The sequence below is a fragment of the Macaca nemestrina genome, chromosome 13 (genome assembly GCF_043159975.1).
Source record: "Macaca nemestrina isolate mMacNem1 chromosome 13, mMacNem.hap1, whole genome shotgun sequence".
Taxonomy (NCBI): domain Eukaryota; kingdom Metazoa; phylum Chordata; class Mammalia; order Primates; family Cercopithecidae; genus Macaca; species Macaca nemestrina.
This window is the reverse complement of record NC_092137.1, coordinates 38,562,006-38,805,798: the sequence shown is the minus strand read 5'-3', so window position 1 is coordinate 38,805,798 and position 243,793 is coordinate 38,562,006. Positions and strand designations below refer to the sequence as shown.

General features: G+C 42.8%; 4 protein-coding genes, 1 long non-coding RNA gene, 1 other non-coding gene and 1 pseudogene across 11 annotated transcripts; 3 read left to right on the top strand and 4 right to left on the bottom strand.

The window, feature by feature from the left end:
- Positions 1 to 1,304: 1,304 nt before the first annotated feature.
- LOC112423675 (N-acetylneuraminate lyase-like) lies at positions 1,305 to 5,153 on the bottom strand (annotated as a pseudogene).
- Positions 5,154 to 5,198: 45 nt separating this feature from the next.
- Positions 5,199 to 19,374, bottom strand: LOC105464871 (tetratricopeptide repeat protein 39B-like). 3 transcript variants are annotated; one of them, XM_071076549.1, is made up of 4 exons: positions 18,982 to 19,374; positions 8,612 to 8,709; positions 6,470 to 8,230; positions 5,199 to 5,970 (listed from the first exon to the last, which is right to left on the bottom strand). In XM_071076549.1, exons 3-4 carry the CDS (start codon positions 8,102 to 8,104, stop codon positions 5,752 to 5,754), a joined length of 1,854 nt encoding a protein of 617 aa, XP_070932650.1. In that variant the 5' UTR covers positions 8,105 to 8,230; positions 8,612 to 8,709; positions 18,982 to 19,374; the 3' UTR covers positions 5,199 to 5,751. The 3 variants fall into 3 exon arrangements, with proteins under 3 accessions (XP_070932650.1, XP_011711279.1, XP_011711280.1); XM_011712977.3 differs by lacking the exon at positions 8,612 to 8,709; XM_011712978.2 differs by lacking the exons at positions 8,612 to 8,709; positions 18,982 to 19,374 and adding an exon at positions 18,350 to 18,975.
- Positions 19,375 to 19,408: 34 nt separating this feature from the next.
- LOC105464873 (serine and arginine rich splicing factor 7) lies at positions 19,409 to 26,442 on the top strand. Of its 2 annotated transcripts, XM_011712981.3 has the most exons (8): positions 19,409 to 19,574; positions 20,613 to 20,793; positions 21,084 to 21,260; positions 22,143 to 22,217; positions 22,625 to 22,735; positions 24,647 to 24,700; positions 25,212 to 25,247; positions 26,144 to 26,442. In XM_011712981.3, exons 1-8 carry the CDS (start codon positions 19,547 to 19,549, stop codon positions 26,196 to 26,198), a joined length of 717 nt encoding a protein of 238 aa, XP_011711283.2. In that variant the 5' UTR covers positions 19,409 to 19,546; the 3' UTR covers positions 26,199 to 26,442. The 2 variants fall into 2 exon arrangements, with proteins under 2 accessions (XP_011711283.2, XP_011711282.2); XM_011712980.3 differs by lacking the exon at positions 25,212 to 25,247.
- A 10,635-nt stretch (positions 26,443 to 37,077) lies between these two features.
- On the bottom strand, positions 37,078 to 114,010 carry LOC105464874 (galactose mutarotase). Its single transcript, XM_011712982.2, has 7 exons — positions 113,577 to 114,010; positions 102,006 to 102,160; positions 95,830 to 96,036; positions 88,157 to 88,238; positions 43,265 to 43,406; positions 39,893 to 40,067; positions 37,078 to 38,349 (listed from the first exon to the last, which is right to left on the bottom strand). Exons 1-7 carry the CDS (start codon positions 113,764 to 113,766, stop codon positions 38,272 to 38,274), a joined length of 1,029 nt encoding a protein of 342 aa, XP_011711284.2. The 5' UTR covers positions 113,767 to 114,010; the 3' UTR covers positions 37,078 to 38,271.
- Positions 114,011 to 136,174: 22,164 nt separating this feature from the next.
- LOC139358031 (uncharacterized) lies at positions 136,175 to 160,523 on the top strand. The gene is made up of 4 exons (XR_011612241.1): positions 136,175 to 136,910; positions 148,254 to 148,325; positions 151,802 to 151,897; positions 160,347 to 160,523. It is a non-coding gene; the product is annotated as an uncharacterized lncRNA (long non-coding RNA).
- Positions 160,524 to 170,290: 9,767 nt separating this feature from the next.
- Positions 170,291 to 170,397, bottom strand: LOC112423760 (U6 spliceosomal RNA). Its single transcript, XR_003014316.1, has one exon. It is a non-coding gene; the product is annotated as a U6 spliceosomal RNA (small nuclear RNA).
- A 14,023-nt stretch (positions 170,398 to 184,420) lies between these two features.
- On the top strand, positions 184,421 to 225,211 carry LOC105464870 (heterogeneous nuclear ribonucleoprotein L like). 3 transcript variants are annotated; one of them, XM_071076548.1, is made up of 14 exons: positions 184,421 to 184,560; positions 184,823 to 184,985; positions 195,976 to 196,094; positions 201,886 to 202,123; positions 203,785 to 203,865; positions 205,515 to 205,616; positions 205,703 to 205,775; positions 210,313 to 210,384; positions 215,247 to 215,464; positions 218,735 to 218,856; positions 219,324 to 219,525; positions 220,206 to 220,263; positions 220,352 to 220,450; positions 224,991 to 225,211. In XM_071076548.1, exons 1-14 carry the CDS (start codon positions 184,550 to 184,552, stop codon positions 225,044 to 225,046), a joined length of 1,614 nt encoding a protein of 537 aa, XP_070932649.1. In that variant the 5' UTR covers positions 184,421 to 184,549; the 3' UTR covers positions 225,047 to 225,211. The 3 variants fall into 3 exon arrangements, with proteins under 3 accessions (XP_070932649.1, XP_070932648.1, XP_024643471.2); XM_071076547.1 differs by lacking the exon at positions 184,421 to 184,560 and having other exon boundaries at positions 184,693 to 184,985; XM_024787703.2 differs by lacking the exons at positions 184,421 to 184,560; positions 203,785 to 203,865; positions 205,515 to 205,616 and having other exon boundaries at positions 184,695 to 184,985.
- Positions 225,212 to 243,793: the final 18,582 nt, after the last annotated feature.

The following is a 243,793-nucleotide window of genomic DNA, read 5'->3' as shown; positions in this document are numbered from 1 at the left end:
CATACTGGTAACACTCCTATGCCAGCTGATCTGCAGGACCTCGCTGATGCCAGCTGGTCTGAGGGACCTCACAAAAAGCTGATTCACCAGAGAATGCAGTTTCCACATCCTGATGATTTCATCCCTTTTGCCCTGACCAATTGATAACCCCAAATCTCTGGCCCCTTGCCCTTCATGATAGCCTTTAAAACCAATTGATAACCCCAAATCTCTGGCCCCTTGCCCTTCATGATAGCCTTTAAAACCCAAGCCCAGGGCCGGGCATGGTGGGTCACGCCTGTAATCCCAGCACTCTGGGAGGCTGAGACAGGTGGATCACCTGAGGTCAGGAGTTTGAGACCAGCCTGGCCAACATGGTGAAACCCCGTCTCTACTAAAAATACAAAAAATTAGCCAGGCGTGGTGTTGGATGCCTGTAATTCCAGCTACTCGGGAGGCTGAGGCAGGAGAATCTCTTGAACCCGGGAGGCAGAGGTTGCAGTGAGCCTAGATCATGCCATTGCATTCCAGCCTGGGCAACAAGAGCGAAACTCAGTTTCAAAAAACAAAACAAAACACAATAAAAAACCCAGGCTCAGAACTCCTTGGAGAGATGGGTTTGAAAGTCTTCTCCCATCTCCTCATCTCCTCACTCGGTGCTCTGCCGTCATTAAACTCTCTGCCACATCCCTGCTGTCTCAGTGTAATGGATCTGTTACTGTGCAGTGGGCATACAAACCTGTTCGTCCTATAACAGTGTATTCGGAGAAAACAGTGACATTGCAATTAAACTGAAAGCATCTGCTCTAAAGTTAGACTGAAAAGCCGAATGAGCTGGTGCATTCACAGTTGTATATAGTTGAATCATGTTATAATTTGGTTTTAAAGTACCTATCTAAATGCTGTAGCTCAGTGTTACCTAGATTCCAAATGGATATTTATTAAAATGAAATTACATTCCCCACGACCACCACCAAAAAAAAACTACATTATAGTGGTTTAAAATCAGAAAACTTTTCTGAGAGACTGGGTCTTACACTGTCACCCAGGCTGGAGTGCAATGGTATAATCATAGCTCACTTGCAGCCTCAAACTCCCGGGCTCAACTGTTCTTCCCACCTCAGCCACTCAAGTAGCTGGGACCACAGGCGTGCGCCACCACGTCCAGTAGAAAACTTTAAAATCAGACTAAGAACTAGAAATCAAGATAACTATAATTGATTAATTCCAGCTCCCAAAGGCAGCCTCCCAAAGTGCTGGGATTACAGGCATGAGCCACCCTGTCCAACCTAAAATAAACCTTTTTAAGACTCACAGTAAGCACTTAAATATCTGTTGATTGATGTGAGATTTCATTTGCTAGGAGAGAGTTCAGTTCAAGTTTTTCTAAAAAGTCTCTGAGAAAAGAATGCACTATTTAGGGTGGATGATGTCTTAATGTACACACCCTGACTGGACAGACTGGCTACAGGCTTCCAAGTCTCCATCTTTTAAACCAGTGAAAGAAAAAAATCCAAGCTTTTTAGTTTAACTTCAGCACTATCAGTGAACTCCCTAGAGTCTTTCTGCAGCGGAAGATGGGGTAGGCGCACTTCCGCTGCAGGGACGAGAGTCATGATGGCTTTGATCTGCGACACTAGAAAACCTAGTTTGACCAAAAAGTTGATAAATCTGTGGATATAAATCTGTCCACTGCTCCAGTTGCTCCCATCACCAGAACACTTAACAGTTGCTCATCCATCCACAACAGGAAGGTCAACTATTGCTGGCGATTCTGATCAACACATTGCCTGAAGTCTGAGATCTGTGTCACTGAATTTCAGCCTTTACAAAGTGGGGCTTTTGGCCGGCCACACTGACTCACACCTGTAATCCCAGCAGTTTGAGGGCCAAGGAAGGCAGATCACTTGAGCTCAGGAGTTTCAGACCAGCCTGGGCAACATGGTGAAACCCCGTCCCCTCAAAAAATACAACATTTTGTCTAGGTGTGGAGGCACATGCCTGTAGTCCCAGCTACTCTTGAGTCTGAGGTGGGAGGATTGCTTGAGCCCAGGAGGCAGAGGTTGCAGTGAGCCATGATAGTGCCACTGCACTCCAGCTTGGGCGAGAGCCAGACTCTGTCTCCAAAAAAAAAAAAGAAGAGAAAAAAAAGTAAGTGGGGCTCTCACGCTGAATCTCATCAAACAGCTTCTCAGCAAAAATCTTTACCCCTGTCAGGGCAGGAATGTGATAGTAATAAAATGGCAATGCAAGGGTAGCAGCAGCTGCCTCCATTAGAAAATTAATTAGAGCATCTTTGTTTCATGGTTTGAAAAGAAAAGTGCAGTGACATCAATGCCATTGGCTTCTATTTTTTCTGCATGTTGGGCCAGTTCTTATGATTCTTTCAAGCTCAGTACTCCTATATGAATTACTGATCCAACATTTACCAGTTTATTATAAACAATATTATAAAGGATACATATGAAGAAATGTATATGGGGGGCCAGGCCCAGTGACTCACACTTGTATCCCCAGCACTTTGGGAGGCCGAGGTGGGTGGATCACCTGCAGTCAGGGGTTCAAGACCAGCCTGGCCAACATGGTGAAACCCCATCTCTACAGAAAATACAAAAATGAGCCAGGCGTGGTGGTGTGCACCTGTAGTCCCAACTACTCGAGAGACTGAGGCGGGAGAATGACTTGAACCTGAGAGGTAGAGGTTGCAGTGAACCAAGATCATGCCATTGTACTCCAGCCTAGGCGACCAGAGTGAAACTCTGTCTCAAAAAAAAAAGAAAGAAAGAAAGAAAGAAAGAAAGAAAGAAAAAAAAATGCATATGGGGGACGGGACGTGGAGCATCTGTGTCCTCCCTGGGTGCACCACCCTCCAGGAATCTCTATGTGTTCAGCTATCTGGAAATTCCACCTAGTACCCTTTTTATTGTATTGTATTTTTCGTTTTTTGAGATGGAGTCTTGCTCTGTTGCCCAGGCTGGAATGCAGTGGCGCCATCTCAGCTTACTGCAACCTCTGCCTCCCAGGTTCAAGAGATTCTCCTGCCTCAGCCTCCCACGTAGCTGGGATTACAGGTGCCCGGCACCACAGCCGGCTAATTTTTTGTATTTTTAGTAGAGACGGAGTTTTGCCATGTTGGCTAAGCTCTTCTCGAACTCATGACCTCAAGTGATCTGCCCGCCTCGGCCTCCCAAAGAGTTGGGATTATAGACATGAGCCACCGCACCCAGCCTACTACCCTTTTTAACTATGTCCCTTGATACCACTTGGTAGCTTATTGTTATTGACATATGTGTTTTGGCAGCTGCTGTATGTAGCTTGGTTCACTTAACCATTTCACACAACCTTCTTATGAGACTTCAAAGCTAAAAATCTTCAGTTTCCCTTGCAGGTAGGACTGGCCATATGAATACATCTAGCCAATGAGATACACATGGAAGTCTCTAAGAAGGCCATCCCTTCTGGAATAAAAAAGGCGAAACCTCCTAGGAAGGAGAAAGATCTTTTTGTCCCTTTACCATTCTTCCTCCAGCCTGCCTGACTTGGACATAAGGCCTAGAGGTGAGGCAGCCTCTTTCCATCACGAGGAGACATGCATGAGAAGGCTTACATGCTAAGTAGAAAGATAAAAGAAAAATCAAAAGAGCCATGAACTATCAGACCTGCACTACCTACCTTCAGATTTCTTTTGTTTGGGGCAAATTAATGCCCGTCTAATCCCTGTGTTTTGAAGTGCAGTGGTGCAATCTTGGCTCACTGCAACCTCCGCTTCACTGGTTCAAGTGATTCTCGTGCCTCAGGGTCCCCAGTAACTGGGATTACAGGCGAGCGCCACCATGCCCGGCTAATTTTTATATTTTTAGTAGAGATGGAGTTTCGCCATGTTGGCCAGGCTGGTCTCGAACTCCTGACCTCAAGTGATTCACCCATCTCGGCCTCCCAAAGTGCTGGGATTACAGGTGTGAGCCACCGTGCCTGGCCAAACAAAATCCTTTTCTAAATTATCTCCCTAATAAGGCCCTCAGAAGAGAAACCGACTTTATATCCTCAGCACTGTTCAGTAACTGCATACAGTAGACATTCAATACATATTTGTTTAAGCAATTAATAAATGTGCTCTTCACTGGAAGAAGTTGAAATACTTTACAAAACCCAAAAACATTTAGGCAGAGAGTTTCTTGTTTCATAAGTGACCAAAATAAACAGAACAGAAAAAGTAAATTAACAGGTCAAATTTCAGATTGACAAAGCAAGTAATGACAGGACCTTTGCTCTTTCAAAGAAAGTTCCCTCCACTGCAGAACAATGTAGTAGTAGTATTAGTAGTAGTAGTAATTATAGTAATAAATGTTTATTAGCTTGATCTTAACATAGCAAAACCACGAGACAGATACTATTATTATCCCTATTTTATAGCCAAGGAATCTGAGACACAGAGGCCCATGTCCACACACAGCTAGTTAGTGGCAGAACTGGGATACAAATTCAGGTAATCAGTCCAGAACCTGCCCTCTTAACCACTATAACCATACTAATTAAATAATAAAGAATATCTCAAGCATAATTATTCACTTCAAAGTCTATTTTTAATTGATGAGGAAAATGTTTTAAAAAGCAAACCGCTAAATCTTGAAATACCAACTCCTCATCTTGTCTGAGTTGGTTGTTTGGATACCCAAAGTATTAAGGTAGCATGTTTCGTTGATGTGTTTTTAGCAAGCTACGCTTTTCTAGCAACTTCTTTTTTTTTATTTTTTTGGTTGTTTTTTTTTTTTTTTTCTGAGACAGAGTCTCCTCTGTCGCCCAGGCTGGAGTGCGGTGGCGTGATCTCCGCTCACTGCAAGCACTGCCTCCTGGGTTAACACCATTCTCCTGCCTCAGCCTCCCAAGTAGCTGGGACTACAGGCGCCCACCACCACACCTAGCTCATTTTTTGTACTTTTTAGTAAAGACGGGGTTTCACCATATTTGCCAGGATGGTCTCGATCTCCTGACCTCGTGATCCACCTGCCTTGGCCTCCCAAAGTGCTGGGATTGCAGGCGTGAGCCACCGCGCCCGGCGCAAGTTCTGTTTCAAAGGGTGACTACCAGGCAGACACACTTAGCCAGACTTAATGACTTGGAAATTAGGTCATTTTTTTTAACCCTAAGGCAAGTAAAACAATACCAAGCCCCATCCCTACAGCTGCTATTTACTCTCAGATTAACCCACTCACAATGGATAGATGCCATCAGTTTAATTATGTTGAAGAGCTGGTCTTATTAAGAATTACACCTTAAGGAGGACAAGTAAAGGGAGGATTACGTGGTAACAAAACTTTTCCTCTGACTGCCACTGCATCTATCTTCTTGGCCTCTCCCAGTTATCTTCAAAGAGTTTATGTGCGTGTAGAAGAAGGAGAGGGCTTTCTTCTCTATTCTGTGGCAAATTATAAACTCACATTCTGCTTCTTACTAAAAAAGGGTAAGAAATACTACTGATCACCCAGGGCGGACAAGCCCCTCTGGTATAAAAAGCCAATAAAAATGATTGTGTATAATGGAAAATCATTCAGAGTCTGTGCCATTCGGTGCATCATTGTTTGGAAATTTGTCTTTTTAAAAATTTTTTAATTCTTCAGCTAAGGCAGCAGAAGAGGTGATTTATTGTATGCTTGTTATACTCAGCCACAAGGGAACAGAGAAATAGTACAGAATGTCACAGTTACAGGGCAAAGAACCAACATGGGCTGTTTTGGTTACAAGCAAGATGGGTATCAGAGGTAGTATCCGTGATCAGATGGTGATGGAAGCTCTAGATCCACTTAGACAGCAGCATGCAGTCCAACAACTTGTACCAGCATCTCCAGCCTCTGGCATTCCATGTTTCTGGGTACACAAGCTACTGGTTGACTTGGCCTTCTGCCTCATCTTTCTTCTTTTACACTTCAGCCTGTGCATTCGCGTCTTCCTCCACTTGGCTCTCACGGCACAGAGGTTTCCAAGAAGATGGCACTAAGGCCGAGAGAAAAACAATTAAATAAAAATATGTATAGGGCACTGGGATTCCTAGCATAGTGAGTTGTATAAATTATCTAGTGAGATGTTAAAAATGTTTTTGAGGTTTTGAAAATGTTCTCTAACATAATTGATGAATTTATAACATAGAATTCTTTTTAATGTACATCATTTGCCTTTTCGTTTTCAAGAATGTGCTTCACCTCATTTGCCTCTAAGACATCGCATTTTATAGGTATGAGAAAGAAAGAGGGAAAGTCATGGCCCATTCCTTTCTCATTACTGATCAGATTCTTGGCAGCTGCCTCTTGAATTTTTTTCTGCAAAGATATGATTTTTCTACCTGTTAATTACTTGCTCACTGTAGATATTTCACTTCTACTATACAAAACCACACTTTGTGTTTAAGTCATTTTTCTTTGGCTATTTGTTCAAGTGCTATGTGAGTCCTAAACTGTAATCGGGTTTCCATGGAATAGTCTTTGTAATTTCTTACGTTGTCTAGGTTTTTTGTTGCACTGTCATAGTCTCCTTTTAGATAGTGTAAGATTCCCAGTTCATAGTAAGTATATGGCACCAAATAGTGGTCATATTTTAATAATTTCTTCTTTTGAATGACACAATTAAAGTAATACTCAGCCTTTGAATATTTGCCTAAGTGTTTCAGGCATAGGCCTTTCAGTAAATTTAATAAACTTATGTCATCTGTGCCATACACTTTATGTGGATTTTCTTGTAAAAGGTCTTCTCCTTTGTCGATTATTGACAGCCAGCTTGAAATAAGCTCATTCTTTTTGCTCATGACTAGGAAACCACTCCAGGCATATATGAACTCCAGAAGGGGCTGGGCTGTAAACCAGCCTGTTGTAGTACCATAGCGCTGACCCTTCTCTGCAACAAACTTCTCTATTGGCACAGTACTGCCTAAAAATTTGATTTTCAGGCCTTCCACTTTTAAGAAGAGAGAGTTCATATCCTCACTTACTGATTTCACAAAATCAGAAGGAAGCAAAGCCAGGGTGATAGCTTTACTGTACACGTATATTGCCTTGGACCATCTGCTGTGTTGAGACAGTAGATTGGCGTAGTGGTAAGCCTGCCTCCAATCCTGCAGTAAAATGTGGCACCACATGAATTCCCAGTAACAGAGGTGATGAACCTGCTTCCATTCATTCTGAGTAAAAATGCACTCCTGTAATTTTAACTGTGCATTTTCAAAATCTCCTTTCAGCATACTAGAACGTGCATGGAAAAATTTAAATATGACACAGTTTGGAAATTTCTGGAGGTAGACTAGGAAGAGATCCTCTGTAGCAGAATTGTAAACCTTTTCAACACCAAAAGCTACATAGACATAATTGTAATAAAAGAGTAGAGTCAAAAGACTTAAGATATTATTTATATGGGTTTCAGATGCACTCTCATGAAGCAAAGCCAAGCCCACTTCTCTATCACCAGAATATCCAATAATATTGAGTAGTTTAAGTGTCTTTGGTGGCATAAGTGATAACATCAAATTGAATGCTCCAAGTCCAAATTTTATACCTCCAACCAGGTGTTTGTGAGCTTTGCTGTGGTTGTCAGGGATCTGTGTTAATACTCGTTCACAGTCTTTGTATATGTGGTAACTTGACCCAACACTGATCCCGCTTTTAAGAAAAGCAAGCATGCTCTCCTCCTGTATAAGTGACATAAAGGATTTCAACATCAAACACTCAGCATAACAGACTTCTGCATGCAATTCCTCTTCTGTGATAGCTGTTATTCCCTGTCTACTTACTAGATGAGACAATGTCATTTTAGTTTTTTTTCGGAAATTGTCACAGGTTTTCAAAGCATCCTTTGCAGCCATCATTCCAATCTGTAAATCATGTGGCTCAAAAGTCAGTATGGCCTTGACAACCATAAGGATACCATACATTAGGGAATGGTACATGCTGTTTTTAGACCATGGATGAATGAGATTTATTGCATCTGAGAATCTATTATTTAGAAATAAATACAATCCAGTGGTGCATTCTTCCAAGGAAGATGGTAGATTCATCGTCGTTGCCACAGGGATACTTTCACAGGCATCTTCAAACTTGTCCTCCTGATTACTTTTTATTTTACTTAGAGTAAGTGACATCATTTGTTTCCCCACTTACAGATGAGAAATATCTGAAGTGGAAGTGGAGTGACGTGGTTGTAATGAGGGTAGCTCCTGATCTCCTGATTGAGGTCACTTCTTCCACACAAAGCTCAGTCTGAGGTGTTGCTGTTAAAATAGACAAACAAACAACTATCTGTAAGGTGCGGCATTAGGATATTATCATCTATGTCAGACAAGGGGGGAACAAAAAATAATTTTAGTTACCCAGAAGATGCATTTCTGAAAAGTTCAAATCATTTGGAAGGTACTAAACAAAACATGCTTTTTAAAAAATTTCTAAATTCAAGTATAGATGAGGAAAAAATGGTATTTTAAAAACACTGCAGGCTGGGCGCGGTGGCTCACGCCTGTAATCCCAGCACTTTGGGAGGCCAAAGTGGGCAGATCACCTGAGGTCAGGAGTTTGAGACCAGCCTGGCCAACATGGTGAAACCCCATCTCTACTAAAAATACCCAAAAAAATGAGCTGGGCGTGGTGGCGCGCACCTGTAATCCCAGCTACTCAGGAGACTGAGGCAGGAGAATCGCTTGAACCCGGGAGGCGGAGATTGCAGGGAGCCGAGATCGTGCCATTGCACTTCAGCCTGGGGGACAAGAGCAAGACTTCGTCTCAAAAAAACAAAACAAAACAAAACAAAACAAAACAAAACTGCAAAGTAAATCCTTTGTAAGCAAAAGAATTCTTTTGTAACCATTCCTCCAACATATCAATTTCATAAGATCATGTTGTAGAACTGTACTGTGATAGCTGTAAAATTTCTCTATGGAGGCCGGGCGCGGTGGCTCAAGCCTGTAATCCCAGCACTTTGGGAGGCCGAGACGGGTGGATCACGAGGTCACGAGATCGAGACCATCCTGGCTAACACGGTGAAACCCCGTCTCTACTAAAAAATACAAAAAACTAGCCGGGCGTGGTGGCGGGCGCCTGTAGTCCCAGCTACTTGTGAGGCTGAGGCAGGAGAATGGCATGAACCCGGGAGGCGGAGCTTGCAGTGAGCTGAGATCCGGCCACTGCACTCCAGCCTGGGCGACAGAGCGAGACTCGTCTCAAAAAAAAAATTTTTTTTTCTCTATGGGAAGGCCTTGGGGGACAAGAATCTGGCCAGAAAAGGGAATGTATGTAGCTCTCTATTTTCTTTCCTTTTTTTTTTTTTTTTGAGACGGAGTCTTGCTTTGTCACCCAGGCTAGAGTGCAGTGGCCGGATCTCAGCTCACTGCAAGCTCCGCCTCCCAGGTTCACGCCATTCTCCTGGCTCAGCCTCCCGCGTAGCTGGGACTACAGGCGCCCGCCACCTCGCCCAGCTAGTTTTTTGTATGTTTTAGTAGAGACGGCGTTTCACCATGTTAGCCAGGATGGTCTCGATCTCCTGACCTCGTGATCCGCCCGTCTCGGCCTCCCAAAGTGCTGGGATTACAGGCTTGAGCCACCGCGCCCGGCCTTCCTTTTTTTTTTTTTGAGACAGAGTCTTGCCCTGTTGCCTAGGATGGAGTACAGTGGCGCGATCTCAGCTCACTACAACCTCTGCCTCCCAAATTCAGGAGATCCTCCCACCTCATCCTCTCAAATAGCTGGGGCTATAGGCATGTACCACCATGCCCAGTTACCTTTTTTTTTTTTTGATTTTTTTGTAGGGATGAAGTTTTGACATGTTGCCCAGGCTAGTCTCGAATTCTTGGGCTCAAGTGATCCACATGCATCTGCCTCCCAAAGTGTTGGGATTACAGTTGTGAGTCACTGCACCTGGCCTAAAACTAACTTTTAATGAAATGGAACATTATGGTCAGTTATATAGAACTTTGGACGTGGAGAGAGTTGTATAAACCTAGAAAGATTTCCTAGCATTGTTTCTGTTAGAAAAAAGAAATTCAGACTGGGTGCGGTGGCTCACGCCTCTAAACCCAGCACTTTGGGGAAGCTGAGACGGGCAGATCACAAGGTCAGGAGTTTGAGACCAGTCTGGCCAACATTGCAAAACCCTGTCTCTACTAAAAATACAAAAATTAACCGGGCATGGTGGAGGGTGCCTGTAATCCCAGCTACTCGGGAGGCTGAGGCAGGAGAATCTCTTGAACCCGGGAGGCAGAGGTTGCAGTGAGCCAAGATTATGCTATTGCACTCTAGCCTGGGCAACAAGAGGAAGACTCCATTTCAAAAAAAGAAAAAAAGAAAAAGAAATTCAAATATTAATAGTTGTTATCACAGCATTAATAAAGTATTTGGTAGGAAATCTTTTTTTTCTACTGGGAGTCATTTAATACCTGGATACTGGGGTGGGAGTGGGTACAATGGAAGGCCAATTACAAATAGCAAGCTGGGATTACAGCCAAGAGCCACCACACTGGGCCTTAACCTAGCTTTTAAAAGGTTAGTGATTACTGTTGCTAACAACCTGAAACATAACTGAATCTTAAGTGTAAAAGCATGCATTTATCAGGCCAGGCACAGCCAATTAGCTTGCTACAAAAGCAAAACTCCGTCTCAAAAAAAAAAAATAATAAATAAATAAATAAAAGCTAGGTTAATTATACATTTATCTCACAGGCTCAGTTCTGAGTGGAAAAGCCATGTAGCCCATTAGAAGGGACATTCTTCTTTTTCTCCTTTTATTTATTTATTTTTTTGAAATGGAGTCTCGCTCTATCACTCAGACTGGAGTGCAGTGGCATGATCTCAGCTCACTGTGACCTCCACCTCCCAAGTTCAAACAATTCTCCTGCTTCAGCTTCCCGAGTAGCTGGGATTACAAGTGCGTGCCACCATACCTGGCTAGTTTTTGTATTGTTAGTAGAGACGAGGTTTCACCATGTTGGCTAGGCTGGTCTCGAACTCCTGACCTCAAGTGATCCACCCTCCTTGGCCTCCCAAAGTGCTGGGATTACAGGAGAGAGCCACCACGCCTTGCCAAATTTTTGTGTTTTTAGTAGAGACAGGGTTTCACCATATTGGCCACGTTGGTCTCAAACTCCTGACCTCAGGTGATCCACCTGCCTCCACTTCCCAAAGTGCTGGCATTATAGGTATGAGACACTGCGCCCGGTCCTATTTTATTTTTTTTAATTTGACATTTTTATTTTTCTTTTATTTTATATATAGAGATGAAGTCTTGCTATGTTGCCTGGGCTGGTCTCAAACTCAAATGAGTTCAAGCTTGAGTTCAAGTCTGGGCTCAAGCAATCCTCTGACCTAGGCCTCCCAAAGTGCTGGGATTACAGGCATGACGTGCTGCACCAGCCTGTATTTTTAAATGTTTGTCTTCTGACTATGTTTCTTATATCTGTCTTCACCACTGATTATGACTGGCACTTAGTCATTAAACTAAATTATGCTGGGAGCAGTGGGTCACGCCTGTAATCCCAGCATTTTGAGAGGCAGAGGTAGAGGTGTGCTGAGGTAGGAGGATCATTTGATCCCAGGAGTTCAAGACCAGCTTGGGCAACATGGTGAAACCCTGTCTCTACCAAAAAAAAAAAAAAAAAAAATACAAAAATTAGCCAGATGTGGTGGGGCATGCCTGTAGTCCCAGTTACTCTAGAGGCTGAGGTGGGAGGATCACCTGAGCCTGGGGAGGTAAAGGCCACAGTGAGCTGTGTGGGTGGATGAGACTCTCTCAAAAATGAAGAGAAGAGAAGAGAATAAAAGAAAAGAAAAGAGAAAAGAAAAGAAAAAAGAAAAGAAAAGAACCGGCCGGGCGCGGTGGCTCAAGCCTGTAATCCCAGCACTTTGGGAGGCCGAGACGGGTGGATCACGAGGTCAGGAGATCGAGACCATCCTGGTTAACACGGTGAAACCCCGTCTCTACTAAAAAATACAAAAAACTAGCCGGGAGAGGTGGCGGGCGCCTGTAGTCCCAACTACTCGGGAGGCTGAGGCAGGAGAATGGCGTGAACCCAGGGAGCAGAGGTTGTAGTGAGCTGAGATCGCGCCATTCGCACTCCAGTCTGAGCAACAGAGTGAGACTCCGTCTCAAAAAAAAAGAAACAACCTAAATTAACATTTACCAGATAGTTATGATTATTTTCAATATACATATACTATAACAAATTTAAGATAATCATTTAACTGTTAATACTACAAAAGTCAGGAAAATGTACCAGTGAATACAAAGGACTGATGTCCTTAAAGTAGAAAGAGTTCCTATGAATCAGTAAGCTAGAACACACACCCCAACAGAAAAAAAAACCAGCAAAGGACAGAAACAAATTGCCAATAAGCATAGCATTCAACCTCATTGTAAATCAACAAAATACAAATTAAAAAATATAAGATTCTTTTTTTTTTTTTTTTTTTGAGATGGAGTCTCTCTCTGTCACCCAGGCTGGAGTGCAGTGGCACGATATTTGCTCGCTGCAACCTCTGCCTTCCGGGTTCAAGCAATTCTCCTGTCTCAGCCTCCTGAGTAGCTGGGATTACAGGCGCATGCCAGCATGCCTGGCTAATATTTGTGTTTTTAGTGGAGACAGGATTTCACCGTGTTTGCCAGGCTGGTCTCGAACTCCTGACCTCGTGATCTGCCCACCTTGGCCTCCCAAAGTGCTGGGATTACAGGCGTGAGCCACCATGCTCGGCCAAAAATGTCCTTTTTTTTAATTTTTATTTTTAGATGGAGTCTCACTCTGTCGCCCAGGCTGGAGTGCAGTGGCACAATCTCGGCTCACTACAAGTTCTGCCTCCTGGATTCACGCCATTCTCCTGCCTCAGCCTCCCAAGTAGCTGGGACTACAGGCGCCCGCCACCACGCCCAGCTAATTTTTGTATTTTTAGTAGAGACGGGGTTTCACTGTGTTAGCCAGGATGGTCTCCATCTCCTAACCTCATGATCCGCCTGTCTCGGCCTCCCAAAGTGCTGGGACTACAGGCGTGAGCCACCACGCCCAGCCCAAAAATCCATTTTTAAAATCAAATTTGGCAGATTAAAAAATTAACATCCAGTATTAAGGAAGGTAGTGAGAATCAAATACTATTGCAGACTTGTTTTTCACTTCAGCATTACCTGTAACATAAAACATGAAAGCAATCTAAACTTCTTACAAGAGAGGATTCCTATATAATGGATACTATGCAAACAAAATGCTGTAGAAGAATATTTAATGACTTAGAAAATTGTTTATGGCATAATGCACTGTATTAGTTGGGGTTCTCCAGGGAAACAAAACCAGGAGGATATCTATATCTATATCTGTGTTTGTATCTGTATCTATCAATATCATCTATCTATCGAGATTTAGTGTAAGGAATTGGCTCATGTAATTACAGAAGTGAAATAGTTTGAATTTGCAAATCTATCAAAAAATGAAATGTCAATAAACTACAGGATTTTTAAAGAAAACAGTCACAAATACTGACTGGGAAGGTATAAACTGAATGTGATTTTTAATTTCTTTTTTTGAGATAGGGTCTTGCTGTCTCGCCCAGACTGGAGTACAATGTCATGATAGCTCACTGTAATCTCTGCCTCCCAGGCTCATGCCATTCTCCTGCCTCAGCCATCCAAGTAGCTGGGGTTACAGCTGCATGCCACCATGCCTGGCTAATTTTCGTATTTTTAGTAGAGATGGGGTTTCACCCTGACCTCAGATGATCCTCCTGCCTCTGCTTCCCAAAGTGCTGGGATTACAGGCGTGAGCCACCGCACCCAGTCTTGAATGTGATTTTTTTTTTTTTTTTTTTTTTTTTGAGACGGAGTCTCGCTGTGTCGCCCAGGCTGGAGTGCAGTGGCCGGATCTCAGCTCACTGCAAGCTTCGCCTCCCGGGTTCACGCCATTCTCCTGCCTCAGCCTCCCGAGTAGCTGGGACTACAGGTGCCTGCCACCTCGCCCGGCTAGTTTTTTGTATTTTTTTAGTAGAGAGGGGGTTTCACCGTGTTAGCCAGGATGGTCTTGATCTCCTGACCTCGTGATCCGCCCATCTCGGCCTCCCAAAGTGCTGGGATTACAGGCGTGAGCCACCGCGCCCGGCCGAATGTGATTTTTTAAAAAAGATTCATGGGGCCAGGTGCGGTGGCTCACGCCTGTAATCCCAGCACTTTGGGATGCTGAGGAGGGTGAATTAGGAGGTCAGGAGTTCGAGACCAGCCCGACCAACGTGCTGAAACCCATCTCTACTAAAAATATAAAAAATCAGCCAGGCATGGTGGCGTGTGCCTGTAATCCCAGCTACTCAGGAGGCTGAGGCAGAAGCATAGCTTGAACCAGAGTGGCGGAGGTTGCATGCCATTGCACTCTAACCTGAGCAACAGAGCGAGACTCCATCTCAAATAAAAAAAATAAATAAATAAAAAAAAAAAAAAAAAAAAGAGGCCAGGCGCAGTGGCTCATTGTGTAATCCCAGCACTTTGGGAGACCAAAGTGGGCCTGGGCCTAGGAGTTCCAGACCAGCCTGGGCAGCATAGTGAGACTCCCTTCCTCATCTCCCCCGCCCCAACCATCTCTACAAAAAAATTAAAAGCCAGGAGTGCTGTTGCATGCCTGTAGATGCAGTTACTCAGAAGCTGAGGTAGGAGGATCCCTTGGGCCTGTGAGTTCCAGGCTGCAGTGAGTTGAGATCACACTCCAGCCTGGATGGGGGAGACAGACCCTGTCTCAAAAACAAACAAACAAAAACCCACGCCACTGTGTCCTAGAATTATTCTGTCTGGTTACATACCATGGAAGGTTGTTTACTGTTGCTTTTGGCATTGTTTTTTAATTGTTTTGTAGAGATGGGGGTCTTATCATGTTACCCAGGCTGCTTTTGAACTGGACTCAAGCAATCCTCCCGCTTGGCCTCCCAACTGCTGGGATGGCAAGTGTGAGCCACCGGGCTCAGTCTATTGTATTTTTATGCACAAATATCCTTATTCCTTCTTTAGAAAAGCAGCCCCCGGGCCGGGGGGGGGGGTGGCTCACACCTGTAATCCCAGCACTTTGGGAGGCTGAGTCGGGCGGATCACGTGAGGTCGGGAGTTCAAGACCAGCCTGACCAACATGGAAAAACCCTGTCTCTACTGAAAATACAAAATTAGCTGGGTGTGGTGGCACATGCCTGTAATCCCAGCTACTCGAGAGGCTGAGACAGGAGAATCACTTGAACCCAGGAGGTGGAGGTTGCAATAAAGCCGAGATCACGCCATTGCACTTCAGCCTGGGCAACAAGAGTGAAACTCTGTCTCAAAATAAATAAATAAATAATAATAAATAATACAATTATTTAAAAAATAATACTACAGACAGGGTCTTGCCATGTTGCCCAGGCTGGTCTCGAAGTCCTGAGCTCAAGCCATCCACCCACCTCTGCCTCCTTGAGTGTTGGGATTACAGGCATGAGCCACCTCACCTGGCCATTTCATAATACAATGTAACATTCCTTAGAAAACTTTACCATTACCTAGATTTTACACACCTAAACCATCCATTTAGGTAGTATTTGTACCAGTGGGGCATTCCTACATCACATTATTCCTTTTCCTAGTTTCACTCTTGAAGTTGGTCAGAGCACTGCAATTGTTTAACTATTGCTCTCTCTCTCTAGCCTCTCATCTTTTAGTACTGACAGTTGTCCAGTACTTGGCTAATGAGAAATTAATTTCTTAATACAGTATGAAAGAATTATGAACATGCCTCTTCCTTCCCAGAATGTCCTAACAGCATTCTAGAGGAAACAGAAAATCATGAAATGTGGAAAAAGTAAAGAAAGCTGAATATAGCTGTTTGACTTGACCTACAGTACACACACACACAGCACATACATAGATACATATTAAAGACTAGTATTTGTTAGCATAGGCTACTTATTTATATTAAAAATAGATTATTGGCCTGGCAGAGGGGGAAGCTGGGGTCCAGGAGGCGGAGTCCGAGGTCTGCCCACTTCTCGCCCTGCCTTAAAAAAAAAAAAAAGATTAATGTGCAAAAGGTTTAAATTTGTTTTTCCTTTCTTGTTTTAACATTTTCACATTCAAGCTCAAGTGATGATAATAATGATGATAATGACTTAAAAGTGAAACTGAAATGGTGAGAGAAGTAAGATTAAAAAGGGAACTTTTTCTTTAATATTTATCTGGAAATACCAAATGTAGAAAATGCGGATACATTTTGAAGACTGCTGTAAAAGGCTTATGAATTACTCCGCTTTCCTAAACTAATAATACTGTTAAAATTTAACAGTAGTAACATGTTAATAACTAATAATTCATATTAGGAAATATTACAATATTTGAATTAAGTACTTTTCATATTCAAACCATCTGAGAATGTAATCTAAATTTAACACAGATTTCCAGAGGCAGAAACTTATGTGGGTGAATGTGAATTCAAAAAGAATTAGCAGGAATGAAAGTTCTCTGCACAGTAAAATCTCCCTGATTTGGATTGACATTTAGTGAAAAGAATTGGTTGCCTGTTCTTAGAGAAAGAGTGTTCAGTAGAAAGTAGAATAGTCTGTGGAAATAGTATACAGTACTATGATTTTTTCATGGTAACCAGATTAACAAAGCCTGGCCTTATACTGACCCTGCTTTCATAGGGATAAATAGTATGTAATTAGTTTACTGAACACCTGTCTCCAAGACAGGCATGTCTGTGAATCAGGATTTGAAAGCAATTGGTTATAAATTTTAAAACTGCTTCTGTTTACTATTACTTGCTTAGAAATTTCTTTAGTACAGCTATAGACTTTTTGTTTTGTTGGTAGAGATGGGGGTCTAGTTCTGTTGCCCAGGTTGGTCTCAAAGTCCTGGCCTCAAGCAATCCTCCCACCTCAGCCTCCCAAAGTGCTGGGATTACCGGCATGAGCCACGAAGCCCGACCTAGACTTTGTATTCAGAGTCAAAAAAAGTTTATTGAGGTTTATTAGGAATTATACAGCATAATATGCACTGTCTTTCAAGCAGTTATCTATGCTTGGTTCAACAGTAATTTTCTTTTTTTTTGAGTCAGAGTTTTGCTCTTTTTTTTTTTTTGAGACGGAGTTTTGCTCTCGTTGCCCAGGCTGGAGTACAATGATGCGATCTCGGCTCACTGCAACCTCTGCCTCCTGGTTCAAGCAGTTCTCCTGTCTCAGTCTCCCAAGTAGCTGGGATTACAGGCATGCGCCACCACGCCCAGCTAATTTTGTATTTTTAGTAGAGACAGGGTTCCTCCATGTTGGTCAGGCTGGTCTCGAACTCCTGACCTCAGGTGATCCACCAGCCTCAGCCTCCCAAAGTGCTGGGATTACAGGCGTGAGCCACTGCGCCTGGCCTCAACAGTAATTTTCATAGCTTCTTAACAGAAGAAATAAGGCTGTACAGAATTTATATTCTATCTTTCAGTGACTATATAATTTTTTTTTTTTTTTTTTTTGAGACGGAGTCTTGCTCTGTCGCCCAGACTGGAGTGCAGTGGCACAATCTCAGCTCACTGCAACCTCCACCTCCCGGGTTCAAGCAATTCTGCCGCCTCAGCCTCCCGAGTAGCTGGGACTACAGGCAAACGCCGCCACGCCAGGCTAATTTTTTGTATTTTAGTAGGGACGGGGTTTTACTGTGCTGCCCAGGCTGGTCTCAAACTCCTGAGCTCAGGCAATCCGCCCGCCTCGGCCTCCCAAAGTGTCGGGATGACAGGCGTGAGCCACTGCGCCCGGCCCCTATATAGTCTTTATAATTATTGTTTAATTCTTTTTTTTTTTTTTTTTTTTTTTTGAGACAGAGTCTCGCTCTGTCTCCCAGGCTGGAGTGCAGTGGCCGGATCTCAGCTCACTGCAAGCTCCGCCTCCCGGGTTCATGCCATTCTCCCGCCTCAGCCTCCCGAGTAGCTGGGACTACAGGCGCCCACCACCTCGCCCAGCTAGTTTTTTGTATTTCTTAGTAGAGACGGGGTTTCACCATGTTAGCTAGGATGATCTCGATCTCCTGACCTCGTGATCCGCCCGTCTCGGCCTCCCAAAGTGCTGGGATTACAGGCTTGAGCCACCGCGCCCGGCCTATTGTTTGTTTTCAGAAGAACCTTGTTAAGACAAACATCACCAAGACTAAGTGAGAACACATATACTCTACAGAGCTTCTATTTCCTTCCTAGAGATTTTCCTGAGACAGACTAATTCTCTCTATAACTTAACCTATTTAAAAAATATGCAGAAAATCATAGCATGACCTGGAGAGAATCCATGCTTTATTCACCAACTAGGCCTCCTTTCCCTGTACTTTACATTCCACACCTATACACACCAAATGAAGTTGCTGAAGATGAAAAAGATAAAAATGCAAATACCTAAAGATGTCCTTTTTTATGTACATTTCCAACTTTTGTGTATTCCAAGAATTTACGATGTAATGTCTATGTTTCTAGCAAAAAAGAACTATTTCTCTATTTGTAGTTGGTGTCTAGAGCAATTCTAATGTAAAGAAGTTTTGCATTTATTTGGTACTATTGAGTGGCTGAGCCGCAAGGCTGCTATTTCCACTGAGTGGAGATACAAAAAGATGACTTATGAGTCCCAGTCCTCAGGATCTGAGTATTGGTGGATCACACGTGTTACAAAACGAAAGCATTAGGAAGTGCAAATCAGTTACTTTGAGCTTCAGATGCAAATAATTTCCAAATTGTCACTGCCCAAAATGCTTTAAACATTCAGGGTTTTGTCACAATTTCAATATAACGGGGGGGGGGGGGCGGGACCCCACAGCTCTATTCCTTTGTCTTTCAGACTCCAAGAACTCAGACCGTGGTGGTGACAAACTGGTGACTGACTGGTTGAGAAGAAGTTGGAGGGGGCGTGCAGGGCAGGAGGCTTTACCACCAGTCCCTGGGTGCGTCATCCTTCCTAAAGCCTATGGTGTAAAAACCACCACTCAGAATGGCGGGGCTCATGGACTTTTCACCAGGGCCAAACCTTCGATTACCTCTGATGAGCCCCAAAGATCACAGAGTAGCTGACTAGGCCAGGTCCCCCAAACGGAAAGGCGCGACGGCTGCAACATCAGCGGTTAAATGGTACAGCCTTTCATAGGCCGGTCTAATGCATCCGTACTAAGATTGTTAAGGCTGAGGGTCCCTAGACTGGGGAAAACGAATGGAGGCAGGGGGTAGGGATACGGGAAGGAAGACAAGGAGGGTGTAGAAAAGGGGGAGAGGAGGGGGCGGGACAGCATGGGGAAGGTCTCAGGTTTACGGGCGAGATCGTGGCGTTCCCATGGAAACGTATCCCTCCGCCCATGACCCGCGTGTTCGTTTCTTCAGTTCCTTCCGCGTCGTTTCTCGGCTGTTTCCGCCCAGCTCCTTTGTGCCGCGCAGAACAACGGGATGACGCATGCGCAGAGTCCAGCGGCCGCATATATAAATGCGAACCCGGGCTCTTCCTCGTAGTGCCGCCGGGACTGTTGGCGGGTGTGGGTCTGTGTCAGCTTTTTGCGTCACTCGAGCCCTGGGCGCTGCGAGCTGAAGAGCCGAGCACGCGGGTCGGTCATCATGTCGCGTTACGGGCGGTACGGAGGAGGTAAGAGGCTGGAGTCCGGTGAGGGACGTTGCTGTGGGTGTAGTGAGCACTGCGAGGCCGTAGGGTTGGCGCGGCGGTTGGGAGACGGTTATTCCGCGTGCGTAATGGCGGCTTCGGCGCACGCCATACGAAGCCGGAGGCAGCGGGGGCGGGGTGGCGAAGGGAGACGGAGGATGGCGGGTGTACCTCTCTGCCGAGTTCCGTACTCTCGGGCATTTTTGTGGCCCAATCCAGCCTGAAGCAGGGTTGAGATCACGGTTTTCGCGTTGCCTTTCTCGGAGCCGCCCGGCGGCCCCCCCTCCCCCCGCCCTCGGCGGCGGCTGCCATTTTGCGCACATTGACGACCGTGGTGGCGCATTTCCTCAGCGCTTTCCCGCCACTTCAGCGGACAGATCTGGCCGCAGCCGTAAGATCGTGGTTGTGTTTGAGAAGGAACGAAATTGACAGCTGTGAGCTGCGTGTTCTCGTCAAACAATCGGTTAAATTGCGGAATGGGAATGGGGACGTAATCTGCGACTGGCGGCTGGTTTCTTTTTCTCTTTTAGTTCTTTCGAGCACGGTTTATGGCTCTGGGGCGGGGAGCTGGAGTCTTGGGCGAGCCTGTGCCTGGGGCGGTTGCCGCGGAGGAAGAGAGCTGGTGCAGCCCTGCTCTCCCTGCCCGGCCCCTACCGAGGCCCTCCCGCCGCCGACGCCGCTGCCGCTGCGGGCCCGCGCGCTCCCCGTGCGCCCGGGGCTGCCGGGACTCATGGGCGGGGCCGGGCCGGGTCCCGCCCCACGCCTCGGTGTATCCTACCACGCATCTCTGTGTTCGGGAGGGTCACTTCGCATTATTTAGAACGTTAAGAACTTTGTCAAAAGTCTAGTTTTTCAGGGATTTGCGGACTTTCACCAGTTTTAGGACTAAGTTCAATCTTGGATAGAGGGCATTTAATGTGCTTTACCCTATCTTGAGGATGGCCCGTTTTAAGGCAAATAATTGATTGAAACTTGGGCCAGGTTTTGCATAACGTGCATTCTTCTATTTGCGTTTTTAAACAGAAACCAAGGTGTATGTTGGTAACCTGGGAACTGGCGCTGGCAAAGGAGAGTTAGAAAGGGCTTTCAGTTATTATGGTCCTTTAAGAACTGTATGGATTGCGAGAAATCCTCCAGGATTTGCCTTTGTGGAATTCGAAGATCCTAGAGATGCAGAAGATGCAGTACGAGGACTGGATGGGAAGTAAGTAAGATGTTATGAAACTTCTGTTCATTAAAATATACTGTGGCTAGATAATAAACTTAGTGCTAAGCTTGGATACTGAAGTCTGGAAGAGACCTTAAATAGCTAGTCAGAGTGTTACTTGCTAAAGGCACACGAAGGTTAAAGAAGATAGCGGAGATGGAGTTAGGGCTTAGTAAAGACCGCCAAAGTTTGTGAGGGGGAAGGAGTGGTTGGAAAGAGTTCTTTTTAAATCTAGAAGTCCTGAATATATTTTTAACTTTAGAATTTTGTTAATTTACTTTTATTAGAGTGATTTGTGGCTCCCGAGTGAGGGTTGAACTATCGACAGGCATGCCTCGGAGATCACGTTTTGATAGACCACCTGCCCGACGTCCCTTTGATCCAAATGATAGATGCTATGAGTGTGGCGAAAAGGGACATTATGCCTATGATTGTCATCGTTACAGCCGGCGAAGAAGAAGCAGGTATTTATTTTAATAAAGGAATGGTTGGTATTCTAGTTAATCAAGTAATTCTTTTATTAGCAAGGCAGAAACTAGTGTTTTTCTATAAACTTGAATGTTAATTGTACAGGTGTATTTTACAATTTTTGTTTAATTAAAAAAATGTTACTATATTAATAATCAACCTGGTCAAAACCTTTCAGGTTTCTTCGTTTGAGTCAGTCGCCTTGATTCAGAATGTCACGAGCCTTATGATATCATGCTGAGGCGCCTTGCAAATCCGACAATTAAGATCCTCCTAGACCTTGAGGTGATCAGCATAAGAGGCCAGATCCCCTCGAGTCATCTACACCTAGCTTCACCTTATTCTTTAAAGGGCAGAAAATTTGAGACGGTGATCGCCGTAACAGTAAATTTGGCTTACAATTGGGGCCCCCCTCCGGTTTAGAAAGAGGAACACCAGATTGACCACATTCCCAACTAGAAAAATCTTCTTGCGTCAATCAAGCCTCACCTGGCTCATTTGGCTGTCAGTTTGATCGTCGTTAGATTGAAGAAAACATCTAGATGCAGCGATCGGCTATAGATACTTCTAGATCGTCTAGATCTACTAGACCATGGGCCAAAGAGGGTCGACCTGCAAACTTGCAAGGTTTATTTTAAATACACATTACAGTGTTTTATATTATGTAATTCTAAGTTGTAATTCAGCTTTTAACAAATCTTTTTTTAGGTAGTAAAAAAAAAAAAAAAAAATACTCAACAACTAATAGGCCCAGAGTTTATTTCCAAATGAGACACTAAATTTAAATAGTTTTGAGATTTGATTTCAGCAGAGGCACACAAACTCTTAAAAACGAGTTATTGTCTGACATTTTGTTTTTTCTCTAACTTGAAAAATAGGTCACGGTCTAGATCACATTCTCGATCCAGAGGAAGGCGATATTCTCGCTCACGCAGCAGGAGCAGGGGACGGAGGTGAGATCTTGTTTAATTGAAGTCTTTCTGTATTATTATTAAATTCACTGATAGTCCAATACAGAAAGAAAAAGCTCACTAATTTTTTGGAGACAGGGTCTTGCTCTGTCACCCAGGCTAGAGTACAGTGGCATAATCACGACTCACTGCAGCCTTGACCTCTTGGATTTAAGCAGTCCTCCTGCCTCAGCCTCCTGAGTAACTGGGATTGTAGGCACTGCCACCATACCCAGCTAGTTTTTCTTTTTGTAGAAATGGTCTTGCACTGTTTCCCAGGCTGGTCTCAAGCTCCTGGGCTTGAGACCAGTGCTGGGATTACAGGTATAAGCCATTGCACCGTTAACCCAATTGAAGTCTTAACAGGCCAAAAAAAAATGTGGAGATGGACTTAAAGTTCTTTATTTTAGGTCAAGGTCAGCATCTCCTCGACGATCAAGATCTATCTCTCTTCGTAGATCAAGATCAGCTTCACTCAGAAGATCTAGGTCTGGTTCTATAAAAGGATCGAGGTATTTCCAGTATGTAACACTTTCTTTTCTTATTTGTGTTTGGGTTGTTCACATCTTCACAGCAGTAGAGTGTCTTAAAGACATAATTCAAATGGATTGTTGCAGGGAATATTTGAGATGTAAAAGTTTGGAATTGATACGTAACTTGTAACATAAATATTAATCTAGTTTTACAGATGAAGAAAAGGGCTACTAGAGATTTTAAGGCTTGTTAGAGAGGCCTTGGTGGTAGAGAAAGGTCCAAAGCAACACAATTTTAGTGAACACTCTGGATAGGCATATTGCTATAAACTTGTGGCTTCAGATTAGATGATACTAGCTCTGAAAGATGGTAATTGATTTTCCCGACAAAAAGGCCTGTTAGAACCAGGAAAAGAGATTAGAAGCAAGTAGAAACATTTCTCATTTTTGGAATGATGGTGTTGATTGGAGACACTGGAAAGTTGGGGCAGTAGTGTGTACATACAAATGAATGTGGATTTTTTTTTTTTTTTTTTTTTTGGACAGAGACCTGAAAAAACAAACTTAAGAACCAGAGCTTTACTCTTTGTAGGCGGCCTTAAAAGGAGATAGAGTGGAAAATATTGTAAAATGAGTATTGTAATATGTAACTAATAATATTCCAATATTGTGAGATAGAGCCTCGCTCTGTCGCCCAGGCTGGAGTGCAGTGGTGCAATCTCTGCTCACTGCAAGCTCCACCTCCTGAGTTCACACCACTTTCCTGCCTCAGCCTCCCTGGTAGCTGGGACTACAGGCGCCTACCACCACGCCCAGCTAATTTTTTGTATTTTTAGTAGAGACGGGGTTTCACCGTGTTAGCCAGGATGGTCTTGATCGCCTGACTTGTGATCTGTCCGCCTCAGCCTCCCAAAGTGCTGGGATTACAGGCTTGAGCCACCGCGCCTGGCCCAACAATATTATCTGTATCAATGATAAAACAGTGGTACAGAATGCTACTGGGAGTTAAATTGCTGTTTAGTAGCACAAAACCTTTAAATGCAGGAACTCTGAATCTTGTGGTCTATTTGAGAAAGCTATGGACTATCTCATTAGATATATTTAAAAGATAGATATGTCCGATTTGGTTTGTCTGACAAATTGATGGCTCTCAAACGTAACGATCCAGGAATGTAAAGCCTTACTAAGTGGTGGCTTTCTTCTCATCTGGCCTTATCACCTGAATTAGTCTCAGTTCAGGGGTCTGGTTATTTTCTTTTTTTTTTTTTTTGAGATGGAGTCTCTGTGTGTTGCCCAGGCTGGAGTGCAGGGGCGCAATCTTGGCTTACTGCAAGCTCCGCCTCCTGAGTTCATGCCATTCTCCTGCCTCAGCCTCCCCAGCAGCTGGGACTACAGGTGCACAACGCCATGCCCAGCTAATTTTTGTATTTTTAGTAGAGACGGGGTTTCACCATGTTAGCCAGGATGGTCTCTATCTCCTGACCTTGTGATCCACATGCCTTGGCCTCCCAGAGTGCTGGGATTACAGGCGTGAACCACCACACCAGCTGGGGTCTGGTTATTTTCATCCTGCCTTAGCCTCCTGAGTAGCTGGGACTACCATTGTGCACCACAGTGCCCAGCTGAGGAATCTGTGCCTTAAGTGAGGTTAGTTTTGCTTCCTTCATACCAGTCTTATCAAATGAAAACCATGTGTTTCCCTTGGATGTTACACAGTGTTTGAGAATATTCCTGTACGGGAACTGTAACCAGCTGAGTGATAGAAACGAGTAATTGAAATGGTGGTTCCTTATGTCTCGTAACAGTTTGTTTGAAAGTGTGTTTAGAATAAGGCAAGTGTTGTATCTTGCTTAGTCTTAGCTTCTCTACGCCTAACCTACCTAATACGGTGTTGAGTAGTTGTTTAAGGAAATTCCTTTGGATAATTGATATAATTGTGTTTTTCACTTTTTTATTAAGATCCCCATCGAGGTCAAGATCAAGATCCAGGTCTATTTCAAGACCAAGAAGCAGGTAGGGTAAAAATTTGATTATGCTCTTCTAGTTATATGGCACCAATATCCAAAGAGTTCAAAGTGTTTTTTAATTGTTGAAATTTTAAGTGTTAACTCTAAACTTAGTTGTTAGTGGGAACACAGTACCTTATTTGTGTATGTCCTATTTATTACTGACTGACTTTCCCTGAAAAAGGGAATGTAAAACTGTAGTGAGAAAGACGTTTGTGACTTTGGGGATTATATTAAAGAGGCCCTTGTTAGAACTGATAGGTGCATGGAGAAGCATCCTGAAATTAATATGCAATGTAAAAGATTAATCATGATACAGTAATTGATTCATTTTTTTGAAAAACAGTTGTTGGAAGATTGGCCTTTGTTAGCAACAACTGGTAGGATGTTTTTCAGTTTAAGTGCAGTCTGACATTTTAAGCTTAGGACCTTTGGGGGTTTGTTTTACGGTATTGGTGACTACAAGAAAGGGATTGGTTAGTACTCTTTCTTTAATAGAATTTCTCATGTTTTGACAGCCGATCAAAGTCCAGATCTCCATCTCCAAAAAGAAGGTAAGCTAAATGTTTTGTTGCCAGATCTTGCCTGTCAAGTGTGGCCTCTGCAGAATTTGTTTGCTTACTGCTTTGCAGTCTTTGAGCTCTTTGGAGAATTGGTGCTATATAGATTAAAATACTATGCTAAGTTTCTGAAATGATTGCTTTTCTTGATTCAAGAACATTAGTTTATACTTTAGCTGGAAATATTTAGTCATAAAATGTTAGTGTGATTATGATTGGTCCTGTGAGTACTTGGTAGAAATTTTGGTAAGAAACATGCCTTTTCCCCACATGTAATAGATACAAAGTGAGGAGACAAGTCTTGCAAATAGTTACCTGCATAGTGCTAATGACCAGAAAACTTCAAATAGTTGTCATATTTAACTGCAAGTTGACCTTCCAATTTTGACAAGGAAGATAGCCTAATTTTTTTTTTTTCTTTTTTTTTCGAGATGGAGTTTCCACTCTGTCGCCCAGGCTGGAGTGCAGTGGCACAATCTTGGCTCACTGCAGCCTCTGCTTCCTGGGTTTAAGCGATTATCCTGCCTCAGCTTCCTGAGCAGTTGGGATTACAGGCCCACCACCACACCTGGCTAAATTTTTGTATTTTTAGTAGAGACGGAGTTTCACCATGTTTGGCCAGGTTGGTGTCGAACTCCTAACCTCAGGTGATCCACCTGCCTCAGCCTCCCAGTGTTGGGAGTACAGGTGCGAGCCACCGTGCCCGGCCAGGGTAGCCTAATCTTAAGCCAGGGACAAAAGATGAATATGTAAGTCTCATGACATTTTTAGGTCTTTGCTATAGGAAATTAGTACTTTAGGCTACCTTTGAATTTATTGAAAGTTAGTACGTGTACATGAGAGTTTCAATTGACACTAATTGGATCCAAACCTAATGTTTTTCTTTTTAGTCGTTCCCCATCAGGAAGTCCTCGCAGAAGTGCAAGTCCTGAAAGAATGGACTGAAGCTCTCAAGTTCACCCTTTAGGGAAAAGTTATTTTGTTTACATTATTATAAGGGATTTGTGATGTCTGTAAAATGTAACCTAGGAAAGATAATTCAACCATCTAATCAAAATGGATCTGGATTACTACTCTGTAAATTCACAGCAGTAAGATAATATAAATTTTTGTTGAATGTATTAACATCCTATGGTCTGAAAATGTGGGTTTTTATTTGGCACATTTAAATAAAATGTTTCTAACTAGATTTTTGATTTGTGTTCAATATTAACACTTACCAATTTGACGAATTTCAGAGTCAGACGTTATAATTGTTAACCTTATTCATACAGACCTACATTCAGAATTGAAAGGTGTTGGTTAAGTCTTGAACATCACTAACTGTTCTATACATAAAACTTAGCCAGGATCTTAAGGGACTTTGAAAATTAAATTTTACCCTTGTAGCTTTGGGTAAGATGACCTTGAGTCCCCTATAATATAGCATGACTGCATCATGACAGATCCTTAAGTTAGCTAATCCGTTTGAAGTTGGTGTTAGTAGGTATTGTCAAACTAATGATCAGTGGTCAGGCTAGTGGGACCGCTGATCTGTCTGTAAATGAGCATGACAGGAACTAAGCAAAAGTGATTAAATGTATGACAAATAGGGAGAAACTGATTTCTGGATGATCTTTATACTAATTGCAGCTTTCAGGCTACTACTAGGTGGCATAGTGTCAATTAGAACTCCCCAACATAGGGGGAATTCTACTCAATGGTCTTTCGTTTCTTTGCTTTCTACATTAGTTATAACCAGTTTTATACCAAAAAAATGCATGTTTGAGGAATTGTCTGAAATAGGGACAAAACACCATGTAAACCAGCTTTGCAAAATTTTCCAGCCCAGATACTACTCCTGTATTCAAATGGATTGTCTTATTCTGAGCAAAGACCTGGTAATCTTCAAGCTAGGTTTTGCAGTTCCCAACCACCAACATTCTTCTATTTTGCCAGGCTGGTGCAAAGTAATTAAAGATGTCAATCAGAAATGTCAATGAGACTAAAGTGGTTTTGTAAATCTCAGCTATATTTAGCAACACTCCATGTAGCTAATTTTTTTTTGGTAGCATCTGGTAGACCTTAGAATGTTATAGCCAGTAAGTTCTTTATTCAGATTTTAAATATATTAAGAATAGTAGGGCAGTAACAGTTACTTTTGAGAGTTTTCTGGTCAAGCTTTTACCAGGCATTCTCTAGCCTTGGTACAAAAAAAAAAAAAAAAACCCTGCTGGTTGCACAGATACCTAGGCTTGTCCATTTTATGCATTTCAGCAAAGTCATTGGATACCATTGCAACTTGGGAATACTGGTCTGCATCAAGTTTATTTGGTAGTTTGATCGCTAGTATGTTGGAAGTTATTTGGATTCTTTGTTTTTGGAATTTTGACAACTGGCTGAATTATGGTTGGTATAAAGTTATGTGTATAATTGGCAGGCTTATTTATCTGTTGCACTTGGTTAGCTTTAATTGTTCTGTATTATATAAAGATAAGTTTACTGAACAATAAATCTGCAGAGATTGAACAAATAATCCTGATACTTAATTTTTGGAAGCGGGAGCTCTCAGCCAAAAGTAGGAGGCATTAATCCTGTAGCTTTAGGATGGGCAGCTAGCAGCGTCCTAGAAATGAGCATTGAAAGGCTAAAAAGGGTATGGAGGAGGGGTAGGGGCAAAAATGGTTTTAAACAAATTCTACCCTTGGGAAGAGGGCTGTCTGGGCGCTCTTACGTCACATGCAACCTGGCACCCCTGTTACTGATCTCAAAATAAGCTTTGGTGCATCTCCCACTTGTTTTCTGTGATTGGAACTGCCAAATAGATGCTGATTTGAAAAGTGCTGGTCCAGACTCATTCCTTCTAAACTTATAGCCTAGCACTGATGAGGAATCAGTTTTTTTTTGTTTTTTTTGTTTTTTTTGTTTTTGAGACGGAGTCTCGCTCTGTCGCCCAGGCTGGAGTGCAGTGGCGCGATCTCGGCTCACTGCAAGCTCCGCCTCCCGGGTTCACGCCATTCTCCTGCCTCAGCCTCCCGAGTAGCTGGGACTACAGGCGCCCACAACCGTGCCCGGCTAATTTTTTGTATTTTTAGTAGAGACGGGGTTTCACCGTGGTCTCGATCTCCTGACCTTGTGATCCGCCCGCCTCGGCCTCCCAAAGTGCTGGGATTACAGGCGTGAGCCACCGCACCCGGCCAGTTTTTTTTTTTTTTTTTAAATTAAAAATTTTTTTTTGCCGGTGTGGTGGCTCACACCTGTAATCCCCCAGCTACTTGGGAGGCTGAGCCAGGAGAATTGCTTGAACCCAATTGAATAGAGGTTGTAGTGAGCTGAGATCGCGCCACTGTACTCCAGCCTGGGCGACAGAGGAAAACTCCGTCTCAAAAAAAAAAAAAAATTAGTGTTGCAGTGAATAACTACAGTACACCACTGACAGGTGAACATGTTTATCCAGATCATCCTCGGAAATGGAATTGCTGAGTCAAAGGGTATGTGCATTATGATTTTTGCTGGGTATTGTTGGTTTGCCTTCATGGCAGTGTATAGGAGTACCTGTTTCCTTGAATCAATTCCTACCTGATGGGCTATCAAACTTGATTTTTACCAATCTCAAGTTGAAAAATGCTCTTTCAGCATAGATTTTTTTTTTTTCTTTTTTAAGACGGAGTCTTGCTCTGTCACCCAGGCTGGAGTGCAGTGGCGTGATCTCCGCTCACTGCAACCTCTGCTTCCTGAGTTCAAGTGATTCTCCTGCCTCAGCCTCCCAAGTAGCTGGGATTACAGGTGCCCACCACCACGCCCTGCTAATTTGTACTTTTAGTAGAAATGGGTTTTGCCATGTTGGGCAGGCTGGCCTTGAACTTCTGACTTTAGGTGATCTGTCCGCCTTGGCCTCCCAAAGTGCTGGGATTACAGGCGTGAGCCGCCGTGCCTGGCCTCAGCATACATTTTTTTTTTTTTTTTTTGAGGCGGGTTCTCACTCTGTTGCACATGCTGGAGTGCCTTGGTACAACCGGCTTACTGCAGCCTCTGAACTCCTGGGCTCGAGTGATTCTGCTACCTGTCTCCCGAGTTGCTGAGACTACAGACATGCACCACCACACTGGGCTTATTTATTTATTTCTTATTTTTCGTAGAAATCTCGCTTTGTTGCCCAGGCTGTTCTTGGACTCCTGGGTTTAAGTGATCCTCCCATTTTGGCCTCCCAAAGTGCTGGGATTCCAGGCGTGAGCCACTATGCCCGGCCAAGTTTTACATTTTGAAGTGGTTGAAAAAAAAATTGTTCACGTTTTATGACATGTAAATTGTGTGAAGTTTGAATTGTAGTGTTTATAAAGTTTTATGGAAACAGCCATGACTTGTTTGCTTATCAGCTGTGACTGTTTTTGTGCTAACAGTAGTGGAGTTGCCACAAAGCCTAAAATATCTACTCTCTCCTTTTCATTTTATAGAAAATATTTGCCAGCCCCTGGTTTAGACATTTGTCTTCAACTTTACAACTTTCAAAACAATTTTTACCTGGAGATCTTGGGTACCAAGATTATTTGTAGGGTTGCCAGGGCCTTACTAAGATAAGACTTTTGGTCTGGGAAGACCGACTTCTCCAGGACTCATTCCTTGAAGTGCTTTGTGAAGCTAGGGGGCAAATTCTAGCCAAACACATTTACACACCATAAAATTGGTGAATGAGATCATAGTAGGGAAAACTTTTACTCTAGGACAGTGGTTCTGATTGCTAGTTGTAGACTAAAATCACCCAGAGTGCTTAAAGACATTTGAATGAAAGAATCACTGAGAGTGGTGAAGCCTGGGTATTAATCTAAACATTTTACCTGGTGATTTTTTTCTGAAAGCATCTGTCACCCAGGCTGGAGTGCAGTGGCATGATCACTTGACTCCCTGACCTCAGGTGATCCTCCTGCCTCAGCCTCCCGAGTAGCTGGGACTACAGGCACGTGCCACCATGCCAGCTAATTTTTGCATTTTTTTTTTTTAAAGATGGGGTTTCGCCATGTTGCTTAGGTGGGTCTTGAACTCCTGGGCTCAAGCATTCCACCACCCTCAGCCTCCTAATGTGCTAGGATTACAGGTGTGAGCCACAGTGTCTCGCCTCTCCCTTGGTTCTAATATGCAACCAGAATTGAAAACCACTGCTCTGGAAGTGGTTTTCGTTATTGAAGATTGGCTTGGTTTATTCTATTATAATAAGGAAGTAGCAGCACTCACACGTGTTTCAAAGAAGGATTCTACTATGTGTCCTCTAGGTTTCTCTGTCTCCAAATGATCCCATGCTGGAAACAAAACTGAAAAAAACAGAAACGGCATTTTAATTTATATTAGTACCAGTAGAGGTCACTGTGCTCAAGGAAATAATCATCTTTAAAAAAAAGTTAACGTTCTATTCAGAAATTTTGTGTTTTTTTTTTTGAGACAAGAGTTTTGCTCTTGTTGTCCAGGCTGGAGTGCAATGGCGTGATTTCCGCCCACTGCAACCTTTGCCTCCCGGGTTCGACCTTTTTTCCTGCCTCAGCCTCCTGAGTAGTAGGGATTATAGGCATGTGTCACCACGCCCGGCTAATTTTGTATTTTTAGTAGAGACGGGGTTTCTCCATGTTGATCAGGCTGGTCTCAAACTCCCGACCTCAGATGATCCACCCGCCTCGGCCTCCCAAAGTGCTGGGATTGTACAGGTGTGAGCCACCACGCCTGGCCCTCTATTAAGGAATTTTGAAGAAGTATTTACCAGGTCTCTCTGATGACCTAAACTTCCCTACACTCTGTCACAAAGAAATAAAGCCCTGGCAGGGCCCTGAAGGAGGACAGGGTTTTGTGTGTGTGTGGGTTTTTTTTGTTTTGTTTTTTGTTTTTGTTTTGTTTTGGAGATGGAGTCTTGCTCAGCTGCCCAGGCTGCAGTGCAGTGGCATGATCTCGGCTCACTGCAACCTCCTCCGCCTCCCAAATTCAAGCAATTTATCCTGCCTCAGACTCCCAAGTAGCTGGGATTCAGGCATGCACCACCATGCCTGGCTAATTTTGTATTTTTAGTAGAGACGGGTATCGCCACGTTGGCCAGGCTGGTTTCAAACCCCTGACCTCAGGTGATCCTCCCACTTCAGCCTCCCAAAGTGCTGGGATTATAGGCATGAGCCACCACACCTGACCTAAATATTTTTTTTAGTATAAAAAATTAAGATAAATGTGTTACTTAATTCCTCTTGATTTTTTAAAACTATTTTTTAGTTAGTGGTTGAATCTTAATTTATCACAATGTAGTTCTGATTAATATTCTGGTAAAATACAGAAATTATACTCCAATGCTATTTCCTTTTACTCCTCCCTCCTTTATGCTGTTTTTATGTATTCTAAACTCGATACTGTGTTATAATTATTGCTTTATGCAATCTTATGTCTTTTTTTTTTTTTTCTTTGAGATGGAGTCTTACTCTGTTGCCAGGCTGGAGTGCAGTGGCACGATCTTGGCTCACTGCAACCTCTGCCTCCTGGATTCAAGTGATTCTCCTGCCTCAGCCTCTTGAGTAGCTGGGACTACAGGCGCATGCCACCATGCCCAGCTAATTTTTGTATTTTTAGTAGAGACAGGGTTTCACCATGTTAGCCAGGATGGTCTCGATCTCTTGACCTTTGATCCGCCTTCCTCAGCCTCCCAAAGTGCTGGGATTACAGGTGTGAGCCACCATGCCCAGCCAATCTTACATCTTTTAAGATAATAAATGAAAAATTAGAGCATCTTTCTTTTTAATCCATATATTTACTATTTCTGAACTTCTTTATTTCCATGGATTCTGGTGTAATTTCAGTATGAAGGACTTCCTCCAGTATTTCTCATAAGGCAGGCTTGCTAGCAATGAATTCTCTAGTCTTTATTTCACCTTTGTTTTTGAAGGATAGTTCTGGGTGATAATTGAATCTCTGGTTTTGAAGCACTTTGACCATGTCATTCCACTGCATTCTGGACTCCATTGTTCCAGATGAGAAGTCAGCTGTTCATTGTACTGGTGCTGGTGGTCCCCTATAGCGAGGAGTCATTTTTCTCTTGCCGCTTTCAAATTTTGTTTGCTTTTGACATTCAACAGTTTAAATGTGTCAACAGTTTGATGTACCTAGATGGGAATCACTATCTTGAAGTTTGTTGAGCTTCTTAGATTTATAGATTAATGGTTTTCATCAAATTTGGACGTTTTTTGCCATTATTTTTTCTATCCCTCTCTTTGGACTCCCATTACACATACACTCATGTGCCTATTTTCTCACAGGTCTCTGAGGTTCTGTTCAGTTTTCTTCAATCTCTTCTGTTTTTCAGATTGAATAATTCCTATTACTCTACCTTCAAGTTCACTTTTTCTTTTGCTGTCTCAAATCTACTTCTGAGTCTCTCTAGTTAACCTTTTTTTTTTTTTTTGAGACACAGTTTCACTGTGTCACCCAGGCTGGAGTGCAGTGGCATGATCTTGGCTCACTGCAACCTCTGCCTCCTGGGTTCAAGTGATTCTTGTGCCTCAGCCTCCCAGTATTACAGGCACAGGCATGTGGTGACGTCTGGCCAATTTTTGTATTATTAGTAGAGATGGGGTTTCACTAGGTTGACCAGGCTCGTCTTGAACTACTGTCCTCAAGTGATCCGCCTGCCTCAGCCTCCCAAAGTGCTGGGATTACAGATGTGAGCCATTGTGCCTGGCCTCTCTACTTAACTTTTCATGCATTATTGTACTGTTTTCAACAAACTCTTCACTTGATGCCCCACCTCCTTTTTTTTTTTTTTTTTTTGAGGTAGTGTCTCACTCTGTCACCCAGGATGGAGTGCAGTGGCACGATCTCAGCTCACTGAGATTACCTTCCAGGTTCAAGCGATTCTCCTGGCTCAGCCTCCCAAGTGTCTGGGATTACAGGTGTGCGCCACCACACCTGGCTAATTTTTGTATTTTTAGTAGAGATTGAGCTTTGCCATGTTGGCCAGGCTGGTCTCAAACTGCTGGCCTCAGGTGATCTGCCTGCCTCGGGCTCCCAAAGTGCTGGGATTACAGGCGTGAGCCACCAGGCCCAGCCTACTTGATTGCTTTTTATAATCTCCAGGTTTGTTTTTTTTTCCCCCCCAACATTATTGTGTTTATCTTTTAAGACAGAGTCTCCCTATGTTGTCCAGGCTGGAGTGCAGTTGGCTATTCACAGGTGGGATCATAGTACACTATAGCCATAGTACACTGGGCTCAAGCAACCCTTCTGTCTCAGCCTCCTGAGTAGCTGGGGCTACAGGCACGAACCACTATGTCCAGCTTCTTATGCTTATTTTAAAATTCTAGGGGGTTGCCTTGTGTCTGCACAGCTTAGGGGGCAGCCACTTTCTGGAGAGTTTGTGCTGATACCTCAACCAGTCAGACTTCTGCCCTCCGCTGATGGGTCTGTGTGTAGGCAGGTGAGTAATTTTAATATTCAGGCTGCTTTCAAGTTTATCCTGAGTTTTACTTTTTGTTGAGCCCTTCATCTTTGTTGCACATGCACCCAGCCTCCGATCAGCCAAAAATCTGCTTGCGGCAGCCACGACTGCAACCTCAGGCCAGTAGAGCCATAGGCCCTTCCTGCCTGCACAGCACTGGGATCGTTACTTCTATTGACGATGATTTGGATATGGCTGCCACTCACACCTCCAAAAGGAGTGAACCCTCTTTCAACCACAGCTGCTTGTTCGTCCTCCGCAGAACCTTCATAATTACTGAGTTGGAGGAGTGAGGGGGATGGGAACAGCCCCAGGCAAGAACACTACAGACTCCCACTATTCCTACTCAAAGCTCAGTAGTTTTTCAGACAACATATCTCAGACTGGAAGGTTTTATGTCTGTTTCCAGAGCACCAAAATTGTTCTGAGCCGGGAGTAGTGGTGTGTGCTTATAGTTGCAGGTACTTAGGAGGCTGAGGCTGGAGGGGGGATTGCTTGAGGGCAGGAATTCAAGACCAACCTGGGCAACATAGCAAGACCCCCATCTCTAAACAAACAAAAAAAAATGTTTTGCCAAATGTTTTCAGCATTTTAATTGCTTGAACTATAATAAGGAGAGGATTTGCTGACGTCCCTGCCTGACTATAGCTGGAAGTGCTGCCCAAAGCATCTGAGACTTTAACGAAGGAAATGCCTTGATTGGAAAAGGACTGTACTCCTGTCCAAACAGCCTCTTGAAAACTGGTGATCCAATTGCTTAAAATGGTTAAGAGTGAAAATGGGAACTGGCCAGGGACCAGGACACATGCCGGGCTTCCTTCCTGCCCTGTGCTGGTAGTCCTGCATTTTTTTCATGTTCTACTTTCTGTAAACTCTCCAGTTCCACCTCCACAGCACGACATCTTAATCTTTACAGCAATGTTTGTGCAATTATTTTAATATTACATCTTACCTTGTACTTCTTTTTTTTTTGAGACAGAGTCTCGCTCTGTAACCCAAGCTGGAGTGCAGTGGTGCAATCTAGGCTTACTGCAACCTCCGCTTCCCAGGCTCAAGCAATTCTCTGTCTCAGCCTCCCGAGTAGCTGGGATTACAGGCACCCACCACCACGCCTGGCAAAGTTTTGTGGTTTTAGTAGAGACGGGGTTTCACCATCTTGGCCAGGCTGATCTTAAACTCCTGACCTAGTGATCCACCCATCTCAGCCTCCCAGAGTGCTGGGATTACAGGCATGAGCCACTGCACCAAGCACCTTCTAAAATTTTATTTCTTGCTGGGGCCTTCAGAGACTTTATAAAATCACACAGTTATGCTCACATGCTGTCACACGTCACAATCTATGTCTTATAAGCACATGGAAGGGCTTCTCAAGCAAAGTTCTCGTGTGTTTCATGAAAAAGGACAGATTGGTTGCTGCCACTAAAAGAGTTTCTCCAAATTTTTGCTTGCCTCAGATGCATGGTATGACAAACGTAGCCAATTTTTTTTTTTTTTTTTTTTAAGACGAGTCTCACTCTGTTGCCCAGGCTGGAGTGCAGTAGCGAGATCTCAGCTCACTGCAACCTCTGCCTCCCTGGTTCAAGCAATTCCCCTCTCTCAGCCTCCTGAGTAGCTGGGATTACAGGCGCATGCCACCACGCCCAGCTAATTTTTTTGTATTTTTAGTAGAGACGGGGTTTCACCAGCTTGGCCAGACTGGTCTTGAACTCCTGACCTCGGGTGATTCACCCGCCTCGGCCTCCGAAAGTGCTGGGAGTACAGACGTGAGCCACTGCGTCTGGCCGCCTTTTTACTTGCTTTTATAAACACCATTAATTTAAATGCCAGTAACTTATTTGAGCTGCCCCACAGGCGATGAGTATCCTTACTTGGACTCCTGGAGACTTGGCTTCTTATAAAAACAATACTCTTTTTGGACAGAAGAAAACAAAGCATTTGGCTAATTAATTAATAATAAATTAATTAATTTGGCATTCTCAAACCTAGAGGCCGTTACACTAAGAACTAATTTGTAGTTGTTACATTTCTTTGTTTTGTCTCAGTGGATCCAGGGCTGGAATTGTCCCCATAGTGGCGGCAGGGGAGACCCCACCAGGGAGTGCTCCAAGCTGTCTCGAGATAGGGCAAAGAAAGAAGCTCTAAGCGCCAGGGTGATCAATCCAAAGCATGTATTAGAGGAACTTCCTTACAGAGTGCTGCAGCAATCGCTGAGAGAGAAAAGGGGTGTTGAACCCAGGTATGTCAGCAGTGAGGGAGTTTCTCTGACAGTTTAAGGAATTTGGCTCAGGGCCAGAGCCAGTTTCTTTTTTCTTTTTCTATTTTTTTTTTTTTTTTTTTTAGACAGAGTCTCGCTCTGTCACCCAGGCTGGAGTGCAGTGACGCAATTTTGGCTCACTGCAACCTCCGCCTCCCGAGCTCAAGCGACTCTCCTGTCTCAGCCTCCTGACTAGCTGAGATTACAGGCACCTGCCACCATGCCCAGCTAATTTTTTTGTATTTTTTTTCAGTTGAGACGGGATTTCACCATGCTGGCCAGGCTGGTCTTGAATGCCTGACCTCAGGAGACCCACCCACCTTGGCCTCCCAAAGTGCTGGGATTACAGGCGTGAGCCACCATGCCCGGCCCAGTGCCAGTTTCTTTTAGTGTTTTAGGGAACAACCTAGACAGCTTTATCAGTGCCTGGGAATGTTCAAGGCCCGGTTTGGGTTCAAGCCTGCTGGGAAAAACCTGCAGCTGGCTAGGGGACACAGGTCAAGGCACTCTGTGACTTTTGCTCAGGATACAGAAAGCAGGGGCAACTGGCAACCCTGCACTTGTGAATAAGACAACGTTCATTCTCTTCTCTGGGATTTCCTAAATGATTGCTGGCACCCAGAGTATGAGAACCCTGCATCGAACAGTTTAATCAAATTGGTAGCTGGGTTGCAGTCAGCTTAACAGTTCATCTCTGAGGCCTCTTGGCTAATGTATACATTGGTAACTTTAAGAGTGGAGAGACCTGCAGGCAGCCTCAAGTCACCAAAGTTAACCTCACCAGTGAGAAGACACCTGAGTACGTTGCCCCACCTGACGGGCTGTCGTGGGCAGCATCACACCTGACTTGAACCCCTTCACAGACCCAGCAGAGGGCTGGGTACAGAGCAGGTGCTCAGAAAATCCATGCCGAAATGAATTGAAAAATAAACAAGATCTTTGGTTTATTATCGGTTACAAAGAAAGAGGAAGTATGGAAAGCGACTTCCACTGAGATAGCTTTCCTAACTGTTAGGCAGGAAAATGCCAGGGCTCCCACTGGAGGGCAACGTAGAATCCAGAACACATCCATATTCTCGGTCCATTTCCCAAAGGTCCACGCCTGAGAGACTCAAAGCTGAGTAAAGGAACAAGTCTTTTGAAGATGCAGATTTTGGTTTTATTTCAATTCAGTACAGTATATATTAGTATAACATACTTTTTTTTTTTTTCAAAATCACCAACCAAAACCCATCACCGATGCTTTGATTGTCTAGGAAAGAAGGAGCCCCCAGCCTTGTCATATAACACAACCTCTGTCCCTGGTGCAATGTCATGCTCACTGTGCTGTGAAAGGCAAGGCTCTCTCTTCACCCTAGTATCTCCTGTCTCCAGTGCTTGCCTGCCTTTCTTCCCAAGCATTGGCCTGGCTGTGCTTTCTCAGTCAACCCAAAGGCTCTTTGCAGGCCTTTTCCTCTCGGAAGTCCCCTCCCTCTCCCTAGAGACAGAGAGAGCTGTTTTCTCTCTCTCTCTTTTTTGTGAGATGGAGTTTTGCTCTGTTGCCCAGTGCAATGTCACAATCTTGGCTCACTGCAACCTCCACCTCCCAGGTTCAAGCGATTCTCCTGCTTCAGCCTCCCAAGTAGCTGGGACTACAGGCGCGTGCTACTACACCCGGCTAATATTTTTTGTAGAGACGGGGTTTCACCGTGTTAGCCAGGATGGTCTCGATCTCCTGACCTCGTGATCCGCCTGCCTTGGCCTTCCAAAGTGATGGGATTACAGGCGTGAGCCACCGTGCCCAGCCTCAACTTTTTATTTATTAGCTTGTTGGTCTTCAACCTCTCTAAGTCTCAGTTTCCTCACTTATCAATCATCTACTGCTGTATAGAGACAGTCCATCTCCCAGCATGCAGGGTGAGCTAACGTGACATTTGAAAACTCCGGAGTGCTGCTGACAGCGGTTGGAGGTGAAGGAGGAGGAAACAAAAGCAATGCGAGAATAGCTTTAAAGAAAGGAAGGGCGAAAAGTTGAAAGAGGCAGCGTGGAGAGATGGAGCCAACAGCAGCATGGGAGTCCCTGGTTAGGATCAGGGCTTAGATGACGACATCGTTGGTTGGGTTCACTTGCACTCTGAACTGCACAGGGAATCGAGCTGGTCATTAGACATGGCCTGGAGCCAGTCACTGGAAAAGGAAATCAATACCCAGACTGATTCTCACGACAGCCACCATTTGTATGATTTTAATCCATAGAATCATTCTGAAAGCTTCTTAATCTTCACCTTTTTTCTGGACAGGAGACAGGCGGCTGAGCCTAGCCCTGGACTGGATCATATCTTCACACCTTCTTAAGCCACAGAAAACTTGAACCAGGTGGTGTGGTCATACTCCTCACCAGGCCTCAGCAGCACAGGAGGGAAGTGGGGCTATGAAAGGGGAAGCAACACAGGTGACATTTGACACCACAGGCCGCAACATTAACCATTCGGGTGTGCTTCTGGACAGTCCTCTAGACCAGTGCTCCGTGGAGGGCCGCCAGTGCGGGAACTGTTTATGATTGGTTCATGGTGAGATAAAGAAGTTTAATCAGAGTGGAAAAAAGCACACTTTGTTAAAGGAAGGCTTTCCTGATGAAGGGAAGCAGTGTGTTGATCTATAATCCGGTGCAAGGTGTAGGCTTTTTTTTTTTTTTTTGAGATGAAGTCTCACTTCTGTTGCCCAGGCTGGAGTGCAGTGGAACAATCTCAGTTAACTGCAAACCCTGCTTCCTGGGTTCAAGCGATTCTCCTGCCACCTCAGCCTCCCAAGTAGCTAGGATCACAGGTACCTGCCACCATGCCCAGCTACTTTTTGTATTTTTACTAGAGACAGGGTTTTGTCATGTTGACCAGACTGGTCGTGAACTCCTGACCTCAAGTGATATGCCTGCCTCAGCCTCTCAAAGTGCTGGGATTACAGGTGTGAGCCACCGCACCTGGCCCTTTTTTTTTTCTTCTTTTTTTTCTTTTTTTAAGACAGGGTCTCATTCTGTTGCACAGGCCAGAGTGCAGTGGTGTGATCATGGCTCACTGCAGCCTTGATCTCCCAGGCTCAGGTGATCCTCCCACCTCAGCCTCCCAAGTAGCTGGGGCCACAGGTGTGCACCACCACACCCGGCTAATTTTTCTAATAATCCGTAAGGATGAGGTCCCCCTGTGTTCCCCAGGTTAGCCTCAATCTCAGGTTCAACCAATCCTCCCGCCTCAGCCTCCCAAAGTGCTGGGATTACAGGCATGAGCCACCTTGCCCAGCCCAAGGTGCAAGTTTCTTATTGTGGGCTGGCACTTTCAGGAGTACTGCTTTAGGTAACAACCAGAAAAGAAAGTTATGAGGGAGCACACAGGAGGAGACGATATGGAAGCGCTCCTTCAGTGTGGCTGCAGAAAACGAGAAGGTATTGGTAAGGAGAAACAAACTGGATAAAGGCTTTGAGCTTTCTTAAAACCATGTAAATCCCAAGTCAGTAGCTTGGCTGTGGGTTTTCTGTGACTTGGAGAAGAGAATAAGCATGAACTTTTGAGCCGGGCACAGTGGCTCATGCCTGTAATCCTAGCACTTTGGGAGGCCAAGGCAGGTGGATCGCTTGAGGTCAGGAGTTTGAGACCAGCCTGACCAACATGGTGAAACCTCATCTCTACTAAAAATACAAAAATTAACCAGGCATGGTGGTAGGTGCCTGTAATCCCAGCTACTTGGAAGGCTGGGGCAGGAGAATCGCTTGGACCCAGGAGACGGAGGTTGCAGTGAGCTGAGATCACGCCACTGCACTGCAGCCTGGGCGACAAGAATGAGACTCTGTCTCAAAAAAACAACCTAACAAACAAAGCCTGAACTTTTGAATCATACAACCTGATCCGAGTGTAGTGAACTCTGTCGTATAGTGTGACCTTGGACACAACTCCACTCCAACAAGCCAGCCTGTGGCATTACCTGATTGACTGCGTCAGGCCAGTTCTGAGTCTCCAGGCAGAAACCAGAGTGCTTAGGATAGATAGCTCCATTCTTGCCCTTTAATGTGCCATCCAGGAAGTTGCCTGTGTAAAACTGGACCCCGGGCTGGGTGGTGTATACGTCTAGTACCCGCCCGCTTGCAGCATGATGCACCCTGGTAAGAAACACAAACCACATGAGTCCAGGGCAGAAAAGCAGGCGGGGAGGAGTAGAAGCTGGGAAGCAGCTTTGAGACAGGAATCAGACCCAGCCACAGAGCAGGGACCAGATATAAGGGGGAGATGAAGGTAAGAAGAGCATGATGGAAAATTCTTCCAGTCTCAAAAGCAAGGCATGAGCAGGTGGCTTTCAGGATCCTCAGTAGCAACGTCTCACTCTGATCTTGGCTTCTTTGGGGCATCACAAAACAGACTCACTCCTGCCAGCTGGGGAGTAAGGAGGAAGGCAGCAGCCAGGTTGGAGAGAAGAAGGTCCTGGAGAGGCTGAGATTCTTTCTTTTTTTGAAATAGAGTCTTGCTCTATTGCCCAGGCTGCAACCTCAGCCTCCCGGGCTCAATCAATTCTCCCACCTCAGCTCCCCAGTAGCTGGGACTGCAGGTGCACACCACCACGTCCAGCTACTTTTTGTGTCTTTGTTTGTTTGTTTGTTTTGAGACGGAGTCTGGCTCTGTCGCCCAGGGTAGAGTGCAGTGGTGTGATCTTGACTCACTGCAACCCCTGCCCCCATAGTTCAAGCGATTCTCCTGCCTCAGCCTCTAGAGTCGCTGGGATTACAGGTGCCCGCCATCACGTCCAGCTGATTTTTTTTTGTACTTTTAGTATTGACGGAGTTTCACCATGTTGGCCCAGCTGGTCTTGAACTACTGACTTCAGGTGATCTGACCACCTCAGCCTCCCAAAGTGCTGGGATTACAGGCATGAGAGCCACTGCACCCAGCCTGAGATTATTTTCTTTTTGAGATGGAGTTTTGCTCTATTGCCTAGCCTGGAGTGCAGTGGTGCAATCTTGGCTCACTGCAACTTTCGCCCCCTGGGTTCAAGCGATTCTCCTGCCTCAGCCTCCTGAGTAGCTGGGATTATAGGTGCCCACCATCACGCCTGGCTAATTTTTATATTTTTAGTAGAGACGGGGTTTCACCATGTTGGCCATGCTGGTCTTGAACCCCTGACTTCAGGTGATCTACCCGCCTGAGCCTCCCAAAGTTCTGGAATTACAGGTGTGAGCCACCATGCCCTACTGAGATTCTTTTTCATAAAGAATTGGGGCTCTCTGCTTGACCTGGCAAAACCACCAGCCTTGTCTCATGAAAGTGAAGAGAAGCTTTTCTAAATTAAACTGTTCCCTTCCCTGGGACTTAAGCAGGCTGTTTTTTAGTTAGGTCTCCCCTCATAACAGTCCTGCTGTGGGTTTTCACTAGATTCACTGTGTTCTTTTTTTTTTTTTTTTTTTTTTAAATCAGGCCTTGGCCGAACATGGTGGAGCCTGTAATCCCAGCACTCTGGGAGGCTAAGACAGGAGGATTGCTTGAACTCAGGAATTTGGGACCACCCCTGGAAACATAGTGAGACTTTATCTCTACAAAAATAAATGATTAAAAAACCTAGCTAGGCGCATGGTCCTTGGGAGGCTGAGGTGGGAGGATTGCTTAAGCCTGGGAGATTGAGGTTGCAGGTGAGTTGCGGTCTCACCACTGCACTCCAGCCTAGGTGATGAAGCAAGACGCTGTCTCAAAAACCAAACAAAGCAAAATAAAACATAAAAATCCAGGCCTCTACAGTGGGGAGTTTCCTGCCTGGTCCTACACTTGGTGTTGAAGGGATATAGATTAAAACAGGCCTGGGTCTTATAGTTTCACTGAGAGGCAAAACACATGCATGAAATAGTTAAAACATCCCCACCACAGGCAGTTAACCAAGAGGTTCTGAGAAAGATGCTTGGAGAAGGAGGGCTAGGATTTGGGTAAATGGGGAGAGAGCAGGAGGGTCTCCCGGGGTGGGGAGAGGAATGTGGGTAAGAGCACAGTGGAGGAAAGTGGGGTGGAGCTGCAGGAACATTGCTGGGACCTTGTACTGGGGCTCAGAGTCAGGGAAGGGAATTTTTTTTTTTTTTTTTTTTTTTTTTTTGAGACAGAGTTTTGCTCTGTCACCTAGGCTGGAGTGCAGTGGTGCAATCTCCACTCACTGCAACCTCCATCTCCCTGGTTCAAGCAATTCTCCTGCTTCAGCCTCCCGAGTAGCTGGGACTATAGGCCCGCGCCACCACACCCGGCTAATTTTTGTATTTTTAGTAGAGACAGAGAGCTTCACCATGTTGGCCAGGCTGGTCTCGAACTCCTGATCTCAAATGATCCGCCCACCTCAGCCGCCCAAAGTACTGGGATTACAGGCGTGAGCCACCACCCCCAGCCCGGAGAAGGTCTTTGACCTTTTTTCTGTCACTATTAGGTTTGAGTCATTTTCTCTGCTTTATTCAAAAACTGTTGAGCCGGGTGCAGTGGCTTACCCCTGTAATCCCAGCACTTTGGGAGGCTGAGGCGGGTGGATTACAAGGTCAAGAGTTCAAGACCAGCCTGACCAACACTGCAAAACCCCCATCTCTACTAAAAATACAAAAATCAGCTGGGCATGGTGGCGCATGCCTGTAATCCCAGCTACTCAGGAGGCTGAGGCAGGAGAATCGCTTGAACCCGGGAGGCGGAGGTTGCAGTAAACCTAGATCCCGCCACTGCACTCCAGCCTGGGCGACAGAGCAAGACTCTGTCTCACAAAAAAAACCAACTGTTAATTCCGCAAATATTTATTCATTATTTGCTAGTGCCAAGGATGATACTAGGTGTTAGGGTAGAGGTAGGGCTTCACAAAGATGAAATGACATGAGGAGCTGGGATTTGGTGAGAAGGCGAGAGTGTGCACACAAGTGTCTATCGGTCAAGGCTGGAGGCGGTGAGTGCTGCGGGAGATGCCTAGCCTCCAACTGGCCATGGAGTAGGCAGGCATAAGTCACAGATCGAGAAAACACAAAGCCTCTGGAAGTTCGATGATGGCCAAGGTGACTTACGCTAGGAAGAGTTAAGGCTTCTAACAGAAAATGAGCCTTAAAGAACAGGCAGAGAGTGAGAGAAGGGGTGCTGAGCAGGGGGCCTAGGGGTAATGGCAGGCAGAGGGAGGAGGATACATTCTACAGAGCTCACCTGTGCCATGGGAGCTTTGAGAAAATATGGGATGTGGTATTGGGTCACCTGTAGCACGGTAAATGCCACGGATGTGGCCAGAGGAAAAGCCCCAGAGGAAGATAGGAGGTGGTGTCATTTCTTTCTTCCTTACAGACTCAGGAAGTGAAAAGTACCTCACCTTGCACAAAAATGCTTTTCTTTAGATCCCTTCAGACAGAAATTGTGGTCAAAACCATTGAGATGGAAGTCCTGCAGGTGTTTTCCCAGCTCCACTGGCTTTCTCAGGTCGAATGCAGTTCCTTGCACCGGGGCAACTTCTCCTGATGGGAGGAGACAGAAAACAAAGATGATAAATGCCCAAGTTTCATCTTTATATAGAGCCTCCCCAAACACTCACTGGTTCTACCCTCTCCACCTTCATTTTAATTTGTTAAAGAGATGGGAGCCCAGATCCTGGGAAACATGCAGAGACCCCATCTCTACCAAAATAAATAAATAAATACAAGTAAAAAATTAGCCAGGCATAGTGATGTGTGCCTGTGGTCTCAGCTATTTAGGAGGCTGAGGCAGGAGGACTGCTTGAGCCCAGGAAGTCAAGGCTATAGTGAGCCATGATTGCACCACTGCACTCCAGCATAGGTGACAGAATGAGACTGTCTTCAAAAACAAATATGGAGAGGGTGGGGAAGAGAAAACAAAACAACCCTCAAATAAATAAACAAGTAAATAGAGTATATGGGAGTATGGGCTCAGATTATATGCAAATACTGCACCATTTTATAGAACGAACTAGAGTGTCCAATGATTTAAGTATCAGTAGGGGGTCCTGGAACCAGTCTTCTGTGGATTCCAAGGGACAATGGAAAATATATACTCATAAATATATAGTAACATATATATAAAAGCCAGAGTTGTTCTGGCTGAATCAAGTACAGGTTCTGAGCAGCTCAGGTGGAAAACCCCAGGATAAGATGATCCACTTCCTCTTAAAATTATGGCCCACCCAGGAGTGACAGCCAGGTGCTAGAACCTTGCACCAAGAATAGAGAATCCCAGGTTCCTCTGTAACAGGCCAAATCGCTCCAGCCCTTTCTTTTTGAAGAGGAAAGAGAAAAGGACTCTGTTTCAGAGCCTGAAACAATGATACAGTTGAGTCTTCTTAAAAGCTTTTTTTTTAGACAGAGTTTTGCTCTTGTCGCCCAGGCTAGAGGCTCCCGCCTCAGCCTCCCAAGTAGCTGGGATTACAGGCACACACCACTACGCCCAGCTAATTTTTGTATTTTTAGTAGAGGCGGGGTTTCACCACGTTGGCCAGGCTAGTCTCCAATTCCTGACCTCAGGTGATCCACCAGCCGTGGCCTCCCGAAGTGCTGGGATTACAGGTGTGAGCCACCATGCCTGGCCTAAAAAGTTTTCTTATAGTCCCAGAGCTGTCTCATATATTTTAAAGGTAAATGCAAGTGATAGGAGGTTAACATACTCTTTTAGGGTGATAATTATTTTTCCCTTTCATGTGGTCAAATGGCAATTTTAGGAACTTGGCTTCTACTGTTATTAGGGAAGAGAATTAGCATGCAAAGTAGGGCTGAAATCTTAAGAGGCTAAGAAAAAGCAGGAACTTGTACCTTACCATTAAAATAATTTAAAAAGTAAAAGAAGAACCAATTGCCAGTCATTTAAAACATTTGGTTCTGCTTTTGTGGGTTCCTAAATGCTGAGAGAACACACAAATCTATCTGAGTAAAAGAGGACATTTCCTTTCTCTCTCTCTCTCTTTCTTTTTTTTTTTTTTTTTTTGACATAGTTTCCCCCTGCCTGTTGCCCAGGCTGGAGTGCAATGGCGCAGTCTTGGCTCAATGCAACCTCTGCCTCCTGGGTTCAAGCGATTCTGCTGCCTCAGCCTCCCGAGGAGCTGAGAATACAGGCGCACACCATCACACCCAGTTAATTTTTGTGTAGACACAGGGTTTCACCATATTGGCCAGGCTGGTCTTGAACTCCTGCCCTCGAGAACCACCAGCCTCGGCCTCCCAAAGGGCTGGGATTATAGGTGTGAACAACTGCACCCGGCCCCATTTCTTTTCTTAAACTCAGAACTGCTCTTCAAAAATGTAGTCTTCCTGGTGTCTGAAGACTAGAGTTCTGAGTTCACATACAGCCTCAGGGTGCCTGGGTATGAAGCACTCAAGTGAGACACTGAGGTCCAGGTGATACCAGCCCACGTGTCTGGGTGTCCACTGTTCAACCGAGAGAATCTGGGAAGTGCACAAAGGATTCCTTGCTCTTTTTTTTTTTTTTTTTTTTTTTTGAGACACAGTCTCACTGTGTCGCCCAAGCTGGAGTGCAGTGGCGCGATCTTGGCTCAGTGCAATCTCTGCCTGCCGGGTTCAAGTGATTCTTCCGCCTCAGCCTCCCAAACAGATGGGATTTCAGGGACATACCATCAAGCCCAGACAATGTTTGTATTTTTAGTAGAGACGGTTTTTTGTTTGTTTGTTTGTTTTTTTGAGACGGAGTCCCGCTCAGTCGCCCAGGCTGGAGTGCAGTGGCACGATCTCGGCTCATTGCAAGCTCCGCCTCACGGGTTCACGCCATTCTCCTGCCTCAGCCTCCCAAGTAGCTGGGACTACAGGCGCCCGCCACCTCGCCCGGCTAATTTTTTGTATTTTTATAGAGACGGGGTTTCACCGCGTTAACCAGGTCTCAATCTCCTGACCTTGTGATCCGCCCACCTTGGCCTCCCAAAGTGCTGGGATTACAGGCGTGAGCCACCGCTCCTGGCGAGACACGGTTTCACCATGTAGACCAGGCTGGTCTCAAATGACCCGCTCACCTTGGCCTCCTAAAGTGCTGGGATTACAGGTGTGATCTGGCCAAATTTTTAATTTATTCCCTGTTTAAATTTTAAACAGGGAATATTTGCACATGCAACCTTTTTTTTTTTTTTTTTTAAGACAGTTTTGCTCTTGTTGCCCAGGCTGGAGTGCAGTGGCACAATCTCGGCTCACCCCAACCTCGGCCTCCCGTGTTCAAGCGATTCTCCTGCCTCAGCCTCCCTAGTAGCTGGGATTACAGGTACGTGCCACTATGCCCAGCTAATTTTTTGTATTTTTAGTAGAGACGGGGTTTCTCCATGTTGGTCAGGCTGGTTTCAAACTCCTGACTTGAGGTGATCCACCCACCTCAGCTTCCCAAAGTGCTAGGATTACAGGCGTGAGCCACTGTGCCTGGCCACAACCATTTTTTTTTAAACTTTTTTAATTTTTTGAAGCAATTCTCATACCTCAGCCTCCCGAGTAGCTGGAATTACAAGTGCACACCACCAAGCCAGGCTAATTTTGTATTTTTAGTAGAGATGGGGTTTCACCATGTTGGCCCTACTGGCCTTGAAGTCCTGACCTCAAGTGATCTGCTGCCTTGGCCTCCCAAAGTGCTGGGATTACAGGTGTGGCCTTGTAGTTTTATTTTTAATTGACACATACTAATTGTACATATTTATGGGGCATAGTGTTGATGTTTTGATACATGTACACATTTTGTAATAATCAAGTATTTAGCATATCCATCACCTCAAACATTTTATTTATTTATTTTGAGGCAGAGTCTCACTCTGTTGCCCAGGCTGGAGTGCAGTGGCGCGACCTCAGCTCACTGCAACCTCCACCTCCCCGGCTCAAGTGATTCTCCTGCCTGTGCCTCTGCCTCCCGAGTAGCTGAGATTACAGGCACGCGCCACCATTCTCATCTAATGTTTTGTTCTTTTTTTTTTTTTGAGACGTAGTTTCACTCTTGTTACCCAGGCTGGAGTGCAATGGCATGATCTCACTGCAACCTCTGCCTCCCGGGTTCAAGCGATTCTCCTGCCTCAGCCTCCCGAGTAACTGGGATTACAGGTTTGAGACCAGCCTGGCCTACACGGTGAAAACTTGTCTCTACTAAAATACAAAAATTAGCTGGGTGTGGTAGCGCACGCCTGTATTCCCAGCTACTCGAGAGGTTCAGGTAGGAGGATTGCTTGAGCCCAGGAGTTCGAGGTAGTAGTGAACTATGATCATGCCACTGCAACCACACCAGCCTAGGTGACAGAGGGAGACTCCATCTCAAAAAAACAAAACAAAACAAAAATACAAAAAACTGAGACTCTGTTTAATAGGCACATTTAACTGCATTAATACAGCATATATATATATTTTATATATATATAAATATATGTGTGTGTGTGTTCTGTTGTTCTGTCATTGTACTTTATAGTATACTTTCTGTTTTTATGACTTCTGTTTTTTTGTTTTTCTTTTTAAATCTTTGGGATGCCAAGGCAGGGGGGTCATTTGAGCTCAGAAGTTCAAGACCAGCCTGGGCAACATGATGAAACCCCATTTCTATTAAAAAAAAAAAAAAAAAAAATGCAGCTGGGCGCGGTGGCTCACGCCCGTAATCCCAGCACTTTGGGAGGCCGAGGCGGGCAGATCACGAGGTCAGGAGATCGAGACCATCCTGGCTAACACGGTGAAACCCCATCTCTACTAAAAATGCAAAAAATTAGCTGGGCGTGGCGGCGGGTGCCTGTAGTCGGAGGCTGAGGCAGGAGAATGGCGCTGAGGCAGGAGAATGGCGTGAACCCGGGAGGCGGAGCTTGCAATGAGCTGAGATCGCGCCACTGCACTCCAGCCTGGGCGACTGAGCGAGACTCTGTCTCAAAAAAAAAAGCAAAAATTAGCAGGGCATGGTAGTGCACACTGTAGTCCCAGCTACTAGAAAGGCTGAGGTGGGAGGATCGCTTGAGCCCAGGAGGTCGAGGCTGCAGTGAGCCAAAATTGTGCTACTGCACTCCAGCCTGGGTGACAGAGTAAGACCCTGTCTCAAAAAAAAAAAAAAAAAAAAAAATCTTTTACCATATGGACTGTGTTTGCTTGTGTGCATTTCTGGTAATTTAAATTTAGAAGGTCTGTATTTTTGTTTTAGTGGTTCCATCTAATATATAAGCATTTAATCCTCTTTTTCTTACATAGAATCTGCTCTGAGCTTCTCTTTCCTCCCCTTTTCTCCTTCCTCTGCTACCTGTTAGGTTGCTGACACTTTCATCTGAAGGTATACTAATAAAGGCACTTTTGTCTCCCAGTAGATGGTGCTAGAGACACAATAGAAAGAGGTTGCTTTACAGTCTCTAAACCCTGATCAGTTCTGGCAGGATTCATAGTTGAACTTTTTGGATCTCGAAAGCCAAAGGCCAAATCCGAGATAGCAGTGTGACTCACTTGGGTATGCTTTTGTCCTGCAACACTTACATGATAAACCACCTCCCAGACTTGCATGGTGGCTCATGCCTGTATTCCCAGCGCTTTGGGAGGCCGAGGCGGGCAGATCACTTGAGGTCAGGAGTTTGAGACCAGCCTGGGCAACACGGCGAAACCCTATCTCTACTAAAAATACAAAAATTAGCCAGGTGTGGTGGTGCATGCCTGTAATATCAGCTACTCAGTAGACTGAGGCACAAGAATCGCTTGAACCCAGGAAATGGAGGTTGCAGTGAGCCAAGATTTCACCACTGCACTCCAGGCTGGGTGACAGAGTGAGACCCTGCCTCAAAAAAAAAAGCAAACCAAACCAAACCAAACAAACAAACAAAAACAAAAAGCAAAGCAAAGAAAAAGGCAGCAATAATTTTTCTTTTTTAGAGACAGGGTCCTGCTATGCTCAAGTGATCCTCCTGCCTCAGCCTCCTGAGTAGCTAGGACTACAGGTGTATGTTCAATTTTTATTTATTTTTATTTTTTTATTTTTATTTTTATTTTTTGAGACGGAGTCTCGCTTTGTCGCCCAGGCTGGAGTGCAGTGGCCGGATCTCAGCTCACTGCAAGCTCCGCCTCCCGGGTTTACGCCATTCTCCTGCCTCAGCCTCCCGAGTAGCTGGGACTACAGGCGCCCACCACCTCGCCCGGCTAGTTTTTTGTATTTTTAGTAGAGACGGGGTTTCACCATATTAGCCAGGATGGTCTCGATCTCCTGACCTCATGATCCGCCCGTCTCGGCCTCCCAAAGTGCTGGGATTACAGGCTTGAGCCACCGCGCCCGGCCCAATTTTTATATATATACACATACGTGTGTGTGTGTGTGTGTGTTTAAGAGAGCGGGTCTCGTTCTGTTATCCAGGCTGTAGTGCAGTGGCATGATCACGGCTCACTGCAGCCTCAACCTGCCAGGCTCAGGTAATCCTCCTGTCTCAGCCTCCTGAGTAGCTAGGACCCCCAGGCATGTACCAGCACCCCTGGCTAATTTTTAAATTATTTGTAGAGATGGGAGTCTCACTTTGTTGCGCAGGCTGGTTTCAAACTCCTGGGTTCAAGCAATCCTCTTGCCTCAGCCTCCCAAAGTACTGGGTTTGCAAGCATGAGCCACCATGCTCAGCAATTCTTCATGAAACAATTAGACTTGGGGTAAAAAAGCAGGTATTCTCATGGGCTCAGGAAGATTTTAGCTTTACCAACCTATATTCCGAGTGGTAACTTATGCTTTCTTCTATAACTTTATTTTTTTTATTTTTATTTTTTGAGACGGAGTCTCGCTGTGTCTCCCAGGCTGGAGTGCAGTGGCGTGATCTCGGCTCACTGCAAGCTCCGCCTCCCGGGTTCACGCCATTCTCCCGCCTCAGCCTCCCAAGTAGCTGAGACTACAGGCGCCCGCCACCACGCCCGGCTAGTTTTTTGTATTTTTAGTAGAGACGGGGTTTCACCATGTTAGCCAGGATAGTCTCGATCTCCTGACCTCGTGATCCACCCGCCTCGGCCTCCCAAAGTGCTGGGATTACAGGCTTGAGCCACCGCGCCCGGCCTCTTCTATAACTTTAAATGGTGTTCACAATATTTAATTCTTCCTTAAAGCCACAGTCAACTCAAAATCTAACCCATATGACGGTCCTAGTGTGATTGACTCAGGTCAGTCAAAATTGCTTATAATTATCTCCCTTAAGGTATAACTACAGGTAGAAGGCTTGAAGAAACAAAGAAAGCTACAAAATTTTTGTGAAGGAAAGACAGAGGCCGTATATCAGGTCTCTTTCCCTGTTACCAAGCATCTACAAATCAGTGTTTGCTTCAGCTCTTCCCTCTGTAAAATGAAGCTGTTATTTGCTGCCGCATTACATGGAAATATTTGATAAATGGTGTGCTTGAACACCTTCAGGAGGCTGGCATAAAAAAATATATATAACAGGGCCAGATTTCAGGCCACCACATAGAATACAGAGCAGAGGGCACAGAGGGTAAGACTTTAAGCATGACAAAGAAGCCCTGACTTAAAATTAGAAAATTGGGACAATTCTACAATGATGAAATTTTTGCTAAATGAGAAGAAGAAAAAGAGAGAAGGCTCCAATCTATCTTGTCCAACGTCATGCACTGACACACTTGGTCATGTGTTTAATGGTCAGCTATATGGAAAATGTGGAATTTGTCCCCCAGATTTGCCATGTCTTTGGGCCCTTTCTCATAACTGGAAAGAATGTTCCTTCTGGTTCCCTATGCCCACCACACTCTGGCAAAGTCCAATTGATTGTTCAAGAATATTCTCTAACATAATTTCCTCTTGTGAAATATTCTAATCTCTATAGCCAGAACCAATCTTTTTTTCTTTGCTCCCATTATACTTAGAACAGACTTTTCTCAAAACATTGATCACATTATGACATAATTACATGATTTATCAGTCAAAATAAAATATAGAGATGAATCTCTCAATGTTTTATTTGAGAATCACAGAATTGGCCAGGCGTGGTGGCTCATGCCTGTAATCCCAACACTTTGGGAGGCTGAGATGGACAGATCACTTGAGGTCAGGAGTTCGAGACCAGCCTGGCCAACATGGTGAAACCCTGTCTTTACTAAAAATACAAAAATTAGCTGGGCATGGTAGTGCATGCCTGTAGTCCCAGCTACTCTGGAGGCTGAGGCAGGAGAAATGCTTGAACCGGGAGGTGGAGCTTGCAGTGAGCTGAGATCGTGCCACTGCACTCCAGCCTGGGCAACATAGCGAGACTCAGTCTCAAAAAAAAAAAAAAGAGAGAGAATCACAGAATTGCAATTCAGAGCGCACACACAGCCTGGGTGGTCCTCAGTATGTCCGGAAAACAGAGAGAAGGTTGGGAATTTTATTTTTATATATATATATATATATATATATATTTTTTTTTTTTTTTGCTTTTGTTTTTCTGTTTTTTGAGTCAGTGTCTTGCTCTGTCACCCAGGCTGGAGTATAGTGGTTTGATCAGAGCTCACTGCAGCCTCAAACTCCTGGGCTCAAGGGATTCTCCTGCCTCAGCCTCCTGAGTAGCTATGACTATTGGAGTACACCACCATACCAGTTATAATTTTTTTTTTTTTTTTTTTTTTGAGACGGAGTCTCGCTCTGTCGCCCAGGCTGGAGTGCAGTGGCCGGATCTCAGCTCACTGCAAGCTCCGCCTCCCGGGTTCACGCCATTCTCCGGCCTCAGCCTCCCGAGTAGCTGGGACTACAGGCGCCTGCCACCTCGCCCGGCTAGTTTTTTGTATTTCTTAATAGAGACGGGGTTTCACCGTGTTAGCCAGGATAGTTTCAATCTCCTGACCTCGTGATCCGCCCGTCTCGGCCTCCCAAAGTGCTGGGATTACAGGCTTGAGCCACCGCGCCCGGCCGACCAGCTATAATTTTTAAATATTTTTGTAGAGATGAGGTTTCACTATGTTGCCCAGGGTGGTCTTGAACTCCTGGCTTCAAGTGATCCTCCTACCTCAGCTTCCCAAAGTGCTACGATTACAGGCGTGAGTTACTGCACCTGGCCAGGAGTTTTATTAGAAAGAGAAATGTTACATACTATTCTGACAGAACACTCATTGGCACTAAAGAAACTTCTGGGAGCTGGCAGGCTCTGACTGGTGAGTGACAGCAGTAGGTAAAACTAGTGTTAGAGTCACAGCAGGTCATTTTAGCAATTACTAGGGTGAAACTGGTCTTAGGGTTACAGCAGGCTGTTTCAGCTTTGCAGAAAAATCAATTCTTGGAGCAGGTGCTATGTACCCTAAATGCCCTTTTCCCCCAGCCTCTCAATTCTGAGTTAGTTGGGTATGACAAGAATGACCCAGTTTGTATAACCAACTTTCACATATATCAAGTGATTTGTCTATAAGGAATGTGAGTTCCTAAAGGGCAAGAATTGTGCCCTGTTTATCTCTGTACCCTCTGGGCATGAAGCAGAGCCTTTAGTTGATTGAAAAACTGATGAATGAAGGCAGGAGAGGCAGAGAAAAACCCAGAGGCAACTGTGTATATTGTAGCATCTGGTGATGAAGAATGAAAGATCTAGAAAGGGGCTTAGGAATTACCTCATCCCGTCCCCTCACTTTGCAGATGGTGAGCTTGAGCCCCCGGCAACTGAAGGGACTTGCCCAAGGTGACACATCTGCATAGTGTCAGAACCTCCATTCAGGCACTTTCCACCTTCCTCTGGAGTGTCCGACTTGGTTACAGCCCCTTACGCCCCCAACCCCAACAGGTGCTCTTGATTTTTCTCACTAAGAATTTAGAAAATGAACGTGCAGTTTTTCTAACCTTGGTTTATCTGCATATATGACTTCGTGCTTTGGTGCTAAGAATAGAAGGAGATGTCAAAATAGCTCTCTCAGCAACGCTGAGTGTTCAGAAAAATGAAGCGGAAATGGAAAGGGTACCCTCAGAGAGAATGTCACATCCTCTGACTTTAGTTCTGAAGCCACCAGAAAGCCAGGGGTGTCAGCAGGGAGAAGCAGTTTCTGAAGAGGATTTTTTATTCTCCTGAAGGCCAGATGGGTGTGTATTCAGGTCTGGGCAGCAGTGCCTGGCAGATGAGGGGCTATGACCCAATGTTGTAGGGTTACAGCTCTGGGCCAGAGGAGCAGCTCATGCCCTATTTCAGAGAATGTCTGACTGCAGGCAGCATCAAGGGCCCACTAGAGGTTGTTTTCATAAACATAGAGACCAGAAGCTGCATGGTGACAGCTGTGGAGGGTGTGCGGGGTGGGGTTAATCAGGGTTGGGTTTGTTAGGAACATACAAGAAGGAGGGAGGGGGCAAGAGAGTTGAGTGTGTGCAAAGGGATGATTCTCATGATAGACTTCTTAGTAGAGACAGGGTTTCACCATGTTGGCCAGGCTGTCTCGAACTCCTGACCTCAGGTGATCCACCAGCCTGCGTCTCCCAAAGTGCTGGGATTACAGGCGTGAGCCGCCTCACCCGGCCTGCATGATGCACCTTTGTTCTAGGTGGGGGCAGGGGGTGGGGAAGGGAAGGTATAGTTGGGGAGGGACAGTGAAAAGGTGATAGTTATGCCAAAGAACTGTATGTTCTTGTGGTGCTGAAGAATTATTGGAGCTGAAAGATATCTGGAATAGCGATCATGGAAGGTTGCAAAGAGAGGTCATGACAAAGTCAAAGAAGTGAGCAGCTGAGAAGGGTGAAGGACAAGATCATTGGAAGAGTGGATCTCAAGCTGAGTGGACTAGGCGTGGTGGCTCACGCCTGTAATTCCAGCACTTTGGGAGGCTGAGGAGGGCAGATCCCTTGAGCCCAGGAGTTCGAGACCAACCTGGGCAACCCGGTGAGATCTCGTCTCTACAAAAAATTAAAAAATTAGCCAGGTGTGGTATGGCACACACCTGTGACTCCAGCTACTAGGGAGGCTGAGGTGGGAAGATAACTAGAGCCTGGGAGGTCAATGCTGCAGAGAGCCATGATCATGCCACTGCACTCCAGCCTGGGTGACAGAGTGAGAGGCCATCTCAAAAAAGAAGCAGAGTGGTCAGAGTATCACCAACATGGATAAGAAAATAATCAAGGATTATGACAGGAGTGATGTTAGAGTGACAGTAAGCCAGGAAGAGGTGGAAGTGACTGGAGGAGGGGGGATGACTTAACAAAGAGTTCGTGAGGGTGTTACTCTAGCCACTACGACTGCCTCATTTTTTCAAGAAGATGAAGTAGATCTGATCACTGGAAATAGGACTTTCTAACATTCCAGATCTCTGTCACAAAAGATTAAACCTTCCTCTTTCTATTTGCATTCTTGACAGAGTTAAAATTACCTGCACTCTGAAAGTGAAGGAAAAACTCACTGCCTTCACAAAATTCATCTGCCTTGATTCATATCTCTTGTCTTACATAAGAGATTCACACCCACAGTCTATTATGAGGAATTTGGCCTTTTCCCCATGACTGCTTGTGACAGATTGCATTTTTCAAAGATGGCCACACTAGTCTAGATCCCATCCACAAGCTCTCCTTACAATGTGATGTTGACACTTCTTCACTGAGCGGTGGAGTCTGTGTTTCCTCTTTGGAACTTGGATGGACCTTTTTAACCACCTTAACCAAAATAATGTGGCCAAATGACGCTGTGTGATTTCTGTGACCAGGTTACGTAAAAGGCTCCAGCCTCACCCTCTCTCTCTCTCAAGGCATTTGCCCTTGGAGCCCAGCCACCATGCTGTAAGGAAGCTCAAGTCACGTGGAGAGGCTGTGTGTGGGCTGTTCTGGCTGACAGCCCCAGCAAGGCCTCCAACCAACAGCCAACATCAACTGCCAGACATGTGAGTGAACAAGCCTTCTGATGATTCCAGCCCTGTTCTAATCTTTTAAGCTGAGGCCCTAGACATCATGTGCAGAAACAAGATGTGCCCTGTCTAAATTCCTGGCCAATAGAAACGATGAACGAAGTGCTGGAGTAATTTGTTGTATAGCAATAGATTGCTAGTATACTGCTAGTATCTAAGAGGTGATGTTTTCACCTCCTAGCACTGACTTCACAAATTCTGACAGGAGACTAATTTTCCTCCCCAGCTCCTCCTTGCCCCCCGCTCCTTTTTTTTTTTTTCTAACATAGTCAGAAGTGCCTTTACATGATTATACCTTAAGAACACTAGTCCTTGCAATTACTTTTGGATGGGGAAAAAACAAACACAAATTTGTTAGTTTACCAATTTTTGAGCATTTTCTACGTGCCAGGCATTAAACTGACCTCAGGAAACCTAGAATCTAGCGGAAGAGACAGATTAAAACCATAACAATTTATTTATTTATTTATTTAGAGACAAGGTCTCACTCTGTCGTCTCACTCTGTCACCCTGGTGGAGTGCAGCGGCGTGATCATAGCTCAATGAAGCCTTGACCTCCCTGGGCTCAGGTGATCCTCCCACTACAGCCTCCCGAGTAGCTGGGACTACAAATGTGTGCCATCGCGCCTGGCTAATTATTATTATTATTATTATTATTTTAGTACAGATGGGGTTTCACCATCTTACCCAGGCTGGTCTCAAACTCCTGGGCTCAAGCAACCCACCCGGTCAGCCTCCCAAAGTGTTGGTGTGAGCCAACGCACCTGGCCAAAACAATAACACTTACAGGAGAGTGTGAGACATGCAAGGACAGTGGAATTCCTAAGGCTCTGGGGGAGCAGGGAGAAGCAGCATCGAACTCAGCCTCGGGGGTCACAAAAGGTTCTCCGAGGTGTGACAGGATCCTAATCTTTTTTTTTTTTTTTTTGAGACAGAATTTCACTCTTGTCCCCTAGGCTAGAGCGCAATGGCGTGATCTCGGCTCACTGCAACCTCCACCTTCCGGGTTCAAGCGATTCTCCTGCCTCAGCTCCCAAGTAGCTGAGATTATAGATGCCCACCACCACACCTGGCTAATTTTTGTATTTTCAGTAGAGACAGGATTTCACCATGTTGGCCAGGCTGGTCTCGAACTGCTGACCTCAAGTGATCCACCCACTTCAGCCTCCCAAAGTGCTGGGATTACAGGTGTGAGTCACTGCACCTGGCCAGGATCCTAATTTTTTTTTTTTTTTTTTTTGAGATGGAGTCTCGCTTTGTTGCACAGGCTGGAGTGCAATGGCATGATCTCAGCCCACTGCAACCTCCGCCTCCCAGGTTCAAGCAATTCTTTGCCTCAGCTTCCCAAGTAGCTGGGATTGCAGGCACCTGCCACCATGCCTGGCTAATTTTTGTATTTTTAGTAGAGACAGGGTTTCACCATCATGGCCAGGATGGTCTTGAACTCCTGACCTCATGATCCACCTGCTTCGGGCCCCTAAAGTGTTGGGATTACAGGCATGAACTACTGCACCCAGACAGGATCCTAATCTTGAAGGGTAAATTGGGATTGGCTAACTGATGAGGCGCAGGAGAGAACACGCACAGGACTGGCTCCAGCCACCAGTGAAGGTGCAGCTGTGGCACAGGCAAGACACATTTATGCCACACACATTCTACAGGCTCCTAGCGCTAACTTAATTTTGACGGGGAAGACTGAAGAAATGAGGTAGAAAGTGAACTGGGTCTATGAACTTCTGACCAAGCACCGATTACAGGAAAATAGCCTTTTTTGTAATATTTGGCCATGAACACTCTCTCACCTGGGGTGAATTTTAATTCAAAGCTTTTAATTTCTCATGATCTCAAGTCGCTTTTTTTCCCTGCCTGGTGGCCCTCATGCCTGACTCTCTGAGAAGAGGAACAGATGGTAATGACGCTGTAAGAGTTATTGACTCTTGAGTTCATTCATTTTTAGACTCTTCCTTCCCAACAGATCCTCTTTCTAGCCCATCTTCACACAACCCAGTAGACAATCCAGGAATAAAACCACAGTCCTGCCAGACGAGGACTGTATAAAAGCACAGTACCTGTGCTCCTGAGCACAGATACATCCTGTTTATAATAACAATTAAAAATTATTTTAAGGGAGAAAAGAGAAAAGAAAGGAAATCTGACATAGACTTCCTAGAAAAATTTGGGAAATGAGTAGGAAAGAAATTTTCTCCAATAATGTTTTTTCCCCTAAAAAAAGAAATACTTGGGCCAGGTGCAGTGGCTCACGCTTGTAATCCCAGCACTTTGGGAGGCTGAGGCAGGCAGATCACCTGAGGTCAGGAGTTCAAGACCAGCCTGGCTAACATAGTGAAACCCTGTCTCTACTGAAAATACAAAAATTAGCCGGGCAAGGTGGCGGCGCTTGTAATCCCAGCTACTTGGGAGGCTGAGGCAGGAGAATCACTTGAACCTGGGAGGCAGAGGTTGCAGTGAGCTGAGATTATGCCCTCCAGCCTGGGCGAGAGAGGGAGATTCCATCTCAAAAAAGAAAAAAAAAGAAATACTTGTACACATATTAAGCATGTTATTTGGAAACTGTTTTCTGGCTGGGGGCAGTAGCTCACACTGTAATCTCAGCACTCTGGGAGGCCGATATAGGAGGATCTCTTGAGCCCAGGAGTTCAAGACCAGCCTGGGCAACATAGCAGGATCCCCATCTCTACAAAAAACAGAAAATATTAGCCAGGCGTGGTGGTGCGTGCCTGTAGTCCTAACTACTTGGGAGGCTGAGGTGGGAGGATCGTTTAAGCCCAGGAGGTTAAGGCTGCAGTGAGCTGTGACTGTGCCACTGCACTCCAGTCTGGGCTACAGAGCGAGACTCTGTCTCAAAAAAAGAAAACAAAGAAAATGGTTTTATATAATTTGTTCCTTATTTTGCTTTACAAATCTATGCAAGCTGTCTTAGGGCTTGCGTGGACTTACTAACTGATCTCGGGTATTTCTATGCCCTGTAAGATTCAATTTCCCCATTTATAAAATGGAGCTAAGGCCTGGGATGGTGGCTTCCACCTATAATTCCAGCACTTTGGGAGCCTGAGATGGGGGGATCACTTGAGGCCAGGAGTTCGACACCAGCTTGGCCAACAGGGTGAAACCCTGTTTCTGCTAAAAATACAAAAAATTAGCCAGGCATGGTGGTGTGCACCTGTAACCCAGCTACTTGGGAGGCTCAAGTGTGAGAACTGCTTGAAGCCAGGAGGCGGAGGTTGCAGTGAGCCGAGATGGTGCCACTGCACTCCAGCCTGGGCGATAGAGTGAGACTCTCTCAAAAAGAAAAATGGAACTAATACTAGTATTTACCTGGCACATAGTGTGTGTTCTCTCTCTCTCTCTTTTACACACACACACACACACTTCCTTAATACAGAGACCAGGTATTAATCACAGCAGAAACCTTTTTTTGCTTTTCTTTTCTTTTTTTTTTTTTTTGAGACAGAGTTTCACTCTTGTTGCCCAGGCTGGAGTGCAATGGCACAATCTTGGCTCACCGCAACCTCTGCCCCTGGGTTCAAGCAATTCTCCTGCCTCAGTCTACCGAGTAGCTGGGATTACAGGCATGTGCCACCATGCCTGGCTAATTTTGTGTTTTTAGTAGAGATGAGGTTTCACCACGTTGGTCAGGCTGGTCTTGAACTCCTGACCTTAGGTGATCTCCCCGCCTCGGCCTCCCAAAGTGCTGGGATTACAGACATGAGCCACTGCAGCCTGGGCCCCGTAGCATAAATCACGTAAAAAGGAAGGTGCAGTTCTGCCTCCAGGGCACACTGTCATTTTCATAAGAGTACTTAAGGTTTCTGTTTTGTTTGTTTGTTTGTTTGTTTACTTGTTTTTAGAGTCAGGGTCTCTTATGCTGCCTAGGCTGCAGTGCAGTGGCTATTCACAGGTGTAATCATAGTGCACTGCAGCCACGAACTCATGGGCTCAAGCCATCCTCCCACCTCAGCCTCTTGAGTAGCTGGGACTACAAGCACACACCACTGTGCCTGGCTTATTCTGTTTTCTGAAGCTTCCTCTTCTAGTGATTTTAAAATTGAGAACAATGATTTTTAAATGATTTTTTTGAGTTATGAAATCCTTTGAGAATATTATAAAAGTTATGAGCTCTCTCTCCAGTAAAATGCACACACACATACAAAATGTTCCCAGAGCCTCTGAAGCCCTGCCGTGCATCCCTGGCTAAGAATCCCTGGTCTATAGAATATGTTCTACTTACGGTGCTGTTCATCACAAAACAAGTTGCCCCGTCACAACCTGATGTTGAAATGCACATTTGGAATCTCACAGTCACATAACCTCAAGTGTTTGTTCAAGAAACACAGATTCCTCCCATAGCAATGTGGCAAAAACTTTGTGTAGTACACCAGGCCTCCTTCTGGATTGTTTATGATTCCTCTATACTCTTGAACACGTACACAACAATCTGACGAGCGAAAGGCACAGAAGCTGGTCTTAATCTGAGCAAATCAACAGCTTTCAGAAGCTGCAGGGAAATGAAGCGTCAGAGAAAGTGAAAATTATCCCTAACAACAGCTCAGAAAATAGGGCTGATTAGGCAAACTGTGTATCCCTGGGTTTCAGTGGATCCTAGAAGTCATGGATCACCAGTTGCTGTTACCAACCTCCTAGGAGCATCCTGCTCACCTGTTCGGCAGTCAAACTCAAGAGAACAGCCTTTAGAGTCAGGCAGGCCTGGATTTAAATGCTGGCTTTCTTTGCTGTATAAATTTTTGGAGGCTGCTTAGCTTCTCTGAACCTTGATTACGTCATCTGTAAAATAGGGATAACGAGAATCTACCTCTTAGGATTATTGTGATCATTAAATGAAATGAGGCAGGTAAAGTGCTCAGCACCCTCCTCAGCAAGTGGGAAGTACTCAGTAATATGGCTGTTACTATGAGCAGTAGCAGAGGACAATAACAGTGTAACTCTGGAGTTAGGAAAACTCGATTCCAGGCCGGACACGGTGGCTCACGCCTATAATCCCAGCACTTTGGGAGGCCAAGGCGGGTGGATCGCTTGAACCCAGGAGTTCAAGACCAGCCAGACAAAAAGTACAAAAATTAGCCAGGTGTGGTGGTGCATGCCTGTGGTCCCAGCTACTCAGGAGACTGAGGTGGGAGGATCACTTGAGCTCAGGAGGTTGAAGCTAAAGTGAGCTGTGATTGCACCACTGTACTCCAGCCTGGGCAACACAGCAAGGCCCTGTCTCCAAAACAAAAAATAAACAACAAAAACCCCTTGATTCTAGATTTTGACTTCACCAATTACTTACAAGTTTAACTCTGTGCAGGTTACTGAACTCTCCCATTTTTAGCTTCCTCAACTGAGGCACAGGGTTAAACCCTACTTCCAAGTGTAGTTCAGCCAGGCACAGTGGCTCACCTGTAATCCCAGCACTTTTGCAGGCCGAGGTGGGAGGATCATTTGAGGTCAGGAGTTCAAGACCAGCCTGACCAACGTGGTGAAACCCTATCTCTACTAAAAATACAAAAATTAGCCAGGTGTGGTGGTGCACGCCTGTGGTCCCAGCTACTCGAGAGGCTGAAGCAGGAGAATTGCTTGAGCCTGGGAGGCAGAGGTTGCAGTGAGCCGAGATCGTGCCACTGCACTCCCGCCTGGACGACACATCAAGACTCCATCTCAAAAAACAACAACCCTCCCCACCATCAAAAAAACCCCAAAGTAGTTCAATGAGCTCATAGTGCATGTGCTATATGTGTTTAGACACGTCTGGTACATATTAGACACTCAGTAAATACTGGCAATAAAGATGATGATGGTACTAATAATAGTTAATACTTACAAAGCTCTTACTAAATGCCAGGAACTGTTCTAAGCATTTTACATGTATTATTTTTTATTTAGTTGTCACAACCAGTAAGGTAAGTCCAATTATTATCTTTGGATGAGGCCTACAGAACTCAAATAAACTGTGCTAGATCACAGAGCCAGTAAAGATTTTTTTTTCTGAGGCAGGGTCTTGCTCTGTTGCCCAGGCTAGAGTGCTGTGGCACGACCAAAGCTTATCACAACCTCAACCTCCTAGAATCAAGTGATCCTCCTGCCTCAGCCTCCTCAGTAGCTGGGACTACAGGTGTGTGCCACCATGCCCAGCTAATTTTTAAATTTTTTTTGTAGGGATGGGGTATCTCTATGTTGCTCAGACTGGTCTCAAACTCCTGAGCTCAAGCAATCCTCCTGCCTTGGCCTCCCAAAGGGCTGGGATTACAACTGTGAGCCAGCACACCCGACAAGATTTCAACCTAGACAGAGCTCGAGACCTTGCCCTAAACCACTGTTTTCCTGAGAATAATGTGTCAAAATCAGCCCTGTAAATCAGCGATTCAAGATCATTTCACTAGGGTTTGAGACACTTCCCATTTCTGGCTGGGGCTCCCCTGCCTGCCCCATCAGTTTTCATGGCATGAGGGGCCACCATTGTCCAAGAACAGGAGGACTGCTAGGGCCACATGCTGTTTTTTTTTTTTTTTTTTTTGAGATGGAGTCTCGCTCTGTCGCCCAGGCTGGAGTGCAGTGGCCGGATCTCAGCTCACTGCAAGCTCCGCCTCCCGGGTTCACGCCATTCTCCTGCCTCAGCCTCCCGAGTAGCTGGGACTACAGGCACCCGCCACCTCGCCTGGCTAGTTTTTTTGTATTTTTTAGTAGAGACGGGGTTTCACCGTATTAGCCAGGATAGTCTCGATCTCCTGACCTCGTGATCCGCCTGTCTCGGCCTCCCAAAGTGCTGGGATTACAGGCTTGAGCCACCGCGCCCGGCCCATGCTGTTCTAAGAGAACAAGACAGCCTTCCCCAAATCCACTGGCTCAGTCAGCCAATGGCCACTGACTGCTCTAGTATGAGAGAGACGACCCTTCTGCCTGACCACACCAAGAGAAGGCATTCAGGGTTTGCTTGATGATTTCATGAGGGGAACATATTGGGGTGGAAGAATGTTCCCTGCATGCTTGTTTTGCTACTTCCCAGCAGCTCGGGCAGGCTCCGGTGACAACGGCGGGATTAGGGAGCCCATGCTGATGGCAGACCCAGGGCCTCCTGCTCTCCTCCAAAAGTCGCAAGGCTCCCACAGTCACGACTCACAGGAAGCCAAGAAGGGCACCAGGGACAGGTGGCAGACATCCCGACATCGTGAAAAGGGTGGGTAATTGAACTTAGCTAGGTTACATTAATTACCCAGGGTCAGAGAACAGAACCAGGAAAGGAGACAGGGGAAAAATCAGTCCAGTCTTTCTGGTCATTTGGCACAGGAGCAGTGGCACAAAATGGCTTTATGTGGGGGATTTAGCCCCCGTAATCTCTATCAGGGCAGCCCCTGCCTGCAAATCACCCCAAATAAACATACAACCTAAATTCAGCCCCAGCCTCCCCTCTGATGAGATTGCTGCCCTGAGCTCCTCCTTTATAGAAATGCAGGCAACACCATGACTGCTCAGCCACCTATGGTTTAGTGGGAACACAGAGGCTTGCATTTGCACTGCTGGAGTCAGAGGCAGGGAGCCCTGAAGCCCAGGGACAGTCTCCTAGATCTAACTATCTGCGGGGATTAACTGGTCATTATCCCCTCTGGGATGTGTGTTCTGCAGGCCCTGCTTTCTATCTGTTCCTTGCATCTAGCCCTGCCCAGAGGACTAATTTCAACAACTATAAATTTGGAGGGTGCGGTCCATCTTGGAAAGGATTCTGGAATGCAGACCTGAAAGCTGTGAGGAAACATGTTTCCCAGGAACCAAATACAAATATGTTCAAATACAAATCATGCCTGACCACTCTCTAGGCTTCTCTGAGTGGGTTACAAGACTACAGGCTCAGGGAGCTTCAGGAGATGTGCACCATCGGGCTTCAGTGAGCAGAATCTGTAGGGAATTGCCACATGGCCTCTGACCTTGTGTATGATCTAGGTGAAGATACATATTTTTCTCACAATATGACAGACAGCATGAAGCTAGGGGCAGATACACTTGGGAGGACAGAACCAGGAATCCAAAAGATAGTGTAAAGTAAGGGTAAAATGCTGACTGAAAGAAGAAATTTATGAATAGCAGGAATAGATATGGTCTTGCACTTTTGTCAACAATGAAACAAACAAAACCAACCAATGGACACTGCTCAGATTTAGATTCTTGTCACTGTTACCCTGGGCACAAAACATAATCTTGTGAGGTCCCACTTCCTCACTTATAAAACTGGGATAACAATAGCCCCTACCTCATGAAGTTGTTATGAGGAGTAAATCAGTAAATGTAGGCAGAGCACTTACTTAACATATTGATGATGATGATGATGATGATGATGGTGATGATGATGATGGTGGTGATAGTGAAGGTGATAATGGTGATAGTGATGATGGTGATGATGATGATGATGGTGATGGTGATGATGGTGCTGGTGATCATGATGATGATAGTGATGGTGATGATGATGGTGGGTTTAGTGATGATGGTGCTGGTGATGATGATGATGGTGATGGTGATGATGGTGGTTGTAGTGATGATGGTGGTGATGATGGTAATGATAGTGATGGTGATGATGGTGGTTGTGATGATGGTGATGATGGTGGTGATGGTGATGGATGATAGTGATGGTGATGGTGGTGATGGTGGTTGTGATGATGGTGATGGTGATAGTGATGGTGATGATGATGGTTGTAGTGATGATAGTGCTGGTGATGATGATGATAGTGATGGTGATGATGGTGATGGTGATGATGATGATAGTGATGGTGATGATGGTGATGGTGATGATAATGGTGCTGGTGATGACAGTGATTGTAGTGATGATGGTGGGGATGGTGATGATGGTGGTGGTATGATGATGACGGTGATGGTGGTGACAGTGATGGTGATGGTACTGATGATGGTGGTGATGGTGATGGATGATAGTAATGGTGATGATGGTGATGGTGATAGTGATGGTGATGGTGATAATGGTGGTGACAGTGATGGTGATAATGGTGGTGACAGTGATGTGATGGTACTGATGATGGTGGTGATAGTGATGGTGATGGTGGTGATAGTGATGGTGATAATGGTGGTGATAGTGATGGTGATGGTGATAATGGTGGTGACAGTGATGGTGATGGTAATGATGATGGTGGTGATAGTGATGGTGATGGATGATAGTAATGGTGATGATGGTGATGATGGTGGTGATAGTGATGGTGATGGTAATGATGATGGTAGTGATAGTGATGGTGATGGATGATAGTGATGGTGATGATGGTGGTGATAGTGATGATGATGATGGTGATGATGGTGATGATGGTGGTGATAGTGATGGTGATGGTGATAATGGTGGTGACAGTGATGGTGATGGTAATGATGATGGTGGTGATAGTGATGGTGATGATGGTGGTGATAGTGATGGTGATGGTAATGATGATGGTAGTGATAGTGATGGTGATGGATGATAGTGATGATAGTGATGGTGATGATGGTGATGATGGTGGTGATAGTGATGATGATGGTGATGATGGTGGTGATAGTGATGGTGATGGTGATAATGGTGGTGACAGTGATGGTGATGGTAATGATGGTGGTGATAGTGATAGTGATGGTGATGATAGTGATGATGGTAGTGATAGTGATGGTGATAATGGTGGTGATAGTGATGATAATGGTAACAACGATGGTGGTTATAGTGATGGTGATGGATGATGATGATGGTGATGGTGATAGATAACACATGGTGCTAATCATAGTGCTTCCCACTAGGCAGTCTCATTCCAGAGACTATGTTCTTAATCACCTTGCTAAACTAACTCTCATAAGTGTTAAGTGTAATTATTATCATTATTACTGACTAGGAAGAAATGTGGCTGATCCACAGCATGTGTGAAAATGACTTTAAGGATGATGGCTGACAGCAAGTTCAACATGAGTCACATAAAGGCTATCTGTAAGGCGAGGTGTGGTGGCTCATGCCTGTAATCCCAGCAATTTGGGAGGCCGAGGTGGGCAGATCACCTGAGGTCGGGAGTTCGAGACCAGCATGACCAACGTGGTGAAACCCCATCCCTACTAAAAAATACAAAAATTAGCCAGGTGTGGTGGCACGTGCCTGTAATCCCAGCTACTCAGGAGGATGAGGCAGGAGAATCACTTGAACCTGGGAGGCGGAGGTTGCAGTAAGCATAGACTGCGCCACTGCATGCCAGCCTGGGCGACATAGCGAGACTCCGTCTCAAAAAAAAAAAAAAGGCTATCTGTAATGAGGTGGTGACACTCCCAAGCTACTTTTTGCAGCATGAGTATCACAAGAGGAGAGGCCTAAAGACACACAGAGCAGGATCAGAAGGAAATGACCAGGGGTGGGTACAGTGGCTCACGCCTGTAATCCCAGCACTTTGGGAGGCTGAGGTGGGCGGATAGCCTAAAGTCAGAAGTTCAAGACCAGCCTGGTCAAGATGGTGAATCCCCGTCTCTACTAAAAATACAAAAATTAGCTGGGTGTGGCGGCAGGCACCTGTAATCCCAGCTACTTGGGAGGCTGAGGCAGGAGAGCCGCTTGAACCCAGGAGGCGGAGGTTGCGGTGAGCCAAGATCGCGCCATTGCACTCCAGCCTGGGCAACAAGAGTGAAACTCCGTCTCAAAAAAAAAAAAAAGAAGGAAATGACCAGTATGACCAAACCATAGCATAAGAAGAATAGCCAAGACCAGGCATGGTGGCTCATGCCTGTAATCTCAGCACTTTGGGAGCCTGAGGCAGGAGGATCACTTAAGCCCAGAAGTTTGAGACCAGCCTGGGCAACATAGTGAGACCCTGTCTCTAGAAAAAAAAATTTTAATTATAGCCAGAGGACCTGGCATGTTTTGCCTGAATAAAATACTTGGGGGACATGCCAGCCACTTTCTAAGGCCTTAAGCCGGCTACATAGGAACCAAGGCCCAGAAGTAGGGCAGGTGAGGGTGAGCCCTACGTAGACAGATCTCAGCTCAATACAGGAAGGCCTTTCTGACATGTTGACCCAAGATGGATAGTAAGCATCCTGTCCCAGAAGCATCTCAGTGCTGGCGGAATCCAGAAGTCTGGGACTCAAACACTGGATAGGGGAGTAACTATTTTATAGGCTCTAAATAGCTCCTCCAAGTGTGGGCCTAGGACCATCTGACGACCACATGCATCACCCAGGGGCTTGTTAGACACATGGATCCAGAGGCTACACCCCAGCCACTGAGTCTGAATATGCATTTTCGCAAGTTGCACAGGTGATCTGTGTGCACATGAAAGCTGACAAGCACTGATGTGGAGATCATCTGAGCAAGACCCAGGTTCCGGTGGGGTGCCGCTCTGAAAAGCAAGAGTTGGGAGGGACGCTGGGGCAGCAGGAAGAGCACATGGTGCTAGAGTCTAGTCTCCATGCGGATGGCCCAGCTGTGCTTCCAGCCCAGCTGCTCCAATTATGTCTGTTTCTTTATCTAGTCGGGCTCAGAAGAGTCAGTCAAATTTGCATAAGGAGGCCTGCGGTAAAGGGGCTCGTGGGCACAGGTACTCATCTGACACCTCATTAAGCCATCTTGGTAAATCATCTCCAGAATGCCTGTTGTTATTTTAGGAAACAACATAAAGAGGATGATAATTAAAAGTAACACCCTGGGTGGGAATTTTTACTTCCTTCCAGTGGTTGGCAAGTAAAGCACCTTGGGAATTTTTTGGTAAGGTAACATTTCTATACATTTTCACAGATCACACAACATCAAAGCTTGTCTATGCTGCAGCTTTTTTTCCTTTTCCTCTGTTGGTGCTTTGGGTTTGCGGCTTTATTCTATTGCTGGTTTTTTGTCTTATGGTTTTTTTTTTTTTCCTTTCCACTGAGCATTTTCTGATTTTACTTTGACTTGCAACGTGGGGAGGGTATTGCTTCTGGATGTTACATGACATCCAAAGCATAAAATGCTAAACCAAGCTGCAGGTCGTTTTCAGGTGAAAAGGCAATTTTACGCTTCATGGTTGGGACCATGTAAGGCATTTTCATGGTGGGGTATTTTTCATCTTAGATCCATCAGGATGACATCCAGGGATTTGCTATCTGGTAGAAAGTTCACCTTTCAGTTACCCACTATCTGTCTGCAGTCTCCTAGTCTTGCTGCTCTCCTGCAGGTGCAAGGGCATTCCTGCTAGACCTGCTCCTCTCCTGGGACTGCCAGGCCCCTGATGTGGCAATATTCCCCGGGTTTTCAGGGCCCCTTGCCATGCATCTTCCCTGTCCCCCACGACCTTCACTGCCTACCTGTCTAGGCCCACTGTCTAGGACCTGAGCCCCTTAGTAACACTCCTTGATCCGTCTTACACCCTGTCCTCCTATTCCTCCTCTCTGATAAAACCCCAGCTTCGGGTCATCCCACCATTTGCCTTCTCTGCTCCTGACTCCACCCTGCCGAGAGAGGAGAAAGCCCACAGAAGCACCCGCTGAGGCCACCACAGATTCACGGTCTCAAGCCTTCCCTGGATTCCTTTGCTCTCTGACAACCATTTTACTTGTCCTAAATCAGCTCCTCTCCTCCAAAACAAAAACAAAAACAAAAACAAAACTGTTATTTGACCCCACTTCCCTGCCTCACAGAGGAGCCTTCTCTTTGTCACGGCTTGTTGACAGCACATTCTTTCTTTTTCTTTTTTTTTTTTTTGAGATGGAGTCTCACTGTGTTGCCCAGGCTAGAGTGCAATGGCGCGATCTCGGCTCACTGCAAGCTCCGCCTCCCGGGTTCACGCCATTCTCCTGCCTCAGCCTCCCGAGTAGCTGGGACTACAGGCGCCCGCCACCACACCCAGCTCATTTTTTTGTATTTTTAGTAGAGACAGGGTTTCACCATGTTAGCCAGGATGGTCTCGATCCCCTGACCTCATGATCTGCCCGCCTTGCCCTCCCAAAGTGCTGGCATTACAGACGTAAGCCACCGCGCCCGGCCGACAGCACTTTCAATACCAGTCCTTTCTGTTAACTCACTGAGGCAGCATCTAGGATGCTGGGACAGATTCCATGGCCCTGTGCTAAAGCCAATGAATCAGAATCTCTGAGGTGGGGCCCAGGGTTCTTTTTTATTTATTTTTATTATTATTTTTTTAGAGACAGGGTCTTGCTCTGTCACCCAGGTTGGAGTGCAGTGGTGTGATCATAGCTCACTGTAGCCCCTAGCTCTCTGAGCTTAAGAGATACTCCTGCCTCAGCCTCTCAAGCAGCTGGTACTACAGGTGCAAGCCACCATGCCAGGCTTTTTAACTTAATTTAATTTAATTTAATTTAATTTAATTTAATTTTTGATACAGAGCCTCACTCTGTTGCCCATGCTAGAGTGCAGTGGCACGATCTCGGCTCACTGCAACCTCCGCCTTCCAGGTACAAGCAATTCTTCTGCCTTAGCCTCCTGGGCAGCTGTGATTACAGGTGTGTGCTACCATGCCTGGCTAATTTTTTATTTTTAGTAGACAGGGTTTCACCATTTTGGCCAGGCTGGTCTTGAACACCTGACCTCAAGTGATCTACCTGCCTTGGCCTCCCAAAGGTGCTGGGATTATAGGCATGAGCCACCACACCCGGCTGCTAATTTTTTATTTTATATATTTTTTGTAGAGATGGGGTCTTGCTGTGTCCTGAACTCCTGGCCTCAAGTGATCCTTCCGACTCAGCTTCCCCAAGGACTGGGATTATAGGTGTGAGGCACTGTGCCTGGCAGAGTTCCGTGTTCAAGAAAGCTGCCTAGTTGGGAATCAGTTATTGGCCTATATTCCTGAATCTCTCCTCACTTTTTGTCACTTCTCAAACGGTTACAGTCTGGCTTCTGCCCTGACCACTCTGTTAAATACTTAAACGGGCTCAGGACAACAACCACCACAGCCATGCAGGTTCCCAGGTCTCCTGCCACTTGACCTCCCTGGAGTATTGACACTGTTGGTCACTCCAAGACTTCTAGACACCTCTTCTCCTTCCTTGCCTTCTACCCCTGGCCATCTCCCTTGGCACTTTAAGGTAGACCCTTTTTGGACCTTAAATATTGATGGTTGGTTCCTAGAGTTTCCCAGGGTTTGGTCCTCAGACCACTGCTCTCCTCAATCTATGATTCCTCTCTGGGAAATCCAAGTGGCTTAATCTATAAAGTACACGCTGATGTATGTCTCCAGCTCTCATTTCTCTAACGTCACTCATGGGTCCAACTGCTGGAGGTGTAAGGTCAGGTGTACAGAGGAGATGGACACGCCACAGGCACCCTAACCTCAAATATTTCAAGATCAAATCCACAGTTCCCCCAGCCCCCAGTCCCATGCCAGCTCCCCCTCCTCCCCTACTCACGACTCACTGAACATTCCCATCCCTACTGCCCAGCAGCTGCCCTAGAGTCCCGAGGTCATCACATAGCCTTCCTGCTTCCTCATCTACGCATTCAATTCAGGCCTCTTGATTTTTATCCCCTAAATATGATTAAACTGCCTTCTTCCACCTGACCCTTAGTTTGGGTCTCATCTCTTGCTTGGACTATTAAAATAGCGACCCCCCAACCCACCTTTTTTTAAAGAGATGGAGTCTCACTATGTTGCCCAGACTGGACTTGAACTCCTAGATTCAAGTGATCCTCCCACCTCTGCCTCCTGAGTAGCTGGGACTACAGGAACACACCATTGTGCCCGGCTCCAACAACAGCATCTAAACTGGTCTCTGTCTCCAGTCAAGTCCCACCAGAACAGTTGCTGGGGTAACATTTCTTTCTTTTTGAAACAGGATCTCCCTTAGTCGCCCAGGCTGGATCACAGTTCACTGCAACCTCCACCTCCCTGGCTCAAGGGATCCTCCCACCTCAGCCTCCCGAGTAGCTGAGACTAGAGGTGTGGGCTACCACACCTGGCTAGTTTTTTTTTTTTTTTTTGTAGAGATGGGGTCTCAATATGTTGCCCAGGCTGGTCTCAAACTCCTGGGCTCAAGCAATCCGCCTGCCTCGACCTCCCAAAGTGCTGGGATTACAGGTGTGAGCTACCACGCTCAACCTGGGGTAATATTTCTTTTTTTTTTTTTTTTTTTGAGACGGAGTCTCGCTCTGTCGCCCAGGCTGGAGTGCAGTGGCCGGATCTCAGCTCACTGCAAGCTCCGCCTCCCGGGTTCACGCCATTCTCCTGCCTCAGCCTCCCGAGTAGCTGGGACTACCGGCGTCCGCCACCTCGCCCGGCTAGTTTTTTGTATTTTTTAGTAGAGACGGGGTTTCACCGTGTTAGCCAGGATGGTCTCGATCTCCTGACCTCGTGATCCGCCCGTCTCGGCCTCCCAAAGTGCTGGGATTACAGGCGTGAGCCACCGCGCCCGGCCACCTGGGGTAATATTTCTAAAATGCCAATCTTGCCAGGTCAGTCCCCAGCTTAGAATGCGCTTGTTATCCAGGCTGGAGTGCAGTGGAGCAATTATAGCTCACTGCAGCCTTGGCCTCCTGGGCTCAAGCAGTCATCCCACCTCAGCCTCCTGAGTAGCTAGGTTCACAGCCATGCCCCCACCATGCTCAGCTAATTAAAAAAAAATTTTTTTTTTAGGCTGGGAACAGTGGTTTATGCCTTTAATCCCAGAAGTTTGAGAGGCCAAGGCAGGAGGATTGATTGAGTCCAGGAGTTCAAGAACCTGAGAAATATAGAGAGACCCCATTTCTACTACAAAAAAATAAAATAAAAAAAATTAGCCGGGCCCAGTGGCATTCACCTGTAGTGCCACCATGTGAGAACTGGGATTCAGAAAACCAGGATATAGGTCTCCATTCTGCCATTCTAGCTATGCTATGAATCGGCCATGAAAATTCTCTGGGCCTATTGACTGAATCTGTAAAATCTGACTTCTGAAAGCCCTCTATGATCTAAAGTTAAAATTCCAGTCGGGTGCGGTGGCTCACACCTGTAAACCCAACATTTTGGGAGGCCAAGGCGGGTGGATCATCTGAGGTCAGGAGTTCGAGACCAGCCTGGCCAACATAGTGAAACCTTGTCTCTCCTAAAAATACAAAAATTAGCTGAGTATGGTGGCGGGCACCTGTAATCCCAGCTACTTGGGAGGTGAGGGAGGAGAATCGCTTGAACCTGGGAGGCAGAAGTTGCAGTGAGCAGAGATCGTACCACTGCACTCCAGCTTGGGCAACAGAGTGAGACTTCGTCTCAAAAAAAATAAAAACACTAAAATACAAAAATTAGCCGGGCATGGTGGTGCATGCCTGTAACCCCAGCTATTCGGGAGGCTGAGGTGGGAGAACAGCTTGAACCTGGAGTGGGAGGCTGCACCATTGAACCCAGAGTGGGAGGTTGCACTGCTGAACCGGACGGGGAGGTTGCCACTGCACTCCAGCCTGGGTGACAGCGCAAGACTCCGTCAAAAATTAAAAATAAAAAAATCCCAGCTCATCAGCATGGCCCAGAAAGACAATCACACTATACTCAACTGTAGGGCTGGGCAAATGCGGTGCCTAGGGTGCAAAATTTAAGGAGACACACACTCTCAGGTGCTGACCCTGCACGTGCATCACCCTGAGAGTGAGTGCTCCTTACATTCTGCACCCTAGTCCTTGCCCTGTCCAACTGCCTCTTTGGCTTCTTGGCTTAACAGTCATCCCCACTCCTGAATTCTGTGCTTTGGTACTCTCACTCTCCTTGTGGCTAGATCCTCACAGACACTGAGAGGCTTCTCACAGCTCAGGACAATCTCGAGAAGCCTCCTTCTACCCTGGCTTCTATACTCCGTCAGTCCCACAGGCATTATGTCTACAACTGCTCTGACCACATTAGGTTCTCTCCATCCCTCTGAGCTTCTCAAGGGCAGAGACAGTGTTCCGTCCTCTCTCTCTCAGGCAGTATGTAACAATCAGTAGTAGGTGCTCTATAAATGTTAGCTGAACTGAACACAATTCTGCTCTGGGAACTCACCTGAGTTAACATCAGGTCCATTGCCCAAGGCCCACAGTCCCACTAAGCCCCTTCAGAATGTAGTGACCACTAAGGATGGCTATGCACCAGGAATGAACTAGAGCCAGCCCTTGTCCAGACCTGTGCTGGAGGAAGGGTAGATGTGAACCATCAACTCTCCAAGGGTGGTTGCTCTAGCAAATAATTCCCCTTGTGGCAAATTCACTGAAGGTTAGCCTGCAGTTTTCACAGGAATTATACATTGCCTGGCCAAGTGCTAAATTTTGAGCTTTCTTCCTGCCAAATTTCTACCATGCTGGTTCATGTTTGCCAATCTTGTAGTGGTAATGTGTTTTCCAGTAGGGAACATGAGTAGCTTCAGGAGTTTTTCTGGAGGCTCATAAAAAGGATCTTGTGACCATTTCATAGGAAGGATTCAGTAATGTGCCCTCTTAAAGAATACCATTGGTCCTTGGAGAGGTCCTTGGAGTTTTTGCATTCAACCTTGAACACCATCTAGGAGGGACTCAACATACAATAAACAGCTCTCGGGTAAACACATTTCATAGGCTCCAATGTCATGACTTTAACTTTTTTACTGTTTTAACTTTTTTACTGTTATCCAAGTACTTTCTTACCTGTAGCTATATATATATATATTTTTTTTTTTTTTTTGGAGACAAGGTCTTGCCGTGTCACCGAGGCTGAGTGTGGTACACATCATAGCTCAATTTGCCTTGAACTCCTGGGTTTAAGCAATCCTCTGCCTCAGCCTCATAAGTAGTTGGCATTACAGGTGAATGCCACTGGGTCCAGCTAACTTTTTGATTTTTTTTTTTTTTTTTGTAGTAGAAATGGGGTCTATATTTCTCAGGTTCTTGAACTCCTGGACTCAATCAGTCCTCCCACCTTGGCCTCTCAAAATTCTGGGATTAAAGGCGTGAACCACTGTTCCCAGCCTCAAAAAATTTTTTTTAATTAGCTGAGCATGGTGGAGGCATACCTGTGATCCTAGCTACTCAGGAGGCTGAGGTGGGATGACCGCTTGAGCCCAGGGGGCGAAGGCTGCAGTGAGCTGTAATTGCGCCACTGCACTCCAGCCTGGATAACAGAGTGAGACCCTGTCTCTAAAAAAAATAATAATAAATAAAATAATAAAAAGAGAATACATGGTAGGGCAACCATAGACTACCATTACTTTGAAAGAGGAAAAAAGATAAGAAAATCCCCTTTGTGGGCCAAGGTGATGCAGCCAGTTCACAAAATATTTTACATAGAATTTTTTATTTTATTTTATTTTATTTATTCATTTATTTATTTTTTGAGACAGAATTTCTCCTTGTCTCCCAGGTTGGAGTACAGTGGCATGATCTTGGCTCACTGCAACCTCCACCTCCAGAGTTCAAGCAATTCTCATGCCTCAGCCTCCTGAATAGCTGGGACTATAGGCACATGCCACCACACCTGGCTGATTGTTTTTGTATTGTAATAGAGATGGGGTTTCACCATGTTGCTCAGGCTGGTCTCGAACTCCTGAGCTCAGGCAATCTGCCCGCCTCAGCCTCCCAAAGTACTGGGATTACAGGTGTGAGCCACCATGCCCAGCCTTGGATTTTACATAGAATTTAAAGAGCTCATGATCCCCTTGAAGTTCTTTCATCGTCTTCCCAGACATACAAGAACCCTAGTTAAGAACATCTGGGTTAGAGATTCTGTGTGGTCTTTGAATCAGGGTGTAAGAAATGGACAGGACCTCAGAGTTCAATGAATATAATCCTCATCAAGTCAGATTTTACAGATTCAGTCAATCAGGCCCAGAGAATTTTCATTGCTGACTCATAGCACAGCTAGTGGATGGCAGAACAGAGACCTATGTTCTGGTTTTCTGAATCCCAGTTCTCACACAGTGTTGGGCTAATATACTGTGTTTAAGGTTGGGTACAGTGGCTCATGCCTATAATCCCAGCACTTTGAGAGGCCAAGGTGGGTGGATCACCTGAGGTTGGGAATTAGAGACCAGCCTGACCAACATGGAGAAACCCCGTCTCTACTTAAAATACAAAATTAGCAGGGCATGGTGGTGCATGCCTGTAATCCCCCCTACTCAGGAGGCTGAGGCAGGAGAATCACTTGAACCTGGGAGGTGGAGGTTGCGGTGAGCCGAGATCATGCCATTGCACTCCAGCCTGGGCAACAAGAGCAAAACTCTGTCTAAAAAAAAAGAAAAAAAAATCCCACATATCATCCCACCTCAGCCTCCCAGCCTCCTGAGCAGCTAGGATCACAGGCATGCCCCACCATGCCCAGCTAAATTAAAAAATAATAATAAATTATATATATGTGTGTGTGTGTGTTTTTTTTTGTGTGTGTGCCTATATATATATATACTGTGTTTAAAACAAATGTAAAGAAGAGAGGAGTGTAGAGAGACTGGCTGGGGGCAAAAAAAGCAATAGTTAATTCCTAGGATGTATAGGTTGGCTATTACTCAGCTTCATTTTTGTGTTCAGTATAGATTAGTTTTCTAGCTTCAACCCAAAGAGACCAAGCCTGAAGCTCCCTACTTTCAATCTGTGACTAAATCCTGATGGATTATCTGAGCAAGCTCTGTGGAGAAGCAAATAGCAGGGCCTGGGCACATCATGAATTCTAAACAGCTGATGTCATTACAAAAACCATAAGCAAGAAAGAATCTACGGTTTCCAGAAAGTGGGGGGGAAAGTTTCTAAGGAGAAAATATGAGTTGTGAAGAAGGAGGGTAAGGGTTATGTAGCAAAGAAGAGGTTATTGGGTGGTCCCTGTAGGCTGGGGGTGGGAGAGGGATGCACAGCAGGGTGGGGTGTGAGTGAGGCATGCTCAGAGATCATTTTTGTTTTTGTTTTTTGACCAGTGAAATGTTTGATTTTTTTTTTAGTTTTACAATTTTTAAATTTTTATTTTTTTGACCAGTGAAATGAGAGATGATTTTGGGGAGGCCTGGGAACTGTCTAAGAGGTTTATTAACCTGGAGATTATCAAAGTAAGATTTGCCTTTTAGATAGATGCTTTTACATGGAAGATAGAGGTTAAGTTTTTTTTTTTCAGTTAGGTGTTAGAGTGCTGTTGTCCAGAATATGAATCATTCATTCATTGATCCCACTTTATGAAGCCCATAATATAAGCCAGGCACTAATCTAGACAAGAAAAGATAGTCTAAAGCAGCACAGTGACAATGGAGATGGAGTTATATAACCCACGATACACACTGAGGAGACAGATTTGAGAAATACTTAGGAGTTAAAAATCAGTAGAATCTGATGACTAATGAAGGCAGTGGGGAGTGGAATGGAAAGAGTAAGGGTATTGGCAGATGCTTGAAACAAATATGTCCAATATTTTAGAATTATATAATAAATGTAAAGGAATTTTCTGTCAGGAGCTCCAGAAAGATTAAAACCCAAATGCTAATACATAAAGATCAAAACAGCCTTCGTTTGCAACATCTTTGAATGAGGAGACTACTTTGGACTTTGTTATTTCTCCAAGGCAGAGATAGAGACTTACCCCAGGGAGGTAATTATATCATCTACCGAATTGTAGGTTTAACCAAGAGAGGTTGAAAAAAAATACAAAAGTCTTGCTGAGCCTCTCTCCATAGCCTTGTGGCAAGCGTTTCCTACCAGAATTCTAATTTTGTCAAAATGGGGTTGCTTTCATGTAATTTTAGAATAAGCTTTTAAAAACTGAGAGCATCAAGAACAGCAAGTGAACACAGATGGGCTGGGGGGCAGAGTGAATTGGGTAAATTTTATAAGAATAAAAAAGAAGAGGGGATTTTACTAATGTTACCTTCAAAGGCAAAAGACCTAGTCAAAGCACTCATTTTTGCTTTCTTAATTCCTTATCTACTACTACAAATAAAGAGCACTAAACTTATAAGGAAAAAAAAAAAAAGCTATGTGCTGTAAATGCCTTTTAACACACCTCCTTAGTAGTGCACTGTGTTGTATACATCATAATGTCTTGCTGGGCAAGCTGCCCAGCTCACCCCCTAATTCTACAGTTCTGTGAGTTGAAGGTGAAATGTAATATTTACAATCCTGAGAATGAATTAATCCCTGGCAAAATAGAAGGATTTGATTTTCTCATCTGCTCACATCTAGCTGGCCTAATACTTAAGCAGTGCACCAGGGATCTGTTTCTACTTGTTACCATAGGGCAGGGAACTAGAATCAGGTCCTGAAACTAAATGTCTGACATATCTCAGACAAACAAAAACTGACAGAATTCATCACCACTAGACCAGTCTTACAAGAAATGCTCAAGGGAGTTCCACGAAATGATAATTACTATCAAGAAAACACAAAAAATATAAAACTCACTGGTAGAGCACATACACAAAGAAGAAAGAAAAGAATCAAACTTTACCACTATAGAAAACCACCAAATCACAAGAATGAACAATAAGAGGGGAAGAAAAGAACAAAGGATATAAAAAAAAGAAAACAGAAAATAATTAACAAAATGACAGAAGTCCTCACCTATCAATAATAAACTTGAATGTAAACTGATTAAATTTCCCCCCTTAAAATATATAGACTGGCTGAATGGATTAAAAAACATGACCCAACTATGGTTGCCTACAGGAAATTCACTTCATCTGTAAAGACACACATAGACTGAAAGGGTGGAAAAAGATATTCCATGCAAACAGAAACCAAAAGCAAGCAGGGTAGCCGTACTTGCATCAGATGAAACAGACTTCAAGTCAAAAACGATTAAAAAAAAGAAAAAGGTTATTATATAATGGTAAAGGGATCAATTCAGCAAGAGGACATAACAATTCTAAATATATATGCACCCAACACTGAAGCGCCCAGATATATAATATAAAGCAAATTATTATTAGATCTAAAGGGAGACATGGACACCAGTACAATAGCTGGGGAATTCAACAACCCATTCTCAGCACCAAACGGATCATCTAGACAGAAAATCAACAACAAAACACTAGATTTAAACTGCACTTTAGGCTGGGCGCGGTGGTTCACATTTGTTATCCTAGTACGTTGGGAGGCTAAGGTGGGCGGATCACTCGAGGCCAGAAGTTTAAAACCAGCCTGGTCAACATGGTAAAACCCTGTCTCTACTAAAAATACAAAAATTAGCTGGGTGTGGTGGTGGGCACCTGTAATCCCAGCTACTTAGGAGGCTGAGGCATAAGAATTGCTTGAACCTGGGAGGTGGAGGTTGCAGTGAGTCAAGATCATGCTATTGCACTCCCAGCCTGGGAACAGAGTGAGACTCAAAAAAACAAAAAATCCCTGCATTTTAGACTAACAAAGAGACATTTACAGAGCATTTCATCCAACAGATTCAGAAGACACATTATTTCATCAGCACAAGAAACATTCTCCAGAACAGACCATATGTTTGGCCACAAAACAAGTCTAGTAACTGAAATTATATCAAGTATCTTTCCTGACCACAATGGAATAAAACCAGAACTCAACAATAAGGTGAACTTTTGAAATTGTACAAATACACGGAAATTAAACAATATGCTCCTGAATGACCAGTGAAGAAAATTTTAAATTTTCTTTTCTTTTCTTTCTTTTTTTTTTTTTTTTTGAGACGGAGTCTCGCTCTGTCGCCCAGGCTGGAATGCAGTGGCCGGATCTCAGCTCACTGCAAGCTCCGCCTCCCGGGTTCAAGCGATTCTCCTGCCTCAGCCTCCCGAGTAGCTGGGACTACAGGCGTCCGCCACCACGCCCGGCTAGTTTTTTGTATTTTTTTAGTAGAGACGGGGTTTCACCGTGTTAGCCAGGATGGTCTCGATCTCCTGACCTCGTGATCTGCCCGTCTCGGCCTCCCAAAGTGCTGGGATTACAGGCTTGAGCCACCGCGCCCAGCCTTCTTTTCTTTTTAAAGACGGTTCTTGCTATGTTGCCCAGGCTGGTCTTGAACTCCTGACCTCAGGTGATCCACCCACCTCGATCTCCCAAAGTGCTGGGATTACAGGCGTGAGCCACTGTGCACAGCCTAAAGGTTGCTTAATGGATACACAAGTACAGCTAGATACGGGGAATAAGTTCTAGTGCTCTAAAGCACTATAGGGTGACTATAAGTAACAATTTATTGTATATTTTCAAATAGCTAGAACAGCAGATTTTGAATGTCCCAACACAAAAAAATGATAAATGTTTGAGGTGATGGACATGCTAATTACCCTGATTTGATCCTTACACATTGTAAACATGTATCAAAATATCACAATATACCCTGTAAATATGTATTAGGTATCAATTAAATATGTATTAGGTATCAAGTATTAAGTATCAATTAAAAATAATAACAGCTGGGGCCAGGTAGGGTGGCTCATGCCTGTAATCCCAGCACTTTGAGAGGCCGAGGTGAGTGGATCACCTAAAGTTAGGAGTTCGAAACCAGCCTGGCCAACATGGTAAAACCCCGCCTCTACTAAAAATACAAAAATTAGCTGGGCATGGTGGCGGGTGTCTGTAATCCCAGCTACTCGGGAGGCTGAGGTAGGAGAATTGCTTGAACCCAGGAGGCGGAGGTTGCAGTGAGCCGAGGTTGTGCCATTGGACTCCAGCCTAGGCAACAAGAACAAAACTGTCTCAAAATAATAATAATAATAATAATAATAATAATAACAGCTGGACACAGTGGCTTATGCCTATAATCCCAGCACTTTAGGAGGCTGAGGTGGGAGGATCACTTGAGCTCAGGAGATCAAGACCAGCCTGGGCAACACAGTGAGACCCCATCTCAAAAACAAACAAACAAAATAATAAATAAACAAATGTCTGACAAAGCAGCACACGGATCTGGCACTGGAGTGTTCTCTGTCTCTGGACATCCATTATCTACACCCCTATCCTTTCTGGGAAACAGCTTCGGGGAGTTCTACTTCTGGGAAACTACAGGGACAGCCCTGACAACAACAAACAGAAAACACATGCCAGAGGGCCTCAAATGCCCAACAATAGAGTGTGCTCCCATCCTACAGAGCAGCAAATGCTTTATGGGCGTCATTTTTTTTTCCTTTTTTTTAATCTTTAAATAGCTAAGGATAATTGCTCTGAAGACGCAAAGCTAAACTAACTGCTAACATCCAAACACAGCCTGACAGTGTAGCTGCAAACTTTGCTCCTGGTCCATGGGTAAAAGGAGCTCTCAGCCTTGCAGAAGCCTTCTGTTGGTGCCGCCTGCCATGGGACAGGAAAGAAGCACCTGTGAGTAAGGGTCATGCACTCAGTACACTGCTGCTGACTCCTAAGTGCCGGAATTTCATCTAGAGAAGCAGCTTTAGAAGTTAGGTGATGAATTCTACTCATTTTTTTATATATATATACGTATATACTTAAAATATATACGTATATATAATTTATATTTATATATAATGTATATTTAAAATATAACGTATATATTTAAAATATATGTATATATTTAAAATATAACGTATATTTAAAATATATACGTATATATAATTTATATTTATATATAAAATGTATATTTAAAATATATATGTATATATATAATCCTAGCACTTTAAAAGGCTGAGGTGGGCAGATCACTTGACGTCAGGGGTTTGAGACCAGCCTGGGCAACATGGTGAAATCCCATCTCTACTAAAAATACAAAAATTAGCCGGCTGTGGTGGTACGCACCTGTAGTCCCAGCTACTCAGGAGGCTGAGGCAAGAGGATCACTTGAACCCAGGAGGTGGAGGCTGCAGTGAGCCGGGATTGTACCACTGCACTCCAGTCTGGTGACAGAGTGAGACTCTGTCTAAAAAACCACCAAAACTCAAAATTGCCCACAGGAAGAAGGCAGGAGCAAAACAGGTGCTCACAGCTGCTAGATATTTGTGGGCCCTGCCTGGGGTAGAGATCTAAATGCTGGCTCTGCATTGAAAACATAAGGGAATTTCTTTGTCTTGCTCTTGCTCCAGCTCCCTCTTACTGCATACCATGGTATCTCTTTTCTTTCTAGGTGATAATGCCCCATCCATAAGCAATTTACTAACAAAATGGAGGACAGGACTTCACTCCTCCCCAAACATCTACAAGGGGAAGGTCCCCTTTTACTGAGCACCATGGCCACAATTTTAACAGTTACTACAAAATAAAAGTTGCTACATTCTCATGATGATGGGTTTTCCCATCACCTGAAAAATTATTTACCGAGTGTCTGTAGCCAGCGTGAAAAACACCCCTAAAGTTTAGATATGCATCAGTATTTCCCTCAAGAACAGCACACGTTAAAAGCTTTCATAAAGAGAAAACAAAAATAAGGAGTTGAAAAACATAAAAGTATAAATGAATAGCCACAAAAGGGAGAAGTTAAAGAGAGACTATGAAAACATATTTGTCTTGCAGAAAGATACAATCTGAGAAGCAACCCTGCAGGACTTGGCTGAAAGTCAACGGGTGGCTGATCAAATGAAGCGATAGGAGCTGTGTAATTTGTCACATCAAGCATCTGCGACAAACCCACACACAATCCGAGGAATGTAGGTGATCTGACAAAAGGCCTCATGTTTAAAATTCGCCCTAAGCTTCCCCAAATCCATCACAAATTTCCCTGCGTGAGCCTTTTTCAGACACAGTTTAGCTATCTGTTCTTGTGACACGAGGTGCATTTAAAGAGTTCTTAGGCGCCGGGTGCAGTAGCTCATGCCCATAATCCCAGCACTTTGGGAGGCCATGGCGGGTGGACCAGTTGAGGTCAGAAGTTCGAGACCATCCTGGTCAATGTGGTGAAACCCCCTCTCTACTGAAAATACAAAAATTAGCTGGGCATGGTGGCGTGTACCTGTAATTCTAGTTACTCGGGAGGCTGAGGTGGGAGGATTGCTTGAACCTGGGAGGCAGAGGTTGCAGTGATCTGAGATCATGCCACTGCACTCCAGCCTGGTTGACGGAGCAAGACTTTGTCTCCAAAAAAAAAAAAAGAGTTCTTGGGGGTAGGTGCGGTGGTTCACACCTGTAATCCTAGCACTTTGGGAGGCTAAAGTGGAAGGATGGCTTGAGGCAGGGATTTTGAGACCAGCCTGGCAACATAGTGAGACATCATCTCTGCCAAAAAAGAAAAAAAAAAAATCCATGTTGAGTCACATTTGTGTAAGAAAAGAAAAAATTACCTGGGCGTGGTGGTGTGCACCTGTAATCCTAGGTATTTGGAAGGCTGAGCCAGGAAGATTGCTTGAGCCCAGAAGTTTGATGCTACAGTGAGCTATGATTGTGCTGCTGTGTTCCAGCCTGGGCAATAGAATGAGACCCTGTCTCAAAAACAACAACAACAACAACAACAACAAACTGGACACAGTGGCTTGCACCTGTGATCCCAGCACTCTGGGAGGCCAAGGCAGGTAGATCACCTGAGGTCAGGAGTTCGAGACCAGCCTGACCAACATGATGAAACCCTGACTCTACTAAAAATACAAAATTAGCCAGGTGTGGTGGCACATGCCTGTAATTCCAGCTACTTGGGAGGCCAAGGCAGGAGAATTGCTTGAATCCAGGAGGTGGAGGTTGCAGTGAGCTAAGATCGCACCACTGCACTCTCGCCTGGGCAACAAGAGCGAAACACTGTCTCAAAAGAAAAAAACCTCTACACTTTTTTTATTGTTACAATGACAAAAATAGAGGCTTTTCTCTCCAGGAGCTCTAAGTGAAATTAATGAGAATTCTCATGACTCTAGGAAGAGAGATTTTAAAAACAAACATATAGGCCGGGTGTGGTGGCTCACGCCTGTAATCCCAGCACTTCGGGATGCTAAGGCGGATGGATCGCTTGAGGTCAGGAGTTCAAGATCAGCCTGGCCAACATGGTGAAACCCCATTCCTACTAAAAATACAAAAATTGGCTGGGCGTGGTGGCATGCACGCCTGTATCCCAGCTACTCAGGAGGCAGAGGCAGGAGAACCACTTGAACCTGGGAAGTGGAGGTTGCTGCAGAGAGCTGAGATCAAGCCACTGTACTCCAGCTTGGGCAACAGAGTGAGACTCCATCTCAAAAAACAAACAAGCAAACAAATAAACAAACAAAGAAAACCACAAACATATAAACCAGGATTTGGGGTGGAAAGCAGAGGACTAGAATGGTAAGCAAAAGAACTGATTTACAGAGTAAAAGTCATTCATATGCAAAAAGGCCAAAGCTGTTTTAGAGAAGTTTTCTACTGTTGATTTCTGAGGGTTTCAACACAACCAAGCAGCCTTCCCAGGGAAAGCCAGGTAGGGCAAAGGGTCTAAAATGAGCTCATTATCCGGCATCTCCCCCGGATAAATGAAGTACCCACCATACGGGGCTGCTCCAGATAGCTGAACGCCATCCTGTAAGTGGTATGGCTTTTCTTTGACTATGTCTGTAAATTTTCTTTCATTTTTTGAAATTTTAATTAATCAATTTATTTATTTTTATTTTGAGACCGGGCTGTGAGATTGGCTAATTTTTGCATTTTTGGTAGAGACGGGGTTTCACCGTGTTGCCAAGGCTGGTCTCGAACTCCTGGGCTCAAAAATCCAAACGCCTCTGCCTCCTGAGGTGCTGGAATTACAAGCATGAGCCACCGCGCCTGGCCTGTTTGTAAATTTTCTACTGACGGTGATTTTTCTATCATCTTCAACAGAGATGACCAACATATATACTTAAAGAAAGTGAACTGCCAACACAACTTGGTCACAACAAGATTCTGCATATGAGAAAACCAAGAACCGGAAAGACAAGGGATCCGTCAAGAACACCACATGTTGCAACAGAACAATGACACCTGAGGTGACTTTCCCTGGACTTTCCCTTTCTTGTCAGACTAACAAGGACAGACACTTAAATTCATGCTCTTTAATTTCAAGAAACCTCTCCCTCCTTCCCTTTTTCCTTTCCTTCCTTCCTCTTTCTCTCTCTCTCTCCCTTTCTTATATTTAATTTAAACAAACTTGGTTTCCTGTTTTCTTTGCAGAAAAGTAGAAATAAATTGAAGGGAGGAAGGAACAAGGAGGAGACAGTGAGAAGGCTGGGGAGGCTCCCTGTACAAAAGGTGACAAAAGAGCTGAGGACTGACAACTGGCAAAAGTATGTTCTTTGTTTTGGCTTACTTCCCATTTCTTGACTATATGTTGCACTTGGGTATTTATATAGTTAAGAAATTAATTTTTTTTTTTTTTTTTTTTGAGACGGCGTCTCACTCTGTCCTCCAGGCTGGAGTGCAGTGGTGCGATCTCGGCTCACTGCAAGCTCCGCCTCCTGGTCACGCCATTCTCAAAAAAAAAAAAAAAAAGAAAGAAATTAATTTACTTTTCTTTCTATCCTCACTCCTTTCTGCCTCTCCCCTACCTCCCAAATCTTCTTCTTCTTCTTTTTTTTTTTTTTTGAGACGGAGTCTCACGCTGTTGCCCAGGCTGGAGTGCAGTGGCGCGATCTCGGCTCACTGCAAGCTCCGCCTCCTGGGTTCACGCCATTCTCCTGCCTCAGCCTCCCCAGTAGCTGGGACTACAGGCGCCCGCCACCGCGCCCGGCTAATTTTTTGTATTTTTAGTAGAGACGGGGTTTCACTGTGGTCTCGATCTCCTGACCTTGTGATCCGCCCGCCTCGGCCTCCCAAAGTGCTGGGACTACAGGCTTGAGCCACCGCGCCCGGCCCTTTTTTTTTTTTTTGAGACAGGGTCTTGCTCTTCACCCACATTGAAGTGCAGTGGCACAATCACAGCTCACTTCAGCCTTGACCTCCTGGGCTCAAGCAATCGTCTTACCTCAGCCTCCCAAATAGCTGGGACCACAGGCATGCACTGACACTCCTGGCTAACTAAAAACATTTTTTTTGTATTAATGGGGTCTCCCTATGTTGCCCAGGCTGCTCTTGAACTCCTGGGTTCAACCAATCTTTGGTCTCTCAAAGTGCTGGGATTAAAGGTGTGAGCCACTGTGTCTGGCACCGAACCTTCTTGACATCTAACCACACTGTAAGATCTGCAGAGTGCAGGTCTATTAAGAGCCTGAGTTCTAATACCAGACTACCTTGGTGTGAATCCCAGCTTTCCCCCACTTGCTAACTGGGTCATCCTCTGTAAGATACTTTAACTCCTTGTTGTATAGTTTTCACATCTGTTAAATAAGAAAAATGAACAGAACCTACCTTACAGGTTTGTGTTATGAATTATTTATAAAGTCCTCCCTGAAATACTAGCTATTATCATAAATCTTCACCTTATCTCACAGATAATCAGTATCTTCTTTTTCTCAATTCAACAAAACCACAGTTGGTAGGTAGTGCATATTTATTTTGAGAAGTCTTAATGGAGTACGACCGGTCTAACAGGTTCTTTTCTTTCTTCCTTTCTTTCTGTTTTTTTTTTTTTTTTTTAGAAACGGAGTCTCGCTGTTTCCCAGGCTGGAGTAAAGTGGCGTGATCTTGGCTCACTGCACCCTCTGCCTCCCAGGTTCAAGCAATTCTCCTGCCTCAGCCTCCCAAGTAACTGGGATTACAGGCACCCACCACCACACCCAGCTAAGTTTTGAACTTTTAGTAGAGGCGGGGTTTCGCCATGTTGGTCAGGCTGGTCTTGAACTCCTGATCTCAAGTAATTTGCCCACCTCGGCCTCCCAAATTGCTGGGATTATAGACGTTAGCCACTGTGCCCGGCCTGGTCTAATAGGTTCTTGTAGCCCGTCTCAGGAAAGTGGCCTTGTGGTTCAGTCCAGCTCTGGCAGAACATGCTGAAGTTTGAGACTGGACTCAAGTACACCTGTGAGTCAGCTATGTGGATCAGCCTTGAGCTCCAGGCCAGCCTGGGGCCACCCAGGGCCACCCTAGGGATCGCAGTTCCACAGAGCCTGGTACAGATCTGACATGGCCCCAATCAACCTCTCCAGACCCATCTACTCTCTGCCACTAAAATTGTCCCCAAATGTTTTGCTTCAAAAGCACAGCACTTCCCTGGGCTAGTCCTGCTGTTTCTTGCACCACCCACACTTGTTCATCTTTATCTGGAACACCTTTCTCCTCCTCACTCCCTGGCAAACTTCCACTTTCCCTTCCAGGTTTTATTTAACTCTCATTTCCTCTATCTGGAAGCCCCCTCAGCAGTACCTGCCCTCTGTGCCAAGTCTCCTAGTTATGTCTATCCTGATATTTTCCAGAGTAATGGACACAATTCTGGCTGACCCTTCCCATAGACTGCCAGCTCCTGGAAAGCCCAGCAACACTTCTGAATGATCAAATGATGGGCAAGCCTTTTGGACTTCTTTCAAAATTAAGCTCATGGGTTTTGATCAGTGTTAAGAGTCAGATGAGGACCAGCGTGGTGGCTCACACCTGTAATCCCAGCACTCTGGGAGGCCCAGGTGGGAGGATTGCTTGAGCTTAGAGATTCAAGACCAGCCTGGGCAACATAGGGAGACCCTGTCTCTACAAAAAAGAAAAAAAAAAAAAAAGAGAAAATCTGGGCTCCTAGAGATTTGTTCTCAGTTGAAAGGGGGCTAGACATGTGAATTCTTACATTCCTAAAGTGCAAGGTAGCAGTTACCACCCATTTTTGGAGGAAGTTTCAAAGGAATCAGACAATAAACTTGTTTCTTTTTTTTTTCTTTTTTTTTTTTTTTTGAGATGGAGTCTCGCTGTGTCGCCCGGGCTGGAGTGCAGTGGCCGGATCTCAGCTCACTGCAAGCTCCGCCTCCTGGGTTTTTACGCCATTCTCCTGCCTCAGCCTCTGGAGTAGCTGGGACTACAGGCGCCCGCCACCTCGCCCAGCTAGTTTTTTGTATTTTTAGTAGAGATGGGGTTTCACCGTGTTAGCCAGAATGGTCTCGATCTCCTGACCTCGTGATCCGCCCGTCTCGGCCTCCCAAAGTGCTGGGATTACAGGCCTGAGCCACCGTGCCCAATAAACTTGTTTCTTAAGGACTTCTGAGAAAAGAGAAAACAATACCATAATTTCTGTTTAAGTGTCACTGGGCAAACAGGTATAACATGTAGGTCTGGCTCAAGTATGGATAGGTAGGAGAGAATTACAAATTTTTCATGAGCTCTGAAGTTGCAGCAACTTATTTACTTCAATGATAGAGTTCTAAAGCATTTGAAGAGTTGTGGAAATAGCATTAAAATGTTGTGCTAGGAGCCTCGTAGAATTAAAGAATGCAAGAGATAGAAGTGGCCTTACAGATCAATTACTAGTTCTCAATTATGAGTTAGTGATAACATTTTCACTGGTCCACAGAAAACAGATACATTTGGATAATCTGCTATTTATTTTTTTTTACAGTATTGGCTCCAAGTGATACCATATATTTTTTAAAAAGCTACATAAATTCAATATAAATAGTTGTTATTCTGAGATTAAATAGGTTTACACTTTTATGGTACTAAAATATTCTTTCATGAAAAGATGATGATTATAAATGATAGTTTGGTCTTTTTTTTTTTTTTTTAAAAAAGAAAAAGCTGAAATATAGCATATATATTCCCAGTTAGGTTTTTTTTTTGAGATGGGGTCTTGCTCTGTTGCCCAGGATGGAGTGTAGCAGAGATCACGGCTCAGTGCAGCCTCCAACTCCTGGGCTTGAGAGAGCCTCCTGCTTCAGCCTTTTGAGTAGCTGGGACCCCAGGTGCGTGTTACCACACCTGGCTATTTTTTTTCAATTTTTTGTTGAGATGGGATCTCACTGTGTTGCACAGTCTGGTCTCGAACTCCTGGGCTCAAGTGATCCTCCCCTGCCTCAGCCTCCCAAAGTGCTGGGATTACAGGTGTGAGCCACCACACCCAGCGAACACAAGTTTTATACAGTCCATTAGAGTGCATGTTAAGCCCTACTATGCTTTGCCACAATGACTTTTTACAATCAAGTAAAATAACTTGGCCTTTACAGGGCCTTTAAATGCACAAATTATGCCCTGTTGTGATTTTCATCTGATCAACTCAACCAGATAGCATGAGAAGATTTCATAAATATACACAAATAAATGTGCACTTATTTCGTAACCTCCACTTAGAAGCTAATTGGTTCACTTTCTTCCTTATCAGTCATAAAACAGCAGCCACCACTATTTTTTCCTTGCAGTTCACAACATATAGTTCTACTGCAATAATTCTGACTCTAGGACCAGATGGGCCAGCTTACTCATGCCCTTCTACTGAGTCATGTAAATATCACAAGATGACATGTGCTACCAAGACAAACAGAAAAGCCTTTAAACTCAGCCCTGGAGCCAGGAAAATATTCAAAACTGTGATGCCAAAAATTTGACCCCATTGATCTCAATTTTTCCTTATTATTCCAATTAGTTTTGTAGTTACTCTATTTATGGGAGTTCCTAATGCCTGCTGTTAACTGAAGTTGTTGTTTGGTATGCAGGCTCACATGCTTACCTTTCTTCCTCATAAAAAGTTTGAACTAGCAGCCATAAACTCAACCCATTAAAGACAACAAAGTGGTTGGGCGCAGCAGCTCACACCTGTAATCCGGGCCCTCTGAGAGGCCGAGGCGGGCAGATTGCTTGAGTCCAGGAGTTTGAGACCAGCCTGGTCAAACCCTGTCTCTACTAAAAAATACAACGGCCATGATGGTGTATGCCTGTGGTCCTAGCTACTCAGGAGGTGGAGATGGGAGAATCACCTGAGCCTGCGGAGGTCAAGGCAGCAATGAGCCGAGATCACGCCATTGTACTCCGGCCTGGGCAACAGAGTGAGACCCTGTCCCCTCCCCCGAACCCCCAAAAAAGCCAACTAAAACAAAAGCTCTTACCTGGTGTAAGACGAGTATCCAGTAAACTTATTTAAAATTTTTTTAAATTTCTCTTGCATTAAAATTTTTTTTTTTTTTTTTTGAGATGGAGTCTCTATCTGTCGCCCAGGCTGGAGTGCAGTGGTACGATCTCGACTCACTACAACCTCCACCTGCCGGGTTCACTCCATTTTCCTGCCGAGTAGCTGGGACTACAGGTGCCTGCCACAACACCCGGCTAATTTTTTGTGTTTTTGGTAGAGACAGGGTTTCACCACGTTAGCCAGGATGGTCTCGATCGCCTGACCTCGTGATCTGCCCGCCTCGGCCTCCCAAAGTGCTGGGATTACAGGCGTGAGCCACTGCACCCGGCCAAAAAAACATTTTTTTAACCTTAAAAAAAAATAAGACAGGGTCTCACCATGTTGCTCAGGCTGGTCTCTAACTCCTGGCCTCAAGTTATCCAACCGCCTTGGCCTCCCAAAGTGCTGGGATTACAGGTGTGAGCCACCATGCCCATCCCCAGTAAAGTATTATCTTACTCACCATTTTTTAAAAATTTTTAAAATTTTGAAATCATTTTAGACTTACAGAAAAGTGGTAAAAATACTACATCTCTGTCCCAGCTTTCCCTCATGCTAAGACTACATAAACACAGTACACATATCAAAACTAAGAAATTACCACTGGAATAATTCTATTAACTAAACTACAGACTTTATAAAGATTTCACCACTTTCTCCACTAATGTCCTTTCTTGGCCTCAAGAGCCAATCCACGATCCCACATCACACAAAAAGGTTAAATTCACCAACCTATAGGAATCAGGGTTTCATCCACAGGCAAGTAAGTATCCGCTTCTATGGTGACTTCATGGTCATATATATTCGGGGAACCCTGGGAGGAAAAGATAGGGGAAAGGTTTTCTGCTTAGTCTTATTTCATATACCCACTTTTTAACTTCTCTTGCAAAAATGTTTTCAGGCATTGACAAAAACTTTTAAAATCTTGTTTGGCTGATGGTAATGATTGAATATAATCATTTAAGTGTAGGTAGATAAAGCAACAGATAAATTTGGAAGAAACTTTCAAGTGTGCACGCATTTTCTTTTCTAAATAGAATATGAAGGTGAAAAATCAGAGACCACAGTGGTTTGAAAGCCTTTTGGACTTTGGCTTATTAATGTAGGTGTTTCTTCTACTCTTCTCACACGCCAGGCAACCAGAAGAGCAAGGGCTGGTAACCAGAAACACATCCTGAGAGGTCAGGGGACTGCTCCAGGCTCACTCCTGGGGGTGCACCTGGCACTCCCCTCTAGCCCAGTTTCCACACAGAGGCCCCACTCTCTGCTCCATGACAGAAGCCCAGATGTCAGAACTGCGGTCCCTGCTTTTGAGAATTTGCCCACCTCCTCCATGAAGATGCAGTCTGCCCTTTTCGGGGGAGTCAAAGGCTGGTGCAAGAAGTACTGGTCAGTGTCAGAAGGCCTGGGGTCTAGTTCCAGCTCTTCCTGAGCGGTCCCAGGGAATTTATTTAACCTCATAGACTCTCATTTCCTTTGGTTTAACACTGGGCTAATGGGGCCGGGCGCGGTGGCTCATGCCTGTAATCCCAGCACTTTGGGAGGCCGAGGTGGGTGGATCACCTGAGGTCAGGAGATGGAGACCAGCCTGACCAAAAAGAAGAAACCCCGTCTCTACTAAAAATACAAAGTTAGCCGGGCGTGGTGGCGCATGCCTGTAATCTCAGTTACGCCGGAGGCTGAGGCAGGAGAACTGCTTGAACCCGGGAGGTGGAGGTTGCGGTGAGCCAAGATCACACCATTGCACTCCAGCCTGGGCAACAAGAGCAAAACTCCGTCTCAAAAAATAAATAAACAAACAAATAAATAACTAAACAAAATAAAATAAATTTGGGCTACTGATGCCTCTACCTTTTCCAGGGTCCTTGTGAACAACAGTTTAGAAAAGGTGCATTGTGCTGTTTGTAAATCAGCAAATAGTTTTATACATGCATGTTTCTAATACAAATGCTTATTTTATATTATTATTTATTTATTATATAAAATAATTTTTTTATATTATATTGCTATTATTCAATAGCAACATATTTTAAAGCTTCACACCAGAAGATGCGGAAGGGAAACCAAGTGAGGGCTTTTGCTTAGTGAATGCTCAAAGATAAGCTAAACTAGTGGTTCTCAATTGGGGATAATTTTGCCCCTCAGGGGAAATTTGACATTTGACTTTTTTTTTTTTGAGACCGAATTTTGCTCTTGTTGCCAAGGCTGGAATGCAATGGCGCAATCTCGGCTCACTGCAACCTCCACCTCTCGGATTCAAGTGATTCTCCTGCCTCAGCCTCCCGAGCAGCTGGGATTACAGGCATGCACCACCACGCCCAGCTAATTTTGTATTTTTAGTAGAGAAGGGGTTTCTCCATGTTGGCCAGGCTGGTCTCGAACTCCCGACCTCAGGTGATCTGCCCACCTCGGCCTCCCAAAGTGCTGGGATTATAGGTGTGAGCCACCACGCCCAGTAGACTTTTTTTTTTTTTTTGAGACAGAGTCTCGGTCTGTCACCCAGGCCTGAGTGCAGTAGTGCAATCTTGGCTCACTGCAGTCTCTGCCTCCCAGGTTCAAGCGATTCTCCTGCCTCAGCCTCCCGAGCAGCTGGGATTACAAGCGTGCACCACCACACTCGGCTAATTTTTGTATTTTTAGTAGAGATGGGGTTTCACCATATTGGCCAGGCTGGTCTTGAAATCTTGACCTCAGGTGGTGATCCACCCACCTCAGCCTCCCAAAGTGCTGGGATTACAGGTGTGAGGCACTGTGCCTGGCCAACTCGATTTTTTGAGACAGGATTAGGACAGGTTAGCTGGAAACAGATTCTATGGTCTGAAAGACTGGACCATACAATCAAACTGAGTCATTCTGAGAAGAAAGGTCAAGATTTGAGAGACCATGAGAATGCATGTCTAAACATGACAGAAACTGGCTCTTTTTCTGAAAAACTACGATTCTTTTTTTTTCTGAGGCAGAGTCTTACAGTCGCCCAGGCTGGAGTGCAGTGGTGCAATCTTGGGTCACTGCAACCTCCACCTCCAGGGTTCAAGCAATTCTCCTGCCTTAGCCTCCTAAATTGCTGGGATTACAGGCGCCCACCACCATGCCAGGCTAAGTTCTGTATTTTTAGGAGAGATGGGGTTTCACCATGTTAGCCAGGCTGGTCTCAAACTCCTGACCTCAAGTAATCTGCCTGCCATGGCTTCCCAAAATGCTGGGATTACAGACTTGAGCCACCACGCCTGGCCAGAAGAACCATGATGCTCTTGTATTCTCCCAGTGGGTGCATGCTGGACAGGGGTATGAGTGGGTGGGGGACAAGGCCAGGGCAGAGGCCTCTCCTCTGCACTTCCTACAGCTTGTTTGGTCCCTGCTCTGAGTTGGGGTGGCAGGTCCAAGATGGGAGGGGGTCTGCACCCCTGCCTAGAGCAGGTCTAGACTCGAGCTGATGTATCTTCTGTGCGCCTCTCTCTCCTGCCATCTTCTCATGCCTCAGGTGGTGCCAGCACCTGAAGATGCCCCTGGGACTGTTGGAGAGGAGCTGAGGGAAGAGAATTTGGGACTACTGCACTTCCCTGGCCCTATTTGTTCATTACTCAGCTCAACACGGAGGGCTTTGGGTCAGCCGAGACAAGGGGTGCGAAGGTTGGGTTCAAGGCCTTGGTGGCACTAAACTGGGAGCTGCAGCCCACATACAGAACTGAAGCGTGTTAGAAAAGGAGAACCCAGACGGACTGAAGCGTCTCCATACTTCCTGTGCACAAACAAGCCTAGAGGAACACAATCTATCTAATGTCATCCAACGAGGACGCCTGCAGGAGGCAAAGCCATTCTCCAGACTCCTGGCCTAGCATTAATTCAGGTCTTCCCTCTGTTTCCTAGGTGCCTGCCTCTTTAGAAACAGATCCATGCAGTATATATTCTTTCGTGCCTTGTTACTTCCACACAACGTAACGCTCCTGGGACCATCCATGTTATATTTCTTTGTACTGTTGAGTAGTATTCCATTGTATGAATGTATCACAGTTTGTTTATCCATTCTCCTGTTGATAGACTTTTGGGTTGTTTCCAGTGTTTTACTGTTATAAATAAAGCTGCTTAGAAATTTCCATTTTCTGTTTTTTTGGTTTTTTTTTTTTTTTTTTTTTTTTTTTAGCACTAGAGAAATGAATCAACATGAAAATCACACACCAAATAAACTGATGAATCTAAGATTTAGGAAGAAGCCTAGGAGGAGAAGGAAAAGAACATTCATCAGGCACCCACCTTCTTAAGGGTCACCAAGCGGTAGCAACATTCCTTCATTAAAGAGATGCATGCTTTGTGGCTGGGCGTGGTGGCTAACGCCTGTAATCCCAGAACTTTGGGAGGCTGAGATGCGCAGATCACTTCAAGTCAGGAGTTCAAGACCAGCCTGACCAACATGCTGAAACCTCATCTCTACTAAAAATGTAAAAACTTAGCCAGGCGTGGGGCACACACCCGTAATCCCAGCTACTCTAGAGGCTGAGGCGGAAGAATCGCTGGAACCTGGGAGGTGGAGGTGGAAGTGAGCCAAGATTGCGCCACTGCACTCTATCCTGGAGACAGTGAGACTCCGTCTCAAAAAAAAAAAAAAAAAAAAAAAAAAAAAAAAAAAAAAAGATGCATGCTTCTTTTTATGACTCTTCTAGGCTGGAAAAATGCAATGATCTACTCTGGTGGAATATTACTGTTGGAATCATTTCCTTTCAAGACTGATGAAAACTTGGCAAGAAATGCTGATTCACAAACAGACCTTGAGGCCCATCTCTGGGTTCAGTATTTGTTTTGGTTAACTTTGCTTGGCTGCTACCCATTTGTAACATTAACCATTTATAGAGCCCATCATGATTTGCAGGGGACTTTAAAGACATTGCGCAATGTCACTACTACAGCCTTAACTCAGCTCTTATCACTCCTAGCAGGAGGGTACAGACACTGCGGGTTACTACCTACAAGCCATGGCAACTCTTTTACCAGCAACTCTGTGCCCCCAGGGAGAAACCAGGTTTGTTGATTTATCCTATGCTAGACCAGATAGTCAGATATTCAGGGAAGGGGACTCCCCTTCTCCGTTCCCAGAGGGCGAATTTTGACTGGTCTAAACCAATCATCGTGGCCTAATTCCCTTGCTGGCGATTGGGTTAGGCAGAGCATAGGCCACACTTCTGGCCAATGAGAAGTCAGAGAAAGTTGGCTGGAGGGCTTCTAGGAAAGGTATTGCTTTTTCTTTTCTTTTTTTTTTTGGGGGGGGGGCACGGAGTCTCGCTCTGTCGCCCAGGCTGGAGTGCAGTGGCCGGATCTCAGCTCACTGCAAGCTCCGCCTCCCGGGTTCACGCCATTCTCCTGCCTCAGCCTCCCGAGTAGCTGGGACTACCGGCGTCCGCCACATCGCCCGGCTAGTTTTTTGTATTTTTTAGTAGAGACGGGGTTTCACCGTGTTAGCCAGGATAGTCTCGATCTCCTGACCTCGTGATCCACCCGTCTCGGCCTCCCAAAGTGCTGGGATTACAGGCTTGAGCCACCGCGCCCGGCCAGGTATTGCTTTTTCTTAAAAAGAGGACATTAGAGATATGAAAAAAGGAATTAGTCTTTTTGTCTCTGGATGTGACTATATGAGGAGGTGATTCCTGGAGCTGTGGCCATGAGGGGACAAGGCTGAAGACAAAAGCCAAAATACTGAGGAAGCAGATGGAAACAAAAATACCACTTATTAAATTTAAATAACACACAAAAATATATAAGATGAGCTGACTAATTTAAATATCAGGTTTTGAGCTATGTCCCTGGGGAGGGTTTGAGATATATGATAATGCTTCTCAAGATATGGCAAGAGATATTCCGAAGATGCAGAAGCCCTTGACTCCAGGTCCGGCTTGGTGATCATCCACTCCTACTGGAGTGCCTCAGAAGGCTGGTGCCCCCATCCACCTTCAAACCTGAAGCTGGTGGCTGTGGATTCAAGCTACACTTACTAAGATACACGTTGAACATCCCTACTCTGAAAATCTAAAATCTTTTCAGAGATTTAGATGGCTCACGCCTGTAATCCCAGCACTTTGGGAGGCAGAGGCGGGCAGATCACCTGAGGTCAGGAGTTCAAGACCAGCCTGGCCAACATGGTGAAACCCCATCTCAACCAAAAATACAAAAATTAGCTGGGTGTGGTGGTGCGTGCCTGTAATCCCAGCTACTAAGGAAGCTGAGGCAGGAGAAGTGCTTGAACCCGGAAGGTGGAGGTTGCAGTGAGCCAAGATTGTGCCACTGCACTCCAGCCTGGGCAACAAGAGCAAAACTCCGTCTCAAAAAAAAAAAAAAGACAATGTAAAATCTGAAATGCTCCAAAATCTGAGCTTTTTGAGTGCCAACATGATGCTCAGAAAAGTAGTCACTGACTGGAGCATTCCAGATTTCGAGTTTTCGGATTAGGAATGCTGAACGAATAAGTATACATAATGCAAATATTCCAAAATCTGGAAATCTCCAAAATCCAAAACATTTCTGGCCCCAAGTATTTTGGATAAAGGATATTCAATCTGTGGTATATGGAAGGAAGTTTATACTGACTGCCCTTTTGGGTGGCGTCTAAGATCTAGGAAACTATTCAGTCTAAAAAGAGATTCAGAAATACCCATCACTCCAAGTCCCTGCAGGACTGGAAGGGTGGTAAAAAAAAAAAAAGGCTTTTTACCTTCATTGGAGGTATTCCACACTGGCAGATGGAATACTGCATGCATAATTTCTCTTTCTATTTCTGAATCTATTCCTTTAGATCTCCCCTCCCCATTATTAAATAGGATGTACTAAGTACGCAGAAATGTAAAAAACAGAATTATCACCAAAGTTTATTACCTACATAAAACAATACTTTGTTCTATTTCTGTCGTTTCTTTCTGAACTTATTTTAAGAAGTAGAGCCTCTTAGGTCTGAGTGTTTGTTTTATTTTTGTCTTTTGTTTTGGTTTTAATATTATTTATTTATTTATTTATTTTAAAGATGGAGTTTCGCTCTTGTTGCCCAGGCTGGAGTGCAATGGCACAATCTCAGCTCACTGCAACCTCAGTCTCCCAGGTTCAAGTGATTCCCCTGTCTCAGCCTCCCGAATAGCTGGGAATACAGGCCCATGCTACCACGCCCAGCTAATTTTGTATTTTTAGTAGAGACGGGGTTTCACCATGTTGGTCAAGCTGGTCTCAAACTCCTAACCTCAGGTGATTCACTCATCTCGGCCTCCCAAAGTGCCAGGATTACAGGCATGAGCCACAGCACCCGGACTTGTTTTTAAGATTTCAAGAAGGATGGTGAAAGTTCTTGAAGATAAGGAACACGCAAGTAAAGGGTCAACTTTTTTAAAGGGAGAACGTTGGAAATTTTACAAGAACCAATTAACTCTGCAATTTGGGAAAATTCTAGAAAACAGAACCCAGCAGATCATCAGCAAACTCCTGAAACAGTATAAAAATGTGAGATATTACTAGCTGACTGTGAATATCATCTTGCGGTAGAAAATGAGGCCAAAGTGAGTCAAGTATAGTGGACAATGATGAGTTCTTCAGATAAAGAGGAAGTAATAAATATAATCTACAGAGTTTAGCTGAGTTTTTTATTCTGTCTGATATGATAGCCTCCTCAATGAGCTAAACTGTTACCGTTAGGAGAGAATGAGGTAGTTCAGAAGGGATCACTTAAGGGGGGTTGTCAGCAGCTCTACACCACTCTTAGGTGGGCAGTTCAAGTGGTCCCCCACTGGGGTCTATTCCTCTGCTGGGTTGATTTTAGTGTCTTAACCAACAACTTCATAAAGGGCTTCTAACAGCAGCTGACAAACAGTAGGTAGTGTTATGATTATGAAATCGAGAACATGCCTATTAATCTAAAAAAAAAAACAGGTCTTCTAAATACAAATCCAGTGCTCTTTCCACAGTACTGTGCAGGGCAGGACTGGCCCACCCAAACCCCTGGGAGGAGGTGGCAGGTTCACAGGGGAAACACACACATATTGGCAGCATATCTAAAGGAGCTGGGCCATGCCATTTCCAAAGCTCCAAGGGTGGAAGGCATCTTAATTGGAACAAATTAGGGGGGAATAGAAGTGGAATAAGGAAAGCAAATATAAGTGCATGTTACAATTAGATTCTGAGAGGGAGTTCTTGAAACAGTTAGTTACCTGTCTGAAGCAAATGGGAAATAGGTACTCTCTTGGCAGTACAATGTACTCATTCTGTCTTTCTCTATAATTTTCAATTATTGAGCACCTACTATAAGTCCTCTACTGGGCCCTTTTTGTCATCATGAGGGTGACCTCACTGCCACAGCAATTCCACACTGCTCTGATCTCTCTAGCCACAGCCCAGGACATTCCACAAAGCACGAAGCAGAAAAGAACAAATTCACTTACCTGGCCTGCCAGGTTGAAGTAAGAATGGTTGGTCAGGTTGACTGGTGTGGCCTGACTGGCCTGTGCTCTATAGTTGACCACGAGCTCCCCGCCATCCAGGGTGTATGTCACCCAGACTTTTAACTCTCCGGGGTAGCCTTCCTCACCATCTGGACTGATGCGCGAGAACTGGACGCCATTGGACAGCACCTGAGGGGTCCAGAGTACCTGGAAAAAAGTATTTTCAAAGTTGTGTAGTTGCTCCAACCTCAAGTTAAAGCCACATTTCAATATTTAAAGACAACTGATTTCACAAGGAAAATGGTTATACAATCAATTAAGACTTTTGAATGACAGCCTGGATTTTTTTTTTTTTTGAGACAGGGTCTCACTATGTTGTCCAGGCTGGAGTGCAGTGATACATTCTTGGCTCACTGCAACCTCCACCTCCCAGGTTCAAGAGATTCTCGAGCCTCAGCCTCCCGAGTACGATTACAGGCATGAGCCACCATGCCTGGCTAATTTTTGCATTTTTCATAGAAACAGGGTTTCGCCATGATGACCAGGCTGGTCTCGAACTCCTGACCTCAAGTGATCTACCTGTCTCGGCCTCCCAAGGTGCTGGAATTACAGGCATGAGCCACCGCACCCGGCCCCTGGATTTTAACTATTCCAAATTTTTGTTTTTCTCTACCTTCTCACACTCCCCATTCTCTTTTCTCTAACTTTGTATGTATATGTGTGTCTACAATATTTTCCCCTCCTCTTCTTTGATGATTTTTCTTTGATTTTTTTTTTTTTAATCTTGTAGCCCCACTCTGCTAAATGCCATATAGCAATATCTGCTGAGAGTACTAAAAAAACTTTAATAAATCAGCCCCTGTCTCTTGGGGGTACTATATACACACATTTATTAAAATTCCTGCAAGGCTCTCTGTGTTCCCTAGGCAGAGTTCAAAACAAATAAGGCACTTGTGCCATTAAGAAGAGTTGTAGCCCACAAGTCAAGAGTCCTGATTTGGGGGGCCTCATTTGTCCCTAGCCCATTGTGTGACTCTAGGCATTAATCTCTTTCATAAAATAAAGGGGTTGAAGAAATTATCTCGAAGTTTCTTCTTGTTCTAGAAAATATGATTCTAAGACCGACAAAAAAAGTATGGAGTTTATTTTTAAAGTTTTTTTTTTTTTGTGGTCGGGTGCAATAGCTCATGCCTGTAATCCCAACACTTGAGCTCAGGAATTCAAGACCAGCCTGGGCAACATAGTGAGACTTCATCTCTATAAAAAAGTTTTAAAAATTAGCCAGGTATGGGCTGGGCGCGGTGGCTCATGCCTGTAATCCCAACTCTTTGGGAGGCCAAGGCAGGCGGATCATGAGGTCAGGAGATCGAGACCATCCTGGCTAACACAGTGAAACCCCGTCTCTGCTAAAAATACAAAAAATTAGCCAGGCGTGGTGGGAGGCACCTGTGGTCCCAGCTACTCAGGAGGCTGAGGCAAGAGAATGGTGTGAACCTGGGAGGCGGAGCTTGCAGTGAGCCGAGATCGTGCCACTGCACTCCAGCCTGGGCAACAGAGTGAGACTCTGTCTCAAAAAAAAAAAAAAAAAAATTACCAGGTATGGTGGTGCATACCTGTAGTCCTAGCTACTCAGGAGGCTGAGAAGGGAGGATCGCTTGTGCCCAGGAGGTTGAGGCTACAGTGAGCTGAGATGGCACATACCATTGCACCATTGCACTCCAATCTGGGTGACAGAGTAAGACATTGTCTCCAAAAAGTAAATAAATAAATAAAAAGCATTTTGCTTTTGGAAATAGGAATTGGAATCTTGGATTAACATAGTGGCTGTTCTCAACTTTGTCCTAGAGGCTCTAAGATTACACTTACAGGGAAAGGAAAACGAACATTTATCTGGTACCCATTATGAGTCAAGACTCTTTGCTAGAAACTTCACAGACACTGTCTCATCTGTCTCAAAGCAGACTTAAAGTAGGTAACATCATCCTCATTGAATAATGAAAGAATGGAGGCTCAGTGAGGATAAACCGCTTGCCTCAGGCCACACAGCTAGTGTGTGGCATTGGATTGGATCCTGAGTCTGTTCCGTTATTCTATATTATCAGGGGATGAGTTGGCCAGAGATTCCCAGTGCCTTTAGAGAGCTCTGGGATCACTAAAGAAGGGGCCTGTTGCAGGCATGAGACCTCCGATTTGTTGAATGCTGAATAGTCAATGACCTAGTGCTTTACATAAATCATCTTGCAAGGTACAGATTTGGTTGAACCAAATGAAATGACCATCACTGTAGGTCAAAACAGTTGAACACTGGCAATTTCATGTGGCTTCAACAAATATTATTTACCTCCATTTTACAGATGAGCAAATTGAGTTCAGTGGAGTTAACTTATACCCACATCTACCTTCCACATACCTAGTGTGCGTCGGGGAGGGTAGGGAGTTTTATACTTCCTGTCCATTGTTTAGAAGGAAAAAAAATCTTGTTTAAAGTCACACATGTGGCCAGGTGCGGTGGCTCACACCTGTAATTACAGCACTTTGGGATGCCAAGGTGGGCAGATCACTTGAGGTCAGGAGTTTGAGACCAGCCTGGCCAACATGGTGAAACCTCATGTCTACTGAAAATACAAAAATTAGCCAGGTGTGGTGGCGGGCTCCTGTAATCTCAGCTACTTGGGAGGTTAAGGCAGGAGAATTGCTTGAACCTGGGAAGTGGAGGTTGTAGTGAGCCGAGATCACACCACTGCACTCCAGCCTGGACAACAGAGCAAGACTCCATCTCAAAAAATAAGTAAATAGATAAAGTTATACATGTTATTTGTGACAGAGCTGGGGTTCAAACTCAGGACTGGCTGTCTCCACTATTCCACATTTTAGTCTCAGTGAAGTTTTTGTTTGAATCTTCCTTTTCAACAAAAAAGTTGAGGCCAAACTCTATAGACTTGAAAGATAATAGCCTCTGTGGGACCCAGGAGTGGCCTCTGAGCCCAGGATCTGTCCACTTTGCTCTCACAGACGCGGCATTTGCCAGGAAGGAGAACCCAGCAGGAACGGAGGTTTCTGCCTTTACCTACAGTGAAAGCAGCTGGTATGTGAAATACTTTCACCGAGCTTAGTGAAAAATTCATTTTACACCCTAGTTAGCTCCCAGAAAGGTTGAACTGTCAAGACACTCAAAATATGAAGCCTGTTACATGTGTAATTAAAAAGGAAATAGAATATCCCAAATAGAACATTTCGAGAATTAAATAATTGAAATGAAATCTTAACTTGCTACCTAGTTTTTCTTTTGCAGAGAAAGGACACAATGGAAAGATTTTTGGTAAACCAATATGATTGGTTAAGTATAATTCCTATTTATAGAATGATTTCCCTGAGCCTATAGTTTCTAAATTTCCAGAAACTTTGCAGCTCTAGACCTTCTTATACCATTTCAAATCCTATTCAACTTTCATCTTAAAAAAAAAATGTGTTGGTGGCCGGGTGCAATGGCTCATGCCTGGAGTTTGAGACCAGCCTGACCAATATGGAGAAACCCTGTACTCTACTAAAAATACAAAATTAGCCGGTCGTGGTGGCACATGCCTGTAATCCCAGCTACTTGAGAGGCTGAGGCAGGAGAATCGCTTGAACCCAGGAGGCGGAGGTTGCAGTGAGCTGACATCACGCCATTGCACTCCAGCCTGCGGGACAAGAGCAAAAAAACTCCATCTCAAAAAAAAAAAAAAAAAAAAAAAGCATTGGTATAAATAGAAAAACACATACCTCCAAACCAACAATTATTCAGTCATTGTTGAGACGTGACACAATGTAAAACAACGTTCATCTGATGGGCGCATGGCACTATGTCAAAACCGACTGTTCAAAAACTTTCAGTGGCTTTATAAAAATGTTGAAAGTCGGCCAGGTGCAGTGGCTCAAGCCTTTAATCCCAGCACTATGGGAGGCCGAGGTGGGCGGATCACCTGAGGTCAGGAGTTCGAGACTAGCCTGACCAACATGGAGAAACTCCATCTCTACTAAAAATACAAAATTAGCCAGGCGTGGTGGCGCATGCCTGTAATCCCAGCTACTCGAGAGACTGAGGCAGAAGAACTGCTTGAACCCAGGAGACGGAGGTTGTGGTGAGCTGAGATGGCGCCATTGCACTCCAGCCTGGGCAACGAGAGCAAAACTCTACCTCAAAAAAAAAAACCAAAAAACGTTCAAAGTATTTCCCTATCCCTCTCAGGGCCACTGTGCAGCCATTCTCTCCCATATCCATGTATTGAATGAAATGCTTTGGCTCTTCAAGGCCAGTTCCAATCCTACCTCCTAGGTTGCTATTTCATTTGTTCACACCCAGTTCCTACTGCACCTTGTTGTCATCTGTTGCGGCATTTGTGGCTTCTCGCCTTTAACAGTTATCATGTAAGAGTCCACCTCCCTCTTTATACTGTGAGCCTCAGGAGTCCCCGGCCTACTGTGCCCCCCGCTTCACAGAAGGGGCTCAAGGGCACACTGCACTGAAGGCTACATACACTCACTATTTTGCTATGTTCTTGAAGGGAATATAAGTTAAGTAACACCACGGAAAATGCCACAGTGAACAGGGGGAGCAGGGACAAGCTACAACGAGGTGCTGTCCTAAGGCTCCTCTGAAGATCCCTGTCTGAAGCCAGGCTGGGCCTTACTTCCTCTGGTTGGGGTTTGCTCATGATCCTGGCATGTTCTAGAGACTCTGCACTAATATGCGCAGAGCACATGCTGCCCTTTGCCTCCCTGGCATGAAGAGTCCCATCCTGAGGAAAGGGAAACCCATGGGGCAGTCAGTCTGGTTCCAGGCCACCAGCAGGAAGCTCATGGAAGCAGGGAAGCCAGAGCCACCAGCCTCCTTCTGCAGGACAAGTGATGGTTAGAGGCAGAAGAGAAGAAACTGTGACCATTAGTGGGCATACATGTTTCTGTCTTCTCTGGCTCTTCTCTAGCAAATAACCTGGGTGGTATAATGTAAAAGAAAGTTAACTACTGAAATTTACTCCTTCACAGCCTGAAATCAGACTAGTAAGAGAGCAATCACTGGGGTTAACCTGTAGACTCCCATGGGGCTAGGAAGCAGGGGGCCAAGCACTCCCAACCCAGGGAGAAGCTGTTCGATCAATTTGCTTTCTTGACCTTGTTTTCTAGGGATCCGCTTAAAGAAGGGACGTTTTCATATGGAGGGGAGGAACTGGGGAGAATCTGATATGATTTTGAGGTATGAGGCACTTCAGTGGAAGGGGAGGCACTTCAGTGGAAGGGCAGGCCTTGGTGCAGGGCCATGCTGCATGGGGCGGGGGGCTTAACGACAGGTACAGGGAAGCATGCTGGATGGGGGCACCCATGCGGCCTGGGTGGACACCAGCAGCTATGGTGTAAGAATGAGTGTTTTGGGCCAGGCAGCCCTGGTTGTCCCACTTTGGAGTCATGTGGTCTTTTATTTATTTTTTATTTTTCATTTTTTTGAGATGGAGTCTGGCTCTGTTGCCCAGGTTGGAGTGCAGTGGCGTGATCTCAGCTAACTGCATCTTCTACCTCCTACATTCAAGCGATTCTCTTGCCTCAGCCTCCTGAGTGGCTGAGATTACAGGTGGCCACCACACCCAGCTAAGTTTTGTATTTTTCATAGAGATGGGGTTTCACCACGTTGGCCAGGCTGGTCTTAAACTCCTGACCTCAGGTGATCTGCCCACCTCGGCCTCCCAGAGTACTGGGATTGCAGGCGTGAGCTACCATGCCCGGTCATGTGGTCTTTTAGTGCCTCAGTTTTCCCATTTAGTGATAACACAGAGTTTTAGTAAGGGTAAGAGATAATATATGTCAGTGTCTTATCCAATAAGTGGAAGATACTGTTATCAATCCACTTCTCTCCAACCCAATTCCCTGATCGTAACACTGTGAGAACGTTGTTTCTTGTTTTTCCTAAGTCAAAGACTGACATCCTTTCTCTTGGGGCTCTCCTGTCTGTTCCAACAGATGAACTAGAGAAGTATGGGTCCTGGGACATGCCCATTGCACCTGCTGCCCTGAACCACAGGAGTGGCCTCTTTCCTGTATTTCCTCACCACACACGTGCTCTAGGGCCTAAGACCGTGCCTGGCAAGCAGAAGGTACGCATAAAGTGAGCCTAAAGGGAACTCCATCACATGTGCCAGACTTACCTTATCAAACCCTCTGACTCCTCCATGCAGACTGTTGGGTTCCTTGTTAATGGCCAGGTGATACTCCTTCCCATCCACCTTGAAGGTTCCTTTGGCGATTCGGTTGGCCACCCTCCCAATAACTGCTCCAAAGTATGGCTGCTTTTGGAGGTATCCTGCAAGGACAAGGGATGACAGCACTTTTAAAACTTCAATTCAGGCTGGGTGCTGTGGCTCACGCCTATAACCCCAGCGCTTTGGGAAGCCGAGGCGGGTGGATCGCCAGGTCAGGAGATTGAGACCATCCTGGCTAACATGGTGAAACCCCGTCTCTACTAAAAATACAAAAAAATTAGCTGGGCGTGGTGGCAGGTGCCTGTAGTCCCAGCTACTCAGGAGGCTGAGGCAGGAGAATGGCATGAACCCAGGAGGTGGTGCTTGCAGTGAGCCGAGACTGCACCACTGCACTCCAGCCTGGGTGACAGAGCAAGACTCCATCTCAAAAAAAAACCCAAAAAACCCTCAATCCAAAGGTGTGGCGCATGCCATTGTCCCCCACCTTCTTCAGAGGGATGCTGCACATGGTAACATCTTGGGCATGTCAAAGTCCTCACCAAATCACAGAAAATGGCTTTCATTACATATGATCCTTTCCTTTTCCAAAAGTAATTAATATTCATTATACAAAATTGTAAAGAATTTTATACAGCACAAAGAAAAAACTGAAATTATCCTTCATCTCATCACTAGAGAGAACCACTGTTAATATTCTTATGTGCACACACAGTCTTCCATCTTTTAATACATGCATCTGTGTGCTTTTTTCTTTCTTTTTATAAAACTATTTGTTGTGGTGGTTGTTGTTAAGACAGAGTCTCACTCTGTTGCCCAGGCTGGAGTACTGTGGCCCCATCTTGGCTAACTGCAAACTCTGCCTCCCAGGTTCAAGTGATTTTCTTGCCTCAGCCTCCTGAGTAGCTGGGAGCAGAGGCATGCACCACCACACCCAGATAATTTTTGTATTTTTAGTAAAGACGGGCTTTCACCATGTTGGCCAGGTTGGTCTCAAACTCCTGACCACAGGCGATCTACCCAACTCGGCCTCCCAAAGTGACGGGATTACAGGCATGAGACACCGTGCCCAGTCTTTTCCCTCTCTTTCAAGACATCTTATTGTACTGTATGCACCTATTTTCGGTCCAAAGTTGACTCTGAGTGACTGAAACTGCAGGAAACAAAACTATGGCTGATGGCAGACTGTATAACACTGCTTTGTAATCTCCTTTTCTCTAGGCCAAAGTTATACTTTCCTGTGGTCTCGAGAGAAAACGATCTTATTCTTCTTTCTTTTCTTATTTTTTTTATTTTTTTTTTTTTGAGACGGAGTCTGGCTCTGTCGCCCGGGCTGGAGTGCAGTGACCGGATCTCAGCTCACTGCAAGCTCCGCCCCCCGGGTTTACGCCATTCTCCTGCCTCAGCCTCCCGAGTAGCTGGGACTACAGGCGCCCGCCGCCTCGCCCGGCTAGTTTTTTGTATTTTTTTAGTAGAGACGGGGTTTCACCGTGTTCGCCAGGATGGTCTCGATCTCCTGACCTCGTGATCCGCCCGTCTCGGCCTCCCAAAGTGCTGGGATTACAGGCTTGAGCCACCGCGCCCGGCCTCTTTTCTTATTTTTTTAATCACATAATTAGTACTTTAGAATATCCTTTAAAGAGAGTTAGGTAATACACAAGGATATAGAGTAGGCTTGCCAGAGGAAATATAGAATGCCTGGTTAAATGTGAATTTCAAATAAACAGTAAATAATTGCTTAGTATAAGTATGTTCATGTTATTAAAATACGCAGGACATACTTATACTTTAAAAGTTGTGGGCCGGGCACGGTGGCTCACGCCTGTAATCCCAGCACTTTGGGAGGCCGAGGCGGGTGGATCACGAGGTCAGGAGATCGAGACCATCTTGCTAACACAGTGAAACCCTGTCTCCACTAAAAATACAAAAAATTAGCCGGGCGTGGTGGCAGGCTCCTGTAGTCCCAGCTACTCGGGAGGCTGAGGCAGGAGAATGGCGTGAACCCGGGAGGCGGAGCTTGCAGTGAGCTGAGATCGTGCCACTGCACTCCAGCCTGGGCCACAGAGCGAGACTCTGTCTCGAAAAAAAAAAAAAAAAGTTGTGGCCGGGCGTGGTGGCTCATGCCTGTAATCCCAGCACTTTGGGAGGCCGAGGCAGGCATATCATGAGGTCAAGAGATCGAGACCATCCTGGCCAACATAGTGAAACCCCATCTCTACCAAAAATACAAAAATTAGCTGGGCATCATGGTGTGCGCCTGTAGTCCTAGCTACTTGGGAGGCTGAGGCAGGAGAATTACTTCAACCCAGGAGGCAGAGATTGCAGTGAGCCAAGATCGAGCTGTTGCACTCCAGCAGTGAGCTGAGATCGAGCCATTGCACTCCAGCCTGGTGACAAAGTGAGACACCGTTTCAAAAAAAAAAAAATAGTATAAGCTATTTATCTGAAATTCACATTTAACCAGGCATCCTGTACTTTTATTTGTGAAATCTAGTAACCTAAACAAAGAATAAAACACAAAAGCCTTCCTTCACCTCTCCACTCCCCTCCTTTCCAATGGTAACCACTATTAACAGTCTGGCACATATACTTTATTTTAAAATTTGAATTAACTACATATAAGCAAATATACAAATACACAATCACACATTCTATATAAAGAAAATCATACTATATAGAGTATCACACTATAATCATACATTGTTCTGCAACTTTTCATTTATCAAATATCTTCAGATTGCTCCATGTCATGACATATCTACCATATTCCTTTTCATTTTTCTTTAGCGACAGTCTTGCTCTGTCACCCGGGCTGGAGTGCAGTGGTGCAATCTTGGCTCATTGCAACCTCCGCCTCCTGGGTTCTAGCAATTCTCCTGCTTGAACCTCCCAAGTAGCTGGGATTATAGGCACATGCCCCTACGCCCAGATAATTTTTTTTTTTTTTGTATTTTAGTAAAGACAGGGTTTCACTACGTTGCCCAGCTGGTCTCGAACTCCTGAGCTCAGGCAATCCACCCGCCTCGGCCTCTCAAAGTGCTAGGATTACAGGTGTGAGCTACCCCACCCGGCCAATATTCCTTTTTATTTTTTTAGATAGGATCTCGCTGTTGCCCAGGCTGGAGTGCTGTGGAGCCATCATAGCTCTCTGCAGCCTTGACCTCCCAGGCTCAAATGATCCTCCCACCTCAGCCTCTGGAGTAGCTGGGACCACAGGTATATACCACCATGCCTGGCTAATTTTTTACTTTTTATTTGGTAGAGACAGAGTTTCCCTATGTTGTCTAGTCTGGTCTCAAACTCTTGGGCTCAAGTGGTCCTCCTGCCTTGGCCTCCCAAAGTGTTGAAATTACTGGCATAAGCCACCGCACCTGGCCCCACATTCCTTTTGATGGTTATATAATGAGCACAAACTGTTTGGGGCCTTTTTAGGGGAGGGGCTGTACAAAGCAAAGTAGCATCTTCACACTTACAGCTTTGTGTGTGGGCATATTATGGTACTTTTCTGCTCTTTAAGTTCCTCTGTGCTTAGTTTACAATAGAAAAGATTAAGGTTTGGAGATTGTTTTCTGTATTATCACCAAGATTACTTTCCACTCTAGTTTTCACTCAGACGTCCTCTGAATTCCATTGTCTTTTCCCATGGTACTCTGTATCTGTCATGTCTACTTCAGATCAGCGGAGAATGCAATTCAAGCTTATGAACTATTTTTCCACGGGATGGAGAGGCTCTCAGGATACAGATCCTGAGCTCATTCGGCCAGTTACAGGTCACAGGTTTCCATTACCCAACTGGTTGGGTACAGATTAAACATTAATCCTTCTCTTCCAGGCCTTTCCTGGTTTGCTTCTTTGCTAATCTGCAGGTGCATCAGAGTGTTGCCATGGACTATCATAATAGAGCTAACACTTACTGAGTGCTTTTTTTTTTTTTTTTTTTTTGAGAGGGAGTTTAGCTCTTATAGCCTAGGCTGGAGTGCAGTGGCAGGATCTTGGCTCACTGCAAGCTCCGCCTCCCAGGTTCATGCCATTCTCCCACTTCAGCCTCCTGAGTAGCTGGGACTACAGGCACCCGTCACCATGCCTGGCTAATTTTTTGTATTTTTAGTAGAGACGGGGTTTCACCGTGTTAAATAGGATGGTCTCGATCTCCTGACCTCCTGATCCGCCTGCCTTGGCCTCCCAAAGTGCTAGGATTACAGGCGTGAGCCACCGCGCCCAGCCTTTTTTTGTATTTTTAGTAGAGATGGGGTTTCACCATGTTGGCCAGGCTGGTCTCAAACTCCTGACTTCAGGTGATCCATCTGCCTCGGCCTCCCAAAGTGTATCCCAGCCACTTTCTAAGTGCTCTACATTTACCTCATTTTATACTCAGAACGTTTCTATGACGTAGATACTATTACTATCCCAATTTACAGATGTGGAAACTGAGGACAGAAAAGTTAAATAACTTGCCCCAAAACACACAGCTAAGTAGTGGCAGAACAAAGACTTGAACCCATACAGTCTAGTTCATGAGTTCGTGTTCTTCAGTATCAAATTATGTGGAAAGCACAGGCTTTCTGTTGACCTTACCTCCATCCTTAGGCATAGGCCAGGCTGATCTCTCTCTCCTGTTCCCACCTCTCCCCACCTTCTTCTCTTTCTGAAAATAGCTTTAAAATCCCATACACTGGTTAACCAAAAGGAGTCCCAAAGAGCCAAACAATCTTTCCTTGGTTTTGTTTCATCTGCTTTTCAGAAACTCAAAAATTATAGAAAAGCAGAATTTTTTTCTAAAAAACAAGATGTTTGACTGTAGAGATTTTTGAGTCCTACTTTGATTCATTCAACAAGTGAACACTGAGCTCCCGCTCTCTGCCGGAGGCATACTGGGTGTTGGAGACAACCACAAAGACAACCGCAGGGCTCCTACCACTCGGGCTTGCAAGAATCCCCTTACAAGTGACCACTGCCTGAAAACAATCACGTCTTGGAGATTGTCAGGCCTCTGAGCCCAACTTAAGCCATCATATCCCCTGTGACCTGCACATATACATCCAGATGGCCTGAAGTAACTGAAGAATCACAAAAGTGAAATTTAAATGGCTTGTTCCTGACTTACCTGATGACATTCCACCACAAAAGAAGTGAAAATGGCCCAGTCCTTGCCTTAACTGATGACAGTACCTTGTGAAATTCCTTCTCCTGGCTCAAAAAGCTCCCCCACTGAGCACCTTGTGACCCCCGCCCCTGCCCACTAGAGGACAACCCCCTTTGACTGTAATTTTCCTTTACCTACCCAAATCCTATAAAACGGTCCCACCCCATCTCCCTTCGCTGACTCCCTTTTCGGACTCAGCCTGCCTGCACCCAGGTGATTAAAAAGCTTTATTGCTCACACAAAGCCTGTTTGGTGGTCTCTTCACAGGGATGCGTGTGAAAGAAATAAGCAGCACTCGCCAGGCCAGTTCCTTGGTTTGGAGGAATAGTTGGTTTTTTTTGTTGTTTGTTTTTTCCCCCATAATTATCAGGGTTTTTTTTGTTTTTGTTTTTTTGAGACAGGGTCTTTCTCTGTCACCTAGGCTGGAGTGCAGTGGTGCCATCACGGCTCATTGCAGCCTTGACCTCCGGGCTCAGGTGATCCTCCCACCTCAGCCTCCCAAATAGCTGGGACTACAGGCATGCACCACCACACCTATATACTTTTTATATTTTTTTCTAGAGACAGAGTGTTCCCGTGTTGCCCAGGCTGGTCTGAACTCCTGAGCTCAAGTGATCCTCCCACCAAGGCCTCTAACAGTGCTGGGATTACAGGTGAGAGCCACTCTGCCCCTGGAGGAATAGTTTTTAAGAATTATACTCTAGGCCGGGCGCGGTGGCTCAAGCCTGTAATCCCAGCACTTTGGGAGGCCGAGACGGGCGGATCACGAGGTCAGGAAATCGAGACTATCCTGGCTAACACGGTGAAACCCCGTCTCTACTAAAAAATACAAAAAACTAGCCAGGCGCGGTGGCGGGCGCCTGTAGTCCCAACTACTCGGGAGGCTGAGGCAGGAGAATGGCGTGAACCCGGGAGGCGGAGCTTGCAGTGAGCTGAGATCCGGCCACTGCACTCCAGCCTGGGCGGCAGAGCAAGACTCCGTCTCAAAAAAAAAAAAAAAAAGAATTATACTCTAAGCACAGCAGAAATCCTGTCTCTGAAAAACCCTTTAGAACAAATTTTATATTACCTTCAAATGTTACTCATATGGTTTGGCTTTGTGCCCCCACCCAAATCTCATCTCAAATTGTAATCCCACCTGGCGGCGGTAATTGGATCATGGGGGCGGTTCCCCCATGCTGTTCTCGTGATAGTCAGTGAGTTCTCACGAGATCTGATGGTTTAAAAGTGGCAATTTCCCCTGCTTTCCATCTCTGTCCCACTGCCACGGAAGATCTGTCTAGCTTCCTCCTCGCCTTCTGCCATGATTGTAAGTTTCCTGAGGTCTCCTTATCCATGAGGAACTGTGAGTCAATTAAACCTATTTTCTTTATAAATTACCCAGTCTCAGGCAGTTCTTTTAGAGCAGTGTGAAAATTGACTAATACAGTTACTAAGCTTTCACATCAAATCAGAATTACAAAAAGTGACAATCCCCAAATCCCAAATAAGGCATGGCTAAAAATCTGTTTTGAAATGCAGAAAATACTGTTTTCCATGAAAATGTTCCAAGTCCTGGGTCAAGCCATGAATGTTGATTTAACCAAGACAATTGCTGAGCTTAGAGTAGAGGAAATGCTCGCCCCTTTTCCTGGGCAAGGCACTGGTGAGAATAAATTAATAAACGCTTAATCATGGGATATGGCCCTTTCCATTCCTCTAACATCCCAAGGACCACAACTATGACATCCACATCGGACAGACCAAAATTAGCCAGCATGCACTAAAGTCTGAAATAAAATTACTCACCACTCTCAATCAAAACCTCCATTCACAGAATGACTTATCCTTTGGTTATATGAAGAAAACAATTAACTTTAATTAATAAGCACTTTAGTAATCTCAGATGATTTATATACTTTTTAGTGGCTTCTTGCTGTCCTAGATGAATCTCCATGCCATTTTCTGCAGTGTTAATTAAGTGAAATAAAAAGTTCTAGTAGAGTGATAGATGGTATTTGGGGGCAAAGGAAAGAAAGGGGATAACAATTATTAATTGCTCACTCTGGTCAGAGACATATCAAATATGTGGTCAGATATGGTCAGACACATATCACAGCCCATAGCTCATTAAATCATCACAATCCATTTGTTTCACGTGAGGAAATAGGTCTGGAGAGTTTAAATAAATTGCCCGGGGTCACACGGCTTTAAGGAAGGAAGCATAACTTTAAACCAGGAATTCTCAATGCTCACACCAGGGTGCTCCTGGTCGTGTGTGACATTAAACTACAGCCTCTAACTTGATCCTTTATTTCCCTGATCCCCTCTTCTGAACCCAGGTTTTCTAAAGGCACTAAATTTACTTTTTCTATTTTTTCCTTAATGCCTCTCATGGCAGTTAATAGCCAGATCTTTGGTGGTAACTGGGGGAAACATGAAAAGGAAGGTGTTTCGATGATTGTATGAGTAGGTTGTTTATACCTGCGGTTTATAAGCAAATATTCTCAGCACAGGCTTTGAAAGAAATCATAATGACTGTAGGTGGGACATGCCAATGAAAAACACTTTTAGGCTGGGCGTAGTGGTTCACGCCTGTAATCCCAGCACTTTAGGAGGCTAAGGTGGACGGATCACTAGAGGTCAGGATTTTGAGACCAGCCCTGACCAATATGGTGAAACCCCGTCTCTACTAAAAGTACAAAAATTAGCCAGGTGTGGTGGTGCCCACCTGTAATTCCAGCTACTTGGGAGGCTAATGCATGACAATCGCTTGAACCCAGGAGGTGGAGGCTGCAGTGAGCCGAGATCGCGTCACTGCACTTAAAAAAAAGTTTTTTTCTTTTCTTTTTTTTTTTCTTTTGAGACGAAGTCTTGCTCTGTCACCAGGCTGAAGTGCAGTGACACAATCTCGGCTCACTGCAACCTCCGCTTCCCAGGTTTAAGCGATCCTCCTGCCTCAGCCTCCTGAATAGTTGGGATTACAGGCATTCGCTACCATGCCCAGCTAATTTTTATATTTTTAGTACAGACGGGTTTCACCACGTTGGCCAGGATGGTCTCCATCTCTTGATCTTGTGATCCGCCCACCCAAAGTGCTGGGATTACAGGCGTGAGGCACTGTGCCCGGCAAAAAACATTTTTCAACACAAAAAAAGGTAGAAAAACTCATAGGAGGCATTACTGATGTTTCTAGGCTGTTGTAGCAGGACAAAATTCCTCAGACACCAAGTTAAAGAAGGAAGGAGCTTTATTCAGCAGACTTGCGTCTCAAAAGCTGAGCTCCCCGAATGAGCAATTCCTGTCCCTTTTAAGGGCTTACAACTCTAAGGGGGTCTACATGAGAGGGTCGTGATCAATTGAGCAAGCTGGGGGTACCTGACTGGGGGCTGCATGCACTGGTAATCAGAACAGAACACAACAGGACAGGGATTTTCACCGTACTTTTCCATACAGTGTCTGGAATCTATAGATAACATAACCGGTTAGGTCAGGGGTCGATCTTTAACTACCAGGTCCAGGGCGCAATGCCAGGCTGGCTGCTTGTGGATTTCATTTCTGCCTTTTAGTTTTCACTACTTCTTTCTTTGAAGGTAGAAACTGGGCATAAGACAATATGAGGGGTGGTTTCCTCCCTTACTATAACTAAAAATTTATATAATTTTCTTCTTTAGAATTCCATGAAAGAAAAAAAATCTCATTTTCCCAGGGAGAAACTGAACCATTCTGACCTCTGGTTATGGCTGTCATCCAAACAGTTTATATAACCTGTCTGGGAAACTGGAGATTGTTCATCTCTAACTCTGCAGTTACAAAAGGACCATGTCTCATGGAATTATTCACGCTCAGATCTTCCGCATGGCTCAAAACCATTTTTGAGATATGGTAATGTCAAGATAGCCCCTTATTCTGTCAAATCTTTTAAAAAAAATTTTAAATTTATATTTATTTATTTTTATTTATTTTAGAGACAGGGTCTCACTATGTTGCTCAGGCTGGTCTCAAATTCCTGGCCTCAAGCGATCCTTCCACTTTGGACTCCCAGGATTACAGGCATGAGCCACCATGCCGGCCTCTGTCAAGTCTTATTACTTTAAATTATTTACCTCTGTTTGTTTATATATGTTTATATACTCTGACATTTTAAAAGAATATACAGTGAAAATTAAGTCTCCTTCCCACCCCCTGCACCCTGGGTACCCAGGATCCTTTCTTAACAACTACTGTTACCAGTTTATTGTTAACATAGGTTTTAATGCACTCGAAATATAGTATCACACCATCAAAATAGTAACAGAGTGCTGTATATCTCCCCTGCAAGAGTCACAGCCCACACCTCTACAACAAACACTGGTTAACAAGAGAAAAGCAAAACAGCTGGGCACAGTGGCTCATGTCTGTAATCCCAGCACTTTGGGAGGCTGAAGTGGGAGGATTGCTTGAGGCCAGTAGTTCGAGGCTGCAAGTGAGCTATAATTGCACTACTGCACTCCAGCCTGGGTGACAGAGTGAGATTCCCCCTCTAAAAAATAAATAAAAAAGCCAAACAAATGTATTTGATTATAGTTTTATGTGACAAAGGAGCTTTCAGAATGAAGACCCACAGATACAGGGAAAACAATCCATTTTTATGCTTAGGTCCAGTGAAGCATGGACAGCCATGTAGAAATATGATTGGACAAAAAAGGTAGGATCTGTTGCTAATAGAGGGAGTGGGGAAACTTGGCAAGGCCTGTGTTCAGATTTTTCTTGGCCTCCCCATGCAGCATTCCTTCCTCCCAGGTATGGGGCAGGACTCCTCTGAAATGAGGGTCTTACTTTCTTTATGGTCAGCTGTTACACAGAAAGGCAGAGGGAAAGGTTAGAGTATATTTTTATTTTTTTGAGATGGAGTCTCACTCTGTCGCCCAGGCTGGAGTGCAGTGGCGCAGTCTCGGTTCACTGCAACTTCCGTCTCCCGGAAGCGATTCTCCTGCCTCAGCCTCCCAGGTAGCTGGGATTACAGGTGCCTGCCAGCAGCCTGGCCAACATGGCAAAACCCCATCTCTACTAAAATTACAAAAACATTAGCTAGGCATAGTGGTGTTCAACAGAAAGCTGGGTTTTGTTTTTTTACCTTAGGAATCTGAAATTTGCTCTCTGTTTTTTAAGATAAGAGTTTCACTCTGTCACCCACGCTGGAGTGCAGTGGCACAATCTTGGCTCACTGCAACCTCCGCCTCTCGGGTTCAAGTGATTCTCCTGCCTCAGCCTCCTGACTAGCTGGGATTACAGGCACGTGCCACCATGCTCAGCTAATTTTTTTGTATTTTTAGTAGAGACAGGGTTTCCCCATGTTGGCCAGGCTTGTCTGGCCAACATGTAACCATGAGCCACGTTACATATCTGAAGAACCAGACAGAATGACACACCAAAAGGAAAACCTCAAACCTCCTCTCCAGCAGAATTTGTCTATGCCCCAACCACTAAGCAGAGAGTATTAACTCTCAGTTTCTCTTTGCCAGCTTTATTTCACACCTCATTTTCTGTCTAGTTACACCACGGTGCTAAGAGAGCATGATGTACATTTTCCTTTGCTGCAATCAAGCTGCAATTGTCATTCTTTATGCAATTACTGAGTTAAAGCTGCAGTTGTCATTCTTTCTTTATGCAATTATTGAGTCAAAGTCTATCTCCCCAGCCAAACCACAAGAGTGGGGACCTTGTCTGTCCTGTTGAATGAGGGTCAATGGATTAATAGAGTTTTCAAATGTATGAATTAATGCCTGATCCTAATTGCCCATGGATTCTGGGATAAAAGTCAATCCTAGTTGGTAGGAGACCTGATCTCTAGACACTGAGTTGGTCTTGTCTATTTTGTTCCCTAAATGGTTATTGGGTAGCTGGTGTACTAGGCAACCACTGAGCTTACTGGAGCATTTCTGAGACAACCAGGCCTCAAAGAGAATCTGATCTTCCGGAAGAAGGAAGTAGAAGAGGCAAGTATTTGAATTTCCTTCTTCAAAAGGGAAGCACTGGGAGCCACACCCCCTCTTGCCTGCTCTTTCCTCTCCAGCCCTCTCAAGGGATCGGGCAGTTCAAAGATCAGGCAGTTCAAAGATCGCTCCAGGATCGCTGAAGTGTATCTTACCATCAGCTGACCTTTTACGTTAATTGGGGCAAAGCCTGAACGGATAACCAGAGGCCAACTCCCATAGCTTATTTATTACAGTTTTTCCCAAACGCCGGATGGCCACACAGCCCTCTGTTAGCCTGATGCACGCACTTGCAAGTCAGACAGTCCCAAGCTAGGCGACTTTCCCCCTTGGTCCCTCTCATTGCAAGTGGCCCGATAGATCCGGGAGGTGTGTAGCGTGGGTCTGGGGCCTGCTCGCAGCCCTCTGCCGAGTTCAACCCACCTTCCAACTCCGCGAAGCCAAGCACCACGTCTGAGGCTCTCCCCTGCCTGTCTTTGACCTCTAGGGCTGTGATCGTGCAGCCCCAGGAGATGATGTCCACTCTCAGGAGGTCTGACTGCAGCTGGAACTTTTCCACTGTCCCTCCTCCCGAGGGCAGCTCTCCAAACGCGGCTCTGGTCACCGAAGCCATAGGGAAAGTTCGGCGTGTGCAACTACTGCCCGCTCTTCAAACTCCAGTGCTCGCTAAGCTAGAGGCGACACAAGTTTACAGGAGCAGGGACGTGACTCGGCTCAGACTCCTCCCTTTCCTTGCCTGGATTTAGGGAGTGACCGTTCCTGCAAAAAATAGCCCCTGGGGCCTTTCTAAATCATTCCTTTGCCTGAGGGTAACAAGAGGGGCAAACTTTGCAGCCACGCTTGCAGTTCTTTTCTTTGGCTTGCCCTGGTTGCATTGCATGTTGGGAATTGTAGTTTTTGGGAGGTGAAATTGCATTTTGGGGCCTGTAGTCTTTCTAAACTCGAATCCTGGGTTGACAGTGTTCTACCTCCATCTCCCCACACCTCAACATGTAATGAGCTGGTCATTAATGTCGGTGGCTATCAGACGAAGAGCGGGAAAATATAGATAGCAGACTTACAGTGAGACCGATCTTGGGAGAAAATTCTATTTTAACTCTTTGATACAAGGGGCAAGAAGTACAGTAGTAGTTGGCCGGGCGCGATGGCTCACGCCTGTAATCCCAGCACTTTGGGAGGCCAAGGCAGGGGGATCACGATGTCAGGAGAATCGAGACCATCCTGACTAACACGGTGAAATCCCGTCTCTACTAAAAATACAAAAAAAAAAAAAAAAAAAAGCCGGGTGTGGTGGCACATGCCTGTAATCCCAGCTACTCAGGAGGCTGAGGCAGGAGAATGGCATGAACCCGGGAGGCAGAGCTTGCAGTGAGCCGAGATCGCGCCATTGCACTCCAGCCTGGGCAACAGGGCGAGACTCCGTCTTAAAAAAAAAAAAAAAAAGAAAGAAAAAAAAAGTACACTCATAGTTTAGAAATGAGGTAAATCATTTTGGTCTTCTCTGCACACAGACTTACTGAAGATCCATTCTTTTTGTCCCACGGATGAAGTCCTGGACTTCGTTCTGTTGGAGCCACTACCCAGAAGGCTTTCCTGACAGTCAAAGCTGTGCCAGCCTCGAGGAGCTTGGCCCAGACAGGGTCAGGTAGATGAATTAGGCCTTCCCCTCCGTGTGCGGAGGTGATTAGAGACAGCCTCAGACTCTCTTTACTTCAGGGGACTGGGAAGGGACCTCGGGTGTTTTCTGGCTCCTGAATTCCACAGTTCCTTTAAGAAGGGATTCAGGGAACAAGTATTTATTGAGGTCCTTGTAAATGCCAGGTACTGAACCTTTGTTATCTCCTTTTCTGCAAGTAGGATGGAGTCTTCAGGTATGTACAATTGGAGAGGAAAGACACTAAGGTCATTAAATAATTATCTTGCTTGATCGTGTCTCAGAATTAGCTGAGGACATTTAAAATGCATATTCCCAGGCCCACCTCTGGAATTTCTAATTCTGAAAGTCTAGGGTGAAACTCAGGAATCTGCATTTTTCATATTCCCCAAGTTATTCTTCTGCAGATTATCTAGGACCATATTTAGAGAAATATTGCTTTAAGGCTTGATGACTAATCTGAAATTTTTTTTCCCCAAAAAAGTAGGCTCTGATGGCAGAAGGATTAAAATAAAGCGATTAAGGGCCTTAATGAGATAACATACAGGCACCTATGTATTTCCTTGCTAAGTCTGGCAACTCTAGAGGAGTACTGAGCCTAGGAAGTGGGAGGGTACTGGGAGCCTAAAGACAAATTTTACTCAAGCCATCTGCATAATCATCTATCTTTTCTTGATACTGCTCTTGGCTTGGCTCCTGGGTACTTCAGAGGGTATCCAACTAGACTGTGGTGAGTGCAGAAATGAAATGCATCTTTGATTAGGAAATTAGGAGAATTGGGATTATGTGCCTGGAATCAGATGCTAATGAAACATAATAACTATCTCTCAGCCTCTTCTGTCTGTAATTTAAGGAATATTTAGCATTCTTGCCATAGAGCCTCAATTCTCCATCATGAAGCAGAAGAATTCTGATAGCAATCGAAAAATAAAAAAGACTTGCAACAGGCTTCAGTGGAGCTCAACATATAATAATAAAAAGACCCAAACAAGTGAAATTATAGACTGCATCACACTCATACAATAACCAACAGGCACTCCTATGTGCTGCTTCATCAGAAGTTCTCATAAACTCCGAGTTTCATCAGCCACTTAACTTTGTGGTTGATTCACACATAAGCCCTTTGGCAATGCTGTGTTAGCAAGGATGTCTTAGAATCTCTTCTCTGAGCAGGAAGACCACTTTTTTCTTTTTTCTCAACCTCCAGTTCTCAGTGTTCTGCCAAGCACATGCTGTTACAGAAAGAAAGAAATGCATTTGCATGCCCAATGCTAAATGTCTCTAGGAAAGGTCTTGTTACTCCATTTGGTAGAAAATGAATGTACCATGATATCTCCCTAAAATGTAAAGAGGCCTGGGCGCGGTGGCTCCCACCTGTAATTCTAGCACTTTGGGAGGCAGAGGTGGGTGGATCACCTGAGGTCAGGAGTTTGAGACCAGCTTGACCAATATGGTGAAACCCTGTCTCTACTAAAAATACAAAAACTAGCCAGGTGTGGTGGCAGGTGCCTGTAGTCTCAGCTACTCGGGAGGCTGAGACAGGAGAGTTGCCTGAACCCGGGAGGCGGAGTTCAGGCAGTGAGCTGACATTGTGCCACTGCACGCCAGCCTGGGTGATAGAGAGAGGCTCCATTTCCAAAAAAAAAAAAAAAAATTGTAAGGAGTACCTTTCTCGATTTCATTTTCCTTTGAAGGGTTTAACTAACATATATTGTCGCAAATAGGATTACCTTGTGCTTGAATCAACTGTCAGGCACAAACCTTGATTTTTTCCTCACCCTAATATCCCATTTTCATCCCACAGTGAAACTCTAAAGGAATATCTGTGCACTTAAAAAAAAAAAAGCCTAAATCTAGGGGAAATTCTCCATCTGCACGGAAGTCAGAGATAAGGTAGTAATCTGGAAAATGAAGCACTGTCAAATTTCAGGAGGTATTTATTTTTATTTGGGGGGTAAGGGCCTGAGGATGAGATTATAAGGTAAAGGGAGAAGGGATTATGGCATTTATGTAAAAGGAGAATTACTTAAAGTAGATAGCATTTCCTCTAACGAGAAAGGGAGGTGTCAGGGTGGCCTGGTGAAGAATAAGTTCTGGGTTTTTTCTGTGTTGTTTTGTTTGTTTGTTTTTTGAGAGGGAGTCTCACTGTTGCCCAGGCTGGAGTGCAGTGGCATGATCTCAGCTCCCACTGCAACCTCCACCTCCTGGGTTCAAGCAATTCTCCTGTCTCAGCCTCCCAAGTAGCTGGGACTACAGGTGCCCACCATCATGCCCTGCTAATTTTTGTATTTTTAGTAGAGATGGGGTTTCACTATATTGGTCAGGCTGGTCTCAAACTCCTGATCTCAGGTGATCCACCTGCCTCAGCCTCCCAAAGTGTTGGGATTACAGGCTTGAGCCATTGTGTCTAGCCAAGGTCTGTCTCTTATCAGATAGAGGTAAGTCCCCAAAACTGAGTGCCTGGGGAGCCAGGCATGAGGAAATCTGAACCCTTGGACGCTGCCACCACCTCCTCATTCAACACAGAAATGGCAGGGTGTGGGTCAGACCCTGCTTTCGTAAAAACATTCTGGGCCGGGCACAGTGGCCTTATATCTGTAATCCCAGTACTTTGGGAGGCCAAGGCAGGAGAATCGCTTGAGCACAGGAGTGGGCAACATAGCGAGACCTCATCTCTGCTAAAAGTTAAAAAAAAATAGTTAGGCTGGGCACGGTGGCTCATGACTGTTAGGTCCAGCACTTTGGGAGGCCGATGTGGGCGAATCATGAGGTCAGGAGTTCGAGACCAGCCTGACCAGCATGGTAAAACCCTGTGTCTACTAAAAATACAAAAATTAGCCAGGCATGGTGGCAGGCACCTGTAATCCCAGCTACTCGGGAGGCTGAGGCAGGAGAATAGCGTGAAACCAGAAGGCAGAGGTTGCAGTGAGCCAAGATCATGCCACTGCAGTCCAGCCTGGGCACCAAGGGCGAAACTCTGTCTCAAAAAAAAATTAGCTGGGTGTGGTAGTAGGCTCCTCTGGTCCCAACTACTTGGAAGGCTGAGGCTGGAGAACTGCTTGAGCCTTGGAGGTTGAAGCTGTGGTGAACTGTGATCACACCACTGCACTCCAGCTGAGGTGACAGAGCAAGACCCTGTCTCAAAAAATAAAATAAAAATAAAAACAATATGAAGTTCTAAGCTATTGACAAGCTGCTACACAGAGAAAATTCCCTGAGTTATAATAACCAAACTGAGTCACAGTTTGTCTATAAAAAGACCTGGAAAAAAGATTCTCTCCAGTCACGTTGGTCCATTACCACACTCCTGTTCTCTTTGTCATTTCTCTGAACTCCAACATTGTTTATCGTCAGTTCTCCTTAAAGGGCACTCAGTAGCTACTATCTTAGATGATTCCTTATCTTTCCATGAGTACATTTTTGTTGTTGCTTACTCAACTATTGGCTCTCTGACTTAATATTTTGACTTACATATATATAGATATATATTTTTTTGAGACAGAGTCTCACTCTGTTGCCCTGGCTGGAGTGCAGTGGTGTGATCTTGGTTCACTGCAACCTCCACCTGCCAGGTTCAAGTGATTCTCCTGCCTCAGCCACTCAAGTAGCTGCGACTACAAGCACGTGCCACCAGGCCCAGCTGATTTTTATATTTTTAATAGAGATGGGGTTTTACCATGTTGGCCAGGCTGGTCTCGAGCTCCTGACCTCAGGTGATCCACCCACTTTGGCCTCCCAAAGTGCTGGGATTACAGGCGTGAGCCACCGTGCCTGGCCAGACTTACATATTTTTAATTAATGAATTATTTTTTTGGAGACGGAATCTTGCTCTGTTGCCTAGACTGGAGTGCAATGCTGCGATCTCCACTCACCGCAACCTCTACCTCCTGGGTTCAAGCAATTCTCCTGCCTCAGCCTCCTGAGTAACTGGGATTACAGGCACAAGCCACCATGCCTGGCTGATTTTTTGTATTTTTAGTAGAGACAGATTTCACCCTGTTGGTCACGTTGGTCTCGAACTCCTGACCTTGTGATCTGCCTGCCTCGGCCTCCCAAAGTGCTGGGATTACAAACATGAGCCCCTGCACCTGGCCCCCTTTTTAATTTGTTTTAATTAATTTATTTTTTGAGACAGGGTCTTGCTCTGTAACCCAGGCTGGCATGCAGTGGCACAAACATGGCTCACTGCATCCTCAACCTCCTGGGCTTAAGTAATCCTCCTGCCTCAGTCTCCCAAGTACTTGGGACCATGGGTATGTGCCACCACATCTGGCTAATTTTTAACTTTTTTTTAGAGATGGGATCTTGCTCTGTTGCCCAGGCTAGTTACAAACTCCTGACCTCAAGCCTTCCTCCTGCCTCAGCCTCCCAAAATGCTGAGATTACAGGCACAAGCCACCACACCCAGCCCAACTTATGTATTTTTGCAAACCAAACTCACTCTACTTGATTTCAGATAAAAACTACCTGTACATGCCTGGCGTGGTGGCTCATGCCTATAATCCCAGCACTTTGGGGGGCCGAGGCGGGTGAATGATTTGAGGTCAGGAGTTCGAGACCAGCCTGGCCAACATGGTGAAACCCTGTATCTACTAAAAATTCAAAAATGAGCCGGGCATGGTGGCACATGCCTGTAATCCCAGCTACTCAGGAGGCTGAGGCAGGAGAGTCGCTTGAGCCTGGGAGGCGGAGGTTGTGGTGAGCCAAGATTGCACCACTGCACTCCAGTCTGGGCAACAGAGTGAGACCCTGTCTCAAAAAAAAACAAAAACAAAAAACAAATAAAAAAACTACCTGCACTGGAAGCCAGGAATCTCTGAGAGAATCTTATCAAGTTTAAAAAAGGTAGAATTATTCAGTTTAATTTTTTAATTTTTAATTTTTATTTTTTATTGTTTGGGACAGAGTCTTTCTCTGTCACCCAGGCTGAAGTGCAGTGGCATAATCTGGGCTCACTGTAATCTCTGCCTCCCGGGTTCAAGCTATTCTCCTGCCTCAGTCTCCTGTGTAGCTGGGACTACAGGTGTGCACCACCATGCCTGGCTAATTTTTGTATCTTTAGTAGAGACGGGTTTTGCCATGTTGGCCAGGCTGGTCTCAAATTCCTGACCTCAAGTGATCTGCCTGCCTTGGCCTCCCAAAGTGCTGGGATTACAGCCGTGAGCCACTGCACCAAGCCTTCACAGTTTAATTCAACTCAATTTCATCAAAGATTTTGGAGCAGCTGCTGGGGAAGGCATTATGGGGGGCATGTGAGAAGTTATTTAGGAAGATGCTTTAAATTTGACTGCATGGTGTGTTGCATGTGAGAAGTTATTTAAGAAAATGGATTAAATTTGACTGCATGGCATGTTGCTCATTCATCAAATACTCAATGAGTATGTGCTAGACACTGTGCTAAGTAGTGGTTATACACGGATAAGTAAAAGTTGGTCTTTGCCCTCAAGGAGCTTACAGTCAAATGTGATACAATCCTCATCTCCATCCCCTATAAAAGTGTCAATAAGGCCAGGCGCGGTGGCTCACGCCTGTAATCCCAACACTTTGGGAAGCCAAGGCGGGCGGATCACGAGGTCAGGAGATTGAGACCATCCTGGCTAACATGGTGAAACCCCGTCTCTACTAAAAATACAAAAAATTAGCCAGGCATGGTGGCAGGCACCTGTAGCCCCAGCTACGCGGGAGGCTGAGGCAGGAGAATGGCGTGGACACGGGAGGTGGAGCCTGCAGTGAGCCGAGATCGCGCCACTGCACTCTAGCCTGGGCAACAGAGCGAGACTCCATCTAAAAACAACAACAACAAAAAAAAGTGTCAATAAAATCTTCACACTTCATGACTAGCCAATGCTAGATGAAACAGAATGCCGGGACCTGCCTCAGGATATGTGTGCTTTCAGGGTTGCTCAAAGATGACTAGCCCTGTTAGGATTATTTTAGAATTTCCTAGCACCAAGCACCAAGTAACTATCATATAGTAGATGTTCAATAAATAATTATTGGATGAATCCTGATACATTTATATATACAAGCAATGTTGTAGTAGAAAATTGGCTCTGGTATCAGAAGACCTGGGTTAAACAGGCACCAGTATTTCCTGGCTGGACAATTTGTGCAGCCACTGAGAACCTCAGTTTCCTCATCTGTAAAAGAGGAATAATGTCACATGGTTGGCCTATTCAATTATTATTAATTGACTGGTAGTAAAATGTACTGGACACCATGCTAAAAACTTAGTGTGCACCGTGATAAGCACCCTTATGAGTCAGGCACTATTATCTGGTACAGAAATTGAGACTTAGACAGGTTAAGTTCACAGAGTTCAAGGTCACCAGGTTGGTAAGTCAGGAAACCAAGATTTAATTCTGGGCAGCGTGACTGCAAAGATGGGAACACTTCACCACTTCCTCATATACTGCCTGGTGTTATATAGGTCATCTGAGAACATGGATTCCAAAATACTGTATATTTTAACACATTATAGCAATGTAAAATGTTCATCTTCTAATTTTATGGTAATTACAAGTTTTAAAAGTTGTTCTCTTGAATTAGGTCATGTTGGGCTCATGAGGGCATGGCATTCACTTACCGTAAATAAAGAAGTCTCCAGGAAGAAGGGCTAGTCCTTTGTACCCACAGAGCCTCAAAACAAGACACTCAGCCAGGTGCAGTGGCTCACGCCTGTAATCCCAGTACTTTGGGAGGCGGAAGAAGGTGGATCACTTGTCAGGAGTTCAAGACCAGCCTGGCCAACATGGTGAAACCCTGTCTCTACTGAAAATACAAAAATTAGGGCCGGGCACTGTGGCTCATGCCTGTAATCCCAGCACTTTGGTAGGCCGAGGCAGGCAGATCACAAGGTCAGGAGATCGAGATCATCCTGGCCAACATGGTGAAACCTCAGCTGTACTAAAAATATAAAAATTAGATGGACGTGGTGGCGCATGCCTATAATCCTAGCTACTCAGGTAGCTGAGGCAGGAGAATCACTTGAACCGGGGAGTCGGAGGTTGCAGTGAGTTGGGATTACTGCACTCTAGCCTGGTGACAGAGACTCCCTCTCAAAAAAAAAAAAATTAGTCATGCATGGTGGTGCGCGCCTGTAATCCCAGCTACTCGGGAGAATCACTTGAACCCAGGAGGCAGAGGTTGCAGTGAAAAAAGAAGGCACTTATCACTTCCGGATGTATTATATATTCATTCGTTTATTTGTTATTGGATATCTAGTGCCAAGAGAATGGAAGCTACAAGAGAGTGGGAACTGTCACTACTGCATACCAGTAAGTAGAACAAACTAGTAGATCACTAATAAATATGTGTTGAGTGAATGACTGAATGCTGGAGAGAATGTGAAGCATCTCTTATACACAGCTGGTGGATGTCTCAGTTGGTAAAACCACTCTGGAGGACAAATTGTTGATATCTAAGTCAAGTTGCACATAAACCAGCAACACCTCATTCCTTGTAATATACTCTGGATGATATTTTGCGTATGCATGTAAGAATATTTATAGCCATATTATGTATAAGAATAAAAATGTGGAAACAACTTCAGGTTCTTCAGGTGAAAAGCAGATAAGCAAATTGTGGCATATCCATGCAATGGAAGATGAGAAAATAGGAAAATGATTGCGCTAGGACTCCACGGATCCTCAGACCTGAATTTCATAACTACAATGTTAAGTTGGGGGGGGGGGACAAAAATAGCAGTGACAAAAGGATGCATATATATCATTTATATAATGTTAAAAATTGCAAAACAGGCCAGGCGGGGTGCCTCACGCCCATAATCTCAGCACTTTGGGAGACTGAGGCAGGCGGATAACTTGAGGTCAGGGGTTGGCAACCAGCCTTGCCAACATGGTGAAACCCTGTCTCTACTAAAAATACAAAAAAATTAGCTGGGTGTGGTGGCACATGCCTGTAATCCCAGCTACTCAGGAGGATGAGGCAGGAGAATCGCTTGCACCCAGGAGGCAGAGGTTGCTGCGAGCAGAGATCTCGCCATTGCACTCTAGCCTGAGCAACAAGAGTGAAACTCCGTCTCAAAAAAAAAAAAGAAAAAAAAATTAGCTGGGTGTGGTGGTGGGCACCTGTAATCCCAGCTACTCAGGAGGTCGACGTGTGAAATTAGCACCATCACCAGGTTATCCTACAGTTGCAATCTAAGTATAAAACAAGTTTCTCATTCCCAGTATATTCACAAAAGTCTCAGTATTGAATCTCACTGGGCAGGCTTGAATCATGTGCCCTTGTGAACCAATTACCTGGTGCTTGGTAAGGTAGCATCAGCCTCATTCAACAATATGGATTGGGAGTAGGGATGAGTGGTTCCCCAAGGGAAAATCTGGATGCTGTTCCCAAGGTGAGAATGAATGCCGAGCTGGCAAAAACAACATGCATCCAAAATAGAGTGATGGTGCTAATCTCATTAGAGAATTGTGAACATGTTAGAAGTTGGAAATCAGAAATAACTACACAGGGAATTATGGTTGAGAAATCAAGCATTTAGAATATTTTGACTTATCAAAATACCTGTGTCTCACAGAAGAGCTTCTGACATTTTGTCCGAGGTTCAGTAGCAGGCGTTGCCACAGCCTCATACTGATTCTTGTTTTATCTGTGTCTGCCCTGGTCTCCTGATTTATGTAGTAGTGATAAAACCTTACTGGAACCTTTCTCAATATTTCCAATTACCCTGCTATTTCTCAAAAAACAAGCTGCCGACATACTAGAAAGAACTCTGGGGACAAGGCAGATTAGGGATTTGCTCTCCAACTTCATCTGGGCTCCATTCCCTGTAATAGGGAATCTTACATTTAAAAGCATGGATTAATCTAATTAATGGAAGAAAATAACATTCAAGCAGCTTTAAAAAATTATCTTACTCGGCCAGGCACGGTGGCTCATGAATGTAATCCTAGCACTTTCGGAGGCCGAGGCGGGTGGATCACCTGAGGTCAGGAGTTCAAGACCACCCTGGCCAACATGGTGAAACCCTGTCTCTACTAAAATACAAAAATTAGCTGGGCATGATGGTGGGTGCCTGTAATCCCAGCTACTCAGGATGCTGAGACTTGAACCCAGGAGACGGTAGTTGCAGTGAGCAGAGATTGTGCCACTGCACTCCAGCCTGTGTGACTGAGCAAGATTCCATCTCAAAAAAAAAAAAAAAAAAAAAAAAAAAAAAAAAAAAATCTTAAATAAATGTGGAGAAGTCGCTTTCAAAAATTTGACAGCTTGATCCAGTAACAGTGCCTTTGATATCTGCTAACTATAGGAGCCATGCATAGTATGTTCTTCCTATTTATTTATTTATTTTTGAGACAGTGTCTTGCTCTGTCACCTAGGCTGGAGTGCAGTGGCTCAGTCATTGCTCACTGCAGCCTCAACTTCCTGAGCTCAAGCGATCCACATAAACCCACCAAGTAGCTGGGAGTACATGCGCCACACCTGACTGATATTTATATTTTTTGTAGAGACAGGGTTTCGCCATGTTGCCTAGGCTGGTCTTGAACTCCTGGACTCAAGTAATACTCCTGCCTCGGCCTCCCAGTGTGTTGGGATTACAGGCATGAGCCACCGCCCCTGGCCAGTGTGGTCTTCATAATTCCTATCTGACACCACCTGTTCAAGAGGTCCCAACTAATGTGCACGTCTCACTCTTATAATATCTTGCTTTTGAATGGATTGTATGTGGTCAGCTTGAATGATAAATATCCAACAAGATATAATCATGATTTTTTTTGCCAAATCAGAACTTGGAGAAGTTACTCTTTGATTAGTTAGGATTAGGACTGGCTGCATGTAACAGAAATCCAAAATAGCAGTTTTGGATTTGGTTTAAGAGAGAGACAAGATGATTTCTCTACTAAAAACAGCCTCCAGGCATGGATGACTCTAGACTAAAACTGTCAGTAAGACTTGTTTTTCTCATCCTATTGGTTTTGTCTCCTATTAGTTTGGCCTTATTTTCAGTCCTGCTTTTTTTACCTAATGATCTCTAGCATCCCCACACTATCCTACAGTATCCTATCTCCGGAACGGAGTCAGAGGAAGGTATGTCAGGTTCTGGAATTTTATCCTACTTGCAAGGTAATAAATTACTATTGCATGGATGCTGGCAGAAGATGCCTTCATCTGAGACAAACAAGGTTTTTCAGTTGAAGAGCAGATAAGCAAATTGTGGTATATTCATGCAATGGAAGATGAGAAAACAGGAAAATGATTGTGCTAGGACTCCACAGATCTTCAGACATGAATTTCATAACTACAATGTTAAGGGGGGGGAGGGGGCAAAAAAAGCAGTGACAAAAGGATACATATATATCATTTATATAATATTAAAAATTGCAAAACAGGCCAGGCACGGTGAGACAAAGGATTTTATTACTCACTGCACAACAAGTAGCATACTCATGATTTTGGGGCTAGTTCCCCATGTCCCCCAAGACCCATGAAGACAACACAGAGAGAACCAGGTAAACACTGTGCACATAGTGGACTCACACTGCAGCTGAAATCTACCACTTTTATAGAGTGGCAAGCAAGCCTGCTTTTTTTCTGGGAGATGTTACCTCATCCCTCAAGGCTACTCATACAAATGTAACCCTGAGAAATGGCCGACTAAAGAGCAGTCAGGCCATTTCTTTCTGCTTTTTTGGCATATCCAAAAAGGATGTTCAGTAATGATCAGGGCCCTGGCTGATTGATTCACTCAATAGGTGATCCAGGGGTAGTATGGCAGCTGCACTCACTATGGTAATCTGGGACCTAGTCCTCTTCTGACTTGTTGTCTCACCATCCCCTAGTGGGGTATGGCTTGAAGTCCACTTGGCCAAGGATGCCACCATGTCCACAGCAGGATAAGAAAGGGGTCAGGGGAGGGAATATTGGAGAAGTGGCATGGCCCCTCTCTTTTTTTTTTTTGAGACAGAGCCTCACTCTTGTTGCCCAGGCTGAAGTGCAATGGTGCCATCTCAGCTCACTGCAACCTCTGCCTCCTGGATTCAAGTGATTCTCCTGCCTCAGCCTCCCAAGTAGTTGGGATTACAGGCATGTGCCACCATGCCCGGCAAATTTTTGTATTTTTGGTGGAGACGAGGTTTCACCATGTTGGTCAGGCTGGTCTTGAACTCCTGACTGCAAGTGATCCTCCCATCTTGGCCTCCCAAAGTGCCGGGATTACAAGTGTGAGCCACCGCGCCTGGCCAGCCCCTTTCTTTAAGCACACATCCTGAAAGTTCCATGCATCACTTCCCCTCACATTCCATTGGCCAGAACTTATATTCAAATAATCATATCAAACTGCAGCGGGGGTTTGGAAATGTATAATCATTAATCTAGGCATTCTGTTAATGTAGCAAAAAAGAGAAGACATTGGGGGAATAACTAAAACTCTGCCACATTCTTTATTAATTGTTGATGGTATTTAAATATATACTTTCGGGGGACCTTGGAGGGTTGGCAGTGCATCCCCTTTCCTCCCATCCTTCATATACATTGAGAATCTGAGCCTGTGTCTTGGGTGTGTACTGGTCGCTAGGTGTTTATGAGCACACACCTGGGGTGTCAGATGCACTTCAGGCATGACCCAAGGTGAGAAAACAGAGGAGTCAGGTGATTTTCTGGGATCTAGAAGAACACAGCACTTTTACTTTAGACGATGGTGCACTTATGAGTGTGGAGCTAGGGACCCTGAGGATCGCAGTGGGAAGGTCTGAAACAGCTCTACACGGAGATGTTCACTATGCTCAGAGGGTGACTGTACAGAGTAAAAGAGCCATTTTGATGGCAACGGGTTTGTCAACAGAAGAGCTCAAGTCATGCAGGGTTTCCCCCCAACCCTCGCAGAGCAGGAGCCCGTGAAAGACATGGAGAACTTCAAGTGACAGGAGACTGAGACAGAGTTGGCAGGAGAGGTTTCCAGGAGTCAGCACTGACCCAGTGTAGTTACAGTAAGGAATTTCCTTGGACCAAGTGACTGGGAGCTAGCTGGGACACTATCCCAAGTCGTATCCAGATGAGGTCCCCAGGGATGGCTTTGCAGCTGGTAGGATCTTTCACTAACTAATGGGAGCTCTGCAGTGTTTCCCGGTAGTCCCAATAAAGCCTCTCTGTGGATGACTTCAGCCTCTGCTCAACATAGAAGCTTGGCCAGCAAATTCCACTTGGAATTCTACAGCTCTTTGAGCCTCAGTCATGTCCCTTGATTTTGTGCCATAGCTTACCAAATTCTTCCTTGCAGGTCAGGGAGACACTCATTGACCAGATTAACTTTGTTCTGAATGGGGTCCTAGCAGAGGAAGTTCCTGTCAAGAAACGCCACATTTTTTGGGGGAAAAAAAAAAAAAAGACTGAGAATGAAGCCCTTTTGAATGGTTTCAAGTATACCAGTAGGTAAACCAAGACGGGTGGTGCTGTGGTTTGAATGTATCCCCTCTAAAATTCATGTTGAAACTAAATCCCCACTGTGGTAGTATTAAGAAGTGAGACCTTTTGGGAAGTGATGATGTCATGAAGGTTCCGCCCTCATGAATGGATTAGTGGCTTATAAGAGGCTGGAGAAAACCAGTTTAGGCGCTTTTGCCCTTCCTTCCCTCCCACTACGTGAGGACACAGACTTCAAGGCACCACCTTAGAAGGAGAGACCTGACCCTAACCAGGCACCAAGCACCTTCATTTTGGACTTCCCGGCGTCCAGAACTGTGAGAAACAATTTCTGTTGTTGATAAATTACCTAGTCTCAGGTAGTTTTGTTACAGCAGCACAAATGGACTAAGACAGGTGGCATTGATTGATGAAACTGTGTGGCCTCTCCAGAAGGAAAGAGAGAAGGGAAGGCAAGGAGGGGAGGAGATGGCATTTAACCACACACACTGGGACAGCAGCATGGCTGCGACCTCAGGGGCAAGAGGGAAGTCTTTTCAGCAGATCCTTTACCTGGACTCCTGGGGCACATTCAAGTGGAAATGGCTGAGCGAGTTTATTTCAGCAACTTTGGGGCCCTAGGAAAAACTGAACTACTGATAAAAAGCCGAGAGGAACTAGAGCAAAAATCTAGCCAGATAGGATGGCTCTGGCAGACCCCATGTGGCCAGGGTTACAAGACAGGGTCCCTCCACAGTCAGGGCAGGCAGTGAGTCCATCAGATGGCCAGCAAGTGTGTTCTGCCCTGTTCTAGAGCTGAGGTCCTATGCTCCGTGGTCCGTTGGAACAGCCCACTGGGTGCAGTGTGGACTGTAGTCAGAAGAAGATCAGAGGCCCGCAGGCAAATCCAGCCCTGCCTTGGGCAGGCTTGAACAGAGAAATGTAAGCCTCGCTTCTGCGTCTCTTCAAAAGGCTAACACTGAATCTAGGTCAGAGAATTGCAGTGGAATTGGCAGTTTCTTCTGAGCTTAACCACATTCTATAAAGATGTGTGGTTATACAAGGGCCAGATGAAGTCAGGAGAGGGCAAATGTGCAGTGTTTTTTTCTGACACCAGCTCTGACACCCAATCACACCAACCAATTCCATGACACCAATTGGGTGTCCCAAATTCAATTTTGACATGTTCTATCTGGAGTTAGCGTCAGACCCCACAAGTTAAAGGGCTTAGTCTCACAAGACTGCCCCTGTCTTCAGATACCAGCTGCAAATAGGGTGCCCAGACTACCCACACTTCCGCCCAGACCACTACAAATGTGAGGATTTCCATGACCTCCTTTCAGATTTGTTAATTCACTAGGATGACTCACAGAACTCAGAAAAATACCTTACATGTGCTCACTGGTTTCTTATAAAGGCTAAAACTCAGGAAAAGCCAAATGAAAAAGATGCATAGGGCAAGATATGGGGGTGGGGTGGCACAGAGCTTCTGTGCCCTCTCTTGGCGCCCCACCTTTCCAGCACATCAATATGTTTACCAACCCAGAAACTCACCAAACCCATTGGTTAGGGGTTTTTGTGGAGGTTTCATTACATAGGCAAGATTAATCAAGTCTTTGTCTTTGATAATCAAACTCAGTCTTTAACTCACTCCTCCCCCAACCCGCTAGGGAAGTTGGCCTGACAGTTCTAATCCTCAAATCTCTTGGTTGGTTATTCTGGCAACCAGCCCCCAACCTGAAGCTATCTAGGGCCCCCCCATCTTGAGTCATCTCATTAGCATATTAAAAAACCCCTTATAACTCAGGAGATTCCAAGGGACAAGACTATATATTTATTAGAGACAGTGTCTTGCTATGTGGCTCAGGCTGGAGTGCAGTAACACCATCATAGCTCACTGTAGCCTTGACCTCCTGGGCTCAAGCGATCCTTCTACCTTAACCTCCCAAGTAGTTGAGATACAGATTTGTGCCACCACACTCAGCTAATTCTTTTTTTTTTTTTTTTTTTTTTTGAGATGGAGTCTTGCTCTGTCGCCCAGGCTGGAGTGCAATGGCATGATCTCGGCTCACTGCAAGCTCTGCCTCCCGGGTTCACGCCATTCTCCTGCCTCAGCCTCCCGAGTAGCTGGGACTACAGGTGCCCGCCACCACGCCCAGCTAATTTTTTGTATTTTTAGTAGAGATGGGGTTTCACCGTGTTAGCCAAGATGGTCTCGATCTCCTGACCTCATGATCCGACCACCTCGGGCTCCCAAAGTGCTGGGATTACAGGCATGAGCCACCACGCCCGGCCTCAGCTAATTCTTTAAAAAAATTTTGTAGGCCAGGCATGGTGGCTTATGCTTGTAAACCCAGCACTTTGGGAGGCCGAGGTGGGAGGATCGCTTAAACTCAGGAGTTTGAGACCAGCCTGAGCAACACAATAAGTTCTTGTCTCTACTAAAAAAAAAAAAAAAAATTAGCCAGACATAGTGGTGCATGCCTATAGTCCTGGCTACTCTGGAGACTGAGACAGGAGGCTCACTTGATCCTGGGAGATCCAGGCTACTGTGAGCTGTGATTGCACCACTGCACTCCAGCCTGAGTAATAGAGGGAAAGCCTGTCTCAAAAAAAGAAAACAAAAAAAAAATAGTTGTTTATAGAGTTGGAGTCTCACTGTTTTGCCCAGGCTGGTCTTGAACTCCTGGGCTCAAATGATCTTCCTGCTTCAGCCTCCCAAAGTGCTGGGGCTGCAGGTGTGAGCCACTATACCCGGCCAGTTTAAAGATCTTACTTGGCTTTTATTTACAATTCTAGAATTGAGCAATACCTCATTCTATAAAGAACGATGAGTGTTCTGATAAGCTGAGCAGAGGAGGTTGGATTTAGAAACAGAGAAGAGGGGAGAGAAGCAGAAACAGAGAATGAAAAGTGGATTGGTGGTTTCAAATTTCCTTTCCATGTAAAGGTTGAAGTAGAGAAGATTTTCTTATCATACCAGCTCAAACCGACCAGCTCAAATAGCTTGGGGACTGGGCTATTATTTCATTCTCAATTTCTGGGAAGGTCAGATAAACAACTTATTTTCAACTCGGTGGGGTAGAGCTTCAGCATGAGTGACTATTTTGGTTTGGTCTGTCAGGCCTAGTGCAGGAGCTCAGTCCAAACCAATGGCCTCCTCTAAATTTTATTTAATAGCAGTAAGTCTAAGGAGTGACCTGGCCTCTATTTTTTTTTTTTTTTCTGAGACGGAATCTTGCTCCGTCACCCAGGCTGGAATGCAGTGGTGTGATGATATTGGCTCACTACAACCTCTGCCTCCCAGATTCAAGAGATTCTCGTGCTTCGGACTCCCTAGTAGCTGCCACCATGCCAGGCTAATTTTTGTATTTTTGGTAGAGATGGGGTTTTACCATGTTGCCCAGGCTGGTCTCGACCTCCTGACCTCAAGTGATCCGCCCGCCTTGGCCTCCCAAAGTGCTGGAATTACAGGCGTGAACCACTGCACCTGGCCCTGGCCTCTATTTTTAATAAACTCTCTAAATGATTCCCACGCTCACTGAAGTTTGAAAACAAAGTGGTATACATTGTTTTGAGTCCCTCACCCTCAGCACCACTCCTTCCCATGAAGCCTATTCAATCATGCTCTGAAGGAAGAGCCCCATCTGACTCAGGTTATGGCCCTGCTCCTGAAGGGCCAGGCAGAAGGACGGCTGAGTACAGAGGATGTCTCCGTGGAGCACATCTACTTTAGGATCCTGGAGATTCTGCCGCAGGTTGGAATCAGACTCTCCGGAAAAGGAATCAGAATTCACATTGGTCAGTGTCTGCTGTATCAAGTGATGTGCATGCTGTGCATTTTATATGGTTTAATCCGTGAGGGAGGTATAACCACTGTCATTTAATAGCTAAGAAAATTGAGGCTAAAAGGGGACTGGGGCCAAAGAGTCACACTGGTATTCAAACTCAGGCCTGCCTGGCTCCAATGTCTACCCCCAAATAGTACGCAATGGGCAGGGAACATGTTCAGTTTGTGTGACTTGGCTGTGAGCTCAAGCTGCTGCAGCCACAGTGCAGTGCTGTTTGCTCCATCATCACTGCGTCTGGAACAGTGGGAGGGAGGGGACAGCTCTGTGCTGCCAAGTAGGAGCACGATCAGCTCCCAGATGCTGCTTCCTGAAGCGCTACTTTCTCAGAGCCTCCCTGGGGAATCAGCAGTCCTGCCGAATGTGTCCCTGTCTCTCTGTAGAGTGTGCTGATCTCAGATCCCGGAGGTACAGCCTGGCCAAAGGTTCTGGAGATTGTTGGCACCTCCACATCTAATGCTGAATCTAGCTTGGCTGATGCCAATTTGACCTTCTTCTGATGTGGTGAATGTCCCCTGGATGGCTCTCTGGTCCTGAGTCCTGTCTGCAAGGCCAGGGAGGGCCGGGTAGGAGAACAGCCCTTCTGTTCAGGGCTGGCGTAAAGGAAGATGGGCTGAAATAGAAAAGGCGTCACTCAGGGCTTTCTGAGTAAACCAAAGCCAAATCCAACAGGAACAGTGGGAAAATAAATAGAAGGAATATAAAAATCAGCAGCCAGAACTTTGACAGTAGGTCAGAATAGAGTGGAATAGGTGATGGGAGGTGATTTAGGGATGAGTCCATGAGGCCACAGCTTGGCCAACACACCTGGAGTGCATCACAGGGCAAGAATAGGAGCTTGGAGGAAATATGTGCACCTGGCCAAACTGTGCTTTACTTCCATGAGTTTGTTTGTTCATCCAAGGTGGAGTTGGCAGTGTGACATGACACTAATGGAAGGGACAGGACAGGAAGTTAGCGGTGTTGTCGGGAGAAACTAGCCAAGTGCAAATTCACCTTTTAGTCCAGGGTCTGGTCCTCAGTCTTTCAGGCAAGAAACTCAGTATTGTCAGTGCCCTGGGATTCATCCTGCTTAGAGACTAACCCCAGCTACACTTTTAAGGACTGGTATATAAGATAAAAGCCAATCTATTTATTTAAAAGAAATTATCCTCTTCCAGGGCCTGGAATGTTCTAATCTCCCTTTCCTAGTATGGAAGAACTGGTGATGATGAATTAGAAGAATTAACAATCAAGGACCTGCCAGGCATGGTGGCTCAGTCCTGTAATCCCAGCACTTTGGGAGGCTAAGGAAGGGTGGATCACCTGAGGTCAGGAGTTCCAGACCAGCCTGGCCAACACGGTGAAACCCCGACTCTAATAAGAATACAAAAATTACCTGGGCATGGTGGTGGGCGCCTGTAATCCCAGCTACTTGGGTGGCTGAGGCAGGAGAATCCCTTGAACCCGGGAGGCGGAGGTTGCAGTGAGCAGAGATCATGCCACTGTGTGACAGACCGAGATTCCATCTCAAAAAAAAAAAAAAAAAAAAAAAAAAAAAACAAGGGCAGTTTTATGAGCCTGAGTTGCTGCAAAGAGCTGGCTAGGAAATGTACATGCCCAAGGAAAGTCCATGCTTCACAAGGGAGAGTTCCTCTCTGATGACGAACTACTGATGCTCCCAAGATTCGGTGTCTTCCCTGGACAGTGCTGGATATTATCAGCCAATGTTTGTATCTTCAACACTTCTTTTTCTGTGCTTTTGTATCAAAGTTGCATAATTTTTTTTTTTTCTTTTTTCTCGAGATGGAGTCTCGCTCTGTCTCCCAGGCTGGAGCGCAGTGGTATAATCTCAGCTCACCACAAACTCCGCCCCCCGAGTTCAAGTGATTCTCCTGCTTCAGCCTCCCGTGCAGCTGGGATTACAGGTGCGTACCACCATGCCCAGCTAATTTTTGTATTTTTAGTAGAGATGTGGTTTCACAATGTTGTCCAAGCTGGTCTCAAATTCCTCAAATGATCTTCCCGGCTTGGCTTCCCCAAGAGAGTTGCATAATTTAACTTGTGCTCCAACTTTGTTGTGCAGATGAAATAGGTTTTCCTATCATTTTGTCTATAGCTGCTCTGGTCTTCTCTTAAGCCACCACTCACTTGGTTAGTTGTCGTTGGTGGTGAGGATGATCGAGATGTGCTATCTGGTTTAAAGCATGGTAATGCTGATCATTGACACAATTCATTTAGCTATGTTCAGTTTCTCTTGGTTGAATTATCTCAATAATCTCCCTGTCTTCCTGCTTCTTCTCCTAACGTGGTGAACAGATGTATGGAGAAGAGAGAGTAGTATGGCTTATGAGTCTTCACCAGAGCAGGAAGAGCCACAGGCCCCTGCTGGGTCCCCTGCCTTCTCTCTCCTTCATCCACCTATTTTCTGTGTGCTCTGCTGGCTTCTGAAGCTGCAGCCTGTAGCAGTTAGCATGTGGTCCTGAACTGAAGGTCCTGCACGTCCTGCACTGGTCCCGTGGTCCTGCACAGCCTTGGCAATGCATCTTGGGAACACTGGCCCCCTTTCCATGACAGACGTGACTTGCCCTCGGCTCTGACTGTGAACCCTGAGCGTCTGCTTTGTCCCCCACTTGTCGCCTGCCCTGGTGGTGAAATCTGCCCAATTGTCGCATACAACTAATGTTTATAGTTTCTTCTGAATAAACATATGAATTAACCCTCTTAGTCTTAAAACTTGAGTAAGTTCCATTTGTCTTCTCTGAGTTCCATTCTAGGAAACCAACCATCATGCCTCCCATAGTATCAGAAAGCTGAAACTTACCAGATCGCTGCATCAGGACAGTGAGATACCAGACACCTCACCCGTCATGACTGCCTAACCCACCACCTGCTTCCTGTTGACCAACTCCTCTTCCTCACCCCTCCCTAATTCCTGTTTTCCTGCATGTAGTTTCATTTCTTCCTTGCTATATAAACCCCTAATTTTAGTTGATCAGGGAGATAGATTTCAGACTGATCTCTCAATTCCTTGGCTGTAGCCCCCAATTAAAGCCTTCTTCCCTGGTAATACTCACTGCTCCAGTGACTGGGTTTCTGTGTGGCCAACACTAGGACCTAGACCGAAGCCCTGGTGTTGTAGTAGCAGTGGCCTGCTGCAGCCTATGCAGTGGGGCTTCTCTTGGTTCAGACTCGTGTCCTCTCTCATTAGTTACACCATAATTGTCTCCAAATGGCCTCTCTACCTATGGCCTCCTCCAGTCTCTTCCTCACAGCTGCAGAGCATCTTTCTAAAATACCCAGAAGATCATAAAAAATTCTTAAGAGCTTCCAATTTTCTTTTCTTTTTTTTTTTTGTTTTTGAGACAGTCTTGCTCTGTTGCCTAGGCTGGTGTGCAGTGGCACGATCTTGGCTCACTGCAACCTCTGCCTCCCATGCTCAAGTGATTCTCCTGCCTCAGCCTCCCGAGCAGCTGGGATTACAGGCACCCACCACCACGCCCTGCTAATTTTTGTAGTTTTAGTAGAGATGGGGTTTCACCATGTTGGCCAGGCTGGTCTCGAACTTCTGACCTCAAGTTATCCACCCACCTCAGCCTCCCAAAGTGCTGGGATTACAGGCATGAGCCACCATGCCCAACCTCAATTTTCAATAGGATAAACTTTCAGCTGCTTAGTCTGGTATAAGTAAGACTTTAAGCAATTTGGCTTTCGTTTACTTTCCAGCCTTATCTCTATTTTTCCTGCCTCACATGGACATCTAACATAATACACCCTTTTAGGACCCCATGTGCTATTTTTTCTGCCTTAAATTTTCTTTTCTTTTCGTTATTTAAGCCCTAGCTCAAACGCTTCTCTGTGAAAATTTTTTTTCTTTTTCTCTTTGCACAGATCTCTAGTATGTCACTTATCACATTTATAAGCTGAACTATTTTAAACTTAAAAATTTAAGAAAAATGTTTCTTCAATAAATTATATAGTAATTAAAAACCCAATTAACAACAAATGCTCTTCTCTGTTCACAAGAAGCCACCTCTGGTCATTAAAACAAACTCACTTTAGACACTGACATGTTTACATAATTATAAATTATGAACATCTCAGAGTTGGCTTATTAGACCGTTTTTTCTTTTTCTCCTTTTCTTTTGATACAGGGTCTCCCTCTGTGTCCGGAATTGGTGGGTTCTTGGCCTCAGTGACTTCAAGAATGAAGCCGTGGACCCTCGCAGTGAGTGTTACAGTTCTTAAAGATGGTGTGTCTGGAGTTTGTTCCTTCAGACATTCAGATGTGTCTGGAGTTTCTTCCTTCTGGTGGGTTCGTGGTCTTTTTTTTTTTTTTTTGAGGCGGAGTCTCGCTCTGTCGCCCGGGCTGGAGTGCAGTGGCGCGATCTCGGCTCACTGCAAGCTCCGCCTCCCGGGTTCCCGCCATTCTCCTGCCTCAGCCTCCCGAGTAGTTGGGACTACAGGCGCCGCCACCACGCCCGGCTAATTTTTTTGTATTTTTAGTGGAGACAGGGTTTCATTGTGTTAGCCAGGATGGTCTCGATCTCCTGACCTCGTGATCCGCCCGTCTCGGCCTCCCAAAGTGCTGGGATTACAGGCTTGAGCCACCGCGCCCGGCCGGGTTCGTGGTCTTGATATCAGAAAAAAAGCTGCAGACCTTCCTGGTGAGTCTTATAGCTCTTAAAGGCAGTGCGTCTGGAGTTGTTCATTCTTCCCTGTGGGTTTGTGGTCTCACTGGCTTCAGAAGTGAAGTTGCAGACCTTTGCCAGGAATGTTGCAGCTCATAAAGGCAGCACGAACCCAAAGAAGGAGCGGCAGCAAGATTTATTGCAAACAGGAAAAGAACAAACCTTCCACTACGTGGAAAGGGACCTGAGAAAACTGCCACTGGCTGGCTCGGGCAGCCTGCTTTTATTCCCTTATCTGGCCCCACCCACATCCTGCTGATTGGTCCATTTTGCAGAGAGCTGATTGGTCTATTTTACAGAGAGCTGATTGGTGTATTTACAAACCTTGAGCTAGACACAGAGTGCTGATTGGTGTATTTACAAACCCTGAGCTAGACACAGGGTGCTGATTGGTGCACATACAATCCTCCAGTTAGATATAAAAGTTCTCCAAGTCCCCATCTGGTTCAGGAGCCCAGCTTGCTTCACCGAGTGGATCCTGCACTGGGGCTGCAGGCAGAGCTGCCCGCCAGTCCCGAGCCGCGCCTGCACTCCTCAGCCCTTGGGCTGTGGATGGGACCGGGCGCCGCGGAGCAGAGGGCGGCGCCCGTTGGGGAGGCTCAGGCCTTGCGGAAGCCCACCACAGAGGGAGGAGCTCAGACATGGCGGGCCGCAGGTCACGAGCCCCCTACCCCGCGGGGAGGCAGCTAAGGCCCAGTGAGAATCTGAGTGTGGCGCCGGTGGGGCCGGCACTGCTGGATCACAACCGCCAAAGCTGCTGGCCGGGGTGCTAAGCCCCTCACTGCCCTGGACCAGCGGTGCCGGCCCGCGGCTCAGTGTGCGGGGCCGGCGAGCCCGAGTCCGCGCCCGCCGGAACTCACACTGGCCCGCAAGCACAGCCCGGGTTCCCACCTGCGCCTCTCCCTCTACACCTCACCGCAAGCAGTGGGCACCGCAAGCAGTGGGAGGAGGCTCGGGCCTTAGCCAGCCCAGAGAGGGGCTCCCACGGTGCCTGGCGGGCTGCAGGGCTCCTGAAGTGACACTATAGTGGACGCCGAGGCCGAGGAGGCGCTGAGAGTGAGGGCTGCTAGCACACTGTCACCTCTCACCTCTGTCACCCAGGCTGGAGTGCAGTGGCAAGATCTTGGCTCACTGAAACCCCTGCCTCCTGGACTCAAGCCATTCTCCTACCTCAGCCTCGTGGGTAGCTGAGACTACAGGCATATGCAACCATGCCCAGGTAATTTTTTGTATTTTTTGTAGTAATGGAGTTTCACCATGTTGCCCAGGCTGGTCTCAAACTCCTGAGCTCAAGCGATCTGCCTGTCAAAATGTTGGGATTACAGGCGTAAGCCACCACTCCTGGCCTTTATTCGAGTGCTTTTGCTCACAAATAACAGGATATTGGTTTCAACAGCAATAACAGTACGTTAACAAAAAAGTCAGTGCTGGGCATGGTGGCTCATGCCTGTAATCCCAGCACTCTGCGAGGCCGAGGTGGGCAGATCACCTGAAGTCGGTAGTTCGAGACCAGGCTGACCAACAAAGTCTGTCATTGGTTTCTTGGGCTCTCCACTTTAGCAAAGAAATCACCTAAATCTAAGAGACCTCTAACTTCTCTCTTACGGCAGTCTTCCTCTTTTAGATTCTTCCTCCAGAATAGATTTTTAAAAACCATCTTTATCAAGATATAATTCACATACCATAAAATTCACCCATTTAAAGTGTACAATTCGATGGTTTTAGCATATTCACAGAACTGTGCAACTACCACCAAAATCCAAGTTTAGAACATTTCCATCATTTCCGAAAGGAACTCCCACCCCAGAGGAGTCAATCCTACCTGTACCCCAAACCCCACCGCCAGGCAACCACTCATTTAATTTCTATTTGAGCAAAAATGTTTAAAAGAGCCAGATTTTCTGCTAGAAAGTCAGTAGAAAACACTATAAAAATGAGCTGCAGGGTAGATACTTAAATTTAAATATATCATGAAAGGCAATTCATCTGCTGTAGGAGAGTTTGTTGTGAAGGAACTGATTTCATACTGCACTTAGTGAAAGCAAAATTTCTAAGCACTTTATTTCTTTCCTCATTGCACTGTCCTAAATAATCATGCTGTTTTCTAAATCGTGGCTGTCTTATAGTTCAGCCTTTCTTTAAGGTAAGTGAGATTTATAAAGACATAAAGTAGATATAAAATTACAAAACTCAAAAAGAAACTCAAGGTCTGGGGCCGGGCACAGTAGCTCACGCCTGTAATCCCAGCACTTTAGGAGGCCAAGGAGGGCGGATCACCTGAGGCCAAGAGTTTGAGACTAGCCTGACCAATACGGTGAAACTCGGTCTCTACTAAAAACACAAAAATTAGCCAGGCGTGGTGGCAGGGTAATCCCAGCTATTCCGGAGGCTGAGGCAGGAGAATCGCTTGAACCTGGGAGGTGGAGGTTACAGTGAGCCAAGATCATGCCACTGCACTCCAGCCTTGGCAATAAGAGCAAAACTCCCATCTCAAAAAAAGAAAAGAAAGAAATTGAGGGTCTGATGATAGGTAAGGCTTTAATTAAAAACAAAAACAAAATTTACCCAATGCCAGAAGCGGGCAGACAAGCTGTTCATTGACAGTGACACTGGAGTCACGTGCCTTTTCTTCTCCCCTGGTATCTGTACAGGCCCTGTCCACTTTAAGTGTTATTCACAAGAGATAAATCTACTGAAATGAAAACCAGCAAGGAAACCTAAGACTCAAGACTAATTGCTTTCATTATTGTTGCAACATTCCCTCTAACTTGTTACATCCTCCACTCTGTACCTGTTGTGTTGAGATAAAAGAGAAAACAGGAAATGAGGTTGTTTAGCACGGGCAAACAACTATCACCAAGAGGTTCCAAGGCGAAGGCTTTCTGGTCAGAGGTTGAGGAGATGTAGAGAAAACCAGATTTGTACCAGATAATAGTAGAAAAGAAAGCTGTGCCCAAACAGAATTGAGGGGACATCCCAGTGAGTTGGCTTTTGATACTGGGTTACTACCACTTAAGGTAGACATCTTATTTGCCCCTCACGACTGCAGATTTGAATCTTGTTCATTTGGTTTCAATCAGGATCAGACTACCAAGTTTCTTTTTTTTGACCTATTTGTTTTCTTTTGCCTTTAATTATGATTGCTGTAGCAGAAAGACATTTTGTATCAGTTTGCTATTTAAAATGACCCAGTAGGCTGGAGGAGGTGGCTCACGCCTGTAATTCTAGCACTTTGGGAGGCCTAGGCTGGTGGATCACTTGAGACCAGAAGTTCGAGACCAATCAGGCCAACACGGCAAAACCCCGTCTCTACTAAAAATACGAAACTTAGCCAGGCATGGTGGCGCACACCTGTAGTCCCAGCTATTCAGGAGGCTGATCTGGGAGAGTCACTCGAACCCGGGAGGTGGAGGTTGCAGTGAGTGGATATGGCGCCATCCCACTCCAGCCTGGTCAACAGAGCAAGACCCTGTCTCAAGAAATAAAATAAAATAATGAAATAAAGGTGGGGCACAGTGGCTCACGCCTGTAATCCCAGCACTTTGGGAGGCCAAGGTGGGCGGATCATGAGGTCAAGAGATCGAGACCATCCTGGCTAACACGGTGATACCCCATGCCTACTAAAAACAAAAAATTATCCGGGCATGGTGGCGGGCACCTGTAGTCACAGCTACTCGGGAGGCTGAGGCAGGAGAATGGCGTGAACCCGGGAGGCGGAGCTTGCAGTGAGCCGAGATCACGCCACTGCACTCCAGCCTGGGCGACAGAGCGAGACCCCGTCTCAAAAATAAATAAATAAATAAAATGGTTGACTAGAAAGTTAGCTTTTTCTTATTTTTATTTTATTTTTTGAGATTTACATAAATCACTCATTAAGTGGATGCTTTCAAAACTGAAGGGCTAATCTGATAATCTGGCTCGGTCTGCCAAATTTAATCTGGCCTGGCTTTCTTTTGGTCGGTTGCTTTTTGCTAATTTTTTTACCCATATATCTAAAAGCCATGCTGCTAAATGCTATTACTTAACCTTCACTGGTTACCTTACTGATAACGTTTCTGATGTATATGTCACCATGGTAACAGTTGCTTAAGTTGTTTGTCAGGAACTTGAGAGCAGCTCCTGTTCTGTTCAAACCGGTTGAGACCACCTCCCCTTCAACTGGACCTGTTCAGATGCATGAGACGTGGCCTTTTGATGTCAGAGGGCCAAAAACTCCACCTTCAAATCATGCTAACACTATTTTCTGAACATGCATCCTGTGAAGAGCCACGAACCCGGACTATGCTTGCACAGATCACTGATTACTTCTTTTTCCCCACTGCCAGTCATCTTTCCCCATTCCTTAGACCACCCCACTTCTCTAACCCATAAATATTCCTAAGCCTTATCTTTGGAGAGGCAGATTTGAGAGCTGCTATTCCACCACCTTGCTGGGCTGCCCTGGGAATAAATCTTCTCTTGCAAAACCCATTGTCACAGTGATTTCTCTACTAGGTTCTGGCAGAGTGAACGTAGTCGGCATCACTTTAATAACCAATAATGTCGGCTGGGCGCGGTGGCTCATGCCCATAATCCCAGCACTTTGGGAAGCCGAGGCAGGCAGATCACAAGGTCAGGAGATCGAGACCATCCTGGCTAACACGGTGAAACTGTGTCTCTACTAAAAATACAAAAAATTACCCGGGCGTGGTGGTGGGCGCCTGTGGTTCCAGCTACTCAGAAGGCTGAGGCAGGAGAATGGAAAATGGCTTGAAACCGGGAGGCAGAGCTTGCAGTGAGCCGAGATCGTCCCACTGCACTGCAGCCTAGGCGACAGCGCAAGACTCCGTCTCCAAAAAAAAAAAAAAAAAAAAAAAAAAAAACCAATAATGTCTTCTCTGAAGAAAAGTCCCTATTTTCAAATATTTTTTCCAAATTACAAAGTTCATAAATGAGAAAGTAATATTTCTGGTTTCTAGAATGTATGGGCTTCTTAATAATCACAGGGTTTGCTTAGCTGCTATTTTTCTTACCCTTTTGCTATTAAAATATTTTGGCATGCAAAAAAGAGATAGAGAATAATAAACACTCAAGTTCCAAATTTTGCTTAAGAAATAAAACACTACAGGCCAGGTGCAGCGGCTCTTGCCTGTAATCCCAGTACTTTGGGAGGCTGAGGCAGGGGGATCACGTGAGGTCAGGAGTTCAAGATCAGCCTGGCCAACATGATGAAACCCCATCTCTACAAAAAATACAAAAATTAGTGAGGCGTAGTGGCACACCCCTGTAATCCCAGCTACTCAGGAGGCTGAGGCAAGAGAATCACTTGAACCTGGGAGGCAGAGGTTGCAGTGACCCAAGATCACGCCACTGCACTCCAGCCTGGGTGACGGGAGTGAGATTCCATCTTAAAACAAACAAACAAAAAACACTACAAACACAATTGGCCCTTTTGTGTATCTTTCCCCATTGCATTCCCCACCTTCTCCCCAAAAAGAATCAAATTCATGTCTATTCTCAGGCATATCTTTATAATTGTGATAAATACTCATATGATGCTCCCTAAACAAAATCAGGTTGTTTCTGCATATTTTAAACTTCAAGATGAGGGAAGGACTACAATTCCTGCCTCAGCTTTGGGTTTTGGAAAGCCAAACAGTGGAATGCCTATTTCAGTATAGTTTCTGGCACTTGGTTCAGCAGTCGAGGCCCAGTCATGTGATTGTGTAGGCAGATCATAGTTATTTAGGCCATGGTAGCAGTTACACAAGACATGTTATTTCAATTTATTGTTAATAGCTGGAAAGTCATTTCCAAACATAGTTAAGCATATTCTAGATATAACTGGTACTGAAAATATCTTTGTATTCCTGTGTATGTTGAGATTTTCAGTAGGTTGAAGTACAAATGTATATTTGTTATTGCAAGAGGAATATGCTGTAATAATTACTATTTTGAAAACTGTTAATTTACATACAAAATTATTAAGAACTTTTTAATAGTTAAATAGGGAAATAAATAGTTAAAATATTGACAGTGTATTCGTTGACAATTTGAGGAAGAATGGTAGACTTTTATTGACTTGATAGCGCCTTATAAAAATAATACAAGTTAGAATAATAGACATTATATTATAATTTCAATCATTTTACAGTTGCTTGTATACTAGTATCCAAAACAAATAATCTTTAAGAACTCTATTTGACTTTTAGCTTTTAAATTCCATTTAGATCATGAATGTTCAAGAAAAAGTGTCATTTGGAAATTATTTTCTCTTTTTTATTTTATTTATTTATTTATTTTTTTGAGACAGAGTCTTGCTCTGTTACCCAGGCTGGAGTGTAATGGCACAGTCTTGGCTCACTGCAACCTCTGCCTCCTGGGCTCAAGCAATTCTCCTGCCTCAGTCCCCCAAGTAGCTGGGACTATAGGCCTGCGCCACCATGCCAGGCTAATTGTATTTTTAGTAAAGATGGGGTTTCACCATGTTGGCTAGGCTGGTCTCAAACTCTTGACCCCAAGTGATCTGCCTGTCTCATCCCCAAGTGCTAGGATTGCAAGCATGAGCCACCCCAAGTGCTAGGATTGCAAGCATGGCCTCTTTTTTCTTTATGAGGATAATATATTTTTTTTTTTTGAGACCGAGTTTCACTCTGTTGCCCAGCATGGAGCACAGTGACCCAATCTTGGCTCACTGCAACTGCTGCCTCCCAAGTTCAAGGACTTCTTCATCCTCAGCCTCCCGAGTTGCTGGCATTACAGGCAGCTGCCACCATGCCCTGCTAATTTTTGTATTTTTAGTAGAGACGGGGTTTCACCATGTTGGTCAGGCTGGTCTTGAACTCCTGACCTCAAGTGATCTGCCTGCCTCGGCTTCCCAAAGTGCTGGGATTACAGGCGTGAGCCATAGCGCTTGGCCTTTATGAGGATACGTTTACAGTAGAATATTAATTTTGTCATCTCAAAATTTCACCAAGAAAAACTCCAAATTCATGTACAACATCTATAACGAATCAGTTTTTGAGTCAAACCTAATAAAAATATAAAATATATAAAGAAAAGAAAAAAGTATTAGAGAAAAATTAGATGACCCCCAAATATCTTGCTCCTCAACTGAACTCAGGTGCAAGGGAGTGTTTTTTTGTTATTACACATGGGCAGATCGGTGACTACGAGAGCAACACAGCATCTGACAGTGCTAAAGAAATAGTGTTCATGTGCTACAATGCAATTACTACTAAAATTAATAATACAATAGCCATCAATGTTTTACATATAATTTCAGGTTTCTTCTGTTTTTTTTTTTTTTTTTGAGACAGAGTCTCATTCTGTCGCCCAGGTTGGAATACTATAGCGTGATCTCAGCTCACTGTAGCCTCTGCCTCCCAGGTTCAAGTTATTCTCCTGCCTTAGCCTCTCGAGTAACTGGGATTACATGTGCTTGCCACCATACCTGGCTAATTTTTTGTATTTTTAGTGGAGACGGAGTTTTGCCATGTTGGCCAGGCTGGTCTTGAACTCTTGAACTCAGGTTATTCACCTGCCTTGGCCTCCCAAAGTGTTGGGATTACAGGCATGAGCCACTGCACCTGGCCATGATTTCAGGTTTGTTTTGTACCCCAGAAATAATTCTTTGATGTTAATATTCATTTTCTCCTCAACTAAATATTGATTTCAATTTATTGACTTTATGCCAAAATGTTTATTTGGTATACTTCTAGTAGTGCTACATATTTAGTAAATATGTATAGATAATATATATTTATATATAAATACTTATATTTATATTTCATATGAATATGAAAAAATATATATATACATATATTTTTAAGTGACAGAGTCTTGCTATGTTTCCCAGGCTGGTCTCAAGTTATCCTTCTGCCTCATCCTCCTGAGTAGCTGGGATTACAAGCCTGAGCCACCATATCTGGCTTAGTGCTACATACTGTAATCTTCCTCAACCTGCTTTTTTGCTCAACTTTTTATTTGTGAGATTAACTATTGTTGTTATATGTAGTTCAAGTTGTTCAGTTTCATAAGTGCTGTGTAGTTTAGTATGAATTATATGTATAATTCATTTAACTCTCTTTTTATTGATGGAAATGTAGTTCATTTTCAAATTTTTGTAATTCCAATGTTGCTATGTATGTTTATGTACATATTATCTTGTGAGTGCTTCTCTAATATTTGTACTTAGGAGCAGAAGTGACATGCTGGGTCAAAAGGTGCTATTGTTTTTAAGGTGAGCTTTTGAGTTCGTAAAAATGGATAAGCATGTGTAGGGAAAGTGTATAATTCTAGGAGATAACCTTTTTTTGCTTCCCTTTTTTGTTATAGTTTGGGACCTGCTTAAGAACAATTTTCTTCAAATTTATTTTTTATTTTTTATTTTTTACTTTTTTTTGAGACAGAGTCTCACTCTATTGCCCAGGCTGGAGTACAGTGGCATGATCTCAGCTCACTGCAACCTCTGCCTCCCAGGTTCAAGCAATTCTCCTGTCTCAGCCTCTCGAGTAGCTAGGACTACAGGTGCCCGCCACCATACCTGGCTAATTTTTGTATTTTTAGTAGAGACAGGGTTTCACCATATTGAGCAGGCTGGTCTTGAACTCCTAACCTCAGGTGATCTGCCCACCTCAGCCTCCCAAAATGCTGGGATTACAGGCATAAGCCACCGCGCCTAGCCATTTGTTTTTGAGATGGAGTCTTGCTCTGTCTCCCAGGCTGGAGTGCAATGGAGTGATCTCAGCCCACTGCAACCTCTGCCTCTCGGGTCCCAGCGATTCTCCTGCCTCAGCCTCCTGAGTAGCTGGAATTACAGGCGCCCACCACCACACCGGGCTAATTTTTGTGATTTTAGTAGAGATAGAGTTTCAGCATGTTGGCCAGGCTGGTCTCGAATTCCTGACCTCAGGTCATCTGCCAGGCTCGGCCTCCCAAAGTGCTGGGATTACAGGCGTGAGCCACCTGTAATTTTAAAAATTTAAAATTTTAAATTACTTATTTTTTATTGCTGCTGAACAAACTAAATTTATTTATTTAAAAAAATTGATATGAAATTATAAGAATTTATACAACGTAATGTTTTAAAGTATATCTACATTGTGGAATGGTTAAAGCTAGCTAATTAACAAATACATTACCTCATATAGTTATCATTTTTGTAGTGAGAACACTTAACATCCACTCTCTTAGCATTTCTCAAGAATACAATATTATTGTCTTTAACTATAGTCACCATGCTGTACAATAGATCTCTTGAATTTATTCCTTGTTTAAGAGCAGTTGGATGCAATGGTTGCCATGGTAAATACTTTTCATGAGAACTAAGTATTGTTGAAAGCTGTTATAATTTACCATTATTTAGTTTCAGAGTGGCTTGCATGTTTTTACTTTCCCCCTTCATTTAAATATTTTATCTGCATCAGAATTTCTTTTTAAAAATTTTCTCTGGGAAAGACATACTGTTTTATATACTTTTAGCCTGACTCTGACCTCACATTTTAGGCTGTTCACAGGTAGCATCTCAGGCTTCAGCAGTTCAGGAAAAAAGGGCAATTGAGTCATCTTATCATGGAGGGGTGTTTATGAATGCTCACACTATAAATGTGCTCAATAGCATAGTAATGAAATCAGATTTTATTCAAACTCTAAAAGACAAAATGTAAATGCAGCTTTATGGCATAGGTGAGTTCTGCAGCTGTGGCAACATCTCCTGTTGACAGGTGTCCTGTGGCTTATGTTGTTAATTGATACCATGGTACTCAAAGATAGCGAGATAATGAAATGAATTATTCTTTTTTTTTTTTTTTTTTCTGAGACGGAGTCTCGCTCTTTTGCCCAGGCTGGAGTGCAATGGTGCTACCTCGGCTCACTGCAACCTTTGCCTCCCGGGTTCAAGCGATTCTCCTGCCTCAACCTCCCGAGTAGCTGGAATTACAGGCATGCACCACCACACCTGGCTAATTTTTGCATTTTTGGTAGACACGGGGTTTCACCATGTTGGCCAGGCTGGTCTTGAACTCCTGACCTCAGGTGATCCGCCTGCCTCAGCCTCCCAAAGTGCTTAGATTACAGGCGTGAGCCACTGCACCTAGCCATGAATTATTCTTTTCTTTTTTTTTTTTTTTTAATAAAAAGTAAACTTTAATGTCGAAAACGCAAACTTGGGGAGATCACACACAGGGCTGTCACTTCACACTTGGAGGGTTGCACAGCGCCGGCCATGAATTATTCTTAAAAAGAAAAAGACCTAACACAAAAAATGACATCAAGAACTTCAGTGGAGGCCGGGCGTGGTGGCTCACGCCTGTATTCCCAGCACTTTGGGAGGCTGAGGCAGGAGGATCACAAAGTCAGGGGATCGAGACCATCCTGGCTAACGGTGAAACCCGTCTCCACTAAAAATACAAAAAAAAAAAAAAAGAGCTGGGCGTGGTGGTGGGCGCCTGTAGTCCCAGCTACTCGGGAGGCTGAGGCAGGAGAATGGCAGGAACCCTGGAGGCGTAGCTTGCGGTGAGCCAAGATAGTGCCACTGCACTCCAGCCTGGACGAGAGTGAGACTCCGTCTCAAAAAAAAAAAAAAAAAAAAAAAAAAGAACTTCAGTGGATACACACAGGATTGAGAAACATGAAGAAGAAGGATTTGTGTTGAAATCTTGAAATCATATACTCATAAAAATAGCCAACCCAAAAGAGCCAAAAATATTCTGGTATATTTTAGTCACAGGGTTGGAGACTTGTATCCTTTTAGGACAACTTTTGCTCTTGTCCCTCAAAAAAGAAAACTTCTTATTGTCCAGTGTGATATTGTGGGTTTATCTGCTTTTTCCTTTTTTTCTAGAATGAATGATAATCCTGCCCATTAGTGAGTTATCAATATACATTGAGCTCTCTGCTCTCTTTCCTCCTTGTCTCTCTCCATCCCTCCTTCTTTCTCCCTCTTTGTCTCCTTCCCTCCCTCCTTTGTCCCCCCATTCTTTCTCTTTCTCCTTCCCTCCCTACCTCCTTTTCTTCCTTCCTTCGTTTTTAGTTTAAGACCATTCCAAAGGCATCATTGATGTGATGATGGCATAGGTGTAGATGACAGTGGGTGGGAAAGTTGAAAGAAATGGAGATGATATATTTGAGATGGGGTCATGAAAAATTCTGGATCATTCATTCTGAGTAATTTTTTGCTTTCTCTTTTATTAGTAATAAATGATAACTTTAAACTCTTAGTATATATTGGTCACTGAGTGTTTCACATAGCTAATTTTTATATCCCGAACTAGCTTCTGAAAAACAGGGACTATTAATTGTGCTTTCTGTGTCATCACAGGATCCAAAAGGAAAACTCCTCCAAGGTCCATTTTTTACATTTAGGGGTACATTACATACTGAAAACTCATCTTCTTCAGGAATCCTTTATGAATTCACCCCCTTGTCTTCAGTCTCTTCCATTTTTAAAAATTTTAAATTAAAAATACAGAAAAGTATAAAGTTTTCTTGCCTTATGGAATTGAGAGTTGCGCGACTTCGGCTCACTATAAGCTCCACCTCCCAGGCTCACACCATTCTCCTGCCTCAGCCTCCCTAGTAGCTGGGACTACAGGTATGTGCCACCACGCCCAGCTAATTTTTGTATTTTTAGTAGAGACAGGGTTTCACCGTGTTAGCCGCGATGGTCTCGATCTCCTGACCTCGTGATCCGCCCGCCTCGGCCTTCCAAAGTGCTGGGATTACAGGCGTGAGCTACCGCGCCCGGCCTGCCTGCCCGCCCCCCTCTCTCCCTCCCTCCCTCCCTCCTTTTCTTTCTTTCGTGTTACTCTGTCGCCCAGGCTGGAGTGCAGTGGTGCGATCTTGGCTCACTACAAGCTCCACCCCCCGGGCTCACACCATTCTCCTGACTCCGCCTCCCGAGTAGCTGGGACTACAGGCATGTGCCACCACGCCCAGCTAATTTTTGTATTTTTAGTAGAAACGGGGTTTCACCATGTTAGCCAGGATGGTCTCCATCTTCTGACCTCGTGACCCGCCCACCTCAGCCTCCCAAAGTGCTGAGATTACAGGTGTGAGCCACCACGGCCGGCCTGCCGTCCGTCCCTCCCTCCCTCCCTCCCTTTTCTGATGGAGTTCTTGCTGCTTGCTCTTAATCTTGGGACTTCCAGTTTTCCCTGCTGGATTGGGGTACGCCAGGTGGCAGCTGTATCCCCAGACACCAGGCCTTGAAGAAGTGGTCTGTGAGTCCCCTCTAGCCGTCAGATCTAGTGGGATGCTGTCTTCTAGATATATCTTGACTTCTCCCTGCTACAATTCTGCATCTTAGTCTCTTGGTAACTGTATTAATCTGTTCTCACAGTGTGATAAAGAACTACCTGAGACTGGGTAATTTATGAAGAAAGAGATTTAATTGACTCACAGTTCCACAGGTTGTACAGGAAGCATGGCTGGGTGGCCTCAGGAAATTTACAATCATGGCAGAAGGTGAAGGGGAAGCAAGCAGGCCTTATGGCAGAGCAGGATAAAGAAAGGGGAGGTGCTACCCAACCAGATCTCAGGAAAACTCACTCATTATCTTTCTTTCTTTTTTTTTTTTTTTGAGATGGAGTCTCGCTGGAACTCCTGGCCTCAAGCGATCCACCTGCCCTGACCTCCCAAAGTGCTGGGATTACAGGTATGAGCCACTGCACCCAGCCAGGAGAATAAAAATATATAGTAGGTGGGAGCTTTCATTGCCCCTAATCTGGAAAAACTCAGTGACCTGCCAAGTAACAAAAAATCCTCCTATAATTGGGAGGATTAATTATTTCTGGTACTGAGATATACATTGGATGTGGTATATATCTTCATTTTTAATTTTTCTATGAAGACTTTGTGAATCTCCTGTATCTAATAGTTTAAATATATTTTGAGTACGTTAAATGAAACCCTAATGATGTATGATTTGGAGGTTTTCTTTTGCTTCAAAGAACAAAATCTATATGCTGTCACTTTAAATCTTTTCCCTGTTTCTTTATTTGAAGGCAGAAGTAATCAAGATATTTTCTCTAGGGCATTTTGGGGACCTGGCACTAATCTTAAGCAGGTGGCATATGTGACTAACCTGTGTGTTGTGAGTCAGGGATGCTGATAAAAGCCTCCTATGTTTTTCCACCAGCCTCTCATATTTTCTTTCTTTTTTTTATTTTTTGAGACAAGGTTTCACTGTGTCACCCAGGATGGAGTACAGTGGTACAATCTCGGCTCGCTACAACTTCTGCATCCTGGGCTCTAGCAATCCTCCCATCTCAGCCTCCCCAGTAACTGGGACCACAGGTGTGCACCATCACGCCTGGCTAACTTTTGTATTTTTGGTAGAGACAAGGTTTCACCATGTTACCGAGGCTGATCTTGAACTTCTCACCTCAAGTTATCCACCTGCCTTGGCCACCCAAAGTGCTGGGATTACAGGCATGAGCCACTGCACCCAATGCTCTCTCATATTTTCTAAAATACCACTATCATACTTATGTTTGTTTGGTCTTTAGAAATATGAATATTCTTTGGAAAGGGAAACCATCTCGGTGAGGATTTGTTTATTAGATAGCTGTCCATGTTTGACATCTGGCTAGGAGCAAGAGTTTGAAGAAATACAAAATAGGTAAGTTGGAAAGGATACTAGGAGGTATGATAGAAGAAGAAGAGGAAACTTCCTTGTAATTTTGCCTGGGATGAGCCCTTAATGTAATTAAGGATGGTCCTTCCTCTGCTTCCCCCAGGATTTTAAGACCTGCTTTCCTTTTCTTCCATCTTTTCTTCTTCCCAGAATAAGAAGTTCAAGAGGTTTTGAGATGTAGTGGCTCATGCCTGTAATCCCAGTGCTTTGCCAGGCCAAGGCAGGATAATCACTTGAGGCTAGGATTTCAAGACCAGCCTGGGTAAAATACCAAGACCTGGTATCTACAAAAATTATTTAAAAAAATAAGTCAGGTGAGGTGGCATGTGCCTGTAGTCCTAGCTACTTGGGAGGCTGAGGCAGGAGGGACACCTAGCCCAGGAGTTTGAAGCTGCAGTGAGCTATGATTGGTGCCACTGCATTCCAGCCTGGGTGACACAGTAAGACCCCATTTCAAATATACAAAACATAATGACAACAACAAACAAAAGGTTTGGGGCCATAAAAAAGAATTATTATAAAAATTGACTAAAAGGGAAAAGTCATTTGTACTACATAGGAAATGTCCCCTAAAGGAAATTCTCAGTAAAATGTTCCTCCAATGAGTCTCAATTATATTAGAATTTTTCCTTTCAGGCAATCTTTATTTAAATTATCCTACTTAAAAATCAAATTACGAATCTCTAAAACTGTGATTTCCAAAAACAATGAAGTTTCTTAAAATGAGATTATACATCAGCAGCAGTGGCACCAGCTTAAATAAATTTTGTAATGGAATTGTCAGCATTGCTCATATGTTTAGGGCAAAACTTCTGCCAAATTTTGTAAGATAACAATCAAGTACTGCATGACCTTGATACATTATTTTCTTATTTTAGTAAAACCACATTCTGCTTTGAGAAAGGTCAAACTCAGAGCAAGGGTACAGCTTCCTCTTTACTGGTCTTTCATGAGTTTGTCATCTGATACAGGGACATGGTTAGGTCAAAGGGGGAATGTACTTTATCTAGACAGTTTAAAATTTCTTCTCAAAGTACCTAATCCTTTGGGGCAAATTTTCATAGATTTATATTGCTTTTTCTCTGGTGAATGATGCTAAATTTTATTACTTTGAAAGTTACTGACTATTCTGTGATTAAAGAAAAAAGAATTTTTTTTTTTCTTTTTTGAGACAGAGTCTCGCTCTGTCGCCCAGGGTATGGGTGACAATTTCTTGCTTTATTTTGTTTTATCACTTTTGTAATAAAATAAAGCAAGAAATTGAAAAATGCAAGAAAGAATAAAGAAGAATACCCATATAATCCCAAATCCCACCTGCCCTGATAGATTATTTAGTATTAACATAGTGACCCATTTCCTTTTAACTTTTTTTAGGGTGCGTCGCTGAAATCATTGGTGGGTAAAGTTTTGCATATACGCACTGCTTTTTGAAAAGTAATGGATCCAGATTGTGTTGCTCTTCACAAAAAGAGCCTGGGACAAATGGAAAGGTAGACTATGTTCTTGGTAGGAAGCCTAACAGCATCAAGATGTTAGCCGATTAGAGATTAGCGGTATCCATTAAAATTACAATTGTGCATTTAAAAAAAACCAAAATCATATCCTTTGCAGCAACATAGTTGCAGCTGGAGGCCATTATCCTAAGCAAATTAATGCAGGAACAGAAAACCAAATACTGCATGTTCTTACTTATAAGTAGGAGCTAAACATTGGGTACCCATGGACATAAAGGCGGCAACAAAGACACTGGGGACTACTTAAAATTATTATTATTATTATTATATTGTTGTTATTATTTTTTTGAGATGGTGTCTCACTCTGTCTCCCAGGCTGGAGTGCAGTGACACAATCTCGGCTCACTGCAAGCTCCGCCTTGTGTGTTCACGCCATTCTCCTGCTTCAGCCTCCTGAGTAGCTGGGACTACAGGCACCCGCCACCAAGCCCAGCTAATTTTATGTATTTTTAGTAGAGATGGGGTTTTCACCATGTTAGCCGGGATTGTCTTGATCTCCTGACCTCGTCATCTGCCCGCCTCGGCCTCCCAAAGTGCTGGAATTACAGGCATGAGCCACCGTGCCTGGCCCAAAAGTTGAAATTATTTTTAAAAATTACAAGTGTATGTACATTTGGACCCAGCATTCTATTATACTTTTAATAATGATTTCTAGAGATAGTATTGAATGAATATTATTCATTGCTTTTTTTTTTTTATAATAGCAAAAGAAATGGTCACTTCAGAAAAGTTTTTTTAGAAAAAAAATTGGAAGCAACATAAATGTCAATCAGTATAGGCCTTGTTAAATTATTTATGGCATAGCTACACTGTGGAATACTATATAGCTATTAAAAAATGAGTAAGTGCTTTTGTATTGATTTAGACAGATCTTCAAGATCTATTAAATGCAAAAAGTAACTTACTGGAGAAATGTGTATAGTCTTTTATAATTTGTATAAAAAAGGAAGAGGACAAAGAATGTATATTGTCTTTGACTAGGAACAGCCTTCTGGAAGGCCAGACAAGAAAATACTAGTATTGACAACCCATTTGAGGCTGAGAATGGAAACCAGTGGGCCCTGGAGCGGAGTAGGGGTGAGACTTCCTATTGTGTATATTTTTATATTTGTTTGCTGCTTGGACAATGTGAATGAATGAATGCGTTATCTATTCACATTAGATTAAAATAGAAATAAAGAATGTGTGGGCTGGGTGCAGTGGCTCATGCCTGTAATCCCAGCACTTTGGGAGGCCGAGTTGGGCGGATCACCTGAGGACAGGAGTTCAAGACCTGCCTGGCCAACATGGAGAAACCCCATCTCTACAAAAATTAGCTGGGCATGATGGTGGGCACCTGTAATCCCAGCTACTCAGGAGGCTGAGGCAGGAGAATCGCTTGAACCCAGGAGATGGAGGTTGCAGTGAGCCAAGATCGCGCCATTGTACTCCAGCCTGGGAGACACAGCGAGACTCCGTCTTAAAAAAACAAAACAAAACAAAACAATGTGTGGTTCTTTGCTAAGATGATTAAGATGATACTATCGACCCATTATCAGTAGGACTTTAATTTTTAGTTTAATTATAACAGTGATACATTTGCACTGAATCACAATACCACATTTATTCAATTTTAAGATGTATTTTTTCCACGTATTAAAATTTTTGAAATGAGTGGTTTCCCCCTGCCTATTACATATAAATATACCATGCTTAATTTTGCTGTTTGGCTGTTACTGAACATTCAGGTCATTTCTAGGTTTTTTTCTTTCATTTTCATTTTGAATAATTGTCTCATATTGGTTATTTAATCATTAAAATTTTTTTTTCTCTCTCAACAATTAGAAACCAGGTTGCAATGCTACAATATGGTGTGGCACTTAAAAATATGGGCTCTGAAATCACACTGCTGGGTTTCGATCCTGACCCTCCTAGTATCTCCAGGCTGAGTAGTGTTGGCAGTAACCCAAGTCTCCTAATTTGTGGGGCGGATTTAGCACCATGCTTGGCACCAGCATAAGCATTTAGTTAATATTATTTTTTTGTCACAAAAATATTTCTTGATATATAAGAATTATCTCTAGTACAGATTTCGGGAAATTGTATTATTTAACAAAAGGGCATAAACACTTTAGGACCCTTGACAGGTATTGATAAATTGTTTTTTCACAAATTCTTGTCGATGTGTTTGTCTATCAGCAGTATCATACCAACAACCAGTATGATATTTTTAACCCCCTTTGAATTAGAGAGGCGATAATATTTAAATATTTGATTTTTAAACTACTAGATTGATGGACGTTTCTTTTTTAAATTCCACATATTTAATTGCCATTTAGATTTCTTCTTGTGTGAATTTGTTTATTAATGACTTCTATGTCATTTTCTAACGTAGTCTTAATGTTTATCTGATTAGTTCATGTGAACTGGATACAACACTGATACTTTAACTTTACATTGTTTTATGCATTTTAACTTGTTTTAAAGGAGATTTTTAAATGAACTCAGATTACCTTTTAAATTAAAAATATGAAGATAGTATTCAAACAAAAGGGTATCTATAACATATTGCACAATTTAAAGACTAATAATAAACTGGGCTCAGTGGCTCACCCCTGTAATCCCAGCACTTTGGGAGGCTGAGGTGGGAGGATTGCTTGAGGTCAGGAGTTCGAGACCAGCCTGGCTAATATGGTGGAACCTTGTCTCTATTGAAAATACAAAAATTAGCTAAGCATGGCGGTGCACACCTGTAATCCCAGCTACTCTGGAGGCTGAGGCATGAGAATCGCTTGAACCTGGGAGGCAGAGGTTGCAGTAAGATGAGATTGAGATTGCACCACTGCACTCCAGCCTGGGTGATGGTGAGACTCTGTCTCAAAAAAAAAAAAAAAAAAAAGACTAATAATAAAATTAACATCTCTACACCCCACATTCAGCTTAAGAAGTAGAACATTAGCAGTACTTTCGAAAGCACTATGTAAAACTCCCCAGTCTCAACCGTCCCAGTCTTGGGGTTACCAGTCGTAAATTTTATGCCTTGCTTTTCTTTGTAGTATTACCATACGTGTGGTGTGTGTGTGTGTATCTAAATAATATATTGCTTGATATTTCCTGTTTTCAACTTTTGCATCAATGCAATTATAGTGTATGCTTGCTTCTATGACCTCATGCAGTACAGTTCTATCATATATCAGGTCTCTACATGAGTCTGTTCTCCTGGTGGATTTGTCTCTGATCAATACCACTAAGTCTTAAATATTATAGCTTCATACTAAGTCTTAATATCCAGTAGGGCATCTGTTCTTCAGGAGTGTCTTGCCTATACTCAGCACTTAGTTCTTTCATATAAATGCTAGAAAAAACTTGTAAAGTTTAATTAAAAAAAAAAACCTAATGGCGTATGATTCAGAATTGCATGGAATCTATAAATCAGTTTGAGAGAACAGACATCTTTATGATGTTCTGTTTATGAAAAAGGTATGTCTTAGCTAGGTGTGGTGATTCACACCTACAATCCCAGCACTTTTGGAGGCCGAGGCAGGAGGATTACTTGAGGCCAGAAGTTCGAGACCAGCCTGGGAAAGATGGTGAGACTGTGTCTCTACACAAAATACAAAATTAGCTGGGCATGATGGCATATGCCTGTAGTCCCAGCTACTTGGGAGGCTGAGGCAAGAGGATTGCTTTAGCCCAGAAGATTGAGGCAGCAGTGAGGCATGGTTGCACTGCTGCACTCCAGCCTGGGCTAAGAGTGAGATCTCACCTTAAAAAAACCCAAAAAAACAAAAAACCTGATATGTCTTTCCATTTATATTTGCAGTAGACAGAATAATGCCACCTGCCAAGATGTCCATGTCCTAATGCCCAGAGCCTGTGATATGTTACATTACATCTGAGTTATCTAGATGGGCCCAATGTAATCACAAGGGTTTTATAAGAGGGAGACAAGAGGGTCAAAGTCAGAGAGAAGATGTGAGGACCGAAGCAGGGTTTGAATTTGAAGATCGAGAAAGGGGCCACTAGCCAAGAAATGCAGGCAGCCTGTATCACATGGAAAAGGCAATGAAAAGGTTCTCTCCTAGAGCCTCCAGGAAGAATGTGGCTATGACAACTTGATTTTGGCCCATAAAACTCTCTCCTACTACTGACCTCCAGAACAGTAAGATAATAAACTTGGGTTGTTTTAAGATGCGAAGTTTGTGGTCATGTGTTACAGCAGCAATAGGACACAAATGCAATATTGTTCTACACATAGCTGTTACAAAAATAACTTGCTGGATTTATTTCTAATCACTTTATAGTTTTCATTGCCATTTTAATGGTATTTTAAAAACTAATGTTATTATATCTTGTACTTTATAGAAATGCTGTTGGTATTTGTGAACTGATTTTTGTGTCTAAGAACCTTACTTATTCTAAGAATTTATCTGGAGATTATTCCATCAGATTCTGTCATTTTCAAATAACCACAGTTTTCTTTCTACTTTTCCAGTTATTTCTTTCTTATCTTATTGGGCTGCTTAGACCCCTAGTACAATATTTGATAGATGTGATGATAGTGGCCATCATTTTTAAATGTCTGATTTTAATGGATATGATTTTAATGTACCACCTGCTAGAGGGTTTTTGAAGATACTCTTTTTCTCTTTGTACTGTATTCTGAGAAACTTCTTGACTTCTATCTTCTAGTATACTAATGTTTTTTTTTTAGTTAAAATATTTTTTACTTTTTAAGATAGAGACGGGTTCTCACTGTGTTGGCCAGGTTGGTCTTGGAGTCCTGGGCTCAAACAATCCACTTGCCTCGGCCTCCCAAAGTGCTGGGATTACAGGGATATGCCACTGTGCCTGGCCTGATTCTCTCGCTCTCTCTTTTTTTTTTTGTCATGACAGCCTATTGTTAAATTTTCATGTTTTTAATATGCTAACCAGTCCCTTTGATTTTTTATTTCAATTAAAATTTTTAATTTTTAGTTATTCTAATTGTTCAGATCTGCTTTGTCAGTTTTTATATTCTCCTGTTTATACTTTCAATGTTAAATACATTCTATATATTTATAAAATAAATCTATAATTGATCATCTAATATCAAAAGTTTTTGCAAACTGATTTTGCTGTTGTTTCTGATGACTCTCACATATTGTGGCTTGTTTCTTTGTGTGTTATATAATTTTTTATTGTGAGGTCATGTTCCTTGGAACTTTGTGAGAATTCTTTGAAGTCTGGCTTTAAAGTGTGTCCTGCCAAACATAATTTGCTTATACCTGCTTGCACTGTAAGAAAACCTGATTCCAGGCCGGGCACGGTGGCTCATGCCTGTAATTCCAGCACTTTGGGAGGCCGAGGCAGGTGGATCATGAGGTCAGGAGTTCAAGACCAGCCTGGTCAACATAGTGAAACGCCGTCTCTACTAAAAAATACAAAAATTAGCCAGACATGATGGCAGGTGCCTGTAGTCCTAGCTACTCAGGGGGCTGAGGCAGGAGAATAGCTTGAACCCAGGCGGTAGAAGTTGCAGTGAGCTGAGATTGCGCCACTGCACTCCAGCTTGGGCAACAGAGTGAGATTTTGTCTCAAAAACAAACAAAAAACAAAACAACAACAACAACGAAAAACCTGATTCCAACGATCCATTCACTAGCTGTGTAACTCTAGGCAGGTTACATAACCTCCTGGCCTCCCTTTCCTCTTTGGTACAATGGGATACTGAGCATATACTTGGCTGGATAATGAGTTAATATGTATAAAGTGTTTAACGAACTGCTTGGCACATGGTGTGTTCTCAATATGTCAAATATCATTATTACTACTTAATTTTTTTTCCAGTTAGGCTGTCACTGAGTACAGCATACTGTGATATCACCAAGAATTATAGAGCACTGCTATAACATTACTTGACACGTAGCTTCAGATATGGCCATATCATCCTCTAAAATAAAGATCTATTTTCCCTAAGTTATTTCCTGAAAGTCTTAGATCACTGGAGAGGCTGGAGTTGGGGTTGGGAAGAGTGGAGGGGAAGTTGATGAGGAGAAATGGTGGAAGGATCTCTCTGGAGGGGCTGCTGCTGACATTACAGGGTCCCCCCCAAAATAAAGCTGGTTCACCATCTAATTGTCCTACAGAAAAGCCCTTGAGGCAACACGCCTTGCCAATGCACCCAGAGCTTCCAAAGAGTCTTTTTAGGAGGCACTCTTAAAAACTAATGACCAGCCAAGGATTCCGACATTTCAAGAAAACCTGCAACATGAAAGACACATACAAAAACAAACAGAGAAAAATGGAATTCAGATGTTAGAAGGCAGAGAGTTCTTGACCCTGAAAAGAGTAACGTCGAGTTACAGTCACTGCTTGTAAAGCTGTTTGATCGGCAGTGTTAGCACTGCCATGGCCACAGTCTCATATCACTAAGGATTAGATGCAAGCAACCCACCACCAGATTATAATGGCTTAAACAAATAGCCATTTATTATTGTCACAAAACAAGAAGTTGGAGGTAGCAGCTGCAAGCATTGGTTCAATATCCCAATTATGGCAGAAATGGCACCTTTGTGATTTTCTCCTTTGTTTCCTCATGGTCCAAGATGGTGACTGCAGTTTCAGGAATCATATCTTGTTAAAGGCTGATGCAGTCCCCATGCCCTTCTTTATGAGTGGGAAATCCTATACAGAGTATGAGGGAGGCTGTTAATGGGAGTAGCTTAACGGCTGCCAAGGGCTCAGAGAAATCTTTCCTCATATTTATAGAGCCCAATTTCTCATCAGAGGACTCTTGGCTTAGATTGGTGTTAAATGCAAGTAATCAGGTAATGATCATTGTGATGGTTAAAATTGAGCGTCAACTTGATTGGATTGAAGGATGCAAAATATTGTTCCTGGGTGTATCTGTGAGGGTGTTGCCAAAGGGGGGGTTAACATCTGAGTCAGAGGGCTGAGAAAGACAGACCCAGCCTCAACCTACGTGGGCACAATCTAATCAGCTGGCAGCATGGCCGTAATAAAAAGCAGGCAGAAGAATGAGGAAAGACTAGACTAGTTGAGTCTTCTGGCCTCTGTCTTTCTCCTGTGCTGGATGCTTCCTGCCCTCAAACATCAGACTCCAAGTTGTTCAGCTTTGGGACTCTTGGACTTTCGACCACAGACTGCAGGCTGCACTGTTGGTTGCCCTACTTTTGAGATTTTGGGACTCAGACTGGCTTCCTTGCCCCTCAGCTTGCAGACGGCCTATTGTGGGACCTCACCTTGTGATTGTGTGAGTCAATACTCCTTAATAAACTCCCCTTTATATGTGTGTATTAGTTCTGTCCCTCTAGGGAACCCTAATACAATCATTTATAAATGAGTAGATTGTGCCACTGCTGACACCTGTTTGCCTAATGAAACTTCCTATCTAGTTAACTGACAGTGTGCCCTTGTGGGACTGTTATCACTAACATCAAAAGGATGGCGGGGGAGGGGAAAAATCCCACAGTGGGTCTTAAGAAGACAGTTCTACAAGCACATCACTTTTCAAAGGTTTAACACCATTTAAAAACCATTTCATGTTACATATGATATAGAAAACATCCACAAATGGTTTAAAAATATGTTGCTGTGACTATGTAAAGCTGGCAGTGTTCTGTGGAACTCTATAGAGTTTTCTAAGATCCTCAGGAGATTAATTCAGAGGTGAGCTAAGCTAACTTGGGAATCAGTCCCTGGAGCTGAGTTGTGGATGACAATAATTTCAACTTTTTCTTTTAAACATAACAAAGCTCAAGCACCATTATATAATGATAATGTAAATCAAAACCACTGGGGAAAAAATCACCCGTAATTCCACTACTTTAACAAATAAACCATTTTCATTTTTCCGTGTTCAGTCCATATATCTTTAATGGTGATTGGCATATTTCTTTAAAGGACAAATCACCAATCTAAATGCAAGCTGCTCTTGAGCTATGAGAGATGCTCACCGAGCATTTGGGGGATAGGGTCACACAAGAGGTTTGATTCACTGTCTCTAAAACTCTTCTGACACTTATAAAGTAGCAAAGTTTAAAAATCATAATTTGTGTACACATCTCATCTGTTCTAGATTATAATCTCTCAGAAGACAAATGAGAATCATGGTTTACTCACGGTTGCATTCCCTGAAATACCTAGTGTGTACCTTGTCCATAAAAGACAGTTAATAAATATTTATTGAAAAAGTGAATGGGGGCAGGACACCATGGCTCATGCCTGTAATCCCAGCACTTTGGGAGGCCAAGGCAGGTGGATCATCTGAGGTCAGGAGTTCAAGACCAACCTGGCCAGGATGGTGAAACTCCATTTGTACTAGAAATACAAAAAATTAACTGAGTGTGGTGGCATATGCCTGTAAGCCCAACTACTCAGGAGGCTGAGGCAGGAGAATTGCTTGAACCTGGGAGGCAGAGGTTGCAGTGAGCTGAGATCGCGCCACTGCCCTCTAGCCTGGGCGACAGAGTGAGACTCCATCTCAAAAAAAAAAAAAAAAAGTGAATGGGGCTGATCACCATGGGGGTGTGGAGGCTAGGACTGGGACCAGGAGGTGACAGCAAGGCTGGCTGTTCCCCAGTTCCTTTCTGGTTTGGCCAGTAACACAGTCTTGCATGAGAAGAGGGCTGAAGGGAAAGGGAGTGTGGGACACTACCATCAGTTTTCTCAGTGCCGCTCTCTGGAGTCCCTGTCTGCTTCTGGCCACCCTAAGCTCTCATCTCTATTTACCTAGAGACCAGAGAAGAAACATGGTGCGATCTTTGAGACGCTCTACCCTCTGGTATCTACTTGCCAGGGTTGCTGTAAGGATTGCATGAGTTCATATATGTAAGCTGTTTGACAAAATGCTTGACATGTGGCGTATTCGGAGATTAGGTAGAGTCCATGAGGGCACAACCAGAGTAACTGACAGTCCTAGAAGAGGCATGCTAGAGACAGCCCCGAGCAGTTAGGGGCCCGAGGACAAGAAGTAATTTGGAGATAGCCAGTTAAACATTTACCAGCACACCCTGAATAGAGGTATGTGCTTGGACAAAAAGCCTTGTATTTAGAGACTTCAGGATGAAAATGCAAATGGACAAAACCATCAACTCCATCAGTGGGGGCAGCAGAATACCATGAGTGGCAGAGAGAAACGAACATTTCATTCAGGGGTCATCATCCAGGAATAAGACCAAACTAGTCCTTCCACAGCAGAGACCAGCAAAGATCCTGGATACCAACTGGATCTGAAGCCCCTCCCCTCAGTGCCCCAGAATGCTGCAATCCAGTATCACTGAGCCACCATCCTGAAGATGCCACTGGACATCTGTCCCCATGACTGAATCATCCCGAAGACTGTTTAAAAGCCAAGGCTATGAGACTTTTGATTGGCTGGTCAGTTTTCAAATAGTTGGAATCTAGAACCCGGTTCTCATCTCAGATTCACTTTTCCACCTTGACTTTTACTCCCCCTCAGCGAGGCACACATTGTCTTCTGGTGCTCACAGGCCACAGCAGTTAAATGATAGACATCTATTTGTTTCTGTCTTTTTCTCCATAGCGACCAATCCTGATGGACTATTCAACGATTGCTCCTCCTTGGCTTACCAGGCCTCATGCAAATCTGCTGACCCAAATGACCAATGAACTGCCTCTGAAGGAACCAAAGCGATGGGAGCTGTGGAGCTGAGGACCTCTCTCGAATCCCTCCAGGCTGAGAAATTAGTGGCCCACTTTTTCTGATGGTAAAATAATAATTACTTAGTATGATTAATATTATTAATAAAATTATTAAAGAATGTAAAGCTTGATGAAATCTCTTTGGGTGATAGGAAAATGAATTGCTATAGGATCTTGGGTTTTTGTACTGAAAAAGGAGAATTTTTTTTTTTTTTTTTTTTTTTTTTTGAGATGGAGTCTTGCTCTATTTTCCAGGCTGGAGTGCAGTGGTGCAGTCTCAGCTCACTGCAACCTCTGCCTCCTGGGTTTTAAGCAATTTTCTCTGCCTCAGCCTCCCAAGTAGCTGGGATTACAGGTGCTCACCACCATGCCTGGCTAATTTTTGTATTTTTAGTAGAGACAGGGTTTTGCCATGTTGGCCAGGCTGGTCTTGAACTCCTGACCTCAGGTAATCCACCCGCCTCGGCTTCCCAAAGTGTTGGGATTATGGGCGTAAGCCACTGTGCCAGAGAAAAAATTTTTAATGGTGTTTTTAAACTGTTCTACGCTACAGGATGGACAGTCTGCTTTCTGTAGACCTCCTGATTACGTTATCCTTGATTTTATTATATGCATTAGACTCTGGTTGGGGGAAAAAATACACATACACACACCCCCCCCCAAAGAGATTCCATTATTCTCAGTTAAAAAAAAAAAAAAAAAACTCATTAAATTTGTAGGTAGTACCTTAGTGATAGTGCTGATAGGAGGTGAACTAAGTTCAAAAATGTCTGTTGCATCCATTACTTGTGCTTTTTTAAAAAAACAGTGATTTTACACTTATACGGGGCCATTTTGACCTGGCTACATCAAAATGTCTGCTTAAAAATGTCCTGCTTCAAACTTATGTTGTATTTGGTCTTGCAAACACATCCTATCCTGACCACCTCACTCCCTGCTCCTTAAAACTAGACCCTAAAAAACACAGGAGCATTTGCCCGTGGCACAGGTCAGGAAGAATCCACAACCAACCATGACAATATGCTTTTTACACATAGTAGGAGCAGAGGTAAAGCCTATGCAAATTATTTTTCTTCATCAAATCTTTTAGATGTAATTTAAAAATTCTAGACTTTCAACTATCTGTAGGTGATTGGTAATAACCATTTTGCTGGCTGGACAGTGTGAAAATACTATAGCATATAATGAGAAGTAGGGGACAATTCTATCTTTTGTGGTCAAGGCCCTCACATGTCAGACATGTTGTGGTTTTCTTCTGCAAAAGAAGCGGGAGGTGGAATAGGGAAGTAAGGAGAAAAGGGAAATGACCGAAGAGATTCAGTCATTCATTAAAGAAATACTCATTGAGCCCTACTGTATTCCAGCAATATTCCAGGCACTGTTAATAGAAGCAAAACAAAGATCTCTACATTTGGAATTCTAACTGGAATAAGGTTATACTGGACATGAGTATGGGAACTGTTGGTGCATAGTGATGTGTAATGTTCTCATTTGAGTCTACAGTATACTTCTTATAGCTATCTTGGAACATACCATCGATATTAAATGCAAATATTCACCTGTGAGAATTCTTACAGCAATTGTAGTGGTGCTGTTCTTGATGCCATTGGTGAGCCAACATTTACCATATACAGGAAGGTATGTAGAAACCCAAAACTGAAATTAGAGGTGGGAAATATGGCTGGAAAATGTTATGGAAATGCCATATATATATATTTTTTCAATTTTGTGAACATTTGTTAATTTCTAAAGTTAAGTTCTCTCTCCTTTTAAAATATGTCCCTTCTTCCCCCCCCCCCAACTTTTATTCCAGTTTTAGGGGGTACATGTGCAGGTTTTATACGTGGGTAAACTGCATGTCACAGGGGTTTGGTGTACAGATTATTTTCTCACCCAAGTAATAAGCATAGTACTCAACAGGTAGTTTTTTGATCTTCACCCTCCTCCCACTCTTCACCCTGGAGTAGGCTCCAGTGTCTGTTGTTCCTTTATTTGAGTTCATGTATACTTTTTTTTGTTTGTTTTTTTTTGAGACGGAGTCTCGCTCTGTCGCCCAGGCTGGAGTGCAGTGGCCAGATCTCAGCTCACTGTAAGCTCCGCCTCCCGGGTTCATGCCATTCTCCTGCCTCAGCCTCCGGAGTAGCTGGGACTACAGGCACCCGCCACCTTGCCCAGCTAGTTTTTTGTATTTTTTAGTAGAGACGGGATTTCACCGTGTTAGCCAGGCTGGTCTCGATCTCCTGACCTTGTGATCCGCCCGTCTCGACCTCCCAAAGTGCTGGGATTACAGGCTTGAGCCACCGCGCCCGGCCAAGTCCATGTATACTTAATGTTTAAGTATACACTTATACTTAAACACTTATACTTTCACTTATAATGTATTCACTTATAAGTGAAAACATTCAGTATTTGGTTTTCTGTTCCTGAGTTAATTTGCTTAGGATAATGGTCTCCAGCTCCATCCATGTTGCTGTAAAAGAGATGATTTCATTCTTTTTACGGCTGCATAGTATTCCAGGGTGTGTATTACCACGTTTTCTTTAACCAGTCCACCATTAATGGGCATCTAGGTTGAATTCCATGTCTTTATAACCTCATATTTTTGTGGAACTGTGGCTTCTTCCTGGTCTTTGTTACAGGAAAGACATTTAAGTGATGTCAGCTATAAAAAGACTAAACTCTAGTCATCTGAAAGATAAAACACCAGAATCTCTACCTTTAGTTTCATCAACATTTTCCAGGTCTTTCTTCTATGTCACCACCTAAAAATCATTTATGATCTTATGTAAGTATAAATTCCAGAGAACTACAATTTGTTTTGAAGACTGTGATAGACGCTGCTAGTTACCTGCTTAGTGACCATTTCCCTCTTCTTTCTTGTTGAGATAATCCTAATTTTATTAGGGCAGCAATGGCATTTCCGGGTATAGATATGAACTTTCCCAGCCAAATCGGGGGCCACATGACATGCTTCTGACCAATAAGATGATACAATAAAGACAGTATAGTTGGTACTATCTTTACCTCCTTTTTTCCGTCTGTGGCCTTGAACAATATATATGTGATTCCTGAAACTGCAACAGCTATCTTGGACCCTGAAGAAAAGAGTGGAAAATTACAGAGGTGCCATTTCTGCCATGATTGAGATATTGAACGAATGCCTGCAGCTGCCACCTCCAACTTCTTGTTATGTCACAAAAATAAACGGCTGTTTGTTTAAGCCATTGAAGTCTGGTTTTCTATTACTTGTAGTTGAATGTTATCCTTGGCGATATGAGACTGTAGCCATAGCAGCACTAACTCTGTTGATCAAACAGCTTCACAAACAGTGATTGTAACTTGACTTTACTCTTTTCAGGGTCAAGAACTCTCTGGTTTCTAACATCTGAATTCCATTTTTCTCTGTTTGTTTTGGTATTTGTCTTTCATGTTGCAGACTTTTTTGAAATGTCTGGGATCCTTGGCTGGCTATTATTTTTAAGAGTGCCTCCTAAAAAGTCTCTTTGGAAACTCTGGGTGCATTGGCAACGTGTGTTGCCTAAAGGGCTTTTCTGTAGGATGATTATATGGTGAACCAGCTTTATTATTGCAGAACCCTGTAATGTCAGAGCCTGAAGGCCTTTTTTCTGGGACTATCCAGTTTCTCCAGAGGATTGATTAGGTTTGGTGGTGGGGGGCATGGGGTGGGGGTAGGTACATGCTTGGTTGCTGGCATTTTGGGAGCAGGAAAGGGATATGCCTGACATGTTCACAGTTCAGTACATAGTCTCTTACATGAAACTCCAGTCTTTTCAGCTCTGTAACTCATTTTGTTCTGCATGTGGCTTAATCTTCAAGTTCAGAGACTGTTGGGTTAATCAGAGTATGAACCTCCGTTCTCTTTTTGGGTAGTGAGCAGACAGGGGTCTGGCTGCTGGAGAGTTGTTCAGGAGACTGGAAGTCCAACCACATGTAGCCCTCCAATCTTACTAATTTTGGAGTCACAGCTTCACTTCTACCTTCTGTGGTTCTTGCTGCCTGCAAGCACTGAGACTGTTTATAGCTCATTACTCATTGAAGTTCCCTTCCAAGATGCTTAGATTTCCACTTCCTCTGTCCTATTAAGTAATTTTTACTTCTCCATTCACTTTCTATCTTCCCTAAGTTTGTTGAACATTCTTTTTTTTTTTTTTTTTTCGAGACAGAGTCTCGCTCTGTCGCCCAGGCTAGAGTGCAGTGGCCCGATCTCAGCTCACTGCAAGCTCCGCCTCCTGGGTTTACGCCATTCTCCTGCCTCAGCCTCCCAAGTAGCTGGGACTACAGGCGCCCGCCACCTCGCCCGGCTAGTTTTTTTTTTTTTTTTTGTATTTTTTTTTAGTAGAGATGGGGTTTCACCGTGTTAGCCAGGATGGTCTCGATCTCCTGACCTCGTGATCCGCCCGTCTCGGCCTCCCAAAGTGCTGGGATTACAGGCTTGGGCCACCGAGCTCGGCCTTGTTGAACATTCTTTGTTCTTGTTTCCTTTTCCAACTTGTTGCTGGGGGCTAAAACCTCTTTTCTGTGTATTCCTTTACTATTGTGTCACTGGTGTTTGGGAGGAGGCACAGAAGTGTCGTCACTCTACCATTTTCCAGTTAACTTTATTTTGAATCCCAGAATGTATGGTAATGAGCATTTGTCCTAGTCTGTTTTATGTTGCTATAATGGAATATCACAGACTAGGTAATTTATAAAGAAAATGAATTTATTTCTTACAGTTCTGAAGGCTGAGAAGTCCAATGTTGAGGGGTCTGCATCTTGGGAGGGCCTTCTTGCTGTGTCATCACCATGGAGAAAGGCAAGAGAGCACACAGGACAGACAGGACAGGGGCCAAACTTATCTATTTGTTAGGAGCCCACTCCTAAGATAACATTATTTTCAGGGCCTAATCATACCTTAAAGACTCCACCTCTTAATACTGTTACAATGGCAATTAAGTTTCCAACACATGAATATTGGGAGACAGATTCAAACCATAGTAGCATCCCAATAGTTGGCTGTAGGAATGAAAACCCTGAGAAGAACTGAATAGTTCAGCAGATTGTGGCAGGAGCTCAAATCACTTATTGGTGAAAGAAATCCTACCCAAACAGGTAGGATTCCAAAAGAGGAATTCCAAAAGAGGAATTTATTGGTTCACTAAAGTGGGTGGCTCAAGTTGAATGGACAATTTTGATCTAAAGGAGAAATTCAGAGAGTGAATCTATTATGTGGGAGGAAGAAAAGCTCCTTAGGTTAGTTAGTAGAAGTAAAATGAGTTAAATCAGTAAATTCAGGGCAAAGTGAACCTGTCAGCCAGAAGTTTTAGAAAGGGAGAGAAGGCAAGGACACAAATTGGCAGAAATTGCAGAATGTTTATGTGAAAACAAATGCAAAGGGAGCCAGGAATCCATGGGAATTTCACCTGGTATGATTGTGGTTGCTGCTTTGCTCCCCTTCCAGTTCTGACAATAGAACACCCTCTTTATGATAATGACAAAGACCACATTGAATAAAGTAAACAATTAGGGGCAAAACTATAGGTGGTCTAGCTAACTGAACCTTGGGGGACTATCTGGAGTGGAGCTTTGAAAGTGATTTGTACCACTGATAAAAGTATAATATTGGCTGGGTGCACCATGCCTCATGCCTATAATCCCAGCACTTTGGAAGGCTGAGGTGGGCGGATTGCATGAGCTCAGGAGTTTGAGACCAGCCTGGGCAACATGACGAAACCCTGTCTCTACAAAAAAACACAAAAAAATTAGCCAGGCAAGGTGGTGTGCACCTGTAGTTCCAGCTATTTGGCGGGCTGAGGTGGGAGGATCACTTGCGCCCAGGAGGTGGAGGCTGCAGTGAGCCGAGATCGTGCCCCATCTCAAAATAAAGTAAAATAAAGTAATATAAAATAATATCAGAAGGAAAATAGTGTATGTTACATAAAAAGGTTTAGTTAGACTCTGCAGGCTTGGGAGTGATTGTAGGTAGTTCCAACTGTTGTCTCTTGCCCTGACTTTGGTCAAAGTTAACAAAGACAGTGAATCGTGTGCTTGTGTATTCTTGTTGTCCCACCACTTGTTTTGTTGGCACCATTGCCTGGAAGAAACCCCAGGAACCCACAACTGGGAAGTGCTGGGAATCTCTACTCCTGATGACCTTGGGAAACTGTCTGGATTGGAGCAATGAAGCCTACTGTACCTGAATGGGTGGTATGAGAAAAAAAAGAGTCAATGTGGAACCAGCTTCAGACATAACTGGGATCCAGGGGCTCAAAGGATGTCTTTAGGGCTGTTTTTCTATCTCTTAGCTCTGCTTACCTCTTGCAGCTTCATTCTGACCTTCTCCAATCCCAGGCTCCTATGTTCTTAGCTTAGTAAATCTGGTAAAAAGAGCCAGTCTTTCCCAGTAGCTCTGACAAAAAGCTCCTGGGGTTGATTCTGATACGTTCTACTTGGTCACATATATCTCTCTGGAATAACCAAGCAGACTAGGGAAATGGGGAACTCTGGTTGGCTTGGTCGGGTCACTTGCCCACTCCTGTGATGATGGCTGTGTAGCCCCGAGTGAGAGTTCAGTTCCACTTGAGACACATGGATCGGGTTCCTTACAGGAAATGAGAGTTCTATCATAAGGAGGAAACCGGCTATTAAAAATGAGAGCTGTCTGTTACAGGTTCTCTTACCACTGATGGATTAGAATCTTGCCCTTGTGTGCCGGCTAGCATAGCCCCTAACACAGATCACCTCATTCAATATGAAACATTCTAAACTTTCAGAATGGACACAGAACTGATTTGTTCTATGTCGCTTTAAGTGAACTTTAATTCGGAGTCATGATCATAGTACCTGCAGAAGTGATGCTATTACACTGTTACTTCTTAGGCTTCATAATATGAATTTGACAATCTGGTAACTGTGACCATGGCAGTGGCTAATGGTGGAGGAATACTTTTAGAGTTGGAGATGTGTCTCTATTGGCTTGCAGTGCCTAGCCTACTCTGAGCTAGCCTTCATCTCACTGTCCTTCATTATCAAAAGTTTTTGATCCACTTATTGGAATTTTTGTTCACTGAAAAAGAATTTAATGACGACTCCTTATGTAAATTATACTTAAAAATGGCTACCTATGAGAAAATAGAATTTGCTTCATATCTTATTTATAGTGAACTTTTATGAAATACTTATTTTTAAAGTGAGGGACACCTATGAAATGTAAAACCGGGAATTGGTGGGGTATTTTTTTTTTGTAAATCAGATGTAGTCGGAATGTTCCCATACCTAGTCAACCCATGGAAACCAAAAAAATTCATAATAACACTAAATGCCTAGCTGAAAGGTTTCAATAACTTCCCCTCATAAAATCTGCACCAGTTAATTTGGGAGTTGTGAGTGAGCTTCCTATATGTCCTTAGGGACAAGTCTGCTTATGTTCCTGTGAAGGTCCAGTCTCCTGGCAGAAGTCCCTTGTACCAAATCTGTTGGATGGAGGTGCTGGCCCTGCTGATGGGGCCCTTCCTGTAATTTCTGATTTTCTGTTGCCCTGTCCTACACAGCACTTACTGGACTGCTTTGCTCCCACTGTGTAGAAATGAAGGCAATGCCCCCAGCCCACTCGTCCTTTATTACCTGGGTCTCAAACAGTGCTGTACATGCTGAATCTGACAATGTGGCATGAGAAAGTTCCTTCATCTTCTAACACTGATCTTCATAAAGACCTAATTGGGTCCACGGGACCAAATGGGTTGGGGTAGAGTAAATGTGGAGGAGTGAGAGGCCATGTTTTTCTCTCCAGTCTCTTGAGATTCTTGCTTGTAGCCTTTTACCTTTTCTTTTCTTCCTCAGCCTCCAAATTCCCCAAGCCTCCAGGCATAGCTGTCTAAGTCAAGCATCAGATACCCCTGCGTTTATTTATGGAATCACACATATGCCTCAGAACAGGAGGGGGTCATTGTCAACCATCTACACCTGCCTCTCTGGCAAGGTTTAGGCACTGGGTTACCCACTTCTCAGATATATTGCTTTGTAGAATAATATCATTGAGACTTTCTAAAACAGTTTAAAATCAGCTGTTCTACTGGAGCAAGGAAGAGAATGGCTATTTGAATATTGACAATTTTATTCTTTCTCAACCCTACAGTGTTAGAGTAGCCTACACTCTTTGTTCTATATTACCTACTTATATTACTCAGCACATGTTCACAACTGAAGTTCTATTTCTTGGGCTCAAATTCACTAAATGAGAGAATGAACACTGTAGAACATTCTGCGAATGTTAGATGCTATAATCCTTAATACATTTTAAAAAATAAAATTGAGAATTGTCAAAATATTTTAAGTGACTTTCCCATTGACGCCAAACATACATTAAGTTCTTACTCAAATCCAGTGTTGGGTAGCAGTGATGGAATCATTCTGAATTCATTTTTTTCTTATACATAATTTCCTTAGAAATTCTTTCTGAATTTGAGCAAGCTCCAAGAAGCATTCTGTGGAATAACAATTATGCTTAGTACTAATGAGTCATTCTGTCCTTCTCCATCTGAATCACATATCAGTTCTGGCCTTACGGGTTTTTAAAAAATGATTTTGCAATCCACTAAATAAAGTTTCCTTTGATGTCATTATAATGGGAGATTAAAATTATAGCTAATAATGAAACTGTATAATAACTTTTAAAGATTAAAACTCCTTAGAAGAGTTTGTGACTCATAACAGTATTCAATTTTAACCTTTAGTATTTTTATTGCAAAAGTATTAAAGAGGATGTTTAAAAACTTCAGTAACTTCATAATCCTATTAGAAATGCCTTTTAAATTTTTCCAAATTTCCTCCCAGCTTTGTCCACATATGCATACATTTTTACATAGCTGTGGATCATAGAGTATAACACAAGGTTCTCAACTCAGGGTGATTTTGCCACCTTGGGGGGAGTTGGGAATGTCTGGAGACATTTTTGATTGTCACTACTGAGGATGGGTGGCGCTAGTGGCATCCAGCGGGTAGGGGCCAAGAATGCTGCTAAACATTCTACAATGTACAGCTCCCTCTCAGCGAAGAATTATCTGGACCAAAACGTCAATGGTGCCAAGGTTGGGAAGCCCTGGTACACACAGTCAGACTTTTAAAAATTAGACTTTTCAGGCCAGGCACGGTGGCTCACGCCTGTAATCCCAGCACTATGGGAGGCCGAGATGGGTGGATCATTTGAGGTCGGGAGTTCGAGACCAGCCTGACCAACATAGTAAAACCCTGTCTCTACTTAAAAAAAAGCAAAATTAGCTGAGCGTGGTGGTGCATGCCTGTATCCCAGCTACTTGGGAGGCTGAGGCAGGAGAATCACTTGAACCCAGGAGGTGGAGGGTGCAGTGAGCCAAGATCGTGGTGCCACTGCACTCCAGCCTGGGCAACAAGAGCAAAACTCCGTCTCAAAAAAAAAAAAAAAAGAAGAAAAATTAGACTTTTCAAAACTTTACATTAAATAATAAATTGTTTTTTATTGTCACAAGAGTCTTATAATTACCGCTCAGTATATCTAGTTGACAATCATGATTTATCTAACGATTTCTTGACTCTTAGATGTCATAGATAATATTGTGAACGTCTCTACACATATGACTTCTTTTTTTTTATTATTATAAGTTCTAGGGTACATGTGCACAACGTGCAGGTTTGTTACATATGTATACATGTGCCATGTTGGTGTGCTGCACCCATTAACTCGTCATTTACATTAGGTATATCTCCTAATGCTATCCCTCTCCGCTCCCCACTCCCCACAATAGGCCCCGGTGTGTGATGTTCCCCTTCCTGTGTCCAGGTGATCTCATTAAAAATACGGAACGCTTCACGAATTTGCGTGTCATCCTTGCGCAGGGGCCATACTAATCTTCTCTGTATCGTTCCAATTTTAGTATATGTGCTGCCGAAGCGAGCGCCACATATGACTTCTATATTAGTTTGGACTAAGCTTCAATTCTCCTGAGTAAAATTACTTTGACAAAGGATATTATCATTTTTATGGCTCTTATAGTTGGTATGGGGATCTTGCTAACTTTGGTAAAATGCATTTGTTATTAATAGTTTATCAGAGAGAGTTAAAGTCTGCCTTTGACTATAGCTTCTAATGCTATTGTTTCGTAAGTGGGAAGAATGGCACTGGGGGAGGATTCTAGCTCGTGGTTTTAGCTTTTGAGTAATGACATCATTTCATGTTACAGGGAGGATATCTCTTTACCCTCATTTGTGTTATCCACTGTGTTTGAAATCTCACATAAGTCTGTGGAGGAGAAAAGATATAACCATCTGCCTTAGCCGTCTTTAAGATATGAGTACTTGGAATGGACACAGAGGGGGTTGGGACTGTGTCTTATTTATTCTTTTATTAGGGCCTACGACAGGGTCAGGTTGAAATGTTTATCATAAATGTTTGTTGAACGTAGGAGTGGTAACACATGAAGTGACTAACTGAATGTAACTGTCTTTACTGGGGCAGATGACAGCAGAGGAAGTCGTGTGTTCCCATACAATTATTATGTTTTGTGGCAATGTTGTAGGACCCACAGGGTTGTATGCCTGATCCACAGTAACAGACCAGTTACACTGAGACAGCAAGGTTTGCAGCAGAGGGCGCCGAGTGAGGAGATGGGAGGAGAACTTCGAGTCCTTTCTTCCCAGGAGTTCTGGGCTGGGGCTTTTAAGATGATCATGGAGGCTGAGGGGCTGGAAAACTGGAGTTTTTGATTGGTCAGTGTAAGGGGAATAAAATAATCAGGATGTAAAAACTGCATTCCTTGGTGAGTGAGATCCTGGGGGTTCCTTCAGACCAGCTGATGTCAGTAATGTTGTTGATATGTGGGACCAGAAAGAATATCTCAAACATAAAGCTAAACATTTTATAATGTTCCAGTTGTTATCTATTGAGGAGTTAAGGGGAACTAAAATCTTATAACAGGTTCTATGTGATTCTGAGGCAACAGGCACCAAGCAACCATGAGGAAGCAGACAGAGAGCAGCTGGCCTCATGATTAACGCTGAATGCGCTGTGAGCTTGGTTTATTTTCGTTTCTACCCCTCCCTCCTTCCCTGACTAATTTTATAAAGTTTATAGGGATGGTTTCAGGAACACATGAATGTCGTCGTGTTTCGATTGGTTCTTATAGTCATCATTATACTTAGTGATTTAAAGACTGTTGCTTTTGCTACCAGACTCTGCTAGAAATATTTGCTAACATTGGTGGTGGAAGCCAAGATATCAAAAGTCTGGGCCAGGCACGGTGGCTTATGCCTGTAATCCCAGCACTTTGGGAGGCCGAGGTGGATGGATCACCTGAGGTCAGGAGTTCAAGACCAGACTGGCCAACATAGTGAAACCCTGCCTCTACTAAAATACAAAAATTAGCCATGCATGGTGTTAGGCACCTGTAATCCCAGCTACTCAGGAGGCTGAGGCAAGAGAATCACTTGAATCTGGGAGGTGGAGGTTGCAGTGAGCCAAGATAGTGCCACTGCACTCCAGCCTGGGTGAGAGAGCGAGACTCTGTCTCAAAAAACAAAACAAAACAAAAAAAGTCTGGGGACAAATACATGGCTCTTTTTCTCAGCCAGGATGAAAAAAACATTCCCTACGAATATAACATAGTTTTTTGTTTAATTTGTATTTTTAGAAGAGACGGGGTTTCACCATGTTAGCCAGGATGGTCTTGATCGCCTGACCTCCACTGGCCTCAGCCTCCCAAAGTGCTGGGATTACAGGCATGAGCCACCGAGTCCGGCCCTGTTTTTTGTTTAACAGCGATACAAAGACATTAACAAATTAAGGAATTGATGGATTTTTAAAAACCAGAAAATAGGCCGGGCGGGGTGGTTCACCCCTGTAATCCCAGCACTTTGGGAGGCTGAGGCAAGTGGATCACCTTAGGTCGGGAGTTCAAGACCAGCCTGACCAACATGGCGAAACCCTGTCTCTACTAAAAATACAAAAAATTAGCTGGGCATGTCAGCAGGCGCCTGTAATCCCAGCTACTTGGGAGGCTAAGGCGGGAGAATTGCTTGAACCCTGGAGGTGGAGGTTGCAGTGAGCTGAGATCGCACCATTGCACTCCAGCCTGGGTAACAGCAAGACTCTGTTTCAAAAAAACTAACAAACAAAAAACAGAGTAAGTGTATGTAGCACAAAACTTGGGGGAAAAAAAAGAGAATAAATGTATGTAGCACAAAACTTGAAAAGTGTAAAAGAATACAGTCTAGAGAAAACAAAGCTGTAGTTTCCAGCAATCCGTCTAGTTCCCCCATCTGCAGACTTACCAGAGATATGTTAGGTATTGGCTAAAGATGGCCATATCAGCAAATCCCAAAATAAGGTACACAAGCATAATAGAAGTTTGTCTTTCTCAGATAACAGTCTGGAAATGTGAGGTCCAGGCTGGGGTGGCTTTTCTCAGTAAAAATCCTCCAGGTACCCTGTGCCTTCCATCTTGCTTCTCTGCCATCCCTTATATGTTGTGCATGTTGGAAACTAACTCAGTGCCACCTCTGTACTCCTGCACGTGGGAAGGAGAAAGAGAGGATGTGGAGGGCAAACAACATTTTTGAAGCAAGTGATACAGAAGATGTACCTATCATTTCTGTTCCTATTCCATTAGCAAGAACTTTGTCACATGACCACACCTAGATGCAAGGAAGGCTGGGAGATGTAGCCTCTGTGCGGTCAAATGCCCAGCTGAAAACTCTATTACTGCAGAAGAAGGCTGGTGGGGTAGGGGGTTGGGGCATGAGGGAACTGATTTTGTAGTTGTGGGTGTCTAAGAAAGAGAAACAATTCTTTCACAATGTGTCAAGGATGTCACTGGGATTATGAATCATTGAATCTGCCCCAGTATTGAACTGTGATGCCTGGCATGTCACAGCTGCCTCCAAAGAGATCTCTCCCAAATGCCAGGAAGTAAATAAATAGCAATAGATAGAGGCCTGATGCTCCAATCCGTTTAATTTCTAGATCATTTGTCTATTTGACCCATTGTTCTCTTTTTTATATTTGAATCTCAAAGATTAGGGTCTGATAATCTGGAGGTCCCTAGGCAATCATCCTTCTCCACTACAAGACTGGGCAGAGGTAATGTTTTAAAGTTGTGAAGTACATGACTTTTTTTTTTTTTTTTTGGTGATTTCAGCTTTCTTCACTCATTTTTCTTCTTCTGGCGTCTTCCTTCCCCGGGAAGGGCATCGCACCACACAGGGCCCTTGTGGTGCCCCAACCATTCAGAATGCCACACCACAGTGCACATAGGATCCCTCAACACATAAGGCTGTGGCTACAGAATTCTCTCTCTTCTTTTCTCACCCAATAATTATTTCCCTCTAGTGCCCCACCACTAGCTGGATGATGGGGTGGAAATGCTGCTGCTTGTGAAAATAACTCAATCTGACTAGGTAGAAATATTTTGCCTTCCCTAGTTTAAAAGGACTTGAGTTTTGTCTTACTGTCTACAGGACCAAAAACAAAAATTATAGGCTCATTGGTGGTTCATGCCTGTAATCCCAGCACTTTGGGAGGCTGAGGCCGGCGGATTGCCTGAGGCAACCAGGAGGCTGAGGCAGGAGAATTGCTTGAACCTGGGAGACAGAGGTTGCAGTGAGCCGAGATCAGGCCACTGCACTCCAGCCTGGGTGACAGAGCGGGACTCTGTCTCAAAGAAACAAAAACAAAAAACACCAAAAATTACGTCTAAGTTGCAGATATACACATTAGTATTCATGCAGAAGCATTTCCAAGAATCATGTTTTGTACATTTCACTTATTTTTCTGTAAAAAACATTGCACTATGGAAACAATTAAGCAGATTAGCTTTGTCTCTTCTCCCTTCCTGTGGTCATTTTGGTGCCAGTTGCAGAATAGCTGAAGCCATCTTAGAGACTTTGCTTTCAGACTGAGATAAAATGGTGTATTAGTACTTTCTTCTTTGCACTGAAATCTTTTTATTTTTTTTTTGTAGAAAAAAAGAAAAAAACAAAAACACAGGCTTGAGCCACCGCGCCCGGCCTGCACTGAAATCTTATAATAAATCCTTATAACAAGAGTTGATTTGGTAATATGTTAGTTGATTATTGCTATCTTTAGTTCTCTTAATTTGTTGCAAGAATCTTTTTTTTCAATTTTTGCTACTAACAAAAGATTCTAAAAAGAGCACACATGTTGGCCAATTGGCCCAGACTCCTACAGAGACTAGTAAGTCAAATATTGCATCTCTAGACTCTCTTGCACCTATTATTACTTAAGTTTCAACAATCAGAGCCTCTGTAAGATCTGGAAGGCTGTTTCTGCTGCTAGGTTTGGCTTTGGACGCATTATTTTTTCTTCTGTAACAATGGTTCTGGAGGTTCCAGGGTTCACTTATTAGTTTCCTGAATATCAGGAAACATGGGGCGGTGCATCTACTTTGCCAGTGCAGATTATAGTTGGTATGGTGTGATTCTGGAGCTGGCCATGGAAGTGGCAGCTTCCTGATTGTGATGGCTTCCAGAGTGTGGTATGGTGGCGTAGTGCTGGAGCAGTCAGCTTCACAATGAACAACAGCACAGCTCTTCTGGTTCCCCAGTTCTGAGTTATGGTTTTGTGAGTCACTCCTTTAGTAGTTTCAATTCTTTAAGTGCTTTAATACTTCTAGCTTAAACTAACCAGACTGGCTTCTGTTCTTTGCAACTGAACTTTGACTGATAATAGTCTGCTCTATTTGTTTTCAGGATCACTCATGTATTCATTGATCTTTTAGCAAATATTGATTGAGGGCCTTCTTATAAATAGTTGGTGAGATAAATTTTTCTTCAGAGGTATAAAACAATAGTTTTAGTTTACACACATTATAGGTTGCTTAAAAATTATATTTCTAGGGCCAGGCATGGTGGCTTACTTCTGTAATCTGAGCACTTTGGTAGGCAGAGGTGGGAAGATCACTTGAGATCAGGAGTTCAAGACCAGCCTGGCCACCATAGTGAAACTCTGTCTCTACTAAAAATACAAATATTAGCTGGGTGTGGTGGAGGGTGCCTGTAGTCCCAGCTACTCAGTAGGCTGAGGCATGAAAATCACTTGAACCCAGGAGGTGGAGTTTGCAGTGAGCCAAGATTGTGCCACTGCACTGGAGCCTGGGCAATGGAGCAAGACTCAGTCTTTAAAAAAAAAAAAAAAAGTTATATTTCTAGGAAAGTGTTTCCATCTAAATAAGGCAGAAAAATTAAAAGTTCCAATTCCAATGTACTTACCATAGATAGTTCATATGTCCTTATTGGTATAGTGAAAAGAAGATGGGAATTTAGAGACAAAAGATTAGTCTTTTTGAACTTCACCTGCCAAATGGAGACAGTAAGGACCTTCCCTGTTAGCTTATACAGTTTCTGTGAGAATCAAATTAAGCAATGTATGTGATACTGCTTTGTACATAGTAAAGTGCTATACAGTGCTGGTTATTTATTTGTAGTTAGTAATAATAGTAACTTTATTCTATAAAGTTTTTTACATTAGATGGTTATAATAGCACATTCACATAAAACTATTTTTTGTCTAATTCCTCAATTAAGGGCAAATTCTTATTTTTTAAAGTTTTATTTTATTTTAATTTTAAGCTCTGGGATACATGTGCAGGATGTGCAGGTTTGTTACGTCGGCAAACATGTGGCATGGTGGTTTGCTGCACCCATCAACCCATCACCTAGGCATTAAGCACCACATGCATTAGCTATTTATCCTGATGCTCTCCCTTCTCCTGCCCAAATTCTGAGTTTTATATAATGATGTGCTTACAGGTAAATCAGAGAGTAATTACTCACTTTGTAAAGGAATTCCACTTTTGAAAATATTCACAAGCCGGGCGCGGTGGCTCACGCCTGTAATCCCAGCACTTTGGGAGGCCGAGGCGGGCGGATCACAAGGTCAGGAGATCGAGACCACGGTGAAACCCCGTCTCTACTAAAAATACAAAAAATTAGCCGGGCGCGGTTGTGGGCGCCTGTAGTCCCAGCTACTCGGGAGGCTGAGGCAGGAGAATGGCGTGAACCCGGGAGGCGGAGCTTGCAGTGAGCTGAGATCGCGCCACTGCACTCCAGCCTGGGCGACAGAGCGAGACTCCGTCTCAAAAAAAAAAAAAAAAAAAAAAAAAAGAAAATATTCACAATAGGAAAGTTTTTGTTAAAATGCATCTCTCACATTTATTACAATTGACTGATTTATAAATGTAAATGATATGCATTTTGGTACATCAAGTGCACAAAATGAACCATATCTATGCAGTTATTTGAAAAATGGAATTATATTTTAAAAATGATTTCATTTCAAATATGGGTGAGGAGCAGATCATATTATAGATCAGTCTTTTGAGACATCTTCATAGACATAATTTGCAAAGCTGACATGCTTTGTTTCATATGCTTCTTTTTCTTGTGGCAGAGAAAGAGAAGCTTAGTTTAGATCAACAAACATCTAGCCAGGCAATGTTCTAGGTGCTGAAGACACAAAGATGAATGAGATCAGTCCAGTCCAATCCTGTGCAATAAGGTAGTCATTTTTATGTGGCCATTGATCACTTAAAGTGTGGCTAGCATGACTGAGACATTGAATTTTACATTTTATTTAATTTTAATTTATTTAAATTTAAATAGCCACATGTGACCAGTGTCTACTATATTAGACAACACACATCTAGGCCAAACCTAGTAGCTGACTTGTGGTTACTGAAGAAAAGATGCATAGGTAAAAAGACTTTTTTTCCTGTTTAAAATAAAGGTGACTGATACGGTTTGGGCTGTGTCCCCACCCAAATCTCAACTTGAATTGTGTCTCCCAGAATTCCTATGTGTTGCGGGAGGGACCCAGGGGGAGGTAATTGAATCATAGGGGCCAGTTTTCCCTATTGTCTTTCTCCCTCATTTTTTTTTTTTTTTTTTTTTGAGATGGAGTCTCACTTTGTCACCCAGGCTGTAGTGCAATGGTGTGATGCTGGCTTACTGCAACCTCTTGCTCCCAGGTTCAAGCAATTCTCCTGCCTCAGCCTCCCGAGTAGCTGGGATTACAGGTGCGGGCCACCATGCCCAGCTAATTTTGTATTTTTAGTAGAGACGGGGTTTCACCATGTTAGCCAGGCTGGTCTTGAACTCCCAACCTCAAGTGATCTGTCTGCCTCGGCCTCCCAAGATGCTGGGATTACAGGCAGGAGGCACCACGCCTGGCCGCATGCTATTCTTATGATGGTGAATAAGTCTCACGAGATCTGATGGGTTTATAAGGGGTTTCCATTTTTGCTTCTTCCTCATTTTCGTTTGCCACCACCAGGTAAGAAGTTCCTTTCACCTCCCACCATGATTCTGAGGCCTCACCAGCCACGTGGAACTGTAAGTCCAATTAAACCTCCTTTTCTTCTCAGTCTCGGGTAGGTCTTTATTAGCAGTGTGAAAATGGACTAATACAGTGACCTATTAATTTTCTGGATTTAGGGGTGAAGGTAAGGAAAGTACTGCAATAGTTTCAGAAAGTAAATGGCAACAAGGGAAACAATGATACAATTCTGTTTAAAATATGTCCTATTGATTCAAATGTTCCCTAACATATTCAGAATGCAAAGATATTGCCCGCTTCAGAAAGCTGAAGGTAGGGAGGGTGAAAAAACTGGCTAACAAACCTACTTCATGTGTTATCTTTAGCATCCATTGTCCTTTTTATAGTGGTCTCAGTATCAAAGATCAGGGAAGGATGAGCGAATTAGTAAACTTGCTTACAAGGGAAACTTCTTTGATGGGGTGAGATGGGCCATTCTCAAGATATTTTTAATTTGCTCAAATTAAAAGAGACAGAAAAGAAGAGTTGGGAGCTTAAAATTGAATTATTTTTCTTTAGGAGAATCAAAACAATAGAATATTCTGTGAAGTAATTGGGAATGATCAGTAGCACTTTTTTGTCGTTAAGTATGAGCAATTATTTGTTAATTTTATCCATATTTTCATATGCAAGGTGAATTTCATTTGGCAAATTCTATTCACTCTCAACTGTGGACAGAAATGCTATCATTTTGTTCTTTATTAAATTATAATGTATTAACATTATTTTTTAAATGTCTAAAGCAATATCAAGTCACACAAGTCAGAGGGAAAAGTGAAAATAATTTAAATATTATTTCTAAGACTAAGGTCAAATGGCTGTAACCAATAACAAGAACCTGAATTGGCTGGGTGCGGTGGCTCACGCCTGTAATCCCAGCACTTTGGGAGGCCGAGGCAGGCAGATCACAAGGTCAGGAGATTGAGACCATCCTGGCTAACACCGTGAAACCCCGTCTCTTCTAAAAATACAAAAAATTAGCCGAGTTTGGTGGCGGGTGCCTGTAGTCCCAGCTACTCGGGAGGCTGAGATAGGAGAATGATGTGAACCTGGGAGGTGGAGCTTGCAGTGAGCTGAGTTCGCGCCACTGCACTCCAGCCTGGGCAACAGAGCAAGACTCTGTCTCAAAAAAAACCCCTGAATTTTACCTTTCATTATCTGGTATATGAGTGAGCACTTCTAAGGTTAATCTTTTATTTTTGCAGATTTATCATAGTTTTTTTAAAAGAGGTCAAACACTGTGGCAGCTGGATTCACAGAGCAGCTGTGCATGACGGTTCCTGATAGAGTAGACCACTGTGGTTACACTTGACTACATCTTGAGCTAATAGTGCTTGAGGCATTTCCTGCAGAGAGCATCCTCCTGGAACTGCGGCTTCTTTTGACCATAACTAAGCAAATATAGGTTGAATTAAAGGGGTTAGTTTCAGCAACAGTGCCACAGTGCTCTTTCTCAGTGATCTCTGTCAAACAAGTGGCATCGTCAGAAATAGCGCACTCTGGATTTAACAAAACTTCATAGAAACTAACTGATTTGTCTCTGAATAGCTGGATTTCATGTTAAGTATGTTTGTCTTAATCACAACACACCTCTATGGCTCTAATCCTTTGGAAGTGTGACTCACAATAAGATGTGCATGAAGATTTTACTGGACTTTTACAGGAGTTGAGGCAGGAAACAAAAGTTTTGCATATTCAATGAAATGGCAGCAATATTGGAAATTGAGTTTGGGTATGAGAAACTAATTTGCATCTTTAGTTATTCAAATAATGCATCCATCAGAAAATGGCGACACTTTTCACATAATTTCTGGGGTTTTCTACAGAAATTAAGTTTAAGGCTAGGTGCAGTGGCTTATGCCTGTAATTCTATCACTTTGGGAGGCCAAGGTGGGTGGATTGCATGAGGCCAGGAGTTTACAACCAGTCTGGCCGACATGGTGAAACCCCATCTCTACTAAAAGTACAAACATTAGCCAGAAGTGGTGGCACGCACCTGTAATCCCAGCTACTCGGGAGGCTGAGGCACAAGGATCAGGAGGTGGAGCTTGTAGTGAGCCTAGATTGTGCCACTGCACTCCAGCCTGGGTGACAGAGCAAGACCCTGTCTAAAAAAAAAAAGAAAAAAACAAGAAAAAAGAATTTAAAAATTAACACAAAACAGTGCATTATATTTGTAATTTCCTGTGGAAGTAAATTGAATTTCCTTATACAGATGCAAATGATGAAAGCTATATTCAGCCTTTCCCAGGATTATACCTACATAAACCCAGGTATAAATTAGTGAATGAAGCCGAGTTCAGTGGCTCATGCCTGTGATCCCAACACTTTGGGAAGCTAAGGCAGGAGGATCTCTTGAGCCCAGGAGTTTGAGACCAGCCGTGAGACCCTCGTCTTTATAAAAAAAAAAAAAAATAGCTGGGTGCAGTGGTATGTGCCTGTGGTCCCAGCTACTTGGGAGGCTGGGGTGAGAGGATTGCTTGAGCCCAGGAGGTAGATGCTGCAGTTAGCTATGATTGTGCTACTGCACTCCACAGCCTGGGCAGCAGAGTGAGATCCTGTCTCAAATAAAGAAATAAATAAAAAGGAGAAATTAGTGAATGAATTAGCATCATTATATAGTAAGTGACTATAAATTAGATCTGTATGTCCATGGTAGTAAATAACACAATAATTAAATCATTGGTCTCCTGATGATGAGTACTGGCTCTGGGACCCGACTGCTGGGGTTCCGGTTCTAGCTTTTCAATTTATTAACTGCAGCTTTAGGGCAGGTTTACTTGTTTTCTTTTCTTTTCTGTTTCAACAGGGTTTCACTCCAACACCCAGGCTAGAGTGTAGTGGTGCAATCATGGCTCACTGCAGCCTGGACCTCCCTGGGCTCAGGCAATCCTCCCACCTCATCCTCCTGAATAGCTGGGATTACAGGCACGCACCACCACTCCAGGCTAATTTTTAAAATTTTTGTAGAAACAGGGTCTTGCCACATTGCCCAGGCTCGTCTCAAACTCCTGGGCTCAAGTGATCTGCCTGCCTCTGCCTCCCTCTGTGCCTGTCCTAAAACAGGTTTCTTAATCTCCCCTAGACTGTTTCTTTAATTGTATAATGGGAAGAGTAATAATAATGCCTCTGGTAGAAGGCGTCTGTCAGAATTTATTGACAAAACCCTTTCAGTGGTTAGCACAGTGACTGACACTTTAAATGTGCTATTAATTATTGTATGCATATTATTACATATGGATGCTTGTAGCCTATCTCTTGGGTATAAGCCTTGTTTCCACAACTTGATTGCAAGCTTTGAGAGGGCAGGAACCCTCTCACATAGTCCTCTCATCACCTAGCACAGTGTCTTATAAATATAATAGGTCAGTAACAAGATTTAAAACTAAAGGGCAATTTGAGGCTAGATTGATTATAAAGGCCCTTGACTCTCAATTTCCCTAGGCCTGCCCCAAGCCTGTCTCCTACTCCAGTATAACCGGAGTCCCCTTTGAGCTGTGGCAATGGGAGCTCTTGGCTGCTGCCTACTCGACAGCACCCAATTCAATCAAGCGTTCAGAAAATAGTCAAAGGTATGAGACCATAATGCATCAGAGGTTCCAGACAGTCCTGTCCTGGCATTTAGGAGCTGTTTCTGCTTTTCTTTTTTTTTTTTTTTTTTTTTTTTTGAGACGGAGTCTCGCTCTGCCGCCCAGGCTGGAGTGCAGTGGCCGGATCTCAGCTCACTGCAAGCTCCGCCTCCCGGGTTCACGCCATTCTCCTGCCTCAGCCTCCCGAGTAGTTGGGACTACAGGCGCCCGCCACCGCGCCCGGCTAGTTTTTTGTATTTTTTAGTAGAGACGGGGTTTCACCGTGTTAGCCAGGATGGTCTCGATCTCCTGACCTCGTGATCCGCCCGTCTCGGCCTCACAAAGTGCTGGGATTACAGGCTTGAGCCACCGCGCCCGGCCTGTTTCTGCTTTTCTTAGGTATTTCTGGCTACTGGGCAGTATGTAATTTGTCTCACCTAGGTGAAATCATGTAGAATATAATTTATGTCCTCCCTCTTTAGCTCTTCTCATGGCACGGTGATGAGTTAGCTAGTATTTTCCTTCTCAAAGGACCTACTATCACTGTTTGAACAACTCATCTGCAACAAGCTCACATTTCACCCATGGTCAACGAACTGACTGAAGTCCTTTAAAAATGCTTTCTGAGTTTTACTTCTTCAATTTTTTTTTTTTTTTTGTACTCAACTGGGCTATCACAAAAAGAACACAGTTTAATACTGGTACATACTGGCTTCCACCTGCTGTTTGTGAATGCTGAGCACAGCAGCCCTAGGTTTGGCAAGGCTGGGTTTCCTTACCCATTGGTGTGAGAGTTGCATTGTAACATGGTATAATCCATAGGTTGAATGCAGGGCTTTGAGAGTTTAAAATATTTGCATCTTCACATGAAATATTTGGAAAGTTTGTATAAGGCCTAGTAAATCCAGTTGTGAGTGAATAAAATTTACCAAACTAAATTCACCTAGCATATGAAAATGTACACAAAACAAAATTAACAGGTAGTTGCTCATACTTAAAAGATATTTAGTGCTTTTCATCACTCTTGATTATTTCACATAATATTCTATTGTTTTCTTTCTCCGAAAAAATAATTGTTTTAAGCTCTCAGCTCTTCTGCCGCTTTTACTTTGAGCAAATTAAAAATATCTTGGGAATGGCCCATCTCACCTCATCAAAGAAGTTTCCTTTGTATCAAGTTTATTAATCCGCTCATCCTTTCCTGATCTTTGATACTGAGACAGCTATAAAAAGGACAGTGGATGCTAAAGATAACACACGAAGTAGGTTTGTTAGACCTTTTTTTTGACCCTTGGTATCTTCAGCTTTCTGAAGGCCAGGTAGTGTCTGCATTCTGAACATGTTAGGGGACATACGAATCCATAGGACATATTTTAAGCAGAATTGTATCATTGTTTCCCTTGCTGCTATTTTACTTTCCCAAACCATTGCAGAGCTTTTTGCCAATGACATTTTCTCATCTGCAGCCAGCTCTGCGGCTACCTTTTGCTATTTCTTCTGTCGACTTCCATTTTAATTTAAAAAATAAATTTATAATTTTTTTAGTTCTGTTTTGTCAATGTATACCTGCAGCCGCACATACATTTGATTATAGCTGCATAGTATGGAAAATCTTGCAATTGGATTCCAAAATGATAGGCGGTGTAATTTACAACGTACAAAAAGTGTTACATTAAAGCACTCTCAGCAATAAATAAAAATAGCTTTTTTGGAGGAGGAAATAACTTTGGAGAGAACTAGGCTGGAGGAAGCAATCTACACTGTTAGGAAAGGAACAGCCACATCTGGGGAAGCATCTGAGGGACAAGGACAACAGAAACACAAGAGGCTCTTGATCTCAGCTAATCCTCCAAGAGGCACCTGACAGTGGGCAGTTAGGTTACCTTGATTTGCCAGTTTCTCTCCTGAAAGATACACTGGACCTTTATTTCCCAAGGACTACTCATTCAGCATTGTTGAGTACCTAAACTGTGCTGGAGATTGCACAGGAACTGGGCTTGCGAAAATGAAAATTGTACACAGTTCCTGTCTTCAGGCGCTCCCAGAGTTTTTAAAACAGAACATCTTAAGAGGGAGTTATAAGGGGCCCTGTTACAAAAAGAGAGCAGCAACTAAAATCTTGGAAGAGCCCTCAGGACGCCACAGAGGAAGCAAGCTGTGGTCACATAATTTCCAAAGGCTTTTGTATCTTTCGACAATAAATGATCAAGTGAAATACAACACTGCCCGGAAGAGAAAGAATTGGGATGGAGGATGAGATTTTATATGCAAGGATTAAAACATATTTAACTGGAGCAGGGACTTACGGGACAGGCAAGTCCCTTACATTGTCAGTAAAGGGCGCAGGTTACAAACGAGTTGTAACTGTTCAGACCTACGCGCGCCCGCGTGCAGCGCCTCCTGCCGACGCGCGCCTCGCAGCCTTCAGTCGACGCTGACAGCTGTTCTCCAACACCCAGCTAGGGGCGGGAGAGTCCGCCCACTTCTACCAGATTTTGAACACAAAACAGTGGAAAGACCACTTTCATGGCTCCAAGCCGTTTTCTCCCTTCATCGCCTGCAATTTTGGGGCTCTTCGAGGGGTATGTCTGCTGGGATTTTAGAGGTTTTCTTCCTCGTTCTCTTTTGAAGAGGTGACACAAAGCATTTAAATTAGCGGTAGGGCGGTTAACACCCGCAGCCCTGGCCTCCCTGCACTTCTCGTCGCTCGTCCGTGTTCGCTCCACGCCTAGCCTCGGGTAGGAGCCGCACAGCGCCAACGGTCGCGGGGTCGCAACGGCTCCCAGGCGGCGCGCGGCGGACGTTGCGCGCCGGGCCTCGCAGGACGGCAGCGAGTTCAGAAGGCGCGGGGAGGCAGGCGAGGCCGAGCCGCGGGCGGCTTTTGACGAACGGCCCTCACAGCCAATGGAAAACCCGGTCGACTTTCCCGCCCCTGCCAATAGGGAGCAGGACCCGGGCCGGGGGGGGGGGCGCTTCCCCCAGGCTGCGGTGGATTCGATCCTGAGCGACGGCCGCGAAGGCGGGGGCGGAGGCTCGGCCTGCGCAGCTGGGAGCGGCTTAGGGGAGGAGGGAAGACCGGAAGCCACGGTCGCGTCCCCATCCTTAGATTCGCTCCTCCGGGCAGGGAGCGGAGACTGAGGAGGAGGGAGAGGCTGGATGTTGGCTCGGTAATTGAGGGGAGCGGCCGCTCCGGAGCCTCTTCCCGGGGCGCCCCTCTCAGTCCGTCCGCGCTTCTCAGCCGCCCGTCTCCTGGCCGCGCAGTCCCCGCGGACGGCCGGGCCGCGGAGACCCTCGCAGAAGAGGCGCTGCCGGCGGCGAGGACTGGCCGGCGGCATCCGAGGCGCGCGTCCCACCGCCACCGCCACCCCCACCCTCCTGCCCGCCGGTCCCTCCGGCCGCCGCCATGTCCTCCTCCTCTTCCTCCCCCAGGGAGACGTACGAGGAGGACCGGGAGTACGAGAGCCAGGCCAAACGTCTCAAGACCGAGGAGGGGGAGATCGACTACTCGGCCGAGGAAGGCGAGAACCGCCGGGAAGCGACGCCTCGGGGCGGGGGCGATGGCGGAGGCGGTGGCCGGAGCTTCTCCCAACCGGTAACAAAGCGCGGCCCCCCTGTCCGCTGTGCCTGGCTGCTCCCCGGGAAGCAGGGCCGGTTGGCGCGGCCTCGGTGCGGGGCCTCCCGCTCGCTTTATTAGCCTTTTCCGCTGCGCCGACCCGGTTGGCGAAGCGCCCACTCTTCTCTTTGGGGCTTGTATTCTGGGCTCTACCTGTTTCCCGCATCCCGACTGCGAACCCGGCCCTGTCTTGGCCGCAGGCCCCACAGCGAGTCCACTGCCGAGCCCTGAACTTGGGGAGGGTCGCGGCGCGGCGGCGGCGGGGAGGCGTCGCTTCCGTTCTGGAGGGTTTCGCGGCTCGGAGAGCTCTTTGTTAGTTTAACTCCTCGGGCTCGGGGCCAGCGTCGGGACCACCGGTTGCCTTCAGCCCCTCTGCCCGCAGCATCTGCGCGCTGGTCACCATCCCGGGATGGTTGCGTCGGTTCCACCGGGGGCTCTCCGCCTCGAATCTATGGAGAGCCGTAATTAAATAACAGATTATGCCTTGGCGTTCACATGCTAGTTCCTTTGAATGTTTCATTTAAAAAATTTTTAAATTAAACTCTTTATAAGCATGGCGTGCATCCTTTGCTCTACCCAGTTTTGTGATGATTGCTCAGTGCACTTTTTACCTCTTCGGTTACAACACTTTAACAGAAGTGTTGGCAGCTGTTGGTACACCCCTACCTTCAAGTAAAACAAATCTTAAAATTACTAAAGTTTCTCTTTGGTAATTTATTCCACATTTGCCCCATGAAAGGATGAACTGAGCTAAGGGCTGCATTAAACGCACATTCCCAGAGCCTTCTCTTTCTCTTACCAGAAATGTTAGCGGGAGACAGAAGGAATGTGATCATTTTGTCCACAGCAAGTAGTTAGCTTCAGTTGGATGGAGACTTTAAGGAAACAAAGCGGAGCAAACGTTATTGCCCTTTTTTGGTGCACTTAAGCTGTTTTAATGACTTAGATGTTTTTAAAACATTTAACACGTGAATTGTGATTAATTCTGCAAACTTTAGCAGAATTACGAAATTGTACACATATATCCTACTATTAGGTTAAAAGGATTTTTACCTTACCTTTTAAAAACAAGACGCACATTAGAAGCCCTTTATAGCCGTTTGAGTTTTTAAATAAAAATAAAAAAGGCTGGTCAGTAGTCCCCAGCGTTACAGTTTCCAGTTACCAGGATGTGAGGGCGAACTTTGCAACACATTTAAAAAAGGAACTTTTTCTCTCAGTCTTACGGTGTTAGCTATTACTTTAGATTTTTGTGCCTAGCTGTTTGAAATATTCAAAATGTAACTTGGAAGTATGAATGAAGGAAATGCATTTTTTCTTAGGAAGTTTCAGTTCAAAGCCAACTCTTGTGGAAATTGGTAACAGGAATATAACTGATATTTAGATGTATTTGTTCAGTGTACCGCGTTGCTAGAAATCTTGCTTGAGTTTTTGTGTAGCATCATGAAATGTCTTCAAGCATTTTGGAAAAATACTTAAATCAGTTTATAAAAAAATTGTTTTTGAAGACAGATAAAGCATTAAATCAGTAGTATTATTTTGGATATTGGGAAGAAAATAACATAATTAATGTATCCAAAGCGAAGTGTATGGAGCGGTGGAAATGGCACTGAGTAGGGTTTGGGGATGGTCAAGAGCCTAGTCTTAGCATACTTTTTTTTTTTTTTTGAGAGGTTCTCTCTCCATGGTCCGCAGCTGGAGTGGAGTGCAGTGGCGCATGATCACGGCTCACTGCAGCCTTGATCTCCCTGGCTCAAGCAATCCTCCTTCCTCAGCCTCCCGGGTTGCTGGGACTGCAAGCCCGCATCACCACGCCGGGCCAATTTTTTTTTTTTTTTTTTTTTTTTTCTGTATTTTGTAGAGAAGGGGTTTCACCATGTTGCCAAAGCTAGTCTCTTAACTCTTGGGCTCAAGAGATCCACCTGACTTGGCCTCCCAAAGTGCTGGGATTACAGCCTGAGCCACAGCACCTGGCCTTAGCATACAATTAATGTGAGTCTGAGAAAGTCAGTTTACTACTCTGAGCTCTCTTAGTCTGTAAAATATGAAGGTTGAAACACATACCTTTTTTACCCGAAGCTGTAGTTAAGTGATTAACGTAATGCTAATGCTGCTTTTAAGTTACCCAGGCGGGAACTGACACAAGCAGATTGAGATATAACTTTTAATGTTTTGTTTATCTTACTACTGATATGTTTCTTAGGAAAGGGTGACTTGTTTTCATTTAACAGTAAAACCATTATTGTACTATGAAATCTAATGAAGCCTTGTTTATCTTGTTTTTAAATATTTTTCATGTAATTTTTTGATACTGTTCTGAAATCATGGCAACTATGGAAACCTATACATAATAAAATTCTATTATTAGGATAGGCATTCCCCGGAGAGAAGTTTACTGTCTTGTGCTTCTTCGTTCGGAGATTTGGTAATTCATTGTAACTGAAAAGGGTTTTGCACAACTTCAGTGGTCCTTCAGCCGAGAGAAGAAATACCTTTGTGGTCAGACTGTTAAAGTAAATGCAGATTAGGTACAATGATGGCATTCTTTTCAACTCTAGTTGGAAGTTTGTAAAGTGCAAAGTAAGCCTTTGAAGATTTACATTGTTTGGTTTTTTTATGATTAACCTTGAGTGCTTTGATAATATATTAACTAGATTTAAAGAGGAAAATGAATATTTAAGAAAAACATAGTGGTTCTACAAAGGCTCTTAACTTAAAAATTAATGGATAATTGTGAGTGATCATTATGTTGAACGTATAAAGAGAAATGAGAGAAAAGTTAGTACTTTAGATATGAGAAATAAAACACCCTTCAAATTTATGTCTTCTGGTACCTTTTTTAATAGAGCAAAAAACTCCTAGGGTTTTTCACATTCACTGAGCTGCATTGTTGAATAAAGCTTGATTATAGAGGTTCCTGCCACATATTGTACAGTTATTTTTCTCTTGTGGAGTAGTGTTCTTAAATTTAATAGGCATGACCTTCAAGATCGTATTAATAGTAAGTTTCTGTATCTTCTTACTTTTAAGAAGGCAGCTTGACTTAAAATATTAAGGCTTCACTTGGAAATATTAAGGCTTCACTTGGCAAAACCACTTGAGGAATTGGAATGGAGTGCTAATTTATTTTGGAGATTTTAAAGTTTTTCTTTTTTCTGCTAGTAAATAAATAGGCAAATCAGATATTAGGTGGTTTGTTTGCTGATGAAGTGAAAATTTGTTTCTCAACTTTTAATAAATAGATGTGAAAGATGGCAAAATGCCAAGATAAAATTGTAGCTCCTAGGATTTCGAAACAAAGAATTATACAGCACATAGAAAATCCAGTTTTAATTCAAGATACACTATTCTGTTATATTTGCACAATGTATATTACAGATGATAGCAATATTACTGTGATCTATTAGATGCATATGGGTTGGGAGATGGGATGAGGTCACTTAGCTCCCACAGGAGAAGTTTAGAAGACTGTAGTAACTACTTCCTGGAAATAAAATAGTTAAAGGATGTGTGCCCCAGAGGTAAGTGCCAGAGCCTGAAGCTTGCATAGCAGTAGTGTCTTGTGTCTCCTCCAGATAAGCTGTTCTAGTAGAATGAGGATTTTTAGGCCTAGTTTGGGGAAAGAAATGAAAAGTAGTAGGTTTTACCATCTTTTGGTTTTAGACTGTTTCTTCATGTTAGTACGTTAAGGTGAAAAGAGCTGTTCATAGAGCCAGTAGCACAATCAAGGCGAGTGTATTGGCTCTGTTAACAAGCTTTTTCACTTAACCTTCCTGGAACTCAGTGATCTCTAACCTCATTTAAAACATGATAATTGAGCTTCTACCATATATCAGGTGATGGGGCTATGATAGTGAAAAAATATTAGATATCTAAAAATCTGTGGTTCTACATCATGTGTTGCATTTTTTGTCTCCATGAAATTGAATCCAACTTTCAGGACTTACAGTCACAGCAACAACTTAGATGAGCTTAAGGAAAACAAAAAGGGAGCGGGGTAGAAGATTTATTGGCCTGTGTAACTGGGAAAGCCAAATTGTGACACTGGTTTTAGGAATGGCTGGATCCGGGGATTTAGATGATGTCATAGAGACTTGATTCTCTTTCCATGTTTCAGTTCTCCTTTTCTCTTGTGTAGTGGTAAAGCTAGGCTGACGTTCTTATAGCTAGCAGCTAAAGAGCATCCTGTCTTTCCCAGCCTGTATTTATCCCTTCTTATCAAGCATTTTTGATCTTCCCCTCTTCCCCCATCTAATTCATCACCAGGCCACCTCTGAGGTTGAGGAGGCATGACCGTGTGATTGAAAATACCCATGTATAATAATAATACGGAGTTGTTTTTATTGGGTTTTTTTGCATGTTTTTATTTTTAAGCAGAAGGGGTAAGGAGTTCTGGGTAGGCAAAACCAAATGATTCCTATTATATGAACAACAAAAAAAGGTTTTTTTTAAAAAGTTACTTCACTCATATGGCTATGATTTTACATCTTTGCTCTGTTATGTGATCAAATGTACTGAAAAACTTAGGATAGGAAAGTTAGTTTCCCCATATTTTAGATGTGCTTCTTTACAAAGAGGAAAAGACCAGGAGACGTAATTATTTAATTTAGTAAGGAAAAAATGTGATTAAACATTGTGTGGGTTAAAATGATATTTACAGCTGCCCATTAAAACTTTGTCCCTTGATCTATATGAAGTGTCCAGAGTAAGATAGGCAGGCGATGGTTTTATGTCTGGAGATACTGTACCCATTCTTGGGACTACACTGATAAATTTTAATGTATCCAGACAAAGCTTACCGGAATGGAGAAGGCACTACAAGTTGCATCATAAAAGGAGTGACAGAAGAACCTGGAGGATATTTCGCCTGAAGAGTAAACTTAGGTGTGACTTAATAAGTCATTACAAATATTGGTAATTGAAAGATTATGTAGAAGAGGGAAATGTAGATGAGGTAGGGTGTGCTAACTAATGTTTATTGAACCTTTTTTATACTGTACTGAGCTTTTCTTCTCTTCAGTAGAGTTTAGTCCTTAATCTTCAGTAGTCAAAATTAGCATTTAACGTTAGTATTTCTGTGAAGAGGGAGTAGTGAAAAAAAAAATTGTATTATTAAGAGTTTGTTCCTGAAATGGCCTTTGAAGGGGTGAGAATTTGAAATGTCTGTAAGTAGACAGGTCTAGAGCCTGTAGTAGAGACCAAATAATGCCACCATTATAGTTAACCCAATTGACCTAAAGAAGAGATTATGCAAGTTTGTAAAGTGAGTGTATGTTGCAAGCATGCCTTCGTTTTGTGGATACGCAGCTGGTCTGGTAAGCAATAGATATAGAAACGAGAGAGCCTAGGTAACTAAACATCTGAAATGGAAATAGCTTGGGCTCCTGTATGAGGAAGGATTAAAAGACTCCTTAAGCTGGAGAAGACGTGACCACAATATTAATATATTGATGGGGAGTAAAAACAAGACTGATCTGTTCATTAGTTTAGGAATCAGCTTCATAGTATGATGCTTAAAAGAGGTTATTTTAGAGTAGGTAAAATAATCTCTACAGGCTGGACGCCGTGGCTCACAGCTGTAATCCCAACACTTTGGGAGGCTGAGGTGGGTGGATCACTGGAGGCCAGGAGTTCAAGACTAGCCTGGCCAAAATGGTGAAACCCTGTCTCTGTTAAAACCACAAAAACTAGCCGGGTGTGGTGGTGCATGCTTGTGGTCCCAGCTAGTCGGGAGGCTGAGGCAGGAGAACTGCTTGAACCTGGGAGGCAGAGGTTGCAGTGAGACCTTGTGCCACTGCACTGCAGCCTGGGCCACAGAGTGAGATTCCGTCTCAAAAAAAAAAAAAAGAAAAGAAAAGACTCTACAAATGACACCAGATTTCTTGTCACCAGTATATAGTACAGGTAAAGAAAAGAAGTGATTTAAGAAGAGTATGAGTATTTTGGGGGAAAAAGAGGGGGAAAACGAAGCTCAGGAGAGGATGGTAGACAGATAGTTTGAAAAGATATATTTGATATATTGGTTTTATATTTGGAAATAACAATGGGTTTTTTTTGTTTTTGTTTTTAATAAAACACTACAGAAGGAATGAGAAAATTGTGTGTTAAAGAAAAGGGGACCTAATAAAAATAGAAGTATCAAGGTAGATAAACTTATGAATGGCAGATTCATTGAGTGGGAATAAGGGAAATACAAGGGGGTGAGGGGTATGTTTTCTGCCTTGAGGTTGAGACAATCATATCTTCCCCTAATTACCATACTGAGTATATTTAACATTGTCCAGCTTTTTTTTTTTGAGATGGAGTCTCGCTCTGTCGCCCAGGCTGGAGTGCATTGGCGCAAGGTCTCACTGCAAGCTCTGCCTCCCGGGTTCATGCCATTCTCCTGCCTCACCCTCCCAAGTCACTGGGACTACAGGTGCCTGCCACCATGCCCGGCTAATTTTTATATTTTTAGTAGAGATGGGGTTTCACCATGTTGGCCAGGCTGGTCTCAAACTCCTGACCTCAGGTGTTCTGCCTGCCTTGGCCTCCCGAAGTGCTGGGATTACAGGCGTGAGCCACTGTGCCCAGCCCACATCATCCAGCTTTTAATTGATGACTGTGGTTTCAGTTTATTCTACTTAGGAAATACAATTTAATAATAATATATTAAAATGAGATTTTTTTTTGAGAGATCTAAAAATCGATTGTATAATCCATTTCTTTGTAAGAAGAGCAATTTGAAAAATAGTTATATTTTTTAGCACTATACTCATGATAGTGGTTACCTATAATGGGAAAGGAAGGGGATAGTAAGAGCAGATGCGATCAATTTGTGTTTTTTTTTTTTTTTTTTAAGACAGGGTCTTGCTTGTCACCCAGGCTAGAGTGACACGATCTTGGCTCACTGCAACCTCCACCCCCTGGGTTCAAGCAGTCCTTCCACCTCAGCCTCCTGAGTAGCTGGGACTACAGGCGTACCCTACCACACCCAGCTAATTTTTTGTGTTTTTGCTAGAGACTGGGTTTTGCCATGTTGCCCAGGCTAGTCTCGAACTCCTGAGCCTCGAACTCCTGAGCTCGCCTCTGCCTCCCAGAGTGCTAGGATTGCAGGCGTGAGCCACTACACCTGGCCAATAATGTTTTATTTATTAAATTGGATGGTGGGTTCGTGGGTATTTCTTTTTTTTGAGACAGAGGCTCTGTTGCCCAGGCTGGAGTGCAATGGTGTGATCTTGGTTCACTGCAACCTTTGCATCCTGGGTTTAAGCAATTCTCCTGCCTCAGCTTCCCGAGTAGCTACAGACGTGCACCACCACTCCCAGCTCATTTTTGTATTTTTAGTAGAGATGGGGTTTCGCCATGTTGGCCAGGCTAATCTCAAACTCCTGACCTCAGGTGATCTGCCTGGGTTGGGCCTCCCAAAGTGCTGGGATTACAGGTGTGAGCCACTGTGCCTGGCCATGGGTATGTTTAATAAAGTTCTTCATACCTTTTTGTAGGCTTTAAATATTATAAAATAATTCTGCAACTTTTTATTACATAAAATGTTCAACTTACGTATACCCTTCACTTAGATTCAGCAGTTTTTAACTTTTTGCTGTGTGGGGTTTTATCTCTACATCTGCATATCTATATTTATATACATACTTTTTTCCCCTAAACTCTTTGAAAGTAAATTTCAAACATGATGACATTTCATGCCTAAATATCACAACATTCTTAAGAATAAGGATGTTCTTTTATATAACCATTACTATTTTCTTAAAGACTGTGATAATTAATTCTATTATGTGATAATTAATTCTATTATGTTAACCTAATATCCAGTCTGTATTCAGATTTCTTTAGTTGTCCCTAATATGTATGTGTCTGATAGTAGTTTTAACTATTGTATAATAAAGGCTCACATACAGCGTTTGTTTTTTTTTTGAGATGGAGCCTCACTCTGTTGCCCAGGCTGGAGTGCAGTGGCGCAGTCTCGGCTCACTGCAAGCTCCGCCCCCTGGGTTCATGCCATTCTCCTGCCTCAGCCTCCCGAGTAGCCGGTACTACAGGCGCCTGCCACCATACCCTGCTAATTTTTTTGTATTTTTAGTAGAGATGGGGTTTCACCGTGTTAGCCAGGGTGGTCTCGAACTCCTGACCTTGTGATCCATCCGGCTCAGCCTCCCATAGTGCTGGGATTACAGGCGCGAGCCACCGCGCCCCGCCATCATTTGGGTCTTTTTTTTTGAGACGGAATCTCACTCTGTCGCCTAGGCTGGAGGGCAGTGGCACAATCTCGGCTCACTGCAACCTCCGCCTCCTGGGTTCAAGCAGTTCTCTGCCTCAGCCTCCCGAGTAGCTGGAATTACAGGCATCCTCCACCATGCCAGAGATGGGGTTTCACCATCTTGGCCAGGCTGGTCTGGAACTCCTGACTTTGTGGTCCACCCGCCTCAGCCTCCCAAAGTGCTGGGATTACAGGTGTGAGCCACCATGCCTGGCCCAGCATTTGGTTGCTGTGTCTCTTAGTCTCCATATGGAATCTTCCCTCCACTGTTTTTTGATACTAACTTTTTGAAGAGTCCAGGCCAATACAGTTTTCTGTTTCCCTTTTATTTTACCTTTGTCACCTGATTTCTAAGAATGGACTGATATGATTCTCTTAATTATATCTTGCAGATTATTATTGTCTAATTATTTTGAGAGTAAAACTTGTTATTCTTTAAATACATGCTCCGTTTGGCAGGTAGGTATTATTTAAAGCTCTTCCTGCTTTATTCATTTCCAGTTATATTTAAGAATGTAATGATGATATGCACATTTGATTGTTCATTGTTAATGTTGCTTAAGAAAGTGTTGATTTTTTTTTTTTTTTTTTTTGAGACAGAGTCTCTGTCAGTGGTGTGATCTCGGCTCACTGCAAGCTCCGCCTCCTAGGTTCACACCATTCTCCTGCCTCAGCCTTCTGAGTAGCTGGGACTACAGGCGCCTGCAACCACGCTCGGCTAATTTTTTTGTATTTTTAGTAGAGATGGGTTTCACTTTGTTAGGCAGGATGATCTCGATCTCCTGACCTTGTGATCTACCCGCCTCGGCCTCCCAAAGTGCTGGGATGACAGGCATCAGCCACTGCGCCCAGCCAGAAAGTGTTGATTTACTTAGGGTATAGTCAGAATGATTCATTTCAAACTTAGTGGCATGTAAGGGATATCTGTTTAACCATAGGAAAGATGGGGCATCAGCAATTCAAATAAATTCCAAGGATTGAATTAGTATTGGCAAAGAACTGAGTTTATTTTTTGGATTTGACAGTAGCCTGAGTAGTTCTCTGGTTACTTCATATATTTAAATCAGTTCCTTTCTTTCAGCTGTGACATAAATTTTTACTGGCAGGGCACTCCATTTGTTATATTTTCCTAACAGTCTTTATAATAAAGAAAAATCGGTGAGTCATTTAAAATAGCCTTAATGAGATTTAATTTTCTTAAAACAATTGTTAAATTTTAATGGCAAAATAGTGCTTTCAGATTAGTCTGGTTATGGAGAAAAAAACTTTAAAATTTTTTTGTATAGACAAGGATGTACATGGTGGAAGTCATTTCTGAAGTTATGATGCAAGAGAAGTGCCTAATGGCATTTGTAAATACAGATCTTTGTCTTAATGGTACTTGAATAAGTAAATGAAAGCTATTTGCATTTTCAAAGTAATTTTTACAGATAACTACGTTTAAAAATAAAGTTTAAGACCATATTACATTTTGAAACATCCTGCCCTGCGTACTCGAAGATACACAATATTCCGTAGATGCCCAGGAGAGCTTGCATTTTTGAGTAGTTCTTGTTCATCCCCCTGCCTTGCAAAGATAGTACCCTTGTATGAATTTAAGTTGTCATGTGTTTAATTAATTTATGCTGCTAAGTGAGTATCTTCAAGTTATAGTGGGACTGGATAACCAATTAAACAAGAACAAAAGATGATACAAATCTACATTACAGGAAAGATAAGAATATTATCTTCATGTTGAGGAAAAATTTTTAATTGGAACTTTTTGTTCATTTGGACTAGTTGAGATTTTGATTTTATGGAGGTAAGACTGAAATGAGTATCAAATATGCTTCCAGTTGTAGCATGCCCTATGTATCTGCTAAATTTTCTTTCTGAGATTTTCTTGAAGTGGAAATGTTATTAAATAATATCTTTGTACTTCTTACTGAGATAGAATACTCCCTTTTTAGAGATTAAAAATTTTAAAACAAACGATTATTTTATTCTCATATCCTTTTGCTAGCTTGTGAATTGCAATTTGGTTTGGGATTTTAAAAATGTTTACTTTTTTAAGAGGTGGAGTCTTGCTCAGTCGCGCAGGCTGGAGTACAGTGGTATGATCTCGGCTCACTGCAACCTCCGCCTCCCGGGTTCACGCCATTCTCCTGCCTCAGCCTCCCAAGTAGCTGGGACTACAGGCGCATGCTGCCACGCCCAGCTAATTTTTTGCATTTTTAGTAGAGACGAAGTTTCACTGTGTTAGCCAGGATGGTCTCGATCTCCTGACCTCGTGATCCGCCCGCCTCGGCCTCCCAGAGTGCTGGGAAAAATGTTTACTTTTTAAGCAGATTTGAATTTACTAAAAGATGCAATTCAAGTTAGACTTAAAATTTTTTTTTCTTTTTTTAAGACGGAGTCTCACTTTGTCACCCAGGCTGGAGTGCAGTGGCTCAATCTCGGCTCACTGCAAACTCCACCTCCCAGATTGAAGCCATTCTTCTGCCTCAGCCTCCACGGTAGCTGGGACTACAGGCATGTGCCACCACTCCTGGCTAACTTTTGTATTTTTAGTAGAGATGGGGTTTCACCATGTTGGCCAGGCTGGTCTTGAACCTCTGACTTCAAGTGATCCGCCCACCTCGACCTCCCAAAGTGCAGGGATTACAGGCGTGAGCCACCGCGTTCAGCCTTAGACTTAAAAATTTTTAACTAGAAATTATTTTCTCTTGCTAGGAGGCAGGTGGAAGTCATCATAAAGTTTCTGTTTCACCCGTCGTCCATGTTCGAGGACTCTGTGAATCTGTGGTGGAAGCAGACCTTGTGGAAGCGCTGGAAAAATTTGGGACAATATGGTAAGGACGATAGGGACTTCATGTAGATTGAAAACAGTGTGGCAGAATAATCCTTGCTTGCTTGTTACAAGCCTTGATGTTTAGCATAGTAAATACTGTTTGTATATATAAACAAAGTAGGATCTATTGTTTGCCTATGACTGTATTTCTTTGGAACGTTTTAAGCCTGCTATTTTTAACCTTCCTGGGTGATGCATGGATGTATTTTTGTGGAGCTGTGATCACTTCTCACTCCCCAGCAAAGTTGTATAAAGAAATTATGTGCACTTTTCATCTGATTTTCAAATGGGTACATGAGTCCTGTTCAAACACTCTTTAAACCAGTGAGTTGATTACACGCTTCATCTTCAGAGTTTCGAGTAGTGATGCTTAAATATTGATTTTTTTCTTCTTGATTTTGGAATATTTAGGAATTGGCAACTAAAAGTAAATAGATTAAGGGTAGACATTATTTGTTTAGGTGCATATTTGTGTAAGTTCTTTTGTTTATGTGCATACTACTATGAGTTCTTTTTATTTTTTGAGACAGGGTCTCACTCTGTTGCCCAAGCTGGAGTGTAGTGGCACATTGATGGCTCACTGGAGCCTCCACCTCCTGAGCCCAGTTATCCTCCCATTTTATCCTCCCTAATGGCTAGTGCTACAGACACATGCCACTATGCCTGGGTAATTAAAAAAAAATATTTGTGGAGATGGGGGTCTCTTGACATTGCCCCAGCTGCTGTCGTGGACTCAAGCTGTCCTCCTACCTCAGCCTCCAAAAGTGCTGGGATTATAGGCTCTCTGAGTTCTTAATGCAAATCATGAGCAATATTTTATCCTAGTTTGTCTTCCTTTTGTGAGTTGTATTCACACAGGTTCCCCCTGTCTCTTCCCACAGCTGGTGTATGCTTAATAATATTAACTTAAGTGAAAACGTAATTAGAAAAGTGAATCTGCTGCCAAAAATAGACACTTAAAAATTCTAAATTATTTTTGGAGTATGCCCGGCTGTTGTTCTTTTCTTAGTATAATCTAGAGTTGATTTTATTATTTTTTTCTTGATGAATATGTTTAGAGCTTTTATTATAGCTACCGAAGACACAGATCAAGTTCAAGTATATAAATAGAAGAGAAATTTCAATGTATTTTCTCAGATACTTACTACTTCAATTTTATAAAAATTCATGGTTAAGTTTTTGAGTATTGAGAGGATAATGCATAGATAGTGACGTAGTGATCAGAGATGTCCAGCGGGAGGGTATCCAGCAGAAATGGATTATTTCTTCAAAGGAATAGTAGTATTAGGTGATACCTTCCATCATGGTATAATTTTATTTTCTTCGGTGACCTCATTGAGAAGTAAATGACTTGGCAAATACACATTAACCTTGGACGTACAAATTGAGAATCCACGTGGGCATAGTAAAGTTTGTATGTTGAAAGTGTATCACTAAGTTGATTATATCAATTCTCAGTCATTTGGAGTGGATATTGGAATTAAATCTGTGTGGAGAGTTACATATTAGGTAGACAGACTCCTTAGACCTTTAGTCTTGCTGTTGGCAGTAGACTAACCCCAGTCTCTATAAGGACCTTCTAATGATTATGTAAGTGGCACGTTGTCCTGTGGAATTATAAAGAGGTGGATGTCTGTGCTTTATTTTTCTTCTATTCTTGTATATTTAGGGCTTTAAAATTTATTTTCTTAGGCAGATGTCAGAAAACAAGTTGATGAGCAAATACAAATGGAAACTTTGGGAAGCACTAACTATTTTGATGTTAATTAGTACCATGACCTGAAGGTTAGGGATTAAAGAAAGAACTATTTTAAGTTAGTAATTTGAATTACTCCTGGGTGGCCTTTGCATTTTTAGACTCTAGGTTGTTTGATACTTAGTCTCCGGTAAAGTCTTCCGTATGTGAATGTCATTCAGTTAATTTGCATCATTTGCCCTCAAGATTGGTAGTTATGTGGTTAGAAAAGTCTGTGAAATAATTGGAACAAATTAGTGTGTAATTAAGAGCTTAATTGGCATAAATAAGTATAATAGGAGTTTCAGTTGTATGAAATGAACTTGCATAAGAGGTGGCTGCTATTAAGGCTGAAAGAACCTTGAACAGACTCCAGTAGAAATTTTGCTTCAAAATGTTACAATTTGGAACCTTTCCCTTTATTTAGTGGAAGGTGTGGGATTATAAACAGCATAGAAACTGTTTTTATTAAAATGGTGAATTACCAAGTTCAATATATAGTATGCTTATATCTAAAAACTAGATGCATAGGAAAGAAGCTCAGAAGAAAATATAACAAGATATTAAGAATGGTTGTGTTGTGTCAGGATAAAATTGCTTGTATTTGTTAACGTTTGTTATTTTTCTATACTGTATGAATTATAATCAAAAGAATATTTAAAGTATATGTTGTATTTCTTTTTCCCCTTCTCTCCCATTAAAGGAGATATTAGGAAATGATTAGTTTTACAATACAACATTTGGGACCCGGTTTGTGCACTAAATCTGTTGTCTTCTCCTATGTTTTTTTTTAGAAATTAGTAAAGATGTTTAAATTGATGGAGTTAAAAGCATTGATCCCACCATGTCCCTTAGCTTTTTTGTTTCTTTAGCCTTTTGTCTCTTTGATCTCCCACTCTTTCTCATATTAATACCTTTTTTCTTTATTTTTTTGAACTCCTGGGCTCAAGCAGTCTTCTCACTTCAACTTCCCAAGTAGCTGGGACTATAGGCACAAGCCACCATACCTGGTTTCATATGAGTGCGTTTTAAAGATTGAAAAAAAACTGTGCACCAGACAATTTAAGCACATGGTAAAATGTCTGTAACATTTCAGTTTTTTTATATTGAATATTGGCAATAAAAAGGAAAATAAAACATTTTAATTTTTTCTTCATTGATGCTACTTTTCTGGGTAACCTTCACTTTTAAGTTGTGCTTTTATCTCATTTCTTTTTTTTTTTTTTGAGACAGAGTTTCACTCTGTCACCCAGGCTGCACTGCAGTGGCGTGATCTCGGCTCACTGCAACCTCCGCCCTCTGAGTTCAAGCAATTCTCCTGCCTCAGCCTCCCAAGTAGCTGGTATTACAGGCACCTGCCATCGCGCCCAGCTAATTTTTTTTTTTTTTTTTTTTTTTTTTTGAGACGGAGTCTCACTGTCGCCCAGGCTAGAGTGCAGTGGTACAATCTCGGCTCACTGCAAGCTCTGCCTCCTGGACTCGGACTCACACCATTCTCCTGCCTCAGCCTCCCAGGTAGCTGGGACTACAGGCACCCACCACTATGCCTGGCTAATTTTTTGTATTTTTAGTAGAGACAGGGTTTCATCGTGTTGGCCAGGCTGGCCTTGAACTCCTGACCTTGTGATCCACCCACCTCGGCCTCCCCAAAGTACTGAGATTACAGGCATGAGCCACCGCACCCGGCCAGCTCACTTCTTATTTTAGTTACCGAAAGCAAATTTACTAAGTCTCTAACAGGCCAATAAATAATTTACTTCTGTATCTGTATTAGTCTGTTGTTAACATTGCTATACTGCTATAAAGATGTACTTGAGAGTGGGTAATTTATAAAGAAAAGACATTTAATCGGCTCATGGTTCTGCAGGATATACAGTCTTCTGCTTCTGGAGTGGCCTCAGAAAACTTAGAATCATGGCAAAAGGTGAAGGGGAAGTAGGCATGTCTTTACATAGCCAGCAGGAGAGAGAGAGAAAAAAAGAGAGAGGGAGAGAGAGCTCGCACACAAAGGGGGAGGTGTTGCACACTGTCAAACCACCAGATCTTGTGAGAACTCTGTCAGGAGACAGCACTAGGGGGATAGTGCTAAGCTATTAGAAACCACCCCCATGAGCCAATCACCTCCCACTAGGCCCCATCTCCTACACTGGTGATGACAATTCAATACGAGGTTTGGATGGGGACATAGAGCCAAACCATATCAGTACCTTTATAATTTTGTTTTCAAATGGCATCATTAGCATAATGACATAAACTTAGTAATACATTTAGATATTAAACCAACTTTTTTGTTTTGTGAAAGAAGATTTTTTCTCCTTGAATTTCTTTAGCATAGACCTGATACCAGGATTTTCTGTTTTCCATGTGCAAGACTTTAGAACTTCAGTGAAGCGTCTCTGTTTCTAAAATGAATGTCTCCTGGGATTTATATCTTGCACTTTTAGTTGGTAAATATTTAAATCCAACACCTTGTTTTTGTACTTCTTTAATTTTGAATGATACGGGTGGGGAAAACTAACAAGCCCCCTAGAGTAACAAATATGTGCCAGGCTCTGTTTCTAGCTTCTGAGGACATAAAGATGAATGAGGAAAGGTATGTTAAAAAAATAATAATACAGTCATAGTTACCTTTTATTGAGGGTGTACAACGTGCAAGGCAATCCGCTTAGCAGTTTGTATGTAGTAACTCTAATCTTGACAATTCTCCCAAGTTTTATCAATGAGGAGGCTGACATTTATTATAATAATAATTTGCTAGGCTGTAAGGTGATCTGTTTCTTATTAATACTGTACCATTTGTCAGTTTCCATAGTGTAGCAGTAGGTCCTGGATGCCTGATTGAGAAACAGTGATGTCACTGAGTACTGGACCCGACATTTCTTTGGCCTTCTGCTATTACTAAAACCACTTAATTGTATTTTAAAGCATTTTTAAGGTTCTCGTTCCTGTGAATAGAGGACGTGTTTCCCCCATTGTGATCCATGTGCTGTGATTTCTGTCTTCCACCCTTCCTTTACTTCTTTATTCTTCATTTTCTGTTTTAAAATGTATCTCCTCCAAAAAGAACTACTTAATGTGTTGTATTTTGGGGTTTTTTTGGCTGCTTTGTTTGTCTCTCTAGTAAAGAGTATACTATGAAAAGTAAACATCTTACCTTCCTGCTCATAGACAATCATGATTGCCATATTCTAATGAATTTTTTTCATGGATGGTTAATAGTAAAAATGTTTCGGAGGAGATTATTTGTATGAACTTTGGAACTTTGGTCAGTCTGTGGTTGCTTCCATTTATATCTGTTTTAAAAGTAAAGTCAGTTCTTAGCTGTTAGTGTGGATGTTTATTCAAGAAAATTCAAGAGAGGTTCGTAGTTTCTGCTGTTAAGTAGGGATTCTGTCTGCCAACCTTCTGTTGAGTTTAGTCTCCGTTGGTTTCTGTGTCTTTGAAATTTTCTAATACTGCTTCGGAGTAGCACCCCAAAGAATAAACTGGGTTGTCTTGTTAGTAACTAATAACAGGTAATTGTTTTTGAGGAGATCATGAGGTAGATAAACTTAATCACTGGGAGATAAGCTTTCATATGTGTACATCTACCTGGTGTACCACAATTCTTTGGATGATTTAAGAGTTGATTTATTTTATGCCTGTAATCCCAGCACTTTGGGAGGCTGAGGTGGGCGGATCATGAGGTCAGGAGATCGAGACCATCCTGGCTAACACAGTGAAACCCTGTCTCTACTGAAAATATAAAAAATTAGCTGGGCATGGTGGCGGACATCTGTAGTCCCAGCTACTAAGGAGGCTGAGGCAATAGAATGGCGTGAACCCAGGAGGCAGAGCTTGCAGTGAGCCCAGATCACGCCACTGCATTCCAGCCTGGGTGATAGAGAGAGACTCTGTCTCAAAAAAGAGTTGACTTACATTGAACACAGGTAGTGAAGAGTACTAATCTGTGGGATTTGACACATTTGTATTAAAGTCTGCTTTTACCTAATTGAGGACAAATAATGTTAACGGAACTTCCTGTGTTTTTGTGTTTCCTCCTTATCTCCCTTTTCAGCTATGTGATGATGATGCCATTTAAACGACAGGCTCTAGTGGAATTTGAAAACATAGATAGTGCCAAAGAATGTGTGACATTTGCTGCAGATGAACCCGTGTACATTGCTGGTCAACAGGCTTTTTTCAACTATTCTACAAGCAAAAGGATCACTAGGCCAGGAAATACTGATGATCCATCAGGAGGCAACAAAGTTCTTCTGCTCTCAATTCAGAATCCGCTTTATCCAATTACAGTGGTATGTGTTTCACTGTGACAAATGAAATTAAAAGTGATTTTGCAGTTTGTGTCCAGAGTGACTGATCTGTAGTTTTTTCATTACCATCTAGATACTAGGAAATAGCTTTTTTAATTTTGAAAATTAATCTTGACTAGCAAGTTTAATGAACAAAGAAAAAATGCTGAGCACTGTAGTTAAAAAGATAAGCACAGTTGTCATAATTAAATAGGCACATTGAAATTTTTAATGTATAATCCAGTACCAGTGTTGGTTTTGATAATAAGGAATTAGAGAGACTTGTTTGAAATGGTTCAAAAAATCTCTGTCACGCATATGCCAGCATATGTGTAAGAGCATCTACTAGGTAGTGACAGAATCCCATGTTACGGTAAGATGCACATACCATTTTGAACTATTTTGCAATAGCTTGTTAAAAATCTGTCTTTGATTTACTTTAAATTCCCTGCTTCTTTACTCTTTTGTAAAGTGTTACTGGTGATAAGCTAGTAACACAGACACTTGATTTTTGTAATGAATAGAAGAACATCATAGTAAGGGAAACTTCAGTTGGTATCATATGTAGTCTGGGCATATGATACTGGGACATAAACTTAAAGCGTAAGATATTCTTTAGATTTAATTAGACATTTTGTATCTTAAATATAGACTTATAAATATATAGAATTAATATATTTATAATATTCGGTGTTGGGAAAACATATAAGTAATATAGTATAGGTACTCTGTTTTTTGTTATATCTCTGGTGTGTAACAATGCAACTGTAAATTATAGGTGCTCAAGAAATTTCTTGGTAGTTGAATAGTTACTCCTAAGTAGGTATTTAGAATCTTAGATGACTCAGGCGTCTTGTTTAGTGACATCTAACTGTTTGATCTTCCTTGGGACTTTTCTTTATAGCCATTATCCCTTGAAAAATGAGTACCAGAGTTGTTCTAATATTAGCCCTTAATACATATTTATTACTATAATGCAAGTGATTATAATATTAAACATTTCAGAGTCACATTTGGAAAAAATACTCATTGATCATAGTTTCGGTTTATTTTATATCATCAGAAGTTATTTTAGTCACCTATTAAGAAAATAACAATTGAGGATTCATTTAGGAGATAAAATAGGTGACAGTGCTTTCCAAATGTTCCATTGGAACTACTTTAATGTGGGTGTATTGTTTAGGTGAGGAAATAACTTAAAATTTATTAAAGTGTAATAATTTTAGGCCAGTATGGTGGTTCATGCCTGTAATCCTAGTATTTTTGGAGACTGAGATAGTAGGATTCCTTGAGCTTAGGAGTTTGAGGCAGCCTGGGCAACATGGTGAGACTCTGTCTCTACAGAAAATGAAAAATTAACCTTGTGTGGTGGTGCATGCCTTGAAGTCTCAAGCTACTTGGGAGGCTGAGGTGGGAGGATCGTTTCAGCCTGGGAAGTCAAGGGCTGTAGGGAACTGTGATCATGCCACTGCGCTCTAGCCTGAGCAACAGTGTGAGACCCTGTCTCAAAAAAAAAAGTAATAATTTAAAAATCTAATTTTATTAATAATCAATAGAAATGACATCTTGACAGTTGATGGTTTTTAGGTAAAACAAAACGAAGCATAGCATTAATGTTTTTCCAAATGTAAAGTGTGAAGAAATCTTGTTCTTTTCCTTCATAGGATGTTTTATATACTGTCTGCAACCCTGTTGGCAAAGTGCAGCGTATTGTTATATTCAAAAGAAATGGGATACAAGCAATGGTTGAATATCCTTTATTTGTAAATTTTTATTGATGTGTAATTAATGCAGATCTTATTTTTTCTGGCTTAAGCATTTCTAGACAAGTGGTGTTTACTTTCTCCTCTCACAAAAATCTACGTGACTTAGATTTAAAAAATGAAACTGCAGTACTCATAGGGAATTTTACTATTTATAAGAATGACTTGCTACCAGAAAGCAATCTAGTACTTCCTCTTTAAGCTGTTAAATAACACTATTTGAAGATATGTACACTTGTACTATTTTGGAATTTATCCCAAGTGAACTTTTCTGACTCCCTCTTTAAAATAGTTTGGAAGTACCAAAACTTTAGAGTCAGTAAAATCTTACCTTTTTTTTATTGAACCTTTAAAATGGTAATGGTTTATGTAAGAACTTCTTTATGTTAAATTTGTCATACGTTGAGTAAAAAGAGCAAGTTTTACAAAATAGTATAGATAATACTCTTTCCCCCAAGCTGGACCCATCTTGAAAAATAATAATAAAGAGAAAACCCCAACCTACGTGTGCATGTGTATGCATAGAAATAGGTAGGGATATACAGCAAACTCTTTAATAGTGCTTACTTCTGGCAAGGCACTTTTGTTTTTTTGTTTTTTTTACCTTATATACCTTTGTGATTTTATTTTTTTTAAATTATGGAGTTAAGTATTATTTTTTTAAAACACTGATAAAATTTTAGATAAAGTATTATAAAATCTGCCTTCTCAGAAATATATAAAAATCATATATTTTGTTTTGTATTATTTTGGCTCTTTGTAATATTCTTCTTAAAGAGTAAAATCTTTTCTGTTTCAAGGTTGCAAGTTGTCCTTTGCTAGGGAATGGGACCATGCTCCATTATCTCCTCTGCTTTCCAATTTATAAAGTACTAATGATGACCTAAAAGAATTAAGGTAGATAGTTTGGTTGTATTGTTTTCTTTGGTACCCTTGATTTTTTTTTTTTTTTTTTTTTTAAGACAGAGTTGTGGTCAAGTGATTCTCCTGTCTCAGCCTCCCGAGTAGCTGGGATGACAGGCACCCACCACCACACCCGGCTAATTTTTGTATTTTTAGTAGAGACGGGGCTTCACCACGTTGACCAGGCTGGTCTCGAACTCCTGAGCTGCCTCAGCCTCCCAAGGTGCTGGGATTACAGATATGAGCCACTGTGCCCAGCCACCCTTGATCTTAAAAATAAATTCTCCTGGCCAGGCGCGGTGGCTCACGTCTGTGATCCCAGCACTTTGAGAGGCCAGGGTGGGCGGATCACGAAGTCAAGAGATCAAGACGATCCTGGCCAACATGGTGAAACCCTGTCTCTGCTAAAAAAATAAAAAATCAGCTGGGTGTGGTGGCGCACACCTGTAGTCCCAGCTACTCGGGAGGCTGAGGCAGGAGAATTGCTTGAACCCGGGAGATGGAGGTTGCAGTGAGCCCAGATTGCACCACTGCATTCCAGCCTGGCGACAGAGCAAGACTCCGTCTCAAAAACAAAACAAAACAAACAATTCTGTTAAAATTCATCCTGAAATAGGTAAAACATTTCCAGAAATAAAAGAGCTACTTCTGATTATTTTCAATCCTGTCCTTTGGGAGTGAATAATGATTAAGTATCAGATACCTTAAACCAAATTTCCTTAATAGAGCTTATGTTTGAATCAGTCCTTTGTGCCCAGAAAGCTAAAGCAGCACTCAATGGAGCTGATATATATGCTGGATGTTGCACACTAAAAATTGAATATGCACGGGTAAATATTTTTTTCAACACCCTACCAAAGAAATATTTATGCTTTGGATATACAGTTTGAACTTACATTATTTTCAATCTTAACAGCCAACTCGTCTAAATGTTATTAGGAATGACAATGACAGTTGGGACTACACTAAACCATATTTGGGAAGACGAGGTAGGTATTTCATGCATTTTAGAATGTACTTAATCTGCTGACAAATATTTACATGCAGTTAGATTCTTTTTTTCCTGAGATGAGCTAGTTCAAATGAAAACCTTGTTGATGAATGCTTTTGTTGCAAAAGGCCATGTAATGCTGGAAAATAACCTTGAACATTAGTGCCCCCTACTGGTATGTACTGAGCTATTTATATTTAGTTCAACAAGGAGCCCACACATTCAGGCACGCCCGCAGTTCAAGGACTTGCATTTCTCCAAGCAGCTCTCTCTCTTTGGAGGAGAGGAAACTGATTCAGAATATTCCTTACAAACTGCAAACTTGCACACTGCTTCTCTATGGAAAGGACTTTCCCCCAAGCTGGACGAGGCATTAAGAAGGATAGAGGACTCCAGCAGGCTGACTCTACACTTCATCATGCACAACATCGGCATCAGCAAAAAGCCCTCTGAAAAACTCAGACTCGCAATTCACCTTGACTGCATACTGCATGCACCATCACCCCAAGTTTTTAAAGGAGGACACTTAACAGTACTTCAGAATTGCATGGGATGAACACCATGATAGACTGTGCCCATTTATTCAAGTTGTATGTATATATTGGTCTGATTTCCCTTAAGGTTTCAGTTGTAGAAATTAAGACTTTCCACTAACGGAAACTAGACTTCATCTGCAATGTTGTAAATCTTAATGCCCATTACTGTAACTGTTTGCAGCTTAGATTCAAATTGTTAATTGGCAAATAACGAGGACCAGTTTATTAACAGGTCTTGGGAATTGATAACGCTCAACCAATCCACACAGATAGTAAAAATAAAAGGATTAGAAAGGTGCACACTTGCTGCACTTGTTTACTTTTTAAATTTTTTGTTTTTTCCTCAATTGTGGACACTAAACAAATTCTAACATAATGAAAAGGTGCATTATATGTGAAAGATGTTCTGTGTGGTTTGATTTTTGTAAAGTGGCTGTTTATAAGTTGTCACTTTTTGTAACAATTTAAGGTTATCACTATGTCAATTTGTGTAACTAGAAATTTTGACATTTCAAATGTAGGTGAAAGTAACATGTCTGTTCAAGGTAGAATATATTTAAACTTGATAAATCTGAAAATAAGAGCATTTCATTTGAGATGCATCTTCACCTATAAGTGCTAGATTTCATGAGCATAAATTTGACTGATAAAATTGTTCAACTAAGTGTGTGGCAATTCTGGAATATACAAATTAAAATGTGGATCTTGTAAAAACAAGGGGGCTGCAGTATTGGCTACATCTTAACTACAATATCAGTGTTTGAACCACAGATTGGAAAAACTCAAGATAAGTATGTCTGTAAAAGTCAGTGACTAGAAAAAAAATTTATGGCATACAAAATATCTTGGGCAGTGGGTACTCTATAGTGCATGTACTCTAGCAAAAAGAAAAAGACAATGTGATGATTGATCTTTTGCATGTTTGCATATTTAGGACTTTTACATGATTGGCTCCTTTAACTCTCAATTCCCAGGAAATGATCTTGCCTCATGCATGAAATTGCAAATAGATTTGTTTTGTAATGCAGCTTTGGCTAGACCCCATGTTTTTCACTACTTATGGAAATCTGCTTGGCCTAGGGTTGGTGCAGTTGATGTCAGTATTAGAAAGCAAATCCTTAGCACTCAAACAACAGGACAAGTGGTTGATGAGAAATCTCTCACTTCTGTCAATTTACAGTTTTTGACCACTCGGTTTTGTTTTTTAACAAAAAAATCTCATTTGAAATAGTTTTGGTTGTGGTTTTCTCAGGGTCTCTTTTAACAGGTATAGATAAGCTTATTTTAATAGTGTTTACATTTATTCTTTTAAAAGGTCTGAAGTTTACACAAAGCCAGCTGAGGTTAGTTCTTCATATAATTCTAGTCGGTCAGATAAGTTTGGAAATGTGTAAGGTAGATAAGTGAATAGTGAAATATAATTAAAGCAAGTAAAAGAGTTTTAGTTTATGCTTTCAAGGAATTTTTTTTGTTTTCTAATTCCTTACAGATATTTGTCTTGCAAGACCATAACAGTTTATGTTTTTGTTTCTGTAGAGCTCTTAGCTTACACTCAAGTTGATAGCTATTGAAACTGTTAGGTTGCTATCCCTAAATAAAGACCTTCATAAACTTTTTTTTACCAAAAAAAAAAAAAAAAAATAGCTCTTTTAAAAACATAACTTCACTTTTTTCAAAGCCCTTTTCAGCTTGAGTTATATTTTAGTGTAAAGAATCCCTAACCAGGATGCCAGGGAACCCCTCCAGAAATCTTAAAACCTGTAGATAGGTGCATCTTTTTGGGGAGAAGGTCCACAGCTTCCATCAGATCAATTGACTCTAGGAAAGCTTACCACTGTTTAGAAACTTACATTTAGCCGGGCGCGGTGGCTCAAGCCTGTAATCCCAGCACTTTGGGAGGCCGAGACGGGCAGATCACGAGGTCAGGAGATTGAGACCATCCTGGCTAACACAGTGAAACCCTGTCTCTACTAAAAAATACCAAAAAAACTAGCCGGGCGAGGTGGCGGGCGCCTGTAGTCCCAGCTACTCGGGAGCCTGAGGCAGGAGAATGGCGTAAACCCGGGAGGCGGAGCTTGCAGTGAGCTGAGATCCGGCCACTGCACTCCAGCCGGGGTGACAGAGCGAGACTCCGTCTCAAAAAAAAAAAAGAAACTGTTATATTTAGTGTTCAGCTTTCTGCTCACTTCTGTTTTACGTGACCTATTAGGTAGCGAATACTTCAAATGAAGTGAATTATTAATGAGAATGTTTGGCTGAAAGATACTTTGGAAGATAATCTAACTCCTTCATTTATGAATGAAAATTGTTTCTGTGACTATACAGCAAACTAGTGGTTTAAATTGGAATCATCTGATTCCCAACCCAGTTCTCTTTCCTTTATAGCACACTGTTAACTGTATCAGTAAAACTGAGTCATGAAGACATTATGGTTGTGGTTTTAAGATTCCTAGGTCAGATAAGGAATTGTATTTAGTGTTCGATGGCATATGCTTAAGCAGAGGAATATTAACAGGATGGATTAGTAGGCTAGATTGGCTCAAAAGGAGTGAGACTTGCATGATGAGAGACGTTAGAAGCCATGTAGTAGAAGGAACTGTGAATGTTAAGATTGAAGAAGAAATGACTTGGGGGAAATGGGGTCGGGGGGACAGTCATAATAACTACTCAAGCATTTAGAAGAGGTTTTGGACAATGACTAAGTCTGTAAGGCCCCAAATGGGGTAGAATATGGGTAGAGGATCAATTTCTATACAATATAAAAATTAATTTTCTCACAATTTAGGGCTATCTGGAAATCTTCTTATTGGTTTTGGGTAAGCAGAAGCTAAATGGTCCCAACTGACAGAGATGATGTAAAGAGAATTTTTACATTGAATAAAAGTTAAACTAGATGGTGTCAGTCCATTTCAATGCTACAATAACTTGGAATACATGATTAAAACTCTACTTCTCTAGACTGAAGTGAAAATTAAAGTATTTCTCATCTCCCATAAACCTCATTTGTTTAAGTGACTAAGGATATAGGTAAAGCCTCTCTGAATATTCAAGGATTAGAATGACCAGAGTCTTAAGATTCATATTTTTAAAAATCTTATTGGGCACTGTAATTTCATCAGCAAACTTTCTAAAAGTATTGTACAATGATTTTTAAAATTTACTAACCAACATGGGAGGTGCTATTTTAGAAACTTATAAGTAATTTTTTTGTTGATGTCTCTAATTAGATTTGGGAAAATTGGCATGCTTTTTCTGAAAATGTAGCTAGAATAAAAATTATCCTTTAGAGTATTGTAGTATTCTCATCCAATAATGTAGCCCCCTTGGTTAGCTTTATCTTGGCATCTTTAAAGTTTGGGGGTTGCTCATAGTCCTACCTGGTGTTAAGGTCAATAGACAATGACCTATTCATGATATAATATGAGCCAGTGATGTGAACATTTTCAGCTCTCAAGTCAGGTGTTTGTAAATATGTGCATATACATGTAAAATACTCTGTGTTTACTGATTGTGAAACCATGTAATACAGGTTGTTGTTGGCTTATGCTGAAACTTCTTGAAAGAAGCCCACTTTGAAAATGTGTTGCTGTTGAAGCTAATAGTATGATTCAGGTACTGTCTTTCAAAAGTACTGCACTTAAAGCTTGTTTTAAAGACATGTATTGGTAAAAACTTCTGTACAGTGTCAAACCTCTAGCATTGTGTACATTCACTTTCTGAAAAGTATCCATTCTTCCTTAAATTTGAAAGTGTGATTGTATTTGGCATTTGCCAAAAAGATATATTCAAGTTAAGTGGAATTTGTTAGATAGAATTAATTTTTTACACTCTTGGTGTTGTATTTAAATTGGATATGAATGGATGTTTAAAGTTAACCAGGAATCATATTTCTTTTATGAATTGTTGTATTGGATGTTTTGAATGGGTGTTTCCCATCTGAGAACTCTGTTAAGTACTTGGGTCAAAATTGTTAAAATCATGTTTCTACTTTTGTGTCAGATAGAGGAAAGGGTCGCCAGAGACAAGCCATTTTGGGAGAACACCCTTCTTCGTTTAGACATGATGGCTATGGTAAGTTGTCAAGGCAGAAAGAAGGTAGTATAGATGAACTGTTTGACTTGCTGCATTTCTGATGAAGTATGGCACATTTCTTGTCTCTGTATTTTTCCTGCGCATCTGCCTCGGTTTATATGGGATCAGTCCCTTATAATGTACTCCCAGGAGTTGTCCAAAATTTGTTTTCTTAGGATATTGATTATAAAAAAAAACATTGAGATAAGTGAGAGCTACTAGTCGGGGATTGAATACTTTTTTGCCATTATATTTTGGTTTGGTTTTGATTTTTAATGGGTTCTGGCTTGTAAGAGGACCAGAAAGAAGAATTATTGTTCAGTAAGTGTATTTTCTTTCATTCCAGCAATTAGGAACAAAGAGGAATTTTGAGTAATAAAGGCAGAAAGAATAGGGTATTTGTCAAAAAGGAACCATGCTTTTGGTTAGACTCGCCTTTTAGTTCTATAGCTGGTATTTTGGCTTCAGTTAAATTTGTTCATATTTATTCCCCTTTTAAAACTTCTCAGCTTTTACTGTTTGCTACGTTGACAAGGTTATGGAACCTAGAATAATAATCTGCCCCAGGAAAAAGTTAGGGTAACATTAGGTATCAAACTATTGTCCTTATAAGTAGATCTTTTAACTAGCTGTAAATGGTTTTAAAATATTCTTTAGTTTTTAGTGGTAGTTATTGACTCTACCTATTCTGTGCTTTAAAGTTGAAGCACAATACTATTAAAAGTGGCAGAAAATAGAAATTGCTATGTTATAGTCTTGGGATTGGTCACTGAAAAGCACCTAGTATTGCCTATTGTCCTAAATGGTTCAAATTGCTTACATATTTACTTTAATGACCATTCTTAGCTGTGAGTTTTGGCTTATTTTCTAGTGTTTTTCTTTTGAACTCTGGTGGGGGAGGAGAGAGAGAGAGAGAGAGAGAGAGAGAGAGAGAGAGAGTGTGTGTGTGTGTGTGTGTGTGTGTGTGTGTGTGTGTGTGTTTTAAGGTTCCATAGTCTATATGGCAGAAAAGATTGAAACCATCTCTGTTTTGTCAAAACAGTAAGTGTGGTATAGAATGAAAATCTTACTACAGTTGGTTTAGTGAATGTGTACCTTGATTATTTTTCTTAGTTATTCCTGTAACAGAGTAAATATTAAACATGGTTGTATGGGTAGTTCTGATCCTGCAATAAAGAAACATTGGGTGTCTTTTGCACTTTGATAATGGAGGATTACAAAAAATTTGCCGTTGCAAGTTTGTAGTATAGTTGTAGAGTCATGGCAGTCAGCTGAAGGCTAAAACCTGGTTAAATAGTTTGCCAAAGGGGATTAGAAACATCTGTGAAAGAATAAATGGCGGACAAGGAACTGTACTGTAGTAGTGTGGAAACAGATTTTTTCTTAGTATAAGTCTGCCTTCCTTTATAAAATTTTTACCGAAAAAGAGTATAAACAAAATATGTTATATACCCTGCAAAAATTTTTTGTTTTTAAAAAGCCTATTGTGAAATTTTTTGAGAGTTGTGGTGGGATTGTATTAGGGGGATATCCATTCTGACCTGTCTCCATTAAGATACTTAACTCTGAGGTTAATTTGTTCTACTTTTCTAGAGAAGTAAGCAAAATGGGATATAGGAGGAAAGAGAGTGAATAAAGAGGCAGAGAAGTGAAGTAAGATGAGTAATAGGGGAAAAAGCAAAGATGGGGATGTGTGCTAGTAATATTGAGCCTTTTTACAAATATTGCAAATCACAAATGTATCCCTTCAGAACAGCAGTTCAGCAAAACAGGTTTACTTGCATTTTGGAATCACCTTATAGATTACCTTTCCTTTTCCTATATGATGACCTATAAGGGAATAGAAAGAGTTAATTATGGTTCAGGACCCATAGTTTCCATCAGAGTAAGTTTATTCATTGGTTTATTATAGCAGTATGAAATATATGTGAATCATCACAATTCTTTACATCTTTTAATTTGGGAAGCCCAGACTTAATGATATGAGCTGGTAGAAGCTTTCTTAGTTGAACCGTGGCAGAAATTGATATATAGATTTATTTGCTATAAGCTCAAGAAGAGTTTGTATATTAATTTGTAGCATCTTTGGATATGGTTTGTAGACCAAAGATTTTAAAGCTTAAAAGATGAAAAATGCCTTCAAGATGTTAATATACCATTTATTTTTCCACATCAGTTTTTAAAATATTTGAAGCATTAGTTTTTTGAACACCCAGACTTTCTATTATCAATTTAGTATAGAAAACTTTTAAAAGACTTCTGATTTTTCTTATCTTAAACAATATAGGTAATAATTTAAGTAGTATAGATAAGGTAATTTAATAATGATGGTTCAAAGTCATAATTATAAACATCAGTTATTCTTTTGGACTGATTTTGGTTGTTAGGGCTGTAGATCTCAGAGGTTTTGGACCTTAGCCACTATACATAGAGTAAAAGTTTCCACTGCCTATCTACCATGTGTCTTTTTACTTCCATGAAAAAGAAAATTCAGTGTGATGACGGTGAAGTGTCATTACTGTATAAGCAAATGGTAGGTGGTGGGGAGGCAGTATATTATGTATATGTACTTTTGCAGTAGGAATAAGAATAATTGATATTTGAATCTTGGTGTGTGTATAACAGTCTAAGAGGCTAAAATATGTAATTACTAAACAGTCGCTCATTTGGATTGTTTTTTTTTTTTTTTTTTTTTTTGAGACGGAGTCTCGCTCTGTCGCCCAGGCTGGAGTGCAGTGGCGCGATCTCGGCTCACTGCAAGCTCCGCCTCCCGGGTTCACGCCATTCTCCTGCCTCAGCCTCCCGAGTAGCTGGGACTACAGGCGCCCACAACCGCGCCCGGCTAATTTTTTGTATTTTTAGTAGAGACGGGGTTTCACCGTGGTCTCGATCTCCTGACCTTGTGATCCGCCCGCCTTGGCCTCCCAAAGTGCTGGGATTACAGGCGTGAGCCACCGCGCCCGGCTGGATTGTTTTGTTAAACTACCAGTTGCCAATAAAAGGAGTAGTTGAAATCCATGACCAATTTAAGGAGACACTGATGATGATAAATTGATAAAGTATTCCTCCCTGAAACTGCCGAAATTCACACCGTGTTTGCGTGTGCTTGGTGGTAGTGTTACTGTGTTGTTATGAATGGCAGCTGTTATTAGAATACCGAAAATTGGAGTCCACCATAAGCTCTAATAGTATGTTATGAATACCAAAATTTAGTAGTTCTTAGTAATTCACTTAGTAGATAGATGACAGTTGTCCCTTAGTCTTACTTACAAAAAGTGCAACTCAGTGACATTGCATACTCTTTAGTTCTTGAGAAATGGAGAAAGGACTTGGGTTTTTGGATTGGTTTTGCACATCAGGGGGACCTTTGCATGTACCCCAGACGATGCTTCTGTTATAATTAACTTAGGAGCACCTAAGATGTGTAGGGTTTCTGTTTCTTTTTTTTTTTTTTTTGAGACGGGGTCTCGCTCTGTCACCCAGGCTGGAGTGCAGTGGCCGGATCTCAGCTCACTGCAAGCTCCGCCTCCCGGGTTCACGCCATTCTCCTGCCTCAGCCTCCCGAGTAGCTGGGACTACAGGCGCCCGCCACCTCGCCCGGCTAGTTTTTTGTATTTCTTAGTAGAGACGGGGTTTCACCGGGTTAGCCAGGATGGTCTCGATCTCCTGACCTTGTGATCCACCCGTCTCGGCCTCCCAAAGTGCTGGGATTACAGGCTTGAGCCACCGCGCCTGGCCCTGGGTTTCTGTTTCTGAGCTGCATGTCTCCATCTTAGTTGCTGCTTTTGAGTTTCTCTGTCTTCTTATTGCTGTAAAATGTGCCCTGTGCCTACTTTGAGTGTCAGTTTTCTCCGCCGTCATTTCTTTTCATTCTACACTCTCGCTTTATTTTTTGTTACTTTTATTGTGGATAGGAAAAACAGATAAAGTTGTTTAAAGCTACTCTAAAGTTAGCAAGTTGATTCTTAATGAGGATTCTCAATGTAAGAAACACAGATTGTGTGTGTGTTTCTGCTGAAATAGTTTTAGATACTCAGGCATTATTTCCTTCTGGGTTTTTGATATTGTTTCAAAAAATGGAAGTTGTAATAAGACACCTGTGTGTAGTTGAGTTATTAACTAAATATAGGGTTTAGTTTCCTAAATTAGAATTAGGAATAAGATACCAACCTGAAAGTACACAGTAAAATATATTCAAGGAAACAACTTTTCAGTGGGACTGAAGAGGTTCTTTTTATTATATCTGTATAGAGATAGCTTCCTAGATTTCACTGTACATGTAATATTATTACTCCTCCAAAAGACATTGGCAGGAGGTTTATTATTTATTTATTTATTTATTTTATTATACTTTAAGTTCTAGGGTACATGTGCACAATGTGCAGGTTTGTTACATATGTATACATGTGCCATGCTGGTGTGCTGTACCCATTAACTCGTCATTTACATTAGCTATATCTCCTAATGCTATCCCTGCCCCCCCCCCATAGGACCTGGTGTGTGATATTTTTAAAATTTGAGGTATAATTTATATACAGTGGCCCCAAATTTTACATTCATTTTCTTAACCCCCACCTCATTGCCTTTTTTGTTAAACTATCATATTTTAAAAATATAAACTCATAGCCTGGTGTATGCAGGTATAGGTCAATATATATTGTATCTGGTGCAAATGAATACAAATTTTATTAATTTTCCTTGGGTTATACTGAAATATCCATACATTTGAATTTTCTTTGTACATCAAACTAGCTAATATTAAGAGTTTATTTTTTGTGTGGTGCAGTATATCTCCTAAAGTATTTACAAACAGAACTATATGTATATGTTAGTTAATTTGTTTATTTTGATCATTTTTATAGGATCCCATGGTCCATTATTGCCTTTGCCAAGTCGTTACAGAATGGGCTCTCGAGATACACCTGAGCTTGTTGCTTATCCATTACCACAGGCTTCTTCCTCTTACATGCATGGAGGAAATCCCTCTGGTTCAGTTGTAATGGTTAGTGGATTACATCAACTAAAAATGAATTGTTCAAGAGTCTTCAACCTATTCTGCTTATATGGAAATATTGAGAAGGTAAGTTTCTCTTTATATTAGTTTCTTTTGCTAGGATACTCAGTAGTAATTCTGAAAAGGCTGCAAATATGTGTCTTCTCCTTGTATCAGGAATATCCAAGTTCTTTCAGTAATGACCCACATAAGCTAAAAATCCATTATATAGGAACTCTGGAAAATGTTTTTTGTTGGTAAGTAATAAGTATAGGTTGTTGATATTACAAATATTTTTTAAATAACCATTATAAAAAGAAATCTAAAGCAGTAGTAATCAACCTTATGGTATGAGAGGCATGAAGTCTATATTTTTGTGATCTCATTTCAAAGAGATTCTAGCATTTAACATGTTGAAAGAACAGTTACTTTCATGGAGGGTATATGTAAAAACAAGCTTAAGAGCCCAGCCAGAAGTTGTGAATTTCAGAAGAGTTCTAGAATTTAGGCACTTGCCTCCTAAATGCCAGGGTTCTATTATCTTCAGAGGAACCATGTGCATTTAGCTCAATCAGTATTTGAAACTGACCCACTTTGATAGAATGTGTCCAAAACTTTCTGTCTAGCAATTTACATATTTTGGAGGTCTTTAATAATTGTAACTTTATTATCAAATAACTGTGTTTTCCCCAAATCTGTGACATTTTATTTATTGATGTCTCACAAATGTGAGATAAATAGTTTTTGAAAGAATCATGGAAAATTTAACTAGGAAAGTGAATGGTAGTCTTAAGTTACCAGTTGTTTGATACACTTGCTAATTTGAGTTTTAGTACTGTAGTAATGTGTTTTTTTCCTGTTTTAAGTGATTTTAGTGTTCTTTGCAACAGTAAGTACTTGCAGCATGTGAGTCACTGTGTGGGAGGGGAACATGGCTTAAAAAGTTGGTACATTTAGTTCTTAGTTCATTAATTCTAAAGCCTCCTTGATCAAAGGAAGCAACTCTTCAAAATTCTGAAACAAGAATTTTGTCAACCATTTGATCACAGTAGGAAAAAAAAAAAAAAGAAAACTCCACATTTGGTCTGGGGGATAACATATGGGATACTTACGCTTGCGTAACTGGCCAAGAATACATGGGATAGGTTTAGTAGCATTGGGAGAAGTATTCTTTTCACACAGACACTTTATCTTAGACCCAAGTGTTAAGTGGAGGGAACTGCATGTTTGATAATTAAATGGGCTTTAATGTATATTTTAACTTCCTTTATATTTTCTTTTTGTGCTATTCACATATGCAGACAATTAGAATCAGGCAATTTAATCAACATTTTTAGTAGATCTTTGTCTTTTGTGTTATAAACTGTCTCATATGATTTAGAAACTCAAATTACTTTTTCTAATGAAACTTAGATTTTCTATATGTTATTTGAGTAATTCTAGTGTCTTTCACTCTACATCTCCCAAGTTTTTAAAACATTTTAAATGATAGGCTGTGGTACATTGAACTCAAACTATCATAATCCTTTAAAGATCCATATATAGTTAATTTTTTCTTTCTTTTGAAGATTTACCAATACAAGAACCACATATTTAATGTGTATATTTAGTCACTATTAGATTTGTAGATAGTCATTGGATTAAATCAAGGGAGAGAATTTTGCCCATGAGAAGACAAGAGATTTCAAATAAAGCTGAAAAATTGTTACAACTGAGTTTTGTTCAAGTACAGGTGTAGTATATCCTATTAAAGTGGGTAGTTGAAGTGATGGAAATAGATGCCATGTTGCATTTGTTGTGTAAATATATTCTCAGTATTCTTTAGAGGTCAATAGATAAGAAGGAAATACATTCAAGGTGTCATCTATGCCATTGATACAGGAGGCCTCCCTTATCCACAGTTTTGCTTTCAGTTACTCACTGTTAACTGCTCCAACAATAGGTGACTACAGTAAAATAAGATTCTGTGAGAGAGAGAGCATGTTCACATAATTTTTATTATAGTAGATCATTTATAATTTTTCTATTTTATTGTTTTGTTAGTCTATTACTGTGCCTAATTTATAAATTAAACTTTATCATAGGTATGTATGTACAGGAAAAAGTGTAGTATATATATGCTATGCTTATATATAGTATATACTATGCTTAACCTCTATCTGTCTTCTTTTCCTTTCTTTTCCTTTCTTCCCTCCTTCCTTCCTTCCCTCCCTCCCTCCCTCCTTCCCTCCTTCCCTCCTTCCTTCCTTCCTTCCTTCTTTCTTTCCTTCCTTTCTTCCTTTCCTCCCTCCTTTCTTTTCTCCTTTCTTTTTTCTCTTCTCTTTTCGAGACGGAGTCTCGCTCTGAGTAGCTGGGACTACAGGTGCGTGCCACCATGCCCAGCTAGTTTTTGCATTTTTTTTTTTTGTAGAGATGGGGTCTCAACTATGTTTCCTAGGCTGGTCTCAAGCTCCTAGGCTCAACCAAGCATCCCACCTTGGCCTCTCAAAGTGCTGGGATTACAGGTGTGAGCCACTGCGCCAGGCATTGTCTGCAGTTTTAGGCATCCATTGGGGTTCTTGGAATGTATCCCTCAAAGATAAGGGGGAACTACTGTACTTAATAGCTACTTAGGGACTTCCAAGACTAAGCACTATGCTGAATGATATCATACTTTACACCTTCTAACCCTTACAGCATTATATTCTAAAACTGGAAATAGTACAAGAGGGTAACTTTGGCCTCTGCCCAAACTGTCCTGAAATAACATGTATTCCCCTACGTTGTACAGGCCTTCCTGTGACCATGCTATCTCAAGGCTATTTTGTATTATTTCTTTTATAGCATCTTGTTTGTTGCATTAATAGAATTCTACATAGTTTGTAATTACTATTTGTTTACTTTTACATTTCTGACTTAACTACTAGAATATAAGGTTCAGGAAGATAATGTCTGTTAACATTCACCATTAAATCCCCAGTACCTACCACGGTGCTTATGAAAACATATTAGACACTTAATAAATATTTGTTGAAAGAATAAATATTAATGAGTCCTGCCAGATGGTATTATCTACATTTTCAACAACAATCTATGGCTCAGAGAAGTTAAGTATATTGCCCTCAAATCACATAATTAATATATAACATTATGTATTAATGTGCTGTTCTTCAGTGGGCTATACAATAGTAGTATAGTGTTCCTTTTTAACTACTGAATTTTGATAAGAGTTAAGGGTATCTCGTAACATGGCAGAATATAGTTAAAATCCAGGTGATCTTCTGTATTTTAAACCACTTAGGTCATATTGTCTTTAAAAAATTCTGCTACTGTAAAAGGGAATTAAATGGTCACCTTTTTGGGATTTTGTGTTTACAGGTAAAATTTATGAAGACCATTCCTGGTACAGCACTGGTAGAAATGGGTGATGAGTATGCTGTAGAAAGAGCTGTCACACACCTTAATAATGTCAAATTATTTGGGAAAAGACTTAATGTTTGGTAATTATCTATCTTAAATGATAAATTTTTAAAAATATTTTTAAATCTTTATCTTTTTTTATTAGAGACATTAATGTCAACTTGAGAATATTTTAATGTAACTGAGGGCACATCTTAAACAACAGCTGTAGTATTGTTATTTTAAATAAGGATTAGGGTCATATCACTCAGATTTTGCTTAGCTATACCTGTTTTTTAGTTTTATGATGATAAAACGTTAAAATGGGCAAGTTTTTATGTTAAAGTTTTCTAATATGAGAATATATTTAATAGATTTTCTTTCTAATTGATGTCTAAACTACAAGAGTGATTGATTATAACCCAAACTAAATCCTCTATTTAAATAGCTCTATGTATGCCTTTTTTGGTTAAGATTTATGCAAGCAAAATATATCAGCATTCTGAGACTACTTGTTGCTTTTTATCTAACAAAGTACTTTTGTATGTCTTTTCTTTCTAATCTTTAGCGTGTCTAAACAACATTCAGTTGTTCCAAGTCAAATATTTGAGCTGGAGGATGGTACGAGTAGCTACAAGGATTTTGCGATGAGCAAAAATAATCGCTTTACAAGTGCTGGCCAAGCATCTAAGAATATAATCCAGCCACCCTCCTGTGTTTTGCATTATTATAATGTTCCATTGTGTGTCACAGAGGAGACCTTCACAAAGGTAGGCACTGAAATACAAATGTGTATAGAATGTTGCCATTTCCTATTTTAAAATCTGTTTTAGCTTCATTTGGAAGTCGCCTTGCTCATTCTTTTGCTTTTGATATTATTAGTATTTTATTTACTTGGTACGGATAATTTATTCTTTGACTGTTGTACTTTTCTGGCCTCCATTCCTCATTGGTCTTTGTTGATGTGTGGTTCAGTCCTTTTGAGAGTTGGAATTAGAATGAGGTCGTCTTACTCCTGCATTCAGAAAGTTATTTAAAGACATTCATGTCTTTAAATCTCACCTACAACAAAATTTTATCCATATTGTTTCCCCTAACTTAGAAAATGCTAAGTAAGAATTGTAAGAAATGCTTCAGATAAATGATTTTCTGGAACTCTACTCTCTACCTTAAGTACTAGATAAATCCTGGTCAACTCTGAGAATATGTATTTTAGTTAACAAATTGGTGATTTTATTGTACGGCACTAAGTTACTTAACATAATTTATAGAATTTTACTGTTTTTAATTGATTTTCTCATACAACTTGAGAAAGTATGTAAAAACATACTTGATTTAATCCATTCATTCCAGAATTGAAACTTAAATTCTGCCATAAAGTTTACTTTCTGTAAAAAAGTGGGATATTATTTTGACTATATTTTTAATGAAGTTTTACTTTCTTTGGCAGTTGTGTAATGACCATGAAGTTCTTACATTCATCAAATATAAAGTGTTTGATGCAAAACGTAAGTGAACAGTCCCTCTTTTAAAGTTTTCTGGTTAAGTTGGTGATAAGCAAGTAATAATAACTGAGTTTGTGTTTTTTTGTTTTAGCTTCAGCCAAAACACTTTCTGGGCTATTAGAATGGGAGTGCAAAACTGATGCAGTAGAAGCCCTGACGGCACTGAATCACTATCAGATAAGAGTCCCGAGTAAGTAAAATGCTGTATTTGTGTCATAATTATTTAGTGGGAGTTAACTTCACAGAAACATTCATGGTAATATAAAAATAACACTTAATAGGCTTCTTAAAAAATACAGATAAATACGAAAACAAAAGGCATATTAATTCCTGTATTGCTGTATAACAAATTGCTATACAATTTAGCATCTTAAAACAGCAAACATTTATCATCTTACTGTTTCTGAGGGTTAGTATTTTGGGTGCATTTCAGCTGGGTGATTCAGGCTTAGGATCTCTCATGAAGTTGGCAGTCAAACTGTTATCTAAGTCTGCAGTAATCTCAGGGCTTGACTGAAGCCAGAAGATCCACCCCCAGGTGCACTCATGTTGTTGTGTGCAGGCTCAGTCAAGCCACATTGGCCTTTTCATGGTAGCTGACTTCTCTCTGAGTGATCCAAGAGATAAATCAACAATGTTTTTTATAACCTAACATTGGAAGTGGCATACCATCACTTAACGTTACAATTTTTTTGGTCACAGAGACCAAACATAGTACAGTGAGTGTGGGAGGGGACTATACAGGGTGGGAGTACCAGGAGGTTGGAATCACCTTCAAGCTATAACTTCTACAATCCCTATTGATCATTTTAGAGGAAAGCAATACATGCATATGGTTAGAAAACTCAGACAGTACATAAAGGTACAAAATGAAAAGTTAAAGCTTTCTACAACCTCGAACCTTTTGTCTCATTCTTTTTTTCTTCCCTAGTGTGTGTATATAATTATATATATTTTTAAAACTTGGCCGGGCCCTGTGGCTCACACCTGTAATTCCAGCACTTGGGGAGACTGAGGCAGGCGGATCGTCTGAGGTCAGGAGTTTGAGACCAGCCTGGCCAACATGGCGAAACCCTGTCTCTACTAAAAATACAAAAAAAAAAAAAAAAAAAAATTAACCCGGCGTGGTGGCACACACTTGTAGTTTCAGCTACTTGGGAGGCTGAGGCAGGAGAATTGCTTGAACCCAGGAGGTGAGGTTGCAGTGAGCCGAGATCACGCCATTGTCCTCCAACCTGGGCAACAGAGCAAGACTCTGTCTCAAAAAAAAAAAAAAAATAGAAAAACAAAATGATTCTTCTGTACATACTTGCCTATGTCTTGCTGTTTTCACTTAATATATCTTGGAGCTATTTCTATATTGCCACATTCAAAGCTGCTTTTTTAAAGCATTTTCAGGATAGCTATTTATAATTGAGATGTATCACAGTTTTGTCTTATTTACCGTATCTCCCCACTGATGAACACTCTGGTTGCTTCTGTTTGTTTTTATCTGTTATTGTAATATAATATAAACATCCTTATAGTTGCACTTTTTTATTTTTTAATATTTTTTAGTTTTTAATTTTTTTTTTTTTTTTTTTTAATAGAGACAAGGTCTCACTGTGTTGCCCAGGCTGGTCTTGAACTCCTGAGTTCTGCCTCAGCCTCCTAAAGTGCTAGGATTACAGACGTGAGCAACCACGACTGATCAATAGTTGCACTTTCTAATGTGTGTTTTTAGGACAGTTTTTCAGTAGTGTAGGACATGAAGATTTATAGTTAGGTAAAATGTTGCTAGATTGTACCTTATAAAGGTTGCACCAGTTTACATTACCACCTGTGGTATATGAAAATGTTCATTGCTCAGCACTCTTAGCAACACTGAGTGTTGTCAGATACTCTATTTTTACCAGTATGATAGATTAAAAATGGTATTCTGTTGTTTTAATTTGTGCCAAGTGAAATTGTTACCGCTTGTTTATTGTCTCCATTATACTAACAATGGCCTCTTTTTTTTTTTGAGACGAGTCTCACTCTGTCCCCCAGACTGTAGTGCAGTGGCACAATCTCAGCTCACTGCAACCCCCGCCTCCCAGGTTCAAGCAATTCTCCTGCCTCAGCTTTCCAAGTAGCTGGGATTATAGGCACCTGCCACCACACCCAGCTAATTTTTGTATTTTTGGTAGAGACGGGGTTTCACCATGTTGGCCAGGCTCGTCTCAAACTCCTGGACTTCATGATCCGCCCACCTCGGCCTCCTGAAGTGCTGGGTTTACAGGCATGAGAAAACTCAAGTTTAATTTTTGAAACTTTGTGCTGTGTAATTTACTTTGATCCTGGATCTAAAGGGTATTTAAATAATAGGGGAACCTTATTGGGTGTGGTGATGAATGATGGTTTAAAAAAGAGAAAAAAAACCACTGAATGATTTATGGGTGGAATAACATCTGAAATTTGCTTTGAAATATTCTGTCTTTCAAAACTACGTGTGAAGGGTAGGTAGATGAAGTAAGACAGCCAAATATTGACAATTACTGAAGCTGAGTGATAGGTATGTGGGGATTCATTAAACCTATCTATATTTTTGTGTATGTTTGAAAATTCCTTAATAAAAAGTAAGAAACACTTTATTTTTTTTTGAGACAGGGTCTTGCTCATGTCCTAGCCTGGAATGCAGTGGTGCAATCGCAGGCTACTGCAGCCTCAACTTCCCTGAGCTCAAGTGATCCTCCCACCTCAGCCTCCCAAATAGCTGGGGCTACAGGCATGCAACACTATGCCCAGCTTATTGATGTATATTTATTTTAAAAAATGTTTTAGATGGGGGGGGGTCCTGCTGTATTGCCTAGGCTGGTGGTCTTGAACTCCTGGCCTCAAGCAATCCTCTGGCCTCAGCCTCCCAAGTTGCTGGGATTATAGGCACAAGCCACAATGTCGACTTCCTTCTCATTTTACTTTTAGTTTAAAAAAAAAAAGGGAAATGTTATTAAGTAGTGAGTCAGGCTTAATTTTTGAGAGAAAGTTTTAAAAAGCTTTAAAGTTATATGAAATACATTAGAGATAGTATATAAATTGTAAACTATTTGCAGATAGGGACAGTTATGTATGTTTTTATCCTCTGCAGTGTCTTGTACACACTTGTTGATGCATATGCTTTTCCCCTTACAGGAATTTTTTTTCTTTAATGAACTACAGCTTTTAATACTAAAATTGTGATACATTAAGATAGCAAAACCGGTTCTTTGCTTTGATTTCTTATATATACAGTTGAGGAAGAGCTATTTTCTGCCTGGTCTGAAAAATTAAAGGAAAGAAAAATTTGCAAAGTGGAAATATTTTTGTGAAGTATACCCAATTTTTTTTTTGTTCCCAGTAATTTCAAAACTTACATGCCCCATTGATGAAGAGAGATTTAATACTAGATTTCCTGGAAACTTTTGGGATCACAGATGTCTTCATGTACATTCCAGCTTTGTACATGTACAAAGCTTTGTAAATTCCAGCTTTGTACATGTAAATGTAAATTCCAGCTTTGTACATGTACATTCTCCGCTCACTGCAAGCTCCGCCTCCTGGGTTCACGCCATTCTTCTGCCTCAGCCTCCCGAGTAGCTGGGACTACAGGCGCCTGCCACCACGACTGGCCAATTTTTTGTATTTTTAGTAGAGATAGGGTTTCACCGTGTTAGCCAGGATGGTCTCGATCTCCTGACCTCGTGATCCACCCACCTCGGCCTCCCAAAGTGCCGGGATTACAAGCGTGAGCCACTGCGCCTGGCCTGAATTGACTTTTATAGAGAGTTAACTGCTGGCAGTATTTTTGCAATGTGAACTTTGCTGCTTAATCCTGATACTATTTATTCTTTTGTTTTGTTTTGTTTTGTTTTTTTGAGACGGAGTCTCGCTCGGTTCCTCAGGCTAGAGTGCAGGCTGGAGTGCAGCGGCCTGATAATCAGCTCACTGCAAGCTCCGCCTCTCCGGTTCACACCATTCTCCTGCCTCAGCCTCCTGAGTGGCTGGGACTACAGGCGCCCGCCACCATGCCCGGCTAGTTTTTTCGTATTTTTTGTAGAGACGGGATTTCACCATGTTAGCCAGGATGGTCTTGATCTCCCAACCTCGTGATCCACCCGTCTTGGCCTCCCAGGCATGAGCCACCACGCCCGGCCAATACTGTTTATTCTTTAATGATCAGTTCACTAAAAAAAATTGAGTGCCGAACAGTGTTGAGAACAATAGAAATGTAGCAGTCAATAAAGTCTGCCTTCATGAGCTTACCTTTCAGTAAATATGAATAAAAATCTTCCCCTTACCTTACTTAGAAATTTTACTTTTTTTTTTTTTTTTTTTTGAGACAGAGTCTCACTCTGTCACCCCACTCTGTCACCCAGGCTGGAGTGCAGTGGTACAATCTCGGCTCGCTGCAACTTCCACCTCCCACCCAGGTTCATGCAGTTCTGCCTCAGCCTCCAGAGTAGCTGGGACTACAGTCGCACACCACCACACCAAGCTAACTTTTGTATTTTTAGTAGAGAGGGGTTTCGCCTTACTAGCCAGGCTAGTCTCGAACTCCTGACTTCAGGTGAGCCACCAAGTCTGGTCAGTTTTACTTCTTTATATTCCTGCTTTATATTCACCATATTCTTTATATTTAGTATAAAAAGGTGAAATAATTTACTCTGGTACTTCAAAGTGATATTGAAAGTTTGATGAAGTGAAATATTAACTCTGTTTTTTACTTTTTACAGATGGTTCCAATCCCTATACATTGAAGCTTTGCTTTTCTACATCATCCCATTTATAAGAAGAGAAGAGCATGTTAGAATTTATGTTCACCTTTATTACAATTTCAAAGCTACACTTCATTAAAAAAATCTAAAATGGTTGATCTCATGTTGCCTTGCTTACTTTAAGATCCTGTTCTGTAATAAACATATTTTGCCTTGAGTAAATTTGTTGTAAACTTAAATATTGAATTGTTTTCATTTTAAGATAGAATATCATAATGTAGACTATCTACAGCTTCATTGTAGATTATACAGATATATAATTTCTAACCTTATTACTGTAATTTTTCTTCCACAGTAAAAATATATTTGCATTCTTAATGCTAATTATCTGCAAGTATTTTTTCATTGTGTAAGAGATTAATGCAGGTGAAAGTATTGCATTTTAATATAGAATTCCTATTATATGTTTAGATGTTTAAGTATGTTGCAGTTACTCATATTAAACATAACTTTGTATTTATTTAATCAAGTTTGATAATAACATTACATATGTTGAATTTTAAGTACTACAGATTTAACTGATTTTATATTTCTGAAAGGCTAACAGACATGGATACACTTGTACAGTATGCATTCAAACTTATTTAAATTGGTGTATTTTTTTTTAAGTCAGTGTCCCTTTGTATTGACATGCCTCTCTGTTTCTAGTCCAGTTTGGAGATTTTATAAACTTACAACAATGAGTTAATGTGTTCATTTTCATTTGTTGCATGTGACTTAAATACAGCTAGTATTTGGCATTGAGATTTTAATAGAGGTTATAATTAACAGTTCCTCTTATAGATAATAATCTGGGATCTATGGGTGGGCTTCAGAGAATCTGTGTACCCCCTAAAATTGTATGTAGAATTTTGGATATTTACATTTTTATTTTTTACTCTTGAATCCATCAGTAATATGTATTTTTCTATATGGTACAAGATTTAAGGATCTAATTTTATTTTTATTCCAAACAGATAGCTATTTGTCTCAATACCATTTATTAAACATTCTTTCTCCCACTGGATCTGCTTTTTTTTTTTTTCTTTTTAAAATAATAGATTTTATACCTAGGCAAGTAAGATTTAAGGACCAAACGTGGTATTAAGAGACTATAGCACGATTGTTATCAAGTTCACAGCTTTTTTACAATAGAAAAACTGATGTGGCCATTTTGTTTTCATCTTTAAAAAAAGGGAGAATATGTGTCATCTACCTAGAATAACTGATATCAATAGTTGGTAATAGCAGTTTTGTAATCCTGACACTTTTAAACAAATTTGTAAATGCAAGTTCCATTTAGATCTTTTGTAAAGACTTTATTTTAAATTTTAATATAAAAGTCCTTTTATAAATAAGGCACGTGTTTACAGTTTTAGAGCTGTTTAATAGAAAGTTTAGATGGAAACTAAACACACATTAACATTTATTTCCCCTCATTTTGATGGCAGTGGACCAGCATTTCCTCTAAAGATAAATAAAAAATTAAATTTTAACCTAGAAGTATTTTAGACCCTTATCACAGAACCCAGTAAGTTATGCCAAGGGTAACTGTGTGAACTGTGTTCGACACTGGGCTATGTATGTTTCTTACTCGTTGCCAATTTAATACCTAAGTTTATCTAACTTTACAATAAACAAAGCTTTTTTCCCCCTATAAATACTTTTCTACCTCTGTTGAAAAATTGAAATGCCTTAATTTTGGTTTATGTAATAGTTGTCTACTTTCTTTCCTCCTCTGAAAATTAATGTGGGTTACAGAATTACAGACTTTTTAATGCCTAAGATATTAAGAAATAAACCTGTAGGTATTGGCAGGGCATTTAGATTTTAATTAGTTTTGACTTGTAGAAATGATTTTTATCTGTAAGGCTCTCTCTCTACCAAAATAAGTGTATTCTTTGGGAGTAAACTGGTTGGTAAGTTGGGCCTTGCTGATAGATATATGCACTGGTGCGTAAGCCCTATACTGCTGCTGTCACTAATGTTTTTGATAGTTTACTTAGGGATGACTGCTGTTAATGAAGTTTGCTTTGTGAATACTCCCTCTTTCCTTAGCCTTGGCAACATTCTTCTCTGAGCTATCTTTATGCTTTTAGAAGAACAAGAAAAATCAGATTTAAGAACTATAAAGAAATAATACTAGCTTTGAGTTTCTTTAAAAAAATATTGAAATCCCATCTCTGTATCCAAATCCTACTACGTATTTGATAATAAATCTGCCAAACTGAGTTATGGAATATGAGCTGCCTTTTAAAAATCCCTGTTCTGCTAAAGGTGTTGCTTCACCAAATAAAAATATTTGCAACTGTAGCCAACATGAGACTTTGCAAACATCCTAGTGATTTGGTTGTCTCAACTATGTCTTGAACAGAATTGAGAAGAGGGGAAAAAATGACTAAATGGGGTCAGTTGTTTCATGTTTTCTTTACAGACAGGCTGCTAGGGAACTGCAAAGTAGCTGTCAGTGATACTCTTTCTGGCATACAGAAATTTTGAGTGGAGAACATTCTCCCATACTTAGGAATCTGAAGCACAAGGAGCTTTGCTTCTCTTAAAGGTAACGAAAGTGCTTGTGAGATAACAGCGATGAACTTCCTATCTCCATGTGGTTGTTTGGTCTAAGAGACTTTTAGTCCACTGAGGGTTCGTGTGAAGAGTAGCAGGCCTTTGTCTTCACAGTACTGCAGCTCTGCTCATGATGATTTTCAGTGTCAACCAAAAAGTAAGTGAATGTGCAGGCATGAATACTATTTAAACCAAATAAATTATTTGGGATATTAAATCGCGGATATTTTGGGTTTTAAATAGTGGATATTTAATCCATAATATCGTTGCTTTTGCCTAAAACCTAACATTTTCATCAAATGGATTCAAGTGTTAATTAAAACCTAATATATTTTATTTAGCAAAATACCATCTTCTAGGGATCTTAGTTCTAATGTTTTTTGAACTTGAACAAATAAAATGGACTTTGCTTTACTAGTTACTTTCATAGAAAGTCCTTCATTCGAGGGAACACTTGAAATTCTCTGAGTTTTAATTTACAAATGAGGAAGCTAGTAATGTTGGATATTGTTTTCTCTATCCTCCATTCCACCCTCCCCTATTTTTTAGCAGTAATCAAGGTTTGAGTGAGCCTTATTGACTTAGCCTCATCACTCTAACTCAGTACCTCTTAATAAGGGTGGCAGGTCTTCCTAGAGGGGTATTTTGACAGTTTGTAGGGGTGTTTTTTCAGTGTTTAGGGGACGCTGCAAACAATTCGATGGGTAGGACCAGGAAGAATTATCCCTTGTCCTACATGACTTTCCGATTTCTTATCAGATATTCAAATAGGTAAAAAACCTGTTTATAATGACCTGATCCTAGAGTCTGACTTTTTAATATATTAATGCAAAATATTTTTGTGTGGTTTTAATATGCAGTACACTGAATTTTTAGCAATACAACTACCTTACAAACCAAGGAAATAATGTTTAGAATGCTTTCGAGAGTTGTTTGCCATTTTGGAAAATTAAATCATCGACGTATTATTGGGATTGCCATTATAATACACAAGGGTCAGTTTTCATTTGTCACATTCATCTCTGTATTCTATTGTAGCCATGCCTGAGCATTTATGTATTACAACATATATTTTATCATAAATTTTATTTCTCCCTTAACAATTAGAGTTTTATTTGGTTTTTCTTTAAGCTGTGTGTGTCTGTGTGTAGGTAGGTATTATCTAGGAATTTTATTTCAGCATAGTAAAAGGATATCAGATTGGGTGGGGAACCACTGTTGTAAACAAGGTAATAGTCTGATTCTGTGTTGAACAGGTAACCTAGGCTGATCCAAAGAGAATGACACCTAGGATTTGTTGACGAATGGATGAGGAAGTGCTCTCGCTAAGGAGTGTGGTCTGCTTGTGTAAGGTTAGGCCTGGGACTGTTAGAGACATTTTGCTGTCTTGAGGGAAACTAGCTAGTAGAGGAAAATTGAATACACAGTGGAAACCACCTTGAGCATAGGCTCATTGGGTATTTTGTGCACAATACACCCATCTTCAGAGTTCTCTTTTGAGTTTGAAAACACAACCTATGTATTTTAAGGGTCTCCATTTGCCTAAATCTCATCTTTAGCAGTTTAATCTACAAACAACACAATAAAATGAAAGCACTGACAATTGTTTGACAAAAGGCACTATTTTAAACATGATATATCTTTGTCTTTTTGCTAACCATAGGCTTTATTTTTTGGTAACTCTAAACTTTTTGTTTTGTAGAGGTGGGGGTCTCACTATGTTGCCCAGGCTGGTCTTTAACTCCTGGCCTCAAATGATCCTCCGCTTTAGCCTCCCAAAGTGTTGGAATTACACACGTGAGACTACCTTGTACTCTTCTGTCAGGTACCACAAAGTTTAGACATAGATGTAATATTTATGGACACTTACTGAAAGTATTGTGTGTAGATTTGTTAATGGCTCTTTCAAGGGTTTCTAAAACTTAATGGACAAAAATTACATATATGGGTATAATGTATACATTATGAAATGGCTCAATCAAGTTAATTAACATCCACTATGTCGCATACTTTTGTAGTGAGAACATTTAAAATAGACTCGGGTCATTTAATTTTTAAGAGCAGAAAGCTTATTTATATGTACCTTAGAAATCTCTACTGTATATGTTAAACCCTTGTAAGTGATACAGAACTGCTAATAAAGTAAAAGCACTGAATTAGTGGCAATCTCTGATTTGAAAACTTTCACACCTCCCTTGTGGGGTGACACAGTAATCAGGCTAAGCTGCAGAGCAACCTTGAAATGTTTGCTTTGAGTTGAGTTGATAATTATAATCTGGTCATCATTTATTTTTTCCTTTTTTTTTCTCCCCAGTAATACCAAAAGAAATTAAGAAGTAATGTTATTTTTTTTTTTTTCTGGGAAGTAATCATAGTTTATTGAGAGCCCGGAAAATCAGTAAATGGCCTTAAAGATTTGGATTGTTACCATAATTTTAGTATAGCGTATTAAATAACAGTACCGGTGGGATAGCTTGGGAGTGTGAAACTTGATTACAACTTACGATTGTGAAGTTTAGGTTATTAAGGTGATTTTTGGATGTGACTTTATGTGAAATAACCTTTTCTTAGGAGAGTAGGGGAAGAAAAACAAGGTAGATAATGCCTGTGCTGCACAGTGATATTTAGCAGTGCTTCTCAACAGTTAGGAACATTTTATTTTGTGGGGAGATGATTTCATGACGAACAAAAAGGATCATGTGGGAAACTTTTAAAAAATACTGATATCCCAGATAATCTGCAGAATCTGACTGACTTGGACTATGTGTGTATATATTCAAAGCAAATTTTGTTCATTGATTTCCATTTAAAATATCTGATTTTTGATGTCACAAAGCATGAATGTAAAGTAGATATTTTTGTTGCAACTTAAAAATTCAAATAATGACAATTTTAAACCAAAAAACCTTCAGTTTCTACAAAAACCATTTCACTAGTGTCACTTGCAACCATTTGGCTTCATGGATATTTCAGGCATTTATTCCAGCTTCTATCAAGTGCACTTCGTATGTCAGACAATACAAGTTCAGGCAGATGGTTAGCTTTAAAAAGTCAGTAGGTTCATTTGAGCTTAGAAGGGAAGCAATGGAAAAATGGCTAAACCTTGTTTCTAAATACGAGGCAGACTATTTCCTAAATCCTTAAGAGGAACTGAAAATTGATTAATGAGTCTTTAGTCTTTGGGTAATATAATCTAAATCTTTTAGCTTTTATGAATTCCACTATAAGATGAAAAAATAAGGTCAAGGAATGATCAGCACTTGTGGTGGGGGTGCGAAGGCTGTCTAATCATTCCATTTCACAAACGGGGGGTGAGAGGCCCAGATTTTTGTGATCTGCCCAAGTTTAACAAAATAAACGGGGATATAATGACTTGAATCCAGATGTTAATGCTCAAAATCTTACACAAAAGCCCTTTTGAGTCATTGAAGTAATTGGCTTTTCTCAGTGAATAGAAGTATAAGCTGTAGTAGCCTAAGCAATGTTAATCTGCTTTGGTAAATGATTAGAAAGCAAAATTCTGGTTGCCAGCTGGGGGTAATGGAGGTGTGATTGTTATTGGCTACAAGATATATTTTGGGTGATCAGAATGTTCTGATGGTTGTACACCTTGTGAATGCACTAAATGCCACTGAATTGTATACTTTAAAAAGGTTAAAATAGTAATTTTATTTTACTACAGTAACAAAGTAGGTCTAGCCCACCAATCCTTTAGTTTAAATAAGGGCTAATATGGGTCTGCAAGGCTTAAATGTAGCCGGTTAGATAACATTTGGGGAGGTGTGTAGGGAGAAATCTGTGAGTTAGTTCACTCCCACACCAGCAGGAGATGGGATCCTGAGTTTGGTTTATGGTTGTGTTGCTAGGGTGGCTGGCTGCTTCTGGTCACCTTGGACTATGGGACAAGAGATTAGAGCCAGGGAAGAGAGCCCACTGAGGTCTTGTGCACAGTGACAGGAAAGAGGATTTGAGGGTGAGGAGGGGATGATTCCATGAATAGAAAATAGAATTTCTTTGTGTTCTGAAGCCTGAGTAATGCTCTGGTTGCTTAGTTTACAGACTTTATCCTAACTAATTTTGAGCTACTCTCACTGAGTCTCAGCCTGCAAGAGGACCTATTCATGAATGTACTCACATTTTCTTAAAAAATTAAGAGACTATTTTATCCAGTTTACCCAGTTTCATTTAGACTTTGGCACATATGCTAATGTATATACATAGCTGCTTCAGAGTCTTGAAGAGGAATTCAGTAAGAGACTGATTTATGTAGACAAATATCCATAAAAACAAAAATTATGTGTGCAATGTATTTATAAATCCTTAAGAGGGTTTTAGGAATCTTCTGAAAAAAAAAATCTAAAATGAGATAGCTAATGCATTTTGTTTTATGCACCTGTCATAATAAAACCTGAGATTTTTCTGCCTAATAGAAAATTGAGAGGACTGATGCCAGTGTCAGCCACCTCAGTCATGATAGAGGTTTTCTTGCTAGACTGTTACAAGGGTAAGTGATATTTATATGACTTGCCAATACAAATTCAAGCTTATCCCACAAAGGCCCAGTATGATCACTTATCCCACAGTATTTCTCAGCAAGGCACTAGTATTTGAGCCAAAATTTCCACCACTTAACCAAAAAGACTAAAATAGCTCCACACCTGTTGTACCTCCTCCTGCTGTGTAATAACCCTTTGCTCCCTGCAGTTTTGCCTCTTAAACACTTGACTCGGGATCAGTAAAACCTGTTATTTTTGTTAGTTTATTTATGTTTCTGAGGAAGGTGAGACTGCTCTGGCAAATTATTGCCATTATGTGTGAATGAAGGCCACATGGTTTATAAACTGTAGAGCAAGACACTGAAAGTGCACAGGGAATACATTCTGGAGTCCCATCCTCAAACTACTTGCCACCAGGTGTGACACATGGGATGGAGCTCAGGGCCATGTGATGGGTTGTGATGCTCTTCCAACGAAGAATATGTGACAGGTTAGGCCGGGCGCGGTGGCTCAAGCCTGTAATCCCAGCACTTTGGGAGGCCGAGACGGGCAGATCACGAGGTCAGGGGATTGAGACCATCCTGGCTAACATGGTGAAACCCTGTCTCTACTAAAAAATACAAAAAACTAGCCGGGCAAGGTGGCGGGTGCCTGTAGTCCCAGCAGGAGAATGGTGTAAACCAGGAGGCGGAGCTTGCAGTGAGCCGAGATCTCGCCACTGCACTCCAGCCTGGGCGACAGAGCGAGACTCTGTCTCAAGACAAAAAAAAAAAAAAAAAAAAGTGACAAGGGAAAGGGCAGAGACTGAGGGGCGAGGCCTGGATTTTAGTAATTTCTGTCACTATTTGGTCTTGGGCAACTCAGTTCCTAGGTCTAGTTCCTCATCTATATAATGTAGAAGTTAGGCTACATGGCATGGTTTGTTAAGAATGCAGTTCTGTTCCATATTTTTTCTGATTCTTTTCTGGTTCAGCAGTTACCACGTGTGGAAAGGGGCTGCTGAAGTTCTTTGGATAAAATGGGTAAAACTGCTATTGAGTAAAGATTTTATTCTTGCCTGAATTATCCATATAGGGTTTTTAAATTGATCAAGTTAATTTAATAATATTTTTGTTCCCTAGTAACTCTGCATTGTAGCAATAATCTTAGTGAATAAAGGAAAGGATCAGGCTGCCTGCCAATTCCCTGCATCATGAAAAATGCTCATGTGAGGATCCTTAAAGCTGGTATAGGTCAGAGAGATAGGTCAGACTGGGAACTTTCTATCTCACCCTATGGGAAGATAGCTGAGGAAATGATTGTTAAGCAGCAGTGGTTCCATCCCATAGGATTCCCAATTGACACCAACTACCTCCTCTTAGTCAAGTAATGGGCAAGGTGGATGGGGGCAGGATATAGATTATAGATAGATTGGGTTGCTATGATGCAGGGAGTGAAATTGGTGTTTGCACACCTAGGTATTGGATTTGGATATCTTGAAAGCTGTGTTCTTCAAAGACTGGCCTTTCTGAGCTTGAAGAAATCTGGGGTATACCAGATCCTAAAGACTTAGGAAGAAGAGACTCAATAATTACTCCCCCTGCAGTCACGTGGCTTTGAGAAAAATCTGAACAGAGCATTTGTAATCAGAAGAAAGTCTCACTATGCCATTGACCATCTGGTGGTGAGAGGGAGTGATCATAGGCATTTAAAAAATCAATTGGTCAGGTACAATGCTTGTAATCCCAGCACTTTTGGAGGCCAAAGTGGGAAGATCACTTAAAGCCAAGAGTTCAAGACCAGTCTGGGCAACATAGTGAGAGCCTATCTCTACAAAAGAAATGCAAAAGTTAGCCAGGTGTGGTGGCACACACTCATAGTCCCAGCTACTGGGGAAGCTGAGGTGGGAGGATTGCTTGAGACCAGGAGGTCGAGGCTGCAGTGAGCCAAGATTGTACCATTGCTCTCCCGCGTGGGCAACAGAGCAAGACCCCATCTCAAAAAAAAAAAAAAAAACCAACCAACAAAACAGAAAACCAGATTGGCTAAATAGGAAAGACTTTGCTGGGAAGACTTGGATTATAGTCTACTGTCTGGATTATGGTCATACTGTTATCACCTAGAAATCCTGCCTTGGCTATGTATACATCTCGCCAGCTCCCAAAGATTCTTGGAAGAAATACAACCAAGATAACCAGACAGCTGCTGGTTATCCTGTGGGAAAGAGTAGTATTTTTCATTTAAGATACAATTTATATGTAGCCCAAGATAATGTGGTGGAGTTAAGGGACAGAAACAACTCATTACATTCTGGTCATTTTGGATGAGCCTAAAATAATTCCCAATATTTTTGAGATAGTATTGTGTAGTAGAGCACTGGGTTAGGACTTTGTAAGACCTGGCTGCTTATCCTGGCTCTGCCACTAATGAGCTATGTGACTGGGAGCAAGTCATTTAAGGTGACTTTTAAACTTTAGATTCCTTTCATGTAAAATGGGAACAGCAATAATACCTGAGGACCAACTGATCTCATAATGAAATACTATGTAGAAAAGTACTTTTGGTGACATTCAGTACAAATCTCTAGAAGAGATAAGGGTGTTCCAGAGAGTCCCTATGCTACCACAATAGAAAATACCAACTGCCACAATCCAATCATTGCCATTGTGAATCCGTGGTTTTTCTGCAATACAAATGGATTTTGTAGATAAAAAAGTAGTCTAGCTCAGGTACTAGAAAATAACAGCAAGTTGGCAATTCAAATTATCCCAACCTACCTGGACAGCTTTTCCTAAGAGATGGGGTCTCCTTATGTTGCCCAGGCTGGAGTGCACTGGTTATTCATAGGTACAATCATAGCGTGCCGCATCCTTGAACTCCTGGGCTCAAGTGGTCCTTCTGCCTCAGCCTCCCGAGTAGCTGGAACCACAGACACAGTGCTACTGCACCTGGCTTTTGTTTTTTTCTTATAGATTTGCCGGACAGCCGCAGTGGCTCACACCTTGCCTATACTTTGGAAGGCTTAGATGGGAGGATCACTTGAGCCCAGGAGTTTGAGACCAGCCTGGGTAACACAGTGAGTCCCCATCTCTACAAAAAAAATTAGCTGGGTATGGTGGTGTGTGCCTGTAATCCAAGCTGCTTGGGAGGCTGAGGTAGGAGAATTGCTTGAGCTCAGGAGGTTGAGGCTGCAGTGAGCTGTGATGGCACCACTTCATTCCAGCCTAGACAATAGGTCAAGACCCTGGCTCACATAACACACACAAAAAATACTTGCTTCATTCATATAACATCAGTAAGAACCCTCCTAAATTCTAAAGACAGGCAAAGTTAATATCATTTTAGGATTATATTCCTATAATCCTAGCACTTTGGGAGGCTGAAGTGGGAGGATCGCTTGAGCCCAGGAGTTTGAAACCAGCCTGGGCAATGTAGTGAGACACGATCTCTGTTAAAAAAAATTTTTTTTAACCATATAACCAAGATATGGTACATAAAGACCCTTTTACTTTTAATGTATATAGAGTTTTCCAGAGACAACATTGAGTTTTAATATTACGTTGGCCATATGTATGGTTTATTTGACGTGATACCCCCTTGGCCAGGACCCTTCATATTTCTGTTCATATGGGAAAACACAATTTAATTCCTAATGATTCAACTTAGTTGAATCAACTTAGCCTGAATCAGGCAGGCATGACTGCCTGCCTGAATATTTCTGGCCAGCACTCTGTGGAGATGCAGAGTTTGATAAGTTTGTTTTCTGGTCTGTGAAGAAGTACTTTAACAGGTGTTTGAAAAGCGCCAACTAGATTATCATAAACCGTCCCTGTCCATCTTAGTTCTGTCAGTCTGGATTTGATAGGTTTCTTTTCTTAACTACAACATTTCAAGGTTGATGAGTCTCAATTTTTTTTTTCTATCCTTTTTAGTTTCTTCTGATTAAGTAGCTCTTTTATCAAAGCCCCAGGATTTTTTCCATCATTTAGTTGTCCACTTTCTGGAGTTTTTGAGATTCTCAGATGTGGCAAACAGAACTGTGTGCCAGTGGCAGACCCTACTCCAGTTTTAGATAAGCATAGGAAACTATTTTCCATTTTGGTTTCCATATCCTTAGAAAGAAGGTGCCAAGGGGAGGAAGCATAGGACTTAGCAAAGTCAGAAATCCTGGATTTGCATCCTATGCTGCCCTTTATCAGCCATATGAGCCTGAACAAGTCCTAACGATGGTGTGAGCCTCAGTTTTTTGTTAATCTATAGAATAGTGATAATCTCTCTCTTATTTATCTATTTGTTCATTAAACCCAAATTGAGTGGCATAGAGTAGGCCTTGGGTGCCACTGCAGTGACCCCATTTTTTTCCTGTTGTTTTGTTAAAACAGCCATTCGTCTCTGAACTCTGTAACGGCAGGGAACTCTGTATTTCCTTTCTGCTTCCTCTCAGCACCTTGCCCATATAGTCAGGGTCTCCTATGTAAAGTTGTTCTCACAGATGAGAACTGTCTCCATCTGTGCTAAAGCCACAGGGTGACCCTGCCTGACTTTGTGACTGAGATGAAGAAGCAAGCATGCTATCAAAGGGAAGATAACACAAATCTAGAAGGAAGTTACAATACTGAAAACCACAGAATCAAGATTAAAAACTTTCTCGACAGGCTGCAGCCCTGGGTTGGAAACAAGGTGAGACCTAATTGGGATCAGAAAATGTTCATTTAAGTTGACTATTAATAATTATACCTGACATTTATTGAGCACTTGCATGTTAGGCATCCTGTTAAATATACATGTTATGTAATTCTTACGATGGATGAGGCTGAAGCCATTATAAAGATGGGGAAATGTAAAGTAACCTGTTTAGTCTTGCTCAGCCATTAGATGGTGAAACCAGGATTCTAAACCCTGAGGTTTGGTTCCAAAGCAGACACTCTTCTAATAACAGCCCCCCAAAATAATGTCCCACCAAAGATATCCACATCCTAATCCTCAGCCCCTGTAAATATGTTACCTTCATGACAGCAGGGACATTGCAGAAGTGCGTAAGGGTTACCGACCTTTAGATGGCGAAAGTTTCCTGGGTTATCTAGGTGGCCCAATCTAATCATATGAACCCTTAAAAGTGAGAAACTTTCCTATCTTCTTTGAGAGAAAAGGAGATGAAAGGAGAGATTCAAAGCATGAGGAGAACTGACCTGCTGTTGCTGGTTTTGAAGGTAGAAAAAGGGGGCTGGAAACCAAGGAATGTGGGCAGCTTCTAGAAACTGGAAACAGTCCTCAGCTGACAGCCAGCAGGTAAATTCAGTCCTATCACTGTCAGGAACTGAATTCTGCCAACAAACTGAATGAACAAGGAAATGTCTTCTCCCCTAGAGCCTCCGGAAAGGAGCCAACACCTTGATTTTCTTTGTGTGCATTTATACATTTCTGTAAAACTTTCTCCTAGATGTTTTATATTTTTTTGTTATTGTGAATTGAATCTTTTTTTTTCCATTTTATTTTCTAATTGCTAGTTTAGTGTAAGGCTATTGAATTCAGAGTATGTCTCTTTTATTCTTCTATTCTACTGAATTTTCTTACTCATCCTGATAATTTTTCAGTTGATTCTCCCATATTTTCTTAGGTAGGCAATTGCATCATCTGCAAATAATTACATGTTGTTTCTTCCTTTCCAATATTTAAACCTATCACTTGGTTCTTGTCTTTCTCCATTGACTACTGGCATTTTAAAACAGCTGTTTGACATCAGAGACATTTTGACACAGCCTAAACACAAATCATTAAATAATCTTTGTGTTTCCAAAATGAAATAACAATAGCTAATACATATCAACTGCCTTTTGTGAGCCAGGTAGGTTCCAAGTGTTAATATCTTATATATTTATTTAATTATTACCACAACCTCATGAGGTTGTTATTATATTCCTTTAAACGACAGGCAAACAGGAGCAAAGACATCAAGCAGCTTGCTGAAGGTTTAAAAGGGGGTGGTGCTCAGACTTGAACCCAGGCAATTTTGTTCCCAAGGTCATACTCTCAACTACTAAAAAATCGGTTCTAAGTGAATAAAACAAAATGGCAATGTTGATTTTTCTGATTATAAAAGTAAGACATACTTATTAGAAAAGATTAAGTCAAAAAGGTTTAAACAAAAGGAAAATCACCTCCCCACTTCATTTTTTCATTGCTGCAGAGTATCCCACTGTGAGATGGAATGGTAACTTATTTCATCGATCCCATGCTGATGGGTTTTTGCCATACAGCTTTTCTTCGTTTTATTTTTCTGTATTTTTCTTTTTTTGTTGTTGTTACTCTGTCTATGCTTACCCATCATACAGCTTTTCAAGCACCCATTTATGTGCTCATGATACTTCCTGAACTGGAATTTCTTAGTCAAAAACAGTAATCACATTTCACATTTCGAGAGAATTGCAAATTGCACCCCTCAATTCAAGAAATGGCCTATTAAATTTTGTTAGCCTCATAGGTGAAAAATGTTATTTTCACATATTTTAACCATCTTTATTTTTCTACTGGGTGCTCATCTTTTTATTGATTTGTAATTTTTCATTCTTTTTATGTAAGTCCAATTCTGTCTGATGTTGCAATTTTTAATTTTTACTTTTATATTGGTTTGCCATCATAGGAGGATTATAGAAATTGGCTGAGTGAGGTGGCTCACGCCTGTAATCCCAGCACTTTGGGACGCTGAAGTGAGAATCGCTTGAGGCCAGGAATTCAAGACCAGTCTGGACAACACAGGGAGAGCCTATCTCTACAAAAAAAATTTTAAAAACATCATCAGATCTCCCTCTGCTGTCCAGACTGGTCTTGAACTCCTGGCTTCAAGCACTTCTCACTTTAGCATGATGGTGTGTGCCTATAGTCCCAGCTACTTGGGAGGCTAAGGTGGAAGGATCACTTGAGCTCAGGCAGTTGAGGTTACAGTGATCATGCCACTGCATTGCAGCCTGGGTGACAAAGCAAGACACTATCTCTTAAAAAAGAAAATAGTCATCTATACTTTCTTATATATCTTTACAAATTACAATATGTTTTAAAATTACTAATTTGAGTGAACCAGACCCCACCTTTCAGCCTCCCTTCCTTCCTTAGACGTAAGAACTCTGCAGCCACACTCGATGGCACGAAGGGTCAGGACTGCTACTTTGGGTTATTACTTGGTAATTCAAAACTATTTCGGCTTCTAGATAAATGTTGTGGATTGCACACTTGTGCAAAAAATAAGGATGATTTAAAATCCACCTAAGATAGAAGAAACCAGCAAATTAGTGCTGTCAACCAACTGAAAAATGTGGTCGATGAAAAATGGAAAGTAGCCTGCAGAGAAAATGCCAGTAGGCATGCCAGTTTACAAAGTTTTCTCTGAAAGGTTCAAGAATCGGAACCTTTCAGTTGTGATAACTAGCTGGAGGTGAGAGGGGCTCATAACAGAGTCTTGTTGAAAGAACATAAGGAAGAGTTAAAACCACAGATCCCTTTCCATATCCGACCCTGCCAGATGGCTACCTCTTCCTTACCTCTGAACAAGAAAGGAAGCTTATTTTCTTGAGAAATTCAAGTAGAGAAGCATCAAATTCAGAAACAAAGGCAGACAGAATGAGCGCTGAGGCACCGTTCGGAAAATGAAAATGAATCTATATATGGAAGACTGAGACTGCCCACCCTCATTCTTCTTGCTCCCTCCTTCTTCCAACTAGGCTCCCAGAATTCTGGCCATCAGCTTATAGCTCATTAAGCAGATTGGAGGATTTTTCTCTGGAGAAGCTGTCTAGCCAAAGGCAAAAATACTACGGATTCTGACATTTTTAGGGTTTCTTGTTAAATGGGCAGTTATAGTGATAGCTACTACTGAACCCTCCTTGCCCATGCATGCAGAGCTGCTAATTGGCTTTTTAGTGTGTCCCTCTTAATTATGAATGGACCACTAAAAATTAATCCTTTAACATGAAAGACAGAAAGCTAGAGAAAACAGACTATGCAGGGAGCAGAAAAAAATTAAAAAGCAAAAACGTTTACCTTCTTCGATGAGATGATTTTACATGATTGAAATAAATATGGGATGCTTTTAAACAATAAAAAAGAGGCTGGGCGCAGTGGCTCACGCCAGTAATCTCAGCTCTTTGGGAGGCCAAGGTGGGCAGATCACGAAGTCAGGAGATCGAGACTATCCTGGCCACCGCGGTGAAACCCCATCTCTACTAAAAATACAAAAAATTAGCTGGGTGTGGTGGCGGGCGCCTGTAGTCCTAGCTACTCGGGAGGCTGAGGCAGGAGAATGGTGTGAACCCAGGAGGCAGAGCTTGCAGTGAGCCGAGATTGCGCCACTGCACTCCAGCCTGGGTGACAGAGCGAGACTCCATCTCAAAATAAATAAATAAATAAAAAAGGACAGAAAACCATAAAGAACTGTGAACGATAAAAATTAAAAGAATTAAAAAGTCAATGAATATAAGCAACAAATAATTAGAAATAGGCCTGGCATGGTGGCTCACACCTGTAATCCCAGCACTTTGGGAGGCCGAGGTGGGCGGATCACTTGAGGCCAGGAGTTTGAGACCAGCCTGGCCAACATAGAGAAAACCTGTCTCTACTAAAAATGCGAAAATTAGCCTGGTGTGGTGGTGGGTGCCTGTAATCACACCTACTCGGGAGGCTGAGGCAGGAGAATCACTTGAACCTGGAAGGCAGAGGCTGCAGTGAGCTGAGGTTGTGCCAGTGCACTCCAGCCTCGGTGACAGAGTGAGGCTGCATCTCAAAACAACAACAACAAAAATTAGAAATAAAAAAAGTTAAAGATATGCAGGACGTGTATACTGAAAAACGATAAAATGTTGCTTAGATAAATTAAAGAAGACCTAAATAAATTGAGAGATATATCTTGTTCATGAGTCAAAAGATTCAATACAGTTAAAATGTCAGTAATCCCTGAATTGACCTATAGATTTAATGCGATCTCTGTCAAGATCCCACCAGGTCTTTTTTTTTTTTTTTTTTTTTTTAAGGTAGAAATTTATAAGCTGATTGTAAAAATTAATATGAAATGCAAAGGACCTAGAATAGCCAAAACAACTTTGAAAACAAACCACGGATTACAGGTGTGAGCCACAGTGCCCAACCAGAAATGCCCTTTTAAAAAGTCCTACACCACGTGTCAAATTCAGGGAACACAAAGAATCACTGTCCCATTGCATGGTACAGTACTCCTGTTTGTTGAGAGCCCATTCACTAGAGCAGCTCTGTTTCTGCTTAATGAAAGCTCTTTTTGGAGAGGCAAGAGAGTGTGTTCTATCATAAACGAAGCACTCTTCGAGAACTTCCCGAGCAAAAAAAACAAAAACAAAAAAAAAGCAATATATGATGTGACTAGAGGATCAGATGTGAAAAACTAGTTAGCTTAGGCCACAACTTCTCATCAGGGCTACCATTTCCAGTAGAGTATTTCCGGTCGCCAGTCATATCTATGCGTAGTGTGGCCAAACTTTTTGGCATTGTTTAGTTCTTCTATAACCACTAGACTTTTCTGGAAGGTGCTCGCTGTCTTGATGGAGATACTGCAAATGGACCACAGAAATTGGGCCCAAGTGGCTATTAAACTAGTTTCTTATTTTGAAAATAATAATCCAAGTGTAAGAAGTAAACATTCAGGCTGGGTGCGGTGGCTCACACCTGTAATCCCAGCACTTTGGAAAGCCAAGGTGGTTGGATCACTTGAGGTCAGGAGTTCAAGACCAGCATGGCCAAAATGGCGAAACCCCATCTCTACGAAACATACAAACATTAGCCGGGCATGGTGGCACATGCCTGTAATCCCAGCTACTCCAGAGGCTGAGGTTGCAGTGAGCTGAGATTGCACACTGCATTCCAGCCTTGGCGACAGAGTGAGACTCTGTCTCAACAACACCAACAACAAAAAAAAAAAAAAAAAAAAAAGAAAAGAAAAACATTTAACTTGCCTTTCCAATAGGAACTGCTTTTCATGGTAACTAAATGGTCCCAGATAATCAAGAAAAATCTCTGTTCTACTGAAGAATGTCTGCTAATCACATAGAAGATTGATAGAACTAGTGAACTGACATTTTGCAACACCCTGAACTCAGGCAACAAGTATCAAATTGTTGAAAGTGTTAGCTGTATGGTTGATAGGAAACAGAATATTTATATAGAGCCAAAGTGATACCATACAGATTTTTACCCAGTTGCAAGGAAAACAATGTAACTGTGTCCTGTCATTGGATCAAAAAGTCACTCTCATTCAGTGGTTGATCTCAGTGTCACTAATTGTGGGTCAACAAGACAGTACATGTTCCTCATGTGACATACGATGAAATAAACAACATTAGGCCGGGCGCGGTGGCTCACGCCTGTAATCCCAGCACTTTGGGAGGCCGAGGCGGGCGGATCACAAGGTCAGGAGATCGAGACCACGGTGAAACCCCGTCTCTACTAAAAATACAAAAAATTAGCCGGGCGCGGTTGTGGGCGCCTGTAGTCCCAGCTACTCGGGAGGCTGAGGCAGGAGAATGGCGTGAACCCGGGAGGCGGAGCTTGCAGTGAGCCAAGATCGCGCCACTGCACTCCAGCCTGGGCGACAGAGCGAGACTCCGTCTCAAAAAAAAAAAAAAAAGAAATAAACAACATTACCTGTGACGTATAGCCAAACTTGGCTCAAACTTGATAAGAATAAAAATTTTAATCTAATTTTCAGTTGATAAGAAATACAGAAAACAAGGGACCAAACTAACACCATAAAGAACTGTCCAGAAAAATCCAAAACATGGCCCAGCCTATAATATATCTGGCCTAGTCTATTAACAAGTCAGTGTCAGAGAGAGAGAGAGAGGTGGGGATGTGGGGTGGGGAGGAAGAGATAGAAAGAGAAACTTACTAGCTTAGAAGAGAAACTATTATAACACAATGCGTAGACTGATTAAACCAGATGTAGGGAATGTTTTAAAGATGACGGAGAAAATCTGAATATAGATTGGTATGAGAAAAGATAAAAGTTTATATGGAAAAGGAGAAATCATTGCATAAACATTTCAGGTTATAAAATAGCATGTACAGTATGGTTTCATTTTGGTACAAAAAATATAGAAATATATACATGCAAGTTGGTTGTCTAAACTGGAACACTTAATGGGGGAAAGGTGAGGCACTATTGATATGCCAGGATAACAGTTATAAACTTGTCTTCCAGGCAAGCTGGGAAGAATGCTCATCCTTCAAGCAGCTCTTCTCAAACTTCTTTGTGAAGGGGAATTGCTTGGGAGTTGGGGGTATGGGGGATCATTTTAAATGAGGATTCCCAGGCTCTATCCTTAGAGATTCTGATTCCATAGATCTGGGGTGGGCCCGAGAATCTGGCTTTTTTGTAAGTACTCAGGTGATTCTGCTGCTGGGATTGGTGAGGGAATGGAGCCTGGCCAACAGCAGTTTCTGTAGGCATCATCACTAAGTAGAGACTGGCTAATCCTTGTGGATTTGTTTCATGGACTTTTCCTTTTCTTTTTTCTTTTTCTTGAGGTAACTGCTTAGAAATCCATCTGTTGCCTATTAAAGAAGACTGGAGGCAGGGTGCGGTGGCTCACGCCTGTAATCCCAGCACTTTGGGAGGCTGAGGGGGGCGGATCACCTGAGACCAGGAATTTGAGACCAGCCTGACCAATATGCAGAAACCCCGTCTCTACTAAAAAAATAAAATAAAATTAGCTGGGCGTGGTG

Excerpts from the sequence above, each read along its gene's own strand:
- LOC105464873 (XM_011712981.3), top strand. The coding sequence starts at position 19,547 with ATGTCGCGTTACGGGCGGTACGGAGGAG. Across the intron at positions 24,701-25,211 it reads ATTTCAAGACCAAGAAGCAG|CCGATCAAAGTCCAGATCTC; the intron begins GTAGGGTAAAAA and ends ATGTTTTGACAG. Across the intron at positions 25,248-26,143 it reads TCTCCATCTCCAAAAAGAAG|TCGTTCCCCATCAGGAAGTC; the intron begins GTAAGCTAAATG and ends TTTTCTTTTTAG.
- LOC105464871 (XM_071076549.1), bottom strand. The coding sequence starts at position 8,104 with ATGATGTCACTTACTCTAAGTAAAATAAAAAGTAATCAGGAGGACAAG. Across the intron at positions 5,971-6,469 it reads CAACAAAAAACCTAGACAAC|TGCCATCTTCTTGGAAACCT; the intron begins GTAAGAAATTAC and ends TCTCGGCCTTAG.
- LOC105464874 (XM_011712982.2), bottom strand. The coding sequence starts at position 113,766 with ATGGCTTCGGTGACCAGAGCCGCGTTTGGAGAGCTGCCCTCGGGAGGA. Across the intron at positions 96,037-102,005 it reads GAGTCAGAGGGTTTGATAAG|GTACTCTGGACCCCTCAGGT; the intron begins GTAAGTCTGGCA and ends ACTTTTTTCCAG. Across the intron at positions 88,239-95,829 it reads ACTTCAACCTGGCAGGCCAG|GGTTCCCCGAATATATATGA; the intron begins GTAAGTGAATTT and ends TTTTCCTCCCAG.
- LOC105464870 (XM_071076547.1), top strand. The coding sequence starts at position 184,797 with ATGTCCTCCTCCTCTTCCTCCCCCAGGGAGACGTACGAGGAGGACCGG. Across the intron at positions 196,095-201,885 it reads GAAAAATTTGGGACAATATG|CTATGTGATGATGATGCCAT; the intron begins GTAAGGACGATA and ends CTCCCTTTTCAG. Across the intron at positions 215,465-218,734 it reads TATATGGAAATATTGAGAAG|GTAAAATTTATGAAGACCAT; the intron begins GTAAGTTTCTCT and ends TTGTGTTTACAG.